At 37.6% G+C, this 215,458-nt stretch overlaps 1 protein-coding gene and 1 pseudogene across 2 annotated transcripts; one reads left to right on the top strand and one right to left on the bottom strand.

Annotated features, from left to right (window-relative positions):
• Positions 1-4,597: 4,597 nt before the first annotated feature.
• On the bottom strand, positions 4,598-174,947 carry Cdkl5 (cyclin dependent kinase like 5). Of its 2 annotated transcripts, XM_021720732.3 has the most exons (19): positions 174,818-174,947; positions 114,941-115,175; positions 111,576-111,610; positions 67,301-67,346; positions 56,279-56,415; positions 51,353-51,473; positions 49,217-49,276; positions 46,654-46,744; positions 42,411-42,600; positions 37,577-37,657; positions 32,382-32,533; positions 26,256-27,222; positions 22,448-22,549; positions 22,056-22,161; positions 19,535-19,658; positions 13,220-13,319; positions 9,193-9,315; positions 7,910-8,029; positions 4,598-4,996 (listed from the first exon to the last, which is right to left on the bottom strand). In XM_021720732.3, the coding sequence occupies exons 2-19, from the start codon at positions 115,002-115,004 to the stop codon at positions 4,610-4,612; spliced, it is 3,006 nt and encodes a 1,001-aa protein (XP_021576407.1). In that variant the 5' UTR covers positions 115,005-115,175; positions 174,818-174,947; the 3' UTR covers positions 4,598-4,609. The 2 variants fall into 2 exon arrangements, with proteins under 2 accessions (XP_021576407.1, XP_005341193.1); XM_005341136.4 differs by lacking the exon at positions 9,193-9,315.
• Positions 76,368-80,239, top strand: LOC101976602 (small ribosomal subunit protein eS27 pseudogene; annotated as a pseudogene).
• Positions 174,948-215,458: the final 40,511 nt, after the last annotated feature.

Here is a 215,458-nt window from a genome sequence, read left to right on the forward strand (position 1 = left end):
CTTAAACCATAAATAAGTTTTCTCTGTCTACATACTTTATTAGTGAGGAACTGAAGGAGGCAAGGAAATAGCTCACTGTTTTCTGGCTTGTTGGTTCAACAAAACCACGATCCTGGTTCACACAAGTATGAGCCTGTGGATCTTTGTACCTGCATAGAGTTCAGTATCCCACTTTAATGCAGGAGACAATGAACTTCCAGATAGAAAAGCAATGCTCTCCAGCAAACAGGTTGGCGCTTGAGAGACAATGCAGGTTTTTTGAGTCCCAGCTGGGCTCCAGTGGTGACTCAGGATGAGCTTCTTATTGCCCTTGCCAAAAAGAGTTCTGTCACCACTGGGATCCAGGGATACAGAAGTGGACAGAGCCTTCTACACACATGAAAAGTAATCCTCTGGCCTTTGAAAAAAAGTTGTACACTTAATGAGTCATTCTCAATACATGGCTAGAATAAAATAAATGGCTTTTTTCCTTATTTACTCTAAAAACTAGTTTAAGAAGTGAGGATACTATGATATCAACTAAGAGGTGCTGGGAAGGGAAAAATGGGACAGCATTTCCTAGTGTAGTCCACTAATTTTCAGATTAGGAACATGCTAAACTGGCTAACTCTACAACCACAACATACTTTATAATACACAACGTGACTAGAGACTGACCAGCGTAGCTCCGAGCTTAGAGTTAAAGTATACAACTGCATATGGTGAGTCTTAAAGCATGTTTTAAAACAGATTTAACCAAAGCATACACAGCACAAATACTTCTATAATAGCCACATCACAACCACCAATACAGAGTTTTTTTTTTTTTTTTTTGCTTTTAATCGGTCTGTCATATGCTAATATTTGTAAAGAGCTATTAAATAACTTGATTAAAAAACAAAGACATTTTCTTTCGGTAGACACAGCTAAAAGCCATGGGTGCCTTTGAGCAGTTGGTAAAAATCATGCCAATCTGCCAGGCTGTTGCTTGCTTCTAAATATAAGCCTCATGGCTCTATGAAAGATTTTCTAAGGATGCTAACCTAGAATTTAAGTTCTCAAACACATATAAAGTAACTCTGGCTTCCTCCCAAAGTGTGCACCTTTTAGCAGGCCCAAGACAATGGAAACAAACAACAGGATTCCAAGGACTCAAGAATTGTGGTAGAAGATTCATTCCTGCAGTTCTGTAGCCTGGAAAGAACAAGGCCAGAGCCAAGCTCTACAGACAGGGCTGGAATGGTGTTGGGCATGGTTTCTCAACCTCACCACCAGTGACAGCTGAGGCTGGATTGTTCTTTATTTGGGGGACTGTCCTGTGCACTGCAGGATGGTTAGAAGTATTTCTGGCCTCTACTCACTAGATGCCAGTAGTAACCCCCACGGAGGAGTGATACCCAAATGTCTCCAGACATCGCCAAGTGTGCCCTGTGGGGGCAAAATTGCCCCTGGTTGAGAAGCACTTGCTCTGGAGATAGCTCACTTGAGCCACTTGGCGCGGAGAACTCCCTTTTAGTCTTGGGTTATGGAGAGAGGCTAAACTTCAGTCAAGACTGAACAAGGCTCAGTTCAAGTTCACTTAGAACTTTAGAGAAGAAAAAGAAGAATGGCAGAGAAGTCAAAGTAGAAAAAGAGAAGCTAAGTTTGTTTGTTTTTTTTTTCCCAAAAGGAGATTAGTGATACTTCCAAAACACAAAGTAATTCACAAACCTTCATTCAACCTATGTATTCTTTAGGAAGTTAGGGCAGATAACAGAACATGGATGTCATAAATTCCCCTTCCTAAAGAAAATGCAAATTTTTGTGACTTAAGTCAAGTCCTTCCCACTATGGATGGCAATCTTTGTGAAGTTAGTAATTCCTCATCAACCAGAGGCAAAAGCAACAGTTAGAAGCTGAGAGAGGACCCATTAGATCCAAAAGAAGACTTTACTCCCACCCACCCCCCAAACAGGAAAAGAATGACATGCTAGAAATGCAGAATGTAGGTTCACTTACAGCTTATTAAGGATCGATGAAAGTGGGAAAGGACAAAAGCTGAGAAGAGGATAAAAGAGCTACCTCAAAAACACTAGTTGAAAACATTGTAGCTATTTTCTGGCTCAAATCTGGGAATGTACGAAAAAGTACATATTGACTCTTCATCAGATAGGTTTAGTTTGTTCTAGGTAGAAGGCAATTATTCTAGCCCTTCTTTGAAGAACCATCGAGAATATAAATGTTCTGCAAACATCTGAGATCCCAGTGTTAGCAAGGATGACAACATGGGAAACCAGCCCCGAAGTGACGACGCGCCTCGAATGCCATAGTATGGCAACGGGACTGCGCAGTTCCTAAGCGCACAGCACAGTGAGAAGTCTTTCCAGAAGAAAAAACGTAGTTTCTGGTTTGCAAGGGGGGATGCAAGGTACAGATCTAGTACGAAAAGAAGTGTTAAATATACACCTTTGTAGAGTCATTGTATCCAGGCAAAAACTGCTGAGGGTCTACCTCACATGTATAACCAAGCAGCTGCCTGGGGAAAGCCAGAATTCAGAGCTACCCAACCAGTATTGAACTGGTGACAGAAAGGAGATAGAAAAGGAACTTGAGAACATGCAAAAACTATTTATTTGAATCAAATTGTTTCAATGATAGTACCCAGTTGAGTTTCATTTTAGTGCCTATTACACTTACTACAATTAAATAAAAAGCACCTTAAAATGACCTCTCTCTATATATAATCAATACACACCATTATAATATTTATATAAAAATGCAATATGCACACATTTTAAGCTTCAGAGATTCTAAGACCTTTCTCTTTATAATCTTCATAATCATCAGAGCTAGGATTCTAAAAATCTTGGGGGAGGGTTAACGGGAATTCAGCATATTTCAAAGAGAGCTAACTTGATTCAAGGGCTGACACTCTCATAATCCTGGAGCGAGTAATAAATACTGAGAAGTTACCTCTTTGAGGGGTGGGAGGGACCTCTAAAAGTCTTATTGCTAAGAGACTACTTCCAAAAGTCTACTACTACTGATAGATGATGGTGTTGAGGTGATTTCTGTCAAGGATGGCCTGGAGATAAGGGGGATAACACTTGCTGGCCAAAGGCCTTAATGGTACTTGCGAGTAACTTGGGAATTGAAGTGATCAAATGAGAGCAAGATAGGTCCTGTTCTGATGGAGGGAAGGGTGTATATACAGGTGTGCATGATGACCTTGTTATAAATGGACAGTCCCAGGAAGAAAAAATGGATATAGCATCCATTTATAGAGAGATTTTCTCTATATCTGGAATTGCTTCAGGAGCCTTTTAAATACATCGGGAAAAGCAATAATGAAAAAAGCGGTTAGAAGGAGAAATGCCACACACGCATCTCACACCGCAGCTAGAGCCAAGAGTCTCCAGGAGGGCGGACGGTATTCAGGAGCATAGAGCTGGTTTGCAAGATCTGCAGACAGGTGCCTCTTACAACCTCACAACAAGGAATGTTTGCTGGCGAATCTTTGGTCTACGCTCTACACTAATGCTTAGTGGAAGAGCACATTCTCTCTACAAAGACCCATGAGCAACACCTCTGTCTGTTCCCCCGCTTACGTCCAAGTAACATTCCTGGACACAAACGGGAGCCAAGTGTGTGAGGGCGGAAATGAGGCCTGCTGGAATCTTCACTGGCCTAGCTGACCTTCTTCCCTTGTGGGTCTGGAAAGAGATGCTGCATTATCTGCTACCAAGGATCACATCTAGAGGCTACTGCTGGGGCCGAAAAGTTGAGCAAGGTTCATACTGTTACAGTCACATGTAGCCACAATTCAACTCCCTTTATTAGAAGTATAATACTCACTTCATATCACAAATGTATAAAAATATGGCAGATAGTGTCATAACGATACTTTCTTTAAATGAATATATTTATAAAACAGACAGATATTTACCATATATATTTATATATATAGAATAAAATACTCCTGATGCAATATATAAATGTTACTGTTTAGTTTTTATAGAAACTACTGTAGCTGTCCCACTGCTTCACAATGTTCCAAACAGCTCAAAATAACTTTACATTAGAACATAAAAGTATGATAATTATAACAGTACAATATTAATTATAAATAAATGTTACAAATCCTATCAAATATGGAAGCTTAGAAAACAATTTAAGACATACAGTTCATCTTCTAACCCTTCAAAGGGATACTCTTGGATTACAACAAACCCCACATTTAGTCTAGGCAGAAAAAAATACGTGGTAAGGGCATCGGTCAACACGAATTTTTCTATCCCTTGCAGTGCCAGGACATGTCCTGGCTTTCCCAAGTTCAACAGAGATTGCACTAAAGCTGGAATGTAAGGGGGAGAAACTGGCAAGAATTTCTTCTTCCTCAATGGCACACTCTATCCATTCTCACACAAGACCTGTGGGGAGTGGCGATCCCTAAGGAACTCCCGTGGCTCTAAGATCCCTGACTAGCATTTGTGGCTGTGAGGAGCCAGATGGCCCTCCACATACAATATTGCACACACCTTCATAAAGCTGAAAATACTGGCTTACCACCCTGGCCCAGCCCATTCCCCAGCCCACCCCGCGCCCTCCCTTCCCAACTGGCTCGTCCCCCCTCCCCCCACCCCAGCACAAATTACAAGGCCGTCTCTTTTAAATCGTTCAGATTTGGCATTCGTGAGCGATTTGTTCTGTTATATGGGTGCCCGTTTGGCCCACTCTTGGCGCCCAGCTGTTCAGAATAGGAAGGCCCCTCTGTGGCACTCCTGGTCACAGAGGACACGTGCCAACCAGGATCCATCTGACCTGGCAGCTGGAGGGCTGGCCTGCCCTTTGGTGTGGGCTCCTGCCGGATGTTGGTGCTCCCACCAGAGGCCTGGCTCAGGGGGTGAATCCGAATTTCTGAGAAGGAATTTTTGGTTTGTTGAGTTGCTAAGGGCTGGAAGCGGGGATCTGAGGAAGCCGGATGATTTGAGGCCGAAGAGAGATGTAACAGCTTGCGCAGTGATTTTAATGGCTGGCTCTGAAAGAAAGGATGAGAACGTATATAGTATTAAATTCTGAGTAGACCAGGGCACTGGGAGAAAATGGAGCTCAGAAGGGACAAGACTAAAAGAAGCCAGGGAGGGCAAGCTGGAAGGGCTAGCCCAGCTCTAGCTGCCTTCTGAGTTTCTTCAAAGAAGACTATAGTCACTGTCCTTTCATGTGAAAATCTAGAAGACAACTAGAGCTGGTGGGTGCTGCTCAGAGGCCCAGGCTCCTTCAATCTGGCTGCATCCTGTCTTACTATGGAGTTTCATGCTTCAACCATAGGAAGAAGAAATATAAGAAGGGATGTTTTTCTCCTTTTTGAGAAGACTTCCCAAAAGTTCCACATAATGCTTCCACTTAATATTTCACTGGCTAGAACTCAGGCACACAACCTTATCTAGCTGCAAGAGAAGCTGGAAGAATGCAATGCTTTAGTTTGGCAGCAATGCACTGAGCTAAAAAATTGTATAGCCCTTTTTGTTCTCATCTATCTGATTTCCCCTTTTCTTTGATATTGTAAAATCTAAATGTGCCCTGCAATAGTTACTTTTATGTGAATGTATGGTGTGGGGTGGTGGTATAAGATCTGGGCATAAACAATGCAAAGCACAAAAGCAAAACCCCTACAGAACCTAATTTTTCATTCACAGAAGGCTGTCAACTCCTAACATGGACTCACAGCAGCTCTGCCTGATTGTCCATGGCTGAAGGCCCATAAGGGGCTGCACTGTGGAGGAAGAGTGGCATCAAGGCAGAAGGCAGGGTCCTGGACATGTTCTGCCTCAGGTTCCTCAATGGTCAAAGGCAGCTGACTTCCCTATTCTCCACCTCTATCATGGGGCATGTGAAGGCCACTATCAGAAGAGGCATGGAAAGCCCTTAGACATGTACAGTCAATCACTATTGCTGGACTCTTATCATTCAGACTACAATCCTAGCCTTGGGGCAGCTCTGCCTGCTAATATCTTTACCTTTACTCTGAGTGTCACAGTACAAGCGACATACATTTAGGGCTAGCCAAGTTTGAATAAGATGTTGAAAATCTCCAGGAACACCACAGGGTTTGAAGGAACACGATGTTGAAAGCCAAGTTACGGGCTAGGGTTGTACCTCAGTAGCAGAGCACTTGCCTAGCACGTGTGAGGCATTGGGTTTGATTCTCAGAACTGCATAAAAAAAAATAAATAAAATAGCCAGGCGTGGTGGTGCAGGCCTGTAATCCCAGCAGCTCAGGAGTCTGAGGCAGGAGAATCAAAGTTCAAGTTCAAAGCCAGCCTCAACAACTTAACGAGGTCCTTACCAACTTAGTGAGACCTTGTCTCAAAATAAAAAATAAAAAGGGCTGGGGATGGAGCTCAGTGGTATAGCACCCCTGGGTTAAATCCCAGTACCAGAATAAAAAATAAATAAACACATAAATAAAATAAAGCTATTATGTACATCTGCAACTAAAAAATGTTAAAAGAAAGCAAGCCAAGGTAAAAGGCTTGAGAATCAACTCAAGGAGGAACTAACTGCTCCAGGGGAAGTATCCTCCAACACTATTCCAAGATCTTTCTAAGAAAGCCATGGGTCCCCACAGGAGGCGGCATAGTACCCTGCGCACTGTAAGTGCTCAAAGGTGTTTTTGTTTTTTCATTTTTTATTAAATTGTTATGGTAACACAATGAGACTCCTGGGGATTTTTTATAGCCCTAATTACATGTAACTATTGAGCAATTACAATAATCCAGAATCAGCTGGAGATGAAAAGTTACTTGAAAAAAGCTTCTTGGCAAAGGAAACAGTTTCACCATGGAGTTTCTAAGCATTGGGCCCTCACTTGGAGCCTGTGTTCCAATATACTTGGATATCTGGTTCTCTATTCCCCCACTGCCCCCAGCCCATATGACATCAGAAGCAGAAAATATAAATGGTTGGATAAAGAGGATAGCCATTTGGGGAACTCCTGTTCCCAGCTCTAAGTAACAGCTTACAGTTAAAGAGAACAAATAGAAAACCTGTAATGAGTAAAGGCCCCACCTCCAAATCACAGAAACCTGTGATTTGATTAAAGAAATCGACAAATTATGTAACTATGCTTATTGTGGGATACTGAAAAGTTACAATATTGAAACTTCTCTAATTGACAAGCCGTTTAAAGGAAATAAACCTCCACTACTTAAAAAATTTAGTGACTCAATTTCTGCTTATTGCCCCACTACAGTAGATAAATGTGCCTATACAATACTGTCCAATTTGTAGTTCCTAATGCAATTGTTTGCTTGTTTTTTTTCATCTGAGATAGCATAGGTTTCAGGAAATGAAATGTTCTTTTATGAAAGATAATCCTATCTGTATGTGCATCTGAACCAATTTTGGGGGCTGGGGTCATAGTTCAGCAGTACAGCTCTTGCCTAGCATGTGTGAGGCACTGGGTTCAATTCTCAGCACTGCATACTAATAAAATAAAGGTTCATTGACAACTAAAAAAAAAATATTAAAAAAAAGACCCAATTTGTATTCTACTACTTTTAAGAAAATCTTAATCTTCCCACCATCTCTATCCATTCTCTCAACATTTTATAGCTGACCTCACTTTTCACCACAATCTTTATGAATCTCTCTCCTGGGCTGTAGAGTATTTGGAGGATAGGACTGTATCTTTTTCATTCCCTTAACCTCTCTGTCCCCTCCCCAGCTAGGTAAAGGCTTAGAGACTCAGTTTTCCCCCACGAGGACGTGAGTCATTGAAGCATGATTCATCCAGACTCCCAAGATATACCTGGCTATTAGTGAGGGTCTATTTGAAGGAGGCCCTCAGTGTTGCCGTAACACCGAGAAACTAACTTTTCTCTCCCCTGCCTTCCTCCCTAGGACTTGCTGCAGAGTCAGAGAGTCTAGGAGTACTGTAGGTTCCACTCACTTGGATCTGTAGATCTGAGAACTTCTCAGGACGCCACTCCTTTGGTCTGCTGCTTGAAGTGCTAGCAGAGTGAATGGCTTTCTGTAATGTCAGAAGGTCGGGGCCGTCAGAATTGGGCACCTAGAGTGAAAGGTGGACAAGGTTTCAACAAGCACACCAATAAATCTATTTAAGATATACAGCCACACCCAAGAGGAGAACCAAACCAGAAAGCAAACTGAACCAAACCAAAACTCAAAGGAGAGGGGGAGGGAAGAAACCAAAACTCTCCCAATATTCATAATGCAAGTGATGCTAGTTAAATTCTGCTGCCCTCTTAATAATTTTCCCTGCATTAGGAAAAATTGGCAGATGTCATGCAGCTTTGTTGAAATCTCAACCCTTAAAGCATTCCCATGCTGTTAGTTTTAGTCGCTGTAAGAGAGAGCAGTTAAATTGGGCTGTACCAGGAATTGATGTCGTATCCTCATTCCATATTGCAGTTAGGTTATGAACCAGTTCAATAAAACAACAAAAAAAATTTCCCTGCTGGGAAAATGATCCAAACACTATAGTTGGTGGTGCCAAAGAAGTCTAGTAGGTCTTCAAGGATAGTGAAGTGGGAAAGTACAGTTTGAATCATAGTTCCAACGTTACCCAGTAAATTTGTATCTAGTATTATACACTGGAAAAATGCTGGAAATTTGTACCACAAATTCCAAGTGAATGCAATTAGTCTATTCACCAGTTTTGGTGAACAAAGGAGAGTTATGCCACATGCCAAGCAAAATTGTGGCTTTAAATTTAAGTGACCAGCAAAAGCTAGAGCCAGGCAAGGAAATAACAAGTCACCAACTAGTAGAAGCTATTTTTTTCATAGAGCCTGCTAGCTCACTTAATTTGGTCAACTCAAACTTAGTTTCAAAGAAACAAACTGCCAACCAAATGTTAACAAACTTTGTGAGCCAAATGCAAAGACATTTGTTAAGTGTAAATGTTAATCAAATTCTTTACAGGAAATAAGGGACTTCATAAATGTTGTCTGCCAATAACTGGCTAATCAGACAACCCAAACTAGCCTTTCACTAGTTTGTTTAATAGATGTTATGTGTCAACATCCTTAACTGATTCCAAAAAATCCAGAATGACAAAGATTTTATATCCCTGTGAATTTATGGAACTGGCTCAGGTACTTAACTAGCACAAAGAGAATATGACCCCACGAAAATAAGACATGCTTTTGTCATCAGTAAAACAAGTTTACTGGAGCAGTTTTCAGGGCTACCATACATAAAAATGGGTACCATGGGTGGAGTGACTACAGGAAGCTTTTTCAAAGAAGAACTATGCTTTAAATGATTCTTTGAATTAAAAAGAGGAAAGAGGGATTTCTTGATGCTTGGATTCTCCCCGTTGGTGGAATCTGTCTGCAATATAAGATACAAATAAACTAATTGCAAAAAAAAAAAAAAAAAAGGTGTTTTTATTGAAACTAATAACCCTTGGCAGCCTTCAATTTGTTAAATATTAACGGTCACTGAAAGAATCTCTGTGCTGAGCATCTAGAATGGTTCTGTTTCATTTTTCACATGGATACGAAGAGGTCAATAAGCTAAGTTCAAGGCAAGCATGAACTTCTTCTAAGCCTATAATATGTGGTCATGATCAACACCTATGGTAGGAATGCCTGGAAACCTATACATATCTGTTCAGATTAAGCTTATGAAACATTTAAGAATTTATTTATTATCGAAATAAAATTATTATAAAGAATTGTTTAATGAGCTGCTGATGAATTTCAATCTTTTCCTAATTGCTAGAGAGAAATTTAGCAACTAAAAAATAACAATATAATTTGCCTATTAATGGGAAAAGAGATACTGTAAATCCTTTATAAATTTGGTCAACTCTTGAGCCAGAATACATCACTTGGAAGAGGACTACCACTGTTCTGGTATGCTAACATTGAGCAAGCAGCCTTCTTGTACACTGTTAGAAATATTTACCCAGTGGAAAATATTTGGCACAATTTAGAAAATTGGCTTTTCAAGTGAAGAAACAGAAAGTTCAATCTTTAAATTGAAGCATCATTGCAAGTTGAGATACCAAGTAGAATACAATTACCAAGTTGGCAAAGTCACCATATGCTCTGAGGGCTTATGTAACTCTCTGGATATGTAACTGAAGCCAGATTTCCCAAGGCAGCTTCCAGATTTGCTTGAGTCAAAGCATGCACCTTTACAATACAGAATTAATTTTTGGCACCCCTTTTCTCTCTTTTGGATATCTCAATTGTCGGAGAACTAGAAAGTAATAAAGGTATTCACAGACCATCTTTTATGGGTTTGTGTATGAGGACATTCGGGAAAAATATCCCATACTCTAATTTCCTAATCTAATGACAAGAACCCAGGGCACAATTTAAGACCCATTGCTAAAGAGGTCAGAAGAGAGCTCCCTCCTCCCCCCAGGCCTTTCACAGCAATGGGCCCAGCAGACTAAGCCTGGCACTGGGATTCACGAGTACCTGGTTTTCGTTGTCCCAACTGACTATGTGTTGGGCAGGTCACAACCTGCCTGGGCTCAGTTCCTGTGCTAATGAAACAAAAGGGTTCAACTAGATTTAAGATCCACCAACTTTTAAAATGTCACACCTTTCTATGTGCAATGGACATCAGAATTTCTTTGAAGCCTATGCAAAAGTTATAATGCCTAAATCTTTCAAAGTTTGTTTTAGTTTCCTTTTGTTCAATTCTAGAAAGTGAAAACAAATGAACTTTAATTACGTTTGCTCATTCAAAAAAGGCCTTAAATAGTTTTTCTTTAGTTAAAAAAATACGGTGGTATTTAAAAAACTTTTGCTTTGGAAGGTGTAAGGCATGATGGCATGAGGAAAGATATTTTGCAGTTAATTTAAATATCTAATAAAAAGTAAGTTTAAGTCAAAGAGATGTTAGAAAATATTAATTTTCCTATTTACCCTGATCTACACTATTAAATATCTAAGTAACTGTATCCTGAATAATAAAGTCAGTCAATATGTATATACTCTACTTGGCCTCACTGAATCAGGGGCTTTAGGTTTAATGTCAGTCTAAGGCAGATGGACATTAAAACCTAACTCTAAATACAAAAACAGTTTCAATTCCTTGATTCTTACTATTTTCTGTCATTTAATCACTTAAAATGGCTGCAGATCTGTGGTTAAGAACAAAAACCTTAAAATAAAACTCACAGTGGTCAGGATGAGGTAACTAAGTTTCAATGATCATGATGAATATGTTCTGTAGACAATGGTAAATGTTGTATTTATTTTTTTCAGCACTTTAAATATTTTAAGCATCCCTAGGCTAACATAGGTCTATTTGTTCATCTACTCTCAGCAACAAATGTAAGTAATATCTGATTGAGTGGCATTTTTTTTTTTTAAATAGTACTGGGGAATATAACGAGGGGCACTATACTACTGAGTTACATCCCCAGTCCTTTTTATTTTTCTTTGTGGTGATGAGGTTTGAAACCAGGGCCTTGTGCATGCAAGGCAAGCACTCTACCAAATGAACTATATCCCCAGCCCTCCCCAGCCCTTTTTATATTCTTATATTGAGACAAGGTCTCACTAAGTTGTCAAGGCCGGCCTGGAACTTACGATCCCTTTATCTTAGCCTCCTGAAGTCACTGTGATTACTGTGCCCAACTATGGCATTTTGACTTAACATTTTATTTTAGGTGAGCTTCGGTTAGAGATAAGGGTAGGTTTAATTTATTTTTTTAAACTCAAATGAACATTTCAGGAATATTATGCAGGCATTAAATTGAAGATAATAAAGTTTTATGAAGTAGCATACAATATTGTGTGTATACAGACACAGATTAATATATTGTAAAAAGGCAGAATATAAAATTATACTATAATCATTACTATTATTTAAAACAAACTTAATCTGGGCATGGTGGCGCATGCCTATAATCCCAGCAGCTCGGGAGGATGAGGCAGGAGGATTGCAAGTTCAAAGCTAACCTCAAATGTGAGGTGCTAAGCAACTCAGCAAGATCCTGTCTCTAAATAAAATACAAAATAAGGCTGGGGATATGCCTCAGTGGTCAAGTGCCAGCCCCTGAGTTCAATCTCTAGTAGCCCCCCCCCAAAACCACCCTTAAAACACCCCCCACCCCCTTTTCTTCCACAAACATTTTACACATTTTTCTATAATGAGGTCATATTTATTTTATCATGAAATACATAAATTTTATAAGGAAGCAAGTGAAAGAATGGTCTAGAAAGCTAATCTAAGAAAGGTCTTTGTTAACATTTCTAGAACATTTATGAAACAAAAATCCTGATTCTAGGTTATATACTCGCTACTATCACCTATCTCATCTTTACTTACCATTGAGTCACAATTCTAGAATTTTCATAATGAAAAGGGCCTCAAAAACACTGAGTCTAATCTATTAATCTTACAGATGAAATCAATGAAGTCTGTCCAAACAGGCCATTTGGATTAGGCAATTTTCTTCTTCAAATAAATGAGAACATATCATGCATGAAGTACAGCTGGAATCAAAATCACTTACAATGGCTAACTCAACCTCATCTAATTTTGAAGGTTTCATGAAGCTAAGGGGGAAGCAGGCCTCAGATGGGCAAAGAACCACCCGTTGCTGTCCTGGAGGCCTGGCTCCCCCACATTTTCTCAAGTCTCTAGCCAATAGAATTCTCACATGGGTGGCTCAGTGAAGTGATGTACTTAGTACCAGCCTTTTGTTCAGAGCTCCCAGGAGCTAAAGCGCAGCCCAACTCACAGTGATACTACAGGGGAAACATGTTTACCTACTAAAGCAAGCTCTGAAACATCTGATATGATCATCTCTCTGTGACTATACAGCACAGAAACATACTTGTCAACATGGGAATTCTACAATCAGCCAGGAGGATAAGGAATGATGGTTATTTATGAATTTCAAGATTTAAATGTAAATCAAAACTGTTTTCTAATATCTTTATGCCCCCAGAGAGAGAAACAAATTTTTCATCTCCATAGTTTTTACAGGAATATAAATCTACACGGATAAGAAGTTTATTGAGAGAGGCTTAAAGTGTTCTCTTTCATCCAAATTAAATTTCTTCTATTCTTGAAGATCTGCTGAATCTAGAAAAGACTTTGTGAGAGGACAGTTGTATAGAATATCAAAAAGAGACATCTACAGTGTATGCATGTCAAGTCTCAGCAAAAAATTAACTTTGATTGCCATGTACAGAGTGTAATATATCCACAGAATAATGCAGAAACCCATGCCATTATACATAGAAATTGGCTATCTACTTACTGTTTGAGATTTCTTCTTTTTCTTTTTCATTGACCTGAAAAAGCCTTGCTTCTCCTTTTCCTTGAGTTGATCAGAATGACTAATATTTTCGGGACTTTTCCTAAATGAGAAGACATTTTTATCATATTGATCTTTCAATCAATCTCTTGCCACTGTGTGACCAGCATAATGAAGACTAAAAATGCACGACACCAGGTGCAAACAGCCATGAAGAATCAAGCACACAGGTAAAGGTCCTCGAAAAAAGCACAGGAGGAACTGAATCTAATCAACCATAGTTAATGGGTATTTTTCAGCACAGGCTCACTCACACTAGCAATTTGGGCACTATTACAAATGATCTGTAACTATGCTGCTGGACCATTTTCATGCTGCTGAAAGCCTTAGAATTAGAGATTCTGAAAAGTACACAGCTTAGAGGATGCCTTTTCTGTAACCCTCCAAGAAAAGAGCAGAAATATTTTTAATACCTTCATTTTTCTATTTACCTTTTTAAAAACAGTTCAACGAGTTTATTATTAGAAGCTTGCCAAGATATTGAACATTAAAAAAATCAATGCTGCTACAGAAACATTACAAATAAAAAAAAACGGCCTGACACTGGAAAATTCCTCTCTATTAAACCTTTTATCCATTTATTAAAACTAAATTAAAAAAATACTTAAAAACATAGATAGGATGAATGCTTTAATACAAACTGCTCATGGAAAGAAAAAGCTGAAAACACTGACATTAAGCTTAATGCCATGGATAACACCAGATATTTTAATAAAAATAAAAGATACTTAAAAGATAGGAAATAATGCCGTGCGTGGCCTCAAAAAGATGCCTATACTTGTATGTTGAAAGAGGACTTATATTAATTTAACTTACACTCTTTAAAAAGCAACTTGACTAGTGTTATTCTTAAAGAACTCACATTTCATGGACCCTACTTTTAATTTCAATAACTATATGACTGTGCAGAGCCTTTTTCTCAAATGATTGGATTTCTTTTATAAGCTATTCTCTAAAATTGAGAGTAAAAGTGACTGCTTAGTGGCACAGTGACCATTTCTTCTTAAGCATTTAGTTTAAAACTTAATGGGAATGGCCAAGAAGTAAAAACTGGTATGGTAGGTCCAAGTGTTCCAGAAACTTACTGGGACTTGCAATTTTAAACATCACTGAGAGTTCCAAGTTGTGAAATAAAAGTTTTGTTTTTCAACAAATCATGACATTTCAACCCAAAACTACAGCCAGAAAACTTCAGGCATAGCCAGGTGCAGTGGCGCCTGCCTGTAATCCTAGCAACTTGGGAGGCTAAGGCAGGAGGATTGCAAGTTTGAGGCCAGCCTCAGCAGCTCAGCATGATCCTGTCTCAAAATAAACAAGGCTGGGGATGTGGCTCAGTGGTAGAGTGCCCCTGGAATCTATCCCTAGGTACCCCCCCAAAAAAACCCAAAGTTCAGACATGATGAAATGAGCAGGAATGGGGAAATGGGGTGGTAGAAAGTTAAAGATTCTTTAGATGCAGTGTAGTACTATAAAGGAAAACAATCTCAACATGAATGCAATTTCAGAAGGGGAAGGCATTACTCTAAGAATATTAACTCTGGCAGGAGAGGAAAGGAAGGATGAGACACCAGTTCTAGGAAGAGAAGGATTTTTCCTGGAAAGAGGAGAGTCTGTCCAGGATGAAAAGGAGAATAAGATGAAAGGGAGAGTTGAAGCTGGGAGGGTAATGAAAGAGGAGAAGGAGTGGGGAGGAAACAGCTCAGAGTCTGAAGTTAGGTGTTGCAGAGTTGAGTTGAGGGAAGATGGATCAAAGACCCTCTCTGTAAGGTCTCTTCAAAGGGTGCTGGGTAAACAGTCCAGAAGGGATAGGAGGAATGATGAGGAAAACAGTTTTGAGCTGAAGCTGAGTGGGTGGTGGGGCTCAGATCTAGGCTGTGAAAAATCACAGAGGCCAAAAGAAAAACGGTAATAAATTACCCCTGAACCAGATGAAAGCTAGGATTGAAACATGCGTATGTTTGCGTCACAAAAGACAGACTGAAGACAGTGAGAAAAAACAAATCCAGGGGGAAACTACAGCAAACATACATACCTAGATAATTCACAGAGCAACAGAAAAGAGAAAAGCCAGAGAGAAGCCTCGAACATGGGAGTGAGTCAAACACGCAAGAGTGTGGCTGACCATTTTCCTCATCTGTGCTCTGTGGTCCCTGTGATTCTACCCAGTACAGACAGCAGTTTCATGTTAAATAGGGCAAAGAAGAGCAGCATTAATCTCAGGGATGTACGCTTTGAGAAAGATCACCCCTCCAGGCACCTGGCACATTATTGGGGGCAGCAGCTCCCAAAAGAACAGTGCATATGTGGGGGGAAGGGGGGGCAAATGGTAAACAGGTGACTTCCTTTACAGTCATGTGACTCCAATGTCATCTAACACAACAGCAAGGAGAAAGAGGAAATTCCAAAGGGAGGAATGAAAACCAAAACCTACTTAATCAAAATCAGCCAACATTTACTAAGTACTTTTTAGGTGCTAGGCCCTGTGTTAGGTGTCAGAGACAGAGATAAATCAAAAAGGAGCCTGACCTCATTAAAGCTGCTCCCAGACTCACAGGGAAAGAGGATGGGATGGAGATGAGGCAGCAGGGTCAGCCATAGAGGCTTTAGTAATCCTTCTGGAAGCAGCATGGAATGCGAGTTGAAGAGGTGAGAGGCATTACTCTGTGATTCTTTCCCTGCCTCCTCCCCTCCCCTGGCAGCGTGACTAGGGTGGTCAGCTAATGTGTGAGAGAGAGCTATAGTGAACGATTCCATAGGAGTAATTCTTAAAGTTAGGTGACAAGCTATAATGGATACAATATGTCTATAACTTTATATGAAAAAAGAGTCTGGGATTATGTAAGTAAGTTACAGCAATTCTTCACTTAAATAGTGGGATTTCAAATTAATTTACTATTTCAAGTGTCATTTAACCCAATTTTGATGGCAGTCTTTCTAAACATTTATACAATTTGTCTTTTTTAAAAAAATTTTTTATAGTTGTAGTTGGACAGCATGCCTTCATTTTATTTATTGTTGGATGTGGTGCTGAGTGAGGATTGAACCCAGTGCCTCACCCATGCTAGGCAAGTGCTCTGCCACTGACCTACAGCCCCAGCCCCAATTTGTCTTTTTAAACAGAGTAAATATTATCTATTTTATAACATACACTCTAAGTGGATATCTATGATGTGCATAATTTTCTCACTGGGGGCCTAAGACAGAAACACCTGCTTTTCTCTACACCTACTGTTTGTGATGCTGCTTCTTCTGCACATTGCATTGTTACCTGGGACTGTTTCTTGCCCTGACAACCTCAGCACCAACTGCTAGAATTAGGCATAATAGACAAACAGGCTCCAAGCAAGGGTAGAGGTGTCATCCTATTAGTAAAGATGATGAATCTGGCTGCACAGACTCTCTTTTTCTTGTTCTGAGATATCCTGGCTCATCTCTCAGTTCTTAAGTGGGTTCAAGGCAGCTAAGGTGGCTGGAATAACAACAACTCTGGGTATTATACCACAAGATCTATTTGTTGTTTTAAAAATATGACATAGTAGCTTCATTTTTTTCATTGCAGACAAAGTGTACACTGTACAAATATTCTCTTCCCCAAAGAAGTTAAGTACTGTTATACAGGAGAAACAGGCTGCCCTTAGATTACTGGATCAAATAAGATATGTTATATGAAAGAGATATGTCATAGCAGCATTATCAGGAGGGGTTGGCAGGGGCAAAAGAAGAGAGCCAATTTACTACTGCAATGCTAGAACCCTCTCAAGCCTCAAATCAGCAACATCAGAGCAAGGAATACTCAATGAAGACTTGGCTAAAGTTCAATGTCCCAATTGTGCCTCTGATTCTCCTAAAATAATTGATTTCAGGTTTATCCATATATCCATATCTAAAGTTCTACTACTCAAGTGGATTATCAAAAGGACAGAAATGAGGAGCTGGGGGAGCAGATTAGTGGTAGAGCATGTGCCTAGCATATGCCACTCCCTGGGTTCATTCCAGCACCAAACCAAACCCAAACCACCTTCTAAAAAACAAAAACCAGAAAAAGACATAATAATATTACTGACTATCACACTTTTGGATTTAAAAGTTTTTAAATAATTTTTTTAGTCATAGATGGACACAATACCTTTATTTTTTATTTTTATGTGGTGCTGAAGATTGAAAGCAGTGCCTCACATGTGCTAGTAGGCAAGCACTCTACCACTAAGCTACAACTCCAGCCCCTAGATTTAATTTTGATTCTGACCTAGCTTTCACATGACTGTAATTGATTCTCTCTTTTTTCTTTTGGTACCTGGATTGAACCCAGGGGTGCTTTACCACTGAGCTACAGCCTCAGCCTTTTTTTTTTTTTTTTTTTTTTTTTTGTGGTGCTGGGGATTGAACCCAAGGCTTTGCGCATGAGAGACAAGCACTCTACTAACTGAGCTATATATGCCCAGCCCCCATTTATTGCTTTTTAAGTATATTTTTTAGTATTGATGAACCTTTATTTTATTCATTTATTTATATGTAGTGCTGAGAATTGAACCCAGTGCCTCACACATGTGAGGCAAGCACTCTTCCACTGAGCCACAATCCCAGACCCAGTTTTTTTTAAATATTTATTTTTTTGTAGTTGTACACAATAACTTTTATTTATTTTTATGTGGTGCTGAGGATCAAACCCAGGGCCTTGCACATGCAAGGTGAGCGCTCTACCGCTGAGCCATAACCCCAGCCCCCCCCACCATTTTTTTTGAGACAGAGTCTTGCTAAGTTGCTTGGGGCCTTCCTAAGTTGCTAAGGCTGGCTTTGAACTACGATACTGCTGCTTTAGTCTCCAGAGTTGCTAGGATTACAGGTGATTACAGGTTCTAGGATTACATGGTGGTGACCATGCCCAACAACTGATTTTCTTCTAAATTATCACCACTTCATTGACCAAAAAAACTCTATTCCTTCCAACCATGTTAATGTATTCTCATACTTTAGACAATATTTTCAGGGCTCATCAAAGCTACATCTGAGAATAGTCAACACTGGTACCTGTGCTCTAGGGTTAATGCACAGTAAATCACTACACCCCAGGGAGCACAAAACAGCCACAAAAAGGCAGAATGCATGAAAGTTTATTGGCAAAGTTCGGTGGAGGGGAAACACTTAACAAGTCAGAGTGAAGCTATATGATACTAAGCATAATAACTGCAGCCACTAACATTAATGAGCCCATAAGGTGACAGACACTGTTCTGGGTAATTTTTATGAGTTACCTCATTTAATTATCATATGAACTCTATGAGGGAATTGCTATTTTTTTTTTTAACCCTGCAGTGCTGGGAAATCGAACCCAGGGCCTTGTGCATGCTGAGCACTATGCTTTTCCACTGAACTATATCCTTGGCCTGGGAAGTGCCTCTGCTTAGCCCTATTTTACAGATAAGGAAACTGAGGGGCATATAAAGTTACAAGGTTAAAAGTTGACATCAGAGCTGGAGTCGTGGCTCAGTGGTAGAGTGCTTGCCTACCACATGTGAGGCCCTGGGTTTGATTCTCAGTGCCATATAAAGATAAATCAATAAAATAAAGGTATTATATCCATCCACAACTACAAATAAATAAATAAGTTGAGATCAATCACGATATCTTACTTCCAGTGTAACTTTTAGTCTATTAGGACTCTACTACATATGATACAAAAAGAAGAAGGATAAGAAAATTTACCACAACATTTGAACCTTTTTAGGGTAGCATATGAAGAGCTGTTCTTACTTCTGACTTTTTACCATGAATGAAAGGCAGGTGGTACGAAGATGAAAACTACAAGCTTTGGAGTCAGAACCCATTTAGGTCTAAATTTGGGCTCCCTCATCCATGTGACTGACTATCCAGCATCAGGAAAGTTCCTTGACTTCCAAGCCTCAGTTTCTATAAAATGGGGGTAATCTCTACTCCAAAGGGCAGTTGTGAGAATGGACTGAGACAATGTACAAGTGCAAAGCAAAGTATGGGGTACAATGTCAATAAAGGGAAGCGACAAATATTATCATTCATATCACAAAAAATACAATGGAAAATTATCAGTTTTTTCTTTTAAATGATATTTAATATAGATGTTTAACTTAAAAAAAAAAGACAAATTATGTCTTCCTTGTCTAAAAACCTTTCGAGAGAGAAAGACCAAGCAGGAGAAATAATGCTAACGTTTATCCAGAATTTCTTTGCATTCTTGAATCTATAATTCGAAAAAAGAAGATAAAACTAAATCAAAACACTTACCATGGATCAAATGCTGGTTGTCTTTTTGAGTGATTGGTTCCAGAACTGCTTTCAGATGGTAGGGAAGAAACTCTGGTTGACACGTTATTTTCATGGAAAGAATTGTCTGGTCGTGGAGAAGGCACTGAATAAAGAAAAACTAAGTTACTGATGTACAGATATACTCTTGGTCAAAGCAGTTCTCATGTCATTTTATTGCATTTTCTTGGACATAAAACAAACAAACTAAAGAAATAGATGAGGAAAAATCCTCATCTCCCTTTTGCAAAACTTTCATGTCTTCTGAAGTGGGGGGCTTTCCAGGGAACATTCTCCCTACTTCACTGCTTGCAGCAAGGGTCAGTTAACATAGGGCAACATGTACTTCACAACAGAAACCTAATCTTTCAACTGATATAGGATATTTAAAAGCCCCCACCCCACTGATCTAAGTTCAGGCTTTCTTATTATAGACCCAACCTACTTCTTAGAAGTAATTTTAACAACATTTGTGCTGAAAAATATAAACTCCAGTTTAAGCCCAAACACTTGGAAGGCAGTGTCACTCATATCTTTTAAGCTAAATTACAAAGAAATTTTGTTAGTGCACAAAAATAGTATCTTTCTCTACATTCTCATTTCAAGAATGAACAGAAAACTAAACTACAATGTAGGTAAGTAGATACTTTTCTACTTTTAGGGAGGGGACAGTTACTAATTTTTTCCATGAATTTCTAAGCTTGGTCATAAATCAAAATATACTGAAAATTTCTTTGTAAAAGTAATATACAGAATGTATATCAAGGTAAGTGATACATTTTACTTGACTCTTTTAATATATATTTATTTATGTTGGACACAATATCTTTATTTTATGTGGTGCTGAGGATTGAACCCAGGGCCTCACACATGCTAGGCAAACACTCTAATGCTGAGCCACAACCCCAGCCCTTCACTTGACTCTGGACCAGTAGGAATGAAAACAAGAAGTATTCTTGTGTATGATACAAGTATTTTTTTTTTTTTTTGAGAGAGAGAGAGAGAGAGAGAGAGAGAGAGAGAATTTTTAATATTTATTTTTTAGTTTTCGGCAGACACAACATCTTTGTTTGTATGTGGTGCTTAGGATTAAACCCGGGCCACACGCATGCCAGGCGAGCGCGCTACCGCTTGAGCCACATCCCCAGCCCCAAGTATTCTTGTGTATGTTTTTATTTTGGAAATAAAAACAACACTGATGGTAGAATGCTTGCCTCACATGTACAAGGCCATGAGTTCAATTCCCAGCAACAAATAAAAGAAGGCTGCGGTGACTCTTAAAGGATTTGCAAGGCAGAGCCTCCTACCTGTGGGCTTACTGTCCTTTCTCCACCAGGGTACTAGTTCCCAAGGGTTTTAGTTACCACTCCAAAGGGTTTGTCTTTCTGTATCAATGTCCCCTAAGTTCAAATAATCCCAGATGCACATTTCAGTCAACTGTTAAACATCATATTTTTAAGGCTGTGCAAGTAGAAAACACACTTGAAATTTTCCTTTAATTCAAACAATAAATATTTATGAAACTGTGCCCTGTCAGTATGCTAATCAAAAGAAGAACAGATGAAGAGAAATCAGATTTTTTTTTTTTTTTTTTGCAGTACTAGGGGTTGAATCCAGGCCTCCCATAATCTGGGTGAGTGCTCTTTAAATGAGCTACACCCCCAGTCCAAGAACTCAGCATCTCTGAGAGGCTTACAACCTTCTGAGAGAAATGCAAACAGAGAATGAGTACAATGTGGTCTGCATTGTATAAGAGGCATGGTACTGTGAGTAGGACAGAGGAGGAAATACTTCATCTAGGGTAGGTAGGGAAGATCTCATACGAAGAGGACTATAAAGAAAAAGACAGGAACAAGCTCTTCAAACAAGGGAAGATGAATGTGTTTCAAGCCATTAAAGGGCATGGCCTGTGCAAATCCCACAGGCTGGGTACCAGTCAGACTTGGCAGCGAGACCACAGACAGTCTGGAATGCCATCTTAGACAATTCAGATTTTGTCCTGATGCCAATGGGAAGCCATCAAGGGCCTTTCAACAGGTGAGAATTAGGGTTTTGGGGGTGGGGGTAATGGATTACATTTACTGGCAATCTTTCCTGAGAATGTGAGCTCCATTAGGATGGACATCTTTAGCTGTCTTGCCCATTGACATATTTGTTTTAAGCTAGACTAGTACCAGGTACACAGGTGACATTCATAAGTATTTTATGACTAAATGGAATGAATGAGTGGTATGGTCAGAATGCAACTTCAGAAGGATTATTTCAGGGACTATTTTGATGGGTACCTTGGAGACGGGAAGGTTAGGAAGCTCAAGCCCAAGGCAGAAGGTAGGAGGGCCTGAATGAAGACAAAGGCAGAGAATTGCTAGAGGTGACAGTGCAGGCAAGAACGTTGCAGGTCTGAAGTCAGTCAGGGTGTGGAAAATGTAGTGCAGGGCTTGGGCTAGAGATGCACTCCTCAGAGAAAAGAGGAGGACCCTGCTTAATGCTGGGGGTGGCTTACCTCTATAAAAGCTGCCAACTCTTCTGGGGACAGGATCATTGTACAGATGTCTGTTTTCTTTGGGGGCTGTGCCATCGTCAGAATGTGGGTCATGATACGCTCCACCCTAAGGCAGGAAACAAGTTTATAGAAGTTAAACCACAGGCTGATGACAGTGTCACCTATGAGGTCAGACCAGAGCCCAATCAATCGATAATTTCATCCAGGATCTTTTGAAAAGAAAACCCAAGAAAATGCCATGAGGAAAATGGCTTCCTTTAGAAGGCAGTCTAACTTATTTGTGGGAGGTTGGGTATGAATAAAGTTTACCAGCTAGGCTGTAATGATGCCGAGTGAATAATCTGTACAGACCATCCTATAGTAAAACATAGCAACTCAGGAAGAATTCAGACCTCAGACTTTTGACGAGTGTGGAATGAAGAGGTGCCTTCTCTGGAGGACTCTTTGACAGAAGGTCTCGCCACAGTCATCTCTGGAGGGAGCTGTTCTCCAGGCTGAAAGTCAAATTCAAAAAGATTTATACGAGCATCCTATTCCTACAGATGAAAATCAACATGGTCTTTATTTAGTAAACTGGGGACTAAATCCAGGGGTGCCCTACCCATAAGCTACATCCTTAGCTACATCCAAGACCCTTTTGAGAAAGGGTCTTGCTAAAAAATTGCCTAGGTTGGCCTCAAACTTGTGATCCTCCTGCCTCAGCCTCCCAAGTAGATGGGATTACAGTGTGTGACACTACATCTAGCCTAGTATAACTAGTAGCTTAACCGGCTAAAATTTAAAAAATGTTGTCTAAAACATAAATTGTCCTAGGAAAGAGTGAATCATCTGATGAATATAAAATAAGCTGAACAAATTTCAACAGATGGAAAGCGAAATTCTCATTAAAGTTAAGGCAAGCAAGGAATAAATTAATCTGAAAATAGTCCAATTAATTATTAAAAACAAAACAAAACAAAAAACCTCTTTCTAATATCTAGATGTCATGGTTCTGAGCAGCACTATGGTTGTCTATTAGTCAATCCAAAAGTCCTCTAGCTGATTTTAGTCTGAGTTCTCTAAAAAGAACTGTCCAGAACCAAAATTATTTTTCAGAAAGAACTCATATAGCCAATTCAAATGAAAATAAATGCTTCTGGAATGAATCAAGGAATAAGTCCTCTTATTAATTTTTGTCTTGAAAGTCCCTAAATCCCATAGTCTATGTGCTTTAAATTTTCTTCTTGTCTCCAGGATAACAGCACTTAGGTTCTCTGTATTTCTCAGCCATAATGATGACAGTGTCCCTTTCTGGAGAGGCTATTACTACCTAGCTCTCTCAAAAAAATGAGTCACAGCCTCAACACAGCACTTGATCTACAATGGTACCCAACGGGGACAATTTTCACATTTTCTACACTTTAGAGAAAACGATTAAGGAATGCATTACCAGCTCATTAGGGGGAGTTAGTTGAATCATATAGGTGTATATTAAGGCACAGAAAGAGTATTAGCTCAAGCCTAAGTGAGATATAAAAAATGTTTTATTTAAAATCTAAAATATGGAGGCTGGGGTGGTCAAAATATGGTGGCTCAGTGGTCGAGTGCTTGCCTAGCATGCATGAGGCACTGGGCTTGATCCTCAGCACCACATAAATGTAAAATAAAGATATTGTGTTCACCTAAAACTAAAAAATAAATATTAATAAAATAAAATCTAAAATATGATTCTGTTTTTCTGCCCCTCACTCTCTGGGGTATTTGGAGGACTCTGGGCAAGAATTTCCACAGTGCTGCCTTTCTTCTTTCTGCTTTGTGACACAATCTTATTTGACTCTTACCACCTATGCTGCTGACAAGGGCCTCTAGAAAAATATTTTAGAAAACAAGTTTTTTGTGTCTAACCTAAAGGTGGTCACATACTTTGTATGATTCCTATGATTCATTCACAGCTTTCATTACCTTTCAAGCCTTCTGCCACCTTTGCTCCTTTAAATGTGTACTTTGCTGCAGCTTGGTTCTGCACCTCCTGAACTGGACTTCAGTAACAGTTGGATCTGTACTTAGCCCACACTAATTGCTTATAATTAGCTTAGGACAACCATGTTCACAAAAATCATTTTTTTTCCCTGAATTCACCAAGAGCCAATCATTTGTCCTTTTCCCAAGCAAAACCATCTTTTTTTTTTTTTTTCTTACTTCTCTGATACTATGCTTACTGCCAGCACACTTTACCTGGTTTTGACCTCCATCTCATGTCTATGGGCAGGTGGGTCCTAGAGATCTTTCCATGTTCTTGAAGTTCTCTTCTCTCTACAGCAACTCCTCAGGGCTCCTCTGACCATTCCTGTGACTCCATTTATGGCCTCTGCAAACTGGTACCTCATGCCCTCCCCTCATCTGGCCTTTCCAGCTTCTTAGAGCATTCCTGGGGACCTGAAGACTGTCTCAGAATCCCAGGATCCACCTTGCTCTAGTTGGGTAAACTTGGGCGACTCACCTACCTTCTCTGAGTCTCTGTGAGATGAAGGTAGTGACTTAATGGGCTGTAAAAATTCCCTCTCCCACTGGGAAAAGGAAAGGAACGCCTAGGAAAGAAACCTTCAAGCTTCCATTTCTCTATACTCAACCCTGCAACTTGAAAGACCACTTGTTTCTACTTCTGAGCAGTTATTAACATCCATACTGTTTTCCCACTGGCATTCACTCAGTCCTGAACACACTCTCCTCATGTGTGCATGACTGCAAAAGCCACTCCAATTCTTGCATTTTCCCCTCCAGGAACATGAAGCCAGTTGCAATCCCTGCAGCACACTATGCTATGTCAGGTCTCTGTCACCCTCTGCCCCCTTGGAATGTTTTTCTTCTTCTTTGCTTCTTTCAAGCCCCTTTCCTGCTGTTGCCCTCACTTTCATCCCCAAATGAAATCCTAACCCTCTTGGAGGACTCTACTCAGATGCTGCCTCCTTGGGGAGCCTCCCACTGCCCTGCCTGGACTGCCACACTGCTTCCTCTCCCTTTGGAACACATGTGAGTCTTTGGTACAGCAGCTGGAACTCGACCCCACAGCATCAGAGTGACTGATCTGTTGGCAAGTGTGATCCCTGCTAGCCCACAAACTCTAAGAGGACAGCGACCCTGTCATTCTCCTCTTTCTAACTAGGGCCTCTCATGGTGCCTGAGCGCATATTCACTCTTCAGCCACTCAGCACCTGTCTATATCCTCACCAGAGCAAACCTGCCCCCAAAAGCCATTTCTGACTGCTGCTGCTCACAGCGATCTTTCCTTATTCTCAATCCTACTCCTAGCCAGTGCCATGTGAACGTAGGCCTTAATTATACCTTAATTATTTCATTGTCAGCATGTATAATTGAATCTTTCCTGAGAAAAGCTGGTTTCTCAAGGGCAAGAACTCTATTTGGGACTCTCTGGAGTACCTGGGAACAACCAGCACCAAGACGATGTTCACTGAATAACAGCTCCCACCATCACAAAGGAGCAGCAGGAATGGCTGAAATTTGTTAGACACTTACCCTGTGCCAGGCACTGGGCACAGTGCTTTATAAATGAAATCATGAAAATATGATTTAAAAATATGTTCTATTATAGGAATGCTACTTCTTTAAGCAGGTTAGTCTCAGTTCTAGAGTCTGATGATGAATAAGATGGAAAAGCATTATGCTAAAATTATTGCCTGAAGGTTTAGACACAACCCATAAAGTCCGAAAATTAACATTTATCCTGGCCTGAAGTTAAATTTATCTGTAGTTCTGGATAAATTAAAGACTTTTAAATTCAGTAAAGATATTGAAGAAAGCCTTAGAAAAAAGGTTTGATTTAAGCAAATGTGGTTTAGACTGATTACAGAAAATACCCATGAATTCACACTGAATTTTGAGAAAACTAAAAGCTAACCCATATAGCTGATGAGTTCTGTAATAAATCAAAATAGGATTCTTTCAACAAAATATGCAGAAGGGAACATTTAAGAAAAGAAACAGATTACTAAAAACAAACTTTTACATTCTTTTGAGTACTCAACAGTTGATTTAATTTTTTTTTTTAACACAACAGTCCAGTATTGCTTCTTTGTATTCACTCTACCAAAGAAAGCATGGCCTCCTACAGTAGGTAAAATCGCAGACTGACCCCGAAAGCATCCCTTGTACCCCCTTTTCCCATGATGAGCCACCAGACTGGGTCAAGGTGCTGAGCTGTACCTGAGGTGATAAGAGTTGTAGGCTGTTGGCTCTGGCCGCCATCCCTTGCCCTATGCTTAAGCTTCCGTCCAAGCCTTTGGCTCTCACTTTGTCCCGGGTCACATACATGGAATGCCTATGAGGACGCTGTTGAGAAGAGAAGGGGCTGGTATAGCCTAGCCCATAAGAGAAGGACTCATGAGGTGCAGACAGCGAATGGGAATGGCTGCTGTCCATGTGTTCGGGCAGCTTCAACTCCTCCATTGTTTTGGAATGCCTAGTTGTGGTTCTGCGTGAGTCCAGAGTGCCCTCATTTCGATTATTTCTCCCTGAAGGGCTGAGTAAAGTTCTCGTGTCACTGTGCCTGGTGGGAGTTGGGCTGGTGGGAGAGTTCAAGTCCAAACAGCTGGATGGGAAGTACCTACTGGTATTGGTATCTGTGATTTGAGCCCTGGTTTCAGAAAGGTTGCTCACAGATTTGGAGTCACTCAATGCCCCATGGCTTTTGGCCTTGGTCCTGTAGGAGGGACTCCTGGAGGACTGGGGAATGGTGTCAATGTAGCTGTGCCGACTCTGCTTTTCACTAGGCTGCAGTGTCCCGGCTTTGCTCTGAGAGCTTTCCATGAATGAGTGCCGGTTCTGTTGAGATCTGCTGCTGGACTTGAGGTACTTTGTGCCTGGGCCTTCTGAAGGCTTCGGATCAATATTAAAGTCAAACTCTGTTTTGGACTTGGCTTCTTTTGGACTGAGAAGATGTGGTATGTTGTTGTTGGTGAGATCTTTGCTGGCAGACCCAGGCTGGGTGCTTGCTTGGTAGGTTTTGGTGTGCATCGGACTAAGAGTAGCTCCAGCAAGGTTTCCATTCAGGAAGCTTTCATTGGCAGGAAGGCCTTCGTCAGCCCGGGGTAGACCCACACTTAAGTTCTGAATGTCCTTGCTGTTGGATCTATGGTGAGACTGTAAAGCAGCACCTTTGCTGGCTTGGTTTCTATGTTAAAAACAAAAGAGGTACATTGGTTTCCTTCAATAGCTGGCACACACAAAGTATCACATTAAGAAAGAAAGAAAGAAAGAAAAGAACACATATTTAAAACACCTCAGTGACTAAAAACATTAACTCTCTCAAACACGTGCTTACCAATAACAAGGAACCTATCGATAAGAAGTAAGTCCCTCAGACTAATTCACTCTGCAACAAAGCACTAGTCCTGATGAAGTTATTATTGCATCTGTAACTGCTCAACTAACTTGCTGCCAACACAGTTTCTAACTGATAATCTGGTAAAACATGCTTTCACTCTGTTGGCTGCTATGAGTGTTCATTATAGAATATCTGCTAAGGAGAAGAAAGCTGAGATGTAGACAGACTCCCTATCACTCTTTTATCCGCTTGAATGTCAGAAGGCAACACTTAAGACTTGAAGGTTATTGTGTTCTCTGAACTTGATTTTTGTTTGTAAAACATGTAGCTTGCATCAGAAATACATACTCATAGCACACAGACACCAATATCTCTTTAGTCTTTAACTTGCAGAGTTAAAGAATGAGAATTCCAGCAATGTACTCATTAAAAGAAAATGACACTCTAAAAAGAAATGCAAACTGCTCAGTGAGGTTTGTTAGTGTTTATGTTTTGGAGAAGAGGCAATTACTTAGGGCTCTTTGGCTATCTCCTTGTACACAAGACAGGAGTGAGTCACTAACTGTTCAGATACCTTTGTGTTGGCTAAATAAGAAGCCTATACTAGATGGTAGGAATCTAGAAATGTTAACTGCTTATCAAAGGATACAATTTAGTCTCTTCATTTTACATGTTGTTACTTCAAACTGACTCAAAGCTTCATTTCCTACTTGGCTTAAAATACAAACTATCAATCCAAAGGAAAACCTTGTCCTCTATCTAAAACCTGAAAGTAACACCATAACAAGTTTAGTTTTATTTATTAAGTAACTCTTTTAAAGGACCTGATAAGGGCTTGGGATAGGTTAGAATGTTTCAAAATGAATGAATTACACAATTTTCTTTTTACTATGTATTCAGAAAATGTTGTAAATATCACTATTGCTAAAGATGGTTTGATTGGGGAAAGTTTTGTTCCCATTACATGCTCACCAGAAGATTCTGGCGAATGTTTTTTTTTTTTTTTAATTAATGTAGAATGCTAACCTGTAAAACTGTGCCTTCTAATTTTCCCTGTAGGAATCTGCATGTTCAGGCATTAAATTTAAGGGCCCTTTTCCTATCATATTTTTTTAAAATTTATTTTAATTCTTTTAGTTGTAGGTGGACACAATGTGGTACTGAGGATCGAACCCAGGGCCTCATGGCCTTGCACACACTAGGCGAGCGCTCTACCACTGAACCACAACCCCAGCCCTTTCTATCATATTTTTCAGATGGTCTTCCCCAGCAGAAATCTGAGAGCATTAAAAAGGAAAATCTTATATTAAGCAAGCCTATAATAGTGTGGAAAGTTCATCTCCTAAATGCACTCACTAATCTCTCCCAGTAAGGTCACAAGAATTGCAGCATTAAATAAGGACACTTAAATTTGAGTTGACCAAATGGCAAATCTCAGACCTAGAAAGAAATCAGGAAGATAGGAAAAGTTTTACTTTCTGTTGAATAATGTCATTAAAATCTATCCCCAGATCAATAAAGGAGAGTCCCTGTATCCTAAAGGCATCAGGCTTTAAAACCATTAGAGTTGTCAACTAACTAAAATATCTCAGTGACTTTTCAAAAACCCAAAAATGATAAGACAGTCTTATACATGAATAGATCTAAGTGTGTTGGTTATTTATTATTTATCCAGTTACCAATCTGTTCTTCACTCCTCTGGCTGGTCCTGGGCCCAGACTGTGTTCCCTAGGCTTGCAAACTGGTGACCTTCCAATAGGGCTTAGCAGGGGAAAGTATCACAAGACCAGAGGAGAAAGAAGCCAGGGGAGGTCTTCCTTGCTCCTTCCTGGCAGTGATGCCCTGACTCAGATCCTAGCTGTGTCCCTCCCTCCAGATGACAGCTTCTGCAGGGTAGCTCCTCCTGCAAAGCTCCGGCTGTCACTAGGCCTTGGAACCCTATTTCCTTTCTTTCTCCTTCAGGCCTAGAGAGAGTAATGGCAGAAAGATAAAACATGCAGATATTGGGAAATGTCTCAAACCTAAAAAAGGACAAGAAGGGGACAGAGAACAATAAAGACAGCTGCTAGAGCTTCTGTCAGCTTCTGGAACTGCTAGAATCACTATTATTAATGTTGAGCACAATTCAACATGGGATGTTATACATATTCACAGCAACATAAGATATAATTTCTAACTGAAAAGAAAGGCTAAAAGTTAAGGCAGAAACATTTGTCAAAGTTTTAGGTTTTTCCATGAATGTACAAAGAGTCTAAATCGCTATTCTGATTAATTGGAAGTAATTGAGCTTTATACATAGTATAATTCCTATATAGAAAGGGCATCATATTATCTTCAAATTGGAGCTCTGCCAAAGCATAACAATAAAATACAGCTTTGAAAATTCCATAGATCTCTTTGACATACAACTGTAAAGAATCTGTTTTAAACTGCCAACCACATAAGGAGATTTTATATATAAACTGCTCTTAAATGATTGGCAGGATGGATGGATGGATGGATGAATGGATGGATGGTTGGTTAGTGTATTATGTAAAATAAGTTTTAAAAGGAAACACAAAGGCACAAAGCTACATTATTAGGGGAACATTGGCAATGCAGAACCAGTGAGAGAAGAGCAAGGACATGCTAAAGCACCATCATGTAATCGGAGGTTTTTCCTCTGATAATGAATCTAAGGAGAGCCCCAATGAGACAGGCAGGGGACTGGGTAATGCCCGAGTCCATTGCTGCCTATAGAGAAAAGAACTTGGAAGACAGGGTATGTGAGAATGTATATGCTTCCAGGGATAGGGCAGCGGAACATGTAAGTAGTGACCAATGGATATAGTGATTGTGAGTGGAAAATATCCTGAGAAGTCCAAAGGAGCCACGGTCTGTGATGAGATCCAAGCTAGAATTAGTGTTCCTGACAAGAACTCTATTTATTCTGTGGAGTAAGTATGGACTACAGACAAGAATGAGAAGAAAGCCCTAAGATGAGGTAGGATTATTAACAGAAACCATTTAGGACTTTTTATTTAAGATATTCAACAGAGTGTCAAGACCTGGAAATAAACTCTTTCAGAAATACCTATGTACTTATTTTCTAATGTCATATACTTCAAAAGAGGATTTGGGAGGATTCCTCAAAGATTCATACAAATCAACTCCTCTGAACCTCCTGCAAACACCTCCTTAAAAGACAATTAAAGAGGATTCCCAAGGACAGCCTCAGGTCCTCACTGAGGTTAACTCTAAGAACTCTCTCAAGTAAGTCACTACTAGACAAATGACACAGGCCCCTTCCAAATATGGTTACACTACTAATGTCTATGGCACAAATCACAAATTTATCATCAGTCTACTGTACTTTATGTAATTGGGAAATTTTCTTTGTAAATGTACACTGTAGACAATTCAGGTATAAGGGAAACAAAAGAACCTGAATTGAGAGTGACCCCAGAGAAGACACAGAAATAATCTGAACCTGCCAAATGCAAAGGAGAAACCAGATGATGACTACTATTCCTTACTTAGTGTACTAAAATCTCATGGAAGCAAACAACAAACGAGTTAAGAATGGTCTGTAAGATGCAAGGGGAAACAACTGAAATCAGTCATTTAAACAAGAGTAAACAGTTCTGAGATACAATCACATGATTGTAGTTAAGCAGAGCAAATATAGGACAACTGGTTATCACCAATTGATGAATGTCCTCCCAGACCTTCAAGTACCAAATCTTGAGCCTTCAAATCTCCAGTCTATTAAAAACAAATGCTCAGGCTGGGGATGTGGCTCAAGTGGTAGTGTGCTTGCCTGGCATGCGTGGGGCACTGGGTTCAATCCCTCAACACCACATAAAATTAAAAAATAAAATAATAATAATAATAAAGATATTGTGTCCGCCTAAATAAAACTAAAAAAAATATAAATGTTTTTTAAAAATGCTCTATGTGGAAGAAAAATTGGGGGGAGGGTTTAATTTTTTTTAAAAAAGGCCTCATATTAAGAATTATTGTTTTCTCTCTTTGCAGTACTGAGGATCAAACCCAGGGCATTGCACATGCTGGGCATCTGTTTCTAGTATTTAATGAAAGAAACTATATCTTTCAAAATCTAATAATCCCAGATGCCAAGATCAGCTTCTGGAAGATACACGGAGACCGGCTACACTCTCTCTCCTCCTGTAAATGCAGCCAGCAGAATTGGGGGTATCAGGTCTAAAAAGACAACCTGACGGATCTAATTCCAGGGGGAGGGGTGTGTGTGTGTGTGTGTGTGTGTGTGTGTGTGTGTGTGTGTGTGTGTTTGAAAAATTGCATTTAAAAAGTACTACTTTCTTAAAAAAATATTTTTTAGTTGTTGATGGACCTTTATTTTATTTGCTTATTTATATGCGGTGCTAGGAGTCGAACCCAGTGCCTCACACATATGAGGCAAGTGCTCTACTGCTGAGCCACAACTCCAACCCTAAAAAGTACCACTTTTAATCGCAGACTTTACTTTTATTTTTGTGAAGTCATTGGCTTTATTTTTATGAAAAAAATATTTTTTCAACAATTAAAAAACAGGAATAAAAACACAAGACCCTTCTAAAGAGTCAGCTTACTTGGTTCAGTTGCAAAGACTGTTCTAGGGTCTGGGTCCACCCACATGTTTGATATCCTCCTTTCCTTCCAGGAATTCCTGGGCCCCCACCCATCCTTCTTCCTCTAGGTATCACCCCAGGGTGCTATTTATACAGAATCTTCTAGCTGGAAACCCCCTGAGTTGCTAATCCAATGCTACCTTTCCCAGAGAATGTATAGATTTCCATAATATACTTGTTAAAGATAAGAAAGACTTTAAGACCCACACAACTCTTTAATTATAGTTCTGAATCATGTAATAAGCATAAGGAAGATATTTTTGAATAGAGAGGGCTTTCCTTCTTTTCTCTAAGTGCATAATTTTAGCAGCCACCTCTTCCACCTACTTGTAAGACCAACACTGCATCTGTATTTCCTTAAAAGGGAATATTTACCTATTAGACAACGTGCTGCTTTCCACATGATAAGGTTTCCTTTTGGCTGACCTTGAAGGGGACCGATCCAAAAGTCTCTGGGTTTGAAATGTAGGGTGATTCAAACACTGTTCTGTCAAGTATCTGTCGGCTGGGTCCAACTTCAGTAAATTCTTAGGAAATAAAGTTCAGAATTGGACATTACAAAGTCAAATTTAAATTATAATAAAAATATTACTTTTTTTTTAAGAAAAGGAAAATACATGAACATTGCAGAATATCTAGTAAACACAGTTCAGGAAAAACAAGACTATCTAAATCACCATCTCACCATCGTTGGCCTCTGTGTAGACATCCTTCCAGCCTTTTCCTGAATATAATATATACATATTTCCTTTTTAGAAAATCTGGGTCATATTATACACACAAGTTTTATATCCCACCCTTTTTAACTTACCCATTAAAACCACTTTTTATGATATAACTTAAACATTTAAAAATCTTTTTAATACATAAACATTCACATTCTTCATCTTTTTCCTTTCCCTCAAATACCCAATTCCTATTTCTGGAGGCAGGGCATCAGTTTCTTGTGCAGCCTTCCATAGTTATATTCTGTACACAATTCTATTTATTTCTTTTATTTTACCCAAGTAGTAGCATACACACAACTGTTTGTACTTAGGTTTTTTTTCCACTCTTTCCACTTGATGTACGATTTTTTCTCCCTTTTCTTTTCTGTACTGGAAACGGAATCCAGGGGCATTCTACCACAAAGCTTCACCCCCATCCCTTTTTATTTTTTATTTAGAGACAGGATTTTGCTAAATTGCCAGAGGCTGCTGTAGAACTTGCTCTCTTCCTGCCTAAACTGGGATTACAAGCGTGTGCTACAACACCCAGCCTTGAGACACAACCATAAGGGTTCATTCATATAGGTAAGGAACATTAACTCCATGGATGTACCTTTTTTGTATTGTTTTCCTTGTTTTGTTATTTTTAGTTTTAGAAAAATTTTTTCTTTCTTTTTATACTTAAGATCAAACCCAGGAGAGATTTATCCCTGGACAACATGCCCAATCCTTTTTATTTTCAGACAGGGTCTCTTTAAATTTCAAGGCTGGCCTTGAATTTGCAACCCTCCTGCCTTAGACTCCTGACTCACTGGGATTATAGGCATTATAGGCCCGAGCCACAGTGCCTGGCCTCCTTGTTTCATTATTATGAACAATGTGGCAACAAATAATCTTGTGTTTTTTTTTTTTTTTTTTTTTTTTTTGCAGTTCTGGGAATTGAACCACAGGCCTTGTACATGCTAGGCAAGCACTCTACTGCTTACCTGTATCCTCGGCTTTAACACCACTTTTTTTTTTTTTTTTTTTTGAGAGAGAGATAATTTTTTAATATTTATTTTTTAGTTTTCGGTGGACACAACATCTTTATTTTATTTTTATGTGGTGCTGAAGATCGAAACCCAGTGCCCCGTGCATGCTAGGTGAACGTGCTACAGCTTAAGCCACATCTCCAGCCTAACACCACGTTTTTAATGACTACATAGAAATCTGTGATATTAACATACCATTATTTAGTTACAGCCTACTACTGTTGGGAATTTAGATGATGGTCACTTTTCACTATTATAATTAATTCTGAGACAACAATTGTAATCTTTTACAGGATGAACTCCTAAAGATAGAACTGTTAAGTATGCAAACTTTTAAATTCTTTTTGGTATGTTGCCACATTACCTCCTAGGAAGGTGTCTCAAAATTGTAGGAATCTCTGCAATTGTAGGAATCTACCAATTTCTTGGCATCCTCATCAATAGCAGGCATTTCCTTTTTTTTTTTTTAAGTAATTATAAAATATATTTTTAAAAGGCAGTATTTCACAGTGGTTTTACTTATTTTATTTTTTTGGTGGGGAGATACCAGAGATTGAATCCAGGGGCACTCAACCACTGAACCAGATCCCCAACCCTATTTTTATTTTATTTAAAGACAGGGTCTCACTGAGTTGAGTAGCACCTCACTTTTGCTGAGGCTGGCTTTGAACTACTGATCCTCCTGCCTCAGCCTCCCAAGCTGCTGGGATTACAGGTGTGTGCTACTGCACCCAACCTTCTCATAGTGGTTTTAAATTACATCTTTGAACTACTATTGAGGCTGAATGCTTTCACATGTTTATTCTTATGTTTTTTTATTTTTCCCTTTCTAAATCTATCCTTCTTTATTTGTAAGTGTTCTTTATTCATTAAGGCACTGGCCCTTTGTTTTATATTGTATATATTAGATTCTTTACAACTAAAAGTTTTTTCCAAATATTGTTTATTTATATTAGTAACTGAATAGGATTTTAAAAGTGAATCACTGAGATTCTTATTTACAAATTAAGCAAATAGCTAAAGAAACATTACCTACATAGCTTAACATAATACAATACAGCACACTAAAATTTGCTCTTTACTTTTCCCTGTCAAAGGAAGGAAGCAGAGGGAAGCAGGGTGAATTGTAGCATTCACAAATCCATCTCTAGCTCATTTTTATTGGTTTTGCCCATAGATGATCTCTTTGTGACCCACTATTAAACAGCAAGAAGAAATTTGCTCCCCAAAAGTCAGATTTCAATTTCAGACAAGCACCTTCAACCTAGCACCATATAAAGTCTGACTTTTGATTCCACCATATACTGAAATGAACACTTTAGGTTGAAAGATTCTGTTTACTGAAACACAAACCTCTGATTACATGCAAGTGGATTTACATTCATACTGATTCAGACACAACTCTGAAATCATCTCAATTCTTTCTTTCTTATTATCAAACAAAAACTGTCAGGATATAAAAACAATTTTGTTCTCACTCGCAGTTCAACAGTTAACATCAAAATGGCAACATTTAAGGTACTAGCTAAAAAAGAAAGGAAAATCAACCCTTAAGTAGTCTTTTAAATTCAAAGTATATATATCTACTAGCATAAGTGTTATTTATTGTTATCAAGTAGAAGTTACTGTACATACAAAAACTACATTTGTATTTATTAATAGAGCTGTTAATTTTCAAATTACTTGAAAGGATGAGGTCTTCATGAGGAAAATATGAAATTTACCCAGTTAATAGTTTCTAAAATTCAGCATTTTGAGGAAAAACATCATCCTCCTCACCCTCACCACCACCACCATCACCATCATCATCATCATAAAATAGATCCAACATAATTATTGTATCTGTTCTTAAAATAGTTAAGGGCTTGAATTAATGCTGGTGACTTCTATCCCCATTGAAGTGGTTGAAATGAACAGATGCAGGATGAGATGGCCATTTTAGGTACTTCTATTACCTAAGACAAAATTATCCAGACAGCTTTTGGGAATGGCACAGAGAATATTTCTTCATGAAAGGATAATTGGTATTTTTAATTTTTCAAATTCATTTTCAAAAATAGCTAAAAGACAAAAGGAATGGATTCTATTTATGTACCATTCAATAATAATAAGGCAATGTTAATGGTTGGTAATAGACGGGGGCAGAGCAGGACAGGAGCATGAAGCCTAGAAAGGATCATAAGGAGGGTTCAAGGGTATTAAAAATTTCTATATCTCAGTCTATGTAAGGTTACAAAAATATGTTAACATTATAAAAGTCATCTGAGGTGGAGACATAATGAGCACCTCTGAATATATATTTCAGTAAAACTATTTACTATTCAAGAAACTTCACAATAAACTCATTTTAAAAAACAGGAATTAGAATGTCTAATTTATGGTTCTACTTCTGTCTGTGGTACCTTTTTTTCAGTACTTGCTTTTATTCAGATTCAGGTACCACCCTGATGACTGGTAATTACACTTGACAATGATTTAACAAAAAAGTTCAATTATTTTTAACTAAAAAACAGATAAAAGGCAGAAAACATGAAATTATATTTACTTCCATTTTTCTACCTCATTTACATTTTAAAAGTTACCGAATTAAGGCCCTGATCAATAAATATTGACTGTGAAAGAATATATTGACAAAACCCAACTGATATAAGTGATAATTTATACCTAATTAAACTGAAAGAACTTGGAGGTTGTTTTTATTTTTTTTTTAATAGCATTTCTCAATCTGTATTCAGAACATTAGTGCCTTAGAGTTTTATACAAAAACAGTTTTTAGTGGTTAATTAAGTTTGGGAAATGTTGAGTGAAACAGAAATGCTTCTTTACATGAGATTTCTGAAACCATTTACAGGTTAATGAACATTGTGAATCTCTAAGAAAGGTTATAAGGTATGTGGCCTTTCCCAAATGCCACACCTCCCTCCTCCACCTCCACCCCCACACCTATTTACACTGTGTTCCCTGGAACACAGATTAACATAGTTTAAAGCACAGTGAAGTTCTAAGAATGCAGCTCAGCAATTTCCAACTGTGCTAAGTCTTTTAAAGGTTCTATGCACACACAGTGTAGCCTCCACTGATTTTGACAGTTGACTGAATGGGCATAAAATAAAACTCATCTATTAACAAGCATTTTTTGAAGGTCTACTATCATACAACCAATGCTTGTTTATACACTTGTTGGCTGCAGCAGAAGCTGGAGAAATAAGCAAAAATAAGTAATTTTTGCTCAGAGGGCTAACTGCCTGTCTACTATGGAAGAAAAACCTAGTAGGAGAAATTAGAGGATGTTTTTAGTAGTTCAGAGCAGGAAGTGTTCTGAACAAGGGGCTAGCACAAGGAACATTCACACCACAGTAGTAGCCAGTGTCTAAAGAAGAGCCAGAAAGAGTGAGTTATCTGGGAGAGAAGAAGAGGTTACACAGAAGAGGAGAATTGGGTTCACTGATTATACCTGTACAAACTACAAGAGGCCTTAAATATCATATAACAGAAATTGTAGAATCTCTTTTCCTTCAATATTCATTTTAACAATTGTTTAAAAACTTATGCCTGATCAGCTCTGAGTGTTGAAGATTTTTATTACTCTGCCTTAGGAAAACGAGTTACAGATCTCATGCTATTGTCTAAATGAACTACGATAATACCAGAACTTATTGCAAGTTTAAACAAATTACATGCCTTTTAACGTGAAATAGTCTCCCATTATTCACAATTTACATCTAGTAACAAAACACTTAATTCATAAAAGCAGGCTATGATCACATGTAGACACAAAAGAATCCATACATCAAAAAACATTTTCATATAGATAGATATCAATTTCCCCTACCTTCATTAGGTCAAGTAAAACACTATTTAAAATTCCAAGATATCTTCTCTCCAATGATTGAGGGTGGTTCACAGCCGGAAACTGTAAGGATAACACAACAGGAATGTCAACATGTGGGGAAGGACATGTGTGCATGTGCTTGTGAGCAGAGCAGAAGGGAGCAGTTGAGAAATTATTGCCTAGTACCCATCCAAGCAAATTCATATTTGTATATTACTTTTGGTATCCATGTATTTCAGGTATGAATGAATAGGACTGTATGTTAAACAATGGGAAACTTCACAGTGAAATATGATATTTAAATCTAGACAATACTTTTAAGCATGTAAAATTGACTAAGATATAAAATCTGAAACTATATATATATAGTTTATAGAGTATTGTCTGCTTTTATAAGTTCTAAAATAGTTTACACAGAATGTCTACTTAATTACTGATGGTAATTGGGGGACTAACAGGAGGGATACAATATGATATAATGTAAGATTTTTATCGCTTTTTCTCAAGAACATAGCATTTATTCCTGAAAATAGCTAAGTTTTACAAAGGAGAAAAAAGGAAGCAGGAGGCCAGAATCTGAAAGGCCATCAGAAGCAGAAACAGTGAATTCAGGCACACACTGTAATTGCTTTAAATGTCTTTTTAAAATGAACTGTTTTTAATTCTCCCTTTTTGTAAGTTGAGGCAGGGGGCAAACATAGGCGCCTAGATTAACAAACGCAATTTTTAATAAAATGAAGGGGAGGGGTCAAGTTTATTTAGATATTCTACCCTTTCCTGTGCTAACGCACACTTGGCACTATCTGAGTGAATGCTGAAGCACTGGGTAATATGACTGGCAGAGCCCAATGCCATGTACTCCCTCCAAATGTGAAGGCAAGTTTGCTTTTAATATATATTTCCTTTATACCAATGTAAGAGCATTTCAAGGTACTGAAATCCGTAAACATGTAAAAATAAGTGGACAGGAAAACTAATTATGGGTAAAATTCAAACAGGCTATTTAAAGAGTGATTATGACATCATCTGCAAGCTCTGCTCAGCAGGGCAGGAGATGCAGAATATGGGTAAGACCTAAACCTTGCATTTGAGGAATCTATTATATGATTGGGAAAACAATCAGTGCTACACTGTGCAAACATAAATTCCAATGGAAGCTCAGAGAAAAGAGATCAAGGTAGTTTGTGGCTATAGAAGCAAGAACCCATAGGTAATATCTGAACTATGTTTGAAGAATAAAAAAAAGTGAAGACAAGAGAAAAGTAGGACAGCACCTCCCAGATAGAGAAGGAAAGAATAACATGAACTTAATACAGACTCACAGGCAAAAACCTAAAACTGATTTCTGAGGGAAGTGATGCTATGCAAGGCATTTTAGGTATTATTATTCTTTCTTTAGAGATGAGGAAAACGATGATCAGAAAGTTCAAATAACTGGTTCAAGGAAAGTTACATAAGTAACAAGCAGCAGAACTAGTATTTGCACCCAGGCCTGTGATCCAAACCTAAACTCTTTCTAAACTGAGGTGGAGAAGCAGAAGTTCCTTTTGATGTTATTGGAACATTAAATATCAGCCCAAAGAGAGAGATGCCTGTCATGCCATGATAAAGACCCTGTACCAGTATATTTTATTGATTGGCTGACTGATTGATTGATTATGGTACTGGGAATAAAACCCAGGTGTGCTTTACCCCAGAGATTTTATATCCAATATTTCATCTTCACAACAACCCTATGAAATGTTATTCTATTATCACTATTTTACACATGAAGAAAACAGAGGCACAGGATGGCGAAATAAGTTGTTGAATTCATTCAAATAATAAATGTGGACTCAGGCTTTGAACACTAGCAGTTTAACACTGGAGCCTAGGAAGTAAACTATGAGACAACAATTGTTTTCCAAATAATCCATACAGTTAGAGCAACATCTTGTGCATTTCCCATTCTCTATGCAAGTGGATCCAATTGCACATCATACGCTGGATTTTAGTTACCGGTATATGGGGCTCACGGCAATTGCAGTTCACAGGCTCTCTGTGCTCAGCTCTCCATTGCAGACATTCTCAAGGGATATCATAAAAGAAAACTTTCCCCTCAAAGGATGTTGTTAAACCTCTAAAGAGACTGAACTAATTTAGTTGAAATACCGCAAACACTTTCAGACTAAAATGTAAACATTTAAGGCTTATAAAAATCAAAGTGCCATGGAAGCAGCAATTTCCCTGAAGAATATTTATAAGCAGCATTGTCAAATGCCACCTAACACTTTACAGGTAAGATTGTTTAGCAAGGAGGTCTGTGAACAAATAGGACCACAGACAAATGAGGAAAATACCTTTGTGTGATCTCTCTAATCTAAATGCTATTCATTCTTCAATATCTACTTAAAATGTCAAATCCTCCATAAAGTCCTTTGTAATGAATCCTTATCTATGATTTCTAACTTTCTGGAATGTTTGACATGCATCACAGTCTAAATCATAATGAGATATATTAAAAAGCAGTATAAGAAAATAACGAGTACAGTTCTGAAATATATATTATACTTTCCTGTAAAATATATTGTTTCATAATTATTTTAGTATGAAATCCTTAATTCTTTAGCGTATTAAGGCTAGGTACCATGTTGTATCTGCTATATATATTATATATTATGTAGACTATTATATAGACTATTCATCCTAGAATAGTCTAGAAGAGGCTTTATGGACAGAGGAGATTTGGTTGGAGTCTAGGCAAGTGTTGGGAACATCAGAAAAAATGGAAATGAGCCATTTCAGAACCCACATATCAAGAAAATGGTGGGAGGTTCAAGGTAGTTTAAGAACAGGGGGCAGGGACAGGGTGGAGATGATTCTAGGAGGCTCCTTAATGCTAACCCCTAAAGATTTCAACTTTATCAGCAATTCTACATAGGTTTTTAAATAAAAGGGAGATAGAAGTAAATGCATAGTTTGAGAAATGTGAAAAGACTTAAGTGAAGAAATTTCAAGAGATTAGTTTGGGAGCCAACTGTCTATAATTCAGGTAAAAATGACAAGGGTGAAAGAAGCATTGGAGAAGAAGAGAAATGAAATAAAACTGAGCTTGGGTACTGATGGCACCAGTTCATTCGATCCATAGATCACTCAGATGTTTAGTGAGGGCCCACCAGACATATTCGTTTCTGTGTTAGATGCTGTAACTAACTACAGTGATAACAGATGATGTCCGTCCTTGAGGAACTTATATGCTAGTGGGACAGAACTTGATCAACAAATGAAATAATACCATAATGTGATAAGTGGTATGACAAAGAAGGATACTATGGAGGAGAGAGATGAGGTAGGGTACAGAATATTGGGTGGACAGAGAGAGGAGGCATTCTTTGAGTTGAGATTTATGGAAAGAGAAGAGGCCGTGCAAGGGAAGAACAATCTTCCTAAAAGAAGAAGCCACAGGTCCCAAAATTCATGAACCTGGAAAAACCTCTGAATGTTTATGGAAGCCAAATAACAGAAAAATAGAATTTGGAGAAAGAGGGGATTGGAGATAGGTTTAAGACAAAGTCAGGGATCCAGAGGACATGGATTGGGCAAGGATTCACAGACTATGGCAAGGAGTATGGATTAATTCTCATTGAAACAAATTCGATATGACTAACTTTATTTGTGAATATAATAGATTTCCCTTACTGCAAGACTGAGGGCAAGTTTTATTTATTGTCATGTTTTCAACATCTAGTATGAAAAATGTTCAATAACTGTTGAACTAACCTGGTAAACCATGTGTGCTGTTTGTACCCTAATTAATGGCATAATTTGGCTAATTTTTGGCTTACAAAAGCAAAAATAGAAGGAGAAAAACTTGCCTGAGGCACTTCAGATGCATTTGGAAGAGAGACAGAAAGCAGGAAGGAGATAAAAGAGAAACCCAGCAGGAGCTGGGGTTGTGTTGGGCACCCAGGTGTGAACAGTGGTGTTCTCCAAAGGAAAACTAACTGAGATCTAAGAAGTCAAAGAAAAAACCCGAAGTGCTTTACAAATGGCAAGATAACATGGTTTGAGAATGATGCATTTAAGAGAAAGAAAGGAAGTGATGAAAGATAATTTTATACCTTCCACCAACTAACATGTGGGTCCAAAAAATGTTTGAAAACTTAAAAAGTTGCTTTTGGGGTAGATGGAAGAGAGGGATAGCCTGTAACTCACTAGCTACTCCAATGAAGTGCCTTTATAAGGTAGGTGTTCCTTATTTGGGGAAAGTTCATACTTTCTAAGATGCTTTTTGGCATATTCTAAGAAAACAAGCTCTGTACAAATTTATCAAGTTTAGAAAAGGCTGCTTAAGACAACACATGGGTTTGTAAAGAATATGTGATATTTCACTGTCAATGGACAAGCAATATTTGCTGGAACAAAAACCTTTAAATCTGCAGGATGCAAGTATTCATGGTCTTCCTCAAATCACTATAAACAAATTTGCTCAAGTAAGTAGTAAGCATACATACATTCTGTATCTTTCAGGAATGCTTAATATTTTCAATAAAGAGTCTAAGATAATTGAGGTTTAGAATATAATAATGCATATGCTAAAAAAGATCTTGAAAAATTAGAATTTATAAATGAGAAAAAAATATTAGCAGTTCCTACTTTCAAATTCTGATCATTTTTTAAGCATTCACAAATACTATATAAGACCCGGAAATAAAATAGGATAGTGGGGATTATAAACATTATAATGGGAAAGGGAACAGTTTTCAAAGGACAGCTTAGCATACCACTGTGTAATGAACAATGAACTAAGTACAGCTGTATTGATTCCATTTGGGGTTTTAGCAAAACCTCTTACCCGGAGACCGTGGAAGCGAGGATTACTATAGAAGAGCTTCATCTGCTCAGATGGAAGTGGTCCTAGCACCTTCTGAATAGTAAAAAGTTGGTCAATTTCGCTTTCTCCAGGAAATAAGGGCTGTCCGTCACTAAGTTCCCCAAGAATACAGCCCACTGACCACATGTCTACAGACTTCCCATAGGGAGCTCTGAAAAAGCAAAGGGAGAGATTATCTTGACAACTGAGGACATATAATGTTTGAAAACTTTCCAAATTATTTTGAACAGATTCATGACTTAAAGTACATTTGTGTATTTAAGAAATTTTAAAATGCCACTAGAAAACAGTACAACTGAAAATAAGGAATCATGGATATTCAAGTAAAAATCCAGAATACAAGTGAATAAACCTACATTAATAAAGATGTCAGTTTAGTAGCAATTTAGTCAGCGTACACTAATTTGATATCTGGGTATATCTTGAATATGAATGGCTTAATAAATCCTAATATAGTGCACATGGCTGATGAGAAACACCTCACTTGGGAAATAAAATGCTCCCAAGAAATATAAATTCTAGGTAATTAAATTATACTTTAGCTCTCTAAATGTCAAAAAGTTATATTTTATCCATTTTATCCAGTGTATTAAAATGTACTACTGACTTGTGTGTCTTCTTAAACAAATAGTGAATATTATTTAACCTTTGATTACTTAGTGTCACAATATCCAATAGCTGAAATGGTGCTAAGTTCTATTGTATTATTTACTTGAATATAATTGTACTCTACATATCCAGGGCTTTCTATTAGCTACCTTCCTAAAAGCATTATTAGTTTATTTAAAGGGATTAAAGCTCTTTTCTAGGATCTGAGTTTACCAGAGCGCTTTAGGAGGAGAGTTGCTATTACAAATAGAAACCATCCATGAAAATCTAGGCATTCCCAAAACAGCTCTATACCTATAACTCAATATCTATGGCTATAAGTCAAATTATTTATGGTAGTTTAGGTAAGAAACCATGTATATATTTTAGTTTCAAACACATATACAAGTTCTTTGTTGTTTGACACTGGGGATTGAACTCAGGGGTGTTTTACCACTGAGCTACATCCCCAGCCTTTTTTTTTTTTTGATGGACCTACATTTTATTTATTTATTCATATGTGGTGCTGAGAATCGAACCCAGTGCCTCACAAACATACTAGGCAAGTGCTCCACCACTAAGCTACAATCCCAGCCTCCCAGCCTTTTTTATTTTATTTTGAGACAGGATCTTTTATTAAGTTGCCCAGGCTGGCCTTGAACTTGTGATCCTCTCAAATTGCAGGAATTACAGGTGTGTGCAATCATTCCTGGCAAATAATCCAAGTTTTAAGAACAGAAAACCAAAATAAAAAATATGATAAATGAAATGAAATTCTAGAATGCCACAATGATATTAACATTTAATATCAAAACTTTTAAACCAAAGCACTGTTAACATTATACAGAACATGTTTAACATTATACAGAACATGTTTCTAGGGTAACAAATCACTGCAACAATAAGGCAACATTTCATTTCTTTCCCACAAAAACTTAAGAACTATATGAGGAAACTTCATTTAAATCTTTTTGGTAGCTTGCAAAAAGTATTATTCCTGATTGTTCTTTCATATCTTTTTGAGAGAAAGAAACATCCTAAGTACTAGATGGAAAAACCTTTAAAAAACCTCTACATACCCTAACTAAGCTATTTTTCTTCTGTCATCTGATTTGCGTAATTTATGCAGCTGGAACTATTTTGAATGTCAAGGACAAAGCCCTGAGAATACGTAAAAATGAAAATTCTTAATGTAAAACTAAATATCAACTGATTTCAATGGAATTTTTACACAAATAATATAGTTCTTCAACTAGTACTTGACAATCACTTGATTAACAGTAGTCAATTTAGCTCAAATGAGTTGCGCTATCACCATCTACTTTTGGTAGCTATCACGCATCTCTAAACATAACCTCAGTTTTCTGAGAATTATCTACTTCATACTCTTTTTTTCATTGGCAAATAGTGTCCAGTAAATTCAATGAGTCCAGAATGGTACACAGAAGAAACACAGGCAGAATGAAATATCAATCCTAAATCGAAGAATAAAAAGTAGCACAGAAATCCAGAACGTCCAACACAAATGAGGGAATAATAAAGTGACTAATGATCATTTGATTCTCAGGATGAAGCAAGCTTTTGATTTCAAAGAAAATAGTAAAGTTTCCCAAAACTGATGCCAGTAACACTTATAGGTCAGCAATGAATCTAGAAGTACTACCAGATGGTTGGTAGACCCTGGGAAATGAATAGTTAACATTCATACAAACCCCTCAGAAAATAATTTAAACATGTAGTCATGCTCTTCAGAAAAAAATTCAGAAATTTATATTGCTATATTGTACATTCTTGAGTGGGACTGCAAACTAGGACAATTACTCTGGAAAACAGTTTGGAGATTCCTCAAAAAACTAGGGATGGAATCACCATATAATCCAGCTATCCCATTCTAGCAACGCAGCCTCATCAAAGTTTACAGCAGCACAATTCACAATAGCTAAGTTATGGAATCAACCCAGATGCCGTCAATAGAAGAATGGATTAAGACATTGTGATACACACACACACAATGGAGTTCTACTCAGCCACTAAAAAGAATGAAATTATGGCATTTGCTGGTAAGTTGATAGAAATGGAGATATCATGCTAAGTGAAACTAGCCAAACTCAGAAACTCAAATGTCAAATGTTTTCTCTCATATGCAGAAACTAGAGTAAAATAAAGGTAAGGGGGAGGGAAGGCTAATATTACATAAGGAACCAATCAAATACACAAATTAAAAGACAAGTGAAAGGAAGACTAGTAGAGGAAGAAGAAAGGGGGAGGGCAAGAGGGAAAAAGGGAAGGGGGGGATTATGAACTGAAATCGATTTCCATGCATGTATGAGTTTGTTGGGATAAAACCAACTACTAAGTATAATCATAAAGCACTTAAAAAAAAAAAAAAGAATTTCTCATATACCCCAGGACATATATAGCACGTTAAAGAAAAGAGATAACTGACAATTTGCATACTTGTCATCATTACCACTATGGCAAATTTTACTAGATTATGAATTTTTTCTTCATTCTTGGGTGGTCTCAAAGAAGGAGGTATAATCTAGGGAAAATAAGAAAATACTATGACTAGGGTAAGTAGAAAATTCCCGAAACTATGTAATGGAGATCAGGATCATGGGCTCCCTCTCTTAGGCTCTAAAGTTAAAACGCATTAAAAAGAAAAGGAGAACCATGTCAGAAGATCCTTTTCTGGTTAATAGATGAATAATAGGGCACTGACAAAAAACAGGATTTACACTGTTCAGAAGAAAATGGCTACTGGTTCAATATTTACCCCATGTGTCTAGCAATGTGGCTAGATGTAAAAGACACTCAATAAATATTTGTTAAATGAATGAACAGGTAAGCCAGAATGCCAAACTCTATAGACAACTACATTTTAACATGGAAGATTACTAGCAAAGGTGGCTGTAATAATTCCTTCCATCTGTATATACATGCTGGTTTATAATGTGGCTCTGTCACCTTTTCCATCAAGAGGTGGGATTTATTTCTCCTTACCTTGAATCAGGGGTTGGCCATGAAATGGGCTTTGGCCAAAGGAGGCAAAAGTCATGCAAACAGGGTTTTGGAAAGTACCTTTGCTTTGCTTACTTCTTGCTACATGGAATTCTCCTTCTATTCTACTTAGCCTACCGAAAGATGAGTCCCTACAGATTAAAGATTATCAGTCTCAGCTGAGGCTCCACATACCAATCAGCCTCCAGATAACCTGCTAGCTAATTGTAGCTAGATGAGTGATTTAAAGAGAGACCAGCAGAGAACTATGGAGTTGCACTCAAATTATTAATACCCAGAATCCTGAGCAAAGGAAATGGTGCATTTTTTGGGGGGGTTTGTTTTTTGTTTTGTTTTGTTTTTGTGGTGCTGGGAAGTCAAACCCTGAGCCTTGTGTGACACTAGGCAAGCACTCTAACACTGAGTTACATCTCCAGCCCTCATTAAAGATCTAAAATCAGCATACTACAGCAACACAGGTGCTTTGTTATACTGAATCTATAACTGACAAATATTTAATTAACTGAAATTCTTATTTTTCATAGGTGATCCCAAAGCCAATGATAAAGGAGCAATACATGCATAGAGATCATTGTATTTGGAGAAGGTAACTCACCCAAGTAACAGTTCTGGGGATCGATACCACCTGGTGGCCACATACTCTGTGTAATTAGCATTGTTGCCCTCTGATAGATTCCGAGCAAAACCTGAAAGAATAAATAACTTTGTGTTGGCAAAATATTTCAGTCCTAGTAATACTTTAAAACAACATCAAAAGAATATAATTACTGATATATTGAATGAGCTGCTTATTAATAAGTGTCCTTGTTATTTTAAAAAGTAAAGTATTCATATGTTAATTGAAGTATATGATGTATTTACTATATACTAAAGAAATTCATGTTTTTGAAGTTATCTCATGCTTTATTAAGCATTCAGAGCATACTTTTAAATCAGTGCTCCTAAAAATGCAAATCTTAGGAACAAAATGAAGTCTCCATTGGAGCCATAAGTCAAAGTTAAACTGGGATTATGGTCATTAATTCTGCTATGTGGGACTTAAAGGGATATTTATATAGTTATTGTATCTGAACAGTTTCAGCCACTATGTAAACAACTAACAGTTGGCAATGATGGAAACAAAACGGGCCAAAATTACTGTCATCTCCTAGTGATTGAGAAGCAGGTTAGGAGTATCTTCATTACCTCACAAACTTGACTTTTTGCCCCACGTTCTTTCAAGAGGTTTGGGGGCCACAGCATAGCCACAAAATGAGGCAACAAGAGAAACTAATTATCCCACTAACTCACACAGTGTAATATAGGCTCATCATCAACAGTTACAAAAACCAAAGCATTAAAATCAGAGGTAAAAATTTAGGTGTTTGTCAGTTTTGAAAAATGGTGTATGTGTGGCAGTACTGGAAATGGAACCCATGGCTTTGTGCATACTACCGATGAGCTACATCCCCAGCCTCTTGCATTTCTATTTTTTTAAAATATTTTTTTAGTCGTAGGTGGATACAATACCTTTATTTTTACTTATTTATTTTTATGTGGGGCTGAGAATCGAACCCAGTGCCTCATTCATGTATCACTGAGCTACAACCCCACCCCTCTTTTGTTTTGTTAATTTGCTTTATGATTTTCAGTAACTTTGGAGCTTAAAGAGACTAGTGGCCCATAGAATCATGAATGCATACTAAATTGTATATGAGGGGCAAAAAGTCCCAGTATCACGTAATAATCACAATTGTGGATAGAAAGTCAGACTTAAGTACCATTCCTAAAAATCACGCTGCTAAGGATATGCTAAAAATGCCAAAATCAAAACCTAATCAGATACAGTATTCAATATTTCTTTTTCATTTTCTTAAGAACTTCTTTAAGAATTGGGGAAAGAGTTCTTTGCACTATTTCTTGTAAATTATGGTGAAAATTAAAACCTTTTTTCTCAGGCAAGCAGGTTCATAATGTTCAAACTCTTTGAAAGTGTTGAGTAAATACAGTTATGATTCCAATTGCTATACTGAACAAAATGGTCATTCTACAAAACTGATTTTTAACATTTTCCATTGCTGCTGGGCGTAGTGGCACATGCCTGTAATCCTAGTGGCCCGGGAGGCTGAGGCAAGATTTCTAATTAAAAGCCAGCCTCAGCAAAAGCAAGGTGCTAAAGCAACTCAGTGAGACCCTGTCTCTAAACAAAATACAAAATAGGACTGGGGATGTGACTCAGTGGTTGAGTGCCCCTGGGTTCAATCCCTGGTACACCCCTCCAAAACAAATCTCTATTGCTCATTTGCGCAATCCATTTATGCACTAATGTAATCTAATCTAACTTGCTTATGATAAAGAGAGATATTCTTAACTACATGTGGAGGTTATTATATTTAGTTATATTTGAATATGTAAAAAATTTAAAATCCAACTGTTATGTTTTAACAGAAAGATTAGGTAAAATTTGGGGCTGGGGTTGTGGCTCAGCAGTACAGCGCTCACCTAGCATGTGTGAGACACTGGGTTTGATCCTCAGCACCACATAAAAATAAATAAAATAAAAAAATTGTGATATAATACACAATTTTTTCCTAGGAGACAGTACAACTAAAAAACTTTCCTATACATTCAAGTAAGAGCTGAAATAGTACACATCAGTTACTAGTCTCATTCATTGAACATTGAGCAGAAATAAATAGAAGTGTTCTAAAAATGGCTTTGACCATATAGATACATAACCATTATATGGGCACAATGTGAACATACACACACGTATATTTTTTTATGGTTATGATGAAACCTATAACAATTTCTATCACATTTAAAATATTTTAGCTTATTCAAACCAGGAATCCACAGTGATAATTCTAAGAAATTTTTTTCTGGGGCTATTAGGTGTTGGGCTTATTAATCTATACACATGCATATATTTGCTTTGAATTCTCATTAACTAAATACTACATACTGAATTTTTAAAAACAGCAGATAAAAGTCTTTAAAGCAAGGAAAGATTAGTACTCCTCCAGCAATCAAATTTTGAACACAACAGAATGAACAACAGACTATTGCTCTGCTGATTTAAGTAAAAAATAAAGATTAATTTTAATATGCCTTTAAAAGCTAACTACATGTTACACTAAATTAATTCTGTATCAGGACTCAATTTCTTTTTAACTTACCAAAGTCGCATAGTTTCAGAACATCATTGTGGCTGATTAAGAGATTTTCTGGCTTTATATCTAGAATATCAAGATTAAAAAGCAATTAGTAAAAATCTCCTATGTTCTACTGATTGACACTATTATATCATGGTGACAACATCTAATTAGACATATCTAGAGTAATATGAATAGAAAACCATGGAAGTGAAAACCAGAGTACCAGAGTAACACATATCATGCTGGTACATAAAAGTTTCAATTAATTTCAAGAAACATGCAGACTACAATCCCTTGCTCCTTTTTTTTGTATGATGGTGTGAAGTCCTAGGGATCAAACCCATGGCCTCAAGCATGCTGGGCAAGTATTCTACCACTAAACCACACCCCCAACCTACCTTAACTCTTAAAGGGATGAACTGAATCTTTAAGGAGTTTAAGAATAACTGAATCTAGACCAACACATTTCAAGAAACTATTTTTACCACATAAAATATTAATGTAAACTTTTGGAGGGAAATAGAACAGAAAATGTTTACATACACAAGATAACTTAGAAAATACATGACCACAAGTAGCCAGCATTATATTTACTGGAGGGGGGGAACACAAGAAAGGAATAATTTCTATGTTTACATATCTCTTTAGCTTTTCTGTGTGGTTCACAATTACCAATGTCTAATGCTGAAGCAATACTGAATGAGTCAAGGTAAGATTTCTAATTTTTTTCCCATAGACCTCCTGTAGATATGACAGGAATTGAGGAGCAGAAATTTGAAGAAAATGCAGTTAAATTCTCCCTTTGGGAGGCATCTCATACAGTACTTGGTATCTGTATCATGGTATAGGTCTAAGTGAAGAAAGGGCAAAAATAGTGAAATCTGTAGATTTCAGAATCATGGTATCTACAGTTAATTCACAGCCACTTGTTAGCTTTACACTTAACCAAATCACATTTTCATGATGGAAATGTAGCTAACTCAGTTCCTCATTAATATTCTTTTTTAAAATATTTTTATTTGTTATTGACAAACCTTTACATATTTATTTATATGTGGTGCTGAGAATTGAACCCAGTGTCTCACACATACCAGGCAGGCACTCTACTACTGAGCCACAACTCCGGCCCCCTCATTAATATTCTTGAACAAAATATATAGACTGTTATTAGAATCATTATCCTAGACACTAGATGGCATGTCTATCCCATTGACAACCTTGATAGGGTAGTAACTGCTATGAGAGCCAAATGTAAGAAAACAAACTAGAAATAATAGGAATTGACATTCTTCATACAACCTTTAAGCCAGTCTTAAAAGTCAGACTATTTTTAAAGTAATATCCTTGTGCATTTGTATAGGTGAATTAAAATGTAGTATTCGCTTATCTAATAATTCAAGGACAAGAATTAAGTATGGCAACATTTTCTGATAAACACACTCATTTAGCCCATTTTTGTATCCATTTGTGTCCCAGTACTATAAAATTATGCAATGCAAGAGAGATTATCATGAGAAGATAAATGGTATAGAGTCAAAGATGATGCTGAGCAAGTAATTTCCCTTTTATTGTATAAACCACCAGTTTGTGGTAGTAAAGGACAAATTAAGACAGTTTATAAAAGTATAATTATGGTCTTTATGCAAGGCTGATCATGCCTACAACCTGCAGACAATGGACACTTTTCACTAATGGATAAGGAAAACCAGGAAGTAAAGATATGTACTGGAGATTGTTGGACTAAGAGTGAATGACAGAGGAGTGCCAATGGGGAAAAGGTCAGTATCTTAGGGGTTATTTAAAGCCTGACTCTAATGGGGTTCACATTACCTGGTCTAAAAGACTGGACCACAAGACTGGACATCCTCCCTCTGCTACCTCCACCTCCACTCCCACTCCAAGTTAAGCATTTAATGGATTCTTTTGTATCACCAGTGTTTCTATAGTTCAGAGCAGATCTGGTTATACAAACAGAGCTCTCACCACAATGCCCAAATAAATCTGATTTGTCTTTTACATGGCACAAAGTAGACTTGGAGAATGAATGACTTCTCATATCCTATGCTTTCAAAATGTTATTTCATTTAAATAGAAATATTCTGAAATTTTATTTGATGTTTTCTTTAGTACTTTCCATTTCAAAAATTCCATACTCACCTCTATGGACAATATCGTTCTTATGGCACCAGTGAATAGCTTTGATTAGTTGATAGATATAGCTTTTTACTTTTTCAGGTGGAACCCCATTTGGCATTTCTTCCAGCAACTCAAGCATATTCTAAAAATTGGAGAAAAATATTAATCTCCAAAATTAGGTAGGTCCAGAAATTATGTTCTAATAATTTTTGAAAGTATCTTGAATGATAATCCATCCAGTACACAACATGTATTTTTTTATTTTGCATCTCATCTACAACTTAGCTCATGGTAGATCAGGATAGTACATTAAGTCGAGATTTTCTTTTATGAGAAATTCTATTTTTACTTCTCTACACTGCCTTAAATAATAACTGTATATACTTTTTACTAAAGACTTTCAAGCATCATTTTAGAATAATGTAAAGGGAAAGACAATACAAGGTAGAGGTATGACATTACAATGTAAAAAGAGAGGGCAGTCATTTTAACACAGCAAGCTGTATGTCTTTAATAGAAACTTGCATTGGAGTCAACTCTTAAAAATTTCTAGGAAAGACCTGGATAATATCCCCTCCGCCCCAATATTGGGGATTCAATGTAGGGTCTTATGCATGTTAGGTAAGCACTAAGTCACAACCCTGTCCCTTTTTGTTTTTGAGACAGAGTCTCGCTAGGTTCCCAAGACTGGTCTTGAACTACTGATCCTCCTGCCTCAGCTTCATGAGTCGCTGAGACTCCCAGTGTGCGCTACTGAGCCTGGCCTGAACAATATTCTAAAAGGAAAAAAGAGCTGGATGTGGGCACACGCCCATAACCCCAGCTACTTGGGAGACCTGAGGCAGGAGGATCACAAGTTTGAGGTCAGCCTGGGCAATCTGATGAGAACCTGTCTCAAAATGTAAAAAATAAGAAGGACTGGGGATGTGGCTCTATGGTAGAGCACCCCTGGGTTCAATCCCCAGTACTAAGAAAAAAAAAAATCCCTAAAATTGAAGTGATCAATATATTTAGTACAAAAATTAAAATAGGCTAGAAAAATACTGTAGAAGTAAAAACACACAGACCCAAACAATTCGATCTTCAAAAATCTTAAGACCATTTTAAAATTCATGCAATTTGTTAAGCAGAATCTTCACTTAGCCAGTTTCCACTGAATTTCCAGGTTAACTAAACTCTATTTTTTCTGCAAACCACAATGGAGTTAAGGCCCACAGCACCTTATTGTTTGTAAGCAATCACCTAGGATAGCAATTCTCAGAGTATGTCCTGGCAATCTACAGTAAGACTTCGCAGAGTGCCCATGAAGTCAAACTATATTGATCATAACACTTAGATATGTGCCTTTTCCTGTGTTGGCATTTACATTAATGGTACAATGAAATAATGTGTAAACTGCTAGTACCTTAGCATGAATCAAGGCAAGGGATTTTTCAATGCAATTAACTCTTGCCATTAGATAATAATAACAATAATAATAATAATAATAATAATAATAATAATAATAATAATAATGAACAAAACAGCAGTTTTAGTTAAGAATATTCTTGATGACATAGTAAAAAAATATTACATTTACTAAATTTTGTTTCTTAAGAGTATATATCTAAGTTTTTACAAGAGAAAGAAGAACGCACATAGAGCTCTTCTGCTGCATATGTACCATCTGGACCATAGACCATGACTGTCTTAAGGCAAAGTGTTTGGGTGATTGAGATGAGACGCAAGCTGGTTTATTTATAGTTGGTTTATTTGTGTGTGTGTGTGGAAGACCATATCTTACTTGAAAGAATGACTGACATACACATTTATTTATGTCAAAATTAACAGGTTTATCATTATTTATTTGTTTTGTTGTATTTTTTGTGTGTGGTGCTGGAAATTGAACCTGGGGCCTTCCGGATGCCAGGTAAAAGCTCTATCACTGAGCCACACCCAAAGCCCCATATTGCTCAGTTTTGCCTTCTAATATGAAAAACATAAATAGATAAAACCGACATAAATAAAAAGTACTGAGGGCTCCCAATAACTTTCAGAGTATATAAAGGAGTCCTGAGGATGCCAGGTGTGGTGGCACATGCCAGTAATTCCAGCCACTAGGGAGGCTGAGGCAGGAGAATCACAAGTTCAAGACCAGACTGAGCACCTTAGTAATACCCTGTCTCAAATTTTTAAAAACAGGTTGAGGATATAGTAGAGTGCTTGCCTAGCATGTGGGAAGCCCTGGATTCAATCCCTGGCATTGTCCCCACCACCACCACCACTCCCAAAAGATGGAAAACCACTGCTCTAATACAGCTTCACAATTTTGTTCATATAAGTTGTATACTTATCTGTTGTGTTTATTCTTATACCTACTTATAACAGATTCACTTGCTATTTTAATAAAATGATCAACCAATGAAAATAAATTTTTTTAAAACAGGGAGTTGCTGTTTGTAAGAAAATGAAGCTGAATACTTTAGAAAGATTTAATGAAGGAAAACCACAAAACACTGGCAAGGGACAGGTGCTGGCAGTAGTAAGCATAAACACTGAAGGACTCTGTAGTGAGATTGCTCTGTGTTTTTGAGCTTTTGCTTCACTTTAAAGGTACATGATGAGTATGATATATATATAAGAAAGACCATCTGGAATTTCAATAAGAAAAGCAATATGCAAAAGGCCTTAACTCACCTCTAAAGAATTATAAGTGTATATTTATGCTTTGAGTTAAAATAAAATGTTGAAAGAATATATGCATCACTTTTAGTGATTCTCCATTTAAATTGCCTTTTTCAATTAACAAATACATAGGAGGTCCCAAATACACAGGAGAAATAGGAAGGCTTTGTAATATACAAAACAAAAACAAATTGTATCCCTCATTTCATATTCCACCCTAGGTCCTCAATGGCAGAGATATTGTCCCCTGATAGCTATTCTTGCCTTACTCCAAAGAGATAAAATTTTCAGTTGGAGAACTAGTTGCCCAGAATGAAGAATCCATTTCTTCTCTGCCAAGCAGCCAGTGTGACCATGCGACTACACCCTGGCCAATGGCATATGACAGCTGGAGATCTATTCTAACCTTAAAGATAAGGGCCATATTCAGGAATGGGCAAAAAGGGCAGAAGCAGCCCACCAGAGTTCCTAAAACTATAGAGCAGAGCTGCCATACCAGTCCTGCACTGCTTACCTTTGAATTTGTTATTTTGTTGAAGACATTATAATCAAGGGTCTCTGCTATCTCCTTGCCCTCCTGAGACACACTGTTAACTGTTAGGCATTGACACTAATGAGCAGGTGTGATGGTCACCTTCCACTTAAGAACCTTAGGGCAGGGGAAAAGGCCCAGACCTGAGCATCAGAAGCCTGCAATTCTGGTAGCAGTTTGGACACTTACCAGGAGAGAGCTCTCAAACATGCCAAATTACCCACCCAGGAGGTAATACACAGAGGTGATTTCTCAGTTTGTTCTACTACAGTGACATTATCATGAGCAATCACCATAAATAGATCAGAAAAGAAATAGTGAAATACTAGATTTGTTGAAATTTTATTATTTGGCAGTGAAAACTGCAACTGTATGACAACTAAAAAATAAATAGCATCTGATTTTCCCTGGGATCCTAGCATAGCAATCCTTTTCTTATAACTTTTCCTTTTTTTTTTTTTTAATCAACTTTTAGTGTTTTTTTTTTTGGGGGGGGGGGAAGTACCTTAGGGGAATACCTAAATTAACACAGAAAAAGAAACTTCCAACAGATTTTGGAAAAGAAACATAAAAGCCGTGGCTTAAAATGACAAAGAACCTAGTATTTTTGAAGTTTTGCTAGCAAGTAATGAAATTACGACATATATAGTTTATTTCACAAACTTTTTTGTAATGGCTGAATGAATTCAAAGTTGCACTGCTGGACAGTCATCTTGACAACACTGCTTCCAATTTGATAATGACAATGGCAGTGATGCTCTGTCATGGGATAACAAGCACCTGGGAATTGACCTAAAGCAAACAACTCCTCCAACTTCAATTTTCATTAGAAAATATCAGGATATCAGCAAGTGCCACCTATTTATTCATCTAGGAAACCTCCAAAAGGCTTCTATGGCATGTTTCCTCTACTATTGTATTTAAGTTTTGACCATCACCAAGTACTGAGGGTAAGCTGTTCTCCAAAAATTCCAAGGCACCTAATATACATTACTGTAGTGTATACTGTCTTTCGGTCACATTATTTAAAATGTCACTAATAACTTTCTTCTTCTTCTTTTTTAATAGATGGACACAATACCTTTATTTTATTTATTTATTTTTATGTGGTATTGAGGATCTGACCCAGTGCCTTACACATGGTAGACAAATGCCCTCTTTCTTTCTTTTTTTAAGTGCTAAGGCAAGTATACAGTCAATTCAAACAACACCTGCTTTTCCTCTTTTTTCCATGCTTCTAATTCCTCACTCCTGGTTTCATCTACTGCCTCAAGCCTCCCCTTAGGCTTCCTGGCAGGCCCCCTTCCTTCACATAAAGCCCAAGCACTGGCAGTTCACAAAAGGCTACTTTGCACATTTACCACCCCAGGTCTGATTTAAGCTCCCCGTATATCCAGGCGTGGTGGGATCTACCTCTATCGCCGGGACCATCATTTGTTAATTCTCCTGTTTCTCTTTCAGAAACTCGGTTTAGGTTTAATTAAAATAAATCAAGTCTAAAAATAAGTTGTTAGACCATAGATTCTAAGATGTCAGAATACAAACTGGTATATTATTTAAACTTGAGGTTATCTCTGTACTGTTAAATTGTATGAAATCCTTAAATATATTTCAGGACATAATTACAGATAATATTTTCATTTTTCAAGGCTTAGATTATGAGTACATTGACAAGTTATACTAAATAATACTTTCTTCGATAATATCTGAAATGGACAAGCAAATCTGTACACTGGCAATCAATGTCTTACTTTTTCAACATATTCAAACACCAGGTATAATTTCCCCCTCCGACGAAAAGCTTCCTTCAGCTCCACAATGTTTTCCTGTTTGAGAGTCCGAAGCATTTTAAGCTCTCGCAAAGTCGTTTCCTTGACTTCTTCATTTTCTAGAATGTAAACAATAGTGAAGAGAGAAAAATTAAAGTTTTCAAACTACTTTTCAAAGAATTTTAAGAACACTGAAAACATCCCAATTTCATCTTCTACTTTGGGTACTTCTGCTTAAGATTACAGATGGAATATTAAGTAATATATTTTCTTGTTGGGAAAAAAAATTGAGAAGAATTTAAAGAAGAAAAGGCTTGCCTGACCAGCACGGAACTGATTTTCTGCTTTTTCTTATTTTTTTTTTCTTTCCTTTTTTTTTGGTACTGGGGATTGAACCCAAGGGCACTCAACCACTGAGCCACATTCTCCATCCCTTTTTTGTTTTTTTTTGTTTTTAGAGACGGGGTCTCACTGAGTTGCTTAGCATCTCACTGTTGCTGAGGCTGCTTTGAACTTGCAATTCTCCTGCCTCAGTCTCCCGTGTGGCTAGGATTACAGGCATGTGCCACCACACCCAGCTTTATATTTCTTATTGTAAAGTGTATGTACAGAAACATGGGTTAATAGGAACAACATACAAATTTACTGTCATTTAACTCTAACACTCTATACTGGGGAAGAAGGCATTTAAAAGGGCCATAAGAATCAAGTGTATCAGTGCATAGAGGTCCTTCTCTGCTGCCAGCGTCAGTAGCAGCTGATGTCCCTAAGGTTGCCCTCAAGCTTTGGCTTTAAAGAGTGTTTTATTCCCCGTCTGCATGTAAGTCACCACACTGAACAGAGGTTGTGTGCCAGGCATCCACAATGAAGCTCGTGGCCAAACTGCAGGGACTTCTTAAGAGTGATTGCCTCTCTGAATAGCAGCTGCTATAGGTTCCCGCTGCCTTCCTGTGGCATGTCCATCTGTCCATCCCAGATGGTATAGCTGTTCTGGGATAAGAACTGATGCTGAACCAGTATATGCCCTTGCATACCACCAACTTCACTCATGATAAGCTCCACAGATAGGGAGAAAGAACAGAAGTCACCTTAACTCAGATAGATTAATGGGCAGGGAGTGAAGAGCTAATATTTCATTTTAAATGAATGTTTATAATAGCTCTGGGAAATTCAAAAGTACTGTGTTATTGTATGTATACGTGAGGGTAAAGGTTCATAATCTCTCATCTATAATTTCAAATCCCCAAACAATCTAAAAACTGAAATCATTTCTAAGTGTGACAAATTCATTTAGATGCAAAATTGAATTGACATGAGACCATTTACAGTGTTCATATGAATATGAATATTTATATGTTGTGCTACAGAAATACTATTTGACTGCAGGGTGCTATATAGCACACCATATTTCCATTCTAAAATCCCAAAGTTATGATTTGGCTCCAAGATTGGGGTAAGGGCCACAATCCTAACTTTGAGAGGTTGGGTCACTCTCAGGTCCAGGCATATCTTTTTTTTTTTTTTTTGTACTGGAGATTGAACTCAGGGGTACTCAACCAGTGAGCCACATTCCTAGTTCTATTTTGTATTTTATTGAGAGACAGAGTCTCACTCTGAGTTGCTTAGTGCCTCAAATTTGCTAATGCTGGCTTTGAACTAGAGATCCTCCTGCCTCAGCCTCCCAAACTGCTGGGATTACAAGCATGAGCCACAGTGCCCAGCTCATATCGTCAAATTTGAGGAGGAAGAAAATGGAATTTGGGGATATGGGCATTTCTAGGAAGACATATTTCTACACAAGTTACACAAGAGGGAAAAGGCTGAAGCAGGGATGGGGGGCACAAAAGGAGAGGGAGATTCTAAGTACAGAGCCCGGAGTGTGTCTCAGCTCATTTTCTATCCCAGCCCCTTCTCTCAAATCCCTTTCAAACTAGTTCAAAGAAGAGACTGAAATAGAAACAGAGGCTTTGTAGCAGTGGAGCATTTGTAACAAATAGGAACATAAAGTCAACACTCCTTTGTGAACTGGTTACATAAGCAAAGTATTCTACTTCAGTCAGACAACTGTTGGAGAATGCTGGAACACCGACCAGGAAAGGTCAGAGATGCTGCCTGTGGGAAGACAAAAAACAGTGGCAGGGAAGGACAACAGTGGCAGAAGCAGTGAACCAGCCCAACCCACATTGGGGGGAAAAGCACAAGACAGCAGATACCGCCTGGCAGTAAGGGGGAATGAGTGAGATGCAATCAGGGAACTTCTCAAATTGGCTTCAAGGACTATGAGGGCCATAGGGCCATAGGGCCAGCTGTTCTCCAAGGTGGGGCCTAGCCAGAGAAGTGGTATTCTGTGATGGTTAGTGTTACAGCAGCCCCAGATGTTGCAGCCTGGGGGACCACCACCAGTCTCCAAAAGAAGCCATACCGGGAAACCTCACCTTCTGTTCCTCTTTCCCTTGGTCATCTTAGGCTTTCAGTTCCCAAAATAACCCTAAACCTTATTTTTTAGCCATAGGACCTTTCAATTTGTCCCCTATTCCCAGAATGTTCAGTCTACCACCCTGGCTCTTTATAGGGCTGCTGGCTCCTTCTGTTTTTCTTTTAAATATCACTCCTCAAGAGTCTTTCCCAGACCTTGAGGCAAGATGGCCCCATTCCCACTATACCTTATCACAGAAGTCTAGGTTTTTCTTTTGCTATCATGTCATTTTTTTTTCTTTTAATATAGATAGAGCATCCCTTATCCAAAATGCTTGAGACCAAGAGTGTTTCAGATTTGGGATGCTTTTGGATTTTTGAAATATGTGCTTTTACATAATGAGATATTTATCTTGGGATTGGAAGTCAAGATAAAAGACAAAATTCATGTATGTTTGGTATACACACAGCCTGAAGGTAAATTTATATGATTTTTTAGTGCACTTGTATTTTGACTGTGACATGTCATTCAAGGTCATTTCCAATTGTGGCATTCAGAATGTTTCAGGTTTTGCAATATTTCCAAACTTGGATTTCCAGGTCAGAGATGCTTAACCAGTACATTTGTGGCTTACTGTTTTACCATCTGTGTGGTCATTTCTGCTAAACCCAGAGCTTTAGGAGGATAGGACTAAGTTCTTCCATTCAACAATATACACCCCACCACTCAGCACTGCACCTGCTACAAAGAGGTGAATGATAAATATTTCCTACATAAATGCTTCAGCTAGAGCCATGAAATCTTTGCTCATGTGTTGCTAATTCTTCCTCTTTTGAGAGGTGGGGGAAACAGTGCAGGATAGCAAACAATAGGCACTTTGCCCTCTTTGTTTTGCATGTGTGTGTGTGTGTGTGTGTGTGTGTGTGTGTGGTTTGTTGTTGTTTTGTTCTGTTTTGTTGCTTGGTGCTGGGGATGGAACTCAGGGCCGTAAGCATGTTACACAGACACTCTATCACTGAGCATACCCCCACAGCCCTGCCCTCTCAGTTTTGAGAAGAATGCTTTTAGTCCCTTCTCTCTCAAGGACTTTGAATAGACTGCTTATCACATAATAAGACACAAACTGAATTGATTTTCCCTAATTCACCTCTGACTGGTTGTTTTTATAACATGTGATTGCAAAAAATGGAGGCTCCAGAAAACTGATAGTACTGAGATCAAGAACTGTGTGTATGAAATCCTTAAGAGTATCCACAAACTAGCTGGGCATGTTGGTACACATCTGTAATCCCAGCAACTTGGAAGGCTGAGGCAGGAAGATAACAAGTTTGAAGGCAGCCTCGGTCATTAGCAAGGTCCTTAGCAACTCAGTGAGATTCTGTCTCAAAATAAAACATAAAAAGGGTGGGGGATATAGCTCAGTGGTAGAGCACCTGGGGGTTTAATCCCAGTACAAAAAAAAAGTACCCATAAACTATGCTGAAGCTGTGTAATACCAAGTCAGTAAGTAAATACAGCTGGTATATCTTTACTAATCAAATACTTGATGAATTGTTGGCACACATAAAGCAAGTAAAAAGAGGGCACTTTGTATTATTGATCTATGGCAGTTTCACTTTGCTAACGGATAAAGCCACCTCAGAATATCTGAACCAGAATGGCTTTAGTAGAATGAATGCTGGAACAAGACTATAAAAATCTAGATTTTCAATTTAGTATTTTAACTAATTAACAGTGTGTCATGTCACTCTGGGAAAGCCACTTAACTTTCCATCAGTAAAGTAAATAAATAAATGTCCTCCCAATTTTAAGGTCTCTTCCAAATCTAATAATTATTTCTTTTCGTTAAAATTTTACTGATTATAAGCCTAAATGACTTTTGGTACTTTGTTATACATCATTCAAATCTATACTGATTTCACTGAACAATGGTTATAAAGAGAAGATAAATGACCCTGCAAAAAGAAGCACACTAAATCAACTAGCATGTAGTGCCAAAACAACCTCATTTTAGCAGCCTATTTTTAGGAAATGAATGCTTTTTTACTTTATGCCAGTCATAGGTAATAAAAGTGGAGGTAAGTGCTTAAGCATTAAAATTGTAATGAATGAGAGCAGGCAGGAAATGGAGTTATTAATTCCCAAAGTGCAGGCAAAATGTGCACTCTTCATTACTGGGAACATCCTATAATTTTGTTTCTCTAAGTATTTTTAAGGTTCTCAGCCTGTCCTGCACTTTTAAGATAAAAATTGAGGCAGCAAATGATGAGATGATGGGGAAAAGGAATATACGCTCCATGTGCATGGGCTGCTCTCCCCAGAGGAGCAGAAAGCAGCAAAGTGCTTCAGTGGGGCAGTTTTTTAAAGGTGAAAACAGCAGAAAAATCACTGTCTTCTAGTTGAAAGAGTCCTTGTGGGTTCTCTATACAGGCTAGCTCTTCCTGCTCACAAAAGAAGAAACCAAGGCTAGAAAGGATAGCTAACTATCTTAGGATGAGTAGGCTGAGGGTCACAGACTAGGTCAAACACAGGGACATAGGTGGCAGTGATGTAACACAATGAGATTTGGAGAATGAGCCAAAACACCTAGCTTTGGGTTGACACTCTGCTACCAGACTTGGGCACTTGACTTGCTGCTAAAGCTAAGTGGCCAAGCTGCAAGTGGAAGAAAAACTCGGTGAAGATCCTGGGTTTGCATTTTCGTCTCAGTTAATCACATACAAACTTGTCAACAATAAATTGCAGCTAGGGTTAAGCTGGATTACTCCCAAGGTCTCATCCATCTCCAAGAGTTAGCACTTTTACACAACACACCTGCTTGTTCGCATACTGGCTGAACTCATCACCAGTTATCACTGAGGGTTTAGTGAAGGCAGGGCTACTCTGACAAAGTTATGTGCAGATAAATACATAACTCCACTGAATGAGAACTAGGTGACATGGTAGAAGAAAGTACATTAGGTAAGAACAAACAAAATCTGACCCACTTTCATAGGGTTACCAGTGAGGCAAGTTACCATATCTAAAAATCAAAAGATTCACTAAAGTAAAAGGTAACTATTTTTTAAGAAGAAAGATCATAAGAGCAAAAGAAATCTCAAAGATAAATAAGTGATGAAAAGAACCTAAAGATGAGCAGAAACTCTATTGTAACTCTATTTTTAAAGAACTGTGGGCTTGGAAAAGAAATCCAGGAATAGCTATAACCTACTTTGTGAAATCACAAACCTGACATTTTTGTATAGCCAAAGAGGCCCCCAACACAGGCCTTTAAACAGATATATTGAAAAAGAAAAGTCAAACCATCCTTGTTTGAAACCACAGGGGCACCATGTTTGATTCTGCTTGTCCTGATTGAAGAAGGGACATTAGCAGCAGGGCAATTAACGTGGTCAGGAACGTTGGAAGGCTGGTGCTACTGTTTCATGTACCAAAAAAGATGAGGACCCTTCAATCTTCAGAGATGAAGATCTGGTAAAAGGACAGTGGAAACTCATGAAATCACAAAAGGCACAAAATGGTCACCAGGTCTTAGAAGAATCCTGGGATTTGAAAGTGATCCATTTTGGACATGAAAAGGAAATGTGGTGAAACCATTACTAGCCAGGAAACTCAAGCCCAGTTAATCAAATTCTTTGCTTAATCAAGGGTTGGGAAATTTATTTCAAGACCTCTCTTTCAGATAGAGGCTCTTGAATTTAACGACTCAAGATTATGAACTCTTGCTTTGTAACATGATACAAAGTATAGATTTTTCTAGTGTTTGGGTAAAAATAAGAATGAAATAAATTGGAGGAAAGAAAAGATGATCAATTAAACATGTTCTAATAATTAAGAAGAATAAATATGTCCACCCAAGAGAAAAATATTTATAAAATACATAAGCAAGACATAAAACACAAGCAATTTTATTTGATATAAAATTAGAGATACAACCAAAATTCCACATTAAATATGGACTGCTGCACAGCTCCCCAGAGTCAGCCCCCTTACCATGTACCAAGGCCCAGTGACAAGTAGGGAAGATCATTCCTCATCCCATCATTTGTACATTCCAGGAAAGATAGAAAAGTCCCAAGAATCAAAAGGAATATCCAAACATGAGTCAAAGATAAATTCTAGAGGGCTGGGACTGTGGCTCAGTGGAAGAGTGCTCACCTAGCATGCAGAGGCACTGAGTTCGATCCTTAGCACCACATAAAAATTAAAAAATAAAAATAAAAATAAAGATATTGTATCCACCTAAAAAACTAAAAAATTAATTCTAGACCACAGGTTCTCCTAAAATAAAGATTTAGCAGACGATATTTTTAATTCTTGCTGGTCCAAAGCCACCTAGTTTAGGGCTGGGATGTAGCTCAGTGACAAGGCGTCTGCCTTACATTCGCAAGGCTCTGGGTTCGATCCCCAGTTCCAAAAAAGACAAAAAAACCCAAACAAACAAACAAACAAAGCCACCTAATCTAAATCAGTGCTCTTAAATCATTTAATAAATTTGGGGCACAAGGCTTTTATACATGCCAATGGGTGAGAATGATGAACCAACAGTGACAGAATATTATCATGTGAACATCACATCTCATCACATAAGACTGGAATTACAGGAAAAGTAGGGTAATTAGGCTAAATTTATAATTATACATAGTCTGAAAAGTACCTTTTACCTAAATAGTATCTATTATCTTTATAGTCTGTGGTCATTTTTTGATCTTCTCAGAAAATCCAAATAATGAGCAAATAATTTGATGAAGACTTATGGTTGGTTTGGTATTCACCAGAATGTTTCTCTGTGGAAACTTAATTGACAAATTTATAATACCATCATTTAAGTACTGCTAAGAATTCACTGACACTTCCAATTTATGATGACATGTCAAGAGGCAGAAGTCATTGAAATAAGAAAAACCTAACTAACGAAGTGTTCTCAGATTAAAATTTGCCCTCAAACATCCTCCTCCCACACCGTCTCCTCCTTTTTGGGGGGAGTGCTCAGGATTGAACCCAGAGCCTCAAGCATGCTAAGCACAGGCTCTATCACTGAGCTCCAATCCCAGTCCACATTCCTTCCTTTTAATAAGAGTTTCTGTTCTCACCCCAAGGTATCAAAGTCTTTCAAGGGAGAATTACAGAAAAAGACACTGAGAAAAAAATGATCTGATGAGTTATACTAGCTAACAGCTAGAGAATAAAAACCTGAAAAAGATGATGACAGAAAGACAGCAATACAAAAAATAAAGAGAAAACTGACAAAGCTTTTTAAATATTTTTTTGAATATTCTTTTAATGACCCTCTTTTTATTGTGGAAGTCATTCATTAGCCTAGTCTACAATTTTACAGTATAGTTGCTATTATAACTTCAATTATATTAAGTATAAAATACTTATATTCATTCATAATTTTAGTTACAATTTTTCAACTGAGAGTTCCAATATAACATTTTATTTACTATGAATTTTCCCCCATTTTAAATAGTAATTGATATCCTGGGATAATAGGGACCTCTTGAACTAAATAGTGGTCTACCTTAACATTGTAGCCCTGAAAATGTTTTCCACAAATTTGTGACAACATATGGATTTAAGAATATTTAAAGATATTATCAGAATCTTTAAAATCTACCAGAAGGTAATATCTGCTCTCACAAAATATCCCTTGATATCAATTTGAGAATACTTCATTAGATTGAATGTCAGTCAGACCAATTACAGATCCTGCTTCAGTTTAATGTTGTTTTTATGGAATTATACCATCATCTTTACAAAGATTTTTAAACATTAACTTAGAATAATCACCATTGCAATATCAAAAGGATATTTTCAGAGTAACTAATAAAAAAGATGAATAAGAGCTACATGACAATATTATTATGACACCATACCTTTTATTATAACAGGCTTAACTGAAATTTAAGATAATAAACTGATTCAGATTAAATGGTTTACACAGTAGTTGGACAGCCTCACCTGTATGAAACTATTTATGTTCATTCCACACTCCAAAAGGGTTGTTCACCATACATGTACTCTTTCATTCCATTAAGTAAGACATTACTCTGACAGGAGGAAAAAGATAAAAGACACAGACAACAGTAGTAGATGTCCCAGGGAGAACTGGAAACAGTAGGAAAGTGGGCCTATAACAGGATGGAACTAAAAAGTTTATTAATAATTGGATACGTCTTCAAATTCTATCAAAGAAATGCTTCGGAAGTATCTCTCTAAAAGTACATGTAGGTGTACATTAACAAACTGGGATAGGTGATAAGGCTCCATGCCAGTGAGGGGTGATTAATAATGGTCTAGCAGAGATGAGGGCACAGCAAATTAATGACTTGTGGACTCAGAGAAATAAGGACAGATCAAAATTTTTCCGTGTCTAGACTATACTCATACCTTTGGATGCCACAGCTAGACACAATCTCTCTTACATCAAAATGAATCATGTCTCAGGCATTGTTTTTCATTCTGTTTTACGATTATTTATTTACAGGTCTTAATTTTACCAATAGGTTATAAGCTTCACATGTGTTATCTTTATTGCCCTTACAGTACCTGGCTCAGTGTGTTATGAATTACTGCAGATACACCACTGAAGGTATCATAACAGGTAAAAATATATAATATGACGGAGAGGGGAAGAATAGAAATTCAGTGGATTAGACAAAGGGGAATGAAGGGAAGGGAGAGGGGATGGGAATAGAGAAAAGACAGTGGAATGAATCTGACATGTTTCCTATGTACATATATGAATACACCACAGTGAATCTCACCATTGTGTATATCCACAAGACTGGGATCTTAATTAGAATAAGATACACTCCACATTTATATAAATATGTCATGTATAACTCAACAGAACAAAAACATATATCATAATTATAGCAAATCACTGGTATGCCACAGGATAGAGATTGTAAAAAAAAATATGGTATTTAGTTTAAAAAAAAAAGCAATGGTATAAATGGCCTAGATTGCACTCCTTTTTAAAAACCCAATGACAATTATTATTTTTGGTGATATCTGATGCTTGCCGATGTGCCCTGTAAGATGAATGCACAGCCAGAAGCCTCTACACGCATACGAAAGTTGTGCTTTCATCTACTGATGCAACCACTCTTTTTAGGAGATCATCGTTTGTCTCTGGGCCACCTGTCGTTAGTCCAAAGTCACTGCTCAAAGAGCTCATTTCCAATGGTCTCACGGTGGGTTGACCCAGGGCTACTGCTTCCTTTAGACCACAGCACACCCTTTGAAGCATGCCCTCTGCACCCCCACCCCCTGCACCTGTCCCAGCCCAGAAAAAGCTAAAAGCATTTTTCCACTGCCTTCCTTTAAGGCTGCCCTCACAATGGCTGCTAAAGTTCCCAGCTGATATGCATGTGCTCCACATAACCAGAACATCAGAGTTCGATTACATCAAACAGTACTGAATCTATCCTGGAACATTTTTGTTAGCAAGCCCTTTCAGTTGTCTCATGTTTGCCGAGTCTCTGAGGGTGAGGGTGAGGGTAAGGAAAAGCTATTCATAAATGTAGAAGTTGGTATCTTACAGAGCTTAGTAAATGGGATCTGATGAGGGCAGGCTGTGATGGCAATCTTCATACTTCTGATTAGATACAAAGGTTGATGCTATGCTGGTTCCTCTTACCCCTAGGTCATTGTTTTTCAAATGACAAGCTGTGGCTTATTAGTAGTAGAATCAATTTATCTGATGCTACAATAGATAGGCATTTATGTGAGTTTATATGAACAGGAGAGAACAGAAAATGGAGTACCTTACATTAGTACAACAAAGTAGTTTGTGATACTTTTGTTTTAGTTACATCTAGTACAGTATGTGGGGTTAGGATACAAATGTATTTCTACTGGAGTTCTCTGTCTAAAAAAATGTGAAGAAACACTCCCTACAACTCCTTAAAGGCCATGTAGATTTTCATGATCAGCTGGCTATCTTTGGCCAACAGTAGAGATTAAAAACCAGATGAATTACTAAATGCTATATTTTAAACTTTCTTTCCTAGCATAGAGTAATTTCAATATTCTATTTGAAATGGTCTAGATGTGTGATGAAGACCTTCAAAGTATGCTATTTCTTCTCAAAAAGCTTTTATTCTTCAAATGAGTGATTCTAAATATAAAATCACCCCTTGATATTGTCTCTCATTATTCTTGTATTTCTAACTCTGACTAGGAGCTGGAGAGCACAGTAACCAGTACAGAAACCTTTCACAAAACACTAGCTATTTGTGTGACTCGGAGAAGAATTTACTTTAAATCAGCCTTTTCATTTTAATTATATTTGAAAACAGTGTAGATGACTTCTATACAGTCTTTGAAGCAAGATTTCCAATGTTGATTGTACTGTAAAACACAAGATAAATGTTCTACTATCAGGATACATGAAAAGATTCATATGAAAGGAACTAAATTTTTCAACCCAAAGCATGATAATAAATAAGCTATATTCACTTTCTGAGATGATGTCTTTAAAATCTTTGGAAAAGATAGGGTCCAACCAGCTAAACCCCATCTTTCCACAATTCCTTTACAAAATCTTAATAAAGAAGGAAAAAAAAATACATATATACCTTCACTGTCCTTGAATTTCTTGATTGCCACAATTTCATGTGTTTCCTGCAAAGGAAAAAGGCAGAAGGAAAGTTATTCTTCAATGGTTTTCCAAGTGGGGAACCAATTACCTGGGGGTATATTCTGGGACAGAGTAGCAAGAACCCAGAAAGAAAGAAACCAGATCCTCCTCCTTCACAGCCCTCCATTTCTTGGTTCCAAAACTCTCTTTCTTACCACACTGTAGACACGGTCAAGGAAGATGAAGGAGAAGGGGAAGAGGAAAAGGCACAAACAGTTGAGATGGCAATGGAATATGCATGAATCATAAACTAGAAGTGTTGATGTCTTCAGGCTACTCAAAAGTGGCAGGATATAAAAGGAATAAAAATAGTATAAAGGAGACATCAAAAATATTCATATAACCCTTGCTACATTTTGGCATATTTTCTTCAATTAAATTTTTCTCAAATTGGAATAGTAATGTAGTACATCTTGTTGTATGTTGCCTTTATTTCACTTGATACTGTATAAGCAACATTTTGACCTGTCATTATTTTTAAAACCACCATTTTTAATGGATGATTATTTAACCAGTCTATCAATGAATAACTTCAATACCTGCATCTTTATTTCCATAAGGTACATTCTGTAGCAAGACAACTGGTTCAATTATATATATCAATAATGTTAAAGGGTCCTGGGCTGGGATTGTAGCCCAGTGGTAGAACACTTGCCTAGCAGGCATGAGACACTGGGTTCGATTCTCAGCACAGCATATAAATAAGCTAAAATAAAGATCCATTGACAACTAATATATAAATAATGTTAAAGGGTCCTAATACATATTTGCCAAACTGACACTGAAAACTGTATCATTTCACAGTTCCCTTCAGCAGTGTATGAGAATATCCAGGCTACAACCAATGCCAAATGACATATAATTATTTAAAGAATCTCTGGAATTTATTGAGATTAGAGAAGTTTTTTTTTTTTTTTTATCACCTGGTTAGTGCACTGAGGTCTACTAGGGTAAATTTTTTTTCCTAGCTGATTCAAGGATGAAAAATTGTTACCAAAATTTCCCCAGGTTGACGTGATTATCAAACTATTTAGGGTTTTTGTTGTTGCTGAATATATCTTGTTATTATATAATCAAATTTATTAATAGAGGCCTTTGTAACTAGGTTCACTACTCTTATTCCCAAACTCCTTATTTAACTTAAGTGTGGCTGATATTTATCCATATTTATGCGCCTTGGTATTTTAATAATTTAATGTCTTTCCTTAAATCTGTATCTATTTGTAATTTATTTTAATACGACATAATGAGGGAATCTAGATTTAATATCATTTCTAAATATAGAATCAATTGTCCCAATCCCCTTCAGTATGGATTTTTAGTTCTTTCTTATATTTTATATTCTCACATATTCTAGATTTGCTTTCAGAGCTTTCTTAGTCATCTCCAGTTTAGTCCTGTGTAGCCTACTATTCTTATGCCAGAACCAGTTGATATTATTGGAACCTTAAACTCCTGAATTAACCTGAAGTTACAAATCCTGATCTTACGTTGCTTTGTTAAATGAATTTATTTTTGAGATTAGGTATTGGCTGTCAAATCTAATTTAAAATTACACACACGAGAGTGATTAAGTTCATCTATATTTATTTACATATTGAATTGGCTTCACTGTTTACCAACAGCCTTTTTCTCCTACAGTTTTCACAAATTTTTGTGAAATATTCATTATTGAGTGAAATATTTGCATTAATTTTTTACTCAGCCAGAGTGGATTGCTGAATGGCTTTCTGAGGAAGTATCGTATTTTCCTGAACATCCTCACACATGCATGGCAAGTTCGCAGAAGGAAGGGGAAGTCTTACATTCTTTAAGAGTCCCTGTAAACTTGTGTGTACTGCAAAGCCCTGGAAGGAACCATTCACATCGCTGACAGGGAAAAATCTATATATGCTTATTAAAGCAACTTAAAGGCTAATAGGAGTGGAGTGACTTGCAACAAAATCCATATAATATATACTTTTCCAAGAGGAAGAAAATTAACGGTTTGAAAAGAAGGACTGCCATTTTCAAACAAAGAAATTATAGTAATAGCACATGAGGCTCTAAATGGGGAACAATGTCCTGATGGTCTCCAGTATTTAGTGCTATAGAAAAGTTGTCTGTGGCCAATTTGGCTTTTGTTCTAATGTAGATAACTTATTTTTATTCTCTGCCTTATTACTTTTAGAACTTCTCATTTTCCTTGAAATAAAAATTTGAAATTATCGGAATATATCTAGAGGGGAATGTTTGTATTTTTTGAACTAATATTATCTCAAGATCAATGAAATTAGAATAGTTTTCTTCTAACGAACTTAAATGTTTCTGCTCCGATTTTTCTATTATTTTTCACTATAAACCTCAGGGTTGCTTAATCACTGAGCCACATCCCTAGCCTTTTTCACATTTTATTTTTGAGACAAGGTCTCACTAAGTTGCTGAGGCTGGCTTTGAACTCGTGCTGTTCCTGCCTCAGCCTCCCAAGCCGCTGAGATGACAGGCATACACCACTACGCCAGGGTAAACTTCAGAACTTTTAGGTGGATCTTTTGTAATTGTTCGATATGCTTTGTTCATGACTACATCATTTGTGCCTAGAACAGCAGGCACAGAGTAGTTATGTTGTTCAATATTTAATGAATGAACAGTTAATGAGTGAATTACTCAAAATGCTGCACCAATTTTGTTCTTTATTGGCTCCATTTTAGGTTTCTTGATCTTCTTTCCTTATCTCAGCAGCCAACTTCTGCAATTTTTGCCTCGTTTCAGTTTGTTCCATCTGTAGAGGTCATATCTTCATGGTGCTCTTTCAGGAAACTAAGCAGATGTCTCAACCTCATCTGCTTCTTACAAAGAAAAAAAAAAAAAACAAAAACATCTTCAGATCTAGGTGCTGCCACTACAGGGCAATGTCTTCTTTGCCATGTCTCTTCACAGGGCCTCCCCTCCATTTTTTTTGGCCTCATCATTACTAAGGATGAAAAAAAGAGCCACCAGGATTGGTAGATATCTGGCAGCAAAAAGAGAACTTGGATTCTTCAGCCATCTGAATTTCAAATACAGATTGATGTAGCCTGAGCCTGATTTCAAAACCTGGACTCCTAGCAAAGATTCTTATTGAGTTTGGCTAGTCTGAGGCTGGACTGCCTGGGCACCGTCCTATGAATAAAAAGTTGGAGGAGCACATGCCACTTGCTGTTTCCTGTGTGGGATCTAGAGAGCACATTTCCTAGCACAGCCTGCTCCCACACTTCTCTGTGGATGCTACATGCCTCTTCTACTCCTTCTCTACTTCTTGTTTTACTGTATCTGGGGGCATTTTAGTCTCTGAAATGATCTGGAAATATAGATGCTAATGTGGCATAGTGAGGCACTGAGAATTCCAGCTCCTTGCTGTCTAGCCTCTATGGGCATGGATCCAAGTCTTTTCCTACTCCCTTTGGATATTTTGACCAACTTGGGTTCACAAAGGTGAATAAATAGCATGACATTCAAGACTATGCTTGTTAAACCATTCCTGCTAATGAAATCAATTCTCTTTACCAATAATCTTTGATGGATTTTTGTTTTATTTACAGAACTGTTATGAGCTCCTGTTTTTCTTTTTAAATATCTTCATGGATATTTAATAGAAAGGCAGGAGGTGATCACATGCCAAGCTTTATTACTTGTTCCACCACCACCCAGAGATGACATACACAACATAGGTGTGGACAAACAAGAAAAATATATGACAAAACACCATGAAGAGGGGCTGAAGCTGTAGCTCAGTGGTAAAGTGCTTGCCTCGCATGTGTGAAGCACTGGTTTCGATCCTCAGCACCACGTAAAAATAAAGATACTGTGTGTTCATCTACAACTAAATAAATATTTTTAAAAAACATGAAGAACTTGTGTTTTAAATTCAATTTATTCATGAAAGCATGCCATTGCCCCCACAACGTCTGCAATAGAATGTCACCAGCTGTAGTTAACAAGATAGGCATAATTTGCTATTTGTTTCAGTACCTTGCTCTGTATAAATAATGAGGTAGTTAAAAGCTGGTATTTTAAGAAACAAATTAAGAATGTGATAAAATATATCAGTAATCCATTAATGATAATCCCATGCTTCATCCTTAATTCTGTATCAAAAATGGAATTTGCAATACAAAAAGAAAGACTAAGTAAATTTTAGATAAAGGATCCTAAATTATACTAACTTCATGAGAGAAAAAACTATATTAAGGCATTTAACAGTTCCCAGAATAAATTTTTTCAGCAGAAAGAAAAATAAAAACAGAAAGAAAATGAAAAATTATATTAGTAGTTACTAACACAGAAATATCTGGAGGACCTATAGTTAGTTTTTCCGGTATCAAGATCTCCACCTCAGGGCTGGGGATGCAGCTTAGTGGTAAAGCACTTGCCTAGCATGCACAAGGCCCTGGGTTCCATCCCCAGCACTGCAAAACAAAAACAAAACCCTACCCCATAAAAAACAAGCCTTGACCACCAACTAACCAATGAACCAACCAATCATATTGAACAGAGACCTGGTAACTACTCTTGTTGTTGACTACCTAAAGTTTCTGAGTCACTGTTTTATTCTCAGTATTAATTTTCCCTTACTTAAGATTTTGGCAAAGGAACTAATTGGTATTAGCAGTCATAAAATTTACTAACTTATTTTAGAATGCAGTTATGTAAGAATGCTCTGGAAGAGTGAATTCTTTAAACTGATCATACACTGTGTAAAGAAGCAGCAGGAGTCATTGTATTAAATGTTTTGCTCTCTAGGTTAGAAATCCAACATGCATCATGAAAGAGGACGGACAAAAATATTGATTCTATTTTATTCTACTATTCATGGATTAAACCATTTCAAAGGTTATACTCTACAATTCATTCTTTAATTACTCTCTGAGGAAGCCCTTCCTTGGGAGAAATGCTTATTTCTTCATCTGAACAGCAAGGAATACAACCTCACAAGTACTTTAAATATGTTTATATGTGAATATCCTAACAGTCTAACTGCTTTCCCATGCTCCTTCAGCAGGAGCAAAACCATACATACATAGATACCATTACTTTGTAGACTGATATGGCATACAAGAAAGTAAGCTCTATTTTCAATTATTTTTAACGACTTTTGTGCCAGGCCCCATGCTAAGGGCTTCCCCTGGATTATATTATTCAATTCTCAAATCATCACTCTGAGAAAGATTTTATGCATGTTTTAGAGATGAGGATACAGAGTTCAGTGAAGTGTCAAAATTGTCCTAAGATCACACAGCTGATACATAGGAGAGCTGACATTTGAAACTCAGTTAACATTGATCTGGGATGCCATTTCTCAACCATGACCATGCATGTAATACTGCCTTCACAAACCATACATGTAAATTATGTTGTGGAAAAGGATAGATTCTAAAACATGCATGCATACAAACATCCTCACAAAAATACACCTTCCAAGGAAGGATCAGTATTTCTCTTCCACATCTCTCTGAAAAAAATATATATAAACACACACACACACACACACACACACACACACACACACTAGCACCAATAAAAATTTCCAAATAGTTTTTTTTATTGTTGCTACTGGGGATTGAATTCAGGGGCACTCAACCACTGAGCCACATTCCCAGCCCTATTTTTATTTTATTTAGACACCAGGTCTCACTGACTTGCTTAGGGCTTCGCTAAGTTGCTGGGGCTGGCTTTGAATTCGTGATCCTCCTGTCTCAGCCTCCCAAATTGCTGGGATTATAGGTGTGTATCACTGCACCCAGCATCCAAATAATTTTCTAACAATACCTGTTATCATGTACTTACAATTCCATGTAAGTATTTCACTATTTCCATATTTATTATTTTATAGAAACCTAAATTGTGAAAGAGACATCGTTTTTAAACTGAGTAAAAAACATAAAATGAGAGTAACTCAGACTCAGGTTACATTCTATATAGCAGGGAGAATACAATAGAGCTAATGTATTTGCCAAGTATCACAGAAATTTAAAATATCATCCATAATATGCTAGATTTCTTCAAGAAATCCTGTAGCAATTGTGACTTTCTTTTGGTGGGGGGGTGCTGCGGGTTAAACCCAGGGGCACTCTAACACTGAGTCACATCCCCAGCACTTTTTATTTTTTATTCTGGGACAGGAATTATCCAGTTTCTGAGGCTGGCTCTGAACCCGTGATACTCATGCCATAGTCTCCAGAGTCACTGGGATTACAGGTGTGTACCACCACACCTGTCCGTGCCTTGTATTTTTTATTACTTGAAAATTACCATAGTTTGTCAATACTAAAATTTAAGTATTTCAGACCAAATAAGAAAAGAAACAATTTAGTATGGCCATGAAGGGGAGCATCTCAAGCTGTTCAGCTAACAAATGTCTACTGGGCTTATGCTTTAGGTACGGTTTTCTGTTGCATCCTGTGTTTGACATGAATAAGGAAATGAAGCTGTCTCAGGTACACAGAAGCTTACAACCTAGTGTGTAATAATGCATGACAGGAATTTAAAAATGCAAGACAAAAGTTGAAAAGTACAGTAAAATGTTGTATAATATGCCATGGGAGTTCAAAAAAGACTAATCTTGCAAATATATAAAAAAACTGTACACTTCTTTCAGATTTAGCAGCTGAACAGATCTTGGTTTATTTGCTTCTGATCTCTCTCTTGCCTTTTGAAAATGTAAAATGTCATAAATGCCATTCCCATTCCCATTCCTTCTCCCAGAGGTAACTTCTATCCTGAAGTTGGAATTTATCATTCCTATCACACATTTTTGTTTCTACAAATGAATTCAACCAAAAATGACTTCACTATTGTTTTGTACATTAAAAATCATGTAACTTTCATATTACTGTATATCTTTTTGCAACAGCTTCTGTTTTAAAATATTTTTAGTTCCTGATGGATTTTTATTTTATTCATTTATTTATATGCAGTGCTGAGAATCAAACCCAACACCTGACATATGTGAGGCAAGTGCTGTACCACTGAGCCCCAGCCCCAGCCCCTTGCAACAACTTCTTCTTAACATAACAATGTGCATCTGAAATTGAAACCTTCATCTAGTTCAGTGGTTCTCAACTAGGGCAATATGACCTACCTCTAAGACGTCTGGGGCCACTTTTTGTTGTCAAATAGGAGAAGGGACCTACTGGCATCTAGTGAGAACAGGATCTGCTATACATCCTACAGTGCACAGGACAGTTCCCACAACCCAGAATTATCCAGCATCAAATGTTAGTAATGAGGCTATTCATTTTAACTAGTCATTTAAAAATAGTTCATTCATTAAACTATTTTTTCATTTTAACTATGTTGTAATATCCCCTCCAGATATTCCCCTTTTGAGACTGGTTACTTGTTAAGGACTTGTCCACCAACTGATGGGGCTGAAATTACGTGATTTCTGGCAAAACTTTGCTGAAAATATTAATATATTGTAAAAATAAACCTTAAACAAAAGAGATGTTTAAAAGACCGGTTCTTCAAGAATTATTAAAACTATTAATCCTGATGCTAAAATGTTCACATTCATCTCGTTTTTCATAAAATAATGACTACTTTTACAATAACTCTGTGACATGGTCCATTAAAATATTATAATGAAATATATCTTCAAAGATGTATGAAAACATATTATTTACTTTTTTTGTTAAAAATTCATTTGGCCAGGGGCTGGGGGTTGTGGCTCAGTGGTAGAGCACTCGCCTAGCACGTGCAAGATGCTGGGTTCAATCCTTAGCACCAAATAAAATAAATAAAATAAAATAAAGGTATTGTGTCCAATTACAACTTAAAAAAAAAAAAAAAGACTTAAATTCATTTGGCCAAAAACAAATTAAGCCAAGTCCTGGTAAATCGACATCAGTAGCTCAAACAATTGTCACTAAGGTTTATATTATGGGGCTGAGGTTGTGGCTCAGCGGTAGAGTACTCGCCTAGCATATGCGAGGCGCTGGGTTCGATACTCAGCACCACATAACAATAAATAAAATAAAGATTAAAAAAAGGTTTACATTATGGAGATATCACAGGACACACTAGTATACACTCTAGACAGTTTACAATTTGAATTTATTTGTATACTAAGAGTATTTTATGAAAAAATTTATATTTAAAAAAGGAAAGACCAATGTATTTACTTCATGCTGAGTAAGCCTCTAAAAGGAGGCTAGTCTAATGAAAATATTAATACTCTATCAAGAACGTGAGGTAGCACACAGACAAAAAAGGCAAGTGTGAGAAATGGGATCTTGTCATAGACTTCCTACAGAAAAGGTCTGACTTCAAGTTAAGTCAATGATAAAATTCCTATATAACAAACTCTACTTCCTCATTTATTTCCATTAAATATAAAATTGCTTCTACTCTAAGATGGATCTGCCCTGTTTGAATCTTCCATTAAGATGTAAAGTGTGAAATATTCAGCCAGAATGCCTATTCTCACATCTTCCCCCACTAAACCTGGGCCTGACTTCTGTCCCATCTCTCAGTGAATACTAGCCAAAGATTTAGAATCGCTCTTTACTTGTCTCTTGCCTGTTCCTCCAAACCCATCCAGTCTATCACCATGTGGCAGTAAGTTTTTATTTTCTAAATCTGTTTTCCAATTTACCTGAATGCTCCCATCCCAGGTCAAGCCCTTGGTACTCTCACCTGGAGTACTGCCTCGCCTCCTTACCCTTCTGTGTTTGCCCCCAGCAACCAGGCTTTTATTTGAAATTGGATATCTGATTTCATGTCCCACCATTCCTCCTTAAACTCTCCCCAAACTCCACTGACCTAACAACTATAAGCAGCCTCTCCAGGTAGCCTGTAAGGCCCATCAGGGTTCCAACCACTGGACATCCCTCTAGCCCTCTCTCCCCAGATATCCCTTGCTTGCGGAGCGCCCTAGTCATTCTTGCCATTTTCTCTACCACGACAGGGTCTGTTCCCTTTGCCCTTGCCCCACTCAACATTCAATGATCCCTCAAATCCCGACTCAGTCTGCACTTACTGCAACCATGAGGAGGTCTGAAGCCCATCTGCTCTCTCAGCACAAGCCTCCTCCTTATAACCTGCATCAAAGTTCCACCTTTACAGATGTATATGACCAAGGTCTGACTCTACCACTAGACTGCAAGTTGGTGAGAGAGGAAAATAACTGTATGACTGGGCCAAAAAGTTGCTCAGCAAGAAAGATGAAGAGCTGGTCCTTGCAAATGTCTGACTATACTGCGTCACCAATTCAAAGCACAGATCCTGCTGACCCAGCTCATCTTTCTTGTTGAGCCTCATTTACTAATTCCACCACAGCTTAACGGAGAAACACTTTTTTTCTACTATAATAAAATTCATTACTTTCCTTGGTACACAAGGAAAAACAAGCCACTGAAGAATGCAAGCCACAAATGCACTTCTGTTTTGCTTTTGTTTTTAAAGGACAGTATATTCCCCAGGAAACACATTAGGATAGATCTATTCTTCTGTGCTTTAGAAAGTTTCAAAAAACAAAGACAACACAGGAGACATAATATAAGACCCAGAAGTCCCTCAGTAGGTAGGAATTGAAATCAGTTCTTAAAAGTTCAGAAAGTATGATACTGTCTTGATTCAAACCTTCTTTTGCTACTTGGCTACTCTGGTCTCCTGCAGATCTTAAAAATGCACTGCAAAATTCCTATTACTTTGTCAAAAACTTCTTTCACACCAGTACCATAAAATGGTTGTGTTTACTATGTTGCCAATATGTATCAAGTTATAGCAGAGGTTTACTAAATTTAAAAATGAGTATTCAGTGATTTATTTATACACCTGAAACAATAAAATGACTCTCTTTCACTGTTATCTTTATTCCATTCTGTAACAAAACTAGTAAGATTTCTTCTAGCCTGACAAAAAGTAAAATGAAAACAAAGCCATTACATAACTATGAATATGTCGATTTGCACTGTCTGAGACATTCCCAGTGGGAGAACGGTCATGAGATTGGTAACTGGTTAATATTTATGTTGCTAACAGTGCTGTAAAGTATCCTGGTCCCCAAATACTCAGACCACTGGACTTCCCACAGTACTTACAATGAAGCCTTGAATTATTTTTATTTACACATTAAAAGTGAAACTATCTAGTAAGGCTGAGACATGGGACCACCTACATACTTGAAATATAAGAATAAAAACACATAAAAGTCTTAGACCATTTCATTGATAAATGCAAACCCACATACCAAGTCAATCTTTTAAAGTATTTCTAATATGGCTCAGTATAACTGTTATCAGTGGATTAATACCAACCTGAAGGGACACTGGCTGATAATGTCAAAGGATGAGCTAAGTGGACTAGTTCACACAAAACTATACACTGAAAATGAGTACATCTTGTTATATATAATTAGGTATACCTTTTTCTGTTCTTTTTTTTTTGTGTGTGTGTGGGCTGGCATTGAACCTAGGGCTTTACACATGCTAAGCAAGTGCTCTACCATTGAGCTTTATTTTCCAGCCCTAGTGGGGTGGATATACATTTTTCATGTATATTATATCCAATTAGGTTAATTTAAGATGAATCACTTATAAATAATTCACCTCACAGATATAGATTAATATGCTTGCTACCCTTATGTTCATATTATACACTAGGTAGTTAATAAGATGTTCAAAAACTAAAATGTATTTATTAAGATGAAAAAAATGAGACACCTAAACAACAATTATTGCCAATCCCTCTGGTAGATCAAAGAGTGACTTTTTTTTTTTCAATTTTATTTTTTAGAAGTAGTTAGACACAATACCTTTATTTTGTTTATTTTTATGTGGTGCTGAGGATTGAACTCAAGGCCCTACACGTGCTAGACAAGCGCTCTACCACTGAGCCACAATCCCAGCCCCCAGTGACTCTTTTTAATAAAAAGGGATATATAAACTGGGCATAGTGGTGTATGACCATAATTCCCAGCTACTTGAGAGGTTGGGGCAGGAAGACTTTGAGATGGAGGTCAGCCTGGGCAACATGATGAGACCCCATCAAAAGAAAGAGAGCAAGAGAAAGGAAGGAAGGAAAGGGAGAGACAGGTAGATTTTCAATACACTCTAGCTCCATATTATCATACAAAATGTGAGATATATTTGATTTTCACATAATCCACACTTTCATGCATTGTGTGTAAATGCTCTGAAACTACCTTGTATACACCAAATTCAGACCATGATATGACAGCAAATGAATGAAAATTTCAAAGACTATGTAGTGATGATGCCTGTCAGACTGCATTTAGTTTGGTGATATTAACCATCACACCTATACAGCAGATATTATACAACTGAGTTACTATTTCATTTTGCCCTTATTTTATAACAATGAAGAAAGAGATGACAAAATCAAAGTCCTACTTCTAGTGATCAAGTAATTGAGACCAAGATAGCATTAATTAGGTATGCCAAATACAGGCAATCTACAACCTCAATCAGACAATCATTGAACTTAAGCTATATTCAATTGTGAGCAAAGAATACAAAATTTAAATTTAAATGCAGAAAATATATCCTCAAAGATTATCCTGTTGTAACAGAACAATAATTTACAGCATGCTAAACCTAAGGTGTACCAAGAAGGTGGGGCTTTTCAATTTTCTGTAACCAATTTAACTTTGCTTTTTAAGTATCCATTTGACTTCAACTTACATTCTATAGCAGCTAAGTCCTTCTGGTTTATCATCTCTTTCTGATAAATGCTCAGTTTTTCACACTTTCTTCCTGCATCAAGATGGCAGCTGGGTGTATGGATATGGGTGGGGCAACAGAACTTCACAGAAGGCAGGGAGGGGCTCTCAGATCTCCAAGACGAGGTTCCTTCTATTTCAGATACAGCCCTGCTGCTGCTGCTGCTGCTGCTTACCACGGGAGCTATAGAGACTCTGGTGTCTCTTGACTCAATGCCTAGGAATCTGGCCCAGTTGTTTAGGCTCCCTCTCAATTTTATTGGTGCTGAAGATATCCAGACTCTATAGTCTCATTTATACCTGACACATGCCCCTCTACACAGCTTCCCCACTGACTAGTACACTGGCTCTCAACTCAGCTACTGGGGGTGTACAGTACCTTTGGGATCCTTAGAAGCCACTCACAAGCTAAAGAGGCCAAGGAGTCTTCTCTCAATCTAATCACACCCTGCTTCATTTCCTTCTGCTGTCACTATTGCAGATGTAATAAGGCAACTCTACAGGTGGTTTCTTCCCCAAGTTCCAAGAGGGGAATGGGGCATCAGCTTCTTTTGCTTTTGGCTTTACCCTCAACATGCCCAACCCCACCAACCAAGAATTTCAGTTTTTTTTGAGATGGTTGTGTCCTCTTGCCTGCTCTAACACTGCCGCTTCTGCTTACATTGCTTTGATACCTGAAAGGGCTGTCTTTTGTTTCTTCTTTAATTCTCAGCAATTTCCCCTATAAAGTGGCATTCATGCTATACTCTCCTGGGGCCATGACAGAAGAAAATGTAAGGAGAGAGAAACCAACTTATTGATCAAAAATATATTAACCAAGTATTCAAAAAATATTATCCTTATTAAATATATAGATTCAAGTACAGTGATAGAAGAAAAAAAAAAAAAAGCCTTAAGCCTTTTCCCATGGTGACAACCTCCCCATAAGAACACGCCTCTTGCAAAGAATATCTTCATCCCTGTCCAAAAGAGAAGAAACCCAAGAAGCAGCACCTGGTGTTATTCCTATTTCATAGATGTAAAATGCCTAGGGTGCTCCTAAATCACCACCATTTTTAGCCATGCACAAACAATAGTTTGGTGTGTTGGCTGCTCCACTGTCCTCTGCCAGCCTGCAGGAGCTTTAGAAAAGCAAGGCTTATAAAAGGATGCTCCTTCAGGAGGAAGCAACACTAAAAGCAACCTGAATAAAGACGAGTGGGAAAACATCCCAATTAACATATTTTGGATAAAGAAAAGAAAGGCTTAAAATTATGGTCAGAGTGAAAAAATACATAATCCAAATGAAGACAAGAATCTATGGTTCTACTGAACTAGTGATATCAGATAACAGCTCTCTAAAGTATCTTTTTTACCAAAGGGGGGGCCTAACTTCCTCATGATCAATTTTTCCAGTAAGTTATGTAGATATCACTGAAGTCAGCATACTTGCAGATACTTGTGGGGAAACAATATACAGACAGCTAACGATAGTACAGCTAGTATAGAGCAAGTTATTCGCTGCTTCCTAGGAAACCCTAACAGAAACCAGGCCACGACTATGCATGTGCTCATACCTTCTGCTAAAGATAGAGACAATGGAGTTAAACGGTTATAAATTAGTTCCTAAGAATGTCTGTTTTGCTGTTTTTCATTAACATGCTGATAGATCATGCATACATGTATATAAAATCTATTAAGTCTGGGTTTTGACAAATACCATGCTACACTAATTTTACATTTTCCTATAAAATAAGACAATGTGAATGCTGAAATCTGGCAAACATAGTCAATACGACAAGTTTTAATTTTTTTTCCAATTCATAAGAAATACAGCTGGTTTTACAATAGAAGCATGTTTAATGAAATTCTGAAGTTCAAAAGAAATGAATTATGTTCTATAATAATATCTTCAGGCTATCTGAGCACAAGGTCCTCAAGTGCACAATCACTATGACGTTCACAAGACAAGAAAGACTGTGAGGTATAGCAAGGGAAACTCAAGAAACTCCCTATCCAAACACTGCAGTGAATTTCCTTCAGGGATGCCACCAACACATGTTCTGACAGATATGTTCACACATAAGCCAACAAAGAAACAGAAAAAGTTCCAAGTCAATGCTTTTTACCATAGCTATATCCACACGGGAAACTGAAAAAAAAAAAACACTCAAATAAATAATAAGGATTTTTCTGTTCTTAAAAACTTATTTTCAAAATAGCTAGCTAATTTAGTGAAAATCCCTTATATCTTATATGCATTGTGGGAAAAATTAGAAAATGCCAGACTTGGTTTCTCTTACTATAGGAAGAAAAAGAATACCACATGTAAATCAGCAGACTATAATACTTTTGAAAAGAATTTGGTCAGATTTGTTTTTATGTCCAAATACCTAGCATTTTGTTGTACATATGTATAAATGATGTATATAAATTGTCTGCTGAATTGAACAGGTCTGGAAGAGGAACTATTTACCACATTCACATAAAGAAGCTTGATGACCTATACATGCCACCTTGAGCACTAAAGCAAAAAAGAGCAGACAAAATTCCCCAAAATGGCAATAGCCTTGAAACAACAGCGACATGTAAGTCTCAAGCAGTTCAATGTTTTAAGAGAATTAGCCAAAGGACACTATAAACTTAAACATTTTTGTGCCTGGTTATTTAATGTCAAGAATATCAGGGTTGGGGATATAGCTCAGTTGATAGAGTGCTTGCCTTGCATGAACAAAGCCCTGGGAACAATCCCTAGCACCACAAAACATGAAATACAATAAAAAAGAATATCACTGAAAAATAAGGAACTCAGCTCAATAGAAATATAAGTAAGTAAACCAGTAAAAAAATGGGCAATAGACCTAAATAAACATTTCTCAAAAGAAGACAAACAAATGGCCAACAGGTATATAAAAAATGCTCAGTGTCACTTTTTATGAGGGAAATACGAATCAAAACAACAATGAGATATCAGTTCACTCTAGTAAGAATGGCTATTATCAAAATGACAAAAGACACCACTGGTGAGGATGTGAAGAAAAGGGAACCCTTGCACACTGTTGGTAGGAATGAAAATTAGTACAGCCATTATGGAAAAAAATATGGAGATTCCTCAAAAAATTAAAAATAGAACCACCATAGGATCTAGCAATCCCACTAGAGGTATATAGTATGTCAAAGAGTCATCTGCACCCCCATATTTGCTATAGCATTATTCACGATAGGAAATATGTAACCAAACTAAGTAAGTGTCCATTGACAGATGAATGGGTAAACAAAATGTGGTACAAAGACACAAAGGAATACTGTTCAGTCATAAAAGAAAAAAATCCTGTCATCTAAGACATCATGGAACTAGAGAACACTATATTAAGTGAAATAAGCCAGGCACAGAAAGTACCACATAATCTTGCTAATGTGTGGACTAAAATGGTTGATCTCATAGGGGAAAAAAAAGAATACCACTGAAGCACAGTATTAAAATTCTCTTTGAATAGTACTATCTAAAGGCCTTAGTGAGGTCATCATCTTGCACATAGTAGATATTTAAAATACAGGGCTGGGGATGTGGCTCAAGCGGTAGCGCGCTTGCCTGGCATGCGCGGGGCGCTGGGTTCGATCCACAGCACTACATAAAAATAAAATAAAAGATGTTGTGTCTACCGAAAACTAAAAAATAAAAATATTAAAAAATTCTCTCGCCCCCTAAAATAAATAAATAAAAAGTAAAATACACATTACTGTCAACCACAAGAATTCAGGAAAAGAATGATGTATGACACATCATGCAACCTGATGGCTTTCCAAAGCTTTCAAGAGGAAGTTCTAATTCCATGCTTTACCTCCTAACTTTTTAAGGAAAAAGTCCCTTGCTCCTGTCACACCTAATTATTTGCAATTTCTCAGCTGAGTCTTCACCTGCACTTGCTTCTATCTGCTCACACACTGCCTTAAGCATTCATTCATTTCACATTTCCCAAGCTCCTACTATGTGATAGACACTGTGCCAAGCACTGGATATGCATAGGGAGTAGGATCAATAGGGTCTTTGTTCTCATGGAAGTTACATTCTGGAAGGACAAGACATATTAATAAGTAAGCAAGTAAAAGAACAAGACAACTGCTTATACCGGAAAACAAAACGGGCAATCAATAGTGTCTATTTGGGTAGCAAAAGACTCAAAGAAGTGACATTTTAGCTCTCCTATTTCTACTTCATTACTAATTCACCTTCAAACCCCTCCTTTGGAAAGCACTTATTTTGTGCACTCCTCTTTTGTGATCTATCCCTAGTACCCTATCCACACCTCCAGCAAGCACTTTCTACAGCTTCCCTGGAATCTAGCCTGGCCAGACAGTAATGAAGATCTATAAGAGTAGGTGCCTCATTTAACTCTATGCCCCCAAGACCTAGCAGAAAAGTCCCCAAAAGGATGGAATGGATGAATTGAACAGTTTGGCCATTCTAAGTACCTCTTACACTGATCAAGAAGGAATGAAACAAGGGGGATAATGAGCAAAGAAATGAGATATGAAAATCTTATTGTAACTAAAAACATGGCAGATGGACTGAACTATTAGTTTGCTGAAAGGAACACCTACGTTTTGAAATAAATATCTTATTTCTTTACATTTCTATTCTCTGACAACCTGTGAACTTAAGGACAGAGAGCACATCCAATCACTGCTGTGACAAGCTTTTTCCTTCTAAATAGTGGACTCTCCATAATTGTTGACCATGTCCTTCTCAGTTCTTTCTCCCGAACACCCATCAAGATTCACTACAGCAAGTGCTTTAACAAATGTCTGCTTAATGAATTGAAGTTTTAAAACTCACTCCTATGTTTTCTCTTGAGCTAGAACTAACAAAAATATTTTGTGTAAAATGTATTCAAATGGTGTAGCTGATAAATCAGTGTGAATTTAGGGGGGAAAAAATCTGCTCCTGATAAATCACGCAGTGGCTAAGTGCTTTAACTTTTTTAATAGTCAATGATATGAAAAAAATGCAAATTAATGGATGACTCTAAGAGAAATTATGCTTAATTCACTAACAAAACACAGCAGAAAATTTATATTCAACACTCTGTGTTTACATGGAATAGAAACAAAACTGTAAGATTATAGTACCAAGTACATAGAATATGTATGTAAATGGAACTTGACTCCACTTTTCAGATGAATGAAAAATTCAAGCATTTTCACTGAAAAAGCAAGTAAAGGGCAGCATGAATCCTTTCTGAACAGAGGAACTTGGCTCCTCTATAATTGCTTTACAATAAGTCCCTAAAGAATTTAAATCTACTGGCATGCATAAATGACATAATGACTTGTGAATCATGTCCTTCTAGTTATTCTACTAGCTGTATTTAAGCAAAGGGGAAGCTAAAAAGATAGAAATTAACACAAATGTATGAAGAAAGATGCTATAATAGATGTGCATAACCAGAAATAAACTGTTATGTTTTATATTGAGCTCTAAACAATTGAACAGAAATGTAGAGATTTCTAATAAAATCATTACATCCTACTTAAAGGAACAAATCAAAAAAAATTTTATTAGAGAACTGTATTCCATACAGTTGAGAATGTAAGCTATTTTTCATACTCTTGTGGCCAGCCAAGGCTATCTACATGGTTTTCTAAGAAACAAAACAAACAAAAAAAAATTGTTTCTAGTTAGAAACATTGTTACTTTTGCTTAATACCTTTTAGAAGTCAGAAACACTTCTTGCAGATACATGATCACTCTTGATCTCAAAAAATCATATAGCAAGGTGAAACTCAAAAGGTTGCCTCACCTCCAAAGAAAGGGTAAAAACTTCAACTCTGGAGCCAGACTGCCTAAATTGAAATCCTGGCTTCACCAACTACGACTTGAGTGAGTTGCCATAGGAACTTACTTAACCTCTCTGTGCCTCAATCTCCTTGTTGGGAAAACTGTGACTGTTAATAATATCATATATTCCTGAAATTACCATTAAGACTAAATGAGAAGATACAAGTCAAATAAATGTCATTAGCCTTATCACTGTCATTATCAAGGAGATAAAATGACAATTAAAATGCTTTAACTTTTGTGCATTCCTAAATCATCAAAAGCAAGTTTCCAAAGAAATTCAGGGAGCCATAGGGCTGAGTTCCTGAGATTTGGTTCCTCTTACCCTTGTGGGTGGAGTGGTAGCTACAAGTCTTGACAGTTATTTGTGAGCTCAGCTTTACAGCAGCAGTAGAGCTGAACTTCTGCCCAATAGACTATGAAGAGATGGAGTTACGCAAGGACTAGGTGGGCCATGGGGCTGCAGTTCCTGCATGCAGCAGAAGGGGTCTAGAACTCCTAAGAGGTGGTACTTCTGAGGTTTCTTCTGCCTGTTCACTACAACATGACCTGGGGAGCTGGGTCCAGGGCAGCACTGCCTACTGGATAGCAGCTACTGGCCCCAGGACTTAAATGGTAACCAGAATGGGAACCAAGGTAACCATAATACTCAAAGCACTATGCCCCCTCCCCATTTGTCTGGTAGCTCAAAACCAAAGGAGGCTTATACTAGCCAACAGGAGGGGAAGGAGCTCTGATAATGCTATAACCCTGATAGAATGGAGCTAGATTTAGTTTCGTGGGTTTTTGTTTTGTTTTTGTTTCTCCTCTTCTTTTTATCTGTGTTTTTTTTTTTTTTTTTTTTTTTTTGTGTGTGTGTGTGTAGTGCTGGGGATTGAACCTAGGGCCTTGTGCATGAGAGGAAAGCACTCTACCAACTAAGCTATATCCCCAGCCCTAGATTTAGTTTTATTTCTAAAATAAAAAACTGTGTGCCAGGTCCTGGGTTCAATCCCCAACATTACAAAAACCGGTGTAAAATACTTGTGTTTTCTGCCAGCATCACAAGCACACTAAGTTTATTTCACAGATCACTGAACTCACAAAACTATAGATTACAAAATAAGGACTATGTCTTAGTCGTATCTTTAGTCCCAAGAGTCAATCACAGTGCCTGATACATAGTATATTTGAAGAATGAAGTAATGTTATTATCATATACAATGTTATTGCAGAATAATTTTTAAATTTTCTTATATATTAAACACACACACATGGAAATTTCTAGTTCTGGTCCAGATGGAGTAGCCCCATTTCTCTCAGGTCCTTCTTCTTAAAACTAAAATTATGGGGCTGGGATTATAGCTCAGTGGTAGAGCGCTTGCATCATACATGTGAAGTACTGGGTTTGATCCTCAGCACCACATTAAAACAAAAACAAAACAAACTAAAAATCTCTGGGCATAATATACAAAACAAGTGCAAGACGATAAGATGGGAAAATGTACATACTACTGTTGAGAGCCACAGCCGAAGGGGCCCCAGCAAACTTCTAGCTGCCAGCTAATGATTGGCTCACAGCGGCCCCAGCAACTTCTAGCTGCCAACTGATTGGCTCCTCTGCGGTGATGCTTATTGGGCTGTTTCCCTGCCCTTTCAGACCACGGAGCTGCTCATTGGGGGACTTTTTTGGCTCCGCCCACACGACCCAGCCAATCGGCCTCAAGAGCAGGAGGAGTGGGGGAGGTTGAGAGGCTTGTGGGAAGCCAGTGGTGGCAGGTGGGCTCTGAAGGTTTTTCCTGAGGAGCTGTTTTGTTTGGCGTGTGTGGTTCTAAAAATAAAGTTCGTTTCTTTTGACAAGTGGCTCCTGAATTGTACCCAGCCAGACTGCAGCAGACTACCTAAAGACTACAGAGCTTGAGGAACAACATGATGGTGAATTCCATGGGTTTCCTTATTGCCTCCCATACAAAATCCAACAGCAGGCTACCTAGAACTACAAACAGGTAAATAACAAAAAAGCTCTAAGGAAAGTCCATTCTCCCAGCCAAAGGACCAATAACAGAAAATCCTTGGGACATTATCTACCCTTCCCAGGCAAACACCAATGGAAAAACTGCACCAGTCCCAGTGAAGTTTCAGTGGGGCTAAGTAGGAAACACACGTGCGCGCGCAAAGCAGGAGGCACTCAACAGGGAGCTGATCTTCCTTCTCCCATCAGGTAGCAACAATTAGGCTCCCCTGCCAGGGTATTGTCTGTAGGACAGAGCAGAGGCAAAAAAAGCAGTGAGAATCAGTGGTCCAGTTCCACCAGAAAGATGTTCGTGGGGCCGTGAGGAGTTAAACATCCACTCCACCTCTCAACACTTTTGCAGAAGTTGTATTGATGGGGCCAAACTAGAAGCCAAACACACACACCAAGCCAGCCCTCATGCTACATCTCAATAGTGTAGCTGTTTGCTATAAAAAAATTAAATATGATCCAGATTCTCATACTATCTAAAATTAAAAAAAATTTTAAAGACTTCAAAAGTCACTCATCATTAACCATGAAAAATCACAACTTGAATGAGGAAAGACAACTGAGAGACAGCAACATTGAGATAAAGCAGATGCTGGAATTATCTGATGAGGATTTTAAAGCAACTCTAATAAAACTACTTCACAAAGTAACCACGAATTACCCTGGGCACAAACAAAAAAATAGCCCCAGTAAGTTTGCTCTCCCTAGTTAAAAGAACAGGAAAGGAGAAGCCAAGCAAGATTGAAAACTTAAATATTTAATAACCACTCTACTCCAACCAAAAAGAACAGTGAAAGCTGTGGCCCCATCCATGACAGCAATGGTTGAACACAGAGCTTATCCAAACCTCTGCCAGGATGGCACCAGTGGAGGCCATGTGGGAAGCAGTAATAAGGCACTCCCAGAGCTTCCACCCACAGCAAGCAGTAACAAGTATTCTCACCTCAGTGGGTGTCAATGGAGGTGGAATGAGGAAACTGAACTTCCATCTTTACCTAGTAACCCTCCTTGTCAGAGTGGTATCAGAGAGAGAGAGAGACAAAACAGAAGATTAAATATCCAGAGTCTAATAACATAATATTCAAAATGTCCAAGTTTTGATACAAAACCACTAGTTATACGAAGAGAGAGGAAATCTCAGCATGCAGAAAAGAATATTGAGAAATGTCAACTGTCAGGTGTAGAGGCATATGCCCATAATCCTGGTGATTTGGGAGGCTGAGGCAGGAAGATGGAAAGTTCAAGATAAGCCTCAGCAATTTAGCTAGATGCTATCTCAAAATAAAACATAAAAAGGGTTGAGGATATGGGTCAGTGGTAAAGTGCTCCTGAGTTCAATCCCCAATACCCCTGCGAAGAAAGATATGTCAACAGAGATTATGAAGAAGTCAGAATTATCTGACACATATTTCAGAGCCGCCATCATACAAATGATTCAATAAATAATTACCAACACACTTGAACAACAACAACAAAAAAAAACCTCTCAGTGAAAATAGAGATTAAAAAACAACAACAAAAAAAACCACTTCATGCCAGGCACAGTGGCACATGCCTATAATCCCAGCAGCTCAGGAGGCTGAGGCAGGAGGATCATGAGTTCAAAGTCAGCCTCGGCAACTTAGCAAGGCCCTGAGCAACTCAGTGAGATCCTATTTCTAAATAAATATACAAAAAAGGGCTGGGAATATGGCTCAGTGGTTGAGTGGCCCTGGGTTTAATCCCCAGAACCAAAAAACAAAAAAACTTCATGAATTAAAAAATGCAGTATAATAACTAAAATAAAAGACTTAATATGTGGACTCAACAATAGAATGAAGAAGGCAGAGGAAAAAAAATCAAGGAACTTAAAAGGTAGAATAGAAATGATCTAATCTTAAAAACAAAGAGGAAATGGGGGGGGGGGAATGAACAGAGCCTCCAGGGCTGTGTAGAACTATAACAAAAGACCTAAGTCACTGGATTCCCAGAAAGAGAGGACAAACAGAGCAGACCTGAAAAAACATTCAAAGAATTAATGACTGGAAAACTTCCAAATTTGGCAAAAGACAAACCTATAGATTCAAGAAGCTGAGCAAATTCCAAATAGAATAAACCTAAAGAAATCCTTACCAAAACACATCATATTCAAAATACAAGGACAGCTTCCTACCTGTAGGAGAAAAATAATTTGAATGACAGTGCATTCTCATCGGAATCCACAGAAGCCAAAAGGAAGTGGTACAACAATTTTTTAGTGCTAAAAGAAAAGAACTGTCAAGCAAGAATTCTGTATTAGCCAACGATATCCTTCAGGAAAGAAGGGGAAATAAAGACATTCTCAGAAGAAGAAAAACCAAGAGTTGCTAGCAAATCTACCCTTAAAGAATGACTACAGGAAGCTTTCTAAACAGAAAACAAATGATAACCAAAGAGGCTTGGAACTTAAGGGAAAAAAAAATCACAAACTACACAAAGGGTGGAGGATACAGGACTACCCTTTCTCTCATGAGTTTGATAACCATATTTGACACATGAAGCAAAAATTATAAATTAATTTAATGTGGTATTCAATGTATGAAAATAAAATGAAATTTTAAAATGCAGAATCATCACTCTACTCCAGCTAAATCGAACAGTGAAACTTGGCCCCATCCATGCCAGGAATGGCTAAGTAGAGAGCCTGTCCAATCCTCTGCAGGGTGGTACCAGTGGAGGCCATATGGGAAATATTTTATACACACATACATACATACATATATATATATATTTTTTTAAGTTGGGAGGGTAAAAGGATCTAAATGAAAGCAAGTTTCCTATACTTTGCCTGAGTGATAAAATTCCTTAATAAAAGGTTGTAATAAGTTCTATATGCCTATTATAATACCTAGCTGGATTATGAAGAATACAACACAAACTGATATTCTCCTAAGCAATATAAATTAAGATGGAAAATAAAAAGAAAGAAAAAGGGAAGGAAGGAAAAGAGAGTAAAACTGGAGTTTTTTGTTTGTTTTTTGTAGTACTAGGGATTGAACCCAGGGACTCGTGCATGCTAGGCAAGCACAAAATGGTTTGTGAGAAGGAAATCTGACTCAACGTTTGACCAGAAGACAGGTTTTCCAAATGATATTATCTAAAGATCTGCCAGAGCAAGGTGCTGTGGATTACCAGGTTGGAGCTGTCCTTGTGTACTCTACCAGTTTGGGGGGGGGGGGGGGACACTACACACATACCACCTTCTGATAAAGAGCAGATAGGTCTGTGATTCTTCTACATTGAAAGATGTGAATATCAAAACTTTCTGTCATGTGCTCACTGCAATTCCATTCCTAAAATTCTTATTCTGGTATATTTTACTTAAATTAAGATGCACTAAACAAAGAGTTCAAGATTAGGAAAGTTCAGTATAGACAGAAGCTTCTAGAGGCAGCATACATGCAGGTTTCTCTTTAGAAATTTTATTGAATAAAGAACTCTCTAGAACAAGATATGCTAGACTAGGTCTGCACTGCATGCAATGAAGCTGAACGTGACAGTCGTTTAACATCAAATGGTAAGCAAATTAGTATTTCTCATAGTACAAAATTGTGTATGTAGCTGTCGTGCAAGAACAAAGGTATGAAGCTCAGCCATTTTCACCAATCACCTGTGATAAGCTTTAACAAAGGCACTGTAAAAACTTAAGATGTCTTTATACATTTCAAATGAATTAGTCATACAGGTACTGCTCAAACCTCCCTTAACCTCTCTTGCTTTCCAAATAAAATCTTAGTACAAACATCAAAAATGCCAGTCATCCCAAAAGATAGGCTGCCAAACTCCTAGCAGAATACAAGATCTGAATTAATGTGCAATAAGTAGAACAAAGTTAAGAAATATCAGTTACTGCCAAATTCATGTAAGCACATTTAACAGTCCAGCTCTAAGCATTTCTTATTCTCACATTAATGAGTACTGCTTATAGTACTAAAATTCTATCATTTGAGCATGATTACATTTCAGAGGAGTATAAGCAATAGGGTCACTGCTATAGTCTACAAAAGAGAAAAAAAGAAAAAAAAACCTCTAATAATAAACAATAGAACTAGTATACATAATATGATATATGGGGGAAATATTTTAGGGGAGAAAAAACCAGAACTTTTACAGTAATTATGTAATGTAAACATAGTATTGGCCCACATCACAAATTCCAAGAGAAAGGCTTGAATATGAACAGGGGTTGTGTATTATTTTAACGTCTCTGTTGATGAGTTTACACTGTACCTGTTTGTATTGATACATGGCAAATCCCTTACATACACTGAACCATTTTAGGGGGATATGGGAGAGAAAAGGCCCTTATTGATATACCACTTAATATGACTTTTATTTGGGATTAAAGTTCTTGAAGTGGATCATTTTATTTATTTTTGTGACAGTGGGGATTGGACCCAGGGCCTCGTGCATGCCAGCTCTACCAATGAGCTACAAACCCAAGCCTGAGTCAATCACTTCAAATACCTAATCCATGTCTCCCCACTCTACTCCAGACACCCCCAATGCACCCTGTTGATCTAATGTCTTTGTATCTGCTAGGTCTCACAACCTAAGGCTGTGGAGACCATCTGCACTAGAGCAAAGGTATACTTTCTATTGCACCTGCCTTCTCTTTGGTGATTGAGGAGACATGATCACAAATCTTGATGCCTGGGTCATTAGGATGCTGCTGGCAGGACTGCTGGTTCTACAGGACAGTTGCTAGTCTACAATGGATAATGTCCAGTATCTAGGGCTTTTTTCTATTCTTTTCAATAATTCTATTATCATCAGGGAAAGCAAAGGATATTGAATGCAAGTCACAGGTGGCACAAACTGCCTGCTCCCTTTGATCTTGCTATGCACTATAATTGGCATGGTTTTGCTCACTGCAACTGTGGCAGGAAGAGAGAAGGCATGGTGGAAAAAAACAGTTGTTGAGGAAAACAGTTGATGAGGAGCTATTGGAAAAACTCTGCTGACCAGCTGTATCATGGTAAAGATCACTCCCTGATCTTTCCCATGATCCTTAATACTCTTAAATAAAACAGAACTTAATGGTGTTTAAAGCAATTGACACCAGGGACACCACCAGCATGAAGAAGATGCCTGATGTGGGCAGGAGTCTTGCATGCAAGTGTAAACCACACTCATGCTGAATCCATAGATGTACCAATGGATGAGCATCAGGAAGGCCACCCAAAGAACCTACCAATGGTATAGGATTGCAACAATCTCCCCTTGCATCTTCACCTTCTGATGTTCTTCAATGCCATACTGAACTTCTTTAATTTCTTACAAATGTAACTCTACATCGACATCATCAGTTTGGGCAACCTTGAACCTCTCCTCTTGTATATTCAACTTCTCTTCTTTTTACATCACAAAGAATACATACACCAGATACAAGAGTGTAGGCACCTACACAGATATGATCTGCAGGACCCAGGAGTACAGGTGAGGGATTGGGAAAGACTAGTAATAGAAGGAGCAGGATTCAGAAAATGGAAAGAACTAAGATCCATGACTTCCATCCCCAGCAGTAAAGTAGGCTTAAACCTTATCTGGGAGATGGCCTAAGGCCCTCCAATCACTCACTGTCATAGTTTGGGGTGTGTGTTTTGCCCCCGTTGAGCAGAGCTTACACTCTGGCTGCTTCCTGATCATCAGGTCCTGAGCTGCTTTCCTTTGCCATACCTTTCCACTATGGTGTGGCTGACTCATCTTCGGCAAAATCAGTGGAGTTGGCCATCAATGGACTGAGACCTCTGAAACCACAAGCCCTAAATGAACTCTTTTCCTCCTCTAAAATCATTCTTGTCAGATCTTTTGGTCACAGCAGCAAAAAAAGCTGACTAAAACATGCATGTTGCTTGTTTGCTGTATTCTTTCACTTAAAAGAAGCGGATGTGTCAAGTGAATGCACTCCTTGGAGGATGAAATAAAACAGAAAAATAAGCTTCTGAGTAAAAACTGTCTAAAGTTTAAAAGTCTGCTACTCTTTGATACCTTCCTCACTGCTTCCCCTAATAAAAGAAAATAACTGGCACCAGGTAAAAGCATATGTGGATTCATTTTCACACATGGTAAGTACTCCTGCACAAGCATGTACTTGTATCTCTAATGGGACACGATACATAAATGGGGGAACAAAACAAATAAACTCAAGGTCTCCTTCAACTCCAGGATAAAACAATGTTCAAAAATAACATCTCGATTATTTAGTATATTAATGAATCACACTCACATATCTCTGATACATCTTCAGAAAAATTAGAACCAACACCTCCCAAATAAATGATGATATTCATTCAATCATTATATTATTCAGTGCCTACTAGGTGCCAGGTACTGACTATACCAGGCACTCGTTCCTACTGGTGAGTAACACAGAATTCCTGTACTTGTAGGGAATCAACTGGGAGAAACAGATAGTTAAAAGTGCAGTACTTTACTACTAAGTACTAAGACATAACGGACTGTAGGATAAACCATAATTTTACTTGCCATTCAGAAACAAAACAAGGCATCCAGTGTTAAGATACATCCCAATTTCAGAAATGTGGGCAAGAAAGGTGTATCTTAGAACTAAGGGGAAAAGCCAAGTAAGCAAGTGAATATACAGTTGCAAATTTAAATAAATGCCAAGAAGAAAACAACGAGGAGACCCTGATATAGAAACCCAGACCAGACTGAATAGTAGGCCAAGCACAGCATAGGAAAAGTGGTGCTGTATGTGAAAGCAGCCACGTATGGAAACACTTTAAGGGAAGAAGTCACTGTATTCATAGAACTAAAAGGCAGGTGGTGCAACTACCAGGCAGTGGGCAGAGGAAGAGGCAGGATAGTTTGAGACTGTGCCACAAGGGGAAATACGTCAAGCATCCACTTAGCAGCAGAGAAGCCCAGCAGCAAAAAGCGAGATTATACAGTGAAGCTGAGGCCATGGGAGAAATTATAAATGGCTGCTCAGGAGCTCTAGGGAACAGTGGGAAGGTCGGGGGGAAAGTGGATCACAGTGAGAGATGTACAGAGCAGTAAGTACAGGGATGAGTATTCTGTGCTAAGGGATGACCACTGAGTTTTGGTGGTGAATAAAAAAATAGAAGATGGGGGCTGGGGTTGTGGCTCAGTGGTACAGCACTCACCTAGCACGTGCAAGGTGCTGGGTTCAATCCTCAGCACCACATAAAAATAAATAAATAAAATAAAAATATTTTCTTAAACAGAAAGAAAAAAAAAATAGAAGATGATGCCAAGAACAATGGGGCTGATCCTGATGGTCTCTGGGAAAGGAACAGGCAATCAAATCCTGGCACTACGCTTCTGAATGCTTTAATGAATGAAGTGTCAATTTCCAAGGGTAGCTGCCAGCCCCAGCAGCATGAAGTGGCAAGATCAGAACAAATGAGGAGCTCCTGCTCCCTCATAATATGGGAATTAGAGGTCAGGACCCTACCTGACCTCTAATTCCCATATCAATTCAAATATTTATTAATATTTTATCTCAATTCAAATATTTATTAAACATAGACCATTTACCTTCAGTGGAATTGTTAACACATGGAGGTTTTATTTTTCTACTTCTTTTTGGTTTTGTTAAAACTAAACTACTAACACACTGTGTTCATTCTTGTGAGTTTCTTCTAGGATATTGTATGAAGAGCTTTATTTAAAAAAAAAAAAAATCAACATTTATAGGAGGAACAACCCTGATACTTACTATCTGCTGATCTGCCAAGGGTGAATGGAACCCGATATAATGCATAACACCTAACCAGGTAACTACTGAGGACCTGATGGTTTTTATACATTTCCTCCCTATGCCCCAAATTTCTTTCTAAAATCGATCTCAAAGCAAAAGCAGAGTAAAAGGTTTCTGCCTCTAATTCAGAGCATGTTAGACAAACAGATCTTACCTTAAAATGGGCCACAGATAATTGACTATTACATGGCAAAAAAATAATAATAATTTTTCAACCAAATTGTTTCAAAACAATCATTTTAAAGCAATTGTTATTTATTTTTTTATTTAGTATACTAAAATTATATTCATGATATTTTTTCTCTTCAAAAAATATTTAATTCTAAGATATAGATATTTGTTTTAAACAACTGGGAAAATTAAAAGAGAAAAGTATTTCTTAAACATGATAAGACTTTGCCAACTAATGAGCAATTTTAAATATCAAAAGGCTAATTTGTTTCTTGGGTCAATGACTATTCCTCACAGTAGATTCAGTGAGAAAAATAAAATTGGGGGGGGGGAAACTTAAAAAAGGGCAAGGTTATCAAAATTTACAATGTCTGAGGTTTGTCAAAACTATTATTTGAGGATAAGAACTAAAGTCTCCCAAAATGCAAAATTTTAGCAAGTAATCAAATTATAAGGCTTTAAAGAACACACAGTACTTTCTCAGTTGCTTAAATAACACATTTTAGGCAAACTGTCCTCTATTTCACAGATTCTAAAAGTAATCCTATTAAGCTAAAGTCACTAAGATGTATAGTTTATAATTAATACATTCTTTAAGGTTAATTGAAAATAAACCATTGGCAGCACAAGAGTTTCCCATTTATTCTCATTAGGTTTTCAAATTTGAACAGTGCCTACTCTCCAGAGGCTTCAAAATGCCTTAGAAATTTAATTACTCTTCAAAAACAAAATGGGTGAAATAATAAGTGAAGCAAAGAATCCCCAGAACTACTTTAACATGGTTTACAGCAGGTATCCAGGCAAACAAAACAAGAATCAATGGGTAAAATCGTTCCAGTTAATTTAGGGTAACATTATTAGCAATTTTCAAGAATTACATGAAGTTCTTAAGCTTTTCAAATATTTTGTTCTGAAAAGTTCTTACTAAGCACACAAAAACACAAAGATCTAAGATTCAAAGGGATGAAAATAACGGAAGATGAGTCATCTCAGCTAAGCAAATGGTTCATAGGAAAGTTGAAAATCTCTTACACAACATTATTTTTAAACTGGACAAGACATTTCCAATTTTAAAATATAAACATAGGACCTCTAGTTTCAGCTCCAACACATACAGTGCTTGGATATTATCATTTCTGTCCTTACAGGAAGAGGGGTGGGGGGACTAACAAACTGAAAAACAGCAACTTTCCTTAGACCCATCAGAGAATTGAGGTTGCAGCACAAACCAGCCTCCTAATATCTAGAAACGGGCAAATACAAAGAATTATGTCCAAGATCAGTGAAAATTATACAGTGAAGATTATACAGTGAAGCTGTATAAGTTTACCTGGAGCAGAAGGGACTAGAATAATGTAACAATAAGAAAATTTAAACAATAATTTCGACAAAGGCTAAATAAGACAAAACTGCAAAGAAGAACTCCCAAGGACCCAATTTAGGAAAGAAGTCCTCTATACTCTTGTATCTTCTCTTCCAGGAATCTCAACTAGGTTCTGATTATGAAGAGTCAAGGAAAATTTCCTCCTCTTGAGGAAAAGTAACCACTTTGAAATATGCCCAAGGGTAAGATTCAATTTAAACAAACAAAAAAACTTAATTTGGTCAGGGGAGGGAAAAAGTAACCATTTTGAAAAGCAACCATTTTTTTCCTTTGGGAAAAAGTAATGTTTTTTCATTGTTTATTTTTAATTTTTTTAGTACTGGGGATTGAACCCTGGTGTGTTTAGCCACTTAGCCACATCCCCAGCCTTTTTCATTTTTTATTTTGAGATAGGGTCTTACTAATTTGCTTAGGGACTTGCTAAATTGCTGAGGCTGGCCTTAAATTCATGATCCTCCTGACTTTGCCTCCGAGACCCTGGGATTACAGGCATGAGCCACCACCCCAGCTATAAGTAATGGTTTTGAAATAAGCTCAGAATGTTCTTCATAAAAAAAGAGCAACACTCAAAAAACAAAAAAGAAAAAAAAAACAAAAAAACACAATTAACATAGCCTGTTATGTCCTGGGAAGAGGAGAAAGCCAACTACAGCCCCTCAAGTCTTCCTGTTTCAACTAACAGGAGGGGGGAAAAATAGGAGGGAGAGTCCTAAGACACTTCTGAAGGGTGTACCGAAGAACTCAGGCATAAGAATGAAATTATAAAACATTTTCCCTTCCTCATACTCTTCCACCATTTCAACAGGATTCCAGTACAGTAATAATGGATGGTCACTGAAAAAGTGATTCTATTTAAAAAAGAATACTGAGTGTGGTACTGAATCCCAGCCTCTCTCAGAAGGCTGAGGCAGAGGATCACAAGTTTAAAGCCAGCCTCAGCAAGAGCAAGGCACTAAGCAACTCATTGAGACCCTGGGGATGTGGCTCAGTAGTAGAATGCCCCTGAGTCGAATGCTTAGGGAAACCCAAAGACAACAGAGTAGAGAAAAGAAACATAAAACAAAAGAACTAAAGGGAAGTAAAGCCCATGACAAACATTGAAAATGGCTCAGCTCCTGGCTATTTATCAGAAAACTTTACACTAAAGGCCTGTTACACAATGCATCATATCCAGCTTATATGTGTGTGTACACACACACACACACACACACACACACACACACACACACACAATGAGGCATGCAGAGAAACAAGACAAAGTTAAGCATCTGAATCAAACTCAGATATGGCACAGATTTGGGAATTATCAGATTGAAGATTTAGGGAATTTAATGTTAAGATCTTCAATGAAAAAACAGACACTATGCAAGAACAGTAATGTAAGCATACAGCACTCTAAGGAGGAATTAAACAAAACTGCTAGAAATCAAAATCACTAACAAAAATGAAGAATGCCTTTAATGGATTCATCAAGTATATTGGACATAACCAAAGAAAGAATCAGAAAACTTAAAGATATATCAATAGAAACTTCCCAAACTAAAATGTAAAGAGAAGAAGAATTTTAAAAAGCAGAACAGAACATCCAAGAATAATGGAAAAATTACAAAAAGTATAACACATGTCTAAGTGACCTTGAGTTTAGTGATCAGTTTGCAGATACAACACCAAAAGGACAGTCCATGAAGGGGGAAAAAATGGTTAAATTGGAATTCATTAAAATTTAAAACTATTGCTGGGCATGGTGGTGCACGCAGTTTGGGAGGCTGAGAGAGGAGGATCGCTAATTCAAAGCCAGCCTCAGCAACAGTGAGGCACTAAGCAATTCAGTGAGACCCTGTCTCTAAATAAAATATAAAATAGGGCTGGGGATGTGGCTCAGTGGTTGAGTGTCCCTGAGTTCAATCCCCGGTACTCAAAAAAAAGAAAGAAAAATTAAAAACTACTGTCTGCTAACAAAGTGTTAAAAGAATGAAAAGATATGGCAAAGGCCGGGAGAAAAAGGCTTGGAAGGCTTGGGGGAAGGAAGCAGGTGCCTGTGATAAGAATTGCCAACCTATCTTTCCCTGCATAGAAGACAACTTCCAACTTCCTCAACCTGATAAAGTAAAGGACTTTTTTGGGGTTTTTTTTGGTAAAGAGGGATCTCACTATGTTGCCCAGGATGGTTTTGAACTTGTGGGCTCCAAAGATACTCCAGCCTCAAAATCCCAAGTAGCTGGGACTACAGGTATGTACCACCATGCCTGGATAAGGGTATTTTTGAATACTCACAGCTAATATCATACACACTAAATGGTAAGACTGAAAGCCTTCTCCAAACACAAGGAACAAGACAAAAATGGGTGCTTTCACCACTTTTATTCAATATTGTGTTTGAAGTTCTAGTCAGAGCAATTAGGCAAGGAAAAAAAAAGAAAAGATGCCAATTTGGAATGAATGAGTAAAACTATCATTTTTCACAGATCATATACATAGAAAATCCTAGAGAAGCCACCAAAAAAACTATCAGAGATAATAAACAAATTTAGCAGTTACATAATATAAGATGAAAACACAAAAAACAGTATGCTTTAAAAAGTTAATCATCGCCTAGAATATGACCCAGGAATTCTACTAGGTATACATCAAAAAGAACTGAAAACAAGGACTTAAATTCTTGTGTATTAATGTTTGTAGCAGCATTATTCACAACAGCCAAAAACTGGAAACAATCTGGGGCTGGGGCTGTAGCTCAGTGGTAGAGCACTTGCCTAGCACGTGTGAGGCACTGGGTTTGATCCTCAGCACCACATAAAAATAAATAAAAGAATTAGAGAGTTACTGCTTAATTAGTACAGAGTCTCTGGGGTAATGAAAGAATTGAGAAATAGTGACAATTACACATCACTGCAAATACAATTAACATCACTGAACTGTATACTTAGAAATTGTTAAAATGGCAAATTCTATGTTAAAATACATATTGTTACAATAAAAATCAAAGATATTGTGTCCATCTACAAAAAAACTAAAAAAAAAAAAAAAAAAGATGGAAACAACCCAAGTGTCCACCAATAAATGAGTGGATAAACAAAATCTAGTGTATACACGCATACACACATACATACACACATACATACACACACACACACACTGGAATTTACTCAGCCATAAAGAAAAGAAGTTCTGGGCTGGGTTTATGGCTCAGTGGTGGAGTGCTCACCTAGCATGTGTGAGGCACTGGGTTTGATCCTCAGCACTATATAAAAAATAAATAAATAAATAAATAAACACATTGTGTCCATCTACAACTAAAAATATTTTTTAAAAAGAATTAATGTTCTGATATGTACTGCAACATGGAATAATGCTGAAAACATAATGCTAAGAGAATGAAACCAGACACAAAAGGACATTGCATTATTCCAGTAATAGGAAAAATCTAGAATAGGCAAAATCATAGAGACAGAAAGTAAACTGGTACTACTTTGGAGTAGAAGGAACAGAAAAATATTAGGTACTGGGGGTAGGGATAATTGGACAGTTACTGCTTAATTAGTACAGAGTCTCTGGGGTAATGAAAGAATTTGGAAATAGTGACATTGACACATCACTGCAAATACAATTAACATCACTGAACTGTATACTTAGAAATTGTTAAAATGGCAAATTCTATGTAACATATATATTGTTACAATAAAAATCATTAGTACTTTTATACCCTAGCAACAAACAATACAATAAAAAAATAAAAGAGCAATTTCATTTACAATGGCATCCAAATGAATTAATATCTAGGGATAAATTTAACCAAGGGAGTGAAAGATTAACATTCAGAAAACTAAAAAAATAGAACTGCTAAAAGAAGTTAAAGAAAATTTAGATAAATCAAAAAAATTCCATGTTTGGGGATTAGAAGAATTCAGAGTTAAGATGATGATATTACCCAAAGCAATCTATGAATTCAATACAATCCCTATCAAAATTCCAATGGCTTTTTTTCCCCTCAGAAATGGAAAAGGTGGTCCTCAAATTCATATGGAATTGCAAGGAGCCCTCATTAGGCAAAACACATTGAAAAAGGAGAAGAAAGTGGGAAGACTCAGTTACTACAAAGCTACAATAATCAAGACAGTGTGGTACTGACATGGAGACAGGCGCATAGTCCAATATAGTAAAAGAGACCACAAAAAACCACACATCTATGACCCGGGGACTTTTCAACAAGGGTGCCAATTGCCAGTAAATGGGGGAATTATCTCTTCAAAAAACAGTGAAAACCACCTTCATGACCTTGAATTTGACAATGTTCTTAAAAACACAAGCAAGAAAGGAAAAAAATAAGTGGACTTCATCAAAATTAATACATTTAGTGCATTAAGAGATACTGCCAAGAAAGTGAAAAAAGACCACTACAAAATGAGAAAAAAAATACCTGCAAATCACACATCTGATGAGAAACTAGTACTCAAACTACATTTAGGAGTCCTATAACTCAACAAAAAAGACAACCTGATTTAAACATGAACAAAGTATTTAAATAGACATTTTTTCCAAAGATAAACAAATAGCCAACAAGTGCAAAAAACACTCAACGTTGTTAATGAGGGAAATGCAAATCAAAACCACAACAAGGAGGCCAAGGTTGTAGAGCTCTTGCCTAGCATGCATGAGGTTCAATACCTGGCACCACATTAAAAAATAAATAAGTAAATAAAGATTTCTCTCCATCTACAACTGAAAAAAATTAGTTTAAAAAAAAAACAATGAAAAATCACTTTACATCCACTAGGATGGCTAAAATATAAAAATCAGGAAACAAGTGTTGGTGAAGACGCAGACAGACTGGAACTCTTGTACACTGCTAATAGGAAACTGTAGTGGTATGTGGCTGCTATGGAAAAGTTTCACAGTTAATCATAGAACTCCGTAAGAACTAATATTTCCACACCTAGTTATATACTCCAAAGAATTGAAAAGAGAGAGACTCAAACAACACTTGTACCTGAAGGTTCACAGTAGCACCCATTCACAACAGTCAAAGGGTGGAAACAACCCAAATTTCCATCCACTAAAAATGGACAGACGATGCCAGGCACAGTGGTGCTCGCCTGTAATCCCAGCAGCTTGGGAAGCTGAGGCAGGAGGATTGCGAGTTCAATGTCAGCCTCAGCAAGAGTGAGGCACTAAGCAACTCAGTGAGACCCTGTCTCTAAATAAAATACCACAAAGGGCTAGCAATGGGGCTCAGTGGTTCAGTGCCCCGAGTTCATTCTCTGGTACCCCCAAAAATAAAAGAATAGATAAACAAAACATTCATACAGTACAACAGAACACAGAACATCATTCAGACACAAAAAGGAATAAGGTACTGATACATGCTCATAACACGGATAAACCTCAAAAATATTATGTTAAGTGAAGGAAACCAAACTCAAAAGGTCACATGTTGTACAATTCTGTTTATATGAAATATACAGAACAGATAGATCCATAGATACAGAAAGCAAATTGGTGGTTTCCAAGGGGGAGTGGGGATAGGTAATGTGTACTTAATGAATACAGGGTTTTTCTTTTGAGATGATGAAACTGTTTTGGAACTCGAAAGAAGTGGCTATTGCACAACATTTTTTAATGTAATGTGACATTGAATTGTAGACTTTGAAATGTTTAATTTTATGTTACATAAATTTTGCCTTGATTAAGGGGAAAAAAAGAGATGAAGGGCCTAGAATGTGGCTTAATTCCTGGGCTATTAACTAACTTGTTTAGACTTCAGGAAATTACCAATTTGGGCATCAGCTTCCCCCAAGCAAAAGGGGGATAATTCCTTCTAACTTTTATAGTCATTATGAGGACTTCAGGAGAAATGAAAATAAAGCAGCTAGCACAATGCCTGGAAGACAAGAGGCACTTTAGACAGAAGTTATTGCTATGTCTTCTAAACTTATTTATGTCCACTTGAATCAGATTAGGAAGATAATCTCAAGTTTTTTTCTCCAAAGAATTTTACTTCCCACATTTGTTTGAATGTCCTTCTCTTGAACAGAAGAATTTTTTTAGTCTTGAAGAGAGCTATTTTCTTTGTACGTTTGTCCTTGGGTGGAAAGAGAGCTATTGATTTACACCAGTGATGTGTCGCAGGGCAAATACACTTTTTGTGCCTCTGAATGATCAGCCCCTGGCAAATTCCACTTCTCTGCACTAACAGTTTTTTAATTTCTTTTTTTCCCCCCCCAGAAATGGGGATTGAATCCAGGAACACTTTACCACTGAGCAACACCCCAGCAGTGTTGTGACAGTACCTGAGAAAAACAACTTGGAGCCAGCAAGGTGGCACATGCCTGTAATCCCAGCTACTCAGGAGGCTGAAGCAATAGGATCACAAATCAAGGCCAGCCTCAATAATTTAGCAAGACCCTGTCTAAAATAAAAAGTGCTGGGGATATAGGTTAGTGGTAGAGAGCCCCTGGATTCCATCCTAATGCTCCCTACTCCCCCTAAAAAAAAAAAAAAAAAAAAAAACCACACCTTAGAGGAGGGAAAATGAAAGCTGCTCAGCTCAAGCAACCAGGAAGCAGAGAGAGCAAGAGAGAGGGAAAGGGAGAAGGGGCAAAGATGGTGGGGTAGGGGAGAAATAGGCCAGAGATAAAATAATTCCCCAAGGGCACTCCCTCAGTGACTGACTACCTCTAAACATGCCCCACCTGCCTTAAGTTTCTACCATTTCCAGTAGTCTATTCAGCTATCAATGCATTAAGCCATTGATGAAATCACAGCCCTTATGATCCAATCATTTCCCAAAAGCCTCACCTCTGGACAATGCTGCACTGGGGACCAAGCCTTCAACACATGAGGCTTTGGGGGACATTCAAGATCCAAACCATAATTCAAGTCCTTTTTATTTTTTACTTTGAGATAGTCTTTCCCTAAATTGCCCAGGCTAACCTCAAACTTGTGATCCTTTTACCTCAGCCTCCTGAGTTAGCTAGGATTAGAGACATGTGTCACCATGCTCAGCTGTTGTGACAGGTAACCAATACAAAATTTCCTATCCAAACATTTATAAGATTTACCCAGATCTAGATAAAGGAAAAGTAATTTTCAGTGGCAGCCCCACCCCCCACATTATTAGCTTTAATTCCTTAGACTCCAAGAGTACCAAGGGCAAAGAGAAAATTTGAGATTGTTGGTTCACTGAAGCCCAATGGTATTTCCACCATATTTTCCTACTTAGGATTTGCTTAACATCAAAAGTCAGACCTTTTCTTTAAAGGCTCTGTGGGTCACACAGTCTCTGTGGCAACTACTTAATTCTTTCATTGTATTGCAAAAGCATCAATAGAAAATACATAAACAAACTCATGTGGCAACATTCCTGCAAAATTTTATTTATAAAATAGGTGGTGGCCTGATTTGGCTACTCAGAGGTAAAACAAAGATTCTCAACATACCATTTTCATTCCATCAGCTAATTGTGCTACTTCCTAATTCTATTCATATCTTTGTGTGGTTCTGAGAAATGCTCTTTTTTTCCCACCTGCCTTTAGTAATGACAGGAATGTTTCCTAAGAAGGATTCAAAGGAAAACATGGGGGAGAAGAGAGGATTTCACACAATCATTTCAACTACCATCTTCTTTCAGATTTACCTCCCCCCAAACTATATTTTAAGCTTCCTGACAATAGAAAATGAAACTTCCTATTTTTTAGTTTATCCACGCTAGACTAAATTCCTCAAAAGAATTTCCTCTTATTGATTTTTTTCAGAGTGAGTACCAAGCTAAGTGCCTGATATTTTTTCAGCAATCAATAGATTTTTCTTTAACAAATATTTGGTTGAATTCTGTTTATAATGTAATGCCTAGAACATAATACTTTAAGATGTAGTCAAAAAGGGAAAAAATGCTTTAAATATATTAAAATATATTAATATATATTAATTTAAAGAACCTTTAAATTAAGAAATATCAAAGCTCAAAAGCACTATAGAATATGAACTGTTGTTTCAAATTATACGGTATTTCACAGCCGGATTATCACTTTTTTGTGTGGTGGTGGTGGTGGTATTGAGGATTTAATGCAGGGATGCTCTACCACTGAGCTACATCCCCAGCCATTCTTATTTTGAGATCCACAGCATCCAAAGTAGCTGGGATCACTGGTGTGTGCCACCACACCTGGATATATTACTTTTTAAGCAGGAATAGATAACTATGCACTTTCCAGTCACCAGTTTCAACAACTGATAAAGGGTTACACTCAAGTACTTAATGAGTATATACTACATGGGCATTCGTTAATCAGTTCTTTTCCTTATAACATTAGTGCACACATATTTCAGAACTGTGTAGAAAAATAATCCACACTCATTTTTACCCCTGAAGTTTTGAAGAAAAGCAGCACTGGGGCTGGAGACATAGCTCAGTTGGTAGAGTGTTTGCCTGGCATGCACAAGGCCCTGGGTTCAATCCCCACCACAACCAAAAACAACAGCAATAAAAGCAGTACCAGGGAGCTAGTATAAATCATATAAACACAAACAGTTATCAGAGACTAATGAAATTACTCATTTAAGATGTAGAAAGAATGTTCTCTTCTTTGAACTAATTATATTTTTATGATTTACATAAAAGGGACTTTCAAGTAGAACTATAAGTGTTCAATAAAAATATGGACTTAAATGAGAGAACCGAAAACAAAGGATACAGAAGAGAGCTATTGCAGAGTAGTAGGGACTAGGTCCCTGAGGAAGGAAAAAAGATGATCTCAAGGATCTGAATGAAGTAAACTGGAAAAGTATCCAGGCCAATTGATCCTCTGGACATGCAGGGGGAAATGATGGTTTAGAAACTGAGTCTCTGGAAAAAGGATGAATGAGGGCTGGGGTTGTGGCTCAGTGGTAGCATGCACTCGCCTAGCATGCTTGAGGCACTGAGTTCAATCCTCAGCACCATATAAATGTAAACTAAAGACATTGTGTCCACTTAAAAGTAAAAAATAAATATTAAAAAAAAAGGATGAATGAGGCAAAGGCCTATGTGTAGTCAGTTAGTACTGGCTAATTCTAATATGCCCATTTCCTTACTTCATTACCTAAAAAACTAACAAACAGAAAACTAAATCCAGATAAAGATGATGAAGATAAAGGGAACCAGGAGGCATACCAAGGTAAATATCTCCCTAAATAACTAGATAACCTGTTAAATTGATGATTGTTCATTGTTTTTTTTCCTCAGATATCTTCTTTTTTATAAAATTTTTTTAGTTGCTGTTGTACCTTATTCTTTATTTTTATGTGATGCTGAGGATCGAACCCGTGTCTCACACATGCTAGACAAGTACTCTGCCACTGAGCCCCAGCCCCAGCCCTTCTCAGATATCTTCTTAAAATAGTTTGGGTAAAAAGCAGGGGGAAGCAGCTGGAGATGTAGTTCAGCAATACAATGGATTGATGGACTAGCCTGCTTAAGGCCCTAATTCAAACTCTGATACCACTAAAATAGAAACAAAACAAAGAGAAAAGAAAGCAGGGTTGTGGCTCAGTGATACAACGCTAGCCTAAAATGAATGAGGCACTGGGTTTGATCCTCAGCACCACATAAAAATGAATGAATAAACCAGGTACAGTTGCACAAGCCTGTAACCCCAGTGGCTCGGGAGGCTGAGGCAGGCAGGAGGATCGCAAGTTCAAAGCCAGCCTCAGCAAAAGCAAGACACTAAGCAAGTGAGACCCTGTCTTTAAATAAAATATAAAATATGGCTGGGGATGTGGCTCCGTGGTTAAGTGTCCCAGAATTCAATCCCCAGTACTCAAAAAAAAAAAAAAAAAAAACCACAATGAATAAAATAAATGTTAAAGAAGTAAAGTAGGAAGTAGTAGTAACCAGCTGGGTGCAGTGGCACACACCTATAATCCCAGAAGCTGGGGAGGCTAAGGCAGGAGGATCACGAGTTCAAAACCAGCCTCAGCAACTTAGCAAGGCCCTAAGTAACTCAGTGAGACCCTGAGCCCAAAAAGGGCTGGGGATGTGGCTCCGTAAGTTAAGTGTCCCTGGGTTCAATTCCTGTACCAAGGGAAAAAAGTAACCAAATCCTCATTCTGTTTTTTTTGGCAGAAAAACAAAATTAATCTAGAAAAAGAGAGGAATAGGTAATCCAAAATGTATAATGTGTGCTAAAAATGAAGCCTTACAGCAAATGATGAATTGTGACAACTGAGTAAAAAGACTGCAAAGACTGCCTTTGTTATAAGGGGAAATATAGGTTATTTCTGACTAGTGAATATTTAATCTAGTCTACACTACCTAGTATTCTCAGTCTCAATTTCTTAACACTCAGAAGAGAAAAATGGCACATTCCAGATTTTCTCTAACTTTCTTCTTCTTAACTTGTGATCTGGTATTAAACACATTATTTTACTTACAGGTCATTAATAAATGGCCTTTTAAAATGAAAAGGAGTTGTTCATCTCTTAATCCTTATCATCATGAATTTTTTTGCGGAAAACAGTGCTGAGGATTGAACCAGGGTACTTTACCACTGGGCTATATCTTAAGCTTTATTTGTTTGTTTGTTTGTTTGTTTATTTATTACATTTGAGACATGGTCTCACTACGTTGCTGAGGCTGGCCTTGGGCTGGCCTTGCACTTGAGAATTCTCTTACCTCAGCCTCCCAAGTCCCTGTGCCCAGCTCTCCTAGCTTTTAAAAGGTCTGCTTGCCTCTCTTTTTAAAGTCTCGCCAATTTATTTTTTTTAATATTTATTTTTTAGGTTTTTTTTTTTAGGTGAACACAATATCTTTATTTTGTTTCAATGTGGTGCTGAGAATCAAACCCAGTGCCTCACACATGCTATGCAAGCATGCTACCACTTGAGCCACATCCCCAGCCCCTAGTCTCACCATTTAAATAAGCCTCTTAATTTCTGCTCTGCACTACCTCTTGAAAGGTTTGTGTCATTTCACAGCTTCATGTTACACTCAAGGCTGCTATTTCTGGAGGCAGACCAAAGCATCGTTCACTTGATTTTTTTTTTAAGGGAATTTTTTTTAATATTGTTTAGTTGTCCATAGACCTTTACTTTTTATTTATTTATATGTGGTGCTGAAACTCCAAACCGGTGCTTCACACATGCTAAACAAGTGCTCTACCACTGAGCCACAGACATACCCCCTAGTTCCTAGCCACTTGATCTTGATCTTGTTATATAGCCCCTCTGTTACTTGGTTACTTCATCTGTGAAACAGGCATAAGGGTAGGACTGTTGTGGGATCGAAACATCTAGTAGAGTGTCTAGCATACGGTAGTACTTAATGTGGTATTTATTAGTATTAGTATTTTTTATTCTGTTGCCATTTTTATTGTTTATTATTAAAGCTAAACTCATTATGTCTCCCCCCCAAACTTAGACTTTATAAGTTTTCTAGGCAGACAAATAATACCACTGCCTTTCCAGATTAGTACATTCAAATCATTGGAATCACCTTGGATACCTCTGAAGTGACCAAGTCCCTGTTACTCTGCAACAGTTGTCTACTGTATCCTTTATTTTTGGTTCTCTAATTTAAGTCAGTGCTATAATTTATTGCACACTTACAAGATATACCTTAATACTGGATTATTCACAGTTTCATATAATTAGCTATCTCAAGAGCATATGCCATCTACACTTCAAAACCAGCAAACGAAATCGTATGGCCATAGGAAAGGAGTCACATGAAACACTTCCCTATCCTAGGCTGAATGAACATTGCCCTCCAACCTCTCTCTATACAAATTCTCTTTGCTCACGGTCTAATTGACCCTCCCCTATTCTTTTCTCTCCCCACTCCCTTTTTCAATTATTTCAAAATTTTCTTGTAGCAGTTTTGGGATGAAACCCAGGGCCCGATACATGCTAAGCAAGTGATCTACCACTGAGTTGCATCCCCACCCCTAAATCTTCAAATTTCCACCTCACTCAATTCTCACTTCCTTATTGTGGGCATGACCTTTTGGGGCATCTACTCAAAAGGCATCCTACAAAACATGCCTCCCCTCTCATAAGCACTTCAAAAAACTCATGCCAATAAAAAGAAAATCAACAATGTGTCTCTGCAGAGTAAAGATCCAAACCAGAATACCTTCCCAATGTGAGTGGTCATAAGGAGTCACAAATAGATGTTGAGTCATTGCTGTTTTCATATATATGCTAATGTGTGTACATAACAATAAATAAAGCTGTCAAAAAAAGTACAGACTGTATTTTTTTCTTTTTTAATTGGACAGCATTTATTTCAGTAAATTAAGAAGTATGGTCTTTGGCCTAGAATAGTCCAACATCATATTGTGTTCACAAAAGACAAGACATACACTTTATAAATTTGACCTCTAAACTCTTACAACAGTACACAGATTAAAATAGTGATTTTTTCATACCTCTTCAAATACGCAATATGCTGACTTATTATATACACCCACAGCTAACCTTCTAAAAAAAGATATCCAATCTATGCTTAAAGTAATCAAAGACAGCCATGTATGAATAACCACACAGACCTGATTTCCACATTTTTACAAGCATTTCACTAAAATGTTAAAGGTATGCAAAAATATATTGGCATGATTATTGTATATATAACAGGTACAATAGGGAAAATAACATATTTTAACTATAATATGAATTTTATAACAATCTATTCTGTAATCCTACAGTATAAACCTTACCAGAACCATCAAATTCTTTATTTTTGAATAATGGGGGTATGGATTTGAAGGTCTGATTTTAGCTGAGAAAAGGATATACTATAACAAGTCTAATGACTAAACAGCTGCAGATTCTAAAAAGAATTTTATATTATTCTGAGTTAGGAACTAAATTATGCTTTAAATTTTCCATTCAGTGATATCGTTTTTAGATGCATAAAAGGAAAAAGCAATAATACTTAGAAAGCTGGTCTGTGAGTTCCTCATTTAGTGAAGGGCAGCAAAAAGAAAATTATTAGATGCAATTTCATTTATAGCAACTTTACAGGTGTTTTTTTTAGTTGTAGATGGACACAATACCTTTATTAATTTTTTTATGTGGTATGGAGAATCAAGCCCAGTGCTTCACATGTGCAAGGTACATGCTGTATCACTGAGCCACAACCCCAGCCTCCCCGGGAGGTTGTTTTTTAAACAACTCTACTCTTCTGTTTCTTCAGACAGGCTATTAGCCATATCCATATAAAGGGGAGGGGGCCTATGGTTTGTTCATTTTTGTACCTCCTATAGCCCTAGTAATCAGAGTTCACATTCAAGAGTTGGTTTCCCAAAGGCTGAGGATATAACAACCCAGCTGATACAGCACTTGCCTAGCATGTGTGAGGCCTTGGATTCAATCATCACCACCACCACCACCCACCCACCCACCCACACACCCAAAAAAATAAACAAAACCCAGAGTTGATTTCCCAAGAGCAGAGATGTCCATTCTCATCCACATTCCTTTGGAGCCATCTTGCCAGCATTAACAGTGTGCATCATGAGAAGCAAGTACATGTGATAACCGTATGTTAACAAATAAATGAAAACAATATACTTAACTAATAAATTTTATTTTTACATGAAAGATAGAAGAAGAGTTTAGATAAAGGCAAAAGGAAGTATCTATATATAGGACAAAGTATAACAAAGACTAAGAGAAAAAAATTAGGCTATATGCATTATATACACTGATTATATGTATATGTATGTGTGTGTGCATGTATATATTAGATATGCATATATGTCAGAAATCCCTAGGGTTTTTTTTTAAATATTTTTTAGTTGGAGATGGACACAATATCTTTCTTTTATTTATTTATTTTTATGTTGTGCTGAGGATCGAACCCAGGGCCTCACACTTCTAGGCTCTACCACTGAGCCACAACCCCAGCCCCAGAAATCCTTAGGTTTAATCCCCAGATTAAGAATGGAAGTTTCATTTGCCATGCTATACAGAGCTATAGTGTAAAAAGAAGTATTACGTTCATGAGTCAAAAGTTGACTTGGAAACTAACAGCCTAAGTAACATACCCACAGGAATCCTACATATTTTTTATAAGCTTCAGAAGTTTATTGTAACTGAAGGCAACTTATCAAAACAATAGTATTTCATTAGAGAGTTTTCCATTTGTTTAATCTCAAACTGCAGTAATACTTAACAAGGTACACAAGGTACTACATTTATTTTGATTACATTTATAATTTTAAATTCTTAATCATCTTTAATCAGGAACCAATAAAATTCAGACAATTTCTGATCTCTTTGCCAGAAAAAACACCCAATTACAATAGAAGTCAATGCATTGATCAAAAACACTAAAATAGATTAAATGTCATGAATCCTTAAACCCAAAAGGTAACTTGAATTCTGTACAAAAGAAAAAGCAAATATAGAAATATAACATTTTTATTTACACACATATATTATAAATTACTTGGAGTTCAAATGTTTTAAGTTAAATTGTTAAATTCATCTCAGACACGAATTATATCATTATTAAAATCAAATTATATCCAAAATAACATGAGGTCAAAAATTAATACTTAGACTAGATACATCATAATAGAAAACCATTTAACCTAATTGTTACAGTTTTAACACTGGCCATCTTAGTTTCTCAATAAAACACTCACTTAGTAACAGTTACGTAAACTTCAAATAACTTTCCTGAACAATTTGTGATTATTATCACAGTCAAGTAATCTATAAGAGAGGCTGGGATTGTGGCTCAGTGGTAAAGCGCTCACCTAGCACATGTGAGGCCCTGGGTTTGATCCTCGGCACCACATAAAAATAAAATAAAGCTTATTGTGTACACTTACAACTAAAACAAATATTAAAAAAAAATCTATAAGATTATCACAAGGCTGCTCAAGGGTCCTCAGCTAGCAGCAACCAGTAATTATAATCATATACTATCATCACAAGCGCCAGCTCATAACCAAATATATATCTACTACCCTTAAAAATTTGGATTCAAATCTATCAAGTAATGTAAGTTACTGAGTCTGCATGAAAAATAGTAAATAAAACACCTCCTTGCTCTTTAAGTACTTGAATGTGAATTAAATCTGGTGCTACCTGTTTTTTCTGCCTATTCTCCAGCTTCTTTTTTCTTCCCATTAAGCAGTTTTTCACCTACATATCAGTTGGCTCAAAAAATAGCATGGGATTACAAAAAGCTAATTATTACTTACGTATGAGGATCAAGCTTATCCAAAAGTCATCTCTTTTTCTGGTTCACATATCAATTCTACTTCATTAAGCGTCATCATCATATGCAGACAGTTTTAATTATATGCCCATGTATACAGAGTACTGAGTTACTTTCAAACACTTTAAGCATGTACAAATATTTTACTTATAAAACTATGTACTTGCCTTGTGTCTGCATTTAAGTACAACTCCATAGGCTCCTATAATAAAAACAGAAGTAAACAATCAGGGGCATGTATACAAACTAAAGCTCTTTAAGAAATTAAACTCTACTATATTTATATTGCTGATCAGGATATAACAATAACTAAAATCACAATATTATAGACTAAAAATATAATAATGAACTACATATAGATAGAGCATGATACCTTAGTATATTTTATTTTAAATAAAACTCTCAAATGTTTCTCTTCTTATAGAAAACTTTATTTAAGATATTTTAAAATTTAAGCTTAAACATTTTCAGAGATAAGATTGGATCATAGAACTCATGTGAGTAAATAAAAATTAACTTCGAAGGTTCTAGGGAACTTAAAACCTAGAAGCTAATAACTTCCAAGAGTAAGTTCAAGCACAGAGCCTACCCAAACATACTACCTGTCCTAGGAGTCACTGAAACCCTCTTCTATGTTACTGGAATCTCTTCAGACTGGCAAAATAGTACAGGTCAGGGCTGGGGTGCTTGCATGCATAAGCCCTGGGTTCCATCCCCAACACTACACACACACACTACACACAAAAATACTATAGATCTCAGCATTCCAACTAATGACTAGTGGGAGTTGCTACCTTTTTGCCATGAAGTGTCAGCTTAAGGGCATAGGCCACTCCCACTCCCACTTTCTTTCAAGTATTTTGATGAGGTTTTTTGGTTTTTGTTTTAAGTTGTAGATGGACACTTTATTTTATTTGTTTATTTTTATGTGGTGCTGAGGATTGAACCCGGTGCCTCACACATGCTAGGCAAGTGCTCTACCACTGAGCTATAGCCCAGCCCTTGATAAGGTTTATTTTTGACCTTTCAGTGACTAAACCCATTATCTAGGCAATAAACTTAATTTCTTAAAGGCAGAACAGAGAAAATATTGTGCCAACAAGGTACTCAGGAAACTGACATTAAAGTTAAAATGTGAAAGATCCAATAAAGAATCAAAATGTAGCCAGGTGCAGTGGCCCACACCTATAACAGTGGCCTATGAGCAACTCCAAAAGCAGAGGCAAGAAGATTCCAAGTTTAGGCCAGCCTTGGCAATTTAGCAAGGCCCTCAGCAACTTAGCAAGACCCTGTCTAAAAATAAAAAATTTTAAAAGGGCTGGAGATGTGACAATGTGGTTAAGTGCCCCTGGGTTTGATTTCCCAGTACAAAAAAAAAAAAAAAATCAAGTGTAACAGAGCTTCGAAGAAACATCAAAAACATTGGCATTAGCAAACAGGCAAAACCTGTATGCAACTATGAGAAGGGAACTTCCAACAGAGGCTAGGGGACCTAAAACCTCCCTCATTTTGATGGAGATGGAGGAAACTTATTATCAGAATTAAGAAACCAGCCAGGAGAAACAAATTAACTCCATATCACCTGACATCATCCAATCTTCACCATCAGCCCATGCCAGGTATTCTTGTGAGGTGGAAATGTGCTCTCTAGGCTACAAAGATGTAGAGTTTTTTTGACAGAGTTTTATAAACTTCAAATATAGGTATTACTTAGAGGGAAAAAAAACTTAAGTAATTTACGAAGAAAAAATATGTATAGCAACTAAGGTTCTGATTATAACAAGTTAATATTCTAACTGAAACAACAGTCTCACAATTTTGGTTAATCTGAACCAATACCTGGGAAGATTATTACCTATGGGTGTATTGAGAAAAACAAGGTTATGATCCAGAACAACTTAGGCCCAGAATGTAGAACATTCCAATCTTGTTATATCCTATGTGCTGACCTTCTCCAGTCAGAAGCCCCATTGCCTAAATCTATAATTGTAATACTTTGAAAAATAAAATTTTAAAAGATAGCTGTCAAAAAACAGATGAGATTGAAAATGAATTTTATTTATATGATTAATACCAACATGGGGCTGGGGTTGTGGCTCAGTATTAGAGCGCTTGCCTAGCATGAGTGAGGCACTGGGTTCAAGTCTCAGCACCACATAAAATAAATAAAGGTCCATTGACAATTAAAAATATTTTTTAAAAAATGATTAATACCAACAAAGGAATGAAAAAGAAGTTAGTGAAGGAAGAAGAACCCATTTTTTTTTTATGTTTTCAACTTCAGACCTTGAAACAAGTATCTAATGACTAGACGCTAATTTGTTTCTGTTTATTTGAAAAAGATTTACCAACTTGATATTAAAATCTTGAACAGCTTTGCTTTTCACATAAATTTTTAAAACTTCTTTTGAAATTCAGTTTCTTTGAAAACACCTAAAATATGAAATTTCTATAACATTTGCTTTAAAGATAAAAATGCTAAGAAACTATAATTATAATCACTTATCTTCTTAGAGCAAAATCATTTATCAAAATTTCCATAAAGTTACCTCTAAGAGCAAGAATTACCAAGCAGGAAAAATTTGGGAAGAAATGATGATTTTTCTAGGAGTCAATTTATGAAAAATGAATTATCAAGCTTCATCAAATCAGTAATATCATTGGTTAAAAGCATTATTTTATATACTACTAGAAAAGAAAAGGTATTTCTAATTAAACCATGTGTACTACTGATTATAGAACACATCCTGATTTTAGAGATATTAAAATATGACCAAACACTGCCTGAAAATTTATAAAATGTGGTTTGTCATTCTCAAAGAAATAGAAGTTATTTGTTTATTTACTATGTATTGAAGTCCAACATTTATAAAATATTTTAAGTTATTCAAAATAACTTAGTTGATATAAAAATGAAATGTAACTATAAATATATACATATACACACAAAGGAAACTAATTGCTAACGAAATGAATGAAATGAAAGTAGTCTTAAATTCTTGATTTATTTAAACTTTAAAATGTTTTAAAATGGTATTGACTTTCTTTCTTTTTTTTTTTTTCTTTTTCATCTTTCATTCTTTGGTCCCAGGGATTAAACCCAGGGGCATTCAACCACTGAGCCACATACCCAGCCCTTTTTATTTTTTATTGCCCTTTTTATTTTTTATTGCCCTTTTTATTTTTTATTTTGAGACAGGATCTCGCTAACTTGCTTGGGGTCTCACTAAGTTGCTGAGGCTGGCTTTGAACCAGCAATCTGCCTGCCTCTACATGCTGAGATGCTGGAATTACAGGCATGGGCCACCATGCCCATTGTCATTAACTTTCAATTGAAGAGTAAGACTCAAATTGTTTAAATGTTAATTGTATTTTTAATATTTTACTCTTAGATTTATATCTGAATTGAGAGAGGTTAAATTAATAGGATCTGAATATGTAAAATTTTTGATGGTAGGCATAATTGTACATTAATCAAAAACTCAAGGAATGCAAAAACTAAAAATCAAGGAATACAAAAATTTCAACTTACCTTCACCTACAACCCCAAGGATCTCAAATTTATTCATCACATTACCAATGTTAGGAATCTTCATGAAGACAAACTCCTCTTTTGATGTAAGCCACAGAACATGGCACCAAAAAAAATTTTTTTTCTAAGAAATTTATGCAGTAAATGGAGGAAACAATATCCAAAGGAAAAAATTCTCAACAGTTGACAGGAATTTTCACATATTTGTTGTAATAATGAAGCATTAAATGAGTTCCTGAAAGAACAAACACAAAGGAAAATCATCAGTTTTATGTTGCAGTACTCTGTCACCTTTATGTACAGTGTTTTTTTAAAAAAAATGTGTTAATGTTTCATAATGCTAAACAAAGAAGAAACAATAAAAAGAGGGAAGAACCCAAAATGGAATGAACCTCAAGATATGTGAATGAGTAACACAACCACAGTAACACAGAGACAAGGGAGAAAGAATTAACCCCAGGTAAATTTTGAAAATAGTACCTACTGTCCTCAAACTGAAACACAAAGAAAACCGCACAATTTTGTATTCCACCACTTAAATATCTGTTTTTATTACACAGTGAGATGAAACTTCTTTATCAGTATCCTAGGATTGAGTAAATGAGTAAATACATTGTAGATAATGAGATCTTTGTTTCTTACTCTCATGTAAGGGAGCTATGAATATGAAAAGGGAAAGGCTTGGAGTTGAAGTTAATGATATTAAGCTACTTTGGATTTTTTTCCCTTGCTTTCTTAAGCTCAATTTTTAATATCTAGAGCTGTAGGAGAATGCTCCAGCAGACTGCCTTCAGTCATCATCTGCAACATAGGCTCTTCCTGGAGGCTTCAGACCTTTAGACTCAAACTGAAACATCCACTCTCATGGGCCATAAACCTGCTGGCCCAGTTTCAGACTTGGACTTGTCAAGCTCCATATAACCGGGTATAAGCCAAATAATGATAATAAAGTAATCCCCCACACACATTCTGGAAAGAGATATATTCTTATATATACATATAAATGAATGTATATGTATATATTCATACACTCATATTCAAGTTATGGACCCATATAAGAAAGAATATATTCTATGTATTCTATTTCTCTGGAAAACCCTGCGGCAGTCTGGCTGGGCACAATTCAGGAGCCACTTGTCAAAAGAAACGAACTTTATTTTTAGAACCACACACGCAAAACAAAACAGCTCCTCAGGAAAAACCTTCAGAGCCCAACTGCCACCACAGGCTTCCCACAAGCCTCTCAACCTCCCCCACTCCTCCTGCTCTTGAGACCATTGGCTGGGTCATGTGGGCAGAACCAAAAAAAGTCCCCCAATGAGCAGCTCCGTGGTCTGAAAGGGCGGGGAAACAGCCCAATGAGCATCACCACAGAAGAGCCAATCAGTTGGCAGCTAGAAGTTTGCTGGGGCTGCTATGAGCCAATCATCAGCTGGCAGCTGTAAGTATGCTGGCAGCTGGAAGTTTGCTGGGACCCCTTCGGCTGTGGCTCTCAACAAAACCCTAATACAATCAATAACTTTTTTTCACTAACAAAAAAAAAAAAAGAAAGAAAGAAAGAAAAATATCTAGAGCTGTAACTGTAAATGCTTATATACTCATAAACATATATATTCCTTAGCTGTCCCCTGAGAGGTTCTAGAAACAATGACACCCCCAATAACCACAAGCACAGCCAGTGCTCCAATAAAAGGTCCCACAGTTCCTTGGAGAAATAAATGGCTGATTCCAAGGTAAGAGCAAGAAAAGTACAATATGATCCTAAGATATATTTTTGTGGTGCCAGAAAGTAAGGAAATGCTCAAAGAATGATGATTGCATATCAAATGGACACAGGAATCTGATTAAAATGACTCCCACTGGACAAATGGCTAATATTTTTTAAAAGTATTATTTTTTAGTTGTAGTTAGACACAATACCTTTATTATAGTTTTACTTATTTTTATGTGGTGCTGAGGATTGAACCCAGGGCCTCACACATGCTAAGTGAGTGCTCTACCTCTGAGCCACAACCTCAGCCCAAATGAGTAATATTTGAGCAGCAAAATAAAGATATTTACAGATTATAATCCAGAGAATTAAATAAAAATGCATAAATCCTTAGTGACATAAATAAATGGGGAAGGAAGGAAAGTTCTTTTGTGGAGTATAATCCCAAATAATAAAAAGTAGTGATAGAATTAGAAAAATCACCATTTGGCAATCACTCTTGTAATAATTATTTCAGGCAACTAGCACCAATATGCACTAAAACTCGTAGTTGAAAGTTTACCAGAAAACAGGGTATTATCTAGTCTCAAAGCATCTCCCCACAAGATGCCTATTAATTACAAAGGAAAAAATAGTAATTTCATAGTGAAGAATCCTGCCAGACCCAACCTTAAGGAATCAAAGTTATTATCAACAATAAAGGAACAAACAAACATTATATGCCTCCTGATAGGATGCATCACACCACCAGTTCTGTGGCATTTCTATGAGAAATGTAAAATCACAAGATACAACAGACAAGCCTAAGCCAAGAAACATTCTATTAAATAACTATCCAGTATTGTTTAAAAACATTTTCTATCTGTTCTATATCAAAGATTAAAATACACGATAAATAAATACAATGCATGATCCTGGATTAGATTCTAGACAAGAAAAAAACAATTATTTTTGTTATAAAAGCCAACTGACAAAATCTAAATGTCTATACATTAGATTACAATATTGTATCAAAGATAATTTTCTGTGGCTGTAGAAAATAATGGTCTTGTTCTTAAGAAATAGCACCAAAGCTTTTAGAAGAAAAATGGAGCGTCATATTTGCAACTTAAACCATTCATTTAAAAAAATACGTAAGTGTGAATGGGATAAAAGAGAATGAGAGAAAAAATAATCAGTATAATAATAAAAGAGCAAATACAATAAAATGTTAACATTTGGAGAATGTGTGCTGAAGCTATAAGAAACGAAATTCTTTGTGCTATTCTTGCAATTTCTCTAAATATGAAATATTTTCATAAATAAATTCAATTCTAAAACTTATTCGTGTGTGTGGGGGGGGGGGGCTGGGGATTAAACCCAGGGCCTTGTGCATGCGAGGCAAGCACTCTACCAACTAAGCTATATCCCCAGCCTCCTATCCTATTTTTATAAAAAATAACAGTGGTACCAACACAAAACATTGGTTTAAAAGGCAGAAATAGGGCTGGGTTTGTGGCTCAGTGGTAGAGTGCTTGCCTAGCATGTGCAAGGCACTGGTTTGATTCTCAGCACCACATATAAATAAATATATAAAATAAAGATCCATTGACGGCTATAAATAAATAAATAAATGGAGGGCTGGAATAAATCTAAGCAAATAAATCATCTTTGCTACCTATGAAATTTGAAACTTTTTAGAATTAAGAGTACCTCATGTGGTGTGGATAAGCATTGACAAGAAGTATCCTTTCATACAGGTATGGTGGGCATGTGAACTGGGACAAGCTTTCAAAAGAACAATATGGGGCTGGGATTGTGGCTCAGTGGTAGAATGCTTGCCTAGAGTGTGTGGGACACTGGGTTTGATCTTCAGCACCATGTAAAAATGAATGAATGAATGAATGAATGAATGAATGAATAGGTTGTGTCCATCTACAACTAAGAAAATATAAAAAAGAAAAATATGGGGCTAGGGTTGTAGCTCAATGGTAGAGTGCTTGCCTAGTATGTGTGAAGCACTGGGTTCAAATCTCAGCATCTTATATTAAAAAAAGAAAGATCCATTGACAATTAAAATATATTTTTTTTTAAAAAAAATATGTCCATGATTCAATGATTTTAAAATGTTCATATCCTGAAAAATATATCTGACCAAAACCTGCAATAAATACTCTTAAATGTAAAATATTAGTCTCTTTAACTATTAAAAACATGACAAGGACTTCTATTAATATATAATAAATTTGTTATTAAATATTTTGGTGAGTCTAACCATCTCAGTAAAGTAAGAAAAAAATAAATAAGTAAAATACAAGGAATTGTAAAAAGGGATACAGAGCAGAATTTGCTGATATTATTGTCTACATGGAAAGTACAAAGGAATTTATAAATAAATTATTAAAATTATAAATTTCTAGCAAGGTAGCTGAAACATAAGCTTAATAAATATCAATTTCGGGCTGGGGATGTGGCTCAAGTGGTAGCACACTCGCCTGGAATGCGTGCGGCCCGGGTTCGATCCTCAGCACCACATACAAAGATGTTGTGTCTGCCGATAACTGAAAAATAAATATTTTTTAAAAAAAGTCTTCACCTTTAAAAAATAAATAAATAAGTTTAATGCAGTTGTATTTAAAAAAATAAAATAAAAATAAATAAATATCAATTTGGAAATATATCAGTAAAAAGATAAAATGTAGTTTTTAAAATCACACAATAACAACGAAAAAGACATTTAAGATTTAATAAGGTAAAGATATTCAAGACATATATTCACATATATATAGCTTTATTCAAAGGCATTGAAGAAAATCTAAATAAATCAAATTATCTAAATTTTAAGGCTAGGATGATTCAATACTAAAGTTCTTAATTCTTTCCACAGTGATCCATACAGTCAATGAAATTCTAATCAAAACCCCAATAGGTTTTTCTTAGAAGTAAAACAAGCTGATTAAAAAACATACAGAAAAGCAGAGTATACACAACACCTTTTTCCTATAAGGAGAAAAAGAGTAAGAAGAAGAAAAAGAAAAGGAAGGTGGCTTGATTTTGACAGTAGGATCTGGAAGGATGAGGCCCTTATATATTCTGTGGAATATATTGAGGGTTATAACAGAGCTATGAAAATTAAGACAGGTGGTTTGGACACCAAGGCTGACAAATTAGCCAGTTGAACAAATGTGTGAGCCCAGAATAAACCATACTTTAATATCCCTATACAGCTTCTTACAATCTTGAACAGAAGTCACAGTAACTTTCTATGATAAGTGGGATCGTGTTATTTCTCACTCAAAACCTTCTAAAGGCCTCCTATATTATTAAAAGTGAAAGTCAAAGTCCACCTAAGCCATAGGCCTTGCTCTCCCTTTCCCTATAATTTCCTACTAGTCTCTCCCTTGGCTCCCTTCACCCCAACCACGCTGATCTCCTTTCCCACACTTATTTCAGAAAATGTACCTTTATTCTGTGGAATCACAAATTTTTTAAAAAGATTACTGTGACATTTAGAGAAAATAATCTTACAATTTGAGAAGAAGCCAAGTATTTATTCTATTCATTCATTAAACAAATAATTCCTGACTGACTCCCACGTTTCAGGAAATAAGAGAAATAGGTATGACAGTGGTGAACAACACAGGCAAGATCCTTGCCCTCATGGAACTTAACATTTTACTGGGTGAGGAAAAAAATATACAAGATTATTAGCAGATATTGATGCATATTATAAAGAAAGGGAAAGACTGATTACATGGGGTGGGGAGCATCTTCTCTAAAAAGGTGACCTTTGAAATCACAATGACAAGAAGGAGCCCGCCATATGAAGATCCATATCAGAGGCTGGGGTTGGAGCTTAGTGGTAGAGCACTAGAGCAATTGCCTAGCACGTGTAAGGTATTATGCCCTTCTACAACTAAAAAAAAAGAAAAGAAAAAAAAAAGATGCATATCAGTCATATCCCAGGTTAAAAATGCTCAGGGTGCTTCTGAGGAATCATTCTTTCATTTTCTATGGCTGGCTTAAAAGAACACTCCTAAAACATTTAAATATTCTATTCTCTGCCAATAAGTGTATGACTCATTTCAAAAGAAATGAGATAAAAATTAAATCATTCCCACTAAGACCCAGCACCCAAAAGTTCTGTGTATAAGTGTACATAAAGAACATGTGGTTCATCTAGTCTCTGTGGCAATCAAAACAGAGTAAAAGAAACTGGAAATCAAAATTTTGAATATGTGAGTGAATACATAACACAGGTGTTAAGAACGGTCTTTTAAGTACCAGTATTCATTTTATGCCAAATTGGATTTAGCTGCAATTTTTATATGAATAACACTGATTAATCTTTAAAAGAAAAAAAAGAACAGTATAAAAACTTAGACACTTTAGCTTCTGCTAATAGCAAATTATGTAACTTGGATAAAATGTCCCTTTGAGAACAAATACAAATGCTGGAGAAAACACTTAAAAGCTCCAAACACAAGATTGTGAAGATTTACCTGGCTAAATCAAGGCAAAAGAATAGAAGTCAGAAGGGGTAATCCAAATCACCCCAAACTGTTTTGTCCCTTTTGATATTTGAAGATCCAGAAAGAGAGAGAGAGAGAGAGAGAGAGAGAGAGAGAGAGAGAGAGAGAGAGAGAGAGAGAGAACTGCTCTTGAAAACCTTACAGATCTAGGAGCACAAATATCAGAGTCAAGAGTGCTTCAGAAGGAGAAAGTGTGATAAACCACCACACATTTGAAGCCAAAACCCCAAAGAGCTACACTCCCAGAACAGGGGAAAAGAGCAAAATCAGCCCTTGGACAGACTCCAGTTGTACCTTTTAAGTCGTCTGGTTGATTTCTATAAAACCTTTAAATATACCTTGGATTAAGGTGGTTCCACATTCAGACTGAAAGAGCCACTGATGGTCAGGGTGAAGCAAAGTGGAGGCAATTCTATGAAGGAAGATGACATCAATCTAAGCCTCATAATATTGCTATAGATAATTTCATTTACAGTATGCAGTACATAGTCAAAGATGGCCAGATACACAAGGTGAGATAAGACCTAATAGAAAACACTGAAACAGGAAGGAAATAACTTAAAGACTTGTAATATTAGAATGATCAAGAAGGGACTCCATAAAACTAACAGGGTTGAAATAATAAAAATCAAGGGTTGAGTATTTTAACAGAACTGAGAAGTTAAAAAGTGAAAGACAAAATTGGAAAAAATAAATTAGAATACTAGAAGAATACAAAAATAATTCAACGGAAGAGAAAAGTATAAGCATACAGAAAATTTTGAACATATTTTTTAAAACTTCACCAAATGTGGGCTGGGGCTATAGCTCAGTGGCAGAGCACTTCCCTAGCACGTGTGAGGCACTGGGTTCGATCCTCAGCACCACATAAAAATAAATAAAATAAAGGCATGCTGTCCATCTACAACTACAAAAAAATTTTGAAAATTAAAAAAAAAACTTTACCAAATGAACCATGAACGATAGCAAAGAACTACAGAATACCTTTTTCTCCCCCAAGCACATACATAATGTTTTTAAAAAACTGATCACATACTAGGCCATAATACAATTCAAAACAAATTACAAGGACTGATGTCAGAGGATATTCTCTCAACACATCTAAAATTCATAAGAAATCAATCATAAAAGAAATAAATAGAAAATACTCATACACTTGGAAATAAAAGCATCCCCAACGTAATCCATTAGTGAGTCAAAAAAGAAATCATAATAGAAATTTTAAAATAACAAAATGTTAAAGCATTGCTTAGGGAAGAAATTGAGAATCTTATGTGCATATACCAGAAAACATAAAAAAACTGAAAATAAATGAACTATGCATCAATCTTAAGAGGTTAAAAAGAATCACAAAGTAAACCCAATGAGAAACATAATATATATATATATATATATATATATATATATATATATATTTAGAGCAGAAGTTCATGAAATAGAAAACAAACAATAAAGAGATCAAAAAAGCAGAGTTGGATCTTGAAAATCAACATTGAAACTCATCAAGGAAAAAAGGGAGGAGAAAAGCCTACCTGACAGGGTGATATCAGCCTTATTAGTTATCCTGAGCAGGAAACCCAGCTACACCAGGCCATGCTTCTGACCCACAGAACTGTGAGCCAATATATGGCTGACGTTTTAAGTGGCTAAGCTTTTAATAACTTGTTACACAACAGAAAACTAATACAACAACACTGTTTCACTTATATACAGTTTTAAGATAGAAGAAACTTAACTACAAGCATAAGTAGGCATATTTAAGAGGGAAATCAATAAAAAAGTGATGAAGGAAGTGTTTGTGGTAAAAACAGAATATTAATTATCTCTAGGGGGCGGTTAAGATTGAGAGGAAGGCTGGGGCTCACTGGTAGAGCACTTGCTTAGCATGTGTGAGGCACTGGGTTTAGCACTGCATGTGGTTCAGCACCGCATATAAATAAATGAATAAAATAAAAGGTCCATCAACAACTAAAAAAATATATTAAAAAAAGACTGAGAAGAAATATATAGAAGGTTTTTCTGAGACACTGATTCTATTTCTTGATTTCTAGTTTAATAAATATTCACTTATAATTAGTCATTAGTGTGTATGTTTATGTTTAATGAATTTCTACCACAATAAAACAAGTTTTCAAGAAATCACAATAATTCTGATTAATAATATCATATAATTTCTTAGTTTTATCAAAGATAAAGCATTGCAACATTGTGTTTAAAAAAAGTTTAATTGGACTCATTCTGAGACTAAGATCCCACATAATGTACTATGTCTAGTGATGGTTATTACGACAACAAAACCAAAAACTCCCAGTGACAGATAACCTGAACAGTGACTACTATCCTAAAACCACACTAGATGAGGAGCTGGTGAGGGAACTGGGTTTGGCCTAAATGAGAGATGACTGACATCCAAATGTCTGTTTGAAATGTTTGTGAAAAAGAGGGATTAAAACAGGTGATTGATTTCAGGAGGCAGAACCAAGATCAGTGGTACAAGTGAAAATGACACAGATTATAGCTCAGTAGTGAATGGACAATGATGATGATGATGAGCCAGGGACAGTTATTCGCTTATGCTGACATTTGTCCTTATTTGTCAGATGTCTACAATGGGCCAGCAGTGAACAATACAGGCCTAACTCCTACTGAGAGCTAACAATAAACAAATATGGTAATTTGGGGCAGTCACAAGTATTATAAAGAAAATAAAAGTAAGTCTTATGAAATAGAGTTATGGAAGTCGGGTAGGGGCAGATCCTTTTTAGATAGGTGGTCTGGGAATGGCCTGAAGAGGCAGTATTTCAGAGAAATCAATTTCATGTTTAAAAAAAAAAAAAGCAAGCCACCTGCACAGGGCTTTGAGAAAAGTAATAAAGGCAGTACAAAGAGTCTTAAGCTCATGACTTGAGAGAATAGAGAAGGTATACATATCTGGAGCAGACAAGGGAGGAAACCAGCAGGAGGCAGGAAGGGGTGGCTGTAAACAGTGTGTCCCTGACAGAAAAGAGTCTTGTACAGAACTAGATGTCCTCTAGGTACCTTCCAAAGTGAAGATTTTGGATTACTAACATTAACTTTGTAAGCAAATAACTGAATCCATTTTAAAGTGGATTTGTCTCTCACTAAGAAATACACCTTAAGCAATTATACAAGATTAAGCAATCTTGTCTTTGCGTTAGCAAGTAAGCCTGCCTGTACCTACAAGAACTGACAGAAAGGTAAGGCTTATAATTTATTTTATAAATTATTAGTATTGAATTTAAGAGCTGCCTGGGCCTTGAAAGTTTCCTTTGTTGCTGAAATTATAATCTTCTTCTGAACGGGTCTTTTCTTCTTCCCAAAGAGAGTACAAAATCAGTTGAATCATGATTTTTGTTTTTGTTCCTGGCATTGTTTTCACACATACAAATGAGAGAACCATTTTGTCGCTGAAAATTGCACAGGAATAAATTTGGTACATGACTAAATTTCTGTTATAATAAGAGAGTTCAAATGGTTTGAAAGCATCTTTAAACTCAGGACCCATGTAAGGAAGGAAACCATTTCTACAGAAAGCACAGCCTTGTGAAAAACATCCTAATTAATCACACTCTTGCAAAGACTTCTCCACATTGAATACAATCAAGGATACAAGGCAGCACTACTATTACCTTTTCTTCCCAGATGAGACCATTAATACTCTTCATTTTGCTTAATTTTCCCAATAGTGGACAGCAATTTATCAATCCATCCTCTATAATTCAGCCCTTATTATTAAATCAAAACAGATACTTGATGATCATGAGTTACACACAATTTATAGAACAAAATATGATGATGAAAATATGGTCTGTTATTGTCCTCTGCTCCAAGAAATATAACCTTCACATGATAAAGGATGGATGGATCCGAAATCCAAGAGTGTTGAAGAATACCTACAGGGTTTACATGAATTCAAGACTACCAACCTGGATAAATTTCATGCCTGACATGCTTTAAGACTTTCAAGATGAAATAGCTGAAACTTAGTAGTCTTGGGAAAGTCACAGAAAAAAGATGATAACAAAGACTGACCAAGAGCAAATGCAGTCATATTTTTCAGAAAGGGTAAAAGTAGTATAGTATATAAATTCTACACTGGAAAATTCATAATTATCAAACTGCTCAATAAATATGTCTTGAGAGCTAATCATATGCTATCTTATTTCTATCTATGATAGATTCTAGGGACATAATAGTAAAGGGAAATAGACAAGATGCGTTATCTCATGGAGTTTAATCAAAGAACTGCACAATAAATGTGAAATAACAAATACTAGTGCTATGAAAGAGATATAAGGTGCTAGCAGGGCTTGTGACAGGGTTTTCCACCTAATTAGGAAAGGTTGTCTCTTCCAGAGAAAGCAATGAGTGAGTTGGGATCTGTAGGATAATCAGACATAAACTTATGGAAGAAAATAAATGCTCCAAGAGAGAATAAATTATGCAAAAGCTCTGCTTTTTTTAGGAGGGAACACAGCAGACAAAGAGAGACTCAATAGGTGGTGGGGGTAGGGCTATGGAGTGGTAAACAACCTAGCATAAGATGAGGCAGGAGAAATAGCAAGTTGAGCTATTTTAAGTAATAAAATCTTTATCATAGACCATAAGGACCACTGGAGGGTTGTGAGCAAGAATGGGAGGGGTAGGTTCAGGGCTAGTATGACAATTAGACGATTCATGTTTTGAAAAGATCATATAAGCTACAGAGAATGTCTAAGTGCCTGGAAGGGGTGATGTCACTTTGGGGACAGAATAGCTAGGAAGCAATCCTAGCCACCCAGATATAAGATAAGGGCAGGATAGACTACATTGGTGGACATGAAGAGAAATGGACGGGTCCAGGAAATTGTGGCGGGGAAGTCAATACCACCAGGGATGGATTGAAGACCAGGAGTGAGGGAAAGAGGAATCAGAGGTAACTCCTTGGTTTGGGGTTTGGGCTATGAGAAGGGACATAAGAGTTGCTGTTTCTTGATGTGAGGAAGACTAGAAAAGCAGCAGATTAAGAGAGGAATTCCAGGATTTTATTTTAGCCATGTTCCACTTTTTGATAGCCACAAAAGGGAAAATAGAAATGAAAAACTGAGGAAAAGAATCTGCAACTTACATCACAGAGTTAATATCCTAATAAATAAAAAGCTCCTACTGCTCAATAAGGGGGAGGGGGGTCAAAGACCAATTTTTTAAATGGCCAAAGTGAAATGAAAAATAATTCACAGAAAAGAAAACACAAATGGCTCCTAAACATAAAAAGCTACTCTCAACTTTACATGTAATAAAAACTGAAGATTAAACCCATACTGAGATATAACTATTCAGATTAGCAAAAAATCAAAAATAGCACACTGTATTAGTGAGAACATGAAGGAATTAAGCTTGCTCATACACTGTTTGGTGGGAATGTATATGAAAATTTTTGGAGGTCAATTTGACAGTATCTTAAAAAACAAACATATTCAAAGGACAGCAAACTTAATTTCAGGAATCTATCCTCAGACACACAAACAATACATGCACATACATTATTCACTACAGCTTTGCACAAGATTGGGGGCTGGGGTTGTAGCTCAAGTGGTAAAGAGCTTGTCTGGCAAGTGTGAGGCACTGTTTTGATCCTCAGCACTGCGTAAAAATAAATTAATTAAACAAAGCTATGGTGTCCATCTACAACTAAAAAACAAAGAAGCACATGATTGGAAATTCAAAAAGTCTAAATACACATTGACAAGAGCCTGGCTAAATAAATTATGGTACATCTATCCAATTATTTTAAGTGAGAGACAGAAGTGAAATATGCTTTATTCTAATATAGCATTTAACAAATTTGAGTAATGTTCTCACTATTTTTCAATAAATTAAAATTATACTTAAAACTGTATTCTAATTAAATGCCACTTGTGTTTGAGACACTGCAGTTCCACCTAAGATTATATTTAAAAAGGAACTGTTGACTTTAGAACTCTGAAAATCCACTAACTGAAAAGTATAAAACTACATAGTAGACGTGATTTGTCCTGGGCTGGGGTTGTGGCTCAGTGGTAGAGTGCTCATACCTGTGAAGCACTGGGTTCGATCCTCAGCACCATGTAAAAATAAATTAATTAATTAAAGATATTGTGTCCATCTACAACTAAAAATATATATTTAAATAAAAAAAGAAGTTATTGGTCCTGGAAACATCACACAGTTCTGAACAATGTCAATGACATGGAAGACTTAAAAAGGCTCCTTTCATGTTAATACTTTGACAAAAGGATTTTCTTATCAAGACTCCAGACTTTTGGTCCTAGTAGTTGTAGACTGCAAATTACATGAAAGAGGTTCTGAAACCCAGGTTTCCTCTCATCAAACTAAACAATCTAAAGTATGGTTCACCTTGACCACTTTTGTCTCCTCAGTTAAAATATGAGGCTCCTCTGCTGGATGATCTCTGAAGTTCTTTCTAGCTTTCAGATCTCAGTGTTTCATTTCTAAACACTGGGAACCTTTCAAATTGAAAATGAGTGTCAAAAGCTTCAATTAATAAATGTTAATTCATAAAGAACCAATATAAAATATATATGACCAACTCTCTTTTCATTATGGTCCTAAATCATTTACCAAGATATAAGCAATTGAGTACAATCATTTTAGAACAAGGAAGGAATGATTACTTTTCAGATTACTTCAGAAAAATAACAAAATCAGAATAAATGGAATATTGTGGGCCAAACAGCTGGTGATTAAACTATTCCTGTAAGGGTCACTCATGTTAAAGAAAAAAACAGCAATAATGACTAGACAGCAGCAACTTTGCAAGGCACAGAGAGGAAGTCTGGGATGCTTTCCAAATGGATTGGGAGGAAGTTATTTTTATTTACAGAGATATTTGTGTCCTATTTAAAATATAGATGAAACTGAAGAAAATCAAGCAAAAAAAACCTTACACTTCCTCAGCTGTCTATGCTAACTTTGGAAGAGTAAAGTCAAATTGCTTTGAATAAAGGATAGTCAAAAATATAAGTGGACTGAATCAAAACCATTACTTGATGACAGCATTCAATTAAATTCAAGAGATCTGAACACCTAATAAAAATTTTAAAAATTAATGTGCTCAAACAAAAGTTAGGTTCTTTCCCTCAAGGAAATTATTTCAAAACAAACAAAAGACGGCTACAAACACTTCTGAGCTCTTCCTCACACACATTTGGAGAGGAGTGGTCTCTTGAAGCTCTGGTTGTTTCCATTTGTAAACTTGAGATACGCGTGCCAACCTGAGGGGTTTCTCCCCCAATAGCAAATAACATGGCATCTTTTCCAATACCAATTCTCTGACACAAGTTAATCCTCAGGTTTAAAGTCCCACAAAACTGCCCCCATTTAAGACACCGGTCACAGGTCCTTGGTCCCCAAGCTGCCTGCTCTTCTGACTTGACTATGAATTCAGCAGTTTCCACAACCCTCTCCCCTCAGATTCAATAACTGACTAGAATGACTCAAGGATTCAAGGAGATGCATACACTACTTAATATATTTTTCCAGTTTCTTGTAAAGACAACTCAGGAACTGCCAAATGAAAGACATTCACAGGACAAGGAATGTGGGGTTGGGACTACAGAACTTTACTGTGTTCCCAGGGCATGCCACCCTCCCAGAACTTTCTGGGTTCACCACCACAGAAGCTCCTGAACATTGTCATTTTAGAAACACAGGTGTGATTGATGCAATCAATGACCAATGGTGACTCAACTCAAACTCCTTGCCCCCTTTTCCTCCCTGAAGGTCTCTAATTGTTTAGGCTAAGTAGAAAATTTTCGAGTGATGTTATTCAACTCAATAACGTAATAGTGCCTTACAAATAATTTGTCAACAGAACTAGCAAGACTGAAATATTGCTTGCAAAAATGCTAATGGATATTTCATGAATTTATTATTCTTCTAGGTCTTGATATAAATGGTTTCATTTGGGGAATCCCTTTAAGCACAGACTCATAATTAAGATGATCAATCCTATTTTCTAGAAGTATTAGTTTTCTTATTTCTGTTGTCTATTGTGTTAGTGTTATTTAATTAGTAATAATGGTTATTATTTGGCTACTATGCATCAGAGGCTTTATTTATATAACCTGGAATCCTCTCTGTTAGCCTTTGAGTAGATATATAATATAATCAGTTCCTCTTAGTGAATGAGTAAATGAGCTTAAGAGTTAAATGACATGCTCATGGTTGCATAATTAGTGAGAGATGCTGCCCAGATTTATCAGTATTCTCAGAACAGAAAGAGAAAGAGGAGTCCAGACAGAGAAAAGCTTGTGTGCACTGGAACTGACTGTCACCTTAATAGATGTTGGGTTGTTGAAATAATGATTTTTCATCTTCTAAGGAAGATTTATCAAAGTGTAGAAGCTAAAAAGTCACTTGTGATTTTTAAAATTATTAGGATATATTTAGCCCAACTAATTGAAAATAGCAGATAACTCAATATTTAAATTTGGAATGTGCATGGGTTCCTTTAGAGTATTGAATCTTGTGTCTATGATCAGATAAGATGAGAGTTATTTCATGGAAAATAATAACCCACATTGAGAAGCAGCCTCCATGATCACCAGGAAGCTATTCAGTGTTCCCCATCTACTCTGTTGTGAAACTCCTTCTCAGAACCTGATTAGGAGACCTGGACATGAGCTCTGTAGTCCTCTTTGTTGTAATAAGTGTTTACAGTTTTTTCTAACTTTACAAATTCTGTGATTTTTCTGAATAGGAAGATGGTGGTTTGTATTTCAAAGAGTTTCACACATTGCATGAAATTAAAAACACAATAAATTAGTTGCAGAACTATACAGTAAAATATACTATGGATAATCTACATACAGGCAGGAATTGACAGTAATATTGTTTACAAATTCATTCTCTATCAATTACTATTAAAATATGTATTTATAATTCAATTCTTAATTATTTAAGAATTATTAGAATAATTTATCCCAAGCCCATTTCTTTCATTTCCCTATATCCTTTAGAAATGTGGACTATTATGAATTTCTCCTTCAGTTAACAGAAAAGAGCTGAATGGAAAAAAAATTTAATACTTCATAAAGAGATTTGATAAGAAGGATAATGAAATGGACATCACTCCTCACCTCCACCCCCAAGAGGATGCTTTTTGAGTTTTTTATTATCTATTTTGTTTTTGGTTTTTTTTGTTTTGATGGTTGTTTGTTTTTGCTTTTGTGGAATTCTTTGGGGATTTTTGTTGTTGTTGTTGTTGTTGTTGTTTGTACTTGGGATTAAACCCAGAACCTTGTGTATGCTAGGGGAAAAAAAAAAAATTAAAGTACCTCTTTTATATGCATGGACTAGACCCAGGATATTGTAGAGGTATGGTATCCAGTTTCTAGAAAAATATGATTTACCTAAGGGGAAAAAGATACATGTAAAAAATTAAGTGTAGAAACAATAAACGTTTAAAATATATGATGAATGTCAGTGTAAGTGCTGAATGTAAGAATCTATACTCTCCGACTTTTTATCATGGATTAGTCTTAAGAAGCTAAAGAAAAAAAAACACAGTATTTTAAAGAATAACTTCTAACCGGGCAGAACAGAGAAAGTTATAATTTACTTTTGTTATTTCATTCATTACTCAATTATTAATGATTCATGAAGTGGGCAGCATCCATTCTGCAAAACAGCAAGGAGCTATAATGAGTTTCTTTAATAAACAGTAGGTGAGTTTTATGGGAATGCTAAAGAAATCTTTTTGACTTAAGGGATTTGGCTGTCATCTCTCAATTTCTGTGAAAGCCAGATTTTACAAGTAAACTGAGGAAGTCTGAATAAAGTATGGCCTCTATTAATAACACCAATAATTACTCAATATTGGTTTATTAATTTTAATGAATATACTATACTAATGTATGATGGTAATAAATAGGGGAAACTGGTTGTGGGGTATACTGGAAGTTTACTATCTGCAATATTCCTCTAAACTGAAAAGTAGAAGTAGATTAAGAGGCAGAGTGGAGGGATGGGTAGGGAAGGCAATGCAGAAAGAAGTCTAAAAATCATGATATGTGCATATATAAATAAACCACAGGGAATTTCTTCTTTATGCATAAGTAAAAAAATCAAATATAAATAAATAGATAAACAAAAGGAAGTCTAGTAGAGAAAGGAGAATGGGAGAGGGGAGGGAGGACAAGAGGGAAAAGGGGGTATTCATGAACTGAAATCTAATTCCATGCACGTATGAGTTTGCTGAGACGAACCCAAATGCTATGTATAACTATAAAGCTCAAAAAAAAAAAAAAACTCATTAGGCTCAACAGACTTCAGCTGGCAGAAGAAAGAATCCGTGAACTTGGAGACAGAATAAATTGACAGAGATTATGCAATATGAGGAACAGAGAAAAAAGAATGAAGAAAAATGAGCAGACCTCAGAGAAACATGGGACACCATTAGCATACTGTGATGGTTAATTGTAAGTGTCAACTTGTCTGGGTCAAAAAGTCCCCATATAATTTGATTAAACACTATTCTGACACACTATTCTGAGTGTGTCACTAAGGGGGTTTCTAAATGAGATTAACATTTGAATCAGTGTACTGAATTGAATGAGGAAAAGTGCCTTTCCCAATGTGAGCAGGCCTCATCCAATCTGTTGGAGTCCTTAAATAGAATAAAAGTCTGAGTAAGAACTAATTCTCTTTGCCTGATCGTCTGGACTTCAAGCTGGGACATGGGTTTTCTCTGCCTTTGGATTCAGCCTGGAACTTACACCATTGGCTCTTCTGGTTCTCAGGCCTTCATAGCACAAATCTTGCATTTTCTCAGACTCCATAATCATATGATTCAATTCTTATATATATTTATAAAATGTAATTTAGAATTGAAAAAAAAAATGGGCACTTGCCTAGCATGTGCGAGGCCCTGGGTTCAATCCCCAGTGCGGCCAAAAAAAAAAAGAATTAAAAAAAAAATGTATAAATGCACATGATAACATATCTCAACAAACTCTAAGCAGGATAAATACAAAGAGAACTACACCCAGACACATCATAGTCAAAATGTTGAAGGACAAAGAAAATCTTGAAAGCAGGAAGTGGAAAAACAACTTGTCACATACAAAGGTTCCTCAATAAGATTAATAGCTAATTTCTAATTAGAAACAATGGAGACCATAAGGTGTTGAGAGCCAAAGCCAGAGCGCCCCAGCAAACTTCCAGCTGATTGGCTCCTGTGCAGTGAGGCTCATTTGGCTGTTTCCCGCCCTTTCAGACCTCGGAGCTGCTCATTGGAGGATTCTTTTGGATCCGCCCACACGACCCAGCCAATCTGCCTCAAGAGCCGGAAAATTGAAAATGACCTAAGAGTTCCAGTTAAGGTGCTCGCTGCCGCAGGTGGCGGTTGGGCTCTAGGGTGCCCTGTATGGCATGGGTGCTAAAAATAAAGTTCGTTCCTCCTTGACAAGTGGCTCCTGAATTGTGCCCAGCCACACTGTGGCAATAAGGCAGTAGTATAATACATTTGAGGTGCTAATAGAAAAAATTTTAAGATTTGGGGTTTTAACATCTATAAATATTATATATACTACTAATAACAAAAGGAAGAAGGAGAGAATAAAGCTATGTTTGGAATTTGGAATATTTCTATACCTTGCTGGAAGTCAGCATAAATCTGAAATAGATGGGGGGGGGTGTCCTAGAGCAACCACTAAGATAATAACTCAAAAAAATAGTTAAAAAAAAATCATTAAAGGAATTAAAATATTACACTAGAAAGTATTCTATTAATACAAAGCCCAAAAAAGGTGAAAAATATTTAAAAAACTAAAACAATGGATGTAAATCCAACCATATCAATAATTATATTAAATGCAAATGTAAATGAATTCAACAACGTAATCAAAAGGGAGAGATCATCAGATTAGATAAAATTTTTAAAAAACACAAGATCCTGCTGCATGCTATCTACAGGAAACACATTTTAGATTCAAATACAAACGGTTGAAAGTAGAAAGGATAAAGACAATTTAATATAGCCATTCCAACAAAAGTGTTGGAATGGCTATATTAAAATCAGCAAAACACATGTTAAGACAAAAAGTATTACATAAAAGCTAAGGAAGGGTGTTGAGAGCCACAGCCAAAGGGGCCCCAGCAAACTTCCAGCTGCCAGCAAGCTTCAGACTGCCAGCTGATGATTGGTTCACAGTGGCCCCAGCAACATCTAGCTGATTGGCTCCTCTGCGGTGATGTTCATTGGGCTGTTTTCCTGCCCTTCAGACTGCCAGCTGATGATCGGCTCACAGCGCCCCAGCAACATCTAGCTGATTGGCTCCTCCACGGAGCTGCTCATTGGGGGACTTCTTTGGCTCCGCCCACACGACCCAGCCAATCGACCTCAAGAGCAGGAGGATTGGGGGAGGTTGAGAGGTTGGTGTGAGGAGAGGCTTGTGGAAGCCGGTGGTGGCAGTTGGGCTCTGAGGGTTTTTTCCCTGAGGAGCTGTTTTGTTTGGCGTTTGTAGTTCTAAAAATAAAGTTAGTTTCTTTTTTTTTTTTTTTTTTTTTTAAAGAGAGAGAGGAGAGAGAGAATTTTTTTTAATATTTATTTTTTAGTTCTCGGCGGACACAACATCTTTGTTGGTATGTGGTGCTGAGGTTCGAACCCGGGCCGCACGCATGCCAGGCGAGCGCGCTACCGCTTGAGCCACATCCCCAGCCCAAGTTAGTTTCTTTTTGACAAGTGGCTCCTGAATTGTGCCCAGGCAGACTGCGGCAGAAGGGGCTGGGGCTATAGCTCAGTGGTAGAGCACTTACCTAGCATGTGTGAGGCATTGAGTTTTATTCTTAGCACCACATATAAATAAATAAAATAAAGGTCCATCAACAACTAAAAAGATATTAACAAAAAAAAAGCTAAGAAAATCTGAATAAAGTACAGACTTTAATAAAAGATTAATTACTAAAGAAAAAGAGGAACATTTTATAGTGATAAAGAGTCAATCCATCAGGAAGGCATAAAAATTATAAACATATACTCTCCTAAGGAGAGCCCCCAACGTAAATGAAAACTGAACCGAAGAAATAAGAAGCTTTGGATGAATACAGCAAGAGGTAGACAAAGGATCAACTGCAAACACTATATCCTTGTGTTCAAGTATGAATGCTTAACTCACATTTCAAGCTTTGATCAATATAAAAGTTTTCTGGCCTTGAGTTAACCAAGTTATTAAGGAAGAGTAATGTCACTTACTACAAAAACAGTCTAAAATTTATTATGTAAATAAACATGATTCTATAACACACTTTTAAAACTCATTGGAAAAAAGGAATAACCACAAACATTAAATTTTTATTTTTATTGTCTTCTCCAGATTGAGTCTGGAACATTAAATAAAATACCACTACCAATTCTAATTTGTATTAATACTAAATTTTAGAAGGCTGAAATGTATTAAAAATGATGTACATAATATTTGAGGAAAAAAAAGTAGAAATGCTATTTTTCTAAAATATTATTGACAATTACTGTCTAAAATATACAAAAACTCCAACAGTATATCATAGCAAAATTGTATTTCACTATATGAGTATAAAATAGTGCCGTTTGACTTCTTTTAAAAAGAAGTTTGGTCAACAGGTTCTCCAAATTTCATTCACTATTTTACACTAGCCAATCCCAAAACCCTGAACTGCCTAATTGCCTGAATGCCTTTCCACTACCAATAAGTAAGGTCCCTAAAAGGAGGGATTCCATTTTCAAAAATCTGTATTTCTTTGGTGCAGCAAAACACATTTCTGCTTTTTACCTTCCTCTGTTACTAACTCTGACCTTGGGAAAATTACTTCAACAATTCGATTAAAATGGTATAAAAGGGTCTTGATTACTATTCTACAGTGTAAGTAGTTTGACCTTTAGGCATTCGTAATTATTGAAAGTTGCTAAAGAAAGCAGTGATATCACTAAATTTATAAAGTAGAAAAGTGTTGTTGGAGATAGGGATATGGTTTGGAAGATGTAGAAATCTGGAGATTAGCAAAACAGAATTTTACTGCAAAAGGCTTGAGGAAAGAGGACATGGACCTTAATTAAGGTAATAGCAGCAGAGACGGAAATGGGATAGTTTTCAGGGAAATAATTAACACATACCATGTCCTCATAATTTTTCAGTTACCCTACTAGACAATGTATGATCACACTGTAAAGAGTCTTTCCTGCCTCAAGAGCTTTTAATAAGTCACAATAACAACTACCTTATCTATTCTAGTAAAGTCTTCAACTATGTGCCTAGTGTACCATACAAAATAAGTGCTGTATGTAGCTCATATTTTCCTTTTTTTCATGAAAGCCTCTAGAAGCATGTGTTGATTGTTTTAATCTGTATTTAAAGATAATTTTCTTTTTTTTTAAAGAGAGAGAGAGAAAGAGAATTTTTCAATATTTATTTTTTAGTTTTTGGTGGACAGAACATTTTTATTTTATTTTTATGTGGTGTTGAGGATTGAACCCAGCGCCCTGAGCATGCCAGGCAAGCACGCTACCACTTGAACCACATCCCCAGCCAAAGATAATTTTCTAATAAGTGAATAACATTCATTTCCCATAAAATATTATCTACTCATCCAAATAAACATTCATAATTCTAGTCAATATGTATTCTGTAGCCACAGAGATGAAGGCCAAGTTATACTCCAAAATTCAGAAAACAAATTTAGTATGAAGCAATACTTCATTGCCAACTTCATCCAAATTGTTCCAGATTAAATTGTCAAACAAAAGAAAAATATATTATCTAATTAGATAATATAAAAGAAGCAAATTCTTTTATCAGTTTGTATCATCACCTTTTGTTTTGTCAAATAATAGAAACTATATTTTTCAAACAACATGGTACACATCATGATTTATAGATTTACATGATATTATTGTATAGCCCTAAGTAATGTTAGCATTTTATTTCAGGGCTTACAACCTAGTCTACTCTAAGAGGACTCCTGCACTATTTCAAATTTTTTACCTTTTCAAATGTTACAAAAATTAAAGAACCACTTGAACAATAAGGGGTAAGTATTAACACATTTCAAAAACTATATATCTAGACAAAATGTCCATCATTTCTACCCTACTCACACTTTAAAAAAGAGAAAGAAGGACAAAAAAAAAAAAAAAAGATTCCACCCATAGTCTCAGATGCTAGTCCTACATAGCATGTGGCCCTGCCCCTTGAACATAACTACTGGACTAAAGAGAAACCCCCAAAGCTGAGCATATAATATTCCCAAATTCAGACTCAAGAGACCAAGACAGTAATTAGGTATAGAGAGTTTATTAGTAGGTCCTGTAGACTCAAGGACTTAGGCTGCTGCATTGTGGCAGTAGTAACACTACCTGCAACTGGATGAGTGACTCGGAGAGGATCAATTCTTAGAGGTAATCAAAAAAAAGAAACTGCCTGATTGTTTTATGCAACTGATTTCAGGCAATATTCTATGTTCTTTTTTCTTTAAGTTATTGATGAATCTTTATTTCATTTATTTATATGTGATGCTGAGAATCAAACACAGTGCCTTACACATGCTAGGTAAGCACTATCACTGAGCCACATCCTCAGCCCAACATCTTATGATAAAACTTTATTGTGTTTATGTTGTGTTGAGCAAGCTTCATTTTTTTTTGTACTTATAGATGAACAGAATGCCTTTATTTTATTTATTTTTATGTGGTGCTAAGGATCGAACCCAGTGCCTTATACATGCCAGGCAAGTGCTCTGCCACTAAGCCAGCCCAAGTTTCTATTCTTTAAGACAATGACTAATCATAATAGGGACTACATCACATTAATATAATCCATTTAGCTTATTAACACAGAGACTCAAAATAATAGTGGCTTACATAATAAGAGTTTATTTCTCTCTCATATAAAAGTTTGGATAAGTGGTTCCAGAGTTTTCTATCTCATAGTCCTAGAAACTCAGCTCTCACCATTTTATCTGCTTTCTAGCCAGAGAAAAAGAAAAGGTAGGATGCAGAAAGAGCAAAATTCCTTTCCTTTTAAAGGAAAACATAGAAGATGCACCAGTTTCTTTTCATATCCTGTTGACTAATACTGTAATACTGTATCCATACCTGGTTGCAAAGAAGACAGCAAGTGCCTACTTAAAAAAAAAAAAAAAAAAAAAAAATACTACAAGGGAACAGATACTTAGAAGCCTGCTTAGAATATACCAAAACTATGTCAAGAGGTACATGTAACTCTCCAGAATGTTTCAGTCATTATAAGTGAATGTAAATGAAATTAAAAGGGATTTTTCAACCCTAGGGAGGGAAAAAAATTAAGTGAGAAAGAGACAAATGAACCCCCATTATGGACTACAGGAAAGAGATGAACGAAAACTATTTTCAGTACTTTCTATATTTTATCTTGCCCTTACCCCTCTCTCTGGTCAGATCGTACATTTAAAAGAAAAATAAATAAATAAATCATCAGCCATGTATGTTATACTTGTACTGCAAAAGACAGAAGGCAGTCCAAGAATAGGAGAACACTTGCTTGCTGATATTTTACTGTAGCTGACAAAATTTTGAGGCTCTGTATTTAAAATAGTCTAGACAGAAGTCCTCAAATTAAAATCTGGCACAAAAGGTCATCTCCTTTCATTCACCACTGCTAAAATAGTCACATTTTAGAAGGACAACACAAAGTCTTAGGACATACTTGGCATTTTTTAGCCCCAAATCCACTGAAGACTATGTAAAGTCACACATATTTAAAATTTTTTGCCCATTTTCCTCTCCAAAATTGGAATGATATCATCTGTTCTGGAATTTTTTACTGGCCTTATGAAACTTTAACAACAATGAGAAAAACCAGTGAGATATTGACAAATTATATAGTAAAGTACATCAGGAAAACGCCATGGTTGGGACTGGGGATGTGGCTCAGTTGTAGAGTGCTTGCATACCATGAGGCACTGGGTTCAATTCTCAGCACCATATAAAAATGAATAAATAAAATAAAGATATTATGTAAAAAGGGCCATGGTGTTATCAGTAGAAAGAAAATTTATACAAACTACTGCATTTTAAATTCTCCAGTAATGATAGCATATCATGGTCAAGCTGGGAATTATTTCCTAGAATTCCTTTCTTTGTATGGTATACCAACTTAAAGATGGCCAAATCCTTGGAAGGTCTTCATGGTCAGAAGGGGAGAAAACAAATGTAGAGGTGCCTAGCAATTTCCAGCCCATCCTTACTCTCCTCTTTCTCCTTTGTGTCCAGCCTTTCCTCTGACCTGACCAACAGGCGCCCCAGACCCAAGAGATGCCTGGCTTTGGACCCATAGGGGCAACAGTCTCCCACAGATCTCTCCACAAAGAGCCTGTTTACATTCTCACTTGATGTACATACTTGGTTTCTTAAAATTTTCCCAGTAGCCAGGTACAGTGGTGCACACTTGTAATCCCAGCTACAAGGGAGGTTGAGGCAGGAGGATCAGAAGCTTGAGGCCAGCCTGGGCAACTTAGTGAGATCCTGTCTCAAAATTGAAGAAAAGGGCTGGGAATGTGGCTCAGTGATAAAGTGTCCCTAGGTTCAATCCACCACTACCCAGTACCACCTCTCCCTCCACCACACCCCATTCCCCCCAAAAAACACAGTAAACTCTGATTTTATCTGTTCCAATGCTTTTGGAGACTCTATCAGTGACTGTTGTTTCTCATCTTTCCTTTTTCTATTCCCATCCCCAGCCCCTCCTACAATTGTGTACAGTCTGATTATGATAATAAATGTCAGCCTATAACACTCACAGTGGTTGTATTTCTCTGACTGAATACTAATGTACTGTAAATTCAGCAATTTATTACTGTGATTTATAATCTAGTAGTACTGATAGAATGGGTTTAATCTCTGAAACATTTTGCTGTTACTACTAAGCTTAATTTTTCCAGACATAACCAGTTTCTCTGCTTTCTATCAAAGAAGTCCTTAAAAAGTCTACTCCATTACTTTTATCTTAATCATTTCCCTAGATAGGGCATGTAAAAATACATTAAATAATCTAACTTACAGTACTTAATCCAAGGTGTTCTAAGAAGAATGGTGTGTTAATCTTTCTGCTTTTAAGTGTCATTGTAACAATCTGTCATTTGAGGACTTGCTAAAAGACAAATGAACTAAAAATTAATACATTTAAAGATGTCTTCTCTGAAATAAGCCTATAAGTTCTAATTATAAAAAAATTAAAATGGCAAAACATATGAAGTGGTCAAACATGAGAAGTATCTTCCCCAAAAAGAAATGAATATATAGCAAACACTCAAATCCTAAAGTAAGGCTGGGGATATAGCTCACTTGGTAAAGTGGTTGCCTCACATGCATAAGGCCCTGGGTTCAATCCCCAGCACCACCACCAAAATCTGACTCACTGGTTTTTTTAAGTCACCTTTTCCAAAGATTCCTTGGGTCCTATTTCAACTGTAACAACCATAACAACCTAACACAGAACTATTTCTTTCATGACTGTGACACTAGATATCCTACAGTTAGCCTGCCACATCAAAGGGCATAAAAACAACTCATAATTGAAAAGATGTTCTGCTATAGGAAAAAAAACATAATTAAATACTAGATTCAGGAACTAATTTCTAAAACACTACATGTGACTGAGAAAATTTATTGCATATGAAAATTCCACCCTATACGGATTTAGAATATATATTGGGAGTCAGGAGGAGATTCAGAGCTATTCACGCTAATAAATGAACTCTTTTTTTTTTTACAAAATAATTCACTTTATACTTTACTTGGAGGGGATTCCTAAGGTGTACTGAATTATTTCTAGAAAAACTCTGTGAACAAAACATTTTTACAAGATGGTACTGTTCTACAAAAATACATACAGGTTAAAAGCCAGCACCTGTACTTACTAAAGTCCCACCACGGGATACCTACCCACAATAAGGCACAGAATTATATTTGGGGTGGGAAGGATTTCTTCAGCTCTCTGCATTAAGTTCCTAATTCAAGAAATTTGAATTATAATTATATTCCTTATAACTAAGAAAATGATTCAGTAAAACGCTGCTGGGAAAATAAATAGCACTTTATCCAATTTCTTATAGAATCCTTTGGTTTACATTTACTATGAAGGAAATTTTTACTTACAATATTGGCGCAGTCTGAAAAAAAATCCAAAACATTCTGAATTAATTAACTTCAGGTCACAATTTTTTTAAACATAAGTCAGTTTCACATCCCATTCATTTACTGATTATAATTACAGCTATAACATTTTTTTCAAAGTGGAAAATTGCAAATTGAATTCAAATATATCATGTTCTAAAATTAGAATAAGATTTTCTTCTAAACTTGATATTTAAATTTTTTTAATCTGAAGGAATAAAATTATTTAACCAGCTAGGTTGGTTCAAGATACTTTTTTTTTAATCTAAGCTCATTTGAGTTATCACTTGCAATAGTTTCTAAAACTTTTCTAAAGTCTTAATGATGATTCACACATGCAAATGATATCAAATACCTATCATGTGTAAAGTGCTGTGAAACAAATTAGTTTTTGCCCAATCCTTTAACTCCAAAAATCGTGAATATAGAGCCCTTGTTATTGCCTTTGCCTGGTCCATCTCTACAGCTCCAGTATATTATTGTTAAAAGGCTACATCCAGGATGGCCAGAGTCCACCATGGAGATGAACCTACAGTAGTGGGCTTTCCCCTAAAGCAGCTCAACATCTGTTGACTTGACCATGCTTGCCCATAGATTCCTTGAGCTCACAGAAGTATGCATGACATTGTTAGAGGACAATCTATGACAATATTCTCTCATGTCTCAGCTGCAACTCGCCAAATTGCTAGTTGACTTGGAATTTTCCTCTGTACAACACTATCTGACGCTTGCCCACACTAACATTCATATGACACTTTTTTCCCCACGCAGTTTCCAGAGTTCTTCCTGTAGTCTATCTCTACTGGCACCACACAGCATCACCTAAGCAAGCTGATGTCTTCTACAGATGTGAAGAGCTCCCTGGGCTACCTCCTGTAGGAGCCTGTTAAAAATAATGGCTAAGAAAGATGAGTACATCAGAGATGCCCATGGCTTCCATTACCTGGAGAAATTTTTAAACTACGAACAAGCTTTCATCAATGTGTTTTGAAATACACCTTAAAAGTGCTCACCATCAAAATTATATTTAAATATTAAACATTAAAAATAAAGATCTCATAAGATCTGTTTATACAGCTTTTAAGAACATGTATGACCTTACCTCAAAAGATCCTATTAGCTTTCATTGGGCCTCATCACTTTTGAGGTCCCTGGAGATTTGGGTTTAAATTCAAAGATAATTCAAAAATGAAAATGGGATGCAGTTTTAATTTTTTCATTCAGAAAAAAACCTCTATATAGAAAGCTATTTATTTTTTAAAGTAGTTTTAAAATTATATGAGCCCGGGGCTGGAGCTGGAGCTTGGTGGTAAAGCACTTGCCTTGCAGGTATGGAGGCCCTGGGTTCGATCCTTAGCACCACATAAAAATAAATTTAAAAATATTGTGTCTACCTACAACTGAAAAAATATTTTTTAAAAAATTATATGAGTCCTCCAAAAAAGTAAAGGGATATTCCATGTTAACAGTTAACACTATAAAGATGTCAATTACATTCAAGCTCATCTAAAGACTCAAGAGGATCCCAATCAATCCTAATGAGTTTTTTTAGTGGAAATTTACAGGCTGATTTTAAAATGTATACAGAAAGGCAAATGGTCAAGGCAAGAAAAACACCCTCAACAAAGAACAGAATCTAGATTATCAGGATAAATTTAAAAACTCAGTGACAAGGACAGTACATTAGATAAGCAGATGAAGAGGAAGAATAGAAATCCCAGAAACAGATCATACATGAAATGGATTCTGGTTATACAATAAAGCAGGCATTACAGATCACATCTTTTCAATAAATAATACTGTCATTTGGATAACCATATGAGAAAACAAAATTAAATTACTTCCAACTCACACATGTAAATATTAATTTCAGGTGAATTATAGAGCTAAATGGAAAAGTCAGAAAAAATTAAGTTCCTAAAAGATAATACAGAAGAATAGTTTTTTCTTTTTCTTTTTCTTTCTTTTTTTTTTTTTTTTTTAGTTGCAGTTGGACGCAATATCTTTATTTATATTTATGTGGTGCACGGAACGAACCCAGGGCCTCGCACATGCTAGGGGAGCACTCTACCACTGAGCCACAACCCCAGCCCCTACAGAATAGTTTTGTGGTTACAGCAAGCACCAATCATAAAAGAAAAGGTAGATAAACTCAACTACGTTAAAATTAAGAGCTTCTATTTTTCAAGAGGAAAGTGAACAGAAAAGCCAGAGTATTGTAGGCACCATACACAGTGACATTTTTTAAATGGCCTACATACGGTGATAATAAAAGGCAAATCAACGTTTAGTCAATTATTTTATTGACTTTAAATTCTCCATAGAAAATGCACTGTTACTACCTAAACCTCACCCATCACCCCCAGCCTTTCATACACCAAATATTTCTGGGGTTTTCTTTTCTTTTTAAGAGAGAGAGACTGAGAAAGAGAGAGAGAGAGAATTTTTAATATTTATTTTTTTAGTTCTCGGCGGACACAACATCTTTGTATGTGGTGCTGAGGATCGAACCCGGGCCGCACGCATGCCAGGCGAGCGCGCTACCGCTTGAGCCACATCCCCAGTCCGATTTCTGGGGTTTTCCGATGTTTATGTCTTCACTTGGGTCAAGTTACACTAGCATTAGCTTAGTGATAATTCATCAATGTCTTATAGACCTTATAGCTTGTCATGTTTCACTATAAAGGAGTTTAAAAAGTCAGTGAGTGGGACTGGGGATGTGGCTCAAGCGGTAGCGCGCTCGCCTGGCATGCGTGCAGCCCGGGTTCGATCCTCAGCACCACATACAAAGATGTGTTCACCGAAAACTGAAAAATAAATATTAAAAAATTCTCTCTCTCTTTAAAAAAAAAAAAAAAAGTGAGTGAGTTGGGATGTGCTCAGTGGTAGAACCTTGCCTAGCATGCATGAGGCTCTGGTTAAATCCCCAATACAAGAAAAAGAAATCAATGATAGAGACAGAGAGGCTGAATATCCTTAATATGTTAACATCTTACAAATCAGTATAATTTAAATAACCCAAGAGAAAACAAGAACAGATATATTAACAGGTCTTTCACAAAAGAAATACAATTATCTAAAAAAGATTTATGAAAAGCTGTCCAAGCTCACCAGTAGTCATTTAAATAAAAAATAAGAACAAACAAGAAATCATTTTTAACCTATTATGTTGGTAATGATTAAAGTAAATGACAGATATCTAGTGCTCTCTCATGAGCATGGGAAAATGTGAACTTGTATTCACAGTAGGTAGGAATATTAAGGTTTTTGGAGAGTAATCTGGTACCTGTATCATCATTTTAAATGCATAAACACCATTTAATTCTACTTCTAGAGATTTATCCTAAGGAGATTTATCTGACAAACAGGCAAAGATCAACACTGCAGTGCTGTTCATAACTAATCAACAATAAAAAACAAATATTAGTCAAGGTAGGATTGATAACGTCACATAATATAACATCATGCCACCATTAAAATCACTGAAGCATATTTACTGATATAGGACAACAGCCATAATATCTTTTTTAAATATTTTATTAGTTGTTGGATCTTTATTTATTTTTATGTGATTCTGAGAATGGAACCCAGTGCCTCACACATGCCAGGCAAGTGCTCTATCACTAAGCCACAACCCCAGCCCCAGCCACAATATCTTAAGAAGAAAAAATCATGCTATATTTCATCAATGAGCAAAAATCTTTCCCAAAACTAAGAAATGGACAAACACTTCTACATTTTGCTTTTTATTTAATAAATCACTATTAGTTAGCTGCCTATTTAAAAGGTGAACTTCAGACCTTAGTACTGACCTCCACAATGAGAATGTTTTATAATCAAAATTAGTTGGTTCTTATAAGACACCAGAATAACCTTGTCATTCTAACGAAAGTCACAAATGTTTCATCATTTTCTTCTTAAATATAGTTGGAGTTCTTCTCCCCAGACCAACAGTTGACACACTAGGCATCTTAAGACTGTCTTGTCCCAAATTTCCTCTGTAAAACTGATACAGGATGTTTCTATGATGGTGCAAAGTGAAACTGCAATCTTTACCAATTATCTGTTTATATAAACATTGTTTCACAAATATAAAATCCACCAATTTTTAAATACACCCTGACCTAGGTATCTTCTTTCAAGAGTGGAACACTGACATGTGTTCAAAATCATTTATCTAAGAGTGTTGGTTGCAACACTGTATAATCCCATGTGTACAAAACAAGTTAAACGAATACTTGTATACTCATAAACACTCAAACAGGAAAATGGTTGGCTTATCTCTGAAAAGTAGGATTTGAGGCAATTCTGTTTTCCTCTTCAACTTCCCTTGGGTGTCTGAATTTCCTACACTGAGCTTGTATTATTGGGAGTGGGGGAGGTAACTATCTTACTTGTAGGAAACATTCTCATACCTCACTCCCTGAACCACAGGGCATCTCCACCTTGGGTCTACACAGCTTCTACAAGCCCCACCATCCTCTCCCAAAACCTGGGTTCAACACCCACCCCAGCTGCTTCTGAGGCTGCAAGTTGACTCTTCTCTGACACTGGACCAGCAGCCCCAAGGCTGACCCATCCCAGCTGTGCTGCTCCTCAGCAACAGCTTCCTTTCAATTCCCAAGGCTCCTCTGGCCTAGTTTACCTTTATGCTTTCATTATCTCTCACTTTTAACCCACCTTACAAAAGCCTGTCAGATTACTATTCCTAAAGTAAGCACCTGGAAGGTCTCTTTCTTCCCCCTAATGGTTCCCCAACCCCTATATGCTCATAGCCTAGGATTCCATGTCTCTGCAGTAGGCCTCTGCCTTTGTTCTCATCACTCCCTTTCTCAATCCTTACTCTCCAACTAAAAGCAATTTACTATTCTCTGACCTAGCAAGTGGAGAGCAACAGTTCTCAAACTTTTGAGCTTATCACAACCACCTAGGAGCTTGTTAAAAAACCTGGATTTCGGGCTGGTATGTGGCTCAAGCGGTAGTGTGTTCACCTAGGATGCGCCCAGCCCTGGGTTCCACCCTCAGCACCACATACAAATAAAGATGTTATGTCTGCCGAAAACTAAAAAATAAATATTTTAAAAATTCTCTCTCTCTCTTAAAAAAAAAAAAAAAAAAACCTGGATTTCTGGAATTTCCCAGAGTTTCTCCATTAGTAGGTCTGGAGTAAGACCCAAGAATTTACATTTCAAACAAGTTTCCAGGGGAGGCTGATGCTGCTGCTGCTGGTCTGGTGACCACACTCTGAGAACTGAGAACCACTTGGTGTAGACTATACAGTTCTGTTTCATGACTCCATCAAGCAGTTTCCTTCACCTGGTATATATAACCATAATCAAAATCCTTTCAAAACTGGCATCTTAGACTATCCCTCTCCCATGAAACCTTACAATGTTACTGTCCCCTCTCTACAATCCAAATAAGATGTGAAATGATGTGATATGGAGGTGCAGAGCACTTTACATCATTCTAGTTGGTCTTATATCAATATGTATTTTCTATTCACATCAAATAAGATTAGGAGACACAATATTATAGGTTTTTAGACACTGAAATGCCTAGGGCACAACCTTGCAAATATCAAGAATTCAGTTTGAACTTGACCATATATTAGTCTGAACCAGGATGAATTAAACTTTCAGAAGGTGCTGGAGATGTACCTCAGAGGTAGAGCATTTAACCTAGCATGCACAAGTCCCTGAGTTTGATCCCCAACATTATAAAAGGGCAGGGGTCTTGTTCTTGTTCTGTTGTATACTTCATATTGTAAGTTCCCCAAATACTTTCTGGTGATGTCAATGACATATACTAGTTCCCACAGCAGAAAGCAACAGTAACCCAACATTCAACATAATCAATTCACAAAGGAAGGAACAAGTTTCTTCAAAAACCAGGTGTCTTGAAAGTCAATCAAGATTGTCAATGGAAGGAGAGAGAAAATACTATTTTTGTACTCTTGTAAGGCCATCTGACTAATGTTATTTTGTATTATTCTCAGATTTATTTGTAAGAGATCCCCAAAGTCTGTGACATGCAGTAATTAATGACTTACTTTAACAGGCTTGGGGAAAATAAACACTCAGAGAGTGAAAATGCATAAATGACAAACTTTAAACTTTTGTGGTATCAGAAAGAAAGCAACATAAATTGGTTCAGCTACTTTAGAAAACTGTTTGGCATTATACACATTATGCTATGGCCTAGCAATTTCCTTCTTAGGTATGTTAGCCCAAGAGAAATGAAACCAACTGCCCACCAAAAGACTTTTGTAAAAAAACATTCAGAGTAGTTGTATTTGTACACGCCAAAAACAAGAAACTACCTAGATAATCATCAACAAGAAAATGGATAGCGTTTTACCATGCAATAAAATTGAAACAAGAAAAAGATTTAGGAAACCTCTGCTCCAATCACTGCAAACCACACTTACCAAATAAGAAATAAATCCATGGGAGTTAATGGTTCATGTAAGTATTTCCATCCATCATGTCCAACTATATCTTCCCTGAAAAATTATGCATAGTACTGAGAATATCTAATTTGGAATTTTCTAACAAAATGGTTCTCCTTTAATCCCGCATGATAAGTGATAAGAATCTAGGCAAAAGTTCTTAATTTTTCCATGCAAGAAATTTGTTTTTAAAAAAAAATCCACTGTCGTGGGCTGGGGATATAGATCAATTGGCAGAGTGCTTACTTTGCATGTAGAAAGCCCTGGGTTCAATCTCCAGCATCACCAAAAAAAAAAAAAAAAAAAACATTCTTGGGGCTGGAGTTGTGGCTCAGAGGGAGAGTGCTCACCTAGTATGCATAAGGTACTGGGTTCAAACCTCAGCACCACTTACAAATAAAGATATTGTATCTATCTATAACTAAAAAATAATAAAAAGTCCACTGTCAATAATGACTCAATCACAAAATAAGGCACTTTTGGGATACATACCATAACCCCCCCAAAAAAAAAATCAATATTCAATCTTTTTGGTAGCTTTCAGAACTCAGCAAAAGTTTCTTTTTAGATGATAAAAAGACATATTCATGGCATTAACATAGTAAACAGGGGTATAGTATCTTTTTTACCCTTATTATCTTCAAAAAAAAAAAATGTCAAAAAGAACACTAGGATACACATTGGATAAGGCTAGTTAAGCTAGCTCCTGTTATAAAAATGCAACTTTCCCCCCTTTCATCCACATTTTTTTTTTTTTTTTTTTTTTTTTTTTAGTTATCGGCGGACACAACATCTTTGTATGTGATGATGAGGATCGAACCCGGGCCGCACGCATGCCAGGCAAGCACACTACCGCTTGAGCCACATCCCCAGCCCTATGTACACTCTTTAAAGTTCTAGTTATTTTTTATCTGGATATCTACTACTTATTGGACCAGGCCCTGATAAAAACCAAAGATAAAGTCCTTGAACTCTCTGAAAGAAGAAATACATATAATAATAATACAAGGAAGTAACTAACTAAAGATTTTTCCAACTCTCCAGGTAAAACTGTGGAGCTACATTTTGAACCAGTGCTTTCTAAAAGAATGTTCTGCAATCATGGTAATATTTTATATCTGAACTGTCCAGTAAATACAGTAACCACTAATCCAATGTGACTTCTGGATACATGAATTGTGACTAGTCAAACTAAGGAAGTGAATTTTTTAATTTAAATTCTAGGTAGTTGAAGTTTAAATTTAATATCTAATTAATTTAATTAATTTACATTTAAGTAGCCACATGTGGTTAGAAGCTACTATATTTGACAGTGCAATTCTGTACATAGTTCTATCATGATATTTACCATTGATGTATACTTTAGTTGCCCACTGTAAGGTTCTACATTGTAAACACTATCAATTTAATAGCTCTTGAAGGGGGAATAAAAAACTTCATTAAACATACATGCAAGAGTTTAGACTTTCTGAATTTCAGAAATGCTAAAACATAGGAGGAAAATGCACCTGAGAACCGACAAGAGGAAATCCAGTAGTTGTTTTATAGGCCTCTTCTTTCTCCTTAAAGATGAGATGCCTGCGGAAAAGGACTAAAATACATCCATGCCTACAAGATAGCACAGAGAAAGTAGTCAAGAAGTGTTTGCATAATAGAGTGCCAAAATAAGTGTTTCTCTCCCCCATTAGTATTCTAAGAACAAAGGATTGGATCTGAAAGTTTGTATTTCCAGCACCTACAGAGTGCTCAGAACACAATAAATATACCCCCCTAGTCCTTTTTAGGTTATACTTTGAGACAGGGTCTCGCTAAATTTTCTAAGACTGGCCTCATATTTATAATCCTGCCTCAGCTTCCCAAGTCATTGGGATTACAGGCGTGAACACTATACTCGGGCTCTAATATTTGGGCATGCAATGAGAGTAGAAAGAATGGTGTGGCTATAAATGCCATTTTGAAGTCAGAAACAGAACTTGGGATTGGACTCTAGTACCATTAACAGAAGAAGGAAAGCTTGGAAGAGGAGCCCAGTCCAGGGAAAGAAGATAAATGTAAGAGAACAGTATGTGGTGCCTACTACTTAGAAAATGATACACTAGATGCCAGGTATGGTGGTGCAAGCCTGTAATCCCAGCAGCTCAGGAGGCTGAGGCAGGAGGATCCCGAGTTCAAAGCCAGCCTCAGCAACTTAGCGAGGCACTTCCCAACTCAGTGAGACCCAGCCAGCAGGAGGAGGAGGAGGAGGAGGAGGAGGAGGAGGAGGAGGAGGAGGAGGAGGAGGAGGAGGAGGAAAAAAAAAAAGGAAAGAAAATGATACATTAGATACTTTAAGGGCACAAAGATGCAACTTGCCCCCAAGAAAGTACAGTCCAGTAAAAGATGTTATATAAGTAGAGTGATGTAAGAGGGACACTGAAAAGCATAGTTCCAGAAGCACAGGGTTAGGGTAGAACACAAAGCATTCCACTAAGGGTAGAAAAAGAGGAAGATGGGCTGGGGATGTGGCTCAAGTGGTAGCGCACTTGCCTGCCATGCGAGCGGCCTGGGTTCGATCCTCAGCACCACATACCAACAAAGATGTTGTGTCTGCCGAAAACTAAAAAATAAATATTAAAAATTCTCTCTCTCCTCTTCTCTCTCTCTCTCCTCTCTCTTTTTAAAAAAAAAAAAAAAAAAGGAAGATGACCAAAGGCAAACTGTTAAAGGAAAAGATATTACAAGGGGTGCTGGGGTTGTGGCTCAGTGGAAGAGCGCTCGCCTAGCATGCGTGGGGCACTGGGTTCGATCCTCAGCACCACATAAAAATGAAATAAAAATATTGTGTCCACCTAGAACTAAAAAAATAAATATTTTTAAAAAAACAAAAAAGAGGGCTGGGGATGTGGCTCAAGTGGTAGCGTGCTCGCCTGGCGTGCAGTGCGGCCCGGGTTCGATCCTCAGCACCACATACAAACAAAGATGTTGTGTCCGCCGAGAACTAAAAAATAAATATTAAAAATTCTCTCTCTCTCTCTCTCTCTCTCCCCCCCTCACTCTCTCTTTAAAAAAAAAAAAAAAAGATATTACAGGGGAAGGAAGCTAGAAATACAAGTAGGAAACTAGGAGTGTGTGATGGAAAAGCAAGGCAAGGCGTCTGGAGGAGATCTAGACTATCAACTGCCATAAATCTGTTACCACTCCCAGCCCAGATCAGGTCCTATTCAGTCCCAAAGCCTCTTGGATTCCTCCAGACTCTAATCTCTCCTCCCCAAATAGTCCCACAGTACTAATAGTATCCATGTCCAGACAAGAACCAATTCAGGACTTTGTAGTCACAGTACAGTACCTTAGACATATAGAATATAACATATTCAAATGAGTGTAATTATACCAAAATATTTTCTGAAGTGAATTTATAGATAATTATTTTTCTGGGCTCATCAATGAAAACTATATCTCAGCAAGATTGGGTTGTAGGGCTGGGGTTGTGGCTCAGCAATAGAGCGCTCACCTAGCACATGCAAGGCCCTGAGTTTGATTCTCAGCACCACATAAAAATAAATAAAGATATTGTGTCCAATGACAACTAAAAAATAAATATTAAAGAAAAAAAGATTGGGTTGTATCCTCTGTTCAAGTCACCAGAACTTCTCTTTCAATTTGAAATTGGTTCAATCCCCAGTACTGCAATAAACAAACAACAAGCAAGAACTAGATGGTTTCATGGGTTAGCTAAATTATTGCTTCACTTTCATGAAATTAAAACTGGACCTACTGCACAGACTATGAGTATGATTCATACGATAGGATGACACAGAGCTTCAGCCTGCTGAGAAAGGTCTTGGACCTACATCACAATATTGCTTAAGAAACATGCTTTTTGGCAAAACAGTTATACACGTACATTTTTCTTTTGATTACATACAACTTTACCAATTTTAAAATTAAGTTTCCAATTACTGAGCATAACTCATCAGGTAAGGGGGGGCTCCCCACAAGAAAGAAGCATCCTACATCCTTAACATTTATTGCTTCCAGTGTCTGCACAAGTCTTTGTTCTAAGAAAAGCCCTGAAGTGCTAATTGTTTCTTCAAAATACCCTCAACTGGTAATAGACTGCCACTGGTTTTACTCTCAAACCATTTTTAGAAACCAAATTCCTTATGGGTAGTAAAAATCTATTATCTTCATTCAGTGGTAAAATGCTTGTCCAGCAAGCACAAGGCCCTGGGTTGGATACTCAGCAACCAAAAAAATAAAATAAAATAAAATAGTCTTGATAAATCACTGTAAAGATAGATCTTACAATGACAACATACATGTGAAATGGTAGGTTTTTCTAACGGTACCATGAAAAGGTTCAGCAATATAATTTTATTTACATATGACAGAGGAATGCATACAATTCATATTACACATATAGAGCACAATTGTTCATATTTCTGGTTGTATACAAAGTATATTCATACCAATTCGTGTCTTCATACATGTACTTTGGTTTTTTTTGTTTTGTTTTGTTTTGTTTTGTTTTGTTTTGTTTTAAAGAGAGAGTGAGAGAGGGGGACAGAGAGAGAGAGAGAATTTTAACATTTATTTATTTTTTTCTTAGTTCTCGGCGGACACAACATCTTTGTTGGTATGTGGTGCTGAGGATCGAACCCGGGCCGCACGCATGCCAGGCGAGCGCGCCACCACTTGAGCCACATCCCCAGCCCCCTCTGCCATCATTTCTAACCCCATGCTCCCCTCCCCACCGCTCTGCCTTATCTAGAGTTTGTCTATTCCTCCCTTGTTCCCCGCTCCCTATCCCACTATAAATCAGTCTCTTTATATCAGAACATTCAGCATTTGTTTCTTGGGGATTGGCTAACTTCACTTATCATTATCTTCTCCAACTCTATCCATTTACCTGCAAAAGCCATGATTTTATTCTCTTTTTGGGGGAAATAAGTCAAAATATCTGAAAACAAATTTAAAAAGAAAGGAAATATATATGGACCAATCTTAACAAAAATCCAGTTATCACAGACAAATGCTAGACTGGTTCTAGAAGGAAAATGACATTTTAAACTTAATTTTAACATTAATGACACATCAACTAATCACTCCCTGCCACGTTTTATTACATATAAAGAAATCATTCATGAAACCCTGAAGTAAATAACCAGTCTTTGTCTTAATGTATCTTACAATCTAGTTGTCAAAACTGGAATACATGAAAACTTTATGCAGAGATTAGGACAATATAGGTGTTTGAAAAATGGTCTCTGGTTTTATTAAGCATTAAACATCTCAAGATCCTAAGTTATGTAAGACAACAGGCAAGATGAGCCAATTCGACTCATAATTATCAAATGAGCTATACAAATAAAAATGGTTAGCCAATGTTCAAAGGAAAGAGTGGTGTTTCAGACTGGGGAGGTCATGTTTTTACACCAGAGATAGGATTTGAACTAGGTCTGAGAAAATGGGTGGGGTTAAATTGTCTGACTAAAAAGAAAAGGGAGCAAAATTTGGTTAAAAACACTTGAGAATTATCATAAATTGTGATGAGAATCACACCTTTTCCAAAAGCTTTCTTGTTTACCATTTCACAGACTAGATACCATGACAGCCCAGTGAGTTCACAGCCCAGAAAATCATACACTTGAGATGAAAGACAGAAAAAGGACATCTGGTCAAAACACCACATTTTAAAAGAAAAAGAAACATGTACCCATGTACAATAAGATTCCATGAGTTTTTTAATACAAAGCTAAAAAACATGGATTTTAGACTGTAAACTTTGGGATGTTTTTTTAACCATTTACTACCTTTTTTTTTTTTTTTTTTTTTTTTTTGCAGTGCTGGGGATCAAACCCAGGCCTTACATATGAGAGGCAAGCACTCTACCAACTGAGCTATATCCCTAGCCCTACCATTTTTTTATTATAAGTTCTATTAACTTTTTTTTTCAGTGACACAATTAAAAAACCCACTGGTTCTACAATATTAATAAATATAACTCAAGGAAAATGGAACATTCATCATTCAATCATTTATTCCACAAATATTTACTAAAGTAATAAGTGTGTTATGCTTAGTCACTATCGCAGATGTGAGAAATGCTGTAGTGAAGAAAATGGGTCAGATCCTGTCCTCATAGAGCTTAAAATCATAAAAGATTTGAAAAATTCCAGTGGAGCACAATATTTCAAATTTTAAAATGCGGTAGCATACCAGATTTTCAAATGTGATAAAATAACAATAGCTAAAACATGACACTTTTGGCCAAGGACTATTCTATCTTGTTCATATTAATTTATTTAAAGCTGACAAGAACACTTTGTGGTCCCTTACTACCAGAAAGTTCATGTTACCAACAAGGAGACTATAAGAGAGAAATTAAGTAACTTTTCCAAAGCCACAAACCCAGAAAGTGGCAGAACTAGAATTTTAACCCAGGACCTCAGGCTCCAGAATCCCCATACTTAGCCACTGTGCTATATATATCCTTAACAGATAAGCCACATAGCTTAAAACTAGTGCTTACGGAGCACATCCATATGAGGGGCATGATGCTAAGTTATATACTTTAGCACATTTAATCCTAAAACCGTTTTAAAAGATAAGAAAATGGTCCCAGAGACATTAACCTTGTCTCTGGTCACACTGCTAGGAAGAAATATCAAGGCCAGAATCAAACCAAGATTTTTTCTAAATTCTCCAAGCTGTATTACATTATTTTATGGGCCAACAGTTGTTTATAAGCCTCAATTAATGTATCCTGAGTAGAAAAATGAACTTGGAAAACCAAAAAGGTAAGAAAGAATTCTACCTATTAATCAAATTTATAAAAAGGAATAAATGTAGCAAGCTTAGGACTAAATGTGGTGTGAGATGTGCAGAGTGCAGATGTGCTAACACTACTAATCTGAGACAAGTTCATGGATGCCCCACCTCCAAATCTATAATGGATCTAACCATTCTTGCCAAGAGCTCTTCTTATCTTACTATCCAAAATAACCTACTACATGGGAAAGATGGTGGAATGTGACAGACACCATTATGCTAGATCCATCTATGTTTGCACAAATGGTGTGACTCTACATGGTGTACAACCAGAGAAATGAAAAGTTGTGCTCCATTTGTGTACAATGAATCGAAATGCATTCTGCTGTCATGTATAACTAATTAAAACAAATAAAAACAAAATTTTTAAAAAAGAACTAAAAAAACGAAACAGAGTAAACTCTGAGATAGTAATCACTTATCTTTTAAAGTTTATATATGAGAATATATGTGTGTGTGTGTGTGTGTGTGTATGTATCACTTAAATCTTCCCTCAAAGCCTTTTTTCATGGCTAAAACAATGACAGTATGGGTATTCTCCTGGCAATTTCCAGCATCCTCCCTACCAACCACCAAATTCTAACACTTGTTTTAACCAGAGGTTTAGCAAAACAGTAAGAAGCAGAGATATATTTTAGGAATGGGCTTAATATACCATTCAATAAAAGATTTTTCACTCATTCTACAAATATTTATTCAACACCTACTGAGGTTGGAAATACAATGGTTAGCATGCTTCTACATCCCCATATATCCTGTTTTTATTGAGGCCAAAAGCTGGGCAGATCACCCTTTGGGGGGCCCCCCATCTAAAAAAATGGAGCTAATAACTACTCTCCTAGAAATTAAATATGGCAAACCAACCTTTAAAGTGCTCTCTGCTCAAATACAAAAAAAACACAGCATGCTAAAAGGGGAAGGGGCTAGAAATGTTCAAAAAAAAAAAAGAGTAAGTTAATGTTTATCCCCAGACAGCAAGCAACCTTAAACATCTCTGTATCCCTCAAGGTATTTGGCAAACTGCCCTTTTCTCTAAGGTATAAAGTTCTGTAGTTATTTTAATAATCTAACAAAGAAGAATGAACAAAAGGAACTAATATCTACTGCTGCTTATTATTTAGCAAGTACTGAGCTGGGCACTTCACCTATGCTATTTCATTTAATTTTCACAGCCACATTATGAAGTGTGCGTTACTAATTTTTTTTAAAAGGAATGGATTTTCATTTTCCAAGAATCAGATCATAATAAATCTAAACTGAAAAAAAAAATAATCTTACATTTGGCAGCATTTGCTTAGTTCATGTTGAAAGAATTAATGGAACCCAACAAAAGGGTATTAAAAAAAATATTAACATGAAAAGAAAAAATATAAATGGCCAATACTTAGTGTAATGTGCAATCTTATTAGTGATTTCAAAAATCCAATAATAAAAAAAAGATGGGAAAATTTGGCAAGATTGGCCAACACAATACAAACTTAGAATAAGTAACTTTTCCTTTAGGTGAATCAGCAGGGTTTCCTCTGTACCCTTCACAGGTGTGGCACACTCCCCTCCCAATTCCTTACCATCATCGGCACTGATTCTCAAGGGTGTTGTAAGGCCTGTGTTTTAAAAAAACAAACAAAAATATATATACAAATTTACTTTTAAAAAACATCCTCTGCCATTTTGTCTACAATGGAGAAAAGGGGTCTGCGTCTCTGGGGTTCTACTTAAAAATGGTTAACCAAATGAGGTGGGGCATGGTATTAACTGCAGCTTCCATAAAGAATGGGGAGTCCCACCACTCAGAAAAGTAACATACTCTACAGAAAACTACTGCATTCCAGACAAAGGAAAGAATCAGCATAAAACAAAGACATCCGGGGCTGGAGCTGTAGCTCAGTGGCAGAGCACTTGCCTGGCATGTGTGAGGCACTAAGTTTGATCTTTAGCACTACATAAAAATAAACAAATAAAATAAAGGCATGCTGTCCATCTACAACTACAAAAAAAATAAAAACAAATTTTTTTTAAAAAAAGACATAAATCACACATAATTTTTCTATGTACACATACGAAAATATCTAAGTGAATCCCACCATCATGCCCACCCACAAGAATGGGGTCCTAATTACAATAAAATACATCCCCTGATTGTATAACTTTTATCAAAATGGTTTCTATCATCATGCATAACTAAGAACCTCCTCAAAAAAACAAAAACAATGACATCAGGTTTGAAACAGAATTTTATAGAAAACTGTACATAGGGGAACAGAGTGTTTGAAACAGAAAGGATAAGAGGCAGGGAGCAGAGAACACATGGAGCAGAGCCTGACAGGCATAGAAGGGAATTCAGTCTTTCTCCTCACTCCCCCGTTAGCAAGATGGCACAGGTACAGACTTTCAAGCAGGTCAGTGACATCAAAACCAAATTTTATCACACTGGCAACTGTAGATAATATATTCAAGTTGGACAAGACCTAACTACCTGCCAGGGGTGGATGGTGGAACCATTGACAAAGACTTTTTTTTTTTAATAAAAAGGAATAAATTTGAGGAAATGATATACTTCACCTTAGACATTCTGAGTTAAGGTTACCAGCAGAATATTCACGTGCAAATTTCAAGCAGGTTAAGAGTCTAAAAGCGTGCAGGAAAAAGTTGGGAAGAATTTGGAAATTTAGAAAACCTCTCGGCGTGTAAGTGCAAGTGAATCCCTCAGTGTAACTGAGGTACTTTATGATAACAATAGCTTATGATAACCCTTGGCCAAGAAGTTAAACACAAGTAACAGCAGTGTATAAGGAATAAAAGATCAGTAAGAGTTCACAGGGGAGGCAGAGAAAGAACTATAAGAGAAGGACATGGAGAACAGAGATACCGATAGGATACACTGTTTCAAGAACAGAGAGATTAACAGTGTCAGATGCAAGAGAAATGTCAAGTAAAATTAGGACCAAATGAATCCACAAGATGCAGCATACAAGAGGTCACAAGTGATCTCAGCAAAAACAATTTAAGTGATGATGGAGGTGGGAAGCCAGAGAGCAACAGCTGAAGTGAATGAGAAATGGATATGCTATGTATAGACCACTCTTTTCAAAAGTTTAGATGTGCTGGATGTGGTGGCACACACCTTTAATCCCAGCTATTAGGGAAGCTGAAGTAGGAGGATTGCAATTTGGAGGCCAGCCTCAGCAACTTAAGAGTCTCAGCAACTCTGTGAGACCCTATCATAAAAATAAAAGAAAATTTAAAAAGAACTGGGGATGTAGCTCATTGGTAAAGTGCCCCTGGCTTCAATCCCTATTACCAAGGGGGCAAAAAAAAAAAAATTAAAATGAACAGGAGAGAGAGTTAGCTAGCTAGGAAAGAAGTGGATGGTTTGTTCAGGAAAGGTTTTTTGTTTCTCTTTTTTTGTAGTACTGGGGATTGAACCAGGGGCACTCCACTGCTGAGCTACATCCCAGCCCTTTTTATTTTCTGAGACAAGGTCTTGCTAAAGCTAAATTTTGAGGCGGGGTCTTGCTAAATTTTAAGGCTGGCCTTGAACTTGCAATCCTCCTGCCTCAGCTTCCTGAGTCACTAGGATTACAGGCCTGTGCCACAGCATCCAGCTCAGGGAAGGTTTTCTAGCATGAGAACCTTAGGGATAAGATAATAGAGTCAAAAGCCAAACTGTAGGGCTGGGATTGTGGCTCAGCAGTACAGCGCTCACCTAGCACATGCAAGGTAATGGGTTCAATCCTCACCTCCACATAAAAAAAAAAAAAAATCAATAAATAAAGCTTTTTTTTTTAATGAAATTGTGTAAGGATGCAGCAAGGTGACTCAACCTCAGCACTGCTAACATTTGGGCCTAGGTCATTTTTTTGTTGTGGATAGTCGTCTTGTGTAACACAGGACATCTGCTGGCCACTACCCACGAGATGTGCTGATCCTCCTCCCCACTGAGAATCACTAGGAACAGGATGAGAAGAAGGGGAATCACTGATAGAAAAAGACTGTAAAAATAATGGCACTGAAGCTGAGGGCCACCAGCAAGGCACTGGCCTCCAACAGCATGGAGAATCAAAAAGTATCTCTGAGATGGGAGAGGGCTACTTTGGGGTGGGAAGAGATGAAAAATTTGTAATTGGTGTCTGAAGAAAACCAGCCACAAGGTTCAAAGTTCTCAGCAGTGTGGAAGCAAGATCCTGTGCTAAGTATGAATGATGATGATTTAATGGCAGCTTTGAAATAGTGGTGAGAATAGGCAACAACAGGGGGAAACTGTTGCTGGCAGGACACAACAGGGGAGACCAACTGCTACAGTTTGAATGTCCCCTCCAAAACTTATGTTGAAATTTAATTGCCATTGTAACAATTATTAAGAAGCAGGACCCTTAAGAGTTGATTAAATCATGAGGGTTCTACCCTACTAAAGAATGAATGCCATTACTGAGGGAGGGAATGGGTTGCTCATCAAAAAGGATGAGTTTGGCCTGAATTCCTCTCTTGGTATAGCAGATGCTTTCTTGCCCTTCCACCATGGGGTAACATGGCACTACGTCCTTGTCAGACGCTGGTGCCATGTTCTCAAATATCCTAGCCTCCAGAACCATGAGCCAAATAAACTTCTATGTCTTATAACTTACCCAATCTGCAATATTCTGTTACAGCAGCAGAAAATGGGCTGAGATACTAATAGAGGTTGGAAATCACAATATTCTCTTCTCACTAAGATAAAGTTAAAATTCACCTTCCCACAGAAATCGCCTCCTATATGCCAACTAGTCCCAACAAGCTCTCAAGTCTATACAAATTTCAACTGCATAACAGAAAGAAAAGGCTTCTGAGTGTTACCTGGGAAAGTAATCCACTTTTTTAATAACAGTTTCTACTGAATAATGTGAACTGTGTTCTACACAATCAACACCTAAATGAACGTTTGATAAATAACCTGTTCAAGATAGAGGATGCCTGTGGTTGTAACTACTTCCTTGTTCCTAACTGGTTGAACTACTTCCCAGCTAACAGTCAAGAAGAAAACTAGAACAAAAAGGAGTGGGGTAAAGACCAGATGTGTATTAAATGAGATTCTTCACAGGACAAAGACCTGTGCATCAAAGACTGCAAACTATAATGTTTATAAAAGCAGGAAATTAGAGAAATTGCCTCAAGTCTGTACTTGGGAAAAAGTTGCAAGTGAACCACCAGCAAAATGCCATGTAACAAAGAGCTGTCCTTGGGTGAAAAAGAAAAAAAATCTACATACACCAGGCGCAGGGCTGTGCCTAGAAAGAATGATCAAAGCAGAAGGGAAAAAACAAATCTTTGCTGTACACACATGTAGAGTCCAAATTCACACTACTCTCAGGGTGCCAGAGACCCATCTGACAATTGGCCAAAAATTCTCTAGTAGAGAAGCAATGAGTCCCATCAGAGATAAATGCAAAACCACAGAAAGGAGCATCCCACAACCCAGGCATTGGCAAACAATACCCAAGATGTCAAATACTCCAAACCACAGAAAGAAACAAGCAAAAACGTCAGAGCAAAAGAGGAAAAGATAAGGGGGAGATTTCATTCCTCAAGAGTTAGTTAAGAAAATAATTCAAAGGTTACTTAAATATAGCTGTATTTTTAAATGATCAAAGAAAATCCCTTATGAAAAAAAGAGATTTAAAAGAAAACAAATTCTTGAATTTGAAAATACAAATGTTTTTAATAAAACCAATAAGTGGATTAACAAATAGATTAGATACAGCTAAAGAGGAAATTAGTGACTTATAAAATACATGTCAAGAAGAGGCAAAAATATAAATATTAAAGAATATTTAAGCAATATGGAGCACACAATGAAATTCCAACATCTAAAGAATGGTTCCAGAAATGGAAAATGAGGAAGAAACAATATTTTCAAAAATAATGGAACATTTTTCCCACAAATAAAGACATCAGGAATCCTCAAACAGATGGAATACACCGAATAAAAGCAGGATGAAAATCCATATTTAGAAATACTGCAAAGAAACTGCAGAACAAAAAAATCTCAAAAGGTAGCCCAACAGAAAAGACAATAACCTACCTACAAAGAAATTACAACTGAACTACAGGCATCTCATTGACAAACAAGACCTATCAAAACACAAGAGAGTAATGCCATCAAAGTGCAAAGGGCAAGCCGGTTGTGGTGACACACACCTGTAATTCCAAAGACTCTGAAAACTGAGGTAGGAGGATCTCAAATTCGAGGCAAGTCTGGGCAACTTGGCAAGACCCTCTCTCAAAATAAAAAGTATAGGGATGTAGCTCATGGGTTAAGTGCCCCTGGGTTTGATCCCTTGTACCCTCCCCAAAAAAAAATGTGCAGGGGGAAAATAATTGTCAATCCAAAATTCTGTACCCAAGTTCAACAATCATTATAGAGTAAAAATGAAGTAAAGACACTTTCAAAAATACCAAATCCAGGGCTAGGGTTGTGGCTCAGCGGTAGAGTACTCTCCTAGAATGTGCGAGGCCCTGGATTTGATCCTCAACACCACATAAAAATAAATAAATAAAATAAAGGTATTGTGTCCAACTACAGCTAAAAATAAGTTAAAAAAAAAAATACCAAATCCAGGGGCTGGAGTAGGAGAGCACTTGCCTGGCATGTGTGAGGCCCTGGGTTCGATTCTCAGCACCACAAATAAATAAATTAAATTAAATTAAAAATACCGAATCCAAGTTTACTATTAACAGAATCTTACTGTAAGAACTACTTAAGAACATTCTTTATACAGAAGGAAACTGGCTGGGCGTGCTCACACCTGTGATCCCACCAGCCTAGGCGGCTGAGAATTGCAATTCAAAGCCAACCTTAGCAACTGCGAGGTGCTCAAGAACTCAGGGAAACCCTGTCCCTAAATAAAATACAAAAATAGAGCTGGAGGGGCTGGGGTTGTGGCTCAAAGGTAGAGTGCTCACCTAACATGCATGGGGGCACTGGGTTCGATCCTCAGAACCACATAAATATAAAAAATAAAAATATTATCCACCAAAAAATAAAAAATAATAGGGCTAGGGATGTGGCTCAGTGGTCGAGTGCCCCTGAGTTCAATCCCCAGTACAAAAAAAAATTAAAAAGAAGGAAACTGAACCAAGAAGAAATAGGGTAAATGAAGTATGGTACAAGTTGGTGAATAACTATTCACTATTTTTATAGGCTTAAGGTGGCTTAAACAAGACAAAACTAATACATAAATAACATAAACACATTAGAGGAGATAAGGGTTAAGCTTGGTCTTATTTAAGAGAACAGGAATAATAATTAAGTTTAGACTTAAGTAAATGAACATGGTAAAACTTTAGGAGTGACCACATTTCTGGCTTATATACCCTGAAATAAAGAGAGTTGGAAGAAGCATAGCTGCCCCCCTCCCAATGACAAAAGAGCTGGGCTAATTTCAAATTCAGGACTCTCTTTGAACCCATCACAGAACAACCAGTTGGTTCAAAAAGGAGACTGCCTGCCTAGAGACAGGCAACAACTATGTACTTACCTGGAATAGACTGCAACTGGACACCAAAAAGAGGAATTCAGGTAGAACAGTAGGCAAAGTGATAAAAGCCCAAAGTGTCTTGCTGGAAGGACAGTGTGAAACCACTGGGGGTCGCAGAAATTGGGGAGACCCCAACCCTCTGCAGGATCTTCCTCCACCAGCCCCAGCCCCACCCCCCTCCCCAGACACTGAGAAAACAGCCCTGAGGAGTGACCATTGTGATGCAGTCTTATGATGCAACTTGTGACATAGCAGCCAGGCCTGAGGGCCAAGACTTGCCCAGATCCTTTCCCCTATTTTCACCCAAGAAATCAGCCTTTATCTGCGAAAGGAAAGACAAAGATACTTCTACCCTTAAGACACTGGTTAAAGTTCACAGCTGGGGTGGGGAGGGACAGGATTCCACACTGAGCCCACCTCAAGAGCCAGGGGACTCAGGTCCAAACTCAAGGCTTAAAGGGAACAAACAGAGACCACATCCCACTACTCCTTCCCACCTCCAAGTTAACACTTTCAGGAACAATAACAGCAAAACACTATTGGAAGAGATATGAGAGAAAAACAAAAGTATGTTGAAAAACAACAACTAAGGCACAGTTCAAAGGGGAAGATCTGAAATTCAGAATGGAAACCATTCTGATCAACCAACTAACACTGAAATCACAAAGTACTTCTTTTCTTTATTTTTTAATTTTTTTTTAGATGTTGATGAACCTATATTTTATTAGTTTATTTATATGCAGTGCTGAGAATCGAACTCAGTGCCTCACACATGCCAGGCAAACGCTCTACCACTGAGCCCCAACCCAGTAATCACAAAGTATTTTTAAGAGAATTTGAGGCTGGCAGTACACTGAGGGTAAGTGTAGGAGCAAAAATTCAAACGCAGCCCTATTCTTAACTAAACTAACTCAGATCCCAGCACTAAAGGCCTCGCAGGGGGAAAAAAAAAAAAAAGTACCCATTTACAGACATTAAAAACTATGTACCTCCGTCTCTAGCATTTACACAATGCCAGCCTTTTAAACAAGGATGACCAAAAAAAAACACCCCCCAAGGCATGCCAGGCATAGGAAGCAAGCTTATAATCCCAGCAACTCAGGAAGCTGAGGCAGGAGGATCACAAGTTTGAGGCTAGCCTGGGCAACTTAGCAAGGCCCTGTCTCAAAATAAAAAATAAGCTGGGTACAGTGGCACATACCTATAACCCCAGCCACTCTGGAAGCTGAGGCAGGAAAATCACAAGTTTGAGGCCAACTTACTAAGGCCTAAGCAACTTAGCAATAAAAAGGGCTGGGGAGAGCCAGGTGCAGTGGCACATGCCTATAATCCCAGCAGCTTGGGAGGCTGAGGCAGGAGGATCAAGTTCAAAGCCAGCCTCAGCAAAAGCAAGGCGCTAAGCAACTCAGTGAGACCCTGTCTCTAAATAAAAAACAAAATATTTTTGGGGATGTGGCTCAGTGGTTGAGTGCCCCTGAGTTCAATCCTAGTACCAAAAAAAAAAAAGGAGGGGGCTGGGGATATAGCTTAGTGGCGGAGCATTCTTGCGTCCAATCCCAATTACCAAAAATAAAAAATAAATCATAAGGCATAAGGAGGCAAAGAAAAACCACCCAGAAAAGACAAAGAACTAATTAGAATGAGATACAAAGAGGTGTTAGAAATATCTAAAATGAAATTCAAATTATTGTTAAGTAATACGTTGAAAGCTCTAACCCAAAAGGAGAACAACATGTAAAATCAGATGGGTAATTTCAGCAGAGAAATGGAAACTGTGAGAAGAAATAAAATGACACTGTTAAAAATGGAAAACACGGACAAAGAAAGCCTCCAACGGGCTCATCGGTAGGCTCAATTCAGCCAAGGAAAGAATCAGTGAACTTGATGGTGGGCCCATATCAATTATCCCAATCAAAACACAGAAAATAGTAGGGGGAAAGAAACCCAGAACATTCAAAGTCTGTGGGACGATATCTTGCGTTCTAATATACTGTAATTAGGATTACAGAATGAGATAAAAAGATAGAAGAAATACTTGGAGAGATAGTGGCTGAAAATATACTCAAATTATGTGGACCCAGACTGCGGTTGTGGCTCAGTGATAGAATGCTTGTCTAGCATGTGTGAGGTGCTGGGTTTGATCCCCGGCACCACATAAAAATAAATGAATAAATAAATAAAATGGAGGTATTGTGTCCATCTATAACTAAAAAAAATATATATTAAAAAAATTATGTGGACCCTCTAACCCACAAATCCTAAAAAAAAAAGATAAATACCAAAATTTTATGTTTTTTAAAATGTCATTTTCTTTCTTTCTTTTCTTATTTTTGCATTGCCACCATCACTTAGTTAACACTTGGGACTGAATTCCCTTGAATGATCTTACCATTGCCACTCCTTCAAAACCAAATTCCTCTGTCAACAGGATCACCAGATCATCAATTCCACTACAATGACTGCTACCTTACAGTACTCTATTCTGTCTATAACCCTCCTCTAAGATCACAAGCCTGTATGCCAGCTGTGAAAGAGACTGGGGATGCAAGGTTTTGGGGAAAGTGGGATCTATAATGTGAAAACTTATCAAAATGTAGGGAGGAAGGCTGGGGATATAGCTCAGTTGGTAGAGTGCTGGGTTCAATCCCCAGCACCATAAAAAAAAATTTTTTTTAAATATGTAGGCAGGATATTTTAAAACACTGTGCAGCTCAAAATAACAAAAGTCTGCTATCAGATGCTAAAAAACCCTCCATCTAAATAACCAGCTAATTATTGTATGACAGATTCTTTGGGGAAATTATTGTATCCTGTAAGGGTCTAAAACCACTTTCCCAGTCCAAGGAACATAACTGATCATACAGGGGTGTGTGAAACCACATGGTATATAAGCAACATATTTGCAGGATGTTGTTTTGCTTAATGGTAAGTACCATACAATGCAGATACACACACACACACAGAGAGAGAGAGAGAGAGAGAGAGAGAGAGAGAGAGAGAGAGAGACTTATTATGAATAAAACTCAGCATTTCAGTGAACTTGTGCAATAAATCAAGAAAAAACTCAAAAGAAATGTCACTCTGTCAACTTTGGTTTCCCCTTCACCTGCCATATTGTAAATGTTGACAGAAGTTTCTGGAGCCCTATAGGTAGCCGTTAGCACCTCCTCATATACCAATATGCATCCAATTATAATGCAGTTATATCCTAAACAGGTGACTAGATGCAGGACAGGCATGTCTACAGGGTGAGTGAAAAGGTAGGTCCACTAGATAGATACCTGACAGAAGAGAAGCCACTCAACAAGGAAGAAGGTACTGGCAGGAGGAGATGTGTTGGGGTGGGGCAGAAAATAGGCACCCTTCACAAGATAAATGTTTCTTTACCATTTCCAAGGTGCCACATGCTGAGGCTATAATAATTAACACTCCATGACACCAGTAAGCTTAGAGCAGAAGACAAATACCATCTGCTTAGCCATTTCTCCTATGATCCATCCCTATTTAAATTTCCTCATTTTTTAGAAGTTATTTCATATTATCTCAGGTGAGAGCCATAAAGAAAGAAAACCAAGATCCTGGGACATAGCTGGAGTATAAGCATCAAAGCAAAGCATGTAATACATAAATCCATGTTATTTCTTGCATTTCTCCCAGCTTTATATGCCCATTCTTAGATTCATGCCTATTAACCCTCTACCTGAAACCCTCTTCCCTCCATCTCACATTCTGAGCCTCTCTTAAGACTCTTCACTCAAAAATCATCGCCTTTCCCTCTCTTCTTACATCTGCATTAAGTCTGCCTTCTCTGGGCCTAGGTTACCAGCGCCTAATTTCCATTTAAACATGCACATCACCTGATATTTAGTCATTGTTATTGACCTCTTCTACTGGTTTACAAACGCCTTAAAAACAGAACATCACAGTCTTTTCACCCCCAACACCATAATTCTGACATCCTTTCAAGTTGCCTGAACAATTAATATAGGCATCACGATACCTAAATCATTACCCTAGCATAAGGACAGCCAAAGAAAGACAAGGGTTAACTTCCTTTACCAACCCTACACATACAGGGACACACTCAAAACCATATCCCTAAACCAAGGGCAGTAGCTCTGGATGTTAGAAAAAACACTAAAATCTGAAATGAACCAACTCTTTTATCTTTACATGACCAGCCCCTCCTCAACCCACTTTTTTTTTACAGAGGCTTACTAAATTGCCCCAGCTGGCCTAGAACTTGTGAGATTCTCCTGCCTCAGCCTTCTGAGTAGCTGGAATTACAGGCATGCACCACGAGGCAACTCTTTCAAAATAAATGTCCCGGGCTGGATAGAAAGTGAAAAAATGTAATGACCCAAACAAACCCATCTGCAAACTCTTCAAGTTAACAGTATCAGAAAAAAAAAGAATAAGAATAAAAGATTAACCTCAGCTACTCAGGAGGCTGAGGCAGGAGGATCACAAGTTTGAGGCCAGCCTGGGCAGCTTAGCAAGACCCTGTTTCAAAATAAAAAAGAAAATTTAAGGGGCTGGCGACACAACCCAATGATACAGCACATCTGGGTTCAATTCCCAGTAGTGCAAAACATAAAAACAAAAATAAATACTGAGCAGTACAAAATAGTCACAACAGCCTAAGAGCTATGGCAAATGCATCAAAATGTCAATTTCTAAGTAAATATTTGAAGGAGGTGATGCTGTGGTTCTTCTTTGCATCCATGGAGGGGGAAATGAGCAACAGTGCTCTGTATAGGCACAAAGTAACAACTTTACACCAAAGGAGACCTGAAAGAATGCTCAATCATGGGATGGGGCTGGGGCTGTAGCTCAGTGGTAGAGCGCTTGCCTAGCATGCATAAAGCACTGGGTTTGATCCTCAGCACCACATAAAAATAAACAAATAAAATAAAGGCATTGTGTCCATCTACAACTACAAAAAAAATCAGAAAAAAAAAGAAGACTGATCAATAATGAAGGCAAACAAAAATTTAGCATGGCTGATGCTTTTTTAAAAAGAATTGAATGTATAGGGTCACTTACTATAGGAGAAACAAATCGGGATTCACAAAATAATGCCTTTACAGCACTTTCCTATATATAAGCTTGCTTGAACATAAAAAGTCTGACAGACTTAATATAATATACAGTTTAATATAAAAATACAAAGGTCACAGAATAATGAACCAGATTTGAAAATGGTATTCTTGCAGAAGTTTAATGCTCTTAAACAATATTAACAAAATTATCTAAAAACCTGTAGGTGCTCAAATGTTGTTTCATAAAATATGAAATAGCACAAATGCTAAAAAGGATTAAACTAGATACAAAGCATTGTATGTGGAAAGTTAAAACAATAAAGCAAATTTAATGTTGATATTCAATGAAACATTTCATTAAAACATTAAATATCTTCAGCAGATTAAAGGTGGGGGGACATAAGCAAAGAGTTTTAAGTTTAAATATGGAAGGCAGCTAAAACTGTTTTAAAAAATTTTAAATTCAGTTATAAATAGAAATGACATTCCTATATAAGGTTAACAGAATGGTGAAGGATAAAAGGAATCTTTAGAAAATTAAAGGTAATTTCTATAACAAAAATGAAAAGAGTATCACAGATGACAATCAATCAAGGAAGCAGTTGCAAAATTTTAATGAGGGAAGAATATTTTACCTTGAAGAGATTATGACCTTTTTGGCAAATTATTAAAATTCCATTGAGCTTTTTGTTGCATTTCAATTCATGTCACATCCTGTTTAAAACCTTCACTAGTTTATCTAGAGACTTGGGGCGCGTTTAAAAATCTAGCAGATGGCCTATGAAGCCTTTTCAAGACCTGGTCCCTGCCTATTTCTGCTTCATAGCCTGCTTCCCTACTTACCAGTCATTTTGGACTTCTGGTTCTTTAAAAAGTTCTGAGCCAGGCATGATAGTGCTTGCCTACAATCCCAGCAACTTTACTCAGGAGGCTGAGGCAAGGAGGATCACAAGTTCAAAGCTAGTTTAGTGAGACCTTCAGCAACTTACTGAGACCTTGTCTCAAAATAAAAAATAAAAAGGACTGGGGATGTAACTCGGTGGTTAAGCACCCCAGGGTTAAATCCTCAGTACAAAAAATAAAAATAATAAAATAAAAAATAAAAGGTTCAGGCTGGGGTTGTGGCTCAGTGGTACAGCGCTTGCCTAGCACGTGTGAGGCCCTAGGTTTGATCCTCAGCATCACATAAAAATAAATAAAATAAAGGTACTGTGTCCAACTACAAGTAAAATAAATAAATATTAAAATAAATTAAAAAATAAAATGTTCTATTTTTCTAAAGCTTCTATCTCTCACCTTGCCTCAGGGCATTTATACCTCTGTCTGGAAAATATATTTCCCCAACTAGACCAGTCCTTCTTATCCTTCAGGTTATTTAAATGTTAGTATCTCAGGGGTGGCTTTCTGAACACCTCTGTAAGGATAAATTCTCCACCCTGACCACTAAATACTCACATAGTGCTCTACTTTTCATCTGTCTTCATCTCTCAAGACTACAGTAAATTCTTTGAAGGCAGGGCAAGGTCTACTCTTTTTTTAATCATTTGATGCAACCTCTAGCGCAGTCTGACACAGATTAGGTCCTCATTAAGTATTTGTTAAATGAATGAAGGTCATATCCTCAGGTTGTAATGCAGGTTATTTTGAAAAGAAGTAATTGATGAAGTATGAAATACCAATTTGCACAAAATTAGCTTTAATCTACCTCAACTATTTTCAACAAATGCATTTAAGATTAGACTTTTTTGTCCAAGGCACATTATTCAACTTGAATTTAGTGTTGCTATTAGTAATAATAATTACTAGTAATTGAAGTTACTATGTCCCACAAACACCTAACAGACCAGGGTGAGGTGTGTGGATAAATTGTAGGATATGTTACATGGAACCAACTCTGGTAATCTCTGAAGTGTTCTACTTATTAGAAGACTAGTTTCTACATTTGGACAGTGTCAGGGTCATTGGAAAAATCCAAGTCAGCAAGTTATTCTTTAACTATTACTTATCACCATTTTTTATCTGCCATATCTTCCTGATGAAAGAGAGTTTAGTCTGATTACCATAAAATAATCTCATACGGCTAAGAACCTAATGTTTAGGCATAATAAGAAATCTAAAACTAAGATCTAAAATTGCAACCTACCTAAAATAACTTAAGGCAATCTTTAAAAATAAATGTATTTGTCCATACATCTTATTAACTTCCAGAAATTAAAGTTGTTCTTACTATCAAAATCACTATCTCCCTCTAAATTAAAAAAAAAAAAATTTTGTTAGAAAGCACTTCATGTTACTATTTCATATTAGACTTCCTTCTTACAAAGGATACAAAAATAACAAAAAGAATCATACAGCCATAGATGTTAAACAGTTAAAAAAAAACAGTTATGATTGAATTGACATTAAACTATTAATATCAGGCCAGTCTGGGTGTCTAATCTGTTATTAAAAGTCCAGACACAACCTACCACACAGTTATTGATTTATCTGCCTGGCACTTGTAAGGGTCACTTTCCAGAGAGAACTGTTCATCTAAAAGCAATGAAAAAACATTTCCAAAACCACTTCCAACCAAATCTTTGCATTCCTCTATAATGTGCACCCCAAAAAATAACATCCCTAAGCTTTCCTATGAGTAGTGCCCATCTACACAAGCAATGTGCTGTGCAGAGAACACCACCTCAGAAAGTGACAGAGATAAACCTGTGCTGCACAATTGTATCATACTCTACATCCCCAAGTTGGCTTGCTCCCCAACCCACCCAAGAAGGTACCTAAAAAAAAAAAAAAAAAAAAAATGATGCAAGCAGGAAAGTCAGTTCTAAATCCCACCACAACCCAGCCTAAAGCAACGCAGGAAGTAGAGAATGTGTTTGAATACCTGAATCTGATGAAGCCTTCTCTCTAGCATGCACAGCAGACATGGATATGTCAAGGGAGATTGGAGCCCAAATAACAAAATGCACAATGTCAATGAAAAATCTAGAAAACTAATCATTTTGTACAAGGTCTTAAATGGAAAGTGATTTTTTTTTTTGCACAATAATTACATTCTTTTACCTTGATTTCTTTTCAGTACATTCCCAACACATTGTTAATACTGTTGTTACTTTATTTGCCCATTTTATTTTTAAAAAAATATTTATTTTTTAGTTGTAGATGGTCACAATACCTTTATTTTATTTATTTACTTTTATGTGGTGCTGAGGATCGAACCCAGGGCCTCACATGTGCTAGGCGAGTGCTCTACCACTGAGCCACAACCTCAGCCTCATATTTGCCCATTTAAAAAAAAGAATAATCCAAAATACAATTGAAACCATGAGTATAAGGCAATTTGTACCATTTATAGAATGGTCCTTTATATTCTGCTTTGTATTATATTTAGGCAAAAACCTGAAAACACTAAAAATGATAATATATATCAGAAACTTTATTTTATTTTGGAGGTGCTGGTGATCAAATCCAGGGTTTCTTACACATGCTAAACAAATGTTCCAGCACTGAGCTACATCCCCAGCCCAAGGAGATGTTTTTTAAAGATACCTTTTTTTAAGATCTGCATCTTTGTTTTATCAGTGTCTGATAATTAAAGGATCTAGGTGAAGCAAGTAAGGCTGCAAAAAATTCATGTTAGCAGGGAGAGATTGGGGTTGATGGAAATATTCTAAAACTGGATTGTAGTGATGGTTAGTAATGGTTATATAATTCCATAAATTTATTAAATAATTGGCTAGTACATTTATAAAGGGTGAATTTTATGGTATGTAAATTATACCTCAATAAAGCTGTTAAAATGCATACTGGGGGCCAAGTTTTAGCTCAGTGTGGAGCACTTGCCTAGCACGTATGAGGCACTGGGTTCAATCCTCTGCACCATATATAAATAAATAATTAAAATAAAGTCCATAAACAACTTTAAAAAAAAAGTGACAAGTGATTTTCATTACAGAAAATGATGTTAAGTCCTTTTTCCTTCCTAACATAGACCTCTAAGTATTCTTTTAGGAGAAGCAACTATTCATCTCTCTTAATGATGGTCTTATTTAAAAAAAAAAAAAAAATCACAAAGCTTTAAGTAGCACAAAATTCCATCTTTTTTTTTTTTTGAGAGTATTGAGGATTAAACCCAGAGCCTTGTACATGCTTCACAAGTGTTCTACCACTGAGCTACACCCCAGCCCCAAAAATTATACTTTCAAATAGAAATTTTTCCATCAGAATCCAACCTCCATGTATTAAGAAACAACAATAAGAAAGATATCTCTGCAGACTTCACCTTTATATTTTGTTTTACTGAAGTCATTATAATTACAGAACAGATGCCCACCTGCGCATTGTAATGGCTGCCATTTTACTTCAAGAGTACATCTAAACCACAAAATTGAATTCAAGGACTAACTTCATAGTCTTTATTAGTGTAACAAATTAAAGACAGTCAAAAGTTGTAATGGAACATGCAGAAACATGAAATATTAAATGGTTAATTAGAAACAGTTACCTCATTTGGAGCATAAATGATTACGTACAATCTTCATTTATATATTAAAAAAAAAAAAAAAAAAACAGAACCAATCACTCTGTATTAGGAAAGTCTGCACTTCTAGTTGTCCTATCCAGCAGTCCTGATAGATCTCTGAGTCCAGCTTCCCAAGTCACTATAGGTCAAGCAGTGAATGTAGCTCATCAAATCCAGGAACCATGTTTATACCTTAAGTACCTCCCCAGCAATGATGAACTCAAAACATGCTTGGGCAATCAGATTCCTTAAGAGAAGCAGAACACATGGTTTTAAAGAGCACAGCTTCAAGTCAGACTGGTTTGGAAAGCAATTTTGCCCCTTTTGCTGACTAGCTGGCTAATCTGTGCAAATAGTTTCTCTGAGCCCATTTGACATGTATGTGAAAAATAAGAAAAACACCTACTCATAGAGATTCTTTGAGAACAAACATTCATACATTCATGCAAATAAATAATTTGCCACAGTACCTGATATTGAATAAAGCTCAAAAAATATAAGAATTATAGAAGAATCCAAAAGAGACCACACCCAAACTTGACTCTGATTAAAACTATCTCAAACACAAATGTTTCTAAGAGCTTAATTCAAAATGTTGACATTTCAAAGACCAGAATGGGCCACATCCTTTTAATCTAAAAAAATAATTTTCTGTTCATTTCCAAATTTGAAATGTTTAAATGTTATCCACCTCTTTACGTAGAAGGCCCTGACCCTCAGCTTTCACATCCACCAACAGAACTGCCCCCAAGTTCATATCTCAGGATGAACAAACTTGAATGAGAAATTAGGACAGATCGTGGAGTAATTCAGTCATTCATGCACTGCTCTATATAGAGGAAACATTCTGAAAACTCTACAAAATTAAGATACAAACACTAAAATGATTTATCACCAACAAAAGATTTCTAATCTTGAGCTTAAGATTGAAAGCAGAATGGAAAAGCCCAGAACAGAAAGTTTAAATAAAGAGAATCTTCCCCCATCCCTATGGGGGAACAAATTCAGGATCATGTGCTCCACCACTGAACTACATCCCCAATCCTAAATGTAGTCTTTTGATTGCATTATTTTCCTAAGATGAAATATGTGATCCAACTGTCACCATCATCAAATGATAAAGAACTTTTGAGATTTTAGCTCTTCTTCTACTAAGAAATTTGATGTTATCAAAACAAAAACTTTAAAATCTAAAATTAATTCTGAATAAACAGGCTTTTCCACTCAGAAAGCAACTGAATACTTCAAATTTTGCTATTTTTGTATCAAAGTTAAGGGTTATATAAAAGACTTCCCTAACATTTTGGATCCAAGCACATGGATTCATTTATTTTTAAATGCCTCGTGTCATTTGACATCAATTCAATATATGAAAAAGTCGTATCTACATACTAACTACCAAAAATAAAGTTCTATATTAGCACACTTTCTAATACCTAGGAGAAATAAAAAGATAGCCACCAAAGTTATCAAAATGGAAGGGGAAGAAAGGCAAAATTTTAACAAGACGTGCTGAAGAAAACTTATTCTCTGCTCACTTCTTTACAAACTTCCTACAATTTCTCAGATATAGATGAATTTTCTATTACAAAAAGAGAAGCCACTGTCATTCCCAACAATGCAACTATTGTTGAGTCTCTCATAGATTCTGGGTGACAGTGGTGTTACTGGCCTGAAGGATAAAAAAACTACTTAAAGGAATTTCTCCACCTCTGTATTTTGGTTTGTAATGTAAGACTACTGCACCTTCAAAATAGAAATACCATGTAAAATCTGATTCTCATTAAATGAAGTTGCCTTATCCCCATGCAGCATATTTGGAACAGAATACATCTGATTAGTATAAATACAAACTTCTATTACTTATCTCTGTGAGATGGCCCTGCAATTTCTTTCAATGGGAACCTTTCCTTTTAAAACCCCAGGGAACACATTAGATGCCACACTCTAATTCAAATAACTCCAATAACATTACAATGAAAACAATGGCAGGTTTAGTTAGGGAACTTTTTTTTAATTAAAAAAAAATCCAAGGGAGTAAAAAATCCCTACCACAAGCCCCTAAATCATTAATAAATTTTAAGAGTGAGGTGGGGGGGGAAGAGTGAGCAGGGGAGAAAGTAATGTTCTCTGGAGAAAAAAAGCTATTTATAATTTTTTTAATATATCAAATTTTGTTTTTTAAAGGAATTAGGCTTAGGAAATATGCTAAATAAACAAAAGTATGACATTACGCTGTTTTTATATATACATATATGTCAAATTAAACGTTGCATTGATTATGTTAAAAAAGGATTTGATACCCTTTATACTTAAGGATGCCCCTCCCCAACTACTCTGAAATGGCAGATTATTTAACACTCTTGAAATGGTTAACTTTATTTAATACATCTCTTTTGGAGTTCCATTATTTAATACAGCCAACCAGAATCTTCCCCCCCCCCCCATTAGGTTTCCTTGTACTTGTGAAATGCTCAGCATACACAGTGCTGGCAGCTTTAGTTCTACAGCTTCTCTCTTTTGGCTCCTTCCCCCTTCACCCCCCCCCAAAAAAAAAAAAAAAAGATTTCCTTCCCAAATGTTCTCTTCTCTGCATTTGTCAACAGAAACACCCACTGGTGGTGTCAAACTGGTAATACTGCTGCAGGCTTCCTTACTCCGGTTCCAGTGTCAATGCCAAAAATGCTCAAACCCAAAATAGTACTTTTAATAAAGAAATTAAAAGCTAGATGCTTAAATATTATATTCTCGAAAAGAGGCACACCTTTTAAAAATGTATTACTAAGGAACCCAAATCCGGTTGTTAAATAGATTATACTATCCCCATCCAACACTAAACACGAAGGGACAAGTAAATATAGCCTCTAAACATTTTATGAATATTTGAAAACACTTAAAGGAATTAAAAACAATTTACATCTAAATGTTATTCACGTGTAATTCCGAATAGTCCCAGTAAAGATGTCTTTTTTGATACCCTACAGCAAGAAAGGAATAAGCTGGAAACGTTCCAGCAGATGTTACCTAAAATGAGAATCCTATGTTCTATACATATTTATGTCTCTTGTTTCAGTCAAATGCTCTCAAATTAATTTGTGTAAATCTTTCTACATTAACTACATAACCATTACATTCAAACAAACCTAATTCAGATGCACGAAAAGAAATTATTCTGTGTCAACAATACTTTCTAAAATCAGCTTAAATTTCAGACAATCAAAATAAATTGTTAACAGAATTCTGATCTGTAACTACTTAAATATCGCAGCATCCGTCTAATCTCTCTATAGAGACACTAAGGTCAGGCTTTTCTTATTCAGGCATCTGTGCTCTAACACCCAAGTGAAGCGAAAAACAAAACCCTCAAGGAAGATCTGCCTTTACACTGAAATATGTTCAGGTTATTTTTTACCCCAACGTGGGCACAGAACGTTGTCAATGCGAGAAGGACCTGTTCGTTCGGAGAGACGGTTCCAAACCCCAGGATTCAGTTTCTATGAGGGTCCAAAGGGTATGAAGGTCTGAGAAAGGGCCAATTACTGTTTTTTCCCCATCAGGCCAGTCATGAACTTCATAGCAACGCCTGAAACTTGTTCGGGGAAGGTTGCGTGAGCCGCAGGTCTGACAGCAGGTCAGTCGCCCACCCTCGCGGGCAACCAAGGTCAGAAGGGCCGGGGCCGCAACTCGCAGCCCCCGGCGGGTCCCGGGCTCCAACGGAACTTGGGTGAGGGACTCTAGCTCTCAGGCCCCAGCTCAGCGCCGACAGAAAGGGGCTTCCCACGACGCAAGCCCCGGGGAGCTCGCGCCGCGGGGGCGGCGGGGCGGGGACGCTGCAGACCCGCAGTCGACGGGAGTCCCGCGGGGCGGCCTCGACCCGCCGCCCGTCTTTCACACCTCCCCATACCTCAAATGCAGACCAAGCCCCTCCGGGAAAGCCCTTCCAGAAGCTGGAGGAGAAGCCACTCCAGGTTGGGACACCCTCGCTGCGTCGCCCCATTCTAGAGGGACTGGTGCCGCCGCCCCTTCTCTTGCCTGCCCGAGGGGACCGGGTGGGTCCCTTCTCGAGAAACAAGCTGGGTGGCCAGAGTCAGTGGTATTGTAAGAAGAACTAACGGGCGGGCGCGATTACTCACCCCGCTGAGTCCCCACCTCCAGCCGGGGACCCCACTGCTCCAGAAGCCGCCGTCGACGCTTTACCTTCCCCAGCGGCAGGGACAACTAATCGAAACCTCCGGCCCCGCCCTCTCGCAGAAGAGAACGCGCAGCCTAATTTGCTAACTACCCCGCCCCGGCCTGCCCACTCGGACCTATAGAGAAGCTCCTCATGTCCCGCCTGGTCCCGCCTGGTCCCGCCTCATCCACGCCCACTTCTGGTAGAAGCCAATGCGGAGAGAACGCTCGTCCTCGAGCTCGGGCTCGTGCACCCCTCCCGCGCTGCTCGTTCTCGAACCCCCAAAGTCCAAGAAAGCTGGTTCCTTGTACTAGCCGGCCTGCGCGCGCACGCGCGCGTCGCGCCTCCTCGCGCACCAGGTTTGGTTGCCCCGCCAGGCCCTAGCAACCTGGGCTGGGAGGCTGGGAGGGGCGGGGCCCGAGCTGCGAGCTGTCGCGGGGGGAGGGGCGGGGGGGGGAGATCGTGACTGAGAAAGGGGAGGCTGCGGGGGTGGAGTGGGGGGGCGAGGAGGCCCCGGAATCCGCTTGTCACTACGGAAAAAAAAAAGGGGGAATCCTGCCTTCAGCGCAGCTATCCTGGCTTGCCTCCCAAGGGACCCGTTCAGCGTGGAGAGGGGGAAGAGACCGGGAAGAGGGGATGAGCACATTTAGGGCGAGAGCGGTAGCACTGCTTTGGAAATAAAGGATGGAAAATGATTTATCTCTGTCGTTGGTTAAAATATCGAAGTATATTGCTGCTGCTGCCTGTTGCAGCTGATCTCTCTCTCTCTCTCTCTCTCTCTCTCTCTCTCTCTCTCTCTCTCTCACACACACACACACACACACACACACACACACACACACACACACAGTCATCCAGCAGACTGCGATCCCTTGGGTGACGGGGAGCAAAGAACTAGCATCCTGAGGATTTCTTTCACAGCTGCTGGGCACACGCAAACGGCTGCTGCAGTAGCAACAGCAGCAACCCACAGCTCTACTTCGGTCAGATGCTCTTCACACATGATTCCCAACTGGCAAGAAAGCAATGAAGTCATCGCCCCGCCAGTAGAAATGTAAAGATCTTAATACCCACCATGGATCAGATTTCCAATGAGGATGAAGAGGTGGCGAAATGGAAGGAGATATGTTTCTAATGACACTTTTTGAAAATTAAGAAAAAAAACTTAAACGTTGCGTGCAAATCTACATAAAGCAGTATAATGATTTCCACTTTAAAAGGCAAAGAGGGAAAAAAAATGTTTTCTGATTTTTAGGAAACGCACAGAGAAGAGGCAGTGTATGAGGTCCTACCAACCACCACATTAGAAATATCCAATGTTACAATAGGAAATAGATATCTTGGATAAAATCCATTAAATCTATTCCTGTCTTGAATCTGATAAGGATATGTAGCAATATGAGGGACTTGGCCATTCAATGCCAGACCAATTCGGTTTTCTTTTTTATAACATGGTGAATATTTAATGAGGAAATGAAGGTATCTGCTTTCTTTTCAAATTTTCGGGAAGAATTAGAAAATTTTACAGGTAGGAGCATTGAAATTAGCAGTGAGGGAAAATGGAGTGAGAGGCAACAGCAGAAGGCTTTGCAGAGGTTCCTGCCTCCTCCAGATGCAAAAGTAACACTGCTGTGACCTCAAGCTTCACCCACGTGGAGCCAGAATTCCACAATCATTCCATTTTCACCCCTGTCAGTGCCTTTGCACTAGAAATTTCAGCAGCATTACCTTTGGGTCAAATAGAGAATGGTTTATCTGTATAGATTCAGACCAGGATAAGGAAAAAAACACTAACCAAATATTCATTGACATAAATCCAACGTAGTTTTAAGTGGTAACATAAGATGTTTTATAGTGTGCTACCCCATATGTACAAATATGACCTGCCACTTAGGGACATTTCCTTTGAATTGGTTTTGAGTAGTGGTAAAGGGTATTTTAGAGCCACATTCAGTTCCATTAATTCCTCTTTTGGGCAAAAACTAGCCATTCTAGAAGTTAGTAAGAGTTCAAAAAATATCATGCTGCCATTTAACTGAGCTCCTGAGCTCTTTTCTTATGTGGAAAGAACACTAATCCTTAAGACTAAATGAATGCTTCTATGTACTAAGAATTCTACACACATGTAGGGCTGCCAGATAAAATACAGAACACCTTGTTAAATTTGAACTTCAGATAAACAATAAGTTTTAATATAAGCATGTATTTTATCCTGGCTACATGTGGGATAAGGCTTGAAAACTAAGTAAGCTTTTTAATCTTTGTTGAAGAAGAATTTATGTAATGCTGTTTTGGGCTTAGACCTCCAAATACAACCAGGATTATAGGAGAAAAATTTAAGAACCAAACCAATGTGTAAATTTGTAGTGTTTGTTGAAAATGTAGTGTTTTTAAAAATCATTTGCTGTTTATCTGAAATTCAAAGTTAACTAGGCATACTCTGTTTTTATTTGCTAAATCTGAGGACCCTATAATGTTACACACATTATTTCAAATCCTCACAATTCTCTGTAAGATTCAAAACATTTTCCAGATGAAGAACCAGTTTCAGAGCCTCTTCAACATTTATTTGTGCCTTCTTCCTTCTAAAAGAACCCCTGCTATGTTCAGGTATCAAGCCCCTTCATGTTTCCAGGGGCTAAATCCCAGTTAGTCTCAGTCAATCCATGTGTGGCATGATTAGACTGAAGGAAAAATCTTACTATACCATGGTATGAGAAAAACATTTTTCCATCTCTGCTCTGCTGGATGAACAAGGAAGCAAGGACCCTGGTTGCCACTGGCAGCCATTTTGTGGCTAAGAGGAAAACTAGAGTTATATCAAAGCCTACACACCAAGTAAGGCAGAGTTGAAAAATAGAAAGAAAGAAGAAGAAGAAAAAAAAAAACCTGGGCTCTTGATGACACTGCTGATTTGCCTAATTAAATATATTCTGCCTTTCCCATATGTTTTAGACAGTTTGAGTCAGAGTTTCTATTAGATGCCACAAAAGCATCCTGCTACAGATGTCAGAACCCATGAGTACTACTCATTATGGCTCTCGATAATAAATAAACAAGTGGCAATCAAGATGTAAGACATTTTTATCCTGGGTATATGTGGGACAAGTCTAGAACACTAAATAAGCCTTATTCATTGATTGTCAAAAAGTATTTATGAAATGCCCATCTGGGCCTAAACCTCATAATGCAATCAGGATCTGAAAGAAAAGCTTAAGAAACAAATCAATGTGTAAATCTGTAGTGTTTGGAGGAAAAGGTAGCAATTAGTAATTCCTTGGCCCTGCTCATAACTTAAAGCAGACTGTCAGATCTTACATGTTTTCATTTAAAGCTTGTACCATTTTGGGAAAATGTCATTTTAAAAATTCCAGTCCAGTATCTCATTTTAAACACTCAAAGTCTTTATCCCTGTCCTCCAGGCACTAAGTTTAACCATGAACAGGTGTAAAGTACAGAAATGTTGGTCTCAACACTTAAACTGATTTTCTTTTTGCACCTTGAACACATCTTAAATTGCAGTCATATCTTAAAAAAAAAAAAAAAAAAAAAAAAAGATATTATTTATCTGACCAAAACAGAATCTGTCTCTGAGCAGTACAATGACTACCACAATCATAGACAATGAAAATTGGCAAGGGACCAAATCCTAATGTCTTTTAGGAGTTTGGTGGAAGAAAATGAATAAAAACACTTTCATCTCTTCTATGTCAAACATTTTTTTTAAAAAAAAAAAAAAGTAGGGAGGAGGAGAGAGGAAAGAAAGAAGGAAGGAGGAGAAAGGAAAGAAGGAAAGAAAATGTCAGCCTCAAAAGACCCAAGAAAGAAAACCACACCAGCATAGAATGCCATATGAAAGTGGTTGATCACTGTGACAGTATAGCTTTGTAGCCAAAACCCTGGACTCAGATTGCCAGGATTCAAATGCTAGTTTTAGTTATATCTTTGAATAAATCACTCAACTTATCTGTGCCTCAATTTCTTCCTCTGTAAAATGATGATGGTTATAATAATAGTGTTGACTTCAGAGGTTTAAGTGAGTGGCTATGAAGTGCCTAGAAAAGAACCTGGCCCATAGTAAGGACTTTATAAGATTAGCTATTACTCAACAGGCTCAATTCCATGGGGTATAAATTTAAAGCAGTTTTTTTTTTTTCCTTTTATCACTGCTTTGAAACATATTTTATGTTTAGCATATTTTGCCTTTCAAATGCCTTCATTTCTTGGATAATTTTCCTGACTTTCCTGATAGGTCTTTTTCAGCTATTAAAAATCAAACCAGGGCTGGGGATGTGGCTCAAGTGGTAGTGCGCTCCCCTGGCATGCGTGCGGCCCAGGTTCAACCCTCAGCACCACATACAAACAAAGATGTTGTGTCCGCCAAAAACTAAAAATATTTTTAAAAAAACTCTCTCTCTCTCTCTCTCTCTCTCTCTTTAAAAAAAAAAAAAAAAACCAGTGCTGGGGTTGTGGCTCAGTGGTAGAGCACTTGCTTAGAACATGTGGGGCCCTGGGTTGGATCCTCAGCACCACATAAAAATAAATAAAGGTATTGTGTCCAACTACAACTAAAAAATAAATGTAAAAAAAAAAAAAGTCAAACCAGGCCAGGCGCGGTGACACACGACTGTAATCCCTGTGGATCTGGAGGCTGAGGCAGGAGGATTGCAGATTCAAAGCCAGCCTCAGCAATAGCGAGGTGCTAAGCAACTCAGTGAGACCCTGTCTCTAAATAAAAAATACATGGGGCTGGGGATATAGCTCAGTTGGTAGAGTGCTTGCCTTGCATGCACAAGGCCCTGGGTTTGATCCCCAGCACCACCAAAAAAAAAAAAAAAAAAAACAAAATAGCGCTGGGGATATTGCTCAGTGGTAGAATGACCCTGAGTTTAATCCCCGGTACAATATATATATAGTTTTGCTTTTAAACCAGTTTTGCTTTTAATTTTAAACCAGTTTAAAAGCAAAACGCTGTGTTTGATTCAAATTCCCTTCTCCCCTTTCTACCATCACTACCTGCCAGGCTTGTTGCTCAAGGCAACTGAAGTGACCAGGGGATATGATGGGCCCTTTTACTTCTACAACAGTTCCTTGAAGGGTGTAGTGTGTTCATTTCTCTCACCAAGCAGAGGAGACAGAGGGGACAAGGAGTCATGAGCCCCTGGCTTCAAAACTCATGAAAGCCCCTTTGAATGTGAACCACACTTTGTGACTCACTTCTATCAAATAAAATATGGCAGTGATGGTCATGGGTGTTCCTGACCTGAGACTAGGTCATAAATGGTGTTGCAGCTTCCTTCTTGCTCTATTGAATCACTCACTGTGGGAGAAACCAGTTATAAGTTGTGAAGACACTCTATAGAGGTCCATGGGATAAAGAACCTAAGCCTCCTACCGACTGCAATGTGAATGCACCATGTTGGAAGCAGAGCCTCCAGCCTCAGTTGAGCCCTTCATGACTGCAGCCCCTGCTGACATTCTGATTGCAACCTCATGAGAGACCCCGAGCCCAAACCACCCAGTTAAGCCACTCCTGAATTCTTGACCCACAGAATCTATGAATTAACACGTATTTGTCATTTGATGCCACTAACTTTTGGGGTAATTCTTAGACAGCAATGGTAACTAATACAAGTGGTTCCTATCTCCATTTTACAGTCAGGTTTTAGTAACCTGCCCCAAGCTAACCCAGACAATAGGCAGTAGATTCAGGACCCAGGTGGTTGATTCCAGTAGCCTAAGTAGCCTAACTTATTTATTTATTTATTTATTTATTTATTTATTTATTTATTTACTTATTGGTACTAAGTATTGAACCCAGGGCCACTCAACCACTGAGCCACATCCCCAGCCCTATTTTGTATTTTATTTAGAGATAGGGTCTCACTGAGTTGCTTTGTGCCTCACCATTGCTGAGGCTGGCTTTGAACTTGGGATCCTCCTGTCTCAGCCTAACTCTTAACAAGTATATACTCTCAGTAGTAGAAACCAATATGGGATGCTACCATGTGCCCAGAACTTTCCTTACATTGCCTCATTTACTTCTACAACATTCCACAAGGAAGACTTCTTTCTGCCTTTCAAAGCTATCATAGTAAAGTTACTATCTTATGGGAATCAAGTTATAAATGTGACATGTATGAAGGTATATTCATGAGGTATCACTGTTGTCCATTTCATTTTTGCCCTCTGCTTACTTTCTTAGCCTAAGTGCAAGGTAGCTTGATAAGCATCTTACTAATATCCCTCCCGCAAAGTGTTTTAAAAATTTATGATGACCCCAAAGGATGCCTTCCCCCAATTGTATGCAAATAGACTAAGATAAAATGTATAATATATTACCTTATCTCAAGATTTTAATTAAAAATGGAAAAATGTTTTTAAAACACAGCATTTAATTTGTATAAGAAACAAATGAGTTCATAGAATGTAAGTTCTAAAAAGTAATAAAATGGCTGTGTCTTTCATTTTCTAGGTTTAATATCAGACTGGATTCAATGCAATTTTACAGGCTTTTTATAAGGCATCTTGGAATTCTGGGAAAGTTATATAAAAATATACAGTAGAAAACATATTGATCTTGCTTCTTAAATCTATAAAGCAATTCTTACTCTTTCAATGTTTTCTAATAAATAATAATTAGCATATAATTATCATAACTTAGTCTTCAGTATGCACTCCTAGTTGATATCTACACAAAGTAAAGAAAAGTAGAGGTTGGGGTATAGAACAATCATTACTGTCACGTCATAGGGCTGCAGGTATAGCTCAGTAATAGAGTGCATGCTTGTTTAGCATGTGCAAGGCCCTGGGTTCAATTCTCACCACCAAAAAAAAAAAAAGGTATTTTTGTTACAAGAATGGGGAAAAAATCTTAAAATGAGTATCAATTATCTAGTTTTGTCAGCTTTATTGATCAATATTAATCACTTTGCCTTAAAACTAAGGATTGTGTCTTATTCATTTTTGTTTTCCCAATGCCTAACATGGGGCATGACAATCAATAATCATGTACTGAATTAACTAGTTAACTGATCAGCGAGTTTCTGCATAATTTCATGCTATACTGACACACCATAGAGGGAATTAAGAATCCAGACAATGCATTTTGCAACTTAATGATTACAAATTTTGTTTTTTCTAAATAATCCTCCATATTAAGTGATATAGGATTTCCTAATCTTGGGTACATGCATCCCTGGGTGAAGCAAAATCAAAAATAGCGGCCCTTGTCTTATGCTTAGGTGTTTCAAAATACAAATGCAACTGTCAATGATTTTATTTTTTTTTTTTTTTTTTTTTTTTTTTTTTTTTTTTTTAAAGAGAGAGTGAGAGAGGAGAGAGAGAGAGAGAGAGAGAGAGAGAGAGAGAGAGAGAGAGAGAATTTTTAATATTTATTTTTTTTTTTAGTTCTCGGCAGACACAACATCTTTGTTGGTATGTGGTGCTGAGGATCGAACCCGGGCCGCACGCATGCCAGGCATGGCGCGCTACCGCTTGAGCCACATCCCCAGCCCCTGTCAATGATTTTATAAGCTGAAGCTGTACTACTCAATTGAAATGTGACATTATTATTTTGTTTCTTTCCTAGATATTTTTACATGTTACATGTTAACTGGATATCAAAGCTCATTTAAAACTCTCTTAGTTCTATTTTGTCCTTAATGAAATGAAAATAAGTGAAATATGAACAAGCAGTTTATTGAGAAGACAACTATCAGAACATGAAGTTTGGATATTGAAGGAGAAATGAAGATATTAATTTTAAAATCTGCAGAAAATCTGGAATAAAACATTTTAGGATGTGCTGTAGTTGCAATTTCAGGATTAGTTTACACTCCCAGAGACAACTGAATAATGATCCTTGATTTAGTTACAAAGCATGTGAAATTCAGAAATATTTTTGGACCTGGTTATAACTACTCTGGGGAGTTGAAGATAAAGGAGATACTTATTTTCTAGGGTTCTGCAATGCAATAGCTTCTGAGAGTATACTATATGTTGTAAAACTGGGTTTAATGAGGAACTACTGATCCAGATACATAATATCCAGAATTATCCATATACATAATTAATTCATTGTATATCTATATGTATATATTATATGTATGTTTATATATGTATGTAAATAAATAAAATTGGGCACACACACAAAAAAAGAATGAAGACAACTACCTGAAGAATATACATTAAAAAGGAAGAAAGAAGGATGAATACAGAGTGACCAGATAAATTGAAGCTGTCCCATTTGGACGAGGTAGATTAGAATAAAAAAAATGGGAGTTGTGAAGTGAACCTAATCTACCTGTACAATTGTCTCAAGTGTGATGATTAATTTTATTTGTCAACTTGGCTGGACTAAGGGATGCCCAGATAGCTGGTAAAACATAATATGTGGGTGTGTGTCTGTGAAGGTGTTTCTAGAAGAAATTAGCATTTGAATTAGAAAATTGAGTAAAGAAGACCTGCCCTCACCAATGTGGACAGTTACCATCCTGTGTCAGGACAGAACAAAAACACATAGGAAGGGTAAGTTTGTTCCCTCTCTCCTTGAATTGGGACATTCATCTTCTCTTGCCCTCAGACATTGGATCTGAGGCCTTTGAACTCTAAGACTTACACCAGTGGGCCCTTACTGAAAGATGCCACCAGCCTTCCTGGTTCCCAGCTTGCAGATGGCATATCTCAGGAATTCTCAACTTCCATAATTGTATAAGCCAATTGCCAGAATAAATGTCCTCTTACATATCTCTCTATATATTATTAGTTCTGTTTCTCTGGAGAACCCTGGCTAATACACTCAGGTCTTGATTTCACTTTCTCTAAGAGAAAGTCTTGACCAACTTTAAAGATAAAAACCCAATGTGGCTTTCAAAATGGAAATGAAACAAATTTAAGGAAATGAAAAGGTGCGATGATGCCTATTTTATTCATTAACCATCCTCTTTACTATCAAAGGGCATAACTATTCCTTTTCAGTTCAAAACATATAAAAGTTTTTATTACATTCTCAAGCCAAGGCAAAGATATGGTCTGAAGCACATTAAATAAGAATATATACCACAGAGCATTATCTTTAAAGAGCTTATTTTTCCAGCAATGTCTCCACTAAATTCTCATAGATTTCATATATAATGAGAAAATATTTTGTCTATCTGATTTCATATATTTGTCAAATATAAGTTTTATCCAGGCATGGTGGCACACATCTGTAATCCTGGTGAATCAGGAAGCTTAGGCAGGAGGATGGCAAGTTCAAGGTCAGCCTCAGCAATTTAGTGAGACCCTGTCTCAAAATAAAAAATGAAAAATGAGGGGCTGGGTTTGTAGCTCAGTGGTAGAGCACTTGCATAGCATGTGTGGGGCACTGGGTTCAATTCTTAGCACTGAAGCCAGAATTAGATAAGCAGTCAGTGTAGATAGGTAAATCGAGTCAGGTTGGGTCAAGGAGACCAATTTTGAGTGAGTCTGGGAAGTTGGAGACTGTCCCCTGAGGAATCTTATCAAGAACCTGCCCCTGCTCCAACCTGTTGCCAAGGTAACCTGTCCCAGGAATTTCCCCTCCCCACAGGGAGCTATAAGGTTGTTAATTAATGTGTCCTGGGCTGCTCCATCCTGCCCTTCCCCCTTCAGCCCACCTGTTTCCCACCTTTTGGCCACCCCACTGAGCATTTCTGGGCCTAGTCACCTGCACAGGAAGGAGAGAGATAAGGGGGAAAGGCAGGAGAACACAGGAAGCCTAGGACATATAAAAAGGGCAGAACACCTCACCTCTTGGGATACCAGGGTACCAGCTATGGCCCCCTTCTCCCTCTATGTTACCCTTTTTAAATAAACTCTGCTTCATATGCTTGCCTCTTCGTGCTTCTCTAATGTCCAAACTTCAACATGTGGGGAAGCAGGACTCCTCACTGATAACCAGCAGTATCAGTACCCCATAAAAATAAATAAATAAAATGAAGGTATTGTGTCTATCTACAATTAAAAAAAAAGTGGGGAGGGGGACAAAAAAGGACTGGGGATGTAACTCAGTGGTAAAGTGCTCTTGGGTTCAAACCCCAATACCAAAAAAAAAGTGTGGGGGTAATAGAGAAGCACCTTCAGGTTCAATCCCTACTACTGCAAAACAAGATAGATTGAAATGGGGGACCGGGAAAGTTCACATTTTAAGCCAGATGCATTGGCGCACTCCTATAATCCCAGTGGCTTGAGAGGTGAGGCAGGAGGATCATGAGTTCAAAGCCAGCCTTAGCAATTTATCAAGGCACTAAGCAACTCAGTGAGACCCTGTCTATAAAATATAAAATAGGGGTAGGGATGCAGCTCAGTGGTCAAGTGCCCCTGAGTTCAATCCCCAGTACCCACCCCCCAAAAAGTCCACATTTTAAAGGAGAATTCAAAATACACTACTTCATATATTGATGACTTCAAATTACTTTGAAATGTATACAAAATAAGATGGAGTGATTGATGGATGGGGGGACAGATGAATGAATAGGTAAGTGATGAAGCAAAATGAGTATAATGTCAATTCTAGAATCTGGGCAGTGGGTATATGGATATTTGGTGCATAGTTCTTTCAACTTCCGGAATTTTGAAAGTTTTGATAATTTGCCATGGTAATCCCAAAATAGAGGCTATTTATTATTCCACATGTCTGTAAGATTTTACTTTGAATCCACCTATATCTATTCATCTATCATCTGTATTATAAAATCTTTCAAAACTTGAGTTAAGGGACTGGGGATATGGCTCAAGTAGTAGCGCGCTCGCCTGGCATGCATGCGGCCCAGGTTCAATCCTCAGCACCACATACAAAGATGTGTCCGCCGAAAAACTAAAAAATAAATATTAAAAAAACACAATCCTATTTAAAAAAAAAAAAACTTGAGTTAAATGTGCCTCTGGGCAATGTGTGTATATGTAGATTTTTTTCTCATTTTATTTATTATATTTAGAGCTATGCTTATATGTATGTTATTCTCTTCTCCAAACCAGATAAAAGTCAGGATTATGAGGAAGGATAAATTTAGAAGGACATACTCTCTTTCCAGAAAGATGTTCAACTGGTACCCTAGTGCACTGCAAGAACAATCAGCCACAACAGAAATTATTTTAAAGAATGTTAGCTTCAGGGCTGGGATGTAACTTCGTGATCCCTAGCATTGATTGCATAAATAAATATATGTTATAACTAGCAATTTTAAAGTAGGTAGTTAGGAAAAAATATCATAAAGACAAATAGAAAAAAATATTTAAGATGAGGAACATGGGGAAAGATTATAAACAATCCCTGCAGCAGACTATTTCCACCCAAAGGGCCAGAACAATACCTTTTATCCCACATGTCCTTCTTACAAGATATCTTTTAACCTCCCTCATCAAAAGGTGAGGTTCTATGTACTTTCTCTTTTTTTGTTTTAATATTTTTAGTTGTAGTTGGACATAATAACTCTGTTATTTTTATTTATTTATTTTTATTTTATGTGGTCCTGAGGATTGAACCCAGTGCCTCACATATGCTAGGCAAGTGCTCTACCACTGATCCACAACTCCACCCCCTCTTTGTACCTTTCTCTTAAATCTAGGTGGGCTTGTGACGATGGTGAGTGACATTGTATGACTTCCAAGGCTAGGTTACAAAAGATGGCATAGCTTCCACTTGGTTCTTTTGGGGTGCTCGTTATTTTTACCCATCAATTTGTTGTGAGGAAACCTAAGCTACCTTATGGAGAGGAATTAAGAGCCAATCCTAATTTACTAGGCATATGACTGAACCCATTTTCGAAGTATATCCTCCAGGCCTACTCAAGCAACCCTAGCTGATGCTGACTGCAATAGAGATAACCAGTTTGCACAAAGCTCTGCTCAAATTGCAGGTTCATGACCAAAGTAAATAATTGGAAGCCACTGCATTTTAGGGGTAGTTTGTCAGGCAGCAATAGATAACTTATATAATGCCTATGGAAAACAACAACAACAAAACCATGTGAACCTGTACATACTAGCTTCCAAAATCAAGAGAACAACTATATTACTGTTCTAGTAGGAGACAGAGATTTTAAAACCAGTTGACATCTATCTATAATTAAACTATTTCACCCCAAAACCAAATTCTGTCATATGAAACCTTTTTCTTCACAAGAATTGCTAGCAAATAGTCAGGTCGGCTTAAGTTCATCCATCCAACAAAGATTAGTACCTATTATATAGAAAACACTGTACTTATCACAGTGGAGATACATAAAGGGAGCAGCCAATTATCATAAGCTATATTTTCCTGATTATTTCTCCTCCAAACTGCTCATAAACATAGACATAATCAAAAAGTAATCATGAAAAATGAAGAAAAGAAAAGCCTGATACTTTACTGACTCATAAATAGGGCAATCAATCAACTTGTGAAAACATTGCATAGACTAACCAAATGAAAACAAAACTTAAGTTTATTTTCTCATTAATTAACTGCATTAGTGTAAAATATGTAACTTCAAGACTTTGTGTAGTGGAGATTTCAATGTTTCATGTTGTCTACTTGCTGGCTTCCAAGCAAAAAAGTATCTAATTAGACATAACCAATTAAATGGTTGCAATATTTGAGACTCCTTTGGATAACGAATGCATTTATATTAAGAAAGGGTTTAGGAAAGATCTAGGCAATTGTGTTCATTTTAGTGGCCCCAGCCTCTTTTTTTTTTCTCCTTTCCCAGACTCCATTTCACCCCAGATTTAGTATTGCTCATGATCTCTTATTGTCTATCTTTAAAACTCTTTGAAAAGTAATCTGAGAAAAACACTTGATGAATTCATTGAAGTCAGACTATAATGTTAATATGTTATATGAAATCTTCCCTGGAAGTTGTCATTTTAACAGTGATGTACCCAATCAATCAATAATACCGAAGAAAAACCTCCAGTTATAAAAATACAACATTGAGTAAGACTACTAGCATTATTCAGAGTAGTCAAAAAGTGCAAACAACTAAAATTTCTACCAACTGATGAATGAATAAACAAAATGTGGTATATCCCTACAATAAAATACTATTTGGCAATACAAAGGAATGAAATCCTTTTTTTTTTTTTTCCAGTGCTAGGGATGAAACCCAAGGTCTCACATATGCTGGGCAAGTGTTCTACAACTGAGCTATATCTCCACCCCAGAAATAAAATCCTGATGCACCCTACAACATGGATCAACCATGACAACATTATACAAAATGAAAGAAGCCAGACACAAAAGAGAAAATGCTATATGATTCTATCAATATGAAACTTCCAGAATTAGAAAATCCATAGAGACAGAGAGTAGATTGGTGGTTGCCTGGGGCAGGGAAGAAATGAAGAATAATTCTGCGGAGGAGGAATCAGTGGAGATGAGAGTAATAATGTAAGCAAGTATGCATTTATATTTACTCAATTAATATTTGTCATCCATTTTTATTTAATTTGCCATGGTAGACACCTTGGTGCAGTGCCTTGAGTCCCCTTGTGACGGTTTGAATATGATCATCAGTTGATCAGTTTGTGTCCCCCAAAAGTTCAGGAGAATGTAGCAATGAGCGGAGGCAAACATTAGATTATGAGAGTTGTAACCTAATCTGGATAAATTCATTTGATGAGTTTATTTATTCGTTTGATAAATTCAAACGAATAAATAAATTCATTTCAAATTAATAATTTGAACGGACTACTGTACTGGGTGGTAATTATAGGCAGGTGGATGAGATTGGAGGACTAGGTCTCTGGGGGTATGCTGTTGGGAATTATATGTTGACCCCCTGGGTCCTCCCTCTTTCTTTCTGATCTCAGGCCTCCATGAGCTAAGGAGCTTTCCTCCACTACACCCTTCTACCATGATGTTCTGCCTCATCTCAGGCCCATAGCCATGGAGTCAGACAACCATGGACCAAACCTCTGAAACCAAACCTCTGAAACCATTGGCCATAATAAACTTTTCCTCCTCTAAGTTGTATTTGTCAGATATTTTGGTCACAGCAACAAAAAACAGTCACATATACCCCTTCCATGAAGGGGTTATTACCCCAGCAGTTGAGAGCACTTTCAGGAGATACCTCAGCTGCACAGAGTCATGTAACCCAGGTGCCCTGCATCTGATGAACAACAGGTAAAAGGTGATTAAGATTTGGCCATCTTGGCCCAATCAGGCCAAAGCTCTAGAACTTCTCAGAGGCTATGGTCAGGCCTGCATGGCAGTTGCCCACTTCTCTTGCTTCCTTCCATAGGAGCCAACCCGAAGGTCACCTCCTAATAAACATCTGTGTCCATCTCAGAGCCTGCCGCCTGGGGGAACCCAACCTGTGACAAGTCTCAATTCTTTTTTACGATAAGTTCATCTCATTCAATAAGGAAAGGAGGAAACTATTATAGGAGAAAATGAGGAGTGAAGGATGAATGAAAGGGTGTTTTATAACTTAGCTAGATATCCATACAGATAGCTAAGTTTTCCACTAACTCACTTGGAAATTCTGGCTAAGGCCATATCTAAAGTTACTACTCTCACAGGAATCTGCAAATGGAAAAGTCTTCTGTACCTGCACCTTCATTGGAAAAATTTAATCTTGGGCTAATACTTTGGGATTAGTGGCCCTTTTTTTGTCCTTCATATCATCATCCTCACTAGAGACATGTTGATCACAGTGATAAACCAGTTTCTCAATGATTTACATTCCCAGTGACCCTTGGCTTTATCCAACTTGTCATCAAAAGGAGCTCTTAAAGTTCATAAGGTCAAACACAGGGAAAGTCAAAGTCCCACCATTCTTCTCAAATACACTTAATTTTAACCTGTTAAGTGCTCACTTCTGAAACAGGAATAGAAAGAATAAACAGTGACCATGTATTGCTCCAGGATGGACCAGGGAAAAAAGTTGTTGGAGACATTCATGGGCAGTGGTAGAAAAGAAAGCAGTGAGCCATCTCTGGGTGAAGCCAGAGAAACAAGAAGTGGTTGGGGAGCATCCCAGGCCCTATAAGATGCCCCGTCACAACTTCCACTGTCCTTCAGGGCCCCAGGCCTACTCCTGGCCCATTCCTGACAACTTACTATATTGCATACCTCTGTGCCTGGATACATCTTCATCTTAGTGTTAGAGAAGTGATCCTGTTCATTGCCCTGCTGTGGGCAAGGGCAGATAGGATGGTCCAGACAGGGAGAAATTCCAAGCCAGCACCTTTGACACATTTTCCTGCAGGATCACTGCTGTCATAAACTGTGTCTGGGCTCTACAATACTACTGTGCTTCCAGGACATCTATTAAAGTTGCTTTTGCAGCCCAACCTGGGCCTTTAGTCAACCTCCATAACCCTGTTTCTAAGAAAAAAATGTCATCAATTTAAACATAAACTTTTGGAACAAAACCTTTCTGTAGATGAAAACCTCTCTTCTCTTTCTTCCTCCTCTTCCTCCTCCCTCTTTTTATCCTCTTCCTTCTCCTCCTCCTGCTCCTCCTCTTCCTCCTACTTATTCTCTCTCTCTCTCTCTCTCTCGATATACATGTGTGTGTGTATATATATATATACACACACACATACATACATGTCAGTAATCAAAGATTATAATCTTATTTTTCAAAAATATGAGTTTCAGATAATGTGTATTAAATTTCTTCATTTTATTAATTAAATTGTTGCAAATTTCTGTAGAATGTGAGAACATATAATGTGGAAAGCTGTGTGTAGCACTGTCCCTGATGTTTCATATTATTATTTCATGTGCCTACCCTCAGCTTTGCCACATGCTCTGCTGCTCACTGGGTAACCCTGGACAAGTCACTTCTTTAAGTCTTTGTTTCTTAGATTAGAGTTTGAGAAGTATCAAGTTTTGCTACCATAATGTAACTTCCACCGAAATGGATGCAAACAGGCCTACATTTACTCAGTAACCCAGAGGTTTCTCTGCCTATACTGCACATTAAATATGGTTCTAAACGTTTCTCTCAAAATGTCAAACTGGGGAAAGAATTAGTCAGAGTTAAACAATTTGAGGGAACAATGGTGCCAAATTGACACCCATCTGGGAAATCCTCGGTCTGTTTTTCATGTTTACTCATTTTTTTTTTTTATTTTGTCCTATTGAAAATATCCAGTTGCAGTGGTGATACCTGAGTCATAGCCGTGTGTTAGGCATGGTCAGGACCCTGACCACATACCCTCTTTCCAATTTGGTGCATTTTGCTTCTTTTGTAACCCACAGAAAAATCAGCACCCCACCTAATCCAGTCTACATACTGAGAGTCACATACATAGCAGTTACTGACCTCCAGAAGTAACTACAGTAGTGTCCCTGAGAAAGTGTCAAGGCAGGCCCAATTTACAACTCCACAATACTTTGTAGAGTCCAGTTTTCTCTTTCTTATCACTTGTGATAGCTTTCTTACCCTGTAAGTGCCTGAAAACTCTCAATCTCTCATTTTCTGCTTATTAATTATAAAAATATTCTCTGCAACTAACCTTCCAGATTTTCTCCCTTTTTGACTGTCCCACCTAGTTTGCTCTCCTTTTGCAAGTTATCTTACTAAATCAATTGTGCTCCTTACGCTTCTCCAGTCCTTTCTTTTTATTACAAAGATAGCCCCCAAATTTTTCATAGGAAAGGTATTATGGATGGAAATGTGTTACCCCCAAAATTCATATGTTGAGACTTAAATCCTTAATTTAATTATATTTGGAGATTGAGCCTTTAGAGGTAACTAAGATTATATAGTGGAGCTCTAATCCAATATAACTGGTGTCTTTATCAGAAGAGGAAGAGACACCAGGGATATGCATGCAGAGAAAAGGCCATGTGAGGACACAGCAAGAAGGAGGCCGTCTGAAAACCAAGGAGAGGGGCGTCTCAAAAGCCATGAAACCTAATGATATTTTGATCTTGATTTCAAGATTCTGAACTGTGAGATGATAAAATTCTGTTGTTTAAAGTCATATAGCCTCTAGTATTTTGTTATTGTGATTCTAGCAGACTAATACAAGGGGTTAGAGCAACAAGTTGGTCCAGGCAACCTCTCCTAAAGACTGTATGTTTACATAGACACATTTTTGTTTGTTTATTTGTTTGTTTTTAAATAATTTTTAGTTGTAATTGGACACAATATCTTTATTTTATTTATTTTTATATGCTGCTGAGGATCAAACCCAGGGCCTCACATGTGCTAGGCAAGCGCTCTACCACTGAGCCACAACCCCAGCCCGAACACATTGTTTTTATTTAGAGTATATGTGTATTTAAAATAGCTTGCATGGAAGTGTGGGATGAGGAGATTATTTGTGTATTCAAGTCCCCAGATCCCCAGGCTTCTCTTTCCATGAACTAATCCATCTAAACCCCATCTCATTTACTTTGAGCTATTTGCCTCTTCCTTCTGTGACTTCATTTCTTATTATTTCCAAACTCTCAAGGCTGTTCAATCCCCAAATCAAGCAAACCTAACCCCGCACCCTTTGGCTCAGTCAGCTGGCCTTCATGATTATACTTCATGTTACCCCTTACTTACTCTCCATAAAAGAAGTGCTCACACATGAGGGCCATTTCCCTGTAAGAATTGATATTTGGTGTATGTAATGACAGCACTGCGCCCAAGTGAGAGTGGGAGATGCACTTCCACTTTATTATTCTTCTTGGGATGCTGTAACAAGGTACCACAAATTGAGCATTTTTTTTTTTTAAAGAGAGAGGGAGAGAGAAAGAGAGAGAGAGAGAGAGAGAGAATTTTTTTAATATTTATTTTTTAGTTCTTGGCGGACACAACATCTTTGTTGGTATGTGGTGCTGAGGATCGAACCTGGGCCGCACGCATGCCAGGCGAGCGCGCTACCGCTTGAGCCACATCCCCAGCCCCCAAATTGAGCATTTTAAACAACAAAAATTTATTGTCTTGCAGTACTTGAGGCCATTAATCTGGGATCAATGGAAGTCAGCATTGGTTTCTCCCATGTACAGTGAGAAAGAATCTGTTCCTTGTCTGTCTTGTAGCTTCTGGTAGTTTTCAGACAATTTGACATTTCTTGGCATGTAGATGTATCACTCCAGTCTCTTCCTTCATCTTGCCATAGTATTCTCCCTGAGTCTGTGTCTGAATCCAAATTTCTCCTGTTTATAAAGACACTAGTCACGTTGGATTAGGACAACCTCTCCTAAAGACTGTATGTTTACATGGACACATTGTTTCTGTTTATGCTACCACATGATAGCCTCAGTCCTAAGTAGTTACATCTACAATGACCCTATTTCCAAATGAGTTCACATTCTATGGGACTGTGGGTTAGGACTTCCACATATGAATTTCAGGTGACACAATTCAACCTATAACCCCACCTTACACAAATGTACACTTGAAGTTTCCTGGGAAAGCTTCAAGGAAGAGTTGGAATGGATTGGGGTCTTGGAGGCTGGCTAGAATTTGCATGGCATATGTAGAAGTGGGTTAGCACCCTCAATGGCAAAACTGAATCTAGCAAAGCACAGTAAACCCAGAGTTCAGGGCTTCTGAATGGTTAGCAAAGTGTTTGGAGGTCAGCAGACATGGCTCAGGATGGAGAACTAATTAGAGCAAGACTCTATTAAGCTCAAAACTTGTCCCCGCTGAGCTTATTCTACTTGTGCCCCTGTCCACCAAGCAAAGAGCAGCCTCCAAAAGGCCCCAAAAGTTCCATGAGGAGTCTACATCTTTCTTTGTAGAGTGTGGGCAGTCATAAAGCTTTTCTTAGCTAAGCAGTGACACGATCCAAGCTGTGATTTAGGGAGATTAGCTTTGCAATTCCACACTGATGGACTGAAGGGAAAAGAGAGCTGGAGATGGGAGAAACTGTTCCGAAACCAAAGTCTTTGTTGGAAGATGTGTGGAGGTAAGGGTGTGAAAGAGGACCACAGTTTCAAGAGTGAAAATAAGGGAAGAAATGGAAAACAAAAACAAAACTGTTGGGCTGGGGTTGTAGCTCAGTGGTAGAGCACTTACCTAGCATGTGTAAGGCACGGGGTTCAATTCTCAGCACCACATACAAGTAAATGAATAAAATAAAGGTTTATTAACATCTAAAAAATATTTTAAAAAACTGTTATGGATGTGTGGTGTTCCCCAAAAGCTCATGTGTGAGACAATGCAAGAAGGTTTGGAGAAGAAATGATTGGGTTGTGGGAATCTTAATCCAATCAGTGAATTAATTCTGGACAGAATTAGCTGAGTGGTAACTGGGTTGTGGCTGGAGGAAGTGGTTCATTGGGGGCGTGGCTTTGGAGTCTATATTTGTATCTGGAGAGTAGAGTCTCTCCCTGGTTTCTGATCACCCTGTGAGCTGCTTCCCTCTGAGACACTCTTCCACCATGATGTTCTGCCTCACCTCCAGCCCTGAGGAAGGAGCTGGCCTTCTCTGGACTAAGACATCTGAAACAGTGAACCCTCAAATAAACTTTTCCTCCCCTACAATTGTTCTGGTTGGGTCCTCTGAGTCACAGCAGTGAAAAAAAGCTGACTAAAACAAAACAAAACAAAAAAACCCAAATGGGAAATCACTGACAGAAATTGGCAACTCTTATATCCGGAAGACTGAGGAGAAATTAAAGAGGGCTCCAGAGTTGGGAGAACAGTGGTGTTCTGAAGTATGATAAGTAGCCTTGAGAAAAGCAGGTACCTTTGAGGAGAAGTTCATTCATATACATACATTTTGAGCCTAAAGTGACATCTAAATGGCCAGCCCATAAGTAGGAGATTTGAAACTAAAGGCTTGGAAGGCAAACTAGAGCTGTTGACTTAGATTTGAATGCTACATGCTTTAGGAGATGTAGATTTTCTCTCTTATTCATTCATCAAAGGCCTTCTCTTGGACAATAAAGAACAAGACAGTAAAAGGAACAGGGAAAAGAAAAAGTGGTAGAATTGCATCAAGGGGGCCATGCTGCCCAGTACAAGAGGACAAGTTTCTGTGGGTCTTTGGCAATTGCTTGCCCACCAAGCTAATGGATTCTAGTTTTCTCTTAGCTCTGGCCAGTAGCAATTGCCCAGGATCTGGAAACTTTGCCCATCTTTATTTCTCTCAGGAAATTGCCATTTTGCCAGTTCTTTCATTTCTTATTTATCTTGAAATGACCCAAATAATTAAGTGTGTCATTTTTTGCAACCCATAGCCACATTTCTTTCCTTCTTTTTTTTTTTTTTCCTGGTAATAGGGATTCAACTCAGGGGTACTCAACCACTGAGCCACATCCCCAGCCCTATTTTGTATTTTATTTAGAGACAGGGTCTCACTGAGTTGCTTAGTGCCTCGCTTTTGCTGAGGCTGGCTTTGAACTTTGATCCTCCTGCCTCAGCCTCTAGAGCCCCTGCACCTGGCTAGCACATTTCTTGACCCTCATTGGCCATCAGATAATTCTGGAAAGGACATGCCATGATTCAGTTTCTATACCAGGGGCTTAGTACAATGACAAGTGTTTATTGAGTTGAATCAGATTTTGCAAACCACTGGCTCTACAGGTTAATTTTACTTTGAGTTGAATCAGATTTTGCAAACCACTGGCTCTACAGGTTAATTTTACTTTGAGTTGAATCAGATTTTGCAAACCACTGGCTCTACAGGTTAATTTTACTTTGAGTTGAATCAGAGTTTGCAAACCACTAGCTCTACAGGTTAATTTTACTTTGAGTTGAATCAGAGTTTGCAAACCACTGGCTCTACAGGTTAATTTTACTTTGAGTTGAATCAGAGTTTGCAAATCACTGGCTCTACAGGTTAATTTTACTTTGCTTCCATATTTTCAGTTTATCTGCACCATGATGTTTTTACCAGAAAAACAGGTTATATTGATCGTGTGTTCAAGAAGTGAAGCAATGAAGAACAGAAAGAAATGGCATGGTAACCAGCAGAGACAGTGAAAGACTTTTCCAGGATAGTGAAGACCTATGTGGAGCTGAAAAATAAAGGAAATAACTGATGTAGGTTCAAATGCTGAAACCAAAAGGAACATTTTAGGGCTGATAGGAATTGAAAGGGGTGGGAAGGATTTAAAACATGAGTACCAAGGGAATGAGTTTGCCTTTCTTTTATTGAAATACATATATGTATATGTTTTACTTCTTTCAAAGCAATAAAAATCTTCTTAAATAGCAATTAACAGTAATTAGCTGAGAAAGCCATTATGTCAAACCTATCATTATTTGAACCCATCCTTCACTAAACCCTTGAAATTTTCATGCATGAACTGATAAAAGTATATGCATTGGTATTGTACACATATGCCTAAAAAAGAAATTAACAAATCTATTCAAGTCAAAGTGAGTCAATCCAGTACTTGGACTCAAGAGGAAATTCTGAAAAGTTAATTGAGCTATTGAAATCAACTGGAGTACAATTTTTTTTAAGGAAAAAAATTTTTTTGAGCTGGGCATGAGGTTACACATCTGTAATCCTAGCCACTGGGAGGCTGAGACAGGAGGATCTTAAGTTTCAGGCTCAGCAATTTAGCGAGATCCTGTCTCAAAATAAAAACCAAAACATGCCACGGGCAATGGTGCATGCCTGTAATCCCAGCAGTTTGGGAGGCCAAGGTAGGAGGATCAAGAGTTCAAAGCCAGCCTCAGCAAAAGCAAGATACTAAGCAACTCAGTGAGACCCTATCTCTAAATAAAATACAAAATAAGGCTGGGGATGTGGTTCAGTGCCCCTGAGTTAATCCCCAGTACCCCCACCCCAAAAAAGTAGGAGGGAGGGACTGGGGATGTAACTCAGTGGTAGAGTGCCCTTGGGTTTAATCTTAGTACTAAAAAAATGTTTTTTTAAATATATTTAAAAACTATAGAAATGTTACATGAATATTACAGCGAATTTTTGACTTCTTTTCTCCCAGGCTACCCCATCGGTTAACATTGTACCCTATGCATTTTATTTCTCTCTTCAAATATATATATATATCCCCCTCTACATCTTTGTATGTTCAGTGCCAAGCAAGCACTAATATATAATTTTTATGGTTTTAATATGAGACGTCCCCCCCAAAATTCCTGTATTAGTGCAGGAATGTTCAGAGGTGAAATTATTGAATTGTGAGAGTTTACACCCAATCAGTTCATCCTAGTTTCAATGGACTGACTGGGTGCTAACTGTAGTGCTAACTGGGTGCTAACTGGAAAGGGGTGGTCCCTGGGGACATGCTCTAAAAGGGTGCATCTTCCGTGAGGCCCCTCCCCTCCTTTCTCTATTTCTCTGCTTCCAGACCCTGCTATGAGATAAGCAGCTTTCCTCACTGGGCCCCTTCCCCATGATTTTCTGCCTCATTATGGACCCAGAGCAATGGAGTTGGCCATCTATGGACTGAAACCTTTGATACTATGAGCCTCATATACACTTTCCCTCATCTAAATTCTTCTTGTCTGGTATTTTGGCCACAGTAACTAAAACAGAAAATGGTCTGGGAAATGGAGTTATTGCTGTGTCTGACCTGACCATGTGGTTCAGAAGCCTTTAGAGCTGGTTTGTAGGAGGAATTTTGAAAAATTTAGAGATGAAAGCTGGAAAAAAAAAAGCTTTAGAATGTCCCAAGCCTAACTCAATGGGTAATTCTGGTGGGAGCTCATAAGACCAGAATACCAAAAGGAATGTAGACTGTGCTCATGAAGTTTCAGAAGGAAATGAGGGCTCTATTGGGGATTGGACTAGAAGTTGTGAGAAAATGAAGTAACTCCATTTTTGAAAACCCAGCTTCTACCTCAAAGCCTGTCCAGAGGGAGGGGTCGTGACCCTTGTCCTTGGAAAAACCCACAGAGCACTCCTAGGCACATAGCCACCCTGCTGAGTTGTTTGTCTGCAAATAACAGGTGTCCCTGACTCAGTTAAGCTAGGTGAGGACTCATAGCAACCACCAATCAGCAAGAGACAGGGAAAATACCTGGGATGCCAGATGATCCCCCAGTAGTCTTGGTGGTTGATAACATGTTAGGAAACCATGTAGTTTAGCACGTATACCCCTTAGGGATTAAACCAATCAGTTCAAACTGAATCCCACTCTTGTACTAACTAATCACCCAGACCCAACTTGTTCCCACCAGTGAATGTGCTAATCAATGTTAAGAATTGTTGTTTGATTTTCCAGTGGTGGGAAATGATTTGCTGTGTGATGTTGTGATGCATAGAGTATCCCCAAAAACCTATAAAATCTCACTGAACAAAGGACCAGGGCTCACTCCTCTGGACCCCTGCATCAAAAACAGTGTGAGTCCAGGCTCAAGCTTGCAATAAAGATGTGATTGCATCGGATTTGGCTCCTAGAGGTCTATTGGGGTCCCTCGAATCTGGCATTACAGTTGCTTATGTTATATTCTGATGAAAAACTTAGCTACATTTTTTTCTATGTCCTGAGGCTTTGTGTGAGGATGAATTTAAAAGTAATGGACTAGGGCTACGGTTGTAGCTCAGTGGTAGGGTGTTTGCCAAGCACTTGTGAAGCACTGGGCTGATCTCTGGCACTACATATAAATAGATTAAATAATAAAGGTCCATTGACAACTAAAAAATATTTTAAATAAATAAAACAAAGGTATTGTATCCATCAACAACTAAAAATTTTTTTTTTAAAATAATGGACTAATTAATTTGGTGGAGGAAATTTCAAGGCAGCACAGCATTTAGTCAGTGGCATGGATATTGCTGAAGCTTTTAGCCAGGTTTACTGTGAGAATTCGGTGCAGAAAACAGAGCCAAAGGATTTTAAAAACTTGGGGTTTGGTCAGAAAAGTACCTGTAAAGCTGGAGCTAAGGAAGTCAGCCTTGTTGAAGAGATTACCTCCTAAAGAGATGCTAAGTAGTCTGCACAGAGACAATAGGAAAGATGCCTTGAGGGATCTCAGGAATTTATAAGACCACAACTATTGTAGGCTCAAGGATGTAGAAGAGAAAATTATTCTGGGAAGAGAACATGGGGGTTCCCTGCTAGCATAGGGAGACCTAGGAAGTTGTTTCACCAGTGCTGTTACACAGGCATTCAGAGGCCACTGTAGCCCTGAGTCCATGGGACCCAGGTGTTGTGCAAGCTGGCAGAGACTTTAGGAGCTTCCATGTGATGCTGATTCTCTAGGAATGCAAGATGCTCGACTTTAGGGGTTATGGAGATTTTGAAGGAAAGCCTGGGAGGCCAGGCAAAGTGTAGCAGGGTCAGAGTCGCTTCATCTGTCCCTGATAGGGCAATGTATAAAACCATAAGTATGAAGCCAGAGCTGGAATGGCGACTCCAGGAATTAAGATAGCAGTAATGTAGACTGTCTGCTAAGAAAAGCTATCAGCTGTGGAGAGAGCCAGGCTAAAAGAGAGGCCCTGTGGGCTACAACTGGCAAGGCCAAAGGGGCAGGGCTGCCCAAGTCCTTTGAAAATAATGTCTCACAGCCAACTGTCCTACATGTTGTATGATGAGTTATGAGACCTGTTTGCTTGGTAGGGGGTTAGGTCTTGTTTTGGTCCCATTCTGTCTTTCTTTGTGCCCTATTGCCTGCTTTTCAAATGGGAATATTTACTCTGTGCCACTGGATTTTGGGTAATGTAACTTGCCTTGAATTTTTTCAGGGGCTCACTGTCAAGATTTTGCCTTGATTCACAGATGAGACTTTGGACTTGGACTTTGGGGCAATGCTCAATCTGTTAAGACTATGGGACTCTTGAAGATAAACTAAATGCATTTTGCATTGTGAGATGGACATGAACTTTTGGAGATCAGGGGTGGAATGTTATGGTTTGAATATGAGATGTCCCTATGAACAGCTCTTGTATTAATGTGGGAATATTTTAAAGTAAAATGATTAGATTGTGACAGGTGTAACCTAATCAGTCCATCTTAGTTTGAATGGATAGGGTGGTAAATGTTGGCAGGATGGATGTGACTAGAAGAGGTGAGTCACTGGGGACATACTCTGGAAGGGTGCATCTATCCTATTTCTCCTCCCTCACTTCCTGACCCTGCATCTGATAGAGGACAGACAGATGTGAATGCTGGGAACATGAAATCAAGGGAATAATTCTATAAAATGTGCCACTGTGCTGACCCCCACATGCTTTCTTTTCCAAGAAGCAATTTACCTGCAGCTCTGCCTGGTTTCAGTGGACAGGTTATATCACATTCCTCAGCAAACTACCTGTTATCTGCAGGAGAAATACAGGCCTGAAACAATGTCGATAAGAGGAACTCAAGTTACCCTGAAGGAGGAGACTTTTGTGACCCTTTTCACAGACCATATCCTGAACTCAGGGAGAATAAGGATAATTCCTTCTAACCATAAAATCTGTAAGAATTTATGGTTAAGAATCCAATTAGAACCAGTCAGCATGGGCCAAAGTAACCTAGAGTTGTCATGGCAGTGGGAACTTGAAAGTCTGATGTCATCTTGCTATCAGTCAAGAGTCAAGAGCCAGATGAGGGCGGGACTCTCTGGAAACTTCTCTGGGATCCTCAATAAAACTGGATTACAGGAGAGGCACACTGTCCCTCTCTTCTCTGAGAGAACCCAATCTCTCCCTTGAGAGTGTCCCTTTTCCCTTTCCTATCCCTTCAATCAACTCATGCCTGTTACCCTGAGTGACATGTCTGAAATCTTTTTGACTTGATCATAAGAATTGGAGTTTGAAGGGGAAGTCTTTGCGCTGCCTCAGTTTCCCAAAAGGCTTCAGCCCTGTCACACCATGAGCAAAGTAGCTTTCCTCTACTGGGCCCTTCTCTCATGATGTGCTGCCTTATGTTGGGCCCAGAGCAATAGAACTCTGAAACCATGAGTCCACCCACCCCCACATTTTCCCCTCCTCTAACTTGTTCTTGTTGGGTATTTTGTTGCACAGATGAAAAACTAACTAAAATAATCATATTAAAAGTTACATTTTTGTCAGGCATGATGGTGTACACCTGTAGTCCCAGTGACTTGGGAGTCTGAGGCAGAAGGATCACAAGTTCAAGGCCAGCCTCAGCAACTCAATGAGGCCCTAAGCAACTTAGCAAGGCCTTGTCTCAAAATGAAAACATATGTAGTTCAGTTGTAAAGTGCCCTTGAGTCAATCCTCACCACCAACAACAAAAAAGTTATAATTGACAACTATCTGCAAAATAGTTGACATTGTTAAATTTTAAAATATTTCAAATGACATAGAAAAGTAAAGGCACCAATATAATAGACAACTAGCATAGACAACTATGCTACCAATTCTCAGATTTGAGAGATGCTCATCTCTAACCAAATTTGCCTCAGAAATTTTTAAAACAAAAATAAAAACACCAGGGTGCCGCAGTCTGGCTGGGCACAATTCAGGAGCCACTTGTCAAAAGAAACTAACTTTATTTTTAGAACCACACACGCCAAACAAAACAGCTCCTCAGGAAAAACCCTCAGAGCCCAACTGCCACCACCGACTTCCCACAAGCCTCTCCCTCAACCACAAGCCTCACCACCTCCCACAATCCTCCTGCTCTTGAGGCTGATTGGCTGGGTCGTGTGGGCGGAGCCAAAAAAGTCCCCCAATGAGCAGCTCCGTGGTCTGAAAGGGCAGGGAAACAGCCCAATGAGCATCACCGCAGAGGAGCCAATCATCTAGATGTTGCTGGGGCCACTGTGAAGTTTGGAAGTTTGGAAGTTTGCTGGGGCCCCTTCGGCTGTGGCTCTCAACATCTCCCCCTCTCTGTTTAAACAACAAGCATGTGGCTTAGGGACCGTGCCTGCCTTAGGTTGTCCAATAGTACATATGGTCTTTACCCGTTATCAGATGAGCTGACCTCAAGGCGTCAGCCTCCTGTCTTAGGTTGGTACCACTGCAATTGGATCTTACCCGTCACTGACTACCGGTCCAGTATACAGCCACACCTGTGGAGATAGTGGAAAGCAAAGAGAAAACAGTAGAGGAAGGGGAAATCCTATTAGCATCTTCAAGGGATACTATAGCATTAACTATATACTGACTATCGGAAAATAAATTAAATACAGAATCTTTAAACATCACAAAAGCTTGTAATACTGCATTAAGCTCTACCTTTTGAGCTGATTGTTTGAGTACTAAAAATGTAAAAGTTTTATCAGGTGTAACTATTGCTGCTGTACCATTATTTGACCCATCAGTGAATATATTTGGAGCATTCATGATAGGTGTTTTTCTTGTCATTTTTGGAAAAATTACAGGATGCAATGACCAAAAAGACAATAAAGGACTATCCCTGAACTGAATCATGAAGGTCCTGATCAGAGATATGAATGGAAAGTACTCCCTCAAGGGATGGCTAACAGCCCAACTATGTGTCAAATTTATGTTAACAAAGTAATCCAGCCACTTAGAAATCAAAATCCTGAACTACAAATATTTCACTATATGGATGATGTATTATTAGCACACAAAGATAAAAACACATTGCTAGAATGTTATGCCACACTTACAAACTTATTAAAAAATTATAATCTAGAGATAGCAATAGATAAAGTACAATTAAATTTTCCAATTAATTATTTAGGAGTTCTATTATCCTCCACCATGGTCGTTCCACCAAAAATTCAAATACGAGTAGATCAACTCAAATCACTTAAATTGGATAAGGCCTTATCTAGGTATACCAACAGGAGAGTTGGGACCTTTATTTGATATCCTAAAAGGTCCATCAGATCCAAATTCACCCCGAATGTTAACGCCTGAAGCAAGAAAGGCATTAAAAATCATTGAAACATATATGGAAAATATGCATTTGGATAGAATTGATATAAGTTTGCCTTTATTATTTATTGTACTACCAACAAAAAATACTCCTACAAGAGTATTTTGGCAAGAAGGTCCATTATTATGGATACATTTATCTTATTCTCCTAACACTATTCTTACTAGGTATCCTGAGGCTGTAGGACAATTAATACTCAAAGGAATAAAAGCAGCAAAGGGAGTGTTTGGAATTTCTCCCAATAAAATTATTACTCCATATACTATGAATCAAATTGATGAGTTAGCTAATGAGTTAAATACTTGGGCAATAATCATGTGCAAATCTAATGTTTCATTTGATAATCACCATGAGGGAGAGGCTTGTGGGAAGCAGGTGGTGGCAGCTGGAAGTTTGCTGGGGCCCCTTTGGCTGTGGCTCTCAACAGCTGGTTACCTTGAATGCTGAATTATAACACCAGAGAAGCACAGAAGGCGAGTGAGTGTAGAGTGGAAATTAAAAGGCTTTATTAAAGGATAACAGAGAAGATCCCCCCTACCAAGGGATCAGTGGGATGGGGAGGTCTTATCCTTTTTATATCTAAGGTCTTCCTACATTCCTGTCCTTTATCATGCTTATTTCCCTCTACCCTGCATGTGATTGGGGGGATGCAAGTGGGAAGGACAAAAGAAGGAAAATAGGGGGGGCCGATGGAGGAGGGGGAGTGATCCCATTTACCTAGCTACACTACCTACCTATCTTTAAATCTGGCTTCACTGGGATAAAAGAAAACAAAAAATCCTAGGAAGCCTGCCTGGTCCGTAGAGAAATGGGCAAAGAGGACCTGGCCTCTGCCCTGCTTTCCAGCCACTCATTGCCCATGGGAATAAAATTGCAGTTTGAGAACAGGGCTCAGTTCACCACTTCTGGAGACAAATGAAATCTATGTGGGCCATAGACCTCACTGATTTTCTTTCTGGGTTCTTGTCTCATGGGTTCAAAGAATGAAATCCATGGATGGTGTCAGAGGACAAAAATAAAAGAAGTAAAGTTAGTTTTGATTGAGAGGAAAAAAGATGGAAATCCCTGTGACGCGAGGGAGAAACTGATGGAAAATTTTTCCACTTAAGTATATTAGTCTAGGGATTTAAGGCTTCTGGATAAAGGCATTGATCAGAGTCCATGCTGAACAGACATTAAAAGCATTGGGGCTAATGGGGGCGGGGTGGAAGATGGAAGCTGCCAGTCACAAGGTACAGGGCTTGTGTATGGTTCCAGTACCATTAAATTATAACCTGGGGACAAAATAGTCTCCCATTTTTAAGGTCTGACAGGATGCCCTATTTGGCTAATGGACCCTTCTGGGTGCAGCCCTGCTTGTTGCCCACAGAGCTAAAATACAAGGGCCTCCCTGAATCTCCATGGATGCAAGTGCCTGAGTCTTGGTCCTGGTGATTTCTGCAGAGAGAGGTTCTTAACAATCTCTGTATGGTCAAGTGACCTTCACTGGACAGAGTGCCCTAGATACATACGTATATAAAGAGAGAGTCTCTGAGTACAATTAATTGACAGTGGGGACCTCACTTAAAGTTAATGGCATTAATTTTCCCACACTCTTGTCCTTGATTTCTCATTATCTTGCAGTGACAGAATGCAGGTGGGAAGGCCCAAAAGGTGGGAGATAGGTGGGCTGCAGGAGTAATCTGGGCAGAAAGGGCCTGGGGCGGCTTTTTAAAAAAAATATTTATTTTTAGATGTAGTTGGACACAACACCTTTATTTCACTTGTTTATTTTTGTATGTGGTGCTGAGGATTGAACCCAGGGTCTCACAGGAGCGCTCTACCGCTGAGCCACAACCTTAGCCCCCTGGGGCGGATTTTGATTAGCACTTCCCTGTTTGCTGGGAGCTGTTTCATTAACAGGTCCTTAGGATGGGTTCTGGGCCTTCAGGACATTAACATTTCAATTTCCCCAAGTGCTGCTGTGCTTTCCTGGACTCCATTCTCTACTAATAGCCTCCATTTTCTTTATTTTACTCGATATTAGACCCGATTTACCTAACTACACTAACTACCTATCTTTAAATCTGGCTTCAATTTGACCCATCTGGGCACATGAGGCTTATTGCACATCCTCAAGAGTGATCTCTGAGGAATCTCAGCTGACTTGGTAGATAGGAACAAGGTCAGTTTTGATCACCTTGATCTTAAACACTTGGCAAGAGAGTACAACCAAAACACTGTCCTACATGGAAATTTAAAAGAAAAAAACAATGTTTTTAAAATGTAACTTAAGATGTATACTTGTGTTAGCCCCACCAAGAGTAAGTAAAGCTGGAGGCTGTAAAGGAAGGGTTCTTGTGGGAGTACCTAATATTTAACTATCTCAAAGGTGCAAAGGTCTAGAGACTCGAGCTTGTCCTGTGTTTCAGAGACTGGCTGAAAGACTAATTGCTTTTGTATTAATTGTTTACAAAAAAAGTAATGCTTTGCTGCCTTGTTTATAGCATTGTTCTAGTGTAACAGTGGTCACTTCAGCTTTTGAATATAGTTCTGAGGCTTACTTTTCAAAAGGACCTGTTTTTCTTTTCCTCTTCTCACTCTCCCCCTCCCTAACCTGGATGTGGAAAACAAGATTACCTTTATCTGTGCTCCTCAGGAAGGAGATGTCTGCCAGAGGATCTAGGAAGTGATTATCTCCCAAGTTAACTAGTGAATCCTAACACAGGATCTGGGCCCTGGGACCTCCTGTCAGGGCACACCTGGAAAGTAGCTTTTTTTTTTTTTTTTTTTTTTTTTTAATAGAGTGAGAGAGGAGGGAGAGAATTTTTTAATATTTATTTTTTAGTTCTCATCAGTCACAACATCTTTGTTGGTATGTGGTGCTGAGGATCGAACCCAGGCCGCACGCATGCCAGGCGAGCACGCTACCGCTTGAGCCACATCCTCAGCCCTGGAAAGTAGCTTTTGACTAGCTTCTTTAAAAGTCCTCTATTTTCCCTGATGGGCAGAATCACAGTCTCAGGGACAGGAATCCCCTGTTTCTCCTTTGCTAGGAAAGCAATAAAACTTCTTTTTTCAAAACGTGTTCTCATTATTAAATTGGCATGAATTGGCATTGGGGACAAGCACCGAGCTTTTGGTTACAGAATGACTATGTAGAAACTAGGGTTCTTTGGGGCTGTGAGCAAGACCAGCCTCTGAGGCATGGCCACAGAGGTATCTGGCTGAGGTACATGCTCCTGTCTCAAGCTCAGCACATCTGGATTCAGCCTCCTCTTCATCCTAATGAAGCCAGATTTAAAGTTAGGTAGTCAGTGTAGTTAGGTAAATGGGGTCTAATATAGAGTGAAATCTAAAATGGAGGCCATGCTGAGAATGACTCAGGGAAACTCAGGACAACTCGTGGAATGTTAATGAAGTCCTTGAAAAGGGCCTAGGCCAAAGTCCATCTCAAAGAAACTGCCCCCAACAGATTTGGAGATAGCCCTTCCCAAAGAAGTGATAATGAAGTCCTTCCTGCTCAGACTACTTCTTTGGCCCACCTGTGTCCCACCCCTGGGGCCCTCCAACCTACATTCCATCCCCAAAACTATAAAAAGGGGAAACAACCGCACTTGCACGGATTCCACCTCTTGGGTCCCCTTCTTCCTCAGGGAGAAGTCTTTACTTCTGTCCTTTAATAAAGTTCTAATTTCTACTCTGACCTTGCCTCGGCGTGTGCTTTTCTGGTGTTATTCTTCAACATTGGGGAAGCAAGGACTCGTCACCGGTCAACAGCGGTAACACTAACACTGATAGAGCCTCTGAATTGGCAGTGGAAGTTTGTCTTTGGACCCAGGTCCCTGCCCTTCTAGAATCTCCTCCCCTTGGAACCCTGTGCCCAGAGACCTGAGCTCCCTGGCAAGTCTTGCCTGCCTGGGGAATTTTCTTTGCTGTCAAGGTATTACAAAGCCAGGTGACAAATTAATGCCCATAAAAGCATTAATGGTGGTAAAATGAGTTGCTCCCAGGAGCATTTGTATTTTAAACAGGAATCCAAGGGGCTGGATTTTAGGAGACTATTTAGGGGGTGTTCCTGGTACTTAACACATGTAAATGCAGTTTCTTCCTCTCCTTCCAAAGAAAAGGCTTTGTCTTCTTTTTCACTATTTTGTTCACAAGCTTACATTATTTTTCCTCATCCAGAAAAATTCGTTGGAGATGAAGATTTTAAGTAGGTTGGGATGAAGCAGATTGCTGTGTTCCCTCACATCTGTTTCCCTGGTTTTCCTCCAAGCTGTGTGAAACCCTGCAGAGTTGTTTTTAGTTGTCCCACAGTGCCATCTGTTGGCTGAATGTAGCAGGCACCCACAAGCTATTTTACTGTGTATTTTACAAGAGCAGCTTTTTTTTCTTAAAGGGAAAAAGACCATTTATTGCCTTAATTAGGTTAAGTCTAATCAGGTTAAGTTAGGCTTGCTTTGCTTCGCTTTATAATACGGAATAACTCTTCTGGTTCTATAAAATTCACTTTTCAAAAGCTTTAGGTCAGCTAAGAAAGTATTGCCTGGGGAATAGATTGTGTCTTAGATCTGAGTCTGAGATTCTGCACTATTAGAAATACCGAGGTATTCATAAGAAATTGAACATGCACCTTATGTGGGTTGGCAAGGCAAACTTCTGCTGAAGGGCATGCTACCAAACCTGGTTAAAAAGCACACTTTGGCGAGCAGTTCACCTGCTTTTATTCCTTTCTAGTTAGTCCACAGTGCCATCTAGTGTCTGAAAAGAGCAGGCACCCAAAAGTGACTACCAGGCATATAGTCTTTTGAAAGCCATTCCTTCTTCTAAAGGGAACAAAGGTTAATTTGGGGGTTTTGTTTTATAATACTAATTAACTTATGAGATTCTATATCACTAAAGCTTTTTAAAAGCTGAAAAATTCCTTAGGAGAATTCAAATGATTTTTAAATTAAAAAAAATCATTTTAAATGATTTTTTAAAAATTTACTGGAGATTGAACTCAGGAGCATTTTACCACTGTGCTACATCCCCAGTTTCTTTTATTTTGAGACAGAGTCTTGCTAAGTTGCTGAGGCTGGCCTCAAACTTGCAATTATCCTGCCTCAGACTCCCAAGTCGCTGGGGTTACAGGTGTACAGTTTTGACTTCTATTATGTCTTCATTTCACGGTATTAAAGTATATTTTCATTCAGTTAGGATTTTACTCCATCAACGTTTTTGGAGTGTTTATTGGGGGCAAAATTTTGTTCTTGGAATTTGCAGGGAAATGCTTCCCAGGAGTAAGGCTAGAGTATTACAAGATCCAGGTGAGGTATGAGGGCGTTCAGAAGTACTTCTTTGTGCCATATGTGAAAAGACACCAGATGGGGGCATCTCCCTCCCACCTGGGTCCACAAAGCAATCAGTTTTCTGGACAATTTTTCCTTTTTTTTTTTTTTTTCCTGAGGGGGAGGTACTGGGGATTGAACTCAGGGGCACTTGACCACTCAGACACACCCCCAGCCCTATCCCCAGCCCTATTTTGTATTTTATTTAGAGAGTTGCTTAGTGCCTCACTTTTGCTGAGGCTGGCTTTGAACTCGTGATCCTCCTGCCTCAGGCTCCTGAGCCTCTGGGATTACAGGCATGTGCCACCATGCCCGGCTTCTGGGTAATATTTCAATGTCACATCCAGCACCTGGACACTTGGACCCCTGGCCATGGCAGGGCTAACAATCAGGCAGCCCCTCACCAGAACCAGTTGTGACTTTGAGCTGGGTTTTGCAAGTTTGCAAAGACTGACTGTTTTCTGCATAAGCATTGAAAGCACTTCTCAAAAGCAGTCTTGTATTTGTGCCCATGGTCACAGAGCACAAATTCAGCACTGCTTTTGCCCCAAACTCCTAGAATTGACAATGAAATAATTTTCCCACTTAAAAACAATAAAAAACTTCTCCTTTATCCATAGAGCTTATACTCAGTACTAAGGGACCAAGGCTGTGAGATAAATTGGTATAACAAATTCTCTTCTGGGGATTACTCCTCACAGTGTGAAAGCCCTGTCACTGTAGAGTTTGAGTCTCTGTTTCTGTAGGATGAGTTCATTCATAGGAAACTCAAGCCCTTTGTGAGTGTAGATGCTTATAATGCAAGAGTCAGAAACCTAGGTCAACTGGCTTAAGAAAAGGGAGAGGAGGAGGAGAAAGAGAAAAGAAAAAAAAAAAGGCAATACACTGCCTTGTGTTCCTGGGGAATCCAGGGTTGAACTTCAGGTAGGCAAAGATCTAGGGACCCCCAAATCTCAGGACTTTATTTCCAACTCTTAGCTCCTTTCTCTGTTTGGTCTCATTCTCTCTCAGCTTATAAGGGTTTCCTCCATGTGATGGGACTATGATCACTGAAACCTTCAGGCTTATAGAATCATGGCTTGAGATCCAAGGAAAATAAGAGTGGTTCTCACTACCAATATTCACAAATATGATTCTCAGAGATGCACTCTCCCCGGCCTTGCTTGAGTTCATATGCCTATCCTTTGAGTTCATATGCCTATCCCTTTTGGGGTAGCAGAGTCAAGTGCTATGGTCACTTGCCTTCAAGATAAGCCAAGACTTACACATTTGTATAACATCCTTCCAGATTGTATTAGGCTGGTTTGTGTGACCAACAAAATAAGGCATAAGTGATGATGTATGATTTCTAACACTAGGTCATAAAAGGCACTGCCAATTGCTCTTGGTCTTTCTCTTGGATCACTTCTGGTAGGGGAAGCCAAATGCCATGTCCTAAGGAGAGATTCGCCTGGTAACAAATTTGTTAACAGATTTCTGAATGAGCCTGGTAGCAGATCCTCCAGCCCTAATCAAGCCTTCATCTGATTGCAGTCCCAGCAGACATCTGGACTGTCACCTCATAAGACACCCTGAGTCACAACCACCCAGCTAATCCACTTCCAAATTCTTGATATTTAGAAATTGGATGTTTGCTGTTACAAGCCACTGAATTTCAAGCTAATTTGTGATGAATTGATAACAGTGCATGTGTCAACCTTTAAGCTCAGGGAAACCAGGTGATACAATTGGATGTCCCAGTAGAACCAGAACCATACTGAATGAGATGGGACCAGTGGCAGTTTCCCAAAGGGAAGTTGGAGTGTTAATACAGGAAAAAGGCAGATCTTGTGTACCCTTGAAAGGATGCTAGACAGTCCAAAATAACAGCTGCCTAATGCTATCCTTTACAGAAAGTAGAGGTTTCACCAGCTGCCAGTCCTTCAAACTTGCCCAGGTGGGCTTGAAGCTCAGTGATAGACTGGGCCTGGGCTCTACTTACTACTACTACCACTACTAATAGAAGATTAATTATAAAATGTATTAAGTTATCCCAAGTCCTAATTTTCTCTGTTACCAAGGGGTTGGGATTTGGGGCTAGCTGTGTGACCATTGGATATGCTACCTCTCTAAGACTCAGTTTCTTCATCTGTAAAATGGAGTAACAGTTGTATCTACCTCTTGGGTGACAGATTTAGATGTAGAGTAGAGCCTACCAGAACCTCCCACTTGATGAATCCCATTTAACTGTTGACTCTTAGATCATGTATATTTGTATTAGGCTAAATAATGCCCTCCAAAAATGTCAGTTTCAACCTCTGGGACTTGGGAATGCAATCTTATATGGCAAAGACTTTGCAGATGTGATTAAACTAAGGAACCTGAGATGAGAAGATTATGACAGATTATCTGGATTCATCCTAAATGCAATCACAAGGGTCCTTGTGATTTAAGAGGGAGGCAGAAGATTATGCCCACATAGAGGAGGAAAAGGCACTGTGGCCACAGAGACAGAGATTGGAGTAATGTTGCCACAAGCTCAGGAATACCAACAGCCACCAAAAGCTGGAAAAGGAAAGGAACAGATGCTCCCATAGGGCCTCCAGATGGAGGAACCTTGATCGCAGCCCAGTGAACTGATTTAAAACTTCTGCCTATAGGCCGATAAGAGACTAATTTTCTATTTTAAGCCAACAAATTTGTAGTAGTTACAGTATTTTTGGAAAGCCACTTGCATTTGTCCAGTCTATGATACAAAATATGAAAGATGTAGAAATAGGGATGATTTAGAAATTAGAGTTCTTCAATGTTCCTGATTTTTCCTACCAAATATATAGAAAATCCTACATTATAGAAATGCAGATATTCATTTTTACTTTGTAAGCTAGAAAGATAAGAGAACTTGTTAGAAACTTTTTCTGAAGATTCTAAAGAGGGACAAAGGGACGTTAAAAAATTTTTTTAAGTGGTATGCATGCTTCCTTACTACCAATGACATAAACTTCCATGGCACCTCCTCTCCTAAAATTCCAATAACTTTAAATTGTATTGACACTTATTTTGAATCTGTTTTTTGACAGCCCTCTTTAGAAAGCTTCTTTACCAACTCATTGTTATTGCCTTCAAATTTTATTGCTAGTAAAATTTCTCAATGGAGCAAAGATTCATCTAAGCTATCTATTTTTTCCATATTTTTATTGGTACATAATTGTACATAATGGTGGGATTTGTTACATATTCGCACATGCACACAATATAACAATACAGTTGGCCAATGTCATTCCCCAGTATTCCTCATTTCCCTCCCGTCCAAAGCCAACTATTTAAAATCCCGTTTGTATCCTTCTATTTCAGAAATGTAATTAAAATCAACTACAGCAGCTTGAATTCTCTCTGGATATAATCTCTGTAGGCCAATGGCTTTTGTGGATTCCATTTAAGTTTTATATTAATTACAAGTTCCATAAGTATAACTTCTGCTTTGAGGTTCTTCACCTACCCTCCGTGCCTTGATATTCAAAGATGGTCCTAACAGTGATTGCTCTGCATGTTGATTGTGCTTATGTTTTTCTGAGTACTATCAGGCAGTACCTTTGTGTAGAAGATTAGAATTTATGTCTTAAAATTCATCTTGTCTGGAAGACTCTTCCCAGCAAATGTTATTTCCACTGATGGAATGTGCAGCTCACCAGGCCACCCTATTCAGGTGTTGTAGTTTAGATATAAGGTATCTCCTAAAACTCATGTGTAAGACATTGCAAGAAGGTTTAGAGTTGAAATGATTGGGTTACAAGAGCTTTAACCTAATCAATGAGTTAATCCCCTTATATGGATTGACTGGGTGATTGGGTAACTGTAGGCAGGTGGAGAGTGGCTGGAGGAGGTGGGTCACTAGGGTGTGACTTAAGGGTTTATATTTGCCCTGGTTAGTGGAGCTCTCCCTGCTTCCTGGTACCATGTCCTGGGTTTTCCTCCTCTACACCCTTCTTCCATGGTGTGCTGCCTCACTTCTAAACCAGAACAATGGAGTTGGCCATCTATGGACTGAGACCTCTGAAATCGTAAGCACCAAATAAAAATTTCCTCCTCTAAAATTGTTGTAAGATCTTCTGGTCACAGCAGTGAAAAGGCTGACTAAAATACCTGGTGCCAGGGTAAAGTCTGTTGGAAGTGCAGGCACAGTTGCCTGCCTTGGTTTTGAACAGACAATAGCCCAGATGGTACACCTGTAAAGATAGCAGCTCCTGCTCCTCATTGAGATCTAACTGTTGTGTTTGGATACCAAAAATGGAAGCAGATTCTACCTTTCCTATTATGGCTTCTCATTAATGACATAATGATGGAGCAAATGTCAAAACTTCTAGAGCTTAAAAGTCTGATTTCACAGTAATTGAGCTCCTTTAAAATTGTCAGAACCATGTGACGCAATGAAAAGGAGGTGGATGCAAGAGTACAAGCCTTGCAGAAGCTGCACCAGACAAATGAGAAAGACAGCCATATACCAATACACAGAGACCACATATGGTAGGTGGATAGGCCAATGTCTGCATGTGTTCAAGAGATTGGAATGTGAGATCTTTTTAAGTATCAAATTATGATTTTGACACTTAAAAAGAAGTTATTGAAGTGTTTGAAGTTATTGGGTCTTGTCGCCCTTATCTGATGGATGCTGAAGCTTTAGCATGATTTTTAATCTGTGGCTGAATGCATATCAGGCCAAATGCTACTTTCTTCCATGGCTGTCTTACTTTTTGGTTTGTGTTCAGTTTGTTCTAAATTGGAAATAAAATTATATTTAAAGATAACTGTTCAAGGTCAGGGTTGGTGGATAGCAGGGGAAGGAGAAGTCCTTGAAGCCAAATAGATTCTTCCACCATGCCACACTGCTTGCCCTACAAGTGAGACATAGATTCATCATATAACTCATTACTCAATAGAAAACTCAAGGCAACACAAGGAGGCAGGTTGTTAGTTAAAATGATCTAATAATATTTTCTCCAATGATCACTGTAGTAACCACCATATCTAATAATTACAATTAACTTCATTAATGACTATACCAGTAACACTGACTTTGTGTTTGAGCTAAAGTGTATCTCTGCATTCTCTATAATCAAAAGGTCTGTTAAACTAATGAATAGTGCAAACAAGATTATTGAGTGGAGGCTTTTTTCAATCCCTTTAGAGGCAACTATTTATATATCATGTGTAAACACTTGATATGATAAATATAAGTACTCAGTATGCTGATGGCAAAAATTTTTATCCGTTTGCTAAAATTGATTATCAGCCTAAATACAGATGCTATTTATTCTTTTTTTTTTTTGCTATTTATTCTTACAAGCATGAAAACTTCACTTTTAGATCAAAATATTCCTGCTTTTCTATAAACCAAATATGCTATTATTACCTCAATGTAGGTAATAATACATGGGCTATTTCTAGAGTAATACAAGTCTATCCTAACCATCTCATTTTGTGAATGAATAAACTCTGGCTCAAAAGCTTAAGTGAGCTGGGCATGATGGTGCACACCTGTATTCCTAGCTATTCTGGAGGCTGAAGTAGGAAGATCACAAGTGCAAGGCCGGGGAAGGCAATTTAGCAAGACCCTGTCTGAAAATAAAATTTAGAAAATTTAGAAATGTACACCACTCATGTGTTCATTCCCTGATAACACACACACACACACACACACACACACACACACACAAGCTTTAATGATGGAACACACATTATATGAAAATTGAGTTATTGTCATAGACTTGGACAGTTCATGAGTATAAAGAAGATTCAAAGTCATTGGTACTTTCCTGCTACTGCTGTCCTTGTACATTATTTCTACCATCTATTCCAACAACACAAGTTTGAGTGGGGTAAATTGGCACTTGGTATGCATTTCAACCTCCTTCTCATGGCTATGCCATATCAGAAGTTAGAGAGCTAAAAACTACATTCCCTATCATCCTCTGTGATTATAGAGGTTCTGCCACTTGAACTGTGAGGGTAAAGTGGTAGTCATCTTCCTGTTGCTTCTGTGTTACTGCTGGCAAGCACCATCTTGGAGACATGGGATTTTTATGCATTTGAGATCTGAGGTCCAGTTAGCTTCATGGATGTCAAGAGATTGTTGTAGTAATGAAAAATAGATTTTAGTTGTGTATCCAATCATTAACGATAGCAATCCCCTGCTCTTCATTTTCTCCTTCATGACACTATGCTATCTGGCTTTTTAGGCAAAGATGGTCTCTAGCACATCTTTCTACTGCTTTCAGCTATTCCAGGCTGCTCTAGGATAGCTGGAGGACTTAGAGCTCCATGCCTATCTCAACCCCCTACCCCCATACTCCCAGTGAATGAAAGCTGGTGAGAGTCCTTGGGAGATTTAGTTGCAAAAAAAAAAAAGTCATTTCAGGAGAGAAAACAATCTTCTCCATAATACAAAATTGTATAGAGAGCACAGGAAAAAATTATACTGTCCCTTGAGAACTATTGTACTTGATCTGGTAAGAAAAGGGACACAATTGTTTTTAGCATCAAGATAGTGGTGTTTTAGAAAGATAAATCTAGCAAAAATTAGAGAAGAAGGTGGAACCAGGTAAGCCATCTAGGAGGATATTTTGATAGAGCAGTCATTCATTTATTTATTTGACAAATATTATCAAGTTGTTATGACCCCCAGACATTGCACCAGATGCTGAGAATACAACCAAAGCAAGATAGTCCCTGAGAAAAGCTTATAGTAATTAAGTGAGAAATGACACTCCAGTGTAGTAAATGCTAAATAGAGGATACTGTGAAAAGACAACTAGAGAGGGCAACACAGAAGTTTTACAATTGAAGGATGAGTCTTCCCTGCACAGGGAAGAGAACATTCAAAGACTCAAAGATGAAAGATTGAACTACTTTGAGAAACAGAAAGAAGTTCAATTATGTCTAGACCCTCTGAGGTGGAGGGCAGGGAAGAGGAGACAAAATGGGGAGAGGTGAGATTGGACAGAAAGAAGTCTTGAAGGGCTTGTCTCAGGAGCAACAGGAAGGCACTTAAGCAGAACAGCAACCTGATTTCATTTGCATTGTGGAAGATCCTCCTGCCTACCATATGGAAAATGGATTGGAGAGGAGGGCCTTCAAGACATTCCTTTGTACCTTTCTTCTAAATAATAACTTTTTCAAATTGAGTAAGTGGAAATGTGGGCTGGATACACCTCTCCACATTGAAGTGGCCTAACCACTAGGTACCTATTCATAGATACTACCACACTCTCAATGACAACTGCTGCAACGAATGGCTTAGGGTCATAGAGAATATAATTAATTCCTATAGGGAAGTGTTAGAAAATCAAATCCATTATGCGATGCCAAAAGTCTACCTCATTTCTCCAATTGAAATCTTAATTTCTAAAAGGCAGGGATTGTGGCTTGAGATGATGCTGAAAAGGAAGGAAGAAGTCAGCTCATAGAGGTCACTCTAAGGACCTTTTTCCCTTCTGAAGAACAATAGGAAGCCATGGAAGGATACTAGGCAAGGAATCGACACAATCAGACATGCATTTTTCATATTTAAAAGACTGTTTTTTAAAGAGTTTTTTGGGTGCTGGGGATTAAACCTAGGGCCTCACAAGGCTAATCACATGTT

This window comes from Ictidomys tridecemlineatus, chromosome X, assembly GCF_052094955.1.
Source record: "Ictidomys tridecemlineatus isolate mIctTri1 chromosome X, mIctTri1.hap1, whole genome shotgun sequence".
Lineage (NCBI taxonomy): Eukaryota > Metazoa > Chordata > Mammalia > Rodentia > Sciuridae > Ictidomys > Ictidomys tridecemlineatus.

Bases quoted from the DNA above. Each gene is read 5' to 3' on its own strand.
- Cdkl5 (XM_021720732.3), bottom strand. From the start codon at position 115,004: ATGAAGATTCCTAACATTGGTAATGTGATGAATAAATTTGAGATCCTT. The intron at 51,474-56,278 runs GTAAGACATTGA...TCCAATTTTTAG, and splicing joins TGTTTGAATATGTTGAAAAA to AATATGCTTGAGTTGCTGGA. The intron at 4,997-7,909 runs GTGAGTGGAACC...CCTTTCTTTCAG, and splicing joins TCTCAGATCTACAGATCCAA to AGCCAGCCATTAAAATCACT.